Below are 250,073 nucleotides of genomic sequence, written 5' to 3'. Positions count from 1 at the left end.
ATGCGCTACCTAGCACCCTTTGAGGTAATGATTTATATTCACATCTGTGACCCCTTTCTTTTTCCTCCCTTTTTTTCTTTCCATCATGGGCAACACCCCCCTTTTTCCTCTTCCTCCCCCCCTTCCCCCCTCCCCCCCTCCCCCTTCCCATTCCCTACCTTCCCCTACCCGCCCTCCCCCCTCCCTTTTCCCTACCCCCCCTCCCTCCAGTTCACTTTTGGTTGATCCACATATATTAGCACCTATGGTTCCATTGTTTATCACACTCTCGCATTGCATGGTTTGTCTCACCACTCACCGCTTCACCACCTGTTCATTCTTTCACTCTTTCACTTTGTTATCACCAATATATTTATATAGAGCACCGACTGAGTGGTTACCAATACCCAATATATACTTATGTATATTTACTTGATACTTATACCTACGATACATATTGGAGACTCCCGTCCCCTAGTGGCCTTTTTTGTCCACATAACAAATGTAACAATGTTAATTAAATTTACTATGGACGCTTATCTGGTTCATTTTTCAATTCTCATCACAGGTGTGTTTTTGTTTTTCCTGGCCGGTCGTCTGGCCTGGCGGGCGGTGCCTAAGAGTGTGACCTCTCGTAAGTCACGTCGCTGTTCTCACTACCCTGGTCTGAGTCGCGTTGGCGATAGAGGTGCCTGGGATCCTCCCTTTGGGGAAGAGGGGAGGACAGTCTTTTTAGGGGATTTCCATGTGGGAGATCTTTCTCTTTTCCTGCTGGACATACATTATTGGGTAATTATACTGTACTTATGCACTACATGGTGAATGTAATTATTGTTATATCAATGGAATCCATATATGTATATCAACTCTATTCATGTATATTTTCCAGCAGACTGACCCTCTGAAGAAGACCCTGAGTATAGGGGTTGAAACGCATCAGGTTTAATATTCATGTTACCAAGCGTTGTTATGAATATGTGTCTGCCAATGTATGTTCAGCCTATCTAATTTTAATTTCAAGTACCCCCCACTGGAGCTCATAGGGGACTGAGAGAGCCAGGAGAGTTGACAGAACCCAGAGAACCAGAAGAGTTGGGTAAGCAGAGAAAGGAGCACAGGAACACAGAGGTACTATGTAAGATGGTCTGAGGGACCAGTCAAAAGCCAAAGGCCAAGTTCTGGGGCCTAAGCAGCAGTGTGGTAAAGTGAAGAAACCAACTGGCTTGGTATTTTTTGTAATTTCCTGTTTTTGATGTTGAAAACCCCTGCTTGGGCAATGCTTTGTGTGGAACTTTAATTTCATTTTATAAGAGTAAGCCAACAAGCCCTAAAAGCACAGTTCTGATTAGCTTGGACTCACTAAAAATTCTGTTACCACTGAGCTAACAATCCCCAAAAGATCACAAGATTATGAGTGTTTCACCGCTATTCAGTATTTGATTGCTTGGTGTGTTCAACATACAGTAGCTACATAGTAGGTGAGGTTGAAAAAAGACACAAGTCCATCAAGTCCAACCTATGTGTGTGATTATATGTCAGTATTACATTGTATATCCCTGCATGTTGTGGGCGTTCAGGTGCTTATCTAATAGTTTCTTGAACCTATCAATGCCCCCCGCTGAGACCACCGCCTGTGGAAGGGAATTCCACATCCTTGCCGCTCTTACAGTAAAGAACCTCTACATAGTTTAAGGTTATACCTCTTTTCTTCTAATTTTAATGATGGCCATGAGTCTTGTTAAATTCCCTTCTGCGAAAAAGTTTTATCCCTATTGTGGGGTCACCAGTACGGTATTTGTATATTGAAATCATATCCCCTCTCAAGCGTTTCTTCTCCAGAGAGAATAAGTTCAGTGCTCGCAACCTTTCCTCCTAACTAATATCCTCCGGACCCTTTATTAGTTTTGTTGCCCTTCTTTGTACTCGCTCCATTTCCAGTACATCCTTCCTGAGGACTGGTGCCCAGAACTGGACAGCATACTCTAGGTGCGGCCAGACCAGAGTCTTGTAGAGCGGGAGAATTATCGTTTTATCTCTGGAGTTGTTCCCCTTTTTAATGCATGCCAATATTCTGTTTGCTTTGTTAACAGCAGCTTGGAATTGCATGTCATTGCTGAGCCTATCATCTACTAGGACCAACAGGTCCTTTTCCATCCTAGATTCCCCCAGAGGTTCTCCCCCCAGTGTATAGATTGCAACAGGGGCGGACTGACCATTCGGTCACTCGGTCGCCGACCGAGGGCCCGACGTCAGGAGGGGCCCCATGAGCGGCTCAGTCAGCAGCGGAAAAAAGCCGCCCGCCGCACCGCACGAAAACCCGTCCTCCCGGATTATTTCAGCTCCCAGCACCGCGGCCAGCCCGCTGCCCGAGCAGACCTCGGCTTAGGCTCAGAGAGGCTCTGTCAGCAGGGAGGGGCGGGGCAGAGAGCTCCACTGACGCTCTGACCCTGCCCTGCCCCGCCCCTCCTTATGTAGTCTCAGTCTGTTCCTAATTAGAGCGTCTCTCCTTCACTTCTGAGAGCTCCGCTCTGGACGACAAAGATCACCGCCCCTACCGACGAAAGCCCCGCCCCCTACCGACGGAAGCCCGCCCCCTACCGACGGAAGCCCCGCCCCCTACCGGTGAAAGCCCCGCCCCCTACAGACGAAAACTCCGCCCCTGGACCTCTGAGAGCGGGAGGTGAGCCCGACTGGTCAGGTAGGTCCTTCTGCCTACATTATATACACGGCCTGTAGACCCCTTTTTTCCCTAAACCATCCCTGGAAATGTTGTTTACCCCCCCTGTATAGCTGTGCATTGCTGAAAGTTTAAATTTTAAAACTGGCTACCTGGTCATTTCCTGTAGTCGCATCCCCAGTCTCTGGTTATCTCCTGTAGTCGCATCCCCAGTCTCTGGTTATCTCCTGTAGTCGGATCCCCAGTCTCTGGTTATCTCCTGTAGTCGCATTCGCAGTCTGGTCATTTCCCGTAGTCGCATTCGCAGTCTCTGGTTATTTCCTGTAGTCGCATCCCCAGTCTGGTCATTTCCTGTAGTCGCATCCCCAGTCTCTGGTTATCTCCTGTAGTCGCATTCGCAGTCTGGTCATTTCCTGTAGTCGCATTCGCAGTCTGGTCATTTCCTGTAGTCGCATTCGCAGTCTGGTCATTTCCTGTAGTCACATTCGCAGTCTGGTCATTTCCTGTAGTCGCATTCGCAGTCTCTGGTTATCTCCTGTAGTCGCATCCCAAGTCTCTGGTTATTTCCTGTAGTCGCATTCGCAGTCTGGTTATTTCCTGTAGTCGCATTCGCAGTCTCTGGTTATTTCCTGTAGTCGCATGCCCAGTCTCTGGTTATCTCCTGTAGTCGCATTCGCAGTCTGGTCATTTCCTGTAGTCGCATTCGCAGTCTCTGGTTATTTCCTGTAGTCGCATCCCCAGTCTCTGGTTATTTCCTGTAGTCGCATTCGCAGTCTGGTTATTTCCTGTAGTCGCATTCGCAGTCTCTGGTTGTCTCCTGTAGTCGCATCCCCAGTCTCTGGTTATCTCCTGTAGTCGCATCCCCAGTCTCTGGTTATCTCCTGTAGTCGCATTCGCAGTCTGGTCATTTCCTGTAGTCGCATTCGCAGTCTCTGGTTATCTCCTGTAGTTGCATCCCCAGTCTGGTCATTTCCTGTAGTCGCATCCCCAGTCTCTGGTTATTTCCTGTAGTCGCATTCACAGTCTCTGGTTATCTCCTGTAGTCGCATTCGCAGTCTCTGGTCATCTCCTGTAGTCGCATTCGCAGTCTGGTTATTTCCTGTAGTCGCATTCGCAGTCTCTGGTTATCTCCTGTAGTCGCATCCCAAGTCTCTGGTTATTTCCTGTAGTCGCATTCGCAGTCTGGTTATTTCCTGTAGTCGCATTCGCAGTCTCTGGTTATTTCCTGTAGTCGCATGCCCAGTCTCTGGTTATCTCCTGTAGTCGCATTCGCAGTCTGGTCATTTCCTGTAGTCGCATTCGCAGTCTCTGGTTATTTCCTGTAGTCGCATCCCCAGTCTCTGGTTATTTCCTGTAGTCACATTCGCAGTCTGGTTATTTCCTGTAGTCGCATTCGCAGTCTCTGGTTGTCTCCTGTAGTCGCATCCCCAGTCTCTGGTTATCTCCTGTAGTCGCATCCCCAGTCTCTGGTTATCTCCTGTAGTCGCATCCCCAGTCTCTGGTTATCTCCTGTAGTCGCATTCGCAGTCTGGTCATTTCCCGTAGTCGCATTCGCAGTCTCTGGTTATTTCCTGTAGTCGCATCCCCAGTCTGGTCATTTCCTGTAGTCGCATCCCCAGTCTGGTCATTTCCTGTAGTCGCATTCGCAGTCTCTGGTTATCTCCTGTAGTCACATTCGCAGTCTGGTCATTTCCTGTAGCCGCATTCGCAGTCTGGTCATTTCCTGTAGTCGCATTCGCAGTCTCTGGTTATTTCCTGTAGTCGCATCCCCAGTCTCTGGTTATTTCCTGTAGTCGCATTCGCAGTCTGGTTATTTCCTGTAGTCGCATTCGCAGTCTCTGGTTGTCTCCTGTAGTCGCATCCCCAGTCTCTGGTTATTTCCTGTAGTCGCATTCGCAGTCTGGTTATTTCCTGCAGTCGCATTCGCAGTCTCTGGTTGTCTCCTGTAGTCGCATCCCCAGTCTCTGGTTATCTCCTGTAGTCGCATCCCCAGTCTCTGGTTATCTCCTGTAGTCGCATTCGCAGTCTGGTCATTTCCTGTAGTCGCATTCGCAGTCTCTGGTTATCTCCTGTAGTTGCATCCCCAGTCTGGTCATTTCCTGTAGTCGCATCCCCAGTCTCTGGTTATTTCCTGTAGTCGCATTCACAGTCTCTGGTTATCTCCTGTAGTCGCATTCGCAGTCTCTGGTCATCTCCTGTAGTCGCATTCGCAGTCTGGTTATTTCCCGTAGTCGCATTCGCAGTCTCTGGTTATCTCCTGTAGTCGCATCCCAAGTCTCTGGTTATTTCCTGTAGTCGCATTCGCAGTCTGGTTATTTCCTGTAGTCGCATTCGCAGTCTCTGGTTATTTCCTGTAGTCGCATGCCCAGTCTCTGGTTATCTCCTGTAGTCGCATTCGCAGTCTGGTCATTTCCTGTAGTCGCATTCGCAGTCTCTGGTTATTTCCTGTAGTCGCATCCCCAGTCTCTGGTTATTTCCTGTAGTCACATTCGCAGTCTGGTTATTTCCTGTAGTCGCATTCGCAGTCTCTGGTTGTCTCCTGTAGTCGCATCCCCAGTCTCTGGTTATCTCCTGTAGTCGCATCCCCAGTCTCTGGTTATCTCCTGTAGTCGCATCCCCAGTCTCTGGTTATCTCCTGTAGTCGCATCCCCAGTCTCTGGTTATCTCCTGTAGTCGCATTCGCAGTCTGGTCATTTCCCGTAGTCGCATTCGCAGTCTCTGGTTATTTCCTGTAGTCGCATCCCCAGTCTGGTCATTTCCTGTAGTCGCATCCCCAGTCTGGTCATTTCCTGTAGTCGCATTCGCAGTCTCTGGTTATCTCCTGTAGTCACATTCGCAGTCTGGTCATTTCCTGTAGCCGCATTCGCAGTCTGGTCATTTCCTGTAGTCGCATTCGCAGTCTCTGGTTATTTCCTGTAGTTGCATCCCCAGTCTCTGGTTATTTCCTGTAGTCGCATTCGCAGTCTGGTTATTTCCTGTAGTCGCATTCGCAGTCTCTGGTTGTCTCCTGTAGTCGCATCCCCAGTCTCTGGTTATCTCCTGTAGTCGCATCCCCAGTCTCTGGTTATCTCCTGTAGTCGCATTCGCAGTCTGGTCATTTCCTGTAGTCGCATTCGCAGTCTCTGGTTATCTCCTGTAGTTGCATCCCCAGTCTGGTCATTTCCTGTAGTCGCATCCCCAGTCTCTGGTTATTTCCTGTAGTCGCATTCACAGTCTCTGGTTATCTCCTGTAGTCGCATTCGCAGTCTCTGGTCATCTCCTGTAGTCGCATTCGCAGTGTGGTTATTTCCTGTAGTCGCATTCGCAGTCTCTGGTTATCTCCTGTAGTCGCATCCCAAGTCTCTGGTTATTTCCTGTAGTCGCATTCGCAGTCTGGTTATTTCCTGTAGTCGCATTCGCAGTCTCTGGTTATTTCCTGTAGTCGCATGCCCAGTCTCTGGTTATCTCCTGTAGTCGCATTCGCAGTCTGGTCATTTCCTGTAGTCGCATTCGCAGTCTCTGGTTATTTCCTGTAGTCGCATCCCCAGTCTCTGGTTATTTCCTGTAGTCACATTCGCAGTCTGGTTATTTCCTGTAGTCGCATTCGCAGTCTCTGGTTGTCTCCTGTAGTCGCATCCCCAGTCTCTGGTTATCTCCTGTAGTCGCATCCCCAGTCTCTGGTTATCTCCTGTAGTCGCATCCCCAGTCTCTGGTTATCTCCTGTAGTCGCATCCCCAGTCTCTGGTTATCTCCTGTAGTCGCATTCGCAGTCTGGTCATTTCCCGTAGTCGCATTCGCAGTCTCTGGTTATTTCCTGTAGTCGCATCCCCAGTCTGGTCATTTCCTGTAGTCGCATCCCCAGTCTGGTCATTTCCTGTAGTCGCATTCGCAGTCTCTGGTTATCTCCTGTAGTCACATTCGCAGTCTGGTCATTTCCTGTAGCCGCATTCGCAGTCTGGTCATTTCCTGTAGTCGCATTCGCAGTCTCTGGTTATTTCCTGTAGTCGCATCCCCAGTCTCTGGTTATTTCCTGTAGTCGCATTCGCAGTCTGGTTATTTCCTGTAGTCGCATTCGCAGTCTCTGGTTGTCTCCTGTAGTCGCATCCCCAGTCTCTGGTTATTTCCTGTAGTCGCATTCGCAGTCTTTGGTCATCTCCTGTAGTTGCATCCGTAGTCTCTTTTTATCTGTAGTAGTCATTTATGATATCTATGGCTATGCATATTTCTTGAATCCATATTGAGCACTATATTTGATTGGCTGTTTGCTTCTGCTTAGGCCTGGCAAACACGCACAATCGCACATGATGATGACTTCATCATCATGTGCGTGATTGTGATTGTGCGTGTGTGCCAAGCAGAAGCAGCCAATCAAATATAGTGCTCAATATGGATTAAATAAATAGTGGGAAGAATGCCCCTTACATTGGTGGTCAGTGGGAAGAATGTTCTTTACATTGGTGGTCAGTGGGAAGAATGTCCCTTACATTGGTGGTCAGTGAGAAGAATGTTCCTTACATTGGTGGTCAGTGAGAAGAATGTTCCTTACATTGGTGGTCAGTGGGAAGAATGTTCCTTACATTGGTGGTCAGTGGGAAGAATGTTCCTTACATTGGTGATCAGTGGGAAGAATGTTCCTTACATTGGTGGTCAGTGAGAAGAATGTTCCTTACATTGGTGATCAGTGAGAAGAATGTTCCTTACATTGGTGATCAGTGGGAAGAATGTTCCTTACATTGGTGGTCAGTGGGAAGAATGTTCCTTACATTGGTGATCAGTGGGAAGAATGTTCCTTACATTGGTGGTCAGTGAGAAGAATGTTCCTTACATTGGTGGTCAGTGAGAAGAATGTTCCTTACATTGGTGATCAGTGGGAAGAATGTTCCTTACATTGGTGGTCAGTGGGAAGAATGTTCCTTACATTGGTGATCAGTGGGAAGAATGTTCCTTACATTGGTGGTCAGTGAGAAGAATGTTCCTTACATTGGTGATCAGTGGGAAGAATGTTCCTTACATTGGTGGTCAGTGAGAAGAATGTTCCTTACATTGGTGATCAGTGAGAAGAATGTTCCTTACATTGGTGGTCAGTGGGAAGAATGTTCCTTACATTGGTGATCAGTGAGAAGAATGTTCCTTACATTGGTGGTCAGTGAGAAGAATGTTCCTTACATTGGTGATCAGTGGGAAGAATGTTCCTTACATTGGTGATCAGTGAGAAGAATGTTCCTTACATTGGTGATCAGTGGGAAGAATGTTCCTTACATTGGTGGTCAGTGAGAAGAATGTTCCTTACATTGGTGGTCAGTGTGAAGAATGTTCCTTACATTGGTGATCAGTGTGAAGAATGTTCCTTACATTGGTGGTCAGTGAGAAGAATGTTCCTTACATTGGTGGTCAGTGAGAAGAATGTTCCTTACATTGGTGATCAGTGGGAAGAATGTTCCTTACATTGGTGATCAGTGAGAAGAATGTTCCTTACATTGGTGATCAGTGGGAAGAATGCTCCTTACATTGGTGATCAGTGAAAATTATATAAAGTTAAGAAAAATAATTAAAAAAAAAATGTAAAGCACCCCCATGATCCCCGCACATGCTCTATATGAAAAGCTTTATGTAGGATGAGCACATGTATGTAAACATGTGTCTGTAGACGCAAATGCTGGACACAGGAGCCCACCTGCAAGGTAACCCCCCCCCGGGAGAGCGCTTCTCCTAGGGAGTTATCTGATGTGGGGAGGAGCCGCGAGAGCCACCCCCAGATGTCGAGGTTTGGGGCCAATCTGCGAAACGAGCTGCACAGTGAAGGTAAGTATGATATGTTTGTTATTTAAAAAAAAAAAAAAAAAAAACGAGCCTTTACAATCACTTTGATTTTGGAAAGGTACCGTTGTTGCACTTTCTTTAATGTAATTCTGTGACAAACGCATGTAGTGTGGGCAGTGCAAAATGTAGGTGGCGATTTGTGTGGGTGTGACTTGAGTGTGGGTGGGAACACATGAGCGGGGACAGGGGGCCCCAGGATCTCCTATTGCCCGGGGGCCCCATGAGTTGTCAGTCCGCCCCTGGATTGCAATCATATTTTTGCCACCCAAATTCATTATTTTACATTTCTCTACATTGAACCTCATTTGCCATGTAGTTGCCCACCCCATTAATTTGTTCAGATCTTTTTGGAAGGTTTCCATATCCTGTGGAGAAGTTATTGCCCTGCTTAGCTTAGTATTGTCTGCAAATACAGAGATTGAGTAAAACTTTGCCAACACCATTAAAGCACGGATCAGGGGTTCCAAGGATTGCTACACAGTGGCATATACTGTGACTGCGCAGTACCCCTGGGGGGTGAGGCCATTTGGTGAGTGCATTTATAATAGGAGCACGGATAAGAATCACCAACACCAGCTGTCACCCAAATAAGAAGCTCTTGAGAAATTATTTTTCAGCAAGCACTGGACACTTTTAATTTAATTTGTATTTTCATCACACTAATGGTATTTATGTTATTGAGTCAAATATAATCACCGCATCACAGACATTTAATCCCTCTGGGTTAAATACTTTTCTCAACCAGTTGCCAACATCAATTTTGTAAAAGCACCTGCCAGAGGGCATAACACATCAAATGACAATTATTTAATTTTATTGCACTAACACTTATTTAATCCATTTAAATCTCATATATTTTTATTTTTTATCTTTGAAAGTGCAATTCACTTACAGAGTTGGTTTGTCTGTAGCATTATTGAGATAATGTTTTATTCTCACAGTGTGCCCCAGATTGGCTGAGGGTACAACACCAACATCATTTGACATCAAGGTTTAGTTTATACCCCCCCCCCCCCCCTTTGGCATTTCACCAGCTAATCGCGGGGTTTTTAACATCAAAGGCACCGCATTTGTGCAGAGGTTGTACCACAGTAGCATATTTACACCATAGGTGCCACATCCTTTTATCTCTTGGTTCCCATCACCCTGACTTATTCTATTAAGTGATATGACATCTCAAAGGCTTTTGTCCTGATTTGGTGCATTCAGCAGAGGGTATAACACATTGAACATCAGTACACAAATCATATTGCACCCTGCAGCGGGTGTATTTACTGAACATCAGCACACCAAGCCAGTATATATTCATTTTTTATCATTCGTTTTCTATTCTTTTTTTTGTATTCTCTGAAGTCTTGTAGCATTGCACAGAAGTATTACTATATTAGGTTTAAACCATACATCTAAGTACTTTCTAAATAGACTTTCTAAGTACTTTCTAATTAGAACAGTGCCACACCTACACCCCTTCTTAATCAACAGAGATTGAACTGTTTACCCCATTATCCAGGTCATTTATGAACAAATTAAATAGGATTGGTCCCAGCACAGAACCCTGGGGGACCCCACTACCCACCCATGACCATTCCGAATACTCCCCATGTACTCACCCTATGGTCCAGGCCAGTGGACCTTATTTTGTACAGTAAATGTTTATGGGGAACTGTGTCAAATTCATTTGCAAAATCCAGATACACCACGTCTACGGGCCTTCCTTTATCTAGATGGCAACTCACCTCCTCATAGAAGGTTAATAGTTTGGTTTGGCAAGAACGATTCCTCATGAATCCATGCTGATTACGGCTAATGATACAGTTCTCATGACTAAGATCTTGTATATAGTCCCTTATTAGGGATGAACAGCGAACAATTTGGGGTGTTCGCGGCAAATTTGAAAGGAACACCCTTTAAAAGTCTATGGGAGAAATCAAAAGTGCTAATTTTAAAGGCTTATATGCATGGTAATGTCACAAAAAGTGTTTGGGGACCTGGGTCCTGCCCCAGGGGACATGGATCAATGCAAAAAAAAATTTTAAAAACGGACGTTTTTTCGGCAGCAGTGATTTGAATAATGCTTAAAGTGAAACAATAAAAGTGTAATATTCCTTTAAATTTCGTACCTGGGGGTTGTCTATAGTATGCCTGTAAAGGGGCACATGTTTCCCATGTTTAGAACAGCAAAATGACATTTCAAAGGAAAAAAGGTCATTTAAAACTACTCGCAGCTATTAATGAATTGCCGGTCCGACAATACACATAAAAGTTCATTGATAAAAACGGCATGGGAATTCCCCACAGGGGAACCCCGAACCAAAATGTAAAAAAAAAATGACGTGGGGGTCCCCCTAAATTCCATACCAGGCCCTTCAGGTCTGGTATGGATTTTAAGGGGAACCCCGCGCCAAAATTGAAAAGAAATGGCATGGGGTCCCCCAAAAATCCATACCAGACCCTTATCCGAGCACGCAACCTGGCAGGCCACAGGAAAAGAGGGGGGATGAGAGAGTGCCCCCCCCTCCTGAACCGTACCAGGCCACATGCCCTCAACATTGGGAGGGTGCTTTGGGGTAGCCCCCCCAAAACCCCTTGTCCCCATGTTGATGGGGACAAGGGCCTCATCCCCACAACCCTTGCCCGGTGGTTGTGGGGGTCTGCGGGCAGGGGGCTTATTGGAATCTGGAAGCCCCCTTTAACAAGCGAACCCCCAGATCCTGGCCCTCCCCCCTGTGTGAAATGATAAGGGGGTACAAAAGTACCCCTAAAATTTCACAAAAAAACTGTCAAAGATGTTAAAAATGACAAGAGACAGTTTTTGACAATTCCTTTATTTAAATGCTTCTTTAAAACAGATATTGGCCCCATAAACAATGAGGAAGGACATCTGGTTACAAAGGATGGGGAGATGGCGAAGGTATTGAATCTATTCTTCTCCTCAGTCTTCACAAGGGAATCGGGGGGCATCAGTAACTAAAACTGCAGTGTTTATCCTCATGACACATCACAATATCCCTTTTTTACTGTTTACATACTTAAAGATTTTTTTTGCTCTCTTCCGCTATGTGTCTTTCATGTTCTATCTTAGCCATCCTAATTGCACCCTTACATTTCTTGTTGCATTCTTTATAAAGTCTGAATGCTGATGATGATCCCTCAACCTTATATTTTTTGAAGGGCTTCTCCTTTGCTTTTATATGCATTTTTACATTGGAGTTAAGCCATCCAGGACTTTTGTTCGCTCTTTTAAATTTATTACCCAATGGGATGCATTGGCTGATGCCCTTATTTAATATGCTCTTAAAGGAAACCCATCTCTTCTCAAATTGGTAGGTGGAATCTAATAAGTGAAAGTGGGTATACTTCAATGACTGCCTCACTTAGAGAACCTGTGCTGGTTTATATGTGTGCTAAGCCACAGTATTAAATCCAATGTCTGTCCATACAGGAGGAGGAGAGTTACATCCACATTTGTGTTGATGAGCTAAAGAACAACTCTATCTTTCACCAATAGAAGGATATTCTGTGTATTGATTATTTCAACTGGGAGTGAGAGCTGACCAGCATATGTCTTATATCCGTATCAGTGATTTTTTTTTTTTTTTACTCCTTTTTCATATACATGTTTAAAGTAAATTTGGTCCTGCTGAGATCAGATTTTTTCTTCCTTGTTATATGATGACATCGTTTTCTATGTTTAAATTGTATAATGATATCGCAGGGTCCCAGATACGGCATGGTGGATTATGTTTTAGAGGGGTTGATTAGTACCTTGGTATGCTGATCTTTACTTGTGTATGTAATAAAGAGCTGTTTTGACTTAATGGCTGCGAATCAATTATATTTTGATTTGAAAAAATCTGGTGTTAATATTGGATCCCCCGTGGTAGTCCATTTAGAAGTGGTGGATGGATATTTTTTTGTTTTTGTTTTATATAGTTTTGAGTCACTGAGAACGCCGGAGTATTAAATAAACAGATGAAAAGGGGGTTGTAGACCCTTTCAGGTATATTTTATCATGTGTAGTTTTCCAAAATACTGCACATTTAGTTAAGCTCCTTTCCCTGCCACTAAGGTTATTACATTGCCAGCAGTGTTGACATGTAAACAAGCACCATGTAGACACACACCCCACTGCTATAGCTCCCAGCTGCCAGCTTTTTAGTAAGGCTGCATTCACACCTGAGCGTTTTCAGCTCGTAAAACGCTCATCTCAAAAGTTCCAAAACTCCCAACAAGCAAAATCCCATTCATTTAAATGGTTCCTGTTCACATCTGAGCGTTCTGTCGCCTGAAGCAAATCGCCTGAAGCTCAAAAAAGTACATGAGCTTCTTTTTGGGCAGATTACAGGCGTTTATCTGCTTTTTACATTGGTGACCTTTTGACCTGTACAAAAACACAGCAAAATCGCGGTAAAAAAAGCAGCAAAATCGTGGTAAAAACTTGTGACTTTCCGCCTAAAAATGATACGCTCAGGTGTAAATGCAGCCTAAGAGTGATTCAGGAGACTGTAAAGACACCCAGTTACTTCTACATGCTCAAAAAATGTTTCATTTGAGTGTATTTTTTTACTGAAAATATAGATTTGATAAACGGTAGCAAATTTATCTTGTGGGATTAACCACTTATGGACCGCCCGCCATCGTTATACGTCAGTACTTTGAAGAGGGGTATCGTTGTTATGGCAGCAGCTAGCTACCATGACCCCAGTATCCTCTTCTTCAGCGGGCGGTCTGCTTTCAGATAAAAGTGGTCTCTGCGGCGGATTCGCTGCAAGATCACTTTTATCGGTGGAGGGAGAGTGCCCTCCGCCATCGGAGGCTATCGTGTCCTTCTCCCTGTTAGGTATGGAGATGAGTGAGGGGTGTTAGAAAATGTTTTTAACTTGTAAACACCAAATCTCAAAACGAGGCTCGGGGCTGAAGTGGTTAATAAAACAACTGCCACCATTTTAAGGTCTCTGCTTTCAGAGAATTTATAATGTTTTGGGGGTTTTAAGTAATCTTTCAGCCTAAAATATGTAAAGATGTGAAGAATATGAAAAAAAAAATGCTCTGGCATCCAAAGAGGTTAAGGGGGATGTATAATCTTTTCAAAGATTTTTGCATGTACTCTACATGTAAAAGAAATTAACTTGATGTAAATATTCTTATCATTATTTGGTATTTTTTTAAAACAACAGTGTCTACAAAATATGATCCATTGCCGGTCCATATCCCAGGGAGTGCAGGGTGTTTTGGGCCTGCCCTCTAGGGGGCATCAGTAAGGTGCCCACCACTCAAAGAACTTTGATGTGGAGAACTGTGCTGAGGTCACTGATGTCAATGATACGTTCTGCATCAACAGACAGTAGACCATGTCTGAGAAAACACTGGACAGGTATGGTAGAAAATTAACTATTGACTTGTCTGTAATAATTATGAAATAAATGCAACAGAAATAATATGACACTTGGTATCATAAATTTTATTTTTGCAGGACACAACCTCAACATAATGTATACGGCATTACTTCAGGCTTGTCGCCTTCTGGAGCATTTCAGTTCAATTTGTTTTTCCTGCTTTATCTTACATTTCCTTTAGTATCTGGAAAGAAAAATAATGTAAGAGGGCAACACAGTTATGCCTTAAAACATTGCCAAACATGCACTTATTAATAGTTATTATAAGTCAGACATACACTATATGGTTATAACGCCTCAAAAAGGCCCTGTCCCCGGCCACATCACAGCATCACCAGCACATAGAGGCCAGAAAAGGAAACGGGGTGTCTACAACATTGTATATAATTGTGCCAAAAATCATGAAAACACAAATAAGTATTAATCAATCATAGTGTGTATTATGGACTGATTTTTTTTTTTTTTGTGCACAGTTGCTTGTGTCACATGCGCAGTGCAGTGTACAGTCTTGGGCCACTCCTACTATCTGTAAGATGGTGAGAATGGATCTGGGGGCTGGGATGAGGTAACACTAGTATGCTATGAAGGATGAAGTCATGAAGAGAAGCATGGACCTTGAATTGCTTGCGGCTAAACTATATGGCAATTCTGCCATAATGTGCAAGAATATTGTCCATCGGTTGCTTTTGTTCTGCTTTAATATGTGCACTTTTATGATTATACATTAACCACTTAAGGACCGGAAGGATTTGCCCCCTTAATGACCAGGCCATTTTTTTGCGATACGGCACTGTGTTGCTTTAACTGACAATTGCGCGGTCGTGCGACGTTGTATCCAAACAAGATTTATGTCTTTTTTTCCCCACAAATAGAGCTTTCTTTTTGTGTTATTTGATCACCTCTGCGATTTTTTTTTTTTTGCCTATAAACAAAAGATTTTGAAAAAAAAAAAAAATATTTTTTACTTTTTGCTATAATAAATATCCAAAAAAAAATTGTAAAAAAACTAATTTCTTCATCAGATTAGGCCGATATATGTATTCTACATATTTTTGATAAAAAAAAAAAATCGCAATAAGCGTATATTGATTGGTTGCGCAAAAATTAGAGCGTCTACAAAATAGGTGATAGATTTATGGCATTTTTATTATACAAATTTTTTATTTACTAGTAATAGCGGTGATCAACGGTTTTTAGCGGGACTGCAAAATTGCGGCGGACAGATCGGACACTTTTGACACTTTTTGGCACCATTGACAGCGATCAGAGCTATAAATAGCCAATTATTACTGTATAAATGTCACTGGCAGGGAAGGGGTTAACACTAGGGGGCGATCAAGGGGTTAAGTGTTCCCTAGGGAGGTGTTTCTAACTGTGGGGGCAGTGTAGTGACTGGAGGAGGAGAGAGATCGCCGCTCCTAATCGCTAGGAACAGATGATCTGTCTATCTTCCCCTTACAGAACAGGGATCTGTCTGTTTACATAGATAGATCCCCATTCTGTCTCTCTCAGGAGCGATTGCAGGTAGCCAGCAGGCATCGCGGCCGCTGGCCACACCCATCGCGTCCAGCGTCGAGCCACGGGTGTACACACGTGCACGCAAGCCTCCTTGTGGTCTTAAAGCGTTCGACATATTATGACAGCGATTCGCTCAGGAGAGCCAACCTGCCACAGTATAACTGCGGCGACTGGTCTTCAAGTGGTTAATGTCTCCTGACACAAGGAGGAGAAACAGTCAGCAGACATACTTGAGTTGTACAGATCAGTAGCTCCATAAGAATGATCAGTACCAAAGCCTCTATGTGGTGGCACAATACAGTGGGGGGTGGTGTTTTACGATTGGAGATAAAAAGTGTTGAAGGGGTTGGGTATGTACCACATTTTTGTTGCAGTAGTTGAAAACGAATTGGCAGTATGTCCCAGCAGTACGGGAGAAATTTCTATGGCTAGGCCAGTGGGGACTAATCTGAAATGCTTTAAAGGCATTGTACGCATTAAAACTTTTTTGTTGCTTTAACTAAGTATTAGTGTAGATATATCCCGTGTGTTGTTCACCTTGTAATGATGGGCTCACATATCGTGGTTGTAGTTTGTGGTGTCATGGCTGATCTGAGCCTTAACTGTTCGTCCTATCTATCTTCTTAAAGGGGACTTCCAGATTCTGATAAGCCCCTTGCCGCAGACCCCTCACAATCACCATCCAGGGTTGTGAGAAGGAGTCCCTTGTCCCCATCAATATGGGGACACAGTGCTTTGGGGTGGGGGCACAGAGCCTCACCCCCCAAAGCACCCCCCTACGTTGAGTGTGCGTGGCCTTGTATGGTCCAGAAGGGAGGGGCGCTCGCTTACCCCTCCACCCTTTCCTGACCTGCCGGGCTGCATACTTGGGTAAGGATCTGGTATGGATTTTGGGGGGGACTCCACGCCATTTTTTTCTCTTTTTTGGCATGGGGGTTCCCCTCAAAATTCATACCAGACCAAAATGTCTGGTATGGTCTTGGGGAGGGCAAGCCAAATTGTTTTTTTTCAATTTGGTATGAGGTTCCCTTTCAAGATCCATGCCAGACTCGAAGGGCCTGGAATGGATCTTGGGGGAACCATGCCTTTTTTTTTTTTCATTATGGCGCAGGGTTCCCCCTCAAGATCCTCAGAACACAAGTCGCCCCACAAGTCAGATCATCATTATCCGACTTGGATGTGACTTCTATTTAAATCATTGTGCTGAAAGTCGGACCAGTTAAGACGGCTTTCATAAGGAACCAATGATTTTGAATAGAGGCAGAGAAACGCTGCTAAAAGCTAAAGCGCCTTTTTCCTGGCGTTGGTAGTGGCCTTGCAGCTCATTTTTGCATGAGGCCTTACTCTGAATGTAAGCTGAATGGAAGCTGAATGACTGAGCTCTCTTCTGCAGTAATCCAAGTACATGAGGCTCTGTGCTGCAGGGCAGTTTTTTCCACTGGGCACGCTGGGCAGTTGCCCGGGGGCCCCACTTGCCTGGAGGGCCCCATCTAGGGCTGATCCTCAGCACTGCAATCTGCTGCTTAAGTTGACTAACTGCACTGGTTGCTCACTTGCTGGAATCTCCGTGCTGCCCGGTGTCTAGCTAGCAACCAGTGACGTCAGTCAGAGGAAGCGGCCTCCCCAGCATTCATAGCGTGCCGTGGCTGCCCCTAGCGGCTAGTGAACAAGCTCCGCCAACCTCTGCCATGTTTTTCAGACAGCGTGGAGAGGGAGCAGAGTGGAAAGATGGTCCTGATTGATAGCTGGCGCTGCCTTGCTGCTGTGAGTGACACACTGTACTGCACCAGGCCGGCGGCCTCAAGTAAGTCTAACACTGTCTACTTAAGTTAGTTCAAGCTGTGCATCAAACACAGCCACTGTCTGTGCCCCTCAAAAGCTGCCACTGTGCCCATCAAACACAGCCACTGTGCCCATCAAACACAGCCACTGTGCCCATCAAACAGCCACTGTGCCCATCAAACACAGCCACTGTGCCCATCAAACACAGCCACTGTGCCCATCAAAGCTGCCACTGTGCCCATCAAAGCTGCCACTGTGCCCATCAAATGCTGCCACTGTGCCCATCAAAAGCCGCCACTGTGCCCAAACGCTGCCAGTGTGCCCATCAAACGCTGCCAGTGCGCCCATCAAACGCTACCACTGTGCCCATCAAAAGTTATATTGTCCAAACGTTGTGTTAATGTTTAAACACTGATTTTGTTGGAAGTACCAATAAATATAGCCTTATTGATAATTTGCATTTATTTGCATTTATTATTCTTGTGTGTGATTGTGTAGACAGGGCCCCAGTGCACTGTATTGCCCGGGGCCTATAATGCTCTTAAGATGGCCCTGCTGTGCTGGTCGGAATATGAAAAACTGGAAACAGAATAAATGCACTTACCAGAGCTGCAGGGAGAGTTGTATTCTGCAAAGGCTTCATCAGCTAAAAAACAGCAACAGGTAGGACACTGTGAGTAAGTGTTTTCAATCAAATGTATAATAACTGAAATGGTAAATGTAGCAGCTGAGTGTTGTACTATGTAAGCCATGAAATGAAACAGATTGTTTGGTCTTTACGTCATGTCTTTTATTAGCTAATGTAAAGTTTATCTAAACTCCAATGCAGCGTACACACAGTCAGACTTTTCGACCAGACTTGTCCGATGGACGCCGACGGACCAAATCCGGCGAACAATCCGATCGTGTGTGGGCTTCACCGGACCTTCAGCGGACTTTTCCAGTCGCAAATCTGACGGACTCTAGATTTGGAACATGCTTCAAATCTTTATGTCATAACTTCGCCGGTCCCAGAAATCCACTCGTCTGTATGCTAGTCTGACGGACAAAAAACGAAGCTAGGGCAGCTATTGGCTACTGGCTATCAACTTCCTTATTTTAGTCCGGTGTACGTCATCACGTACGAATCCGTCAGACTTTGGTGTGATCGTGTGTAGGCAAGTCTGTTTGTTAAAAAGTCAGTCGGAAGTCCGCTAGAAAGTCTGTTGGACCAGTCCGGTCGAAAAGTCCAACCGTGTGTACGTGGCATAACAATGAACTTCTCTCAATTGTTTCCTCTTGGCTTGTGAAATATACCATTTAAAGCCTTTTTTATGTGTCGTTAACAACAAAAATACCAATTGATCCTGCCAGAAAACCAGCAAACTTCTAACTGCAGTGAGCTAACAATTCTACACTAAAATCTACAAAACACCTTCCCCTATTTTTCAAATATAGGCAGGAATGTTCTGTAATGCCATGTACACACAGGTGGACTTTTCGACCGGACTGGTCCGATGGAACAAATCCGTCAGACAATCCGACCGTGTGTGGGCTTCATCGGACCTTCAGCTGACTTTTTCGCTCGAAAATCAGATGGACTTTAGATTTAAAACATGATTCAAATCTTTCCAACGGATTCGAGTCCGGTCGAAAAATCCGTTCGTCTGTATGCTAGTCCGACGGACGAAAACCGACGCTAGGGCAGCTATAGGCAACTGGCTATGAACTTCCTTATTTTAGTCCGGTCGTACGTCATCACGTTCAAATCCGTCAGACTTTGGTGTGATCGTGTGTAGGCAAGTCCGTTCCTTAGAAAGTCAGTCGAAAGTCCATCGTAACGTACACGGCATAATCCTATCTCACTTCCTGTCTTAGGGCGACAACGTTGCTTCTCCATAGATATAGTACAATGAAGGCTGAAAAAATAAAACAAATGCAGCCACCTCATCCAAGGACTGGTAAACTGAAATATAGATAGATACTTTTATAATGCAAAGTTACATACAGTTACATTGTTAGTCAGGTTGAAAGAAAAGACATAAGTCCATCTAGTTCAACCTACAGAAAGAAAGAAACAAATAGCAAACCTCCATATACATAACGCTATACCCACAGTTGATCCAGAGGAAGACAAAAAAATTCCAATAAAGCCATGATCCAATTCGCTTCTGCAGGGTAAAAAAAATTACTTTCCGATTCCCAAGAAGGCAAACGGATATTCCCTGGATTAACCACCCCTGGTTTTATTATCTAAAAATGTTAGTATTCAGTTATATTTTGTGCATTTAGGAATGCATCCAACTCTATTTTTAAAACTATCTGCTGGTTTTTGAGGGAGCCTATTCCACATTTTCACAGCTCTTACTGTGAAAAATCCTTTCCACATGTAAAGACTAAATCTCTTTTTTCCTCTAGATGTAAAGAGTGCCCTCTTGTCCTATGTAATGACCTCAAAGTGAATAACTCAACATCAAGTTCACAATATGGACCACTTATGTATTTATACATGGTGAGTAGGGATGAGCTCGAACATCGGGTGTTCGCCCATTCGCCGAACAGCAAATATTATGGGTCAAATTTGAGCGTGTGCATTGATGTCTGATGATTGGCCAAAGCATGCACCTGACCTGCATGCTGTGGCCAATCATAGCGCGCTCTGCTGCGAGAGCCATAATTGGCCAAAGGCAGCCAGAGGCTGCTTACATAGCGGCCGTGTATAGTGTGTGACTGTGGACGGAGATAGATTGAGCTAGATTAGGCAGGCAGGTTAGTTAGTTAGTTAGTTAGTGGCAGTGTATTTTTTATATATAGTATATATACAGTTGTGCTCATAAGTTTATATACCCTGCCAGACTTTATGATTTCTTGGCCATTTTTCAGAGAATATGAATGATAACACAAAACTTTTCTTTCATTCATGGTTAGTGTTTGGCTGAAGTCAAAATATAAATGGCTTCAGCCAAACACTTATCATGCATGAAAGAAAAGTTTTTGTGTTATTCATATTCTCTGAAAAATGGCCAAGAAATCATAAATTCTGCTGGGTATGTAAACTTATGAGCACAACTGTGTGTGTGTGTGTGTGTGTGTGTGTGTGTGTGTGTGTGTGTGTGTGTGTGTGTGTATATATATATATATATGTATACTTTGCATTTAGTGTAGACTAGATATTCAGTGTAGACTCTGTATACAGTCAGTGCAGGCAGTTTAGTATATATAACACAGTTTATTGAAGTGGTTAAGGGGAACCTCACACCAAAATGTAAAAAAAAATATGGCGTGCCCCCCCCCCCCCAAATCCATACCAGGCCCTTCAGGTCTGGTATGGATTTTAAGTAAACCCCGCACCAACATTAAAAAAAAAATGACATGGGAGTCCCCCACCAAAATCCATACCAGACCCTTATCTGAGCAAGCAGGCATGGCAGGCCAGGAAAGGGGGGCAAACGAGCACCCCCCCCCTCCTGAACCATACCAGGCCGCTTGCCCTCAACATGGGGAAGGTGCTTTGATGTCCCCCCCAAAGCACCTTGTCCCCATGTTGATGGGGACAAGGGCCTCATGCCCGCAACCCTTGCCCTGTGGTTGTGGGGGTCTGCAGGCGGGGGGCTTATCATAATCTGGAAGCCCCCTATAGCCATGCTTTGCTAATATAAGGCAATACAGTTGGTATGGTTGCAAATGAGTTTGGCTCCCTCTAGTGTCCGTTTAGTGCTATTAAGACTTTGTGTAGTTTCTGTGAAGCAGCGCTACAAAGCATTGTGGGAGATGTAGTTTAATGAGGAAGTGACTCATGTGTTAACTTAGTTTGGGAACTACTAAACCCACAATGCCAAGTCACAGACCCACAAGGCTAAGTTATTGCGCTGCATGCTGGGAGCCGGAATAAAAAGGACAGCGTGGCCATCTTTCGGTCTCTTGGAATGTCATTCAATACCTGCTGGCAGTGAGGTCTGTGTGTGACCGGTAGACTGCGGCCTGTACGGCGTGGAGTGGAATTGATCGGCCTCTGAGGTGTTCCAGAGTACAGTCGGCTGACCTAGTGAGTGGATGGACCTGAGTAAACTGGGTCTTTGGAGGTTTCCTGCATTTCAGCCATCAGCAATCTGGAGGAGCGGTGCAGCATGACGGTGCTATCTTTGGATCAAACTGAGACATCAGGAACGGAGTTTGGACGGAGTCTTACAGTTCTGGGTCTAATGTGGTGAGAAGGGCACTTGCCCAGTTCAGAAAAGTGCATTGTTGCTAAGTGAGTTATTTACAGACTGCTGGTGAGAATTGTAGTTCCATAGAAGTGATTCTACTTATGCCCAGGCCACATACAGCGGAACTCTGGGGTTTATTGTGCCCTGCACTGTAGAGTCAGCACTGCATTGCACTCACAAACAAGAAGAAAGTGTTACAAAAGTTCTTTTTCTTCATTTAAAACAGTTATCAACGCACCAATTATTCTACAGCTTGTTTCCTCTGTTTCCCCTTGGATGACAAATACTGCAGTTTAAATAACAGGCTAGCTGAAGAATAATTGAAGACAAGAAACTTTTATCATCTTCTGCAAAGCATATATATATATATATATATATATATATATATATATATATATATATATATATATATATATATATATATATATATATATATATATACAGTCAGGTCCATAAATATTGGGACATTGACACAATTCTAATCTTCTTGACTCTATACTCCACCACAATGGATTTGAAATGAAACAAACAAGATGTGCTTTAACTGCAGACTTTCAGCTTTAATTTGAGGGTATTTACATCCAAATTAGGTGAATGGTGTAGGAATTACAACCGTTTGTATATGTGCCTCCCACTTTTTAAGGGACCAAAAGTAATGGGACAGATTAACAATCATCCATCAAACTTTCACTTTTTAATACTTGGTTGCAAATCCTTTGCAGTCAAATACAGCCTGAAGTCTGGAATGAATAGACATCACCAGACGCTGGGTTTCATCCCTCGTGATGCTCTGCAAGGCCTCTACTGCAACTGTCTTCAGTTCCTGGTTGTTGTTGGGGCATTTTCCCTTCAGTTTTGTCTTCAGCAAGTAAAATGCATGCTCAATCAGATTCAGGTCATGTGATTGACTTGGCCATTGCATAACATTCCACTTCTTTCCCTTAAAAAAACTCTTTGGTTGCTTTCGCAGTATGCTACGGGTCATTGTCCATCTGCACTGTGAAGTGCCGTCCAATGAGTTCTGAAGCATTTTGCTGAATATGAGCAGATAATATTGCCCAAAACACTTCAGAATTCATCCTGCTGCTTTTGTCAGCAGTCATATCATCAATAACTACAAGAGAACCAGTTCCATTGGCAGCCATACATGCCCACACCATGACACTACCACCACCATGCTTCACTGATGAAGTGGTATGCTTTGGATCAAGAGCAGTTCCTTTCCTTCTCCATACTCTTCTCTTCTCATCACTCTGGTACAAGTTGATCTTGGTCTCATCTGTCCATAGGATGTTGTTCCAGAACTGTGAAGGCTTTTTTGGATGATGTTTGGCAAACTCTAATCTGGCCTTCCTGTTTTTGAGGCTCACCAATGGTTTATATCTTGTGGTGAACCCTCTGTATTAACTCTGGTGAAGTCTTCTCTTGATTGTTGACTTTGATACACATACACCTACCTCCTGGAGAGTGTTCTTGTTCTGGCCAATTGTTGTGAAGGGTGTTTTCTTCACCAGGGAAAGAATTCTTTGGTCATCCACCACAGTTGTTTTCCATGGTCTTCTGGGTCTTTTGGTGTTGCTGAGCTCACCGGTACGTTCTTTCTTTTTAAGGATGTTCCAAACAGTTGATTTGGCCACACCTAATGTTTTGCTATCTCTCTGATGGGTTTGTTTTGTTTTTTCAGCCTAATGATGGCTTGCTTCACAGATAGTGACAGCTCTTTGGATCTCATATTGAGAGTTGACAGCAATGGATTCCAAATGCAAATAGCACACTTGAAATGAACTCTGGACCTTTTATCTGCTCCTTGTAAATGGGATAATGAGGGAATAACACACACTTGGCCATGGAACACCTGAGCAGCCAATTGTCCCATTACTTTTGGTCCCTTAAAAAGTGGGAGGCACATAACAAATTGTTGTAATTCCTACACCATTCACCTAATTTGGATGTAAATACCCTCAAATTAAAGCTGAAAGTCTGCAGTTAAAGCACATCTTGTTTGTTTCATTTAAAATCCATTGTGGTGGCGTATAGAGCCAAAATGATTAGAATTGTGTTGATGTCCCAATATTTATGGACCTGTATATGTATATATATATATATATATATATATATATATATATATATATATATATACATACACATTGTACATATATACATTGTATTATTGCTTGTGAGAAGTATCATAATGCGGTTTGGTGTGTGAATTGAGGTCTTAGTGAGAAGGTGTTTAATATAACTTTTGGAGAATATGGAACATTTGTCTCACTGTGTAGCTGTCTGCATATACCCCCCTTGCAGTAATTATTGAATCTGCTATTTACATAGTTACACTGATTGTTATCAACTGACACTTATTGTTTATGTTTAATTGCATTGTTCTTGGGTTTAATATTCACTCTAGTAAATTTTCTAAGTGGTTCAGTGATTTTGTGTGCAGTCTTTATTGATAACATTCTATTACAGCATGGAACCCGAGGTGTCAGAGGTAAGAGAGGATCTCCAGAGTCGGGGTAGCCAGTGGGGTATAGAGTCAATTAGCAGCCTCCATGGGGGTACCGCTACACCCCTTTAACAAGGCGGCCCCCAGATCCCGCCACCCCAACATGTGAATGGGTAGGGGTACAGTGTAGCATGACTGCGCAATTGTCATTCAAAGTGTGACAGCACTGAAAGCTGAAAATTGGTCTGGGCAGGAAGGAGGTTTAAGTGCCCAGTAAGCAAGAGGTTAAATATTGTGCCGGGGAGGGGGGTCCCCTTAGTCTGCCTGTAAAGTGGCTCATCTTTCCCCCAGATCCCGGCCCGCCCCCCTGTGTGAAATGGTAAGGGGGTACAAAAATACCCCTACCATTTCACAAAAAAACTGTCAAAAATGTTAAAAATGACAAGAGACAGTTTTTGACAATTCCTTTATTTAAATGTTTCTTCTTTCTTCTATCTTCTTTCTTCTATCTTCTATGTTCTATCTTCTATGTTCTATCTTCTATCTTTCTTCGGTTTCTTCCTCCATCTTCTTCTTCTTCTGGTTCTTCTGGTTCTTCCTCCAGTGTTCTCGTCCGGCATCTTCCTCCACGGCATCTCCTTCCCTTCTTCTCCTCGGGCCGCTCCGCATACATGATGGCATGATGGAAGGCTCCCGCTGTGTGATGCTTCTCCTCTTCTGACGGTTCTTAAATAACGGGGGGCGGGGCCTTCCCTGTGGCATTCCCCGTGACGTCAGAGGGGGGCAGGGTCACCCCGCCCCCTTCTGATGTCATGGGGAATGTCACAGGGAAGTCCCCGTCAAGTCCCGTGCGTCAGAGGGGGGCGGGGTCACCGGTGGCCCCACCCCATTATTTAAGAACCGCCAGAAGAGGAGAAGCGTCACACAGCGGGAGCCTCCCATCATGCCATCATGTATGCGGAGCGGCCCGAGGAGAAGGGAAAGAGGCGCCGCGGAGGAAGATGCCAGACGAGAACACCAGAGGAAGAACCAGAAGAACCATAAGAAGAAGAAGATGGAGGAAGAAACCGAAGTAAGATAGAAGATAGAAGATAGGAGAAAGAAGATAGAAGAAAGAAGAAGCATTTAAATAAAGGAATTGTCAAAAACTGTCTCTTATCATTTTTAACATTTTTGACAGTTTTTTTGTGAAATGGTAGGGGTGCCAGGTTGCGTGCTCGGATAAGGGTCTGGTATGGATTTTTGGGGGATCCCACGCCATTTTTTAAAAAAAATTTGGCCGGGGTTCCCCTTAATATCCATACCAAACCTGAAGGGCCTGGTATGGAATTTAGGGGGACCCCCACGTCTTTTTTTTTTTTTTTTATTTTGGTTCGGGGTTCCCCTGTGGGGAATTCCCATGCCGTTTTTATCAATGAACTTCTATGTGTATTGTCGGACCGGCAATTCATTAATAGCCGCGAGTAGTTTTAAATTTTCCTTTGAAATGTCATTTTGCTGTCAGACTGTTCTAAACACGGGAAACATGCGCCCCTTTACAAGCATACTATAGACACCCCCAGGTAAGAAATTTAAAGGAATATTACACTTTTTTTGTTTCACTTTAAGCATTATTAAAATCACTGCTCCTGAAAAAACGGCCGTTTTTAAAACTTTTTTTTGCATTGATCCATGTCCCCTGGGGCAGGACCCAAGTCCCCAAACACTTTTTATGACAATAACTTGCATATAAGCCTTTAAAATGAGCACTTTTGATTATTCATGTTCGTGTCCCATAGATTTTAACGGTGTCCGCGTGTTCGAACAAATTTTTTGCCTGTTCTGGTGCGAACCGAATAGGGGGGGTGTTTGGCTCATCCCTATTGGTGACTAAGCTTTGGTGTTTGATATTTATTAAAAATAAAAAATCTTGGTTTGTTTATGATTATAAAGTGATTGTAAAGTCTTGTTTTTTTTGTTTTTGTTTAAATAACAAACATGGTATACGTAACTCCTCTGTGCAGTTGGTTTTGCTCAGAGCAGCCCCGATCCTCCTCTTCTTGGGTCCCTGGCTGGAGCTCCTGGCCCCTCCCTCCTGTCGAGTGGCCCCTCAGCAAGCAGCTTGTTATAGGAGCACCCGAGCCGAGTCACAGCTCTATGTATCCATTAAAACATGGAGCCCCGCCCGGTCCCACCCACTCTCTCTTCTGATTGGCTAACTGACTTTGACTGACAGCCGCGGGAGTCGATTGCGCTGCTGCTGTGTCTCAGCCAATCAAAAGGAGAGTCCCGGATGGCAAAGACACTTGTGGACATCACTGGAAAGAGAAGGGGCTCAGGGAAATATTTAGGGGGGTGCTGGGGAGGTTGCTACACACAGAAGGTTTTTTATTGTAATGCATAGAATGCATTAAGATAAAAAAGCCTTCTGCCTTTAAACTCCTTAAAAGCATATTTTATGAATTTTACTTATATGCTTTTACTCCAATAAAGGGCCACAGCCTAATATTTTCCAAAGATGTCACATTTAATTAACCACTTGCCACCAGCCCACAGACCATTTACTGCAAGCCGGCGGCAGCTGCAGGCTGAGCGACATACTGGTACTTGGCTCCCTATATTAAATTAACCATTTAAATCACCCATTGGGGGCAATTTAATATAATTGAATATCATGACCATGATTCCTCCTGGACCCAAATGATTTTATATCCAACCAACTAATTTACATTATTTTATTTTATTTTACTACTACATTGGTAATATTTCCACTATATATATAGTTGCATTTCCTGTTGTAAGATTACTATTATTTTTTTACATACTTATTTATTGGATACATAATGTTAATGATTTACAGTATATAGTTTTATGTGTTATGATACAATCACATCTATTTATCGTATATGTATTGTTATATGATCATATCTACACATCTCTTGTTTCAAACGCTATTTTTAATCATCATTGGAGTGGTCTAACCTATACCTATCTGTAAACAGAAAAAATCCACTTTGACTAGTTTAACTATACAGTAAAACCTTGGTTTGAGAGTAACTTGGTTTGAGAGCGTTTGCAAGACAAGCAACATTTTTTGATAAATTTTGACTTGATATACAAGCGATGTCTTGATATACAAATAGCGTCATGTCACAACTGAGTATAAAAGAGACGAGAGGCGCCATAGCAATATGGTTACATTCAATGAAGGTACAACAATTAAAAACTTGCATGGTTGATGATTAAAACAGAAACATCTAATTATGCAGACATCCGGGGTAATGCTGTCCACATAGACCGTCCTCCATACCGTCATCGATGTCTTCCCTTCCACGCTGCACTCAAAGAGCGCTTCAAGCCTCGCTTTCAGATCACTCTATTGCAGGGTAGTCTTCCCGGTCACGATTGCAGAGTGACAGTGGTGAGAGCCGGTGGTGCGGTTACCTTAAATGTAACCATATTGCTACACCAGGAGGCGCCTCTCTTCTCTTTTATACTCTGTAGCTCCTTCTGAATTTTGCTTCTAATCCCCTATATGGAGGCTTCCATTTGTGAATGGACATTTTATGGTTACACAACCTATCACATTGCTATAATCTTTTTATATAGACTATAAACTGAAAGACCCAAGAATAAATGGTTGTGGAACGAATCATCTGAGTTTCCATTATTTCTTATGGGGAAATTTGCTTTGATATACAAGTGCTTTGAATTACAAGCATGTTTCCGGAACGAATTATGCTCGCAATCCAAGGTTTTACTGTATTCTTTTGTAAACTACTTATTTTAATTTATTCGATTGCGGAACTGAATTATATTATTTTATTCTACACTGTTTGCTTTACACCTTTTCCTGATGAAGTAAAGAGCCAAACAACACCTTGATGGTGCGTTTTACCTGTTTTGTGACCAATAAATACCTACCCGGTGTGAGGAACACACTTGGCAGTTTCTTTCTAAGCTATGGGCACCTCTGCTTTTTGAATTTTGGGGTCTCATCCCTATACTTTTACCTCACACTAACATCAAGCCATTTATTGTATTTTCAGTTTGAAGTGTCCAGATATATGACAGGCTTAAGCTGGTCCTACACTAGTGGCATTTCATTACAAAAGCTTTGTTTTTAGAATGTTGGTTCAGTTTTCTAATCATTAATGAGGTGAAAACAATGGGTTGTTTGGTCCTAGTGACAAGAAAAATTTGAAGTAGCAAGATGGGAATTTTGCCTTAAATGAACACATTTCTAACAATGTACAGTATGTGGTTTTTGAATGGGAAACGATGTTCATTCCAAAGCTGAATGTTAAAATCACATACAATTTTGAAGTCTTTGTAGGCATTATCGAGTGTGCTGACTAGACTTTTTTGTACAACTGTTTGTATGAAAATCTAAAACTGGAAATATTTCAGTTAATGACAGAGTCTAATGCTAATTTCACATCTCACCTGTCTCATAATAATCAAGCACTCTCACAGTAGCAGGCTTCAGGCCTGTAACCTCGATGTCCTGTTCTATCAGGATGTTGATATGTACAGGATCATGACTTATCTGAGGAGACAAAAAGACACAAATTAGGGCTGAATATATCCAAACAATAGATGACAAAATAACTTCTAATAACATTTGCTGAAAATTGAGTCACTGTTTCTGTCCCTTCCACAACAAATAGGAGTGTTGGAGGACTTCAAATAAACCAAAAATGTATTTCTGTGCTGGTCTGATAATAAATTGATGCAACCCAAATCCTCGACAGGAATATAAACACTAAACAAAAAACAAATGGTGCGCTGTTCCTTTAAAAAATCTCAGCATGTGTGACCATGTATTGAGAAAAATAAGTGATACAATCTAATTGACTGTGCTGTAAACTAAAAATCCACAAGAAAAAAAAAAAGTCCAAAAAGTTTTAAAATCATGAGGGTGTAACCCGGTGGCAACAAAAGTGAGTATACCCCTAAGTGAAAATGTCCAAATTGGGCCCAATTAGCCATTTTCCCTCCCCGGTGTCTTGTTACTCATTAATGTTACAAGGTCTCAGGAGTGAATGGGGAGCAGGTGTGTTAAATTTGGTATTATCGCTCTCACTCTCTCATACTGGTCACTGTAAGTTCATCATGGCATTGGCAAGAATTGTTGCTCTAAATAAAGATGGCCTAGGCTATAAGAAGATTGCCAAGACCCTGAAACTGAGCTGCAGCACAATGGCCAAGACCATACAGTGTTTTAACAGGGCAGGGTCAACTCAGAACAGGCCTTGCCATGGTCGATCAAAGAAGTTGAGTGCACATGCTCAGAGTCATATCCAGAGGTTGTCTTATATAGAGTCATATTTCCCAGAGGTTGAGAAATAGACGTATGAGTGCTGCCAGCATTGCTGCAGAGGTTGAAGGGGCGGGGGGTCAGCCTGTCAGTGCTCAGACCATACACCGCACACTGCATCAAATTGGTCTGCATGGCTGTCGTCCCAGAAGGAAACCTCTTCTAAAGATGAAAGCCTGCAAACAGTTTGCTGAAGACAAGCAGACTAAGGACATGGATTACTGGAACTATGTCCTGTGGTCTGATGAGACCAAGATAAACTTATTTGATTCAGATGGTATCAAGCATGTGTGGCAGCAACCAAGTGAGGAGTACAAAGACAAGTGTGTCTTGCCTACAGTCAAGAACAGTGGGAATGTCATGGTCTGGGTCTGCATAAGTGCTGCCGGCACTGGGGAGCTACATTTCATTGAGGGAACCATGAATGCCAACATGTACTGTGACATACTGAAGCCAAGTGTAATCCCCTCCCTTCAGAGACTGGGCTGCAGGGCAGTATTCCAACATGATAACAAAAACACACCTCGAAGACGACCACTTCCTTGCTAAAGAAGCTGAGGATAAAGGTGATGGACAGGCCAAGCATGTCTCCAGACCTAAACCCTATTGAGCATCTGTGGGGCATCCTCAAATTGAAGGTGGAGGAGCGCAAGGTCTCTAACATCCACCAGCTCCGTGATGTCGTCATGGAGGAGTGGAAGAGGACTCCAGTGGCAACCTGTGAAGCTCTGGTGAACTCCATGCCCAAGAAAATAATAAAAAATAATGGTGGCAACACAAAATATTGACACTTTGGGCCTAATTTGGACATTTTCACTTAGGGTTGTACTCACTTTTGTTGCCAGCGGTTTAGACATTAATGGCTGTGTGTTGAGTTATTTTGAGGGGACAGCAAATTTACACTTTTATACAAGCTGTACACTCACTACTTTACATTGTAGCAAAGTGTCATTTCTTCAGTGTTGTCACATGAAAAGATAGAATCAAATATTTACAAAAATGTGAGGGGTGTACTCACTAGATAGATAGATAGATAGATAGATAGATAGATAGATAGATAGATAGATAGATAGATAGATAGATAGATAGATAGATAGATAGAAGAGTTGGCCATCACAGAGGTGTTGGCATGCACATTTTTACATCTGTTTACATATTAAACTGTGTAGCATCCAATTTTATGGTATGTATGTTAATAGATTTTGTACATTACATTTGAAATATCGTTAGCATATTATTCAGTGCTGCTATTTGTGGGTGGTACCTCTGAACTACTTCTGTATCTTATAGTGTTTGTTTCTACACCTGTTTTGCCTTTAGTTATACTTTAACGTGTTAATGCATATAGACACAAAAAATCAAAATACAGTAAACCCAAACCTCATTCAGATAAAATGTCACCAAGTCATTGTTGACCTCACTTCTTTGGATCCCATGTTTTTTCTCCATCTGTGAAGAGAAAATACTGTATATATTAGAAGGTATTAGGACTCCACAGTACAATGTGTTTTTTTCCCTGCAAGGTAAAGTCATAATGTGCTAGTATGCATCGCATACTAGCACATTTATTTGAAACTTACCTTGAAGCGCTGCAGCCGCTTCCATCTTCACCCGTCTTGCTTCCGGGTTCGCGGCTCCGGCTCTATGACTGGCTGGAGCCGCGATGACGTCACCTATAGGTGACGGCTTACTTATAGGTAAAAGTCAGTAGAGGAAGTTTACGTTTTCTTTAAGGTACCCAAAGACACCGCATAATTATCAGCTGATCCTTCTAAAATCAGAAAAGTCTGATGATTATGAAATGTCTATGGTAACCATTGCCACTACTAGGCTGGGCCATTCTAAAATAAATTTATGAAACAAAGATCTGACTTTTAATTTCAAACTTCTAACTTTAAAACTGATAAATGTGACTTTTAGTGTCAGAATTCTGATGTTGAAACTCAGAATTTTAATATTAATTATTACATATATTATTATACATAATTTGTGACTTTTTGTGACTTCTCAAAATTCTGACTTTAAAAGCCAGAATTGTGTTTCCTAAATGTCTTTTAGGATGGCCCTAGGGTTATTTCGTATATTTCATTTTATATTGTGCATATTCAGTGTATTAAATTATTATATTACCCCACACACAGAAGAACCAGTCTGGGTAGAAGCCAGTTATAGAGATTCTGTCACCAGAACATTCATTTCACCAACAATCTTACAGTAAATTTTTATGGTCATTTCATGTTTTTTTATACATGTTTTTTACCTGAATATTCTCTTTTTTGTAGCCACCCAAAAGCCTTGGGCCTGCTTCTAGGGTACCATCATATTGAAAGTGATGTCAGCAGGCCCAGCAGACTCAGAACTGTCACTCAACTAAGGATCTATGGAACCCTATGGTTCCTCCAGAGGTTACTATGGGGGTCATAGTTAGTCTGGTTGAAAACAGACACAAGTCCATCTAGTTCAACCAATAATTCCTCAAGCTGTTACTGAGAGTAGTGTCAGATTTATAAGGGGGGGAAAGGGATCACTGCCCTGGCATCCACTGTCAGAAGAGGCCTCTCTTTATACAAAAATTATATAAAACAATATAAAAATTATATAAAATAATACAAAATAAATATTAATAAAATAATATAGCATGCAAATAAATTTGGCAGCTCAAGCGAACCACACATAGAGTGCTATGACTGCATGTGTTTTCACACAAGACCTCAGAATGACATTCGTGTTGTGCATTTTAAAAATGTGTGACTGTCATTGCAAATGTAAACCAACTCTATGTATAAGGGGCTCCCCAAACCTCAAGTGCCCTGCCCCCCCCAGATCTATATCTGGCCTAGCGGAGAAACCTTCCATTTAATAGTGCCTGCATAGATGTTGAGAAAGAAAATCACTTGGTAGAGCCAGCTGCATGGCCCCAATGATATTTTGGTTGCCTGTAAGTGTGGTATTCTGATTACCCCTGTAAGGGGGCATTCTTCCCATTGGCCAATGACTGTCAATTCATTGATTTTAGCAGGTTTTCCCCAAGACCTGAAAATAATTTCAAGAGTTCTTCTGAGAAAAAAAAGCTTAAGAAAGACTTCACTATAGGGTTCCTCTTTACTTCTTCCCCAGCAGACACATAAAAGGTCAATGCAAGGAGGTGAAAGGAGTAGTTAGAAGAGCATAGCAAATAATTATATACTTCTAGAAGAGGGAACTGACAGAGGAAGTAATATTTTCGCACAAGCTTAAAGGCATGTAGCAACGGAATAACAAAAAAATCACTCATGATAGGAAAATGCTGCAAAAAGCATTTCAAATACTTGAGTTCTCTGTGGTTTTGCTTATTTTTTTTAAGTTGGTGCCAAGGTCTCTTAGAACTTGGAATAGGCTGAATTATAGATAATTAGCAAAAGGATTTCAGAATACTGCAAGACCTCATTCAGCAAAGCTACAGTATCTGTTTTCACTGTCTATACCCTGTAAAACTATCAACACCCAGATGTTGAAATCAGACCGAAATTGCCTAATGGTATATGACAATCTTTTCAGTATTTATTGTATTGAATTTTCTTGCCCCTAAATATAATAAAACCCCATAAAATCCAAACACAAAGGGAAATGGCAATGACATACCTCTCTTAGTGAGCTCTTCACAGGAATATAGCCAGACAACATCTTCACCTCTATAATAGCCATGTTGGATGTCTTTCGAGCACCTGTGTATCTGCAAATATTTTTAAAAAGTTGTAGCATGATTTTATTGTTCAGTATGAGACCCCCCAAACATCCCAGAAATTAGTTATGAAGTCATCATCATTTCTATTTTTCTTTTGTTGATTATCCTGCAGAGCTTAAGGCCTCATGCACACGGACGTTTTTACAGCTGCTTTTTTGAGGTTTTTTTGCAGCTTAAAAAGGCCTGTCTATGTTAGTCTATGGCTCATGCCCACCTAGGCGTTTTTGAGCTGCAAATGGCATAGGCGTTTTTAAGCTGTAAAAAAAACCCAGGACCAGTGGGTTCTGAGAGACGTTTTTCAGCTGTAAAAACGCTCTAATGCTGATAAACGCTCAAAAACGCTCAAAAACATCATTCACCAACGTTTTTTAACGTTTTTGATCCATTGAAAAAAATAAAAAAATTTGGAAAAAAAAACCGCTAAAAAACGCTAAAGCGGAAAAACGCTTAAAAACGCTCAAAAACGCTAAAAAACGCTATTGCAAAAATGTTGAAAAAAGCTGAAAAAAGTTTAAAAAAATCACTGCAAAGATATTGGCGTTATTTTAACAGACACGGCCCCTGGTTTCACTACTCTTCCTGGCCTGTCTAACACTCTGCTGGCTTCCCCACACAGTCCACCATAAGGCTGCATCCTGCTGCTCGCTGCTGTTGTGCACACCTCTGTGACTTGTACTTGATCATTGTGTATGTGATTTGTTCCTATTGAGGCCATACCTCAATAGGAGCAAATCACATACAAAATACGCAGTAATGAAAGTGCATGCTGTTAAAACAAACAACAGAATCAAATAATTTTGAATGGCAAACTAGATGTAGTATTTGGGGTCCAGGTACTCTCTCCACTCCTCTGTACCGCAGACCTGCCTAACTACATAATAATGGATGTCCTCAGAATTGGGACTGGCCAACACCACCTTGTGCATGTAAATATAATGCCCATAGTTGCACTCCTGATATACTCTGTACAGGTGGCTGTCCCTTCCGCAAGCACCTGATGATGTTTAGGTACCTGTAAAATGCCACAGACAGCAGTCTTGTGCCACTGTGCCTCTAAGATATGAAACAAAGCTTATATGACATAGGGGAACTCAAGTCCATAAAGTCCCCTCACGTCCCTGATCATCCACCACTGGAGCCACAACAACTGCATGAGGTGGCATCCCTGTCCTGGGAGCAGGTAGGATGGTGGGCGTTGGGGGGGGTCTCTGTGGCACTGCTGGTCTTCCCCCTTCCTCCTCCATTGACTCGATGGTAAGGAGGGTGCTAGGTCTTCCATGGTATGGGGACATTGTGCTAGCGCTTCCTCTCAGGCAAAATAGCGGTGGGGACTGGTGAAGATGTTACAGGTGGAGCGAGCTGAGTCACAGATTCTTCCAACTCCGCCAACACTGCAGTACCTTTAGGGGTGTCCCACAAAGCCCCATGCCACTCGTAGAGCTCCTCAAATGGGCTGAATGCCCACACACCACCACCGACTGTATTGGTTCCTCGGCGGGTATACCACCGATGATCCTAGAGAACCAATTTCCCCTGCTGGGTGTGCTGCTGTAGGTGGTGGTGCCTCAATCGCCTCCATGGATGGTACCTCTGATGCAGCCTCTCGACAGAGCTTGACCCCGCTGGCACTGGGGAACAGCTCAACCCCATAGTCCAGGGGGAGCCCTGGTGAGTACTATCTTCCTCCTTCTCCACCAGGTCTGGAGAGACCTGGTGTTGCTCTGCAGATGACTTGGCCACAGTGGTGACCTTAGCAGCAATGGTCCATAGTGCATTGTGTCTTGGCAGGGTACCAGGTAGTTACACGGAGCCTCCCCAACTGGGAGCACCTCAAAGAGGAAGGCCCGGCACTCCCCACAACAGGCCTAGGATGTGAGAGCCAATGTGAGGGCTCCGCACTCAAAACATACAGAGACCAAGGTTTCTGTGATCCCAGTGCGGCACACTGCCAGACCCCAGCACACTGCCATGGGACAAAGTCCAGCGTCCAGAGAAACATTACAGAGAGCAGGTGATATAAAGCGGGACCATGTCGTGTCACCCAAGCTACAGGCTGTTTTAATATTTTCTACTATTTTTAAATAAAATTAAGTTTTATTTTTTTATTTTTTGTGGGGGGGGGTGCAGGTAGATGGTCTTGCCTTGGGTGAAAAATAGTCTAACACCAGCCCTGTTCCTATTACTAGGTTGGAAGTGAACATATCTGTGCATCTAGTTCTGAGACAAGTGTTTGATGAGCATGAAGCTAAAAAAAAAAACCAGTAAACATACAGTACATCCAAGTGTTACCAAACAACAGAAATGGCAATACTTTTATATATATATATATATATATATATATATATATATATATATATATATATATATATATATATATATATATATATATATATATATATAAATATATATATATATAATATTGTCTACATATTCAGCAGATTTTCACTAAATGTATTTATTTAAATTATTACTGTTGAGGTTACAGTAAAGCTGCCTGGGAACCTCACATGGTATTTGGGCATAGGGATGGGCGAACGGTTTGGCCCAAGCATGAGTTCTAGCCGAACATTTGCCTGTTCGGCCACTCGCCGAACACTCCAATTTGCAAGGTTTTTGCCTGGTGTTCACCCCAATGAACACCATGCAATGCACTGAGTGCTGCACAGTACATTATTTGCCCTGACTGGGCAAAGCTTTGCCCAATTAAGGCACAGTGTAAGCTGTTTTTTAAGGAACGGGGCTGGAAAGCCGGCCGCCGTGTCCTTAACAACCAATGAGTCATCATCTGTCAAGGTGTTTTCCCGCTGACAGGTGAATAAAATAAAGTGCTAGCAAAAACAATAAAGAAAAAAACAACATGCCACCCCACCCCTTCGGATCTGGTATGGATTTTAAGAGAAACCTCACATCAAAATTAAATAAAAAAACTGTGTGGGCCCCCCAAAATCAATACCAGACCCTTATCCGAGCATGCAGCCTGGCAGGTCAGGAAAAGGGGAGGGGACGAGCGAGTGCCCCCTCCTGAACCATAGCAGATCACATGCCCTCAACATAGGGATGTGGTGCTTTGGGGCAAGGGGGAACTCTGCCCCCCCACCTCAAAGCAACTTGTCCCCATGTTGATGGGGATAAGGGCTTCTTCCCGACAACCCTGGGCTGTGGGTGGGGGGCTTATCTGAATCTGGAAGCCCCCTTTAACAAGGGGGCCCCCAGATCCTGACCATCCCCCCCCCCCACCCATTCACCAAAAAAAATAAGAAACACAGGAAACAGTTTTTGACAAATCCTTTATTAAAAAAAAATAGTGTCCCTCGATGTAAATCCACCCTCAATCACGACTCCTGGCGAACCCAAAAAATAGAAAAAGTGGAAAACGCTTCCACCTCAATGGGAGGCTACCTGCCATATGCTCTCTCTGTACTTTGACAGCTCTTATATAGGCAAGTGGTGGGGCCATCGGGTGACGTAACCGGGTGGCCCCGCCCCTTCTGCAGTCATGTGAAGTAATTTTTTCTATTTTTCAGGTCCCATGGGCGTTGTGATTGACGGTGGATGTACATCGAGGGACACTTTAAAAAAAATAAAATAAAGGATTTGTAAAAACCTGTTTCCTGTTTTTCTTACTTTTTGGCACTTTTTCTGATGTACCATTCACATGGGGGGGGGGGGGTTTCTGGGGAAATTGTTACGACACAGGCACACTTAACAAAGACAACACAAGATCACAACAATAAACTGAACAAACTGAACAAGATGCAAAAACAAAACAAAATTACCAATTACCAATTACCATTACCAACAGCCATTAACGCCAAATAAAATGAACATAACAATGAACATAACAATAAAATGAACAAAATTAAAACTACACTACAAATAAAACATCCATACATTTAAAATACAACATATAATAAATAACACAGATTAAAATACCAGGCAAATACCAGGCAAACTACCAAATACAAATAATACACCACTTTCTCTAACACACCCCAAATAATAGCCAACACAATACCAACATACAATAAAACACAAAATCCTGATCATAAACCAGAATTAGATCTTCACCTCCAGCCCCACCAAAGAAGAATTATATATCTTGATCGCCACAGGCAAAAATTATTTCCTGTGTTGCTCTGTGGTTCATTGTGGGTGTAACAATTTGTCACTGATGGTACTCCGCAGACTGACCTGCGTATTGTGGAGTGGGTGGGAGGGGTTGTCCAACATTGAACATAACTTGAACAACATTCTCCTCTCCAACACTGTTGTAAAAGACTCCAATTCCAATCCTACAACATCACTGGCCTTGCGAATCAGTTTGTTGAGTCTGTTGATGTCGGATACCCTAAGCCTGCTTCCCCAGCATGCCACTGCATACAGGAGAGCGCTGGCCAGCACAGACTCATAAAACATCTTCAGCATCATCCGGCAGATGTTAACCACTTCAGCCCCGGAAGATTTTACCCCCTTCCTGACCAGAGCACTTTTTGCGAATCGGCACTACGTCTCAGTTAGACAATTGTGCGGTCGTGCGACATTGTACCCAAACAAAATTGACATCCTTTTTTTCACACAAAAAGAGATTTCTTTTGGTGGTATTTGATCACCTCTGTGTTTTTTATTTTTTGTGCTATAAACAAAAAAAGAGCGACAATTTTGAAAAAAAAGCATTATTTTTTAAGTTTTGCTATAATAAATATCCCCTAAAAATATATAAAAAAACTAATTTTTTCCTCAGTTTAGGCCGATATGTATTCTTCTACATATTTTTGGTAAAAAAAACCCCGCAATAAGCGTATATAGATTGGTTTGCACAAAAGTTATAGCGTCTACAAAATAGGGCATAGTTTTTTGGCATTTTTATTATTCATTTTTTTTTATTAGTAATAGCGGCAATTTGATTTTTATTGTGACTGCGACATTATGGCGGACACATCGGACACTTTTGACACTATATGCACTGATTACTGTGTAAATGACACTGGCAGGGAAGGGGTTAAACACTAGGGGTGATCAAGGGGTTAAATGTGTCCTAGGGAGTGATTCTAACTGTGTGGGGGGGCTAACTAGGACATGACAGTGATCATCTCTCCCGATGACAGGGAGCAGTAGATCTCTGTCATGTCACAAGGCAGCATGGGGAAATGCTTTGTTTACATAGGCATCTCCCTGTTCTACCTCTCCACACCTCAATCGCGGGCCACTAGCGAACATCGAGTACCCGGGACCCGCGGGCACGCTCCCGTGCCCAAAAGGCGGCAAATTTAAAGGGACGTACCTGTACGCCTATTGGCCTGTCTGTGCCATTCCGATGTATATGTGTGTGCGGCAGTCAGCAAGCGGTTAAAGGACCTCAGTCTCCTCAAAAAGTAGAGGCAGCTCTGGCCTTTCCTATAGAGCACCTCAGCGTTCTTGCTCCAGTCCAGCTTCTTATCTATGTGCACCCCCAGATACTTGTAGCTCTCTACTACCTCCACATCCATTCCTCGGATGGAAATCAGGGATACTGGTGGCTTCCTCTTTCTAAAATCCACAACCAGCTCCTTTGTCTTTAACCAAGAACACCAGTGAAGGCAAAAGTGAAAACTAGCATGTCACTCTGGAGACGGGGTCTCCAAACTTTGGCCCTCCAGTTGTTCTGGAGGATAGCACAAGCGGAAGTGTACTGTTACATGTTAACCACTTGCCGACCGCCTAACACAGATATACTGCGGCAGAATGGCACGGGCAGGCTAAATCACGTACCTGGTACGTGATTTGCTTCTCGCGGGCGGGGGGGGGGCGCATTGCGCCCCCCCATGCCCGGGGCGGTCGGCATTGTTAGGGGAGCGATCCATACTGAGGGGGAGACCACTCACTTGTGGCCACCCCCTCGCGATCGCTCCCAACGAATGAAAATCTTCCTCTGCTGCTGTAATGTAAACAGCGGCAGAGGAAGTGATGTCACCTCTCCTCGCATCGGTATTTTCCGTTCTGGCGCAGAGGAGAGAAGACATCTGAGTAAGTACACAACACTACACTAACAGTAAAACACACTAGGCACACATTTCACCCCCCCATCACCCTCCGATCACCCCCCTGCACACCCTGTCACAGTGACACCAATAGCAGTTTTTTTTTTTCTGATTACTGCATTGGTGTCAGTTTGTGACAGTTATAAGTGGTAGGGCAGTTATTGTTAGCCCCCTTTAGGTCTAGGATACCCCCCTAACCCCCCCTAATAAAGTTTTAACCTCTTGATCACCCCCCATCGCCAGTGTCACTAAGCAATCGTTTTTCTGATCTCTGTATTGTGTCACTGGTGACGCTAGTTAGGAAGATAAGTATTTAGGTTCGCCATCAGCGTTTTATAGCATCAGGGACCCCCATATACTACCTAGTAAAGGTTTTAACCCCTTGATTGACCCCTAGTTAACCCTTTCACCAGTGATCACTGTATAACTGTTACGGGTGACGATGGTTAGTTCGTTTTTTTTTTTTTTAGTGTCAGGGCACCCGCTGTTTATTAACTAATAAAGGTTTAACCCCCTGATCGCCCGGCAGTGATATAAGTTAAGTTTTAAGGTCAGATAGGGTCTGCATCGCCCTAGGCAGCGTCAGGTTAGTGCCAGTACCGCCTACACCCACACACGCACCATACACCTCTCTTAGTGGTATAGCATCTGAACGGATTAATATCTGATTTGATCAGATCTATACTAGCGTCCCCAGCAGTTTAGGGTTCCCAAAAACGCAGTGTTAGCGGGATCAGCCAAGATGCCTGCTAGCACCTGCATTTTGCTCCTCCGCCCGGCTCAGCCCAGCCCACCCAAGTGCAGTATCGATCGATCACTGTCACTTAAAAAAAACTCTAAACACATAACTGCAGCGTTCGCAGAGTCAGGCCTGATCCCTGCGATCGCTAATAGTTTTTTTGGTAGTGTTTTGGTGAACTGGCAAGCACCAGCAGCCTAGTACACCCCAGTCGTAGTCAAACCAGCACTGCAGTAACACTTGGTGACGTGGTGAGTCCCATAAGTGCAGTTCAAGCTGGTGAGGTGGCAAGCACAAGTAGTGTCCCACTGCCACCAAGAAGAATACAAACACAGGCCCATAATGCCCTTCCTGCTGCATTCGCCAATCCTAATTGGGAACCCACCACTTCTGCAGCACCCGTACTTCCCCCATTCACATCCCCAACCAAATGCAGTCGGCTGCATGAGAGGCATTTTCTTTATGTCCTCCTGAGTACCCCTACCCAACGAACCCCCCAAAAAAGATGTTGTGTCTGCAGCAAGCGCGGATATAGACATGACACCCGCTATTATTGTCCCTCCTGTCCTGACGATCCTGGTCTTTGCATTGGTGAATGTTTTGAACGCTACCATACACTAGTTGAGTATTAGCGTAGGGTACAGCATTGCACAGACTAGGCACACTTTCACAGGGTCTCCCAAGATGCCATCGCATTTTGAGAGACCCAAACCTGGAACTGGTTACAGTTATAAAAGTTACAGTTACAAAAAAAAGTGTAAAAAAGAAAGTAAAAAAACAAAAAAATATATAAAATAAAAAAAACAAAAATAGTTGTCGTTTTATTGTTCTCTCTCTCTCTATTCTCTCTCTATTGTTCTGCTCTTTTTTTTACTGTATTCTATTCTGCAATGTTTTATTGTTATTATGTTTTATCATGTTTGCTTTTCAGGTATGCAATTTTTTATACTTTACTGTTTACTGTGTTTTATTGTTAACCATTTTTTTGTTTTCAGGTACGCCATTCAGCTGCAGCGTGGATTTATTTATCTTGACAGCAACAGCGTTTGCTCCCACGATACATAAAGCTGTGACTCCAGTCGGAGGTGATATATGCTGAAGCATTGGGGCAGCAGGGGCGGAGGAGCGATTTGCTCCTAACTTTTGAGGCGGATGCCCCCATGCTTTGGCATATATAAATTGTGCATGTATGCCCATTAGGGCTGAGCTTCGTGTTCTAGTCGAACTCATGTTCGACTCGAACATCGGCTGTTCGCCAGTTCGCCGAACAGCAAACAATTAGGGGTGTTCGCCGCAAATTCGAATGCCGCGGAACACACCTTTAAAAGTCTATGGGAAAAATCAAAAGTGCTAATTTTAAAGGCTTATATTCGGGGGGCGTGGCCGGCTAGCGTGGGAGATGGCCGCTTGAAAACACTGCTCTGCATACAGCCAGCTCGCCGGAGCTTTTAAAGGTCATCCAGCGCCATAAAAAGAGGCATAAATTTCATCCAGCAGGTCGGGCATCCCTCCGCTACATGCCCCGTAAGCAGAAAGACCGGAATCCCTCTAGAAGAATGACGGACTTCTACTCACAGCCCCGTCGCTCCTCCAGCCAAGATGGCGCCGGCGGCTCCCAGCCGCACAAACGTGGCTTCACTAAAGACACAGAGCGACGTCTGCAGCACTTCTCCCCAGACTTCTCTAACCCAAACCAGGCACCGGGCAGAACCTCCCAATCCTCCTCCTGCTCTTCCAGCCCAGTGAAGGCGAAGCTTAAATACCAGGACACACCAATCTCAACACTGGAGGTGAGTGACATGACAAGCCCCCTAGACGACACCAGGGAACTGCAGGACTCCATTACTGAATTCCCCACAGTAAATCAACCTGTGATGGATACTACATTGAAAGATATGCTGGTTTCCTTACGTAGCACACTCCATGCAGACATCCTGTCACTTGCTCAGCAGTTTAAAGCAGAAGTCAGAGAAATTGGGGAAAGAGTCACACATGTGGAACATAAAATGGGAGACTTTGCCTCCACTTTTAATGAACTAATAGATGCCCACAATACCCATGATGATGAAATCACATGGATGAAATCCAAAATCGCAGATCTGGAGAATCGCTCCAGACGCAACAATATTAAAATTAGAGGAATCCCCGAAGACATCAAAAACACAGATTTAATGTCCTTCTTTACCGAGGTGATGAAGGACGCCCTACCAGACCTCCCGCTAGAAGATTTACTAATCGACCGCATTCATAGGTTACCAAAACCTAAGCATATCCCTGCACATCTACCCAGAGATACGATAGCTCGTATCCACTTCTTCACGACGAAGGAGAAATTAATGGCGACCTTCAGACATGCAGATCGACTCCCAGATCATTTGCAGACACTATCGCTGTTTACAGATCTATCTGCTCATACCACGCATCAAAGAAGACAACTTGCCACCATAACGAAGCCCTTGCGAAACCACCACATTTCTTACCAGTGGAGGTACCCGGCAAAACTTCTTGTCACAAAAGACGATCGTCTCTACACAATCAATTCCTTAAAAGAGGGCATACGCATTCTCCGTGATTGGCAAATCCTGGATCCAGACACTGAAAATACAGACAAGGCGATATCACCGCACGCCTCTCCTCATGACAAGTTCCCTTCCACTAATTCAGGGCCTGGATAAAAATCTTCACAATCAAGCTGATTTAGCTCCGGCGAGCTAGTACAATGCACAAGCTATCCAATTTTATTACAGTTGCAGTTGTTCCCCCGAAGGTTGCGGACAAAACCCGCTCAGGTTCTACGTAGAACCATACCTTTTTTTTCTTCCGTTCATTTTTGGATATCTGTTCCCATAAGAACAGTTGGTTCTTTTACCCTTTTCCTTACCTACCCTTCCTTCAATATCTGACTGTGATATACCCAATTGCCAACTCCCAACACTAGTTGCACCATATTGACTAATCTGGAATTACTCGCAATAAGGACCCCTGCAATACCCTTAAAATACAGATTACCAACTAAACATCCCACTTTCTTAATCCTTTGCCTGTTGTATTAACAAGTTAAAGATGGCATTTAAGATCTCCTCGCTGAATGTTAAAGGCCTGAACAGTCCATTTAAACGGCAAACGGCATGGAAAGAAGCAGCCCGACTCAACTGTGATATTTTTTGTTTGCAAGAAACGCACTTTGCCTCGAAAAACCCTCCGACATTCAACCATAAAAAATTTCCCCATATATTCCAAGCTAATGCTCCAACAAAAAAAAGAGGAGTCCTCATTGCGATAAAGGACTCAGTAGCATTCACTCTGACCTCCTTGACAGTGGATCCTCTAGGAAGATACCTGGTGCTAGTAGGACAGATTAACAATATTCTCTATACTATCATTAACGTGTACTTGCCCAATATCAGACCGATCTCAGCTTTGAACAAAATTTGGAAAAAGGTCCATCCTATTTGCCAGGGTCACATTGTTTTATGTGGAGACTTTAACGCCATAACAGACCGCAAAATGGACTTGTCCAACTCCTCACCAAGTCGCTCTCACAGAATAACCCTGGCAAACTTCCTGGACTCAGCTTCCCTATTTGATGTGTGGAGATGTCAACACGCCACGGAAAAAGATTTTACTTTTTTTTCTCATGCCCATAAATCCTACACCCGCATTGACTTTTTTTTTACAGATAAATTTCTTTTGCAGGAGATTCAACAATCAGAGATTGGAAATATTACGTGGTCAGACCACGCGCCTGTGTCCATTTCACTGGGGAGGGGGAAGCTAGGGACGAGAGCGAACAGATGGAGAAATGATGCCGTGCTCATGGCTAAGCCGGAGAACAAGCTACAAATACAAAAAGCACTACAGGAATTTTTTGACATAAACGCTCCGTCCACGGCAGACCCCTTCACATTGTGGAATTCGCATAAGGCATTTATTAGAGGTATATTAATAAAGCAGAGTGCCTCCGCTAGGAAGCTTAGGTCACAGCGGCTTAATACTATACTTGCATCTATAAAATTATTAGAACAAACCCATAAATTGCATCCTCTTCCACATACACTGACGAAACTTAATCAGGCGAGACATGATCTGAGAGAAATCCTAACAAACCAACACCTTAAGCAACTAAGAGCTTCAAAAGCAAACTTTTATCTCCATGGCAACAAAGCAAGTAAATTACTTGCAAGCCAACTTAAAGACAGAACAGCCAAACAAAAATTATCCCACATATTCCACCCCAAATCAGGACAGAAATTACTGAACCCTCAAGACATTGCAGAGGCCTTTAGGATATATTACAGTTCACTATATAATCTAAAACAACAGGAAAGCATCCCCCAACCCACACCAGACACCATAGACTAATTCTTGAACTCAATTAATTTGCCCCTCCTATCTCCAGAAGACAGACTAATCCTCAACCAACCCTTTACACAAGCAGAAATCCTTAAAATAATTCAATCACTCCCACATGATAAAGCACCCGGTCCTGATGGATTTTCCTCAGAATATTACCAATTCTTTCAAAATACCCTTTCCAAATATATGGAGGGAGTATACAATGCCGCTGTGACCAGAGCTTCCTTCCCGGAAGAAATGTTAATTGCAAACATTATTACCATACCGAAACCGGGAAAGGACTCCGCATATGTACAAAATTTTAGGCCTATTTCGCTTTTAAATGTGGACCTGAAGATATACGCGAAACTTATCTCCAATAGGCTACAACCCTTTCTACCTGATCTGGTGAAACCAGACCAAATGGGCTTTGTTCCGGGCCGCCAGGCCCCTGATGCCACCAGACGTGTCATAAATCTCATCCACCGGGCGGAGACCTCTCGAAGACCTTCTCTGCTGTTGACTTTAGACGCGGAGAAGGCCTTTGACAGGGTCCACTGGGGTTACCTGGCCAAAGTACTGGAAAAATTTGGTATAATAGGTGATATTTTCTCTGCCATCACGGCCTTATATACGGTCCCGTCTGCCTATGTTTTTTCAGATGGTCTATTCTCTAAAAACTTTATGATATCCAATGGTACAAGACAGGGGTGTCCCCTATCCCCGCTCATTTTTGCACTAGTAATGGAACCCCTAGCGGAGAAAATTAGGTCCCATAAACTCATTAAAGGGATAGAAGTGGGTGGAGATCATTACCCAATAACTCTCTTTGCAGATGACATTATTTTAACTCTGGAAGACCCAGCCAAATCCTTGCCAGAAATACATCAAATCTTAACCGAATTTAACCAAGTTTCCCTGTACAAAGTCAATGAAACCAAATCTAACATATTAGGCATTAACATTAGCAAATCTTTACAAACCTCCCTGCAATCCAAATTCACATACCCATGGTCTTCAGGTGCTCTATCCTATCTAGGTATTACATTAACATCACCCCTATCTAATCTTTATAAAGAGAACCTCGCACCACTTTTATTAACAATACAAAAAGACACGACCAAAATCAGTAAGTTTTTTCTATCCTGGGCAGGTAGACTGGCAGCTTTTAAAATGTCCGTCCTACCAAAAATCTTGTACTTTTTTAGAACACTGCCAATCCAGATCCCAGCAGCCTTCTTTAAAAACTCTCAGAAAATTCTATCTACATTCTTATGGAACAAAGGTAAATCTAGATGCAATCATCACATTCTTCGGAAACATAGGAAAGCAGGGGGCATGGGGGTACCTGACTTAAAAGACTATTACTCAGCCACACTACTAGACCAATTAAGGTTCTGGATTACACAACCTAATTGTAAATCATGGAGTAGTATAGAACAATCAGCAATCTCACCGAATACCCTGCACTCACTTTTATTAGCTAACGCTATTTCCCCCTCCTTAAATATAGGCTTAAACCATCCTACCATATCAGCTTCCATTCTAGCTTGGAAACAATTCCTACAACATGGCAATAATACAAACAAACAAATAGATATCCCACTCAACATAGGAGTACTTAGACTCATTAATCCAAATATAAAAACTCCCAAATGGGAATTAAAAGGAATCAAAGAAATTGCGTCCTTATTTAGAGATGGTAAAATCATCTCTTATGAGGAGTTAACATCTAAATACGAGTTGCCAAAGGGTGAGTTTCTCACATATGCGCAAATAAAATCCACGCTAACTCCCAATTTGGAGTTAAATGTAAAGATCTCACAAGATGCCTGGAACTTCTGGACATCTCCGATACCCAAAAAGAAAGGTATATCATACTTCTATAACTGTCTTCATGACAAGCTCACCTTTTGTGTAACCAAACCCCTGAACAAATGGGCCATAGAACTGAACGATGATATCTCAGCCCACCACTGGCAAAAAGCAATATCAAACAATGTGTCATTTTCTAGGTGTGCTACATACTGGGAAATGGCACAAAAACTCCATCTTAGGTGGTATTATACACCTTACACAATAGCTAAATTTACTCCTGAACACAATAATCAATGCTGGCGAGGCTGCGGCCTGATAGGAACTCTATCACACATGCTATGGTTTTGTCCCAACATACGTAGTTTCTGGAACTCAGTGTTCAAACTCATCACTAAGTTAACCGGGCTCATATCTAAACCTAACTTTAAATTAGCTATTTTGAGCATCGACATAGGAAACTTTCCGAAGAGTCTCAGACATGTGGCTTTACATACTCTGTTTGCAGCAAGACTGATTATCATGAGACATTGGAAGTCAACCAAGGCCCCGAATGTTAAAGAGGTGACGGGCCTACTGTCTGAGACGTACTCTTTGGAACAATTAATGGCATACAAATCAGGGGGATTAATCAAATTCTACGAAAAATGGGCCCCATGGAGAGAATTCCACAACCATACTTAGTCCAATCCCCGTAATACTAACAGGTAATATCACGACAGAACATTACACGCAATTGGGTATCCCTCCTACCATACCCTTATCTTCTCCCTCCCTCCCCTGTTCTTCCCAACCTTCCTTCCTCGTTACGGTTCACCCATATCTTCTTAGCTAAAAAGAGTTCAAAATAGAATGGCTATTCTTTGATGCGACCTCATCAGATTGTTAATACCTCTGACACACTATTTGTCTATACACAACAACTATGCTAGGAGTTATGGTTCGTATGTTTCATTTCATTTATGTACATGTATAACTTCTCGAGTTACCATTACTTTAACCCACTGTGTTGTAATCTCTTCTTAAACTTAATAAAAAATATTTGAAATAAAGGCTTATATTCATGGTATTGTCATAAAAGGTGTTTGGGGACCTGGGTCCTGTCCCAGGGGACATCGATCATCGCAAAAAAAAGTTTTAAAAATGGCCATTTTTTCGGGAGCAGTGATTTTAATAATGCTTAAAGTGAAACAATAAAAGTGTAATATCCCTTTAAATTTCATACCTGGGGGGTGTCTATAGTATGCCTGTAAAGGGGCGCATGTTTCCCATGTTTAGAACAGTCTGACAGCAAAATGACATTTCAAAGGAAAAAAGTCATTTAAACTACTCGCGGCTATTAATGAATTGACAATGCACATAAAAGTTCATTGATAAAAACGGCATGCGAATTCCCCGAACCAAAATTAAAACAAAAAAAAATGACGTGGGGGGTCCCCCTAAATTCCATACCAAGCCCTTCAGGTCTGGTATGGATATTAAGGGGAACCCCGGCCAAAAGCGTGGGGTCCCCTCAAAATCTATACCAGACCCTTCAGGTCTGGTATGGATTTTAAGGGGAACCCCGTGCCAAAAATCCATACCAGACCCTTATCCGAGCACGCAACCTGGCAGACCGCAGGAAAAGAGGGGGACAGAGAGAGCACCCCCCCCAACCGTACCAGGCCACATGCCCTCAACATTGGGAGGGTGCTTTGGGGTAGCTCCCCAAAACACCTTGTCCCCATGTTGATGGGGACAAGGGCCTCATCCCCAAAACATAACGGTTACATAACGGTAGACCCCGCCCCCCTCTGACATCACGGGGAATGCCACAGGGAAGTCCCGTCAAGTCCCCGTGCATCAGAGGGGGCAGGGTCACTGGGTAGCCCCGCCCCCCGTTATTTAAGAACCGTCAGATGAGGAGAAGCATCACACAGTGGGAGCCTCCCTCCATGCCATCATGGATGCAGAGCGGCCCGAAAAGAAGTTGAAGACAAGAAGATGAAGAGAAGAAGATGAAGAGACGAAGATGAAGAGAGAAGCGTCACACAGCGGGAGCCTCCCTCCATACCAGAGGAGCGGCCCGAGGAGAAGAAGGGAAGATGAGGCCGACGCCGTGGAGGAAGATGCCGGACGAGAACACCGGAGGAAGAACCAGATGAACCAGAAGAAGAAAAAGATGGAGGAAGAAACCGAAGGAAGATAGAAGAAAGAAGATAGAAGAAAGAAGAAGCATTTAAATAAAGGAACTGTCAAAAACTGTCTCTTGTCATTTTTAACATTTTTGACAGTTTTTTTGTGAAATGGTAGGGGTAATTTTGTACCCCCTTACCATTTCACACAGGGGGGAGGGCCGGGATCTGGGGGTCCCCTTGTTAAAGGGGGATTCCAGATTCCGATAAGCCCCCCACCCGCAGACCCCCACAACCACCGGCCATGGGTTGTGGGGATGAGGCCCTTGTCCTCATCAACATGGGGACAAGGTGTTTTGGGGGGCTACCCCAAAGCACCCTCCCAATGTTGAGGGCATGTGGCCTGGTACAGTTCAGGAGGGGGGGCGCTCTCTCGCCTCCCCTCTTTTCCTGCGGCCTGCCAGGTTGCGTGCTCGGATAAGGGCCTGGTATGGATTTTTAGGGGGACCTCACGCCATTTTTTTTATTTTGGCGAGGGGTTCCCCTTGAAATCCATACCAGACCTGAAGGGTCTGGTATAGATTTTGAGGGGGACCCCACACCATTTTTTTTTTTTTAATTTTGGCCGGGGTTCCCCTTAATATCCACACCAGACCTGAAGGGCCTGGTATGGAATTTAGGGGAACTTTTGGTTTGGGGGTTACCCTGTGGGGAATTCCCATGCCGTTTTTATCAATGAACTTTTATGTGTATTGTCGGACCGGCAATTCATTAATAGCCGCGAGTAGTTTTAAATGACTTTTTTCCCTTTGAAATGTCATTTTGCTGTCAGACTGTTCTAAAAATGGGAAACATGCGCCCCTTTACAGGCATACTATAGACACCCCCCAGGAATGAAATTTAAAGGGATATTACACTTTTATTGTTCCACTTTAAGCATTATTAAAATCACTGCTCCCAAAAAAACGGCCATTTTTAAAACTTTTTTTTGCATTGATCCATGTCCCCTGGGGCAGGACCCAGGTCCCCAAACACTTTTTATGACAATAACTTGCATATAAGCCTTTAAAATTAGCATTTTTGATTATTCATGTTCATGTCCAATAGACTTTAACGGTGTTCGCGTGTTCGAACAAATTTTTTGCCTGTTTGCAAGTTCTGGTGCGAACCGAACAGGGGGGTGTTCGGCTCATCCCTAATGCCCATCATTAGAAGTGGGTGGATGAAGGGAGGTATTCTAATGATGGGCACACCCACCAATCAATCTCTTTTTTTCGTTCAGCCCACAGGCTTCATTAAAAAAAAAAGATTACAATATATGCCCAACAAGGACCAGCAACGTACTGGTATGTTGCTGGACTTTGAGTGGTTATACCAGAATGATGCCTACAGGTTTAGGTATCATCTTGGTATCATTCTTTTCAGCCAGCGGTCGGCTTGCATGTAAAAGCAATCCTAGCATCTAATTAGCCTCTAGACTGCTTTTACAAGCAGTGGGAAGGAATGCCCCCCCCCCACCGTCTTCCATGTTTTTCTCTGGCTCTCCTGTCCCAACAGGGAACCTGAGAATGCAACCAGTGATTTGGCCAGCTGACCATAGAGCTGATCAGAGACCAGAATGGTTCCAATCATCTCTATGGCATAAGAAACCAGAAGCTACAAGCATTTCATGACTTAGATTTTGCCGGATGTAAACAGCGCCATTGGGAAATTGGGAAAGCATTTTACCACACTGATCTTGATGTGATCAGATGCTTTGAGGGCAGAGGAGAGATCTAGGGTCTAATAGACCCCATTTATTTTAAATAATGTACCTGTCACTACCTATTGCTATCATAAGGGATATTTACATTCCCTGACATAACAATAAAAATGATAAAAAAAAAATTAAAGGAATACTTTAGAAATAAGATAAAAAAGCAAAAAAGCAAAAAAAAAAAAAAAAAAAAAAAGCACCCCTGTCCCCCCTGCTCTCACGCAAAGGCGAACGCAGAACGCAAGCATTGGTCTGGCGTCAAATGTAAACAGCAATTGCACCATGCATGTGAGTTATCACCGCGAAGGTCAGATCGAGGGCAGTAATTTTAGCAGTAGACCTCCTCTGTAAATCTAAAGTGGTAACCTGTAAAAGGCTTTTAAAAATGTATGTAGTTTGTCGCCACTGCATGTTTGTGCGCAATTTTAAAGCATGTCATGTTTGGTATCCATGTACTCGGCCTAAGATCATCTTTTTTATCTCATCAAACATTTGGGCAATATAGTGTGTTTTAGTGCATTAAAATTTTAAAAAGTGTGTTTTTTCCCCAAACAATGCGTCATTTTAATCTGTAGGGCCTTTGCTTAAAAAAAATATATAATGTTTGGGGGTTCAAAGTAATTTTCTTGCAAAAAAAAATATTTTTTTCATATAAACAAATAGTGTCAGAAAGGGCTTTGTCTTCAAGTGGTTAGAAGAGAGGGTGATGTGTGACATAAGCTTCTAAATGTTGTGCATAAAATGCCAGGACAGTTCAAAACCCCCCAAATGACCCCATTTTGGAAAATAGACACCCCAAGCTATTTGCTGAGAGGCATGTCGAGTCCATGGAATATTTTATATTGTGACAAAATTGCGGGAAAAAGACAATTTTTTTTTTTTGCACAAAGTTGTCACTAAATGATATATTGCTCAAACATGCCATGGAAATATGTGAAATTACACCCCAAAATACATTCTGTTGCTTCTCCTGAGTACGGGGATACCACATGTGTGAGACTTTTTGGGAGCCTAGCTGCGTACGGGACCCCAAAAACCAAGCACCGCCTTCAGGGTTTCTAATGGGGCGTACACACGGTCGGACTTTTCAGCTACAAAAGTCCGACAGCCTGTCCGACAGACTTTCGACGGACTTTCGACGGACTTGCGGCGGACTTTCTAACGAACAGACTTGCCTACACACGATCACACAAAAGTCCGTCGAATTCTTACGTGATGACGTACACCGGACTAAAATAAGGAAGTTGATAGCCAGTAGCCAATAGCTGCCCTAGCGTGGGTTTTTGTCCGTCAGACTAGCATACAGACGAGCGGATTTTTTGACCGGACTCGAGTCCGTCGGAAAGATTTGAAGCATGTTTCAAATCTAAAGTCCGTCGGATTTGAGGCTGAAAAAGTCCGTTGAAAGTCAGGAGAAGCCCACACACGATCGGATTACCAGCCAGCTTTAGTCCGTCAGCGTCCGTTGGACTTTTGTAGACGAAAAGTCCGACCGTGTGTACGCGGCATAAGGGTGTAAATTTTTGATTTCACTCCTCACTGCCTATCACAGTTTTGGTGGCCATGGAATGCCCAGATGGCACAAACCCCCCCAAAATGACCCCATTTTGGAAAGTAGACACCCCAAGCTATTTTCTGAGAGGTATAGTGAGTATTTTGCAGACCTCACTTTTGGTCACAAAGTTTTGAAAATTGAAAAAAGAAAAAAAAATACATTTTTTTTCATTCTTCATTTTCAAAAACAAATGAGAGCTGCAAAATACTCACCATACCTCTCAGCAAATAGCTTGGGGTGTCTACTTTCCAAAATGGGGTAATTTGGGGGGGTTTTGTGCCATCTTGGCATTTTATGGCCTTCGAAACTGTGATAGGTAGTGAGGAGTGAAATCAAAAATTTACGCCCATAGAAATCCTGAAGGCGGTGCTTGGTTGCCCATGGCCTGTGTGAGCAATATATCATTTAGTGACAACTTTTTGTAAATTTTTTTTTTTTTTTTGTCATTCAATCACTTGGGACAAAAAAATTAATATTCAATGGGCTCAACATGCCTCTCAGCAATCTCCTTGGGGTGTCTACTTTCCAAAATGGGGTCATTTGGAGGGGTTTTGTACTGCCCTGCCATTTTAGCACCTCAAGAAATGAGATAGGCAGTCATAAACTAAAAGCTGTGTAAATTACAGAAAATGTACCGTAGTTTGTAGACACTATAACTTTTGCAAACCAATAAATATACGCTAATTTTTTTTTACCAAAGACATGTGGCTGAATACATTTTGGACTAAATGTATGACTAAAATTGAGTTTATTGGATTTTTTTTATAACAAAAAGTAGAAAATATTGTTTTTTTCAAAATTTTCGCAAAAAATAAAAAGTGCAGAGGTGATCAAATACCATCAAAAGAAAGCTCTATTTGTGGGAACAAAAGGACGCAAATTTCGTTGGGTACAGCATTGCATGATCACGCAATTAGCAGTTAAAGCGATGCAGTGCCAAATTGTAAAAAGTGCTCTGGTCAGGAAGGGGGTAAATCCTTCCGGGGCTGAAGTGGTTAAGAAACAAGAAAAAAAAAAACACACCAAAATGATAAGAATACAAAACTACAGTGTACTGTCTTTTTACATTTTTAAGGTGCTACTTTCAAACTTTTTTCTTGGCTGTTGCCTGATAAACCTCACTGAACAACAAACTACACACAAAACAAAAAGAACACTTTGTGTGTCTGTATGTGTGTGTGTGTGTGTGTGGGGGGGGGGGTCTCTGGGGGTTCCAATGCATTCTGGGGACAACAGCTTGTCTAGCAGTCATCTAAAGGTCCAAACATGTCAATTAGAAATACCTCCAAATTACTTCAGTGCAATTTAAAATTAAACATTTTAATTAAGCACAATCAGATTTGAACTTTGTTCAACCAGAATTCAAATCTCAACACTAATTATCAATGATATTAGTGGAGTGACAGTTCTCTCTCCCTTTTTTTTTTTACTGTCTACACCACTGATTTCAGCTACCAGACAGAGTCTTGCCATCTTCAGAAGTTTTCTGATGACTCTGCAGTAGGGATGAGCTTTGTGTTCGTGAACATTGTGTGTTCAGTCGTTCGCCGATTTACGAACGTTATGGGCCGTTCGCACCAAATTCGAGTGGCGCGTCACAGCCAATAATTCACTGCGGCATCACAGTGCATTGCTGGCGGATGATTGGCCAAGCATGCACTATGACCCGCATGCTTGGCCAATCACAGCCCCGTCTGCACAGAGAGCTGTAATTGGCCAAAGCCAGGGAGGCTGAGGGGGTTTAGTACACGCCCCAAACTATATAAGGCCGCCTGCATGGCGGCCTTGTGTAGTGTGTTGCGATGGAGATAGTTAGACAGAGAGACAGTGTCATTTGATTTAAGTTAGATAGAGTAGGCAGGTCGAGTCAGGTAGCTGCACTTATAGTGTATTGTGTATATATATATATATATATATATACATCCCAGGTATATATATATGTACACTGTATTCAGTTTAGCTAGATCCGTTCCTGTTATTTTCTTCCTAATATACTGACAGGCAGGCAGGTGTTTTTACAGTATTTCCAGTTAGTGTTGCACCTACAGTATAGCTACCTGAAGCCAGGTGCTTGTGTGCTTCTTCTGATCCTATTAATAGCACAGGCAGGCTCTTTAAGTATTTACAGTTAGTGTACTGTGTAACCCTGCACAGTTGCACCTACAGTATAGCTACCTGAAGCCAGGTGCTTGTGTGCTTCTTCTGATCCTTTTACTAGCACAGGCAGGCTCTTGAAGTATTTCCAGTTAGTGTACTGTGTACCCTGCACAGTTGCACCTACAGTATAGCTACCTGAAGCCAGGTGCTTGTGTGCTTCTTCTGATCCTATTAATAGCACACGCAGGCTCTTGAAGTATTTACATTTAGTGTACTGTGTAACCCTGCATAGTTGCACCTACAGTATAGCTACCTGAAGCCAGGTGCTTGTGTGCTTCTTCTGATCCTATTAATAGCACAGGCAGGCTCTTGAAGTATTTACAGTTAGTGTATTGTGTACCCTGCACAGTTGCACATACAGTATAGCTACCTGAAGCCAGGTACTTGTGTGCTTCTTCTGATCCTATTAATAGCACAGGCAGGCTCTTGAAGTATTTCCAGTTAGTGTATTGTGTAACCCTGCACAGTTGCACCTACAGTATAGCTACCTGAAGCCAGGTTCTTGTGTGCTTCTTCTGATCCTATTAATAGCACAGGCAGGCTCTTGAAGTATTTACATTTAGTGTACTGTGTAACCCTGCATAGTTGCACCTACAGTATAGCTACCTGAAGCCAGGTGCTTGTGTGCTTCTTCTGATCCTTTTAATAGCACAGGCAGGCTCTTGAGGTATTTCCAGTTAGTGTACTGTGTAACCCTGCACAGTTGCACCTACAGTATAGCTATCTGAAGCCAGGTGCTTGTGTGCTTCTTCTGATCCTATTAACAGCACAGGCAGGCTCTTGAAGTATTTATAGTTAGTGTACTGTGTAACCCTGCACAGTTGCACCTACAGTATAGCTACCTGAAGACAAGTGCAGGTGTTCTCATACTAATAATACTACAGGCAGGCAGTTCATTCTGCTAGCTGCAGTATAATCGGTATTTATATACATCCCAGTTTTGTGCAGCTACATCTCACTGCAAGCCATTAGTATATCTGGAAGGCCAACAAGGAGAGGCAGACAGTCAGAAGCCAATAAAAGAGGGCAAACAGGCTCTGTGTCTAGAGGCAACAGTACTGGTCGTGGACATGGTGCATCCTCATCAGGACATGGCTGTGGGATACGCTTGGCCTTTTTTTCGGCAGCTGGCCGTGTTGAGCCGCAACATGCGGAAGACTTGGTTGAGTGGATGACCAAGCTGTCCTCATCCTTCTCATCCTCTCTCACCCAGGCTCAGGGTACTTTGTCTGGCAAAGCAGCTGCCAACGCAGCCTCTTTCCTCGGCTCAATGGCATCAGTCACTCCTTCCCTAGCCTCGCTATGTCCTCCTGAAGAGTACCCCGAACTGTTTTACCACAGTGTTGGGTACATGCTCCAGGAGGATGCCCAGCGTTTTGAAGGCTCCGATGATGGTACTCAGCTAGAGGAAGGCAGTAACGTGAGCCCAGACAGAGGGGGTGCCCAAGAAGGACAGCAATCTGGCAGTCATGTTCCCCCTGCTGCGGCATACTGCCAGGTTTGCTCCAGTGATGAGGAGGGAGGGGATGATGAGGTCACTGACTCCACGTGGGTGCCTGATAGGAGAGAGGAGGAGGAGGAGGCACATCACCAACGAGGCAGGATGCCCTCCAGGGGCCAGCTTAAGGGCAGCACACTGACTGCATCAGACCGCAGAGCTCTGCATGTGCAGGGTGCTGCTGTCTCTGCGCATTATTCCAAAAGTTCTTTGGTGTGGGCCTTTTTTGAGACAAGTGCATCAGATCGCACCGCTGCTATTTGCAACATATGTCTCAAGCGTATTTCGCGTGGCCAAAACATCTCCCACTTGGGCAGCACATGCTTGACCAGACATATGTTGACCTGCCATGCGGTTCGTTGGCAAGTGTACCTAAAAGACCCACACCAAAGAACAAAGAGGACCTCTCCTTGCTCCTCATCAGCTGGGATCTCCAACCCCCTATACCTTCAGTCCTCTCTGAGACCTGCACTGAGAGGAATGAAGGTGTAGAATTAGGTGTGTCACAGCCAAGTACTTGTGGGCAATCTGCTATCGGTACAACGACGTCAGATTGTACCAGGCAAATTTCCCTGCCCCAGCTGCTGCACCGCAGAAAAAAGTTCACTCCCAGCCATCCACATGCTCAGCGGTTGAATGCTAGCTTGGCAAAATTGCTAGCACTTCAACTGCTACCTTTTTAGTTGGTAGACTCTGCCCCCTTGTGTGAGTTTGTGGAATGTGCGGTTCCTCAGTAGCAGGTTCCCAAATGCCACTTTTTCTCACGGAAGGCGATTCCGGCTCTCTATCGGCATGTGGAAGGCAATGTCTTGGCCTCGCTGGACAGGGCAGTCAGTGGTAAGGTGCATATTACCGCTGACTCATGGTCCAGCAGGCATGGACAGGAACGTTACCCAAGTTTCACGGCGCATTGGGTGACTCTGTTGGCAGCTGGGAAGGATGCAGGACAAGGTGCCACACCTCTCTCCTCCAGTCCATATCATGAATATATCATCAATATAGCAATAATATCTGATATTATCGCTATATTGATGATATATTCACATTGGACTGAAGGTGAAGAAAATCTAAACCAATTCTTCTCATTGATCAACACTTTTCACCCATCTATCAAACTAAAAATGGACTATTCGAACACATGTCAACTTCCTGGACACTACAGTATACATCAGGGATGACAAACTTCACACGTCGATATACAGAAAACCGGCTGACCGTTGCAGCTATCTTCATAGTTCCAGTTTTTACCCCCAACACACTAAACGGGCCATTATACACAGCCAGGCCATCAGATACCACCGAATTTGTTCAGACCCAGAAGACAGAGATAAACATCTCAGAACACTGGCAGACTCCTTCCATAAGAAAGGTTACAAAGACAAAACCATCAACAACAGCATAAACACAGCCTTGAAAACACTAAGAGAAAATCTCCTCCAATACACAGAGAAAAAAAACAAATAACCAAGTACCTCAAGTCACCACATACAACCCAGCACTTAAAGGGATCAAAAAGATAATCAAAGATTTACAACCCATTATAACAGAGGATGAAACTCTGAAAGAAATATTCCAACAACCCCCATTATTGGCTTTCAGACAACCACCCAACCTCAGACACAAACTAATCAGCAGGAAACTTCACTCTGATTATGAAGTCACAAATAATGGAAGCAAACCCTGCAATAAAAAACGCTGCAAACTATGCAACCAGATCAATCCATCCAAAAGTGTTACACACACAAATGGGACCTTCAATATCATGGGATCTTACAACTGTACCTCCAGTAATGTTGTGTACCTCATCCAATGCAAAAGGTGCAGCAAAGGATCTTATGGTGGTGAAACAGGACAGAAGTTGCAAGCGAGGATGAATTTGCACAGACATACCATCATAGAACATAAAGCAGACAGTTTATGCATACCTGTGGGACATCATTTCTCACAACCGGACCACACTATAGAAGACCTCAATGTTTTAGTTGTTAAAGGGAACTTCAGAACTATCTAGGAAAGGAAAACGTTTGAACTAAGAATGATACTTCTTTTTGACACGAAAAATAATGGCCTGAATTTAGATATTGGTTTCCTTACACATTATGCTAAAGTTTTACGACCCCCTCTGTGACTAGTATCCCCCCTGCATTCTACAGCTCTCCCTCTGTCTTATCTCACTAACTCTGCTGCTATCTTTGTTACCATTGATTTGTATGTGTTTGGTTTTCTCTTTTTTTTTTTTTTTTCTGCTTCTTTAACATTCTGCTTAAAAATTTGTAAATCAGTACTGCTTGGACCTTGAAAAAGGGGACATACCCCGAAAGCTTGTCCTGAAAAATTGTATGTTAGTGCCAATAAAAAAGTATCACGGACAGTACTCAATTTTCTGTATGTTTTCCAAAAGGCTTAAAATAGATTTTTTGGCTGGAGCTAAACACTTTAAAAATGTACCAGTTCAAAATTACAAACAGATTCTACTTAACGACAAACCTACAGTCCCTGTCTTGTTTGCACCGCCTGTATACTGCTGTTCAGAGAGCCTGGGGCCCCACGCCTTTCCTTTTTTTAATTTTGGTGCGGGGTTCCCCTTAATATCCATACAAGACCCAAAGGGCCTGGTAATGGACTGGGGGGTACCCATGCCATTTGTCTCACTGATTTTCATCCATATTAACGGGACCCGACATTACATTAAAGCTGTAAGCAGTTTTAAATGACTTTTATTCCTTTAAAAATGTAATTTTGTGCAGGTTCTGTTCTAAGCACGGGAAACATGCGCCACTTTACAGGCATACTATAGACACCCCCCCAGGTATGATATTTAAAGGAATATTTAACTTTTTTTTTCACTTTAAGCATCATTAAAATTACTGCTCCCGAAAAAACGTCAGTTTTTAAAACTTTCTTTTGCATTGATACATATCCCCTGAGGCAGGACCCGGGTCCCCAAACCCTTTTTAGGACAATACCATGCAAATTAGCCTTTAAAATTAGCACTTTTGATTTTGAACGTTCGAGTTCCATAGACTTCAATGGGGTTCTAACGTTCATGCGAAGTTTCAGTCCATTCGCAGGTTCTGGTGCGAACCGAACCGGGGGGGGGTGTTTGGCTCATCCCTACTCTGCAGTACTGGGATGTATCGGGAACGGGGGATAGACTGAGTATAGGACTGTGGTGGAGAACTTTGTCACATGGTCCGTATCTAAATGTGACAAAGACAAAGGAGCTGGTTGTGGATTTCACAAAGAGGAAGCCACCAGTGACCCCAATCTCTATCCGAGGAGTGGATGTGGAGGTAGTAGAGCGTTACAAGTATCTGGGGGTGCATATAGATAATAAGCTGGACTGGAGCAAGAACACTGAGGTGCTCTATAGGAAGGGCCAGGGCTGCCTCTACTTTTTGAGGAGACTGAGGTCCTTTAACATCTGCTGTATGCAGTGGCATGCTGGGGAAGGAGGCTTAGGGTGTACGACACCAACAGACTCAACAAACTGATTCACAAGGCCAGTGATGTTGTTGGATTGGAATTGGAGTCTTTTACAAAAGTGTTGGAGCGGAAAATGTTGTTCAAGTTACGTCCTATCTTGGACATCTCCTCCCACCCACTCCACAATACGCTGGTCAGTCTGCGGAGTCCCATCAGTGACAGATTTTTACATCCACAAGGCACCACAGGAAATCAATTTTGCCTGTGGCGATCAAGATATATAATTCTTTTCTGTGAGGGCTGGAGGTGAAGATTTAATTGTGGTGGTTTATTATCAGGATATTGTGTTGTTTTTATAGTATGTTGGTATTGTGTTGGTTATTATCTGGGGTGGTGTTAGAGAAAGTGGTGTCTTTTATTTGTAGTGTAGTTTTAATTTTGTTATTTGGTGTAAATGGCTGTTATTGGCCATTTTGTTGCATTTTTGCATCTTGTTCAGTCTATTGTTGTGATCTTGTGTTGTCTTTGTTAAGTGTGTCTGTGTCGTAACAATTTCCCTTTGGGATTAATAAAGTATTCTGTGTTCTGTATGTTGGATGATGATGATTATAGTTATAATCACCCATACAGGACTGTTGTAAGACTACTAAATTATTGGAAATAAATGATATGTAGCAAATACCTGAGACAGCTGTAAATAGAATTATTAATTTATAAAAAAAAAATAAAAAAATAAAAACTGTATCTGTATTTCAATATTGTTCATAAAACAATTTACTAAATTGTAAGAGACAACAAAATGTCTCTAGGTATTGCTTTTCAAAGTAATATACATTATATTGTATGCATTGTATACTCTTAGGCTGGGTTCACATATGTGCGAATTGGATGCAGATTTTCCGCATCCAATTCATATGACATGCAAGTGTGCTTGGCTCGCAATAAAGTCGGTTCACACAGGTCCGGGCCGGCCGCAGTCCTCATTCCTAAAGGGTCCTGTGCGTCTTTTGGTCTGGTTCAGGTGCGAATTCAGGCAAAAATTGGGACCTGATTCGCACCTGAAGCGGTGAACAGGGACGCACCAGACCCCATGCTGGGAACCGTAGCTGCATATATGTGAACTCGGCCCGAAAGAACCTTGTCATGGTTATGCAATAGAGTTTGTCTGTCAGCTTACCTATCATGACGTGTTCATCTCTAGAGACCAGCCAACTCTCACCTGACTGCTTTTATAATATCTCCTCTAGCATGGCTCCACCCCAGCTCCTATCAGAGAACTCTATATTAACCTGTGCACTGCAGGCCAGCCCTGCTGATCAACCATTATGTGTTTGGTTTCCTGCTTGCCGTGCGCTCTACGATTGTCTCTTTTACCGACCTTGGTGACCATTCCTGTTTGCTCATGACCCTGACCTTCTGGCGTGTTCCCGACTATCCCTGTTTGCCTGTGACCCTGAACCTTTGGCGTGTACTCTGTTGTCCTTGTCTGCTAATGGCCCTGACCTTGGCTTATTCCCTTACTATTCCTATCCTCCTGTTGCCTACTGTGGGTGTGAGCTGGGGGACCCTGGGGGGCACAACCTGGATCCAGTTGCAGCCCAGTCCATCCTCACCACTAGAGGCTCTGGTGAACACCTGCTGGCTCTTAGACTCTGCGCCCTAGGGAATCTTACGCTCTAACCACAGTGGGATCCATGTTGGTGTTCCAGCGGCCCTGCCTTCCTGACTCTTATCCGCAGCAGTCAGCCGTAGGGTCCACTACCTTGCAGTGCACTCCTGGTCCCAACAGTGTGCATCTGTCACCTGGCCTCAGGTGGCCTGACAAAACTGCACTCAGAGGATACTTTTTGTAAAAATGTAGTTAATTATGAAATCTTAAATGATGCTGAATATAAACACAGTTTGACTTACTGAGCAGTTATATGAAGTCCAAGGTTTTTCACTGGATCACGCACACATTTTTTTGGTGTTACCTCAACACTGACTGCAAAGGTGGCCTCATTTCTTATTACTGGGATGTTAAATCTAAGAACCGTCTACAAGGAAAGGATAGCAAAATTAGATGATTGCAGAATGGATGGCGCAGAAGAAATATATGGGATTTCCCACGTACCTGTACCAAGACACAACCACCTCCTGTAGCAGTCACTGTGTACTCTCCGGGGATGGTTGGTAGTGTCCTCTTCTGGAGGAGAAGTCGGTTATTGTTGTCTACATGGAACTTCTCCAGAAATCCTGTCTTGGAACTAACAGTCACTGTTATAGCTTCCTTGTCATTGTATGTAGCCTCTGCATACTTGGCCATAGCCTGGAGAGCCACGACTGTGTCCTATAAGAGAAAATGCCTAGATGTTATATACAAAGGATATTACAATAGAATTAGGAGACTGAACAGTTCACCAATATAACTTAAAGAGGTTGTAAACCGTCGCCGTTTTTCACCTTAATGCATTCTATGCATTAACCACTGGACGACCGCCTAACGCAGATATACTGCGGCAGAATGGCATGGACAGGCAAAATCACGTACCTGGTACGTGATCTGCCTTCCGCGGGGTGGGGGCGCATTGTGCCCCCACGGCGCCCGAGGCGGTCGGCTTCGTTGGGGAAGCGATACAGGCAGAGGGGGAGGCCACTCATTCGTGGCTCCCCCCTCGCGATCGCTCCCCACAAATGAAATTCTTCCTCTGGCGCTGTAATGTAAACAGCGGCAGAGGAAGTGATGTCACATCTCCTCGTGTCGGTCTTTTCGTACCGGCGCCGAGGAGAGAAGGCATCCAAGTAAGTGCACCAACACTACACTTACAGTAGAACACACTAGGCACACTTTTCACCCCCCATCACCCCCCGATCACCCCCCAATCACCCCCCCGTCACAGTGACACCAATAGCAGTTTTTTTTTTTGCATTGGTGTCAGTTTGTGACAGTTATAAGTGGTAGGGCAGTTAGTATTAGCCCCCTTTAGGTCTAGGGTACCCCCCTAACCTTCCCTAATAAAGTTTTAACCCCTTGATCACCCTCCGTCGCCAGTGTCACTAAGCGATCGTTTTTCTGATCGCTGTATTAGTGACACAGGTGACGCTAGTTAGGGAGATAAGTATATAGGTTCGCCGTCAGTGTTTTATAGCGACAGGGACCCCCATATACTACCTAATAAAGGTTTTAACCCCCTGATTGCCCCTTAGTTAACTCTTTCACCAGCGATCACCGTATAACTGTTACGGGTGACGCTGGTTAGTTACTTTGTTTTTTATAGTTTATTATAGTTTCAGGGCACCCGCCATTTTTTACCTTATAAAGGTTTAACCCCCTAATTGCCCGGCGGTGATATAAGTTACGTTTTTAGGGTCAGATAAGGTCTGCATCGCCCCAGGCAGCGTCAGGTTAGCGCCAGTACCGCTAACACCCATGCACACAGCATACACCTCCCTTAGTGCTATAGTATCTGAATGGATCAATATCTGATCCGATCAGATCTATACTAGCGTCCCCAGCAGTTTAGGGTTCCCAAAAACGCAGTGTTAGCGGGATCAGCCCAGATACCTGCTAGCACCTGCATTTTGCCCCTCGGCAATTGCACCATGCATGTGAGGTATCACCGCGAAGGTCAGATCGAGGGCAGTACTTTTAGCAGTAGACCTCCTCTGTAAATCTAAAGTGGTAACCTGTAAAGGCTTTTAAAGGCTTTTAAAAATGTATTTAGTTTGTCGCCACTGCACGTTTGTGCGCAATTTTAAAGCATGTCATGTTTGGTATCCATGTACTCGGCCTAAGATCCTCTTTTTTACTTCATCAAACATTTGGGCAATATAGTGTGTTTTAGTGCATTAAAATTTTAAAAAGTGTGTTTTTTCCCAAAAAAATGCGCTTGAAAAATCGCTGCGCAAATACTGTGTGAAAAAAAAAAAATGAAACACCCACCATTTTAATCTGTAGGGCATTTGCTTTAAAAAAATATATAATGTTTGGGGGTTCAAAGTAATTTTCTTGCAAAAAAAAATAATTTTTTCATGTAAACAAAAAGTGTCAGAAAGGGCTTTGTCTTCAAGTGGTTAGAAGAGTGGGTGATGTGTGACATAAGCTTCTAAATGTTGTGCATAAAATGCCAGGACAGTTCAAAACCCCCCCAAATGACCCCATTTTGGAAAGTAGACACCCCAAGCTATTTGCTGAGAGGCATGTCGAGTCCATGGAATATTTTATATTGTGACACATGTTGCGGGGAAAAGACAAATTTTTTTTTTTTTGCACAAAGTTGTCACTAAATGATATATTGCTCAAACATGCCATGGGCATATTTGAAATTACACCCCAAAATACATTCTGTTGCTTCTCCTGAGTAGGGGATACCACATGTGTGAGACTTTTTGGGAGCCTAGCCGCGTACGGGACACCGAAAACCAAGCACTGCCTTCAGGCTTTCTAAGGGCGTAAATTTTTGATTTCACTCTTCACTGCCTATCACAGTTTCGGAGGCCATGGAATGCCCAGATGGCACAACCCCCCCCCCCCCCCCAAATGACCCCATTTTGGAAAATAGACACCCCAAGCTATTTGTTGAGAGGTGAGTGAGTATTTTGCAGTCCTCACTTTTTGTCACGAACTTTTGAAAATTAAAAAAAGAATAAAAAAATACATTTTTCTTGTCTTTCTTCATTTTCAAAAACAAAATGAGAGCTGCAAAATACTCACCATGCCTCTCAGCAAATAGTTTGTGGTGTCTACTTTCCAAAATGGGGTCATTTTGGGGGGTTTTGTGCTATCTTGGCATTTTATGGCCTTCAAAACTGTGGTAGGTAGTGAGGAGTGAAATAAAAAATTTACGCCCTTAGAAATCCTGAAGGCGGTGATTGGATTTCGGGGCCCCGTATGAAGCTAGGCTCCCAAAAAGTCCCACACATGTGGTATCCCTGTACTCAGGAGAAGCAGCAGAATGTATTTTGGGGTGTAATTCCACATATGCCCATGGCATGTTTGAGCAATATATCATTTAGTGACAACTTTGTGCAAAAAAAAAAAATGGGTCACTTTCCTGCAACTTGTGTCAAAATATAAAATATTCCATGGACTCAACATGCCTCTCAGCAAATAGCTTGGGGTGTCTACTTTCCAAAATGGGGTCATTTGGGGGGGGGGGGGGTTGTGCCATCTGGGCATTTTATAGCCTTCCAAACTGTGATAGGTAGTGAGGAGTGAAATCAACAATTTACGCCCTCAGAAATCCTTAAGGCGGTGCTTGGTTTCGGGGCCCCGTACGCGGCTAGGCTCCCAAAAAGTCCCACACATGTGGTATCCCCATACTCAGGAGAAGCAGCAGAATGTATTTTGGGGTGTAATTCCACATATGCCCATGGCCTGTGTGAGCAATATATCATTTAGTGACAACTTTTTGTAATTTTTTTTTTTGTCATTATTCAATCACTTGGGACAAAAAAAATTAATATTCAATGGGCTCAACATTCCTCTCAGCAATTTCCTTGGGGTGTCTACTTTCCAAAATGGTGTCATTTGGGGGGGTTTTGTACTGCCCTGCCATTTTAGCACCTCAAGAAATGACATAGGCAGTCATAAACTAAAAGCTATGTAAATTCCAGAAAATGTACCCTAGTTTGTAGACGCTATAACTTTTGCGCAAACCAATAAATATACGCTTATTGACATTTTTTTTTTACCAAAGACATGTGGCTGAATACATTTTGGCCTAAACGTATGACTAAAATTGAGTTTATTGGATTTTTTTTATAACAAAAAGTAGAAAATATCATTTTTTTTCAAAACGTTCGGTCTTTTTCCATTTATAGCACAAAAAATAAAAACTGCAGAGACGATCAAATAGCATCAAAAGAAAGCTCTATTTGTGGGAAGAAAAGGACGCAAATTTCGTTTGGGTACCATATTGCATGATCGCGCAATTAGCAGTTAAATCGGCACCATGCCAAATTGTAAAAAGTGCTCTGGTCAGGAAGGGGGTAAATCCTTCCGGGGCTGAAGTGGTTAAGGTGAAAAACCCTCTTTACTGCAGCAGGGCCCCTGAGCCTCCCGTTATACTTACCTGAGCCCCGTAATTCCCACGATGGGAATGAGCGCACCAGCTCCGGCTGGTGTCTCGTGTCCTGATTTGATAGATTGATTGCAGTGCAGCCATTGGCTCTCGCTGCTGTCCATCAAATCCAATGATGCGGGCGCAGGGGGGGGTGGAGCCGAGTCCTACTGTTTGTGTCCACAGACGCAGCAGCAGGACACAGGAGCACACCCGCATGGGTGTCCCGTCGGAGCTTTGCTGAGGGACCTGAGAAGAGGAGGATCGAGGCCACTCTGTGCAAAACCAACTGCACAGCGGAGGTAAGTATGACATGTTTGTTTTTTGTTTGTTTTTTTTTAACTGAACCTTTACAATTACTTTAATGTACTGTATATTTCTGTTTTATAATCAATATCCTGTTGTCTTTATTAACTCTCTAGATTTTTTTTTGATAAAAAGCTAAATTCTGTTTGGCTCAGCTACAAAACAAGATTTCATTTTCAAGTATCAGTGTACGGCATATTAAAAACTGGATCTCATAATTGTTATGAAGTGGGAAAGGGCTTTTTCTTGCAGAAGAAGAATTACATTTTCCTTTAGCCACGAAAACACTTTAAACTAACAAATGTAACAACAAATGCAATATTAGTGATTCTAGAGGTTCATTTTTAAAATAAAGATGTTATACTTACCTGCTCTGTGCAATGGTTCTGCACAGAGCAGCCCCAAGCCGTCTCTTCTGAGGTCCCCTGCCGACGCTCTTGGGTCCTCCTCTCATTCTAGTGCCCCCATAGCAAGCTGCTTGCTATGGGGGGCACGCATGCAGGCTCTATCCTGAGCTGGGCTGTGTGTGTGTCTATATACACAGTACAAAACATATTACAGCGCACACATTCAAGAATGACATTTCCTGAAAGGCTAGTTAAAAACACCTGAACATATTCAAAAAAATGGGGCTTTGGTCACACTATATGGTCATATAGTGCTAAGCCCACTTACTGCGACCAAGTACCCCGAACTTAAAAAAAAACATGTTTTTGTATATTGTCTATAGACACACACAGAGCCCGGGTCATCTCCACACTCCTCTCCTTCCTCACTGGATTTGATTGACAGAAGCAGGAGCCAATGGCATCTCCGTGTCCTGTGAGGAGAGAGAGAAAGGAGAGCACCTCTGGATCGATATCAGGCTCAGGTAACACAATTGTCTATTTAGAAGATTCACCAGAATTATGGACACTCATGATAATTGTCACTAATTTATCACTTTGATGTGGACTTTTTGATGTACACACACTCATTTTGGATTTCAATTACTGTGTTTACTTTTTACCAATGATTTGGATTATTTCACCTCAATATTAATGTGTTAGAAGTCTGCGCAGATCACTTTTATTATTATTTACCCTTTTGTGTTTAAGTGTACACTTTAGATCTTACAGCGATTTCACTGACTTCACATTAGTTTATATTATATATTCACTTAATTAGTAGCGCGAAGGACCTCATTTTAAATTTTCTTCAGGTAAGTTTTTAGAGGGTCTGGAAGAGGCAGCTAACCATGGAAGGTTTTTTTACCTGATCACAGAGTGCATCAAGGTAAAAACCATTAGGCCTTTACAACCACTTTAACCACTTGCCAACCGCCTAACGCAGATATACTGCAGCAGAATGGCACGGGCAGGAAAAATCACGTACCTGGTACGTGATCTGCCTCACGCTAGCGGGGGGCGCATCGCCTCCCCCCCCCGGTGCCCGAGGCGGTCAGCATCCTTAGGGAAGCGATCAATGCTGAGGGGGAGTCCACTCATTCGTGGCCACCCCCTCGCGATCGCTCCCAACGAATGAAAATCTTCCTCTGCTGCTGTAATGTAAACAGCGGCAGAGGAAGTGATGTCATCTCTCCTCGGGAAGCCTTTTCGTTTCAACTTCCGAGGAGAGACGACATCCAAGTAAGTCTGCACAACACTACACTGACAGTAGAACATGCAGGCACACTTTTCACCCCCCGATCACCCCCGATCACCCCCCTGCAACCTCCGATCACCCCCCTGCACCCCCTGTCACAGTGACACCAATAGCAGTTTTTTTTTTTACTGATTACTGCATTGATGTCAGTTTGTGACAGTTATAAGTGGTAGGGCAGTTAGTGGTAGGCCCCTTTAGGTTTAGGGTACCCCCCTAACCCCCCCATATAAAGTTTTAACCCCTTGATCACCCCCCGTCGCCAGTGTCACTAAGCGATTGCTTTTCTAATTGCTGTATTAGTGTCACAGGTGACGCTAGTTAGGGAGGTAAGTATTTAGGTTCTTGGTCAGCGTTTTATAGTGACAGGGACCCCCATATACTACCTAATAAAAGGTTTTAACCCCCTGATTGCCCCCTAGTTAACCCTTTCACCAGTGATCTGCGTATAACTGTTACGGGTGACGCTGGTTAGTTCGTTTATTTTTTATAGTGTCAGGGCACCCGCCGTTTATTACCTAATAAAGGTTTAACCCCCTGATCGCCCGGCTGGTGATATCAGTTAGGTTTTAGGGTCAGATAAGGTCTGCGTCGCCCAAGGCAGCGTCAGGTTGGTGCCAGTACCGCTAACACCCACGCACGCAGCATAAACCTCCCTTGGTGGTATAGTATCTGAACAGATCAATATCTGATCTGATCAGATCTATACTAGCGTCCCCAGCAGTTTAGGGTTCCCAAAAATGCAGTGTTAGCGGGATCAGCCCAGATACCTGCTAGCACCTGCGTTTTGCCCCTCCGCCCGGCCCAGCCCACCCAAGTGCAGTATCGATCGATCACTGTCACTTACAAAACACTAAACACATAACTGCAGCATTCGCAGAGTCAGGCCTGATCCCTGCGATCGCTAACAGTTTTTTTGGTAGCGTTTGAATCAGTCGCTAACAGTCAGAAGTTTTTTTACCTGTGAGTCTCACTACTGTACCACTAAATTTAGAGCTCAAAATGGCAAATCAAAGGTACATTAGTGAAGAGGCCTACACGTTTCTGAGCATGACAGATTGTGAAGAGGAAGTCACTCATCTGTCAGATTCAGGCTCAGAATACGATCCTGTAGACGACAGCGGCTCCATGACAGATAGCTCTGACAATGGAGTTTTGGTCCCTGCCAAGGTCAGGTGTACCAGACCCCAATCTTCTTCTGCTGTTGTTGAGGTGCAGGAACCGCAGGTCCCTCGTATGGAGCAGAGCAGTACTAGTGAACTATTCCCTCTGGTGAAATGGCAAGCACCAGCGGCCTAGTACACCCCGGTCGTAGTCAAACCAGCACTGCAGTAACACTTGGTGACATGGCGAGTCCCATAAGTGCAGTTCAAGCTGGTGAGGTGGCAAGTACAAGTAGTGTCCCGCTGCCACCAAGAAGAAGACAAACACAGGCCCGTTGTGCCCATAGTGCCCTTCCTGCTGCATTCACCAATCCTAATTGGGAACCCACCACTTCTGCAGCACCCGTACTTCCCCCATTCACATCCCCAACCAAATGCAGTCGGCTGCACGAAAGGTATTTCTTTTATGTCCTCCCGAGTACCCCTACCCAACGAACCCCCCAAAAAAGATGTTGTGTCTGCAGCAAGCGCGGATATAGGCGTGACACCCGCTATTATTTTCCCTCCTGTCCTGACAATCCTGGTCTATGCATTAGTGAATGTTTTGAATGCTACCATTCACTAGTTGAGTATTAGCGTAGGGTACAGCATTGCACAGACTAGGCGCACTTTCACAGGGTCTCCCAAGATGCCATCACATTTTGAGAGATCCGAACCTGGAACCGGTTACAGTTATAAAAGTTACAGTTACAAAAAAAAGTGTAAAAAAAAAAGTAAAAAAACAAAAAAATATATAAAATAAAAAAAACAAAAATAGTTGTCATTTTATTGTTCTCTCTCTCTCTATTGTTCTGCTCTTTTTTACTGTATTCTATTCTGCAATGTTTTATTGTTATCATGTTTTATCCTGTTTGCTTTTCAGGTATGTAATTTTTTATACTTTACTGTTTACTGTGTTTTATTGTTAACCATTTTTTTGTTTTCAGGTACGCCATTCAGCTGCAGCGCGGATTTATTTATCTTGACAGCAACAGCATTTGCTCCCATGATACATAAAGCCGTGACTTCAGCGCTGTCAGAGATGATATATGCCGAAGCATGGGGGCAGCAGGGGCGGAGGAGCGATTTGCTCCTAACTTTTGGGGGGGATGCCCCCATGCTTCGACATATATAAATGGTGCATGTATGCCCATCATTAGAAGTGGGTGGATGAAGGGAGGTATTCTAATGGTGGGCATACCCACCGATCAATATTTTTTTTTCGTTCAGCCCACAGGCTACATACAAAAAAGATTACAATATATGCCCAACAAGGACCAGCAACGTACTGGTATGTTGCTGGACTTTGAGTGGTTATACCAGAATGATGCCTACAGGTTTAGGTATCATCTTGGTATCATTCTTTTCAGCCAGCTGTCAGCTTTCATGTAAAAGCAATCCTAGCAGCTAATTAGTCTCTAGACTGCTTTTATAAGCAGTGGGGGGGAATTTCCCCCCCCCCACCGTCTTCCATGTTTTTCTCTGGCTCCCCTGTCCCAACAGGGAACCTGATAATGCAGCCGGTGATTTGGCCAGCTGACCATAGAGCTGATCAGAGATCAGAATGGCTCCAATCATCTCTATGGCCTAAGAAACCAGAAGCTACAAGCATTTCATGACTTAGATTTCGCCGGATGTAAACAGCACCATTGGGAAATTGGGAAAGCATTTTATCCCACTGATCTTGGTGTGGTCAGATGCTTTGAGGGCAGAGGAGAGATCTAGGGTCTAATAGACCCCATTTTTTTCAAAAAAGAGTACCTGTCACTACCTATTGCTATCATAGGGGATATTTACATCATTCCCTGACATAACAATAAAAATGATAAAAACAAAAAAAAAAAAAAAAAATGAAAGGAAGAGTTTAAAAATAAAAAAGCAAAAAAAAAAAAAAAAAAAAAAAGCACCCCTGTCGCCCCCTGGCGAACGCAAGTGTTGGTCTTGCGTCAAATGTAAACAGCAATTGCACCATGCATGTGAGGTATCACCGTGAAGGTCAGATCGAGGGCAGTAATTTTAGCAATAGACCTCCTCTCTAAATCTAAAGTGGTAACCTGCTTTTAAAGGCTTTTAAAAATGTATGTAGTTTGTCGCCACTGCACGTTTGTGTGCAATTTTAAAGCATGTCGTGTTTGGTATCCATGTACTCGGCCTAAGATCATCGTTTTTATTTCATCAAACATTTGAGCAATATAGTGTGTTTTAGTGCATTAAAATTAAAAAAAGTGTGTTTTTTCCCCAAAAAATGAGTTTGAAAAATCAGTGCGCAAATACTGTGTGAAAAAAGAAAATAAAACACCCACCATTTTACTCTGTAGGGCCTTTGCTTTAAAAAATATATAATGTTTGGGGGTTCAAAGTAATTTTCTTTAAAAAAAAAAATATTTTTTTATGTAAACAAAAAGTGTCAGAAAGGGCTTTGTCTTCAAGTGGTTAGAAGAGTGGGTGATGTGTGACATAAGCTTCTAAATGTTGTGCATAAAATGCCAGGACAGTTCAAAACCCCCCAAATGACCCCATTTTGGAAAGTAGACACCCCAAACTATTTGCTGAGAGGCATGTCGAGTCCATGGAATGTTTTATATTGTGACACAAGTTGCGGGAAAAAGACAATTACTTCTTTTTTTTTTTTTGCACAAAGTTGTCACTAAATGATATATTGCTCAAACATGCCATGGGCATATTTGAAATTACACCCCAAAATACATTCTGTTGCTTCTCCTGAGTACGGGGATACCACATGTGTGAGACTTTTTGGGAGCCTAGCCGTGTACAGGACCCCGAAAACCAAGCACCGCCTTTAGGCTTTCTAAGGGTGTAAATTTTTGATTTCACTCCTCACTGCCTATCACAGTTTCGGTGGCCATGGAATGCCCAGATGGCACAAACCCCCCACAAATGACCCCATTTTGGAAAGTAGACACCCCAGGCTATACGCCCTTAGAAATCCTGAAGGCGGTGCTTGGTTTTCGGGGCCCCGTATGCAGCTAGGCTCCCAAACAGTCCCACACATGTGGTATCCCCGTACTCAGGAGAATCAGCAGAATGTATTTTGGGGTGCAATTCAACATATGCTTATGGCCTGTGTGAGCAATATGTCATTTAGTGACAACTTTTTGTATTTTTTTTTTTATTGTCATTATTCAATCACTTGGGACAAAAAGAAATAATATTCAATGGGCTCAACATGCCTCCCAGCAATTTCCTTGGAGTGTCTACTTTCCAAAATGGGGTCATTTGGGTGGGGGGGGGGGGTTGTACTGCCCTGCCATTTTAGCACCTCGAGAAATGAGATAGGCCGTCATAAACTAAAAGCTGTGTAAATTCCAGAAAATGTACCCTAGTTTGTCGATGCTATAACTTTTGCGCAAACCAATAAATATACGCTTAATGACATTTTTTTTACCAAAGACATGTGGCTGAATACATTTTGAACTAAATGTATGACTAAAATTGAATTTATTGGATTTTTTTTAATAACATAAATTAGAAAATATATTTTTTTTTCAAAATTTTCTGTCTTTTTCCAATTATAGCGCAAAAAATAAAAACCGCAGAGGTGATCAAATATCATCAAAAGAAAGCTCTATTTGTGGGAACAAAAGGACGCAAATTTTCTTGGGTACAGCATTGCATGACCGCGCAATTAGCAGTTAAAGCGACGTAGTGCCAAATTGTAAAAAGTGCTCTGGTCAGGAAGGGGGTAAATCCTTCCGGGGCTGAAGTGGTTAAGCAAGAATAGACATCATTTTCATGTTACAAAATGTTACATCCAACAAAAGTTGTTGTACATCACAACACTATTAAAGAAGGGTAAATGTGTGCTATGGCTTTCAATATATTTTATGTTTCCATCAGTTTTTATTTGTTAAAGGGGTATTCCCTTTTTCGTACAAACTAAATTGAGTCATTGAGCCTGTAAGCTGGATGAAAATAGCCAGTTTGGTGCTGTCCTAGACGGGAGGGTAGGAGTTAATGCTTTCCCAGTTCATTGATCTTTTTGGTGGGTATTTCTCTGGGTTCAACCCACTGATTTGTATTTTAAAATAGGGACAGAGGTCCAATGCAGAGAGGTGAAGGTCTAGGCTGAAGTCCAGGGAGCCTGGGACCAAGAGCCCCAGAGAAAGTTCCCCTTGCAGAAGAGAGAGATCTGGTGCCTGTAAAGAGTGAGACAGAGAACAACACCTGCGAGGAGCAAAAGGATGTTGCTTGTTACTACTTGGATGTAAAGTCATCAGAACTTGTGGTTGGCCCTGAAGACACCAGCTGCTGGAGAATCCCATTTTGGACTCTGTAATTACATGGACACTAATTTTGCAGGTATGCCAGGGCACTACACAAGTCTGAGTTTGGGTTTGGGATGTAGGAAAAAATTCTGTCTCTCAATGTTGGACTTTGTAATGCCTTTTGCACTTTTTCAAGTAACGTTTTGTAACCTTGTTCCCATCTGGTCAGAAGTTCCTAAAGGGGTGTGTTGTAAATAACTGGCACCATCCCATGGTTCAGGTCACTAAGGTACTTGGGATATGAAGACATCAGTATGGAAGTAATGTAGTGCGAAGACACCAGTGGGTACCTAGGATGACATATGTGTAACAAGCAGCCTGTTGGAAGCTTATGCCTGTTGCAAGTGAAATTGACTCTAGCAGTGAGGCAGATGTTTTTGGTAATCCAGCGATCTGTCTCTCATAGCAACAGGAGCAGAGGTGCACTGCGGGGCTCACTCTGCTACTAAGGAACTGTAGTGGAAATGCTGGACAGGTGAAAATGGACAAGGCTCAACGTGCCCCTCCTAAATGCAAGTTACCTGTCACAGGAACCCCAGATTTAACTGGAAAACAGATATGGTGCAAGTGTACATGGTGTACGTTCATCTATAAAAGTAGAGGCCCACCTTAAGGTCGAGCACCCCCCCCCCCCCCCATGGCAGCCTCAGCCTTGTCCCAGGGCATTGATGAAAATGTCACGAGAGCAAGGTACCTTATGTGTAGAGCAAAGTGAACCCATCCCAAGTGCCTATTGTTGCCCAGAAGAACCCATCTCGGGGTAGGCCTCTCATGTGACTCTTGCTTGGCGACCAATGAGGAGGGAAACATGGAGGATGTGACGATCACCCTACCCTAGCTACAAGCCAAAACAATTGTGTGTTTTAGGCAGGAGATTTTGGTTAGCCTGAGACTGTCTGGGGATTTTGGAGCCACTTTTCTCTTCTACATGAGGTAGCTCTACCCTCAGATGGCCATTGGTGTACCACATCGTGGACACACTTTGTATCTGTTACCTGTGTAGATGAGTAGCCTCCATAGGGGTTCTGTTGTTTGCTCAGCCAGTTGACAATCTCTGCACCTTTTCCCAGATCAGGTTTAGGTTCAGACAGCACAGCCTGTAAGACATAGGCGGTCATCTCCACCTCTGCAGTTGCAGCTCTGTGCCAGTATGGGGTATCAGAGGAAGGAGTAGACTCACGTTCCCAGTGTAGCTGTCCATCTATAAAAGAGTAAAAAAAAAAAAAAAAACGTAACACTAATTTAAATAAATAATAATAAATGCACATGAACAGTCTCCCAAATCAACTTGTATTTGGCTAAATTGGACAACCATATCATTTCTATGTAGCAGTCTTGGACTCTCTCCCACAACTGTTCTGGAGAGAGAAAGTGATCAGGTGACCAGAAGAACTGCTATTGTTTCCCTTTAAATAACTGTAAATGATGATGATACCCCAAAGAAGATTCACATCTAGACTTGTAATCCACATTTATATATAATTAGCACAAATTTCTTAGCAACAAAAAAAAACTTCATTAATGAAAATGTATGCTTTATTAATACCAAACACTTAAGCAAAACCCAATAAAATCAGCAAGACACCTGGCTTGCCTCGAAATTCAAGCTTTATAGCGCTACAGCACACCTGAATGGTTCTTAGTGCTGCCCTTCCCTCTCCTAGTGAAAGCTCTGCTGTACAGGGAATTATTGCAGGCTGATACTGAGTACTTAAAAAATGCATTTATTGACTAATGTAAACCTTCATTTATTGCTGTTTTTAATATGTTCCAGGAGTTCACATTTATCAATTACCGGTTACTATAAACATTCCTTTTCTTATGCGCTTCTCCAAATGTATTTATTTACATCAAATACAGGAGAAAGCAGCAGACGGAAGTCCCATGGTAGAAATACTCAATCAGTACTTACCTCCTTTCACAGCCTTTTCATCCAGTTTGTCGAATACTATTTTCCTGAACTCCATTTCTCTGCACAAAGTAAAGGTGTAGGCAAGAAGAGCCAGGGTGTATACACTGGTCACATTCACAACTTCCTTCTGCAGACAGGACACTGCGTCCCTGATCAGAGGGTCCTGGATCAGAATACAATTTTAATATGTTATTTTTTTATTTGAATAACCAGCTTGGTTTAGTTCATTTCCTGACATATATTTTTTAAGAATAATCTAATCATCCAAATGTATACCAAGCTATGAAGATGCTACATGGCTGTACAGATAGCTGATCCAAGCTAAACTCATGTGCGTGTGTACAAATATATTTGACATTTCTAGACTTAATCAAAAGTTAAACAACCATAACCATAGTCCTAAAAATTGAAGCCTAAAAAGTAGTTCAACCTCAAGTATTGTCAAGGACTATCATTTAGATTTATACCTGAAAACTGAGAAAATTATTAGATGTAATGGTTACTGTGATCAACCACTTGTAGCGAGGTCCCAGGCCTCCTTTAGTCTAATGAGAACCTCCAGTGCCAGGGACAGCTGACATCCTTCTATATAGAATGGGTTACTAGGCATGGTGGGTATAGTACAAGATAGATTCATGGGTGCCAGACACTTCTTGAATGCAAAGAGATTTATTTTCTCTTGAACAGAACTGTGGGAGAGAGGGTTAGGGCCAGGACACCCTTTAGTAGTTGCAATGTTAATTGGCAGACTCCGAGACTTCTACAGGTAGACAGCCATGCAGGGAAAGGCATCCAGCAAGACACCACATCTTCATGTGTAGGAGAGCTGTCTCCTATGGCAACAGTCTTATAACAGTTCCTAACACAAGTTGTACCGAACTCCTTTACTTCCTCTACAATCACTTCTTGTAGATTCTCAGCCCACTGAGTTCCCAGTCTCTATCACTAGACTTGCTGATTCACTGCCACTGAATCCCGTGAGATCTTCCAATCTTCTTACTCAGTACCTTCCTCAAGCGTCACCCCCGCTTCCCTGCTGGGTCCCTTGCTTGGCACTCCAGATACTCCTCAAGCGTCACCCCACTGGCTGGGTCCCTGGCTTGGCACCTGCTGAAGCTTCCCGAGTCCCCGATTGGTGAGAATACTACTCTGGTACTTGCTTCAGCTTCTCACTGTGGTCCCTGGTAATAGGGTGGATGGTCCCTTAGTGGCGTTAGCTTCCCCTCTACCTCCGACCACGACAGGTTCTCCGGCCGGAAGAACCGTTACTTATGGTTGGACTGCAAGCCGCAGTCCCAACCTTACGCTGCTCTCTTGCTTCTGGATAGGCCCTCAGGCAGCCTAGCAGCCAGATGTACCCAGGACAGACCCAAACTCCAGCCTAGCAGCCCGGGCAGCTCAACACATGTCCACCCAGACAGCCGTCCAGGTGACACAGAACCCCGATCACCTGACTCCACCCAAATATATAGGTCCTCCTAGCAGGCTAAGAGGTCCAAGAAAACCCCTGCCCATTGGCTGAGACACCCCATATACTCCTAATCTGTTTTTGCATTGTCCTTGTCTTATCTAATGTCACCAGGGACCCGGCCACCCGGCGACAGAAGAGAGAAGTGCAGCAATTCCAGACTTAGGATGAAATCAATTGATTCCTAACAATTGGCCAAGGCAACTATACCTGGCAGGTAAATTTAGGAGCAACCTTGCCAAAACATCAGGGTGCTACACACACTTTCCAGTTTTAATACATTACCAAGGCCCAGGCTTGTTCTGTTTATAATAGTTTAGGTATCAGTCAAATGTCCCCAAATCCTTCTCATTTATTTTTTAATATGAAAATCAAACTGAAAGTGCTACTGGACTGTGGCTGTGACTGTGGACTGTCATATCTGAACAGCTAACACTGGAAAAAAGGAGATGGTTCATGTTATGTAAGATACATTGTAGAGATGCACTGAGTAGAAAATTGCGTGCATTTTCGATGCCAATATTTGCACCTTTCTCTTTTTCGACAAAATGCCAAAAACATGTTTTGGCTGCTGAAATTTCGATGCAACTCTAATAAATGGTCATGTGAGTCTTGCATGTAAATATTGTTCGTTGGTAGTGTGTTCTCTTATTTTGCTTCCATAACTATAAGCGTACCTTCACACTGCCCCAATGTGGTTTGGCTGCAGCATGGGCGCAGTGCAGTGTAATCATGGTTTTCAAGCAGGTTACCTCCAGCTTCCCATAGACTTCTATTATGTCTTGCATTTTGGAGTATTTTCTCAAAGCGAACCAAAAGACCTGCATGCTGCATCTTTGGTATGCTTTCATAAAATGCACCAAAAAGGCAGGATGTGATAGAAGTCTATGGGAAAGCACGGGTACACTGCGCCAGACCTGCGCTGTAGCCAAACCGTAGTGGGGTAGTGTGGATCCACCTTAAGGCCTCAAGCATGTTATGGTAGATATGACTATAAGATGAGCCCAACCATAATATTCCCATAATATTCCCATGATGCAATCTCTTACCTCTACAGATACACCAGACTCTATCAATGCGATTGTTACATAGGCTGATAGAGAAATATCGTCTTCCAATCCTCCCTGGAACATAGAGATTACAACATTGATATTCACAATATAAACAAATCTGAAAATTCATTAAGGGCTCATGTACACTACAGCTTCTAAACTTAAGTTTAGGAGCTTATGGTGTTTTTTGTGCCAAAGCTCCTAAACTCAACTACATAAAAGCCTATGTATCCATGCACACATACTGTAGGCCTTTACAAGAGTTTAGAAGCTGCTGCGGTTAGCGGAGGTTTAACCTCCCTCTCCTGAACATGGAAGATTTGTGTTCATAATAGGAACGTTTTGACCACAAAACGCGTCAAAGTCGCGGTAAAATTGTGGCGCAATTTTCCTGGGTTTTGCATTTTCCCGCAGCTGGCGGTCAACCTAGTCTATGTATACATGAGCCCTAAGGAAAGCAGGCTGGAGATGTAAATCACTGGTCAGTGGAGTCATTGATCAGTAAGCTTTTAAACCCTCCAGCATTTTACAAAAATTTCATATTTCAGTTTTTGGTTCATGCTGGGAAGCTAAACCACATTACAGTTTCTTATATCTCTAGGGAAACTGGTTGATGTGAACGCAGGCTTTAGTTCCAATACCTGTACACCAGTTACGGCCTTTACAAGGGAGTCTAATACTCTTTGTTGTATTATTTTGAAGAAGGCTACAACAAGAATTGTGAGTGCACACTGGGGCATTTTTCAGGCGCTTTAGCTCTAGAAAAAGCCTCTGCAAAGCGCCTGAAAACTGCATCCCATTCATTCCAGTGTGTCCTTTCACACCGGGGCAGTGCGCTTGCGGGACTTTCCTAAAATGTCCTGCAAGCAGCATCTTTGGGGCGGGTTGGGAGTGCTGTATTTAGCGCTCCCAAAACGCCCTGCCAATTGGAATGACTGGGCAGCGCTTTCAAAGGTGGATGGGAGTTTTTAACCCTTTTTTGGGGTTAAAAGCACCCCGCTAGCAGCTGAAACAGTGCTAAAACAGCTCTAAAGCATTGCTAAAATGAGCATGTGAAACTTTCAGTTTGAAAGCAGCCAAAAGAAGCCCACCAGACTGCTTAAATAAGAAAAATATTCCTGATCCTAAAATAGACCCTTTAAATATACAGCACCCAACCAGAAATGAGAGCAAAACAAATCTGCCCTCAGCCTTTTCCAGGTAACTACAGCATCCCTAGCTGCAATGGAGGCTGGGGCTCAATATTTAGATGGCGGGAGATGGACGGGAATGCAGCGATCCCCTCCCCATTCGTGCGGGAGACAGACGGGAATGCGGTGGACCCCCTATGTGGGAGATGGATGGGAATGTGGGCCCCCTGCGTGGGAGATGGACAGGAATGTGGCAGCAATCAGAGGTCACCTTTCCTCAGGAAGGAGGCAGATCAGGCAGACATGGGTCTGGCCTGCAGCTCCTTGCTCAGGGGCCATTGCTATTCCTCCAGGCTGAACAGGAAGTGGGTCCTGACTCCTGACTGAGTCCTAAGACTCCCGGCCAATCGGGTCTCAGGAACTGCTTCCTTTTGCCGAGGAAGAACAACCGGGTGAGCCTCCAGCAGAAGAGTTGGTATCAGGGCCAAACTTCACTGAGCTCTGCCCAGCACCAACAGCAGCAGTTGGTGCTGCCAGTTTAACTTCGTATAGTTTTGCGTGCGTTACTGCCAGTTTAACACCATATAGTTATGTGTGCGTTACTGCCAGTTTAATGCCATTTACTTCTGTGTGCATTACTGCCAGTTTATTGCCATATAGTTTTTGGTGCGTTACTGCCAGTTTAACACCATATACTGTAGTTTTGTGTGCGTTACTGCCAGTTTATTTTCAATGTTTTTATTGAAATTTTATATGAACAGAAAAAGATGACGAATTGAATTTACAAGTAAACAGAACATGTCATACAATATGGCATATTTTCAGTACTCAGTGAATAATGGTGTTTGATTATCACCAAAATATCATAGAACCCAATAAGTAGTGTTACATCTGGGCTTAGTGTAAGGGATACTACTCCCTCCTCTGACACCCCATCTGGGAACAATCTGTGTCGAGAAGGGAGAAGACAAACCCCTCCCCCTTACATTTCCTGAATTTTAATCCCATAGAGTATATTGGGTTACCAAATATGCATGCACCTTTAGAGTTACCCTGTTACCTTTGTAACATGTTAAAAGGTTGCGGAAACTAACTTACGTCAACTGGACGTTTAATGCTTATAGGTGATTGAGTTGCTTATTATTCCATTCCAGCAGAAAGTGGAATAAGCAGCCCTGTGATCTGTGTAATATGATTTTGTATTTTGGACTAAAGGGCATTGATCCCTGGGCACGCCCACATTATATGATATAGTGTTCCTGTGCATCCGCAGTTTCTCCAACATAGTGGTGAAGCCTGAGGACTAAATTTGGAAATTCGATAGGGCGTCAGATACCAGTGTAACAATAGTTTGTGGTAAAGCTCCCACAAATTAGCACCCTAATGCCCTGTACACACGATCGAACTTTCTGACGGAAAATGTGCGATGTGTAGGCTCCATTGGACTTTTTCCATCGGAATTTCCGACACACAAAGTTTGAGAGCTGGATCTAAAATTTTCCGATCGTGTGTAGACAATTCCGACGCACAAAGTGCCACGCATGCTCAGAATCAAGCAGAAGAGCCGCACTGGCTATAGAACTTAATTTTTCTCGGCTCGTCGTACGTGTTGTACGTCATCGCGTTCTTGACGTTCGGAATTTCCAACCAACTTTGTGTGACCGTGTGTATGCAAGACAAGTTTGAGCCAACATCCGTAGCAAAAAATCCGATTGATTTTGAAGTCAGAATGTGCGATCATGTGTACAGGGCATTAGTTGCCGCATAGGTAATATGTAATGCTTTCTGCCATTGTTCTGTGGAATAAGACATACCCAGATCTTGTTCCCATGCTTTAATATTTGTATTCTTGACAAATTCATTTTTATCATGTAACACGGTATAGAATAATGAAATGCCTTTGATTTTGGTAGTAGGGCTGGTGAGGTATAGAACTATTCTCCAAGGCAGGTAAGTGGTGGAATGGGGATTAGTGTGGAGGAAATCGGTAATTTGTATGTATCTATAGTGATCACTCTCTTCTAACTCATATTCTACTTGTAGAGACGTAATTATTTTTATTGTGGGGCCCACCCTCAGATCCTCTGTTGTAGTTATTCCTTTAGCTTCCCATTGTGATATGTAAAGGTCTGGAATAAGCATGGCCAGACTTGCTCAAGTGAGTGGTATAGGTTTAGTTGCATTCTCCTTATAGTGCATGGACGTAAGTATCTTCCATGCCTGAAGTGTGGCTACTATAGTAGGGGATAGTTTAGTATCAGTAAGGAAATGGTATCTGCTAGCTAGTAGTAGATCATATAATTGGAGACCCTGAACTTGCGAGTTCTCCAGTTCCAACCATCTAGGTCCAGATGCCCTTAATTGGGGGAACCAGGCCCTCACCTGTGCCAGTATTGCTGCGATATGGTAGTCCTTTAGTAGTACATGTCCCACTCCCCCTGCTCTCCTATGTCCTACTAACTTCTTAAAGGCAAATCTTGCCCTTTTGCCCTGCCATAAGTATCTATTCAATAGGGATTGTGCTGTGGAGAAAAAAGAGTTTGGGACTGGTATGATTAATGTCCTAAACAGATAAAGTAACTGCGGCAAAATTACCATCTTGAAGGCTGCCAACCTTCCAGACCATGTTAATTCAACCTTAGCTATTTCCTGAAGCTTGTTGTTTAATACATTTAAAAAGGGAATATAGTTAGCATTAACTAGTTGATCTGTGGAAGCTGTCAACATGATACCTAGATATTTGATCCCCTCCTCACTCCAAGTGTATGGAAAACGTGTCTTGAGTTTCATTTGAAGGTGGGAATTAATGCCCAATCCCAATATATACGATTTGCTCTCATTTATCTTGTAATATGAAACTTGGTTAAATAACTCTAATGCAGGGAAGACTCCACATCTGTGAGTACCATAATGATGTCATCCGCAAAAAGACTAATAGTGCGAGTTGACTTGCGTAATGGGAATCCTTTAATATTAGGATGATTACGGATAAATGTGGCTAAGGGTTCCATTAGTAAGTTAAATATGAAAGGTGACAGGGGGCAGCCCTGATGGGTCCCATTGGTTATAGTAAATGGTTTTGATAGAACTCCGGAGGTGTATACCTGAGCCGAAGGTTTAGAATAGAGGGCCATAATTGCTGATAGGATGTTTCCTGAAAAAACAAATTTTGCTAGTATTTGGGCAAGGTATTTCCAATGGACCCTGTCAAAGGCCTTCTCTGTGTCCAAAGCTAGCAGCAGAGAAGGCCTTTTCTGGAGCTTAGCCAGGTGAATGACATTAATTGACCTGCGGGTGGCGTCAGCAATTTGCTTAACCTTAGTGAAACCCGTCTGGTCCGGATGAATGAGAAATGGAAGAATATCAATCAGGCGGGTAGCAATGAGTTTAGCGTATATCTTCACATCGAAATTGAGAAGGGAAATGGGTCTAAAATTTGGGGGTGAAGTTGGATCTTTCCCCGGCTTCAGCAGTGTAACAATAAGTGCTTTTAACATTTCAGGTGGTAGGAAGGAAGAGACAGCAGCAGCATTGAATAAATGTTCTACATGAGGCGAGAGAATTACTTTAAAAATTCAAAAATATTCCCCAGTGAATCCATCTGGGTCAGGAGATTTATTGGCTGGGAGGGATTCAATCACCTTGTATAGTTCAGAGATATTAAATGGTAAGTCAAGTGATTCTAGTTGATCTCGGGAGAGTTGTGGCAGCTTGATTTTGTGTAAAAATTGATTGATCAGATCAATGTTAGGTTGGTGGGTGCTAGCATCATCATTTAGGTTATATAAGGTGCTGTAATAGTGAGTGAATGTATCTGCAATATCCTGTGGATGATATAATTTTTCTTTAGATTGCGGGTGCAATAAGTACGGAATTTTGGTTTTGTATCTGTGCCCTCTCAACTTATGTGCTAATAATTTACCTGCTCTATTACCGGTGGCACCTAATACCGTGTACACACGATCGGAATGTCAGACAGAAAAAGTCCGACGGAAGCTTTTTATTGTATATTCCGATCGTGTCTATGCCTCATCTGACTTTTTTTTTAGAAAATTCTGACGGACCTAGAAATAGAACATGTTCTAAATATTTCCGACGGAACCAATTCCTATCGGGAAAACTGCTCGTCTGTATGCTGTTCCGACGGACCAAAAACGACGCATGCTCTGAAATCAAGTACGAGACGGAAGCTATTGGCTACTGGCTATGGAACTTCCTTTTTCTAGTCCGGTCGTACGTGTTGTACATCACCGCGTTCTTGACGGTCGGACTTTGGTCGGACTTTGGTCTGACTGTGTGTAGGCATGACCGCTTGAATGGAATTCCGTCGGAGTTCCGTCAGAGGAACCTTCGGAGTTTATTCCGACGGCAAAACCGGTCACGTGTACAGGGCATTAGCCTTTTAGATGTTTTCTCAAACTTCTCCAATAGGAGGTTTCTGAGGTCATGATGTAGTTGATTCAGTTTTTGGGAAGTTTGCAGTGAGGTGTTTTGTTTGTTACTGGTTTCTAGTTTAAAGATTAAAGAGTGCTGAGATCAGTAACTTGTTTTTGCTTCTGCCTCTTTGCCCTCGCCCCCATTTGAATAAGTATTCCCCAAATGTATGCTTTATGAGCATTCCACAAGACAGAGGGATACTGGACTAACAGTACATTAGTCGAAAAAACTCAGTTAAATGCTTTTCTATATGTAGTTTAAAAGTATCCTGTTGTAGTAGATATGAGTTGACCCTCCACATTGGAGTCGAGGTAGTAGTGGCAGAGTCTGCTATTGTTAAAGTAATGGAAGCGTGGTCCGACCAGGTTATAGTATTTATACGGGTTGAGGTTACTCTAGCCAGTGTTTGTTGATCAACTAAAAAAAGTTGATCCTAGAGTACGTTCTGTGGGGGGATAAAAAAAGGTAAAGTCCCTTTCTCCTGCGTGTAGACATCTCCAGGCATCAAATAGTTTCTGAGTGTGGATAGGGTGTAAAAGTGACTGTCCTCTCCTCTGCTCACCTGAAGAGGAATCCATGTAAGGATCTGGAGTGGTGTTGAAATCCCCACAGATTACTAGTAAACCTTTTTGATGGGAACATACTTTTTTCATTAGCTTATGGGAAAATCGCAGTTGGTGTCGGTTGGGAAAGTATACATTTACAATTGTATAAGTGGCCAGGTTCAGATCGCATACTAGAATTAGGTATCGGCCTTGCTCAACAATAGGTAGAAAATACCCGTGTGCAGCTCTGTGCTGCCCAATTAAAGTGGTGTGAGTTCAAGCCTAAAGGCTCCTCTGGAAGGCCTCCCAGGGATTCTAAGTAAGCAGTGTCTAGACTACCATCTGGACTTAGGTATGCGACTTAGCATTTTTGTTACTTTTTTCCAGTCAGGATTGACTTGCTTTACATGCCTTGCAGGAGAGTGATCATCCTCTTGTTCAGGGAGGATTTTCCAGTCCTCCAGCAGAGAAATTCCTTTCTCCACGGAATCAATAATGTATGTGTGGTCTTCCTTAACAATGGAAAGTTTAGTGGGGTAACCCCACTGTAAGCTATTTTGTGATTCCTGAGTGTTTTAGTAATAGTATTCAGGTTCTTTCTCTTTTGCAATGTGTACTTGGACAAATCCACATAAAATTGCAAATTCTGGTGTTGTGTGGGGATCTGGTCCCTTTTGTGCATCACCGTCATAAGTTGCTCCTTGATGTGGTAAAAATGGAGACGTAGAATCACATCTCTAGGCACTTGATCAGGTAAGTATGCAGGCTTGGGAAGACGGTGGATTCTATAAATCGTGACATCCATGATGGTGAGACTGGGGATGAGGGATTGGAATACGGATGAAGCATAGGAACGCAATTCTGATTGCTGGATTGATTCAGGGATCCACATTATTTTCAGATTATTCCTTCTGCTTCTATCTTCGATGTCTGCTAATTTGGCTTTTATCCATTCAGTGTCCCCCTCTTTCTCCTCAGTATAGTCCACTAGTTCATTTATAGTGGTTGCATACTCCCCCATTTTATGCTCTATATGATCCACTCTAGATTCAACTGCCTGTAAATTTGTGTTAAATCTGTTCATGCATTTCATCATATCTCCCTGCAGAGAACTTCTAAGGGAGAGGAGCATGTCTTTTAAGACTGTGTCCATTACAGGTTGATGTTTAGTGGGGAAAGATTTGATAGAATCTGGCAGAACCCTCGTGTCATCCTCAGAGTCAATGACAGGGCTGGGTGCTGGGCTGCATCCGTCATCACCCAGTCTAAATTTGGCTTTAGCTGGACTGGGGAGGCAGGGAAGGATTGGGAGATGTTAGGGGAGATGTTATTTTGTGTAGATGTCCCCTTTTTAGGCTTGTGCTGTGCCCTTGGTTCAGGCGTGTGTGCCGGCCCGCTGCCATCTTGCCTACCTCCTTGTTGTTTGTGAATGAGGAAGTCCGTGAGGCGATAGCAGGGATTCCTGGGAGCAATACCACCGTGGAATCGCGTGGATAGGGTGATCCGGTGGGTCGCTATGTGCCGCTGAATCCTCTGTTCGGCAGGAGCTCCTAGATCATGCAGCCGTTCAGCTCTGGTGCAGGCCACGCCCCGCGCTACTGCCAGTTTAATGCCATATAGTTCTGTGCGTCACTGTACGTTTGGCGCATTATATTGTAATATATTTTAGTGTATCCGTGGAGTGTCTCTGTGTAGTGTGTGTACTCAAATTATCTATGCACAGATTTCAACTTCTTCTTTACAATTGCTTATGAGCACCGCCCCCTCCCTCCCAATGTCTGCGAGGACAAGGAAAGGCAGACGTTCCCTTGGCACTGTAAGGGGGCCAGCAACAAATGTGTCCACAGGCAAAGGTGGACAAGGTGACCAGTCCTCAGGCAGGGCATCATTTCCTCTTTTTAGTGAGTTTGCCCATGCTATCCAGCAACAGCATTCAGAGAAGGTGGTGGATTGGCTTACTAAACCTTCCTCATCCTCCTCATCCTTTGTCACGCAAGCAGAGACAAGTGTGTAGTTCCCTGCAGTTGCCAGAGTGGATAAACCTGCCTCTTTGTTCACATCTATTCCCGCCATAGCCCCAACATCAGCCATTGAGAAGTCAGCTGAGTTATTTGACCACAGCATCAGGCACTAGCTCCTTGATGATGCCCAACCATTACTGGATTCAGATGTTGGTTCTGAGGTTGAGGATGACAGGAACATAAGCCTAGAGAGAGGGAGGAACACTGGTAGACAAATTGGCATTCATGTACCCCAAGCCGCAGCGTATTGCCAAGTTGTCTCCAGTGGTAATTATAAAGATGGAGGCGAGGGAGATGATGATGATGATGATGATGAGGTCAAACTGAAGGTGAGGCGGCACAACCCCAAGCAGGCCGACATCAAGAAAGAGCAGCCACCCTATTCCATCACATTCTGCAGCTGTTATCTTCCGGCCCACTCCCCAAAGCTCAGCTGTCTGGGCCTTTTTCAGCACATCTGCCATCTGCAGCAGATTGCACTGTTGCTATCTGCAAACTGTGTCTCAGGCACATCAAACGTGGCAAAAACACCAACCATTTGGGTACAACATGCCTAACAAGGCATTAAACGTCAAACCACTCAGCCCGTTGGCAAGAGCACCTAAAAGCCACACAAAAGGGGCACAAATCTGTCCCTCCTCCTCCTTACCCACTTCAGTCTGCCCCGCGATACCGAGTCATTACCTTTCAGCAGCCTCCACTGATAGGGATTATGGTATAGCACAGGATGTCCCAGGTCCTAGCAGTACACCACCAGCTGTAGACTGTAGCCAGCAAATTTATCTACCCCATCTGCTGCAGTGGATCTACTACTTCTCTACCCCCTCCTCCTCCTCCACCACATCCATGCCCTCCTCTGCAGAATTGTCCTATGAACATCAGGTACCCCCTAAGAATTCAAAGAGCTATTCCCAGAGTCAGGCTAAAAGGTTCCATGCACTGCTTCAGCTGGTGTGTTTAGGGGACAGGAACCACACCGGAGCAGAGATTCTTGCAGCTCTGAGGTGGTTCACACCACGCCAGTTGGAGCCAGGAATGGTGGTGTCCGATAATGGCTCAAACCTCCTGTCCTCCCTTAGACTGGGAAAGTTGACACACGTGCCATGCCTGGCACATGTCCTCAATTTGGTGGTGCAGAGTTTCCTAAGTACGTACCCAGAGTTGCAAGATGTACTAAAGCAGGCCAGAAGAGTCTGTAGCCATTTCAGTCGGTCATACACAGCCAGTGCTCAGTTGGCTGAAATTCAGCGAGAATTCCACCTGCCCGTAAACTGCCTGATTTGTTACATGCCCACCAGGTGGAACTCAACTTTGGGAATGCTGCAGCGGCTATACATGCAGCAGAGAGCCATCAATGAGTACCTGTGCCAGTACGGCACAACGACAGGCTCAGGCCGCCTCGCCTTTTTTCCCCACGCCAATGGCTGATCATTAAGGATGCATGCACTGTATTGTCACCATTTGAGGAGGCCACAAGGATGGTGAGCAGTGACAGTGCATGCATCAGTGACACAATCCCTGTTGTGTTCCTGCTGGAGCAGACTCTGCATGGCATTATGGACAGGGCACTGGAACTAGAGAAGCAGGAAGAAGAGGAGGGCTTCCTTTCCTCTCAAGGCCCACTTTATCCAGACACCATCATTCCTATGTCACAGAACACACAGGAGGAGAGAGGGGAGGAGGATGAGGAGGAGGATTCTGGCACTTTCATAGGCTTTGTAGAAGAGGAAGACATGCGTCAATCTGTAAGCCATGCCTTACCAACCCAAGGACCCTTGGGAGTAGTACGTGGCTGGGAGGAGGAAGTTCCAGATGCTGTCATCCTAAATGACCCTGAGGAGTCTGCTTCTCAAGCCTATGCAAATTTGAGGCGCATGGGCAACCTCATGCTTCAAAGCCTGCGAAAGGACCCAAGAATACGTGGCATAAAGGAGAAGGATGAAACCCTCCTTGACCACCGTTATAAGGGGAAGGGCTTAGAACTCATCTCGTCCCCACAGAGAGTGCAGAAGATAAAATCTCTTGAGGACACGTTAAAGAAGATTTTTTTTAACATTTTTCCTGACTCCAGTAGGTTACAGTGTTGTGATAAACGTTGTTTTGAATCTTCTGTTGGTCAAGACAGGAGCATTGGAGAAGGTGTCCGCCTAAGTGAGGCATTTCAGAATTTTTTTAATCCTCGCTGCCCAGGGCTGTCAGCTTCCACATCCCATCGGCAGCATCTGCATCACATGATGGACAATTACCTCGGGACCAAAACAGAGATGGAGAGCTTTCTAGCTGACGATCCACTGACTTACTGGGTCATGAGAATAGACCACTGGCCAGAACTTGCCCAGTATGCTATTGAGTTGTTGGGTTGCCCTGCATCCAGCGTGCTTTCAGAATGGGCATTCAGTGCTGCAGGAGATTTAGTTGCAGATCGTAGAACGCGTCTGTCCACAGACTCCGTGGACCATTTGACTTTTATAAAAATGAATCAGTCCTGGATTACCAGCTATGAAGCCCCTGATGCCGATGTCACTGATTAAGTCTTTTTGGGATGTGGAATCTCTGCAGGACTTCGAGGCTGCCTAGCTTTGAGGGTGTTCAATCATTTCATCTGGAAGAATGTTTTTGGTATAGGTTTCATGGGCACAATTAACACCCAAAGACCAATTTTTCAGCACCCATTTGACAGGTGCATATCATTGCAATTTTTTTTGCCTTCATCAAGAGCACCTCTGTAGGGTTACGGTGGGAAGGCACCCCCGACACCCAAAGAGTAGTTTTTCTGCACCTGTTTGACAGGTGCATATCATTGCTATTTTTTTTGCCTTCATCAAGAGCATCTCTATAGGTTTATGGTGGGAAGGCACCCCCGACACCCAAAGAGTAATTTTTCTGCACCTGTTTGACAGGTGCATATCATTGAAATTTTTTACAGCAAGGCCAATTCTTGCTTTCATCAAGAGTACCTCTATAGGGTTATGGTGGGAAGGCACCCCCGACACCCAAAGAATAATTTTTCTGCACCTGTTTGACAGGTGCATATCATTGAAATTTTTAACAGCAAGGCCAATTCTTGCTTTTATCATGAGTACCCAAAGACCAATTTTTACACACCTGTTACTTCTATCCAAAGTCAAAGTGACACCAGAATGTATCCAAAAAATCTCTAATCTTGTTCCCAGTGCACTACATTGTGGCCTCATCATACACACTGGCTCCCCAGCTGTTGCTGAGCAAAATAAAGGCAGCTTGCAGGGAAAATTTCATTTTTTTGGCTTTATAAATGCAATTATTGCTGCAGCAGATTCTAGATATGGTACAGATCTGCCACTTTACAGGTAGACTAAGGGGACCCCCCAGGCACTATATCGGAAGGAATTTTTAATTTTTATGCTTTAACTTTAAAAATCAAAAAATCACTGCTCATTTAAAAATGACATTTTTCAGAAACTTTTTTTTTTTTATTGATACATTTCCCCCAAGTCAGGGACCGGACCCCTATAACCATTGTATGCCCAGTTACTTGCATATAAGCCTTCAAAATGGGCACTTTGAATTTTTGATGTTCGGGTCCTATAGACTTTAATGGGGTTCGTTATTCGGGTCCGAACTTTCGCAGTGTTCGAACGTTCGGGTGTTCATCTACCAAAAGTGGATGGGACTTCAGTCTCCACTTGTGTACAAAAGGGATGCTGGGCAGTCGACCCAGATCCTCAACAGCATGACGGAGTGAGCCCAGTCACCCTCTCTTCTCTCCAGTGGCTGAAAGGACTCCAGGGAGAAGGGACAGTCTGCACTTCTCCCCAGCGGCGGGTATGTTCTCTGAGAGAGGCAGAGGTTGACTGGGTGAGTAATGCTCTGTTTGGGACAATTTATTTGGGGTACTGTGTGGATACCGGCATTGGGGGACTGGAACTACTGACTAACTTCGGAGTCAATCTGTCTGGGGTCACCTCCTCTGTTAGTCTCCTGCCGAAAGGGGAGATGTGTGACGGGAGGGCCCGTGGAAATCCAAAATTCCTTGGGGAGGTTGGGAAACCCTTGTTTCAGCTCCCCATGCACCTCCTATGTCTAAGTTACCCTGTGTCTCTAATAGGGTCCCCAGTCTAAACTGTACTAATTGGACTAACTGTACAACCACACTGGAATGTTATATTTATATAAATAAATAAATAAATATATATATATATATATATATATATATATATATTGTATATTGTATCATTTTGTTATGTACTCTTTGCTGGGTCGTTTGGGGTGTGGTTGTATTCGACTGTTCTATTATGCTTGTCTGCCTTGGATATTATGGGATGTGTAAGTATGTTTGCTGTGAGGAGGGAGGGAGGGGGATTCCTCCAACAGCTCTCCCTGCTGATTGGACAGTCTACCCTGCCTGGAATGCAAAGAGGAGGAGGATTGTCCAGAGTATTACCTGTGTATCTGTGTTTTCAATAAACAGTTCATGGTGAGCAACCAAACAAGTATTGTCTTGTTTGTGGTTGTCGGTAAGCACTCAAGCGGAGTGTGGGACATTTCCTTACAAAGACAATAGCGAATATTTGCTCTGCCCCCTGAGCCCACACTTTTTTTAAGCCAATTAGAGCCTCATGCTCTAATCATGTGCTTAAAAAAAACCCCCAAAAAATAACCCATTTTTGGGGGTTTTTTTTAAGCACATGATTAGAGCATGCGTCTGGCGTCCCACATGTAGATTAGGGAACCGGACACATGAATAGGGGGGAGAAGGATGGCGCCCATGCACCCCCTATGGATGGGCCACTACTGCCTAGCAGGCGGATCTGCTTTGACAGTCTGTAAAAATATCCTCTCAATATAGCCCATCAGGCCTGAGTGGGCAATCAGTGAGGAAAGTAAACAACGGATGGGATTCTATCACATATGACAAATAGTTATTTACTTCCATGTATTTCTAACAAACTTTACTGTACCTTCAATTCACTATGAAAGAGTTTTCCCACACTTCTGAAGCACCCACTTTCCTTACGATGCTCTCGTAGCCAGTTGAACGATTCATTCAAGTGTGTTTCATCTATGAAGATGTATGGGCGAGCATTGCTGAAAGATTTCACTACGAAAGCTGTCAGCCTGCAATAAAGTTGAATAATAAATATAGAAATAGAGATAATGTTCTGCATTTTGGCTGTTGTTATAAACTGTGGCTATATAGGGATTTGGGATAAAGCATGTCTTATGATACAATACAACTTTAATGCATACAGCATTTGGTAATCAGTTCTGCTGATAAAACAGATCAATAATTACAATCCAGCACAGCTTTACATTGGGGTTGATTTATTGAATTGGGAGAGTACAAATTCTAGTTCAGCTGTGCATGGTAGCCAATCAGCTTTTAACTTCAGCTTGTTCAATTAGGCTTTGACAAAAATAAACCTGGAAGCTGATTGGTTTCTATGCAGAGCTGCACCAGATTTTTCACCCTCCAATTTTAGTAAATCACACCCATTGCATCATTAGAGGATTGTTCAAGGTCTGAGGGCTTTTATACTTATTATATAATCTGTGCTGCTGATTTCCTGCAGCCCTTTAGCAGCCACTTCTTGTCTACATGCATGTACTCCAGCAAAGGTATTATTTTAATGAAAGCTACCAATTTAAAAAATATTGAAAATTACTTTTAAAATTACATTAACATGATAAATCATAAAGGATTTAATTGATTATGTGTACATCTAGCTCAATAACAAGCTTCACCTTCTCCTAAGTATCAAAGATTTAGAAATTTTAAATTGGAAACCTTTAGAATCCCCATTAGAGTTCCCTTCCAGATAAGACTTAAAGCGGACCTTCAGTCGGTTTTTCATCTTTCCATCTATTAAATCTTCTGCCCTTGTTGTTGTTTTAACTTTGGATAGTAAACCATTTTCTTTCTGCCAGTAAATACCTTATACAGCCCACTTCCTGTTTCTTGTCTGGTCATTAGCCTAGGCTTATGACATCATGCACAGCTCTCTCTCACTCTCGTGAGTGTTTGCCAGGAAAAGAGGGGGGATGAGTCATAAGAGGGCCAATTAGAGGTGCAGAGCTGGAGGTGTGCCTCTATGTAAATACAGGAAGTAAACAGACAGCAGCTTCAGCTGCCCACAGCCAGACTCAGTGGAGGGAGATTTCTGCAGCATATTTGGCAAGTACAGAATCACAGTATATATAAAATAATATGCAAAGTGGTTGGAGGGAAGCTTCAGAATGGCAAAGATGTTTTTATTACAAATTATGTGAGCAGATTGCAGTTCCTCTTTAAGTAGGGTATACATTTTCAGTTTTTCAACCGAAAAAAAAAATGTTCAGATCCCCACATCCACACAAACGATGTGTGATGTATGGATCTCCTTTGCTGCTCTGTTTGTATTCTGACAAGGGAGATCCTCCCACCTGAATACACAGATCATCGCTCGCAGCCATTGGCTGCAAGAGCTGATCGAATGTTGTTTTCCAGCATGACCATTTGACAGAAGCTGGTCGTTAGACTGACTTCTGTTGAACAGACAGCGTTACACAAGGACCAAAAGTCATTTTCAGTCCGTGTATACCCTGCTTTAATGCCCAAAAAAAAGGCCTTCATGGCTTTGAAGTTCATGTGCTTCCATACTTCTAGCTATTGCAAACAGTTTTCTTCCACCACTTACACTGCACATTTGTTTGAGTAAAGCTTTTTTCAACGTTGTCATATTTTTGACATTGCTTGTTTGGAGTTTGCATTCAGAAATCCTTCATTATTTGATCCATAATACCACATATTATAAATAATGCATAATAAAGATAATAACTCACCATGTGTTACCCTCTGGATCTCTCGATCCAAATGCACTATATGACCCGTCATTATGTTTGAATGTCAGCTCTCTCTGAAATCCTATATAAAATAAAGTAATTACATTCAGTACAGCTATTCACTATTTTAGTTTTCATTAGCTATTATGATAAAAGTAAAAAAAAAATCTAAGCAAACAACACACAAAATTAATCATTCTCTGCTATATTTTTTTATTGTTGCGAGCCTCAATAGTTCATTTTATAGCCAACTTACTTGTTGGCTAGCTTTAAAGAGTGCTGGGGACCTTAAGAACCAACTTTTATCAATACTCTGACACAAACAATGGTCCTCATTCCCCATTCATAAAGGGGGCTTGAATAAGAATGTCTGTAAAGCCCAAATCCATTGGTCAGGTTCTCCCTGCCGGTTGAAACAACTAATGTGTAGGTGGTGGCCTAGTATGAGTGAGGTATTGATATTCCTGGATCTGTCACAGAATTAAATCCTCCTTCTCTGGTGCCGATGTGAAGTGAATGTGCCGTACAGATAGACTTTGTTCTGGTCCTGGCTGCTACTTCTCTGATGGTTCCACACAGAACACTCAATGGGTGTCAAAACACTGGGGTGGGTATTGCGGAGCACCCAGTACAAACATTCATGAAACAAAAATGTCAAACCAAAGTGTTTATTAAACAATGGTATCAAATGAAGCCAATGTGTTTAGAGGGAAATGCCTCCCCCTTCCTCAGGGCTGAAACTGTAGGTAAGAATGGACTCGAGTTAAGAGGACTTATGCAAAAACTGATCCAAGAAGACACAAGTCCATCAAGTCCAACCTATGTATGTGATTATATGTCAGTATTACCTTGTATATCCCTGAATGTTGTGGTCGTTCAGGTGCTTATCTAATAGTTTCTTGAAACTATTGATGCTCCCCGCTGAGACCACCGCCTGTGAAAGAAAATTCCACTTCCTTGCCGCTCTTACAGTAAAGAACCCTCTACGTAGTTTAAGGTTAAACCTATTTTCTTCTCATTTTAATGGCGCGGCCGGAGTGGCCACGAGTCTTGTTAAACTCCCTTCCACGAAAAAGTTTTATCCCTTTTGTGGGGTCACCAGTACGGTATTTGTAAACTGAAATCATATCCCCTCTCAAGTGTCTCTTTTCCAGAGAGAATAAGTTCAGTGCTCGCAACCTTTCCTCATAACTAAGATCCTCTAGACCCTTTATTAGCTTTGTTGCCCTTCTTTGTACTCACTCCATTTCCGGTACATACTTCCTGAGGACTGGTGCCCAGAAATGGACAGTATACTCTAGGTGCGGCCAGACCAGAGTCTTGTAGAGCGGGAGAATTATCATTTTATCTCTGGAGTTTATCCCCTTTTTAATGCATGCCAATATTCTGTTTGCTTTATTAGCAGCAGCTTGGCATTGCATGCCATTGCTGAGCCTATCATCTACTAGGACCCCCAGGTCCTTTTCCATCCTAGATTCCCCCAGAGGTTCTCCCCTCAGTCTATAGATTGCACTCATATTTGTGCCACCCAAATGCATTATTTTACAATTTTCTACATTAAACCTCATTGGCCATGTAGTTGCCCACCCCATTAATTTGTTCAAATCTTTTTGGAAGGTTTCCACATCCTGCAGAGAAGTTATTGCCCTGATTAGCTTAGTATTGTCCACAAATACAAAGATTGTACTGTTTACCCCATCATCCATGTCGTTTATGAACAAATTAAATAGGATTGATCCCAGCACAGAACCTTGGGGACCCCACTACCCACCCGTGACCATTCCGAGTATTCCCCATTTATCACCACCCTCTGAACTCGCCCTTGTAGCCAGTTTTCAATCCATGTACTCACCCTATGGTCCATGCCAACAGACCTTACTTTGTACAGTAAACGCTTATGGGGAACTGTGTCAAACGCTTTTGCAAAATCCAGATAGACCACATATACGGGCCTTCCTTTATCTAGATGACAACTCACCTCCTCATAGAAGGGTAATAGATTGGTTTGGCAAGAACGATTCTTCATGAATCCATGCTGATTACTGCTAATGATACCGTTCTCATTACTAAAATCTTGTATATAGTCCCTTATCATCCCCTCCAAGAGCTTGCATACTATTGATGTTAGGCTAAGTGGTCTGTAATTCCCAGGGATGTATTTTGGGCCCTTTTCAACCACTTCAATACCAGGCACCTTTGCCCCTTCCTGCCCAGGACAATTTTGAGCTTTCAGTGCTGTCGCAATTTGAATGACATTTGCGTGGTCATACAACACTGTACCCAAACTAAATTTTTATCATTTTCTTCCCACAAATACAGTAGGTGACCGCGATATTGTGTCAATCTCGCCGCACTTCTCGGCGAGATTTGACACCTACGAGCCCCGTCGCAGGAGCCAGCGCCGAGATGGCTCACTCATCGGGAAAGGAAAACTTTGTTTTCCTTCCGCGATGAGTGACAGGCAGTGCTGACAGCTGTCTAGTATGAATCCAGAGGCGGGAACACGGCGCCAAATTTTAAATGAAAAAATCGGCGTGGGGGTCCCCCCCAAATCCATACCAGGCCCTTATCCGAGCACGCAGCCCGGCCGGCCAGGAAAGGGGGTGGGGATGAGCGAGCGCCCCCCCTCCTGAGCCGTACCAGGCCGCATGCCCTCAACATAGGGGGGGGTGGGTGCCTTGGGGGAGGGGGGATGCCCTGCGGCCCCCCACCCCAAAGCACCTTGTCCCCATGTTGATGAGGACAAGGGCCTCTTCCCGACAACCCTGGCCGTTGGTTGTCGGGGTCTGCGGGCGGGGGGCTTATTGGAATCCGGGAGCCCCCTTAATAAGGGGGCCCCCAGATCCCGGCCCCCCACCCTGTGTGAATGAGTTTGGGGTACATGGTACCCCTACCAATTCACCTAGGGAAAAGTGTCAATATAAAAAAAAACACAGTACACAGGTTTTAAGAGTAATTTATTAGTCAGCTCCGGGGTCTTCTTCCGACTTCGGGGATCTCCTTCCGACTTCTCCCGGTGTTCGGCCTCTTCTCCCAGGCCCCGCCGCTATCTTCTTCCAGCTCTATTGCCAGCGAGGGGCCCGGTCTGCTGCCGCTGTCTTGCCGCCGCTGTCTCGCCGCCGCTGTCTTGTCGCCGCTGTCTCGCCGCTTCTTCTCTTCTTTTCTTCTTCCCCGATGTTGACACGACGCTCTCTCCGGCTCGAATGCTGTGTGCGAGCTGCGGAGCCATTTATATAGGCGGTAACCCCGCCCCCTTACGACGTCATGGTCCCAGCATGCGCAGGGACTCTGGGGTCACGCCCCCTTATGACGCCAGAGTCCCTGCACATGCTGGGACCATGACGTCTTAAGGGGGCGGGGTTACCGCCTATATAAATGGCTCCGCAGCTCGCACACAGCATTCGAGCCGGAGAGAGCGTCGTGTCAACATCGGGGAAGAAGAAAAGAAGAGAAGAAGCGGCGAGACAGCGGCGACAAGACAGCGGCAGCAGACCAGGCCCCTCGCTGGCAATAGAGCTGGAAGAAGATAGCGGCGGGGCCCGGGAGAAGAGGCCGAACACCGGGAGAAGTCGGAAGGAGACCCCGGAGCTGACTAATAAATTACTCTTAAAACCTGTGTACTGTGTTTTTTTTATATTGACACTTTTCCCTAGGTGAATGGGTAGGGGTACCATGTACCCCAAACTCATTCACACAGGGTGGGGGGCCGGGATCTGGGGGCCCCCTTATTAAGGGGGGCTCCCGGATTCCGATAAGCCCCCCGCCCGCAGATCCCGACAACCAACGGCCAGGGTTGTCGGGAAGAGGCCCTTGTCCTCATCAACATGGGGACAAGGTGCTTTGGGGTGGGGGGCTGCAGGGCACCCCCCTCCCCCAAGGCACCCACCCCCCTATGTTGAGGGTTTGCGGCCTGGTACGGCTCAGGAGGGGGGGCGCTCGCTCATCCCCACCCCCTTTCCTCGCCGGCCGGGCTGCGTGCTCGGATAAGGGTCTGGTATGGATTTGGGGGGGACCCCCCACGCCGATTTTTCGGCATAGGGGGTTCCCCTTACAATCCATGCCAGACCCAAGGGCCTGGTATGCCCCCGAGGGGGGAACCCACGCCGTTTTTTTCATTTAAAATTTGGCGCGGTGTTCCCGCCTCAGGATTCATACTAGACAGCTGTCAGCACTGCCTGTCACTCATCGCGGAAGGAAAACAAAGTTTCCTTTTCCCGATGAGCGAGCCAGCGCGACATTCACAGTACCCTGTCGCCGAGAACCAGCGCGATGGTATCGCGCTGGAAACACAATCTCGCGGTCAGGTACTGTAGAGCTTTCTTTTGGTGGTATGTGATCACCTCTGTGGTTTTTATTTTTTGCTAAACAAACTAAAAAAGACCAAGATTTTTGTTGAAAAAAAAAGTTTTTCTTTGTTTCTGTTATAAAATTTGGTTTTCCCCTTCACTGATGGGCACTGATGAGCCGGCACCGTTGGGCACTGATGAGTTGCCACTGATAAGGTGGCAGTGATGTGCACTGATGAGGAGGCACTCATATGTAGAATTGATGGGCACTGATAGACAGCACTGAAATGCAGAACTGATGGGCACCGATAGGTGGCACTGATATGCAGCACTGATGGGCACTGACAGGCAGCACCGATGGGCATTGACAGGCGGCATTGATGGGCACTGACAGGCGGCACTGATCGGCACTGACAGGCAGCACTGGGCACTGCCAGGCGGCATTGATGGGCACTGATTGGCACTGACAGGTAGCATTGATGGACACTAATAGATGGCACTGATGGGCAGCACTGATTCGGCAGGTACTGACAGGTGTTAATGCTGGGCACTGATTGGCACTGTGATGGACACTGATTGGCACTATGGTGGGCACTGATTTGCACTGTGGTGGGCACTGATTGGCACTTTATTGGGCACTGGCAGGGGGTTATGATGGGCCACTGATTGGGCACCAATTGGCAGCTTATGGGTACATTTGATGGGGCCTGTGCTGAGAATCAGTGTGCTGATTCTCAGCACAGACCCCCTCTCTGACAGGGAGAGCTGCCGATTAGCTCTCCCTGTCAGCGTGAACCGAGGAATGCCGTTTACCGGCACTTCCTGGTTCTCTAGATGATCAGCTGTGATTGGTCACAGCTGATCATGTGGTAAGAAGCCTCTGTCAGAGGCTGCTGATCATGTGGTAAGAAGCCTCTGTCAGAGGCTTCTTATCATGATCGGAGATGCGGCATGTCAGACTGACACGCCACACTCGCGATCGCCGTGCTGCTCACCCCTGTGGGGTTGGGGTTCTATGTCAGTCGTTTAAGGTGTAAAAGAGGATACAGAAGGTGAAAGAGTTTATAATCTATAGTAGGGATGAGCTGAACACCCCCCCTCTTCGGTTCGCACCAGAACATGCGAACAGGAAAAAAGTTTGTTCGAACACGCGAACACTGTTAAAGTCTATGGGACACGAACATGAATAATCAAAAGTGCTAATTTTAAAGGCTTATATGCAAGTTATTGTCATAAAAAGTGTTTGGGGACCTGGGTCCTGCCCCAGGGGACAAAGATCAATGCAAAAAAAAGTTTTAAAAACGGCCGTTTTTTCAGGAGCAGTGATTTTAATAATGCTTAAAGTCAAATAATAAAAGTGTAATATCCCTTTAAATTTCGTAGCTGGGAGGTGTCTATAGTATACCTGTATGCGCATGTTTCCTGTGTTTAGAACAGTCTGACAGGAAAATGACATTTCGAAGGAAAAAAGCCATTTAAAACTACTCGCAGCTATTGCATTGCCGGTCCGACAATACACAGAAGTTCATTGATAAAAACAGCATGGGAATTCCCCACAGGGGAACCCCGAACCAAAATTTAAAAAACAAATGACGTGGGGGTCCCCCTAAATTCCATACCAAGCCCTTCAGGTCTGGTATGGATTTTAAGGGGAACCCCGCGCCAAAAAAAAAAACAAACGGCGTGGGGTCCCCCCAAAAATCCATACCAGACCCTTATCTGAGCACGCAACCTGGCAGGCCGCAGGAAAAGAGGGGGGACGAGAGAGCGGCCCCCCCTCCTGAACTGTACCAGGCCACATGCCCTCAACATTGGGAGGGTGCTTTGGGGTAGCCCCCCAAAACACCTTGTCCCCATGTTGATGAGGACAAGGGCCTTATCCCCACAACCCTGACCGGTGGTTGTGGGGGTCTGCGGGCGGGGGGCTTATTGGAATCTGGAAGCCCCCTTTAACAAGGGGACCCCCAGATCCCGGCACCCCCTGTGTGAAATGGTAAAGGGGTACAAAACCCCCTACCATTTCACTAAAAACTGTAAAAAATGTTAAAAATGACAAGAGACAGTTTTTGACAATTCCTTTATTTAAATGTTTCTTCTTTCTTCTATCTTCCTTCATCTTCTTCTTCTTCTTCTGGTTCTTCTGGCTCTTCTGGTTCTTCCTCTGGTGTTATCGTCCAGCATCTCCTCCGCGGCGTCTTTTATCTTCTTCTCCTCGGGCCGCTCCGCACCCATGGCATGGGGGGAGGCTCCCGCTCTTCTCTTCATCTTCTTCATCTTCTTCTTCATCTTCTTCTTTTCTTCTCTTCTTCTCTTCTTCATTTTCTTCTCCGGGCCGCTCCGCATCCATGCTGTCCCGTGCGTCAGAGGGGGCGGGGTCACAGGTGGCCCCGCCCCCAGTCATTTAAGAACCGTCAGACGAGGAGACGCGATCACACAGCGGGAGCCTCCCTCCATGCCAGCATGGATGCAGAGCGGCCCGGAGAAGAAGATGAAGAAGAGAAGAAGAGAAGAAAAGAAGAAGATGAAGAAGAAGACGAAGAAGAAAAGAAGATGAAGAAAAGAGCGGGAGCCTCCCCCCATGCCATGGGTGCGGAGCGGCCTGAGGAGAAGAAGATAGAAGACGCCGCGGAGGAGATGCTGGACAAGAATGCCGGAGGAAGAACCAGAGGAGCCAGAAGAACCAGAAGAAGAAGAAGATGAAGGAAGATAGAAGAAAGAAGAAGAAGAATTTAAATAAAGGAATTGTCAAAAACGGTCTCTTGTCATTTTTAACATTTTTGACAGTTTTTTAGTGAAATGGTAGGGGTACCTTACCATTTCACAAAGGGAGGGCGGGATCTGGGGGTCTCCTTGTTAAAGGGGGCTTCCAGATTCCGATAAGCCCCCCGCCCGCAGACCCCCACAACCACCGGCCAGGGTTGTGGGGATGAGGCCCTTGTCCTCATCAACATGGAGACAAGGTGTTTTGGGGGCTACCCCAAAGCACCCTGCCAATGTTGAGGGCATGTGGCCTGGTACGGTTCAGGAGGGGGGGGGGGCTCTCTCGTCCCCCCCTCTTTTCCTGCGGCCTGCCAGGTTGCGTGCTTGGATAAGGGTCTGGTATGGATTTTTGGGGGGACCCCACGCCGTTTGTTTTTGTTTGGCGCGGGGTTCCCCTTAAAATCCACACCAGACCTGAAGGGTCTGGTATGGAATTTAGTGGGACCCCCACGTCATTTTTTTTTTAAATTTTGTCCGGGGTTCCCCTTAATATCCATACCAGACCTGAAGGGCCTGGTATGGAATTTAGGGGGACCCCCACGTCATTTTTTTTTTTTCAATTTTGGTTTGGGGTTCCCCTGTGGGGAATTCCCATGCTGTTTTTATCAATGAACTTCGATGTGTATTGTTGGACCGGCAATGCAATAGCCGCGAGTAGTTTTAAATGGCTTTTTTCCTTCGAAATGTCATTTTGCTGTCAGACTGTTCTAAACACGGGAAACATGCGCCCCTTTACAGGCATACTATAGACACCCCCCAGCTACGAAATTTAAAGGGATATTACACTTTTATTGTTTGACTTTAAGCATTATTAAAATCACTGCTCCTGAAAAAAATGGCCGTTTTTAACACTTTTTTTTGCATTGATCCATGTCCCCTGGGGCAGGACCCAGGTCTCCAAACACTTTTTATAACAATAACTTGCATATAAGCCTTTAAAATTAGCACTTTTGATTTCTCCCATAGACTTTTAAAGGGTGTTCCGCGGCATTCGAATTTGCCGCGAACACCCCAAATTGTTCGCTGTTCGGCGAACTTGCGAACAGCCAATGTTTGAGTCGAACATGAGTTTGACTCGAACTCGAAGCTCATCCCTAATCTATAGTATCTATAGCAGATTATATAGAATAGTATCTATATAATCTATATGGTATCTATGGCAGGATACTGGAGGCATAACTTACAGGTCATCAGAGAATCAAGTAGTAATATTGAAGATGATCTGTGTATATGCCACCACTCCAAGACACCCCATCAAAAGCTTCTGAGGCATGTGTGCCCATTAAAAAGGCATATAAGCCTATGTAGAGATGTAAAGATCTAAAGACCACATCTTACTACTAATGAAGCATGTATTCCTCATTAAATGTGTTTATGGTTTTAAGGGTTAAAAAAAGATTATTTGATTTGGCCAGTCAGATGTAATAAACATATTTTAACAGCTCCCCCTCTGATTGCCTCAATTTCTATGATCAAGCACAGGTTCGAATGAAACACACTAGAGACGTGGTCTCAGGTGGGTGGTTTTGCAGCAAGCGTTGTATGTCCTTTCTGCATGCTCATTAAACCTACTGGACCTTTTAAATGTCATCATTTTGGGATCTCATTCTTTCAGTAATATTTGAAGTAGTTCTAAAGGCTCAACGTTTTTTACCTTCATGTCTATGCATGAAGGTAAAAAACCTTCTCTGTGCAGCAGCCCCCGTAATACTTACCTAAGCCCCATCGCAATGCAGGGATGTGCACGAGAGCCTTGACTCTCTAGGGACTATCCCACTCCATTGGTTGAGACAGCAGGGGGAGCCATTCCTATAAATCACAGCCAGTGAACCAATGAGGAGAGAGGGGGGATGGACATGCAGAGCAGCGGCTCGAGAGCGAGCCTGCTTGGGTGCCCCCTCAGCAAGCTGCTTGCTCTGGAGGCACTCGGTAGGAGGAAGGGGCCAGGAGCACCAGCAGGGGATCTGAGAAGAGGCAGATCAGGGCTGCTCTGTGCAAAACCACCGCACAGAGCAGATGAGTGTGACATGTTTGTTATTTTAAAAAAAATTGCCTTTAATATCACTTGAGGTGAAAAGATTATATATATTTTCCTTCTATTGTAATATGTGAACAAGGTAAATATATGGAGGGGCCTATTACTGGGACCCTGTTTGGTCTTAATCCAGTTCAGAGTTTATACATTAAAGGTATCAGCTTAGATTTTAATTCATGAGGATATAATTCTGGAAAAAAAGGCAGTCATCAGGACTAGCGGGCATCAGCAGATATTCTAAACATTATTGTTAATCTCAATGCAAAGGATAAAATAACAATTTTGGATAGATATTTTATCATTCGTAATGAGTAGCTCACCACTATTGAGAAATTTGATAGCTTTGCTCTTGATCTCATCTGTCAGCTGATGAGTCTTCTCCACATACTGCAGAATGAAGATGTTGGGGGCAAAGCGGACCATGTTCTGCTCTCCACACCCATTTGGCATTGCCAGGAGCCGGTCCAGGTTTTCCAGGGCCATGCCCATCAGATCTCCTATTAAAGAGAGAAATCATAGAAAAATAGAAAAGTGATGGCAGAAAAAGACAGAGTAGTCCATCAAGTCTGTCCATTATTTTTTGTTTTGTTTGTTTTATTTATTTATGTATTTATTTATTTTTGTTTGTTTTTTCGTTAACTTTTTTTTAAGCTTTTTTCAAGGATCAAACACCCTTTCACCATTTTTGTTACCCGTCTTTGGACTTGTTCTATTTTATCAATCAAGGAGGATCTTTCAAATATCAAGAAATGTCAGAGTCTTGTGTATTTAATGGTTTCCAGGAAGCATATTATTATTGTTTTACACATAGCAGGACCCAGAGAGGATGAGTTAAGCTGCTTAAGTTACCACCAAATAAATTTCATATTTTACTGTTCTAGGAGATTATGGAGATAATCCTCTTCCAAGACTCTTCTGGATGTGACTGCTTACTTTGTTGAAAAGCTGCACTACAACCTACTGAACTGTTTTATATGGGCTAATGATAGTAGGTAAAATGTTCTCTATGGAATACTACTATGCTAAGTACAAGTAGAACTGAAGGACAAATCTTATTTTCAACATTGTCTAAGTATAGGAAGACCTAAAAGCCTCACTACTGTTGACAACATCACTAGTTTACTATAAATATATAAAAAGATCTAAAGGCCATAACTTATTACTAGTGTACTCTCTATTATTGGGATGAACTAAAGGCAACATCTTAATGCTACTGTAGTATCTATGTATAGGAAGATCTGATGGCCACTTCCAATTACTAGTGTACTATCAATGAATAGAAAGATCTGAAGCCCACATCTTTTTACTTTGAAAAAAATGCCAAAGTCTTCTTTTCTATTTAATGGTGGAAGAACTATGTATCTATGAATAGGAAAAACTAAAGGCCACATCCTAATACTAGTGTATTAGTGTGCTAACATGTTAGCATTGAAATCACAAGAGAGGTTTAGGGTTTACATTTACAGTGATTATGTACAACTTACCCAGAACGGTTACATAAGCTCTTTCAGAATCTTTTAGAATATTCTCTGGAATTTGCAGAAAGACGTTCTCTGTCTTTGATTCTCCTGATGTAAACACACTGGTGTTAGATTCACATAAAGGCAAAACAAGCAAAATAGAACAATGATATAGATCAATGGTTCTCAACCTTATTGAGACCAGATCTCGGTAAATTCTTTTATAAACTTTCATGCTCCAACAGTAAAGAAAAAAAAAATGTATACTTACACAATAAAAGTATGGAAAAGCCAACTATTTATTAATATGCCAGGAGGCTCTGAATGGGGTTGGGTGTCAGTGTGGGAATGAGGGTTCTGGGGGGATTAAAGTACGCTGCATCAGACTTGATGGCCTTGTAGAGGATGAGGTTCTGGAGGGGGCTGGGGTCTCTCAGGGTCACTAGGGACTTTGCAGGATACTGTGGAAGGTTAGGAGGCCCTGTGAGATGCTAAGGGCTTTGTGAGGGCTGAGAGTTCTCAGGGGGCCAATGGCATTGTGGGGGAGGTTTAGGGGCACAACTGGCAAATATGAGAGTTTGGGAGCACTAATTATATGGGAATTACGAGGTATTGTGTAAGGGTTTGGCGATCTACAGATAGCTGAAAGTCCTGGAGGAGGGAGGCTGTGGCCTGGAAGCTGGCCATTATCTAGTGTTTGAGAACCACTGATATAGGCCATATATGTTATTCATGTTCTGACTAAAACTTAATTTGGGTGCTTGTGCATATGCGTATAGACCATAACACATGTAACATACATCAAAGTTTACAAATCCAGACTTTAATTAAATTAGATAGATCTCAACGTCACTTTAAGGGGAGTTTGCAGAAATAGGAGTTACCCTAGTGTATGATTAGATGTTAGACATGCACACAGCTTCATCAAGGCAAATTATATCTGTAGGCAAAACCTTTTTTTACTTTTGGGTAAAGGATAGGTTAGACAGGATTTTATTGCTGTCTGTGTCCCCACTGGGAAGATTCACACTCTCTATTTGTAGTGATGACCACTGTCATCTAGAAAGAAAGTGAGGGAAAATACAAACTGGTTGTCCCCAGAAATGAGGTAAGGGTAAATGGGGACACCTTTTCCAATTATTCAATTCTCCATGCACATGGCTGTACAGCATGCAGAGCCCGCATAATGACGTTCCTATTACCCTCGGCTGCCATTTATTTTTTTTTGGAGGGGGGTGTATTTCAGGTAGTTTTAGTTCATTTAATTCAGAATTCTGTATTTTTTAAATGTATTGTATTTGTGTGCTGTCACATTAACTTTTCCATTTTACTTCTTTCCATCAGTTTTTTTTTATCTGGTACTTTGAAATTATCAAGGCTTTGGAGGAGCCATTTCTGACACAAGAGCAAGTCTATGGTAAAAGAGTAAAAGAGCTTTTTTAACCTAAAGAGCCATTTAAAGCCTATTACACTGAAATAGCTACCGAAAGCCTTTGTCATTTCCTATTCTCTTATACACTTTGCCAAAATGGTGAGATTTTACTGAAACTTCACACTTTTTTTCAGGGAAATGAAAATGCACAATTTTCTGTATCCATTGAGAGGCCATGCCATGCAAGTTACAATGTTCCCTTCAATAGGTTTTAAGTTATGCATGTGTCTATCACCCTGCATTTTATGTCCCATTGCATGGTGTGGCTTATTGTGGCAACAGAGGTCTGTGTGATTGAAGGGTAGCCAGTTATATAACTTTGATGGGTCACATGACTGGGCTGTTCTTTTATTTTTTTTACTTACAGGATTATCACTTATTCTTATTGTGCTTCCTGAAGTTGACAAAGCACATTTGTAAAATGTATCACTGTATTTATATGAAGGAAAATCACAAATGTGATTTTGAGAAATATGTAATCAGAGATTACAACGTCAAGCAAAATATTGCAATTCCTATTTAGCTTTGAGTTTTGGATAGAGTGGAAATGGGTTAGACCAACTAAGAGTTTTTATGTCCTTTGTTTCCCAGTTCAAGAGGTTCACTCTTTTTTTTAGTCCTGTGACCATGATAACCAAAAGGGAAAGAAAAGCCCATTATATGAGCATTCCTCAGAATAGGAATAGAGGGGGTATCTTCTAGTAGATACACTAAGTTTGGTGACTACCAGGATTTCCCTCACTTTGTAGGGATTTCCTCTCACTTCCTGATGTGGATTTGTCACAGGGCTAAAGGGAAATATTCCCAATGGGAATGGGATGGCAAACAAAACAACCTTACAGGGGTTAAAACTCGCCATTACCTTATATAAAGGTCTATCTTTTTGAAAATACTGGCCTTTATTTAGCTTTCTAGATTTCGGTACGTGTTCTGCGCACTTGTAGGAAGGTGTATTTTGTCCTCCCTGCATAGGCGGTGCTGCTCTGAAGTCACCATGCATAGAGAGTAGAGGGTAGAATGAACCTATGAGGCCTCCATAGGTGTCATCAGGAGAACAGCTGTCCAATTGGATACTGCTACCCCAGGTGACCTCTGCAGTCACCTTTGATGTGGCAATGCTTATAAAAAGTACTGACTCACTGCAGTTGGCACGCATTTTGCATGTGGTTATGTTAGGGACAGTAACCCACTGGCTAAGGAGAGTGTACATAGCATAGGGAGAGGTTCCAGTGGAGGAGGGACAGAGTAGGGACTGTCCGCCTATTCTACAGATAGGATCCTTCCCTCTTCAGTTGCACACCCGCCTTCCAGCTGCCCCCTCTGCCAGGTGCTTTCAGGATTAGTGTAACACTCCAGGCTACTGTTACACAGTTCTCTGTAGATGTTGCTGACCAGCCTGCCATCATATAGGCTTTGTTACTGTTTTGTTGTGACTTCCACCTTAATACACTTACTTAAAAATTCGGGTCTCTATGTGTGTCTTTCCTCCCCTCTGGGTATCCAGCGCTTGGGCCCTGCTTACACACTCGTAGTCAGTTTACCTAAATGTGCACTGCAAAGGCACTTACATGGGAAATTTTCTATGGTGGGCTATGGTTATTGGGTCCAGAAACAGACAAACTCATTACATATTTGTTTTTCTATATGCCCCAGTTATAGAATTCACAGTAACTCCTTACCATCTTGGTTACAAAGCAGTGAACTGTAAGACTTGTCTTGTAGGACTCCTCCAGGCTGCAAGTACAAATAAACAAAGTTTAGCTAAAAGAACAAAGGGGACCAAGAGCAAAGATGAGATTGGTGATTGGGGTTGATTTACTAAAGGCAAATAGGCTGAAGGGGCGTGGCCGAGTCATGGAACGGAGCAGACGTGTGTGAGCTGAGCTCCGTCTGACCCGCTCCACACAGCGCTAAATGCAGCAGCATCCAACCTCCAGACACCAGCCCAACGAGATGCCAGCGTGGAGGAAGCAATCCCTGCAACCTCGGAGGACTCCCCGACTCTGATCCAGTTCCCTGGAGGCATATTTTACCGGTTGAGGCCGGCGGCAAGGAGCAGAATCCAAGATGGTGCCGGGTGAGTCTTCCAAGGCTGCACACGCGGCATCCCCGATCCCATCACCGCGCCATCCACCTGCATCTCCTCCTCTCCCCTCCTTACCAGATTCCCAGGGAAGCCCCTTCAGCAGCCCGAGCTGACAGGATGCCGGAAGGTACCACAGCAATACCCCACACAGATTACCTCATGGCTATCAGGTGAACCCTGTTGCTTCTCCCTCCTCTAGCCCCCAGATCCCCCCCGCACGGTTCCTGGGCACAGGGGCCCGCAGATGGCCCTGGAAGATGGAGACCTGAGGTCACATATCTTAGCCCTCCCCCTGATCTGGAGGGCTTCATGGCCTGGATGGAGAAAACCTTCAGGAAGGACATTGAGGATTTGCAGGCAGACACAGCTCATATTGGGGGCAGAGTAGAGGCCTTAGAGGCAACAGTGGAGGACATTACCCCTATCCTGCAGGCCCTACAGACACGCTGCAGGATGCAAGATCATCGTATTGATTCTTTGCTTGACCAACTTGATGATGCGGAGAACAGGAGCCGAAGGGTTAATATTCGCATACGCGGTTTACCAGAAGCCACGGGACCCTCCAGGGGTTATTCACACAGATTCTGGGTAGAGAGGCTCCTGATCACATAGAGATCGATCGCGCTCATCGGGCCCTCAGACCCCCCTCTGATGATCCTGACAAACCCCGGGACATTATCTGCAAATTGCTCAAATATACCGTGAAAGAACGTATCATGTACCATGTCAGGGGGACCCGCCACATGGACTTTGATGGAGCCAAGCTATCCTTATTCCCGGACTTATCAAGATGCAGGTTCATGCAAAAAAAAAAAAAAAGCTTTTGACAGGGTGAACTGGGCCTACCTTCAGGCGGTGTTATCCAGATTGGGCCTAGGCAATAATATGCTCAGGTGGATAGGGTCCTTATATAGCTCCCCAGAACCACTGGTTAAAGTAAACGGGACGCTTTCTAACCCTTTCCCTATATGGAACGGGACAAGGCAGGGGTGCCCCCTGTCCCCCCTGATACGGTCTAACCCTAACATCAAGGGGCTCACGGTAGGGATGACAGAACACAAACTATCGGCGTATGCTGATGATGTTCTATTTTATGTCACAGACCCACTGATTTCCCTCCCTAACATTATGGCGGAGCTACGGAGATTCCATTCTCTCTCCAACTTTAAAATTAACTATAGTAAATCGGAGATTCTCCCTCTTACTATCCCTCCTGCGATGCGCTCACAATTACAAACCTCCTGTTCCTTTACATGATGCTGCTCCTCCTTAAAATATTTAGGCATTCACCTTCCAGCTACAATTGCACAATTATACACGTGTAACTTTGCCCCCTTACTCACCATGATTAAAGCTGATCTTTTGCAATGGGACTGTACCACCTTCTCATGGATGGAACGAGTCAGTATCCTGAAAATGAATATACTGCCAAGAATTCTTTTCTACCTCCAAATGGCACTTATAGCACTACTCAGATCTCTCTTCTCGGCCTTCATAAAATTTATATGACAGGGTCGTGTACCCCGCTTGGCCCTCCATACACTGCAGCGTCCTAAGAGACTTGGGGGGTTGGGGGTCCCCTTAATATGCAGGTACTATGAGGCGGTTGCCTTGCAAAGGATTCTCGATTGGCAGCACCATACCGCCACCAAATCTTGGGTTCCCCTTGAGAAATTCCTGGCCGGGCGTAACTTGTCTCACGCTCCATGGCTCCCCTGGGAATGTCGAGGCCTTTTGGGTTTCGTGTTGCCGGTCTCTGTCCACGTGCTGAAGTTATGGGATGCACTAAATGTGCGGGAGCTGCTATCACAGCCAGTGTTCCCGCTTGCACCTCTTGGAGGCTTCCCCTGGTTCACCCCAGGGGAACACCTCTCCTATTTCCGCGTGTGGACAGGGGATGGGGAGGTGCGATGTGGAAGGTTTGTACACAAACAAGGACTAGTTTCCTTAGATTGCTACGCTGCCAGTTCGGCAGCTTCCCGATGGATGAATGGCACTATAGACAATTACAACACTTTATCTGTAGTTTTCCTCATCCGGTCCGACCTCCCTCCTCCCTCAACCCGTTTGAAAAGCTATGCAAGTCTGCAGGCCCCATCCCTCACTCTATTTCTGTGCTTTACGAGATGTTGCAGTCTGCGGAGTCCCAGGGAAAACCAATATACATACGAGAGTGGGAGAGAGACCTGCAGCATACATTCGCGGAGGCTCAATTGAGTCATTTATACCAGCTTACCCACAAGAGCTCAGTGGACACTAAAATGCAAGAGAATAGCTTCAAGCTATTGACTCGATGGTATAGAGTCCCAGCGACTTTGGCCAGGATATATCCAACAGCTTCTGCTGCATGCTGGAGGGGCTGTGGGCTTTGAGGCACCTTCTTACATATTTGGTGGGAGTGCCCGAGGCTTCGGCCCTTCTGGCAGGATATTAGGGCCCAGATAAAAATTATCTTGGATATAGATCTGCAGGATTCCCCATTGGAGTTTTTATTGCACGTTCCATCCACCCCTCTAAGCCTTTACCGTAAATCAATTCTCCCACACCTCTTAAATGCCGCCCGGCGTCTGATTCCTATACATTAGAAGTCGGCCCACGTTCCAGGGTGACACGATTGGGTGCAATTGCTAAATTCTATTATGGCAACGGAGGAATGGATTGCGAAGTGCAGGGACAGGTATGATAAATTCTACACTATATGGGCCACTTGGATACATTATACGACTAATATGTCACCACCTTCTGCCACCCCCGGGCAGGCAGTTTGAAGACTGATGGCACACAATTAATTTCTTGAAGGATGAGACCCACGCACTTTACAACCCTAGGTTTTCTATAACAGTTAATCATTTACACTTAATGCTGTTGTACTGTTTATCTTGCTCTTGGTTCTTGGGTATGCCCATTCCCCTTCTCCCCTTCCCCCACCTTCTCATTATGGGTTATATCGGGTGTAGTAAGCGCAATGTTACACCCTAGACATAAGTATGCAATCCTGTTTTGATGTAATGGTTAAAAAACTCACAAGCCCCCCCGATGGTGTGGGATATAAGTTGATTAAGTCATTTGAGGTCTGCTACCTGAATGTATCAGAGGTTTCTATATACGTACAACCCAATCCCCTTCCTGGTCCCCATATGTGCCCCTTAAGCACTTATTGTCTTGTCTCCCTCTTGTTTTGTTGCAGTCTGTTTTTTTTCTTTTTTCTTTTTCAATGTATGTGCAAGCAAAAAATGCTGTCCACCTCAATTTTTTTTCTTTTCTTTTCTTTTTCCTGCTTTGTTATATATATATATATTTTTTTTTTTGTATACATTTTTTTGTATATACATACATTTTTTTTCATAAATGTTTTCTTTATATTTTTTTCTTATATATTTGTGTACATATATTTATTTATATTCTTTTTTTTCATTATATATATAGATGCATAATTTATTTTTTATTTTTCCATTCTGTTCTTGTTCTTGTATAATGGATCTATGCATTTATTTTATGTCCATTTCATTGTTAGTTTATCCCAGCCATGCATTGGATTATAATTCTGATTGCAGCAGGGCTGGGACACAGAAATGGTTCCACGGACCTCACTCACACCTGTGTTTCACACAGTGAGAGGTCCTATTTAACCACTTCAGCCCGGACCATTTGGCTGCTCAAAGACCGGAGCACTTTTTGCAATTCAGAACTGCACCGCTTTAACTGACAATTGTGCGGTCGTGCAACGTTGCACCCGAACAAAATTGACGTCCTTTTTTCCCTACAAATAGATGAACAAAATGAACAAAAAAATAGCGACAATTTTGAAAAAAAACACATTATTTTTTTACTTTTTGCTATAATAAATATCCCCCAAAAATATGTAAAAAAACATTTTTTTCCCTCAGTTTAGGCTGATACATATTCTTCTACATATTTTTTAGTAAAAAAAAAAACGCAATAAGCATTTATTGATTGGTTTGCGCAAAAGTTATAGTGTCTACAAAATAGGGGATAGTTTTATGGCATTTTTATTAATATTTTTTTTTACTAGTAATGGCGGCGATCAGCAATTTTTATCATGACTGCAACATTATGGCGGACAGATCGGACACTTTTGGTGCTATTTTGGGACCATTCACGTTTATACAGCGATCAATGCGATTAAAAATGCATTGATTACTGTGTAAATGTGACTGGCAGTGAAGGGGTTAACCAGGAGGGGGCACTGCAGGGGTTAAGTGTGTCCTAGGGAGTGATTCTAACTGTAGGGGGGGTGGGCTATGTGTGACACGACAACAGTTACAGGGAGCAGAACAGGGAAATGCTTTTTTACATTAGCATTTCCCCATTCTTCCTCTCCGTGAGACGATCGCGGGTATCCCCGCGGACATTGTGGGACCCGCGTTCACACTCACCGAGCTTGCAGCGGGTGCACATGTGCGCCCGCAAGCCGCTTCCTAAAGGGCAACGTACAGGTACGTTAGTATGCCTGTATGTGCCCTTCTGCCGCAGTATATCTGCGAGAATCAGTCGGCAAGCGGTTAAGGAAGGTCAGCGCTGCATTTTAGAGAAATGATTAATCACATGATTCTGGTGTGAAACGCATCTCCGTTGTTGCTGTCTCCCTTGGTGTGTCACTTTGTTTTATGGATAAAGTATCAAGAATAAAGGACTCATATTCGTATATTGGTGTGCAGCCATTCCTTCTGCCTTTCAAATCTACAGCGACTGCAATTCCAAGTGCACTTGCCTTTAGTAAATAAACCCCAGAGTTCATTTTTCTTAGACAAATCTTTGAAATGTTAAATCAAATTGGTTACTTTGGTCTACAGCAGTGGTCGCCAACCTTTTCGGACCTCCCGGACCACTAAACTCACAATTTTAAATCCCATGGACCACTAAGATGAATTTTGCATACCTTATACACACAATGCTCCGGCTCTCTGCCCCCTCCCCTGGATCACACCGCTTCCTGATACACACAATGCCCCCCTCCGCCCCCCCTCCGGACTTTGCATCACACTGCTACCTTACACAGACTCATCATTGGATCTCACCTCTTTATCCAGCCATGTGCCTGAGCTCGGTGCTCCCTCCCAGTCTGTGATCAGTGCTGCCATTGGAAGTCGCCTCCTTCTTCACCTCCTGCTCTCTGCACTACTCTTGGCGCCTCCCTCCAAGTTCACAGGAGCCGGAACTAGACATGTGCATTGCCGAAAAATGTGTTCGTTTTCGTTTCATTCGTTTTTTGTTTTTTTTTTTGTTTTTCGGGTCATTTGTTATGATTGCAATTTGTAAATTCGTAGATTCGAAAATTCGTAAATTTCAAAAAATTCACAAATTTGGAAATTTGGAAATTCGGAAATAAGAAAGAAAATCCGAAAATTCTAAAGAACAAAAATCCAAAAATTTGAAATATTAACTAACTAATGATAACTAACTATTAAATTATAGGTATTGGAATTTCCTTTCAAATTTGGCTGTTAAACGAATACAAATTTACCCAACGTTACGAAATATCCAAAACAATGAATGCCGCATCTAAACAAATGGAACAGATCAAATTAATAATAAATAATAATAATAAAATGTTTTATTATTGTTATTGTTATTTAGTATTATTAATTTGTTACATTCCATTCGTTTAGATATGGGATTCATTATTTCGGATAATTTGTAACTTCGGATAAATTCGTATTCATTACATTCACCAACAGCCAAATTTGAAAGGAAATTCAAATACTTATAGCTTTAGAGTTAGTTATTATTTCAGATTTTGGGTTTTTGGATTCTCTCATTTCAGAATTTACGACTTTCCAAATTTTTCGAATGTTTTCATTTCCGAATTTCAGAATTTACAAATTTTTTAATTTACGAATTTCAGTATTTTCAGTTTTCCAAATTTTCGCATTTTCGAAAAAATTTGGTAAACGAGTTTTTGTTAATTTGGATGTTTCCAGATGAACACATTTTTCTAAATTGGTTAACCACTTCAGCCCCAGAGGATTTTACCCCCTTCCTGACCAGAGCACTTTTTGCGATTCAGCACTGCGTCGCTTTAACTGACAATTGCACAGTCGTGCGACGTTGTATCCAAACACAATTGACGTTCTTTTTTTCCCACAAATAGAGCTTTCTTTTGGTGATATTTGATCGCCTCTGCAGTTTTTATTTTTTTTGCGCTATAAACAAAAAAAGAGCGACAATTTTGAAAAAAAACGCAATATTTTTTACTTTTTGCTCTAATAAATATCCCCCAAAATATATAAAAATACATTTTTTTCCTCAGTTTAGGCCGATATGTATTCTTCTATATAAAAAAACAAAGAAGGAGAACAAAAGCGGGACTTTGCGTGAGACATGTCAGCACATAAATAACAATTAAATTGGTCAGGCTCAAATAGGTTTGGCCTGTATCCAATGCAAGTATATAATCCAGGAGTCAATGATAGTAAATAACAATGGGCGTAATCACAAAGGATTTACATCTGGTATTTATGAAAAATATCATTTTAATTCATCATCAATTGTTATTTACTATCATTGACTCCTGGATTATATACGTGCATTGGATACAGGCCAACCCTATTTGAGCCTGACCAATTTAATTGTTATTTATGTGCTGACATGTCTCACGCAAAGTCCCGCTTTTGTTCTCCTTCTTGTTTTTTTATATTCATTGGGATGGAGACATGTCAGCGTTCTAAATAATGGTATGGACAGGTCACAACCCCTTCTCTTTGTATTCTTCTATATATTTTTGGTAAAAAATAATCGTATATTGATTGGTTTGTGCAAAATTTATAGCGTCTACAAAATATGGGATAGTTTTATGGCATTTTTATTTTTATTTTTTTTTTCTAGTATTGGCGGTGATCTGCAATTTCTATAGGGACTGTGACATTATGGCAGACACATCAGACATTTTTGACACTATTTTGGGACCATTGTCATTTATACAGCATCAGAGCTATAAAAATGCATTGATTACTGTGTAAATGACACTGGCAGTGAAGGGGTTAACCACTGGGGGGGGGGGGGGTGAAGGGGTTAAGTGTGTCCTAGGGAGTGATTCTAACTGTGGGGTGGGCTTTAACACAGGACAGTGATCACTGTTCTCGATGACAGAGAGCTGTGATCACTGTCCTGTCACTAGGCAGAACGGGGAAATGCTTAGTTTACAAAAGCATCTCCCCGATCTTCCTTTCCGTGACATGATCGCGGGCACCCGGTGGGCATCGCGTCCGCGGGAGACGCGGTCATGGCGACACCACTTCTTAAAGGGGACGTACCTGTACGCCCTTTTGCCCACCAGCGCCATTCTGCCGAAGTAAATCTGCGTGCGGTTAAAAAACGAATTCGGAACTAAACTAATTGCACATGTCTAGCCAGAACTACAGAGGCGGCACCGGGTATCAATGCGCGCTAACAGTATTGAGAACAACAAAGGAAACAACATTGGGTGGTATACATCCAGCACAATGTTGATTTGCGTCAGAACCCCTGGAGACCACCAAAATGTTCTGATGGACCATCAGTGGTCCATGGACCACTAGTTGGCGACCGCTGCTCTACAGCATTTTGCACAACTGCATCTTACTATAGGACTGCTAGAGTGACTTCCTAATCTTGTATAAGCAAATAATTTGGAATCAAGGGTCTTGTTCTCAGTCAGTTTCTTGAAGTGAGATAAAGCTCTCCAGATTTTACTGCAACCAATAATGTGTGTACATAGCATAAGGTAACAACTGTAAGACCAGAATTACAAATGTATTCTACCCTTTAAATCACCTGAATAAAACGAAAAGAACTAAGAGAATGAATTATCATGATACTAACCTGTACAAGAAGAGGCTTAATAATTGTATCAGAGCTGCCTTGTGTGGGGACAATAGGTATTTCATTCTGACACAATTCCAATGAGTTAACAGCTTTTGTCATCACTGCGATATTTACTTCTCCTGGAAAAAAAGAAACATGCTAAAGTGATGGAATGGTAACCATTAAGATCGCCTAGCTAGGTGCACCTAAATCCTAAGTTTAGTTCAAATAATTAAAAACAAAGATTAGCACAAGGAATGGTAATTATGTTTTTCTTGTGCTGGTGCCAGCTATCATAGTAGAAATCCAAAGTCCTATGCAACCCCCCCCCCCCCCCCCATACCTCACAGCCATAACATTCCAGTGTCGCAGGGGATAATACAAGCTTGGGGGGACCTGTCATAGGTGCTCGCCTATAGTCCTTACTATGTCTGTCCTTTCTGCCCCCCTTCCTCCATTTATAAAAGCTGTACTGAAGCTTCTATAAAGGAAAAGCAATCTATAAAAAGAGAATAGGCAGATGAACAATTCATAGTTTTTTATTCATGGAAGAAAGAAAAAGTACAGCTTCTATGAATGGAAGAGGGGGGCAGAGAGATTATGCATAGTCAGCATTCTTGATGAGTTCCTGTGACAGGTCCAGCCCTCATTTTAACTCCACGCAGCGCCAGAAGAGTACAGCTGCAGGGTATGGTGGGAGCAGAGGACTTCAGATTTCAACTATCACAGCCAGAACCAGTACAAGCGACATTTTGCAATAAATGTAAGCATGGTCCCTTGTGCTGATTTAAAGAAAAATGACCCAAACTTAGACTTTAACTGGGGCCTCAAGCAACATAACCTGCAGAGTTCAGACCACTCTAGCCAAAAGACAGGGCTATAGCCAAATAAAGAGAATAAAGAGTAGTTGAAGTTTAACATTTGGAAGATGCCATTGCTGACTTGTTTAATTACAGGCTCCCAGGTTGTTTATTTATTATGTACTAGGTCCTCAGGAAGGATGTACTGGAAATGGAGCGAGTACAAAGAAGGGCAACAAAGCTAATAAAGGGTCTGGAGGATATTAGTTACGAGGAAAGGTTGCGAGCATTGAACTTCTTCTCTCTGGAGAAGAGACGCTTAAGAGGGGATGTGATTTCAATTTGTAAATACCGTACTGGTGACCTCACAATAGGGACAAAACTTTTTCGCGGAAGGGAGTTTAACAAGACACGTGGCCACTCATTAAAATTAGAAGAAAAGAGGTTTAACCTTAACCACTTCCCGCCCAGCCTATAGCAGATTGACGGCCCGGAAGTGGTTCTGTTATCCTGACTGGGCGTCATATGATGTCCAGCAGGATAACATGCCGGCACATGCCCGCGGGGGGCGCGTATCGTGGCGATCACGAGTGCGGCGTGTCAGTCTGACACCCCGCATCTCCGATCATGATAAGAAGCCTCTGTCAGAGGCTTCTTACCACATGATCAGCTGTGACCAATCACAGCTGATCACAGCGTGAACCAGGAAGTGCCGGTAAACAGCATTCCTCGGTTCGCGCTGACAGGGAGAGCCGATCTGCGGCACTCCCTGTAAGAGGGGGGGTCTGTATTGATAATCAGCACATTGATTATCAGCACAGCCCCCTCAAATGTACAAAAAACACTACTAATCAGTGCCTAGCATTCCCCCAATAAAAAAACCATTCAAGTGCCCACCACAGTGCCAATCAGTGCTACCAAAGTGCCAATCAGTGCCCACCACAGTGCCAAGCAGTGCCCAGCAGTAACACCTGTCAGTAACACATCAGTACCTGCCCATCAGTGCCACCTGTCAGTGCCACCTGTCAGTGCCAATCAGTACCACCTATCAGTGTTAATCAGTGCCGTCTGTCAGTGCCCATTACACCTGCCTGTCAGTGCCCATCACAGCCTCCTGTCAGTGCCCATCAGTAGGGATTAGCTTTGCGTTTGAGTCGAACCCATGTTCGACTCGAACATCATCTGTTCGATCATTCGCCAAATTACGAACGATACAGGCCGTTGGCTCCAAATTCGTGTGGCGCGTCACGGCCCATAATTCACTGTGGCATTGCAGTGCATTGCTGGCTGATGATTGGCCAAGCATGCACTATGACCCGCATGCTTGGCCAATCACAGCGCCGTCAGTAGAGAGAGCTGTAATTGGCCAAAGCCAGGGTGGCTTTGGCCAATTATGGCTCAGGGGGTTAAAAACACGCCCCACACTATATAAGGCCGCCTGCACGGCGGCCCTGTGTAGTGTGTTTCCGGCGTGCTTATTGTGCGTATTGTGTATATATATGCATGCCAGGTGTTGTGTATATATATATATATATATATATATATATATATATATATATATATATATATATATATATATATATACACTGTATTCAGTTTAGCTAGATCCGTTCCTGTCCTGTTATCTTCCTACTGACAGGCAGGCTTGTCTTGTTACAGTATTTACAGCTACCCGAAGAAAATTGCTGGTGTTCTTTTGATCCTATTAGTACCACAGTCAGGCAGCTAGACTATTTAGAGTTAGTGTAGTACATCCTCCTCACAGTGTTCAGTTAAAGCTACAAGTTAGTTTAGTGTGACCTCTACACTGTGTTCAGCTAAAACTACAAGTTAGAGTAGTGCGTCCTCCTCACAATGTTCAGCTAAAGCTACAAGTTAGTTTAGTGTGACCTCTGCACAGTGTTCAGCTAAAGCTACAAGTTAGGGTAGTGCGTCCTCCTCACAGTGTTCAGCTAAAACTACAAGTTAGTGTAGTGCGACCTCTGCGCAGTGTTCAGCTAAAGCTACAAGTTAGTGTAGTGCGTCCTCCTCAGTGTTCAGCTAAAACTACAAGTTAGTGTAGTGCGACCTCTGCACAGTGTTCAGCTAAAGCTACAAGTTAGTTTAGTGCGTCCTCCTCACAGTGTTCAGCTAAAGCTACAAGTTAGTTTAGTGTGACCTCTGCACGATGTTCAGCTAAAGCTACAAGTTAGTGTAGTGCGTCCTCCTCACAGTGTTCAGCTAAAACTACAAGATAGTTTTTTGTGAGCTCTGCACAGTGTTCAGCTAAAGCTACCTGTAGAAGGTTGGTGGTGTTTTCCTGATCCTATCACTACCGCAGGCAGCTAAATAAGCTACAAGTAATTTTTTTGCGAGCTCTGCACAGTGTTCAGCTAAAGCTACAAGTTAGTGTAGTGTGACCTCTGCACAGTGTTCAGCTAAAGCTACAAGTTAGTGTAGTGCGTCCTCCTCACAGTGTTCAGCTAAAACTACAAGTTAGTGTAGTGCGACCTCTGCACAGTGTTCAGCTAAAGCTACAAGTTAGTGTAGTGCATCCTCTGAACAGTGTTCAGCTAAAGCTACAAATTAGTGTAGTGCGTCCTCCTCACAGTGTTCAGCTAAAACTACAAGTTAGTTTTTTGTGAGCTCTGCACAGTGTTCAGCTAAAGCTACCTGTAGAAGGTTGGTGGGGTTTTCCTGATCCTATCACTACCGCAGGCTGCTAAATAAGCTACAAGTTATTTTTTTGCGAGCTCTGCACAGTGTTCACCTAAAGCTTCCTGTAGAAGGTTGGTGGTGTTTTCCTGATCCTATCACTACCGCAGGCAGCTAAATAAGCTACAAGTTATTTTTTTGCGAGCTCTGCACAGTGTTCACCTAAAGCTTCCTATAGAAGGTTGGTGGTCTTTTCCTGATTCTATCACTACCGCAGGCAGCTAAATAAGCTACAAGTTAGTTTTTTGCGAGCTCTGCACAGTGTTCACCTAAAACTACAAGTTAGTGTAGTGCGAGCTCTGCACAGTGTTCAGCTAAAGCTACCTGTAGAAGGTTGGTGGTGTTCTCATACTACAGGCAGGTAGTTGATTTTGCTAGCTGCAGTATCAGTATATATATATATATATATATATATATATATATATATATATATATGTTGGGTACATGCTCCAGGAGGATGCCCAGTGTTTAGAAGGCTCTGATGATGATACTGAGCTAGATGAAGGCAGTAACGTGAGCATGGACAGAGGGGTGCCCAAGAAGGACAGCAATCTGGCAGTCATGCTCCCCCTGCTGCAGCATACTGCCAGGTTTGCTCCAGTGATGAGGAGGGAGGGGATGATGAGGTCACTGACTCAACGTGGGTGCCTGATAGGAGAGAGGAGGAGGAGGCACATCACCAATGAGGCAGGATGCCCTCCAGGGGCCAGCTTAAGGGCAGCACACTTACTGCATCACACCCCAAAGCTCCGAATGTGCAGGGCACTGCTGTCTCTGCGCGTTATTCCAAAAGTCCTTTGGTGTGGGTCTTTTTTGAGACGAGTGCATCAGATCGCACCACTGCTATTTGCAACATATGTCTCAAGCGTATCTCGCGTGGCCAAAACATCTGCCGCTTGGGCACCACATGCGTGACCAGACATATGTTGACCTGCCATGCAGTTCGTTGGCAAGCGTATCTAAAAGACCCACACCAAAGAACAAAGAGAACCTCTCCTTGCTCCTCATCAGCTGATATCTCCAACCCCACTATACCTTCAGTCCTCTCTGAGACCTGCACTGAGAGGAATGAAGGTGTAGAATTAGGTGTGTCACATCCAAGTGCTTGTGGGCAATCTGCTTTCGGTACACCGACGTCAGATTGTACCAGGCAAATTTCCCTGCCCCAGCTGCTGCACCGCCAAAAGAAGTTCACTCCCAGCCATCCACATGCCCAGCAGTTGAATGCTAGCTTGGCAAAATTGCTAGCACTTCAACTGCTGCCTTTTCAGTTGGTAGACTCTGCCCCCTTCCGTGAGTTTGTGGAATGTGCGGTTCCTCGGTGGCAGGTACCCAAACGCCACTTTTTCTCACGGAAGGCGATTCCGGCTCTCTACCGGCATGTGGAAGGCAATGTCCATGCCTCGCTGGACAGGGCGGTCAGCGGTAAGGTGCATATTACCGCTGACTCATGGTCCAGCAGGCATGGACAGGGATGTTACCTAAGTTTCACCGCGTATTGCGTGACTCTGCTGGCAGCTGGGAAGGATGCAGGACAAGGTGCAGTAGTGTTGGAGGTTGTTCCACCACCACGCCTCCAAAATGCCACTACTAATCATTGTGACACACCTCCACCCCCTCCTCTTCTTCTTCCTCCATGGCCTCTTCCTGTGCTTTGTCCTCGGAACCAGCGGTGCTCCGTAGCCGTTCAAGGGGCTACGCAAGTATGCAGGCCAAAAGATGCCATGCGGTGCTTGAGCTGGTGTGCTTGGGGGACAGGAGCCACACTGGGGCAGAGGTTCTGTCAGCTCTGCAGGGGCAGGTTCAGAGGTGGTTGATGCCACGCCAACTTAAGGCAGAAATGGTGGTTTGCGACAATGGCACCAACCTCCTCTCTGCCCTTCCGACAGGGACAATTGACCCATGTGCCCTGTTTGGCTCACGTCCTTAACTTGGTGGTGCAACGGTTCTTGGGCAGGTACCCGGGCTTACAGGATGTCCTGAGGCAGGCCAGGAAAGTCTGTGTGCATTTTAGCCGGTCATATAATGCCAGTGCTCGGCTGGCAGACCTCCAAAAGGAGTTTATCCTGCCCAAGAACAGCCTAATCTGTGACATGCCCACCAGGTGGAACTCAACGTTGGCCATGCTGCAGTGATGATGAGTACCTGTGCATCTATGGCACCAGGACAGGGTCAGGGGAGCTTGTTTTTTTTTTCCCCACGCCAGTGGGCCATGATCAGGGATGCATGCACTGTCCTGTCACCATTTGAGGAGGCCACGAGGATGGTGAGCAGTGACAGGGCATGCATCAGTGACACTGTCCCGCTTGTCCACCTGTTGGAGCACACTCTGCGTGGAATAATGGACAGGGCACTTGAGGCAGAACAGAGGCAGGAAGAGGAGGACTTCCTTAGCTCTCAAGGCCCCCTTTATCCAGACAGTGTTCCTGCATGCCCGCCGATCACACAGGAAGGGGACAAGGAGGAGGAGGAGGATTGTGTCAGTATGGAGGTGGAGCCTGGCACTCAGCATCAGCAGCAGTCTTTAAGGGATCAGTCCCAAGAAACACATGTACTTGTACGTGGCTGGGAGGAGGTGGCTGCGGACCATGTCGTCCTTAGTGACCCAGAGGACTCTGGACCGAATGCCTCAGCAAACCTACGCTGCATGGCCTCCCTGATCCTGCAAAGCCTGCGTAAGGATCCTTGTATTCGTGGTATCAAGGAGAAGGACCAATACTGGCTGGCAATCCTCCTTGATCCACATTACAAGGGTAAGGTTGCAGACCTTATCTTGCCATCGCAGAGGGAGCAGAGGATGAAACATCTTCGGGAGGCCTTGCAGAAAGGTCTGTGCAATGCATTGCCAGAGACTGGGAGGTTATAAACTCCTTTTTCTGGACAACATGTTGCTGAGGCTTCGGTCAATCAAAAAAGGAGCGGTGGAGAAGGTGGCCGTCTGACCAATGCATTCAGACAATTTTTTAGTCTGCAGCCCCAAGGTATGATCGGTTCCAGCAACCATCGCCAGCGTCTGTTTTACATGGTGCAGGAATACCTAGGGGCAAGATCTGACTTGGATACCTTTCCCACCAAAAATCCTCTGGGTTACTGGGTCTTGAGGATGGATCACTGGCCAGAGCTTGCACAGTATGTAATTGAGCTACTGGCCTGTCCTGCATCCAGCGTTCTTTCGGAACGCACATTCAGTGCTGCTGGAGGCTTTGTAACCGATCACAGGGTGCGTCTGTCCACCGACTCGGTCGATCGACTGACCTTCATAAAAATGAATCAGTCTTGTATCACCACCAGCTACCAAGTACCTGATGCTGATGTAACCGAATATTTTTTTTTTTAAATCTCAGAACCCTTCAAAGACTGCCTATGCTGATGCTGAGTGACTATCTTGAGTAATTATCCTCTTCCTCCTCAATGATCACGCTGATAGCTTGTAAGAACATTTTTGGTTCTGGGCACCGCCACCAGTGCCTAAGGCCCAATTTTTCAGCTCCTGTTTAACAGGGGCGTGTAATTGCAATTTTTTATGCAATACTTTGCAGCAAGGCTCGTTCCTGCGTTCCAACTAGAGTATCTGTGAGGGGTTGCAGTGTTGTGGCACCAGCACCAGTGCCTAAGGCCTAATTTTTCAGCCCCTGTTTAACAGGGGCATGTAATTACAATTTTTTATGCAATGCTTTGCAGCAGGGCTCGTTCCTGCGTTCCAACTAGACTATCTGTGAGGGGTTGCAGTGTTGTGGCACCACCACCACCACCAAAGGCCCAATTTTTCTGCCCCTGTTCAATAGGGGCATGTAATTACAATTCTTGATCTAATATTTCACAGCAGGGCTCATCCCTACCCATCAGTGCCGCCTGTCAGTGCCCATCAGTGCCACCTGTCAGTGCCCATCAGTGCCGCCTATCAGTGCCCATCAGTGCTGCATATCAGTGCTGCCTATCAGTGCCCATCAATTCTTCATATCAGTGTCTCCTCATCAGTGCCACCTTATCAGTGCCATCTCATCAGTGCCCATCTCATCAGTGCCCATCAGTGCCGCCTCATCAGTGCCCATCAGCACTGCCTTAATTAGCGCCCATTAGTGAAGGGGAAAACAAAATTTTATGACAAAAACTAAGAAAAACTTTTTTTTTTTTAAATGTTGGTCTTTTTTAGTTTGTTTATCAAAAAATAAATACCCCAGAGGCAGTCAAATACCACCAAAAGAAAGCTCTATATGTGGGAAGAAAATGATAAAAATTTTGTTTGAGTACAGTGTTACATGACCACACAATTGTCATTCAAAATGTGACAGCGCTGAAAGCTGAAAATTGTCCTGGGCAGGAAGGGGCATGGTGCCCGGTGCCCGGTATTGAAGTGGTTAAACTACATAGAAGGTTCTTTACTGTAAGAGTGGCAAGGATGTGGAATTCCCTTCCACTGGCGGTGGTCTCAGCGAGGAACATCGATAGTTTCAAGAAACTATTAGATAAGCGCCTGAACGACCGCAACATACAGGGTTATACAATGTAATACTGACACATAATCACACACATAGTTTGGACTTGATGTACTTGTGTCTTTTTTTGACCTCACCTACTATGTAACTTTGTAGGTCACTGACCTGGAACAAGCTTGTGGAATGAGGAGTTAAGACTATTGAGACTTCATTCCATACTTGTTTCAGGTCAGTAACTCACCAGGAAGTGAAACCAAGGTCAGCATGACAACCCTGGAATCTGCTCCTGTAGTTACATAGTTACATAGTAGGTGAGGTCGAAAAAAGACACCAAAGTCCATCAAGTCTAACCTATGTGTGTGATTATATGTCAGTATTACCTTGTATATCCCTGTATGTTGTGGTCGTTCAGGTGCTTATCTAATAGTTTCTTGAAACTATTGATGCTCCCCACTGAGACCACCGCCTGTGGAAGGAAATTCCACATCCTTGTCGCTATAACAGTAAAGAACCCTCTACGTAGTTTAAGGTTAAACATCTTTTCTTCTAATTTTAATGAGTGGCCACGTGTCTTGTTAAACTCCCTTCCGCAAAAAAGTTTTATTCCTATTGTGGGGTCACCAGTACGGTATTTGTAAATTGAAATCATATCCCCTCTCAAGGGTTTCTTCTCCAGAGAGAATAAGTTCAGTGCTCGCAACCTTTCCTCATAACTAATATCCTCCAGACCCTTTATTAGCTTTGTTGCCCTTCTTTGTACTTGCTCCATTTCCAGTACATCCTTCCTGAGGACTGGTGCCCAGAACTGGACAGCATCCTCCAGGTGCAGCCGGACCAGAGTCTTGTAGAGCCGGAGAATTATTGTTTTATCTCTGGAGTTAATCCCCTTTTTAATGCCAATATTCTGCTTGCTTTGTTAGCAGCAGCTTGGCATTGTATGCCATTGCTGAGCCTATGATCTACTAGGACCCCCCGGTCCTTTTTCCATCCTAGATCCCCCCAGAGGTTCTCGCCCCAGTGTATAGATTGCATTCATATTTGTGCCACCCAAATGCATTATTTTACATTTTTCTACATTAAACCTCATTTGCCATGTAGATGCCCACCCCTTTAATTTGTTCAGATCTTTTTGCAAGGTTTCCACATCCTGCAGAGAAGTTATTGCCCTGCTTAGCTTAGTATCGTCTACAAAAAAAAAAAATTCTTCTTTCTCATCTCTTGATATTGTTTAAATGGAAAATGGTATAGGCAATTCCAGGACCTACTGCAAGGGGTTTGCCCATTGGATGGTACACTACCTGATCTTCAAACTAATCTGAGATTGATACCCTAAATTGATAGACCCTGTGCACCCTGAATTGACCTTCTGGTTTGTTTTGTTCCATGCAAATGTATTGGATATGTTATTGGTTATTGTTGTTTAATAACCTGGACATGCCTTTTGTGGTTTAAATAAAATAATAAAAAGAAAAAAACAAAAAACAAAAAAAAAAAGTCAGCAGTGGCAGCTCCGCTCATAGGTAAAGGAGTATCATTAATTTTAAATCCTTTTCAAAGCATTTGGGTAATACATTGAGTATTTCTCACTGGACAAACCACTCACCCAGCTCATATGCTTTCAGGTTCCAGGAGAACGTTTTGCTTTCATCAGCACTTAGACAGCTGCTGTACTGAGAGTCAGCACGTGGTTCCTCATTCAATTCTAAGGAAGGTAACAGGGTGGTTTCTACCTGTCAACAGGGAAAGAAATCTTTATACTTAGTTGTGAAGGAGAGCGTTAAAACTGCACTATACAAATACAGAGCATATAACAAAACAGCAATTGGGTTTTGTGGTGCAGTAATTGTGATTTATAAATACATTTAAACAATTTAGTTCAGTGATTAATTGTAATTGGTTTAAATTATATATTATATTTTATTCATTGCCCCCTTTCTTACTGAATAATCTCACCAATACAAACAAAGGGTTAATAGCCCCAAAAGTGCTCTGGACAGGACCTAAAACTGGCAAATCACTGAAACTGGAGTCATTGGCATTATCATTGGCATTACATTCTCGGACCAAACACCATTACTGACCATCAATGTGTCCAGAAGAAAATGTTATAAATGTTCTTACCTTTATACTTTGCTTCAGGTAGTTAAACACAGTGGCTTTGAGAGTGAATTCTTCTCCTCTCACTACAGAGTATGGGAGGGTGAGATCCACAAAGAACGGCTGGAAGACCCGAAGAGAGACAGGAGGAGACAGGCCAAATCCACTCTGACCCAAACATACGGCCCCGGCATTCCAGTCTGTGATGGTGTCTGGAGCCTTGTGGTGGAATTCAGCTCTGCCAGAATCCCTGAATAGAAAAATTAATTAAAAAAATGAAATGATGCTGTTTATATTGAAGAGTCAGCGCTAAAACCTATTTTTAAATGCTGGTGGCCATCCTTCTGTGTCCTACATTATTGCAGACATCAGTGGTAACTTTCCTTCCTATTCTACCAAACATTCTGGGTTATATACTAAAACTGAACAGTGCAAAATCTGCTGCAGCTCTGCATAGAAACCAATCAGCTTCCAGGTTTTAAAAAGCAAAGGGGTTTTGGGACTTTAAATGAGGTGCATGATAACATGCGCCTCCATCCCTAAATCGGAAATACGAAAGGGGTTTTTGGGACTTTGAGTGAGGCACAAGACACGTAGTAGGAGAAATTGTAAAATTGTTCATTTGGCATATAAAGAAAGCAAACCTCATAAACATATGATACATGGTTAAACAAGAGTATTTGTGTCTATATACAAGGCGATGGCATACAAAAAAGAACAATTCTTATATATACATGCACACATCTGAAATCGCATAGTATCCTATGTAAGTAACTAGTATAAAAAGCCAAATGCTTATTGAGTAATGGATACAAATGGGTTATAGGATACAAATGAACCACAGTTGAGGTAAAGCTATGTGTTGTGTACATAATGACATTGATAGGTTTGACGCGTTTCGTGGCCAGTTGGCACTCATCAGGAGAAAACGCATAGCAAATGTATAGATTGTTCTAAATTAGCAGTGTTGCAAGTCAGGATCTGCGAGACAAGTCTATCCCGGGAGCTGAGGGAATGAACCCAAGGAAGAAGCGAGTGCACTGACACACCCCAGGAGCACCCTCCAAAACATAATAGGCAAGGGTGAAAAAATGTAAATATGTCTGTTGATATTGCACAGAGCCATGCTCTGAGACATGATGTGCATGTGTGAGGAGAAAAGTCTGATTGTGATTCATTTGTACCCTATAACCCATTTGTATCCATTACTCAATAAGCATTTGGCTTTTTATGCTAGTTACTTTCATCGGATACTATGAAATTTCAGATGTGTGCATGTATATATATATGATCTCCTCTTTTTTGTATGCCATCGCCTTGCATATAGACAAAAATATTCATGTATATGTATCACATGTTTATAAGGTATGCTTTGTTTATATGCCAATTAAAATATTTTACAATTTCTCCTACCACGTGTCTTGTACCTCACGCAAAGTCCCAAAAACCCCTTTCTTATTTTAGCTTCCAGGTTTTATTGTCAAAACTTAATTGAACAAGCTGAAGTTAGAAGCTGATTGGCTACCATGTACAGCTGCACCAGATTCAGTGTGCACCAATTTTAGTAAACCTCCTCCATTATTCCTCTTATTCTATTGAACATCCCACTAACATGCAATCCCTGAAACACGCTATGTCATTGGTGCTCAACCTGTGGCCCTCTTAGCTGTTGCGGAACTACACGTCCCATGAGGCACTGCAAGCCATTGACAATTACAAGCATGACTCCCAAAGGCAGAGTCATGATGGGACTTGTAGTTCCATAAAAGCTGGAAGGCCACAGGTTGAGCACCCATGCTCTATGTAATATTAAGAAGAATTATATCTGATTGTGAGAGAAGGGCTTCATAATGACCATAGAAACTAAAATTTTGAGCTATAAGACAAATAGGCTGCTGTTGTACCTGCAGCTTTCCTGCGGGTTTGCTGAACTTAGCCATAGACTTTTATTTTATCCTGCTGTTTTACCATCCCCCAACTTTACGTGTGAACGAGCCCTAAGGTGCCACTGCTGAATGCAACTAAGGGCTCATTCAAGTGCTGCTCCCCTGAAAAATGATCCGAGTGTGTGTTGATAGGTAGTGAGGAGGCAATATGTTGCCTTTTCATCACCTGATTTAAACCCATGATTGGCATGCAATGCACACATTTGAGACACGGTAGTACGGCAATTAGAGGTTTGAATCAGGTGTGAGGAGGCGACACTGTGCCCAGTAATCTTTGATTTCTCCCGTGTTGTTCAGGTAGATCTCCACCACTTTAAGGTTGCCTACCCCTGCTCTATAATATCTAAAAAAATTTTCAAATGAAATGGATCAATCTTCTTTTTGCAGAAATCATGTACAACCTCTTTTTCATTTTCTCTCTAGTAAGGTGAAAAATATTTGATAGCAATGGCAAACAATATCCGAGGCATTTTTATAGAGAGGTGTGTAGAGTGTATCTTACCAATTTCTTGGCCCTTTTATTAGGCCTGTCACTAACAAATTGTGCCTATAAAGAATGTCGTCATTGCCATGAAATTACTTGCCATGGTACATAAAATATGGGATATTTTAGCATTTAGTACATACTAACTTAGGTGGTAGTTAACACATATTTCATGCCAGGAAGGCCAAAATGAGGAGGGCCAAAATGGAGGAGAGCCAACTCTTGTAACTTCTGTTGGTACACCACCTCCAATACATACAGTACCATAAATGGTCCAGGTACAAAAGTAGCTTTTCTTGCAGCAAATTGGACATAGTCATCTCTAGCATAAGAAAAGTAAATACGAAAGTGAATAGGGCCTCAACCATCCACCAGTCCACTCAAGTCCATTCAGGTGGAATAATCCCTTAAATATGTAATAGACTCAGCAACATATTTATATTCTGAATTAACACTCTGTATAACATAATATTTGCAGAGGTTGACTCACCCAGCAGTTACCAACTGCCATATCCATGTCTCTGGAAAGTAGATCCGTGGCTTCTCCTTTTCTACTGGGATACTGGGATGCTCATTTTCTTTTAAAACCCCCCCTCTTAATACTGGTTCAATATCTAAAAGTTAAAACATACGGTAAGGATATAAGATTAGTAACATGTGAATCTATCACAATTTGATCCACTGTTGAATTTGCACAAACTGCATTGAAGTCTATGAGGAATTGAGAGGGAGGGGTGCTGGGGGGCAAATCTGTCCTAATTGTAAGGTTAATAGGTAAGCTATTGTCAATAAAAAGATGTGGGAAGCCAGGCACTACCATGGTTGCTAAGGCTAAACATTTTACACTATGAGGCTTCTCCCTTTTTATATATAATCTTTGAACACATTAAGCTCATCCCTGCAAGTGTATCAAGACACGCTGTTTGAAATCTCCACACCTATGATCATCCCGGCGTAAGCTTCCTTGATCTCTGTAATAGGGATCCATCAGATCTGGTAAGAGACCACTCTGTTTTCTTGCGGATAGAACACTTTTCCGTTTTTCTTGAACACTGGTAGCCACGGAGCTGAATACCATTTTCACTTGTCACACCCTGTATAAAGTGTATGGGTTTTCTTATGGACTTGAACTTTTTTAATTTAACCCAATTTTTTTACACACTGGAATTTCTTGCAATTTTTTGCACATTGAAATTTTGAATAAAGCATTTGTTATGACATCTGTTATTTGCATCATTACGTTGTTATCATTTTGTTCACACACACATACCATTCCAACTTTACAAAGAATGCAACAAGAAATGTAAAGGTGCAATCAGGGCGGCTAAGATAGAACACGAAAGGCACATAGCGGAGGAGAGTAAAACAAGTTCCAAGAAATTCTTTAGTTACATAAATAATTAGAAAGGGAGGTCAGATCATATTGGTCCCATAAAGAATGATGAAGGGAATCTGGTTACTAAGGATGGAGAAATGGCAAAGCTATTGAATTTATTCTTCTCCTCAGTCTTCACAAGGGAATCGGGGGGGCTTCAGTAACCAAAACTTAGACCAAAACTTTAACTAAAAGCTTTATGGAATGCCAAGTCAGCCAATACAGTGTAAACGTAAGTGTAAAAGACATGAAAAGTACATTATGAAATGTTTCACATATATTTGTACTCATATGCTTACTGTTACCTTTTCAATATATTTCCTGTAATATAGAACTGTCTCTAATTTACACCCACCCTTGAGGAAGGAGGCTAATTTACTCCGAAACGCGTTGGGTGCAAAAGTACTGTCTCAAACACTGTACACACACCAGTGTAAAACTGTCTGATTCACATTCCAAACAATAGATGCTACATTATTGTTATATTTTTACTGTTTCTACTCAATAAATTATATTTGTACTACATATACTTTTCTACGCTTTTTTATATGTGCCTAAAAAGTCCACCAATTGGGGATCCTTTTTGTTGTTTAGTTTAAATTTTGGATGTGGCACAATTATACAGTCGGCTGCCGATCTACACTATTTCTCATAGAATTCCTATGTTAGGGGCATACATTCCTGAACACCTAGGGCATTAAATGTGAGCAACACTCAGAACAGCGTACAGCCTAAGGACTAAGGTTTAGTAGAAAAACATCTTCCTACCTCTTGCCACATTGAAGTACATAATCTCCGGAATACACTTCTCAGGCTTCTTAATTTCTGCGCTTGTAAATATTTTTAACTTCATTTGCTGAAAGAAAAGAGGAAATATTTTTTTTAATGTATAAAAACTGCACTAAAGGGAAAATTTCTTGTTGCCTGTAGCAACCAGTAACCAGTGTGAATCAGAATGAAACTTTGGACACTTTTCATAATTAAGCCCAAACACTTTTTATTGTTATATTAAAAGGCAGGATGACTCATTATTGGTGATGATTGTGAATTGAATGGCACACCTCCTGCCCTGTATGATGGCATAAGGGCCTGTTGATTGGCCGCTTGGGCACCATAAAATGTACCGTGGAGAGGCAGGTGACATGCCATGTGTTATTTCATGCCTGGGGGGTGGGAGCCTCGGACAAAGCTGGTGGTTGGAATTTTTTTTTGTGAGAAGTTTGTTTTAAAGCGGAGTTCCACTCAAAAATGGAACTTCTGCTTTAAGTGAAGGTGACCCCCTGACATGCTACATTTGGCATGTCATTTTTTTGGTAGGGGAGCAGATACCCTATTTTTAGAGGGATCCATCTCCCACTTCTACCCAGTGCACCGCAGGGCCGGTAGCATGTTCACCTCTCCCCCCTCCCTCTGTGCAATCATCTGGGACACATCACAGGTCCCAGATGATTGCCCGGCCAGTCACAGTGCACAACGCGGCTCGCACTTGCGCAGTGCGTACACGGCTGTGAAGCTACAGCCGGGTGCCCACAGTGACAATTCCGGCGCCACAGAGAGAAGGGAGAGAGGAGCGGGGCTTCATACGCCCGCATCGCTGGATTGTGGAACAGGTGAATGTCCGATTAATAAAAGTCAGCAGCTACACTTTTTGTACTTTTTTATATGGGTGGAACTCCGCTTTAAGTACAGTAGTTATTATGATGTACTGCGAGGATAAGATTAGACAAGAGCTTTAAGTGGACCATCTGATTATTGTGAAAAAAATTATTGAGAAGTTCATATCTCAGCTGGCAGAAATTAGACATGTGTAGTGTCTTAGTTTTTTGGGTCATTCCTTATAATCAAAATTAGTTATTTCGAATAAATTTGTTCCATTTGCTTAGATGCGTTATTCAAATGTGCAGAGCCGAAAATTTGAAAAAAAGAATGAAAATTGGAAAATTCAAAAGAATGAAAATTAGAAAGTAAGAATGAAAATTAGAAAATTTGAAATTATAACTAACTAACTTATAATAACTAACTATTAAATTATAGGTATTGGAATTACCTTTCAAATTTATCTGTTAGTGAACGTAATAAATACGAATTTATCCGGAGTTACAAATTATCCAAAATAACGAATGCCGCATCTAAACGAATGGAAGATAACAAATTAATAACAATAAATAATAATAATAAGTTTTTATTATTATTGTTATTTATCATTATTAATTCATTATGTTCCATTCGTTTAGATACGGCATTAGTTATTTTAGATAATTCGTAGCTTTGGGTAAATTCGTATTCTTTACGTTCACTAACAGCCAAATTTAAAAGGAAATTCCAATACCTATAATTTAATAGTTAGTAATAGTTAAGTTATTATTAGTTAGTTATTATTTCAGATTTTCAAATTTTCAGGTTTTTGGGTTTCTGCATTTACAAATTTTCGAATATTCAAATTTACGGATATTTAGAAAAATTCATTAAACAGGTTTTCCTTCATTCGAATAATTCCGAAATAACGAATTTGTCGAAATTTGTTAAAAAAATTTGGAGCTAAACAAATTGCACATGTCTACTTCTGTATGTGACTTTAAAAAGATTTTAAATCCCCCTTTGTAAGTTGTGCCTATAGGTAAGCCTAGAATAAGGCTCACCTATAGGAACTATAAATATCTTCTAAATGTGCGCCATTTAGGAGATATATACTGTTTACTGCACTGATGATGTCATCAGTGCATGCGCTCTGAAGGAATGGCCGCCCGTGCCGTTTCTTCAGGAGCGTGTGCCGTGACCGGCGGCTCTTGTGCGCATGGACGGGAGTGACGTCACACGGGGCCGGCCAGTCACAGAGCCGGAGTCCACGGCTCTGTGACGGCTCTGTATGCGATGCATACTAGCACAATATGCCTTTACTTTGCAGGGAAGAAGAAAGGAAGAAAAACCCACTAGGGTTTACTTCCTCTTTAACAATTTACTAATCAAACAAGAGCAAACATTGGACTATATGTAAGGCCAGATTTCGAGAGGCTTATCCCCTTTCTAGCACAATTGACAGGTTTGCTTTATTGTCACGCTAACAAGATCAGTCTTCATAGCCAGACAAGACACACAGAGGCCAGGGGACAATGAGACAAAAGATCAAATATTTATATATTTTTATATTTGTTCCACTTATGTAGTTATTTGTCAGCCTGGAGTACAGCATTATTAATAGAGTAGTAGTATTATTTTAAATTGTATACTTATGACAACATTAACCCCTCTAGTTAGTTTCCCCATTTATAGGTCTGTGAATAAGGCCGGGTTCACACATGTCCTGCTGCGGTTTGGTTTTGTTTACCGGGTCAGGTACGATTCAGATTCAGACCGCGGCTGCCTCGGACCCCTGTGATCCCTGTCATGTTCCAGTAAGCCCACCCCCCTACAGCTAGAACACACCCAGGGAACACATTTAACCCGTTGAACGCACCCTAGTGTTAAGCCCTTCCCTGTCAGTGCCATTTTTACATTGATCAGTGCATTTTTTTTAGCACTGATCAATCCCCAGTCAGATTTGTCCGCTGCAATATCGCAGTCCCGCTAAAAATCACAGATCGCCACCATCACCAGTAAAAACAATAAAAAATAAATAAAAGTCCCTAAATCTATCCCCTATTTTTTAGACACTATAACTTTTGTGCAAACCAATCAATATAAGCCTATTGTGATTTTTTTTACAAAAAATATATAGAAGAATATACAGTGGGGACCGAAAGTATTCAGACCCCCTTAAATTTTTCACTCTTTGTTATATTGCAGCCATTTGCTAAAATCGTTTAAGTTCATTTTTTTCATCATTAATGTACACACAGCACCCCATATTGACAGAAAAACACAGAATTGTTGACATTTTTGCAGATTTATTAAAAAAGAAAAACTGAAATATCACATGGTCCTAAGTATTCAGACCCCTTGCTGTGACACTCATTTATTTAACTCAGGTGCTATCCATTTCTTCTGATCATCCTTGAGATGGTGCTACACCTTCATTTGAGTCCAGCTGTGTTTGATTATATTGATTGGACTTGATTAGGAAAGCAACACACCTGTCTATAGAAGACCTTACAGCTCACGGTGCATGTCAGAGCAAATGAGAATCATGAAGTCAAAGGAACTGCTTGAAGAGCTCAGAGACAGAATTGTGGCAAGGCACAGATCTGGCCAAGGTTACAAAAACATTTCTGCTGCACTTAAGGTTCCTAAGAGCACAGTGGCCTCCATAATCTTTAAATGGAAGACGTTTGGGAAGACAAGAACCCTTCCTAGAGCTGGCCGTCTGGCCAAACTGAGCTATCGGGAGAGAAGAGCCTTGGTGAGAGAGGTAAAGAAGAACCCAAAGATCACCGTGGCTGAGCTTCAGAGATGCAGTCGGGAGATGGGAGAAAGTTGTATAAAGTCAACCATCACTGCAGCCCTCCACCAGTCGGGGCTTTATGACAGAGTGGCCCGACGGAAGCCTCTCCTCAGTGCATGACACATGAAAGCCCACATGGAGTTTGCTAAAAAACACCTGAAGGACTCCAGGATGGTGAGAAATAAGATTCTCTGGTCTGATGAGACCAAGATAGAACTTTTTTGCCTTAATTCTAAGCGGTATGTGTGGGGAAAACCGGGCACTGCTCATCACCTGTCCAATACAGTCCCAACAGTGAAGCATGGTGGTGGCAGCAGGGGGTGTTTTTCAGCTGCAGGGACAGGACAACTGGTTGCAATCAAGGGAAAGATGAATGCGGCCAAGTACAGGGATATCCTGGATGAAAACCTTCTCCAGAGTGCTCAGGACCTCAGACTGGGCCGAAGGTTTACCTTCCAATAAGACAATGATCCTAAGCACACAGCTAAAATAATGAAGGAGTGGCTTCACAACAACTCCGTGACTGTTCTTGAATGGCCCAGCCAAAGTCCTGACTTAAACCCAATGGAGCATCTCTGGGGAAACCTAAAAATGGGTGTCCACCAACATTTACCATCCAACCTGACAGAATTGGAGAGCATCTGCAAGGAGGAATGGCAGAGGATCCCCAAATCCAGATGTGGAAAACTTGTTGCATCGTTCCCAAAAAGACTCATGGCTGTATTAGATCAAAAGGGTGCTTCTACTAAATACTGAGCAAAGGGTCTGAATACTTAGGACCGTGTGATATTTCAGTTTTTCTTTTTTAATAAATCTGCAAAAATATCAACAATTCTGTGTTTTTCTGTCAATTAGGGGTGCTGTGTGTAATGCGAAAAAAAATGAACTTAAATGATTTTAGCAAATGGCTGCAATATAACAAAGAGTGAAAAATGTAAGGGGGTCTGAATACTTTCCGTCCCCACTGTATATTGGCCTAAACTTATGAATACTTTTTTTATATATATATTTTTTTTGGATATGTATTATAGCAAAAAAGTTTTTTTTTTTTTTTAAATTGTTGGTCTTTTTTTGTTTATAGTGCTAAAAATAAAAACCACAGAGGTGATAAAATACCACCAAAAGAAAGCTCTATTTGTGGGTAAAAAAGGACGTCAATTTTGTTTGGTTACAGCGTCACACGACCGCGCAATTGTCAGTTAAAGGGATGCAGAGCTGTATCCCAAAAAATTCTGGGGTTGAATTGGTTAAAGTGATTGTAAAGTCTCCTTTTTTCTATAAAAATAACAAACAGGTTATACTTATGTGCTCTGTGTACTGGATTTGCACAAAGCAGCCCGAATCCTTCTCTTCTCAGGTGACTCTTCTGTGCTTCTGGCCCCTCCCTCTCGTTGAGTGCCCCCACAGCAAGCAGCCTGGTATGGGGGCACCCAAGCCGAGCTGCAGCTCTGTGTGTCCATTCAGACACGGAGCTGTGGTTTGGCCCCGCCCCCCTCTCTCCTGACTGGCTAACTGATTTTGATTGACAGCAGCAGGAGCCAATGGTGCCGCTGCTGTGTCTCAACCAATCAGGAGGGAGAGTCTTGGATGGCGGAGACACTCATTGACATCGCTGGACAGAGAAGGGGCTCAGGTAAGCATTAGGAGGGCTGAGGGGGGCTGCTGCATACAATGCATTCTATACATTAAGATAAAAAAACCTTCTGACTTTAAAACTCATTTAACTGAACAAGCTGAGGTTAGAAAGGGATTAATATGCACAGCTGCATCAGATTCTGTGAGCACCAGTTTTATTAAATCTCTCGCTATGTTGGTAGGTCATATTGCAGTTCATGGTAACAAGAAAATGTTCTATAGTTCCTTTTACACACAGTCAAAATTTATTTAAAATATAAGCACAAGGCTGAATCTCCATGAAAGTAAAAAGGGGCACTTGGCATCTATTTCTGACTCAAGCCTGACCCCCCAAACTACTAAATTCGACAGACAAATCCTTCTGGGTTCTCAAAGCTTCATGCTGCTGTGATAGATATGGGGTAGGATAACAATATTTTAGAGAAGATTGACACATGGCAGTATTCCCTTTTTTTAAAACATATGTAGAAAGAATTTTAATTTTGTCATCAGTTGGGGCTCTTTCACACCTGTGGACTCCGCCAGCGGAGAGTTGCCTCGCTGAACAGGCAGATGACCATGTCCGCTCCGCTGATGTTTGGATCTCTTTTACTTTCTGTCCCAAGAACAACTGTCCATGGTGTGTTTTTCCTTACTTTCTGTCTCAGTGACAACTGACTATGATGGGATGTCCCCAGGGCTGGTGCAAGGATTTTTGACACCCTAGGCAAAACCTAATTTTGCAGCTCCCTTGGCTCCACCCCTGACTCCACCCCCTTTGCCCTGCCCATATGAAGAGAGGACTCATTGGAAAAGACCCTGATGCTGGGAAACATGGAAGAAAAAAGGAGACAAGGATGACAGAAAACAAGATGGATAGATAGCATAATCGAAACAAGGGACATGAAGTTAAGCAAGCTCCGGGAGATAGTGGAGGAGAGAAAAGCCTGGCGCGCTATGGTCCATGAGGTCAGGAAGAGTCGGACATGACTAAACAAGTGAACAACAAATACTATGATATCATACCTTTGATAGGCGGTATACATCAAGAAAACCTTTGGGCCTTGTAGTAGAATGCTCTGAATAATAACAGCTTTCCTTCTCCTGGATTCGATAGTCATAGTCACCAGAATCCGAATAAGGAAACAGATTGTAAATCTGGAAAAAATAGGAATTAGCAGAGGTTATGAGAAATAAATACTGTACACACAAGACTGTGGCATATGTGAGCAGTGTATACAATGAATCATCCTCCTTTAAGGCACTCCCACTGTTATGCCCTGTACACAGGATCGGACATTCCAACAATAAAATCCATGTCTTTTTTCCAACGGATGTTGGCTCAAACTTGTCTTGCATACACACCGAACGTCAAGAACACGGTGATGTAGAACAAGTACGACGGCACTAGAAAAGGGAAGTTCAATACTAAGTGCGCCACCTTTTGGCTCCTTCTGCTAATCTCGTGTTAGTAGAAGTTTTGTGAGAGACAATTCACGCTTTTCAGCCTCGTGCTTTTCCGATCGTTACTGCTCTTCAGTTTGTGCTTGTGGATTCTTATCTGTTTGTCAGTGCTTGCCCCCAATGCTTACACGAGGTCTGTATAAAATTTATGGAGTACTTTTCGGGTAGGGGGGGCCATTGATATGCCAGAAAATGTTTAATAAACATTTTAAAACAATTTTTTGTATTTAAACTGAAATAATATTTCCTTTGATTTACTGCTTGTGTTGCTTTTAGCTGTCTCCTAGGTTCTCTAATGGGCTTTTTTTTTGGACATTTTCTTCACTAGTGCAAACGTAATTTATTTGATACATGAGGTGACAATCTCTTCTTCAGCGAACTATTATTATGTTTTGGGTCTGCTACACACATACCTTGTTTTTGTTGTTAATGTATGTAATGCATTACTGTTAAAAAAAACATTATTTTCAGAACCATGAATGAATTTTGCAGAGTCACGAAAATGGCATGATTGTGGCAAATTATAAAGCACTGTGGGAGTTATTTACTAAAGGAAAATCCACTTTGCACTCTTGAAACTGCACTTGAAACTGCACTGAAAGTGCACTTGTAGTGCAAAGTGGATTTGCCTTTACTAAATAACCCCCATTTCAGTGTAAACACCAACTTACCGGTAGTCCAAAAAATGATATTGAGCATTGAAAGAAGAAGCCACACATTTTTGAGTAGAAAACGTTTTACTCTGTGCACATTCACATGTGCGTTCGAAAAGGGTTTTTGAACAAATCAACATATTTTAGTAATAACATTTTTGTTTTTGACAGTACAAATAGCCTTTTTTGTGTTAAAACAGGCATGGTTAAAACCATAAAACAATACACAACTCAGGAACTTACAAAGTTCAACTTTGACAAAGTGAAGGCAATATCAGACATGAGTATGTCCAACCTTTGTTCATATTGCCTTCATCAGATGGGGTGATGTCACCCCTGTGAAAGCCAAGTTTTGAAGATGCACACAAATACTTGCCTATGTGTTTTAATTCAAAAAGGACAGTTTGTTTATGAGTAGGCAGGTACATTTCCAAAATACAATGTCAAATTAACAAGGGACACCAACACAAACCCACCTCCTAGAGGTTAAAAAATACAAGATAATAATGGTGTTGTGGTAACTTGACACAAAGCGAAAGAAAAAATTATGGAGATTACTATAAAAAAATAAATAAACACTATAACCAAAAATTCTAAACATTATTATGGAGATCTGATGAAAAAATAAATAAAAACAATTATTCATGAGATCACAAGAAATAATAAAGAAATCAAGTTGTCAGAACGCTGTGTGAATATGAGCAGCAAAACAACTTCATTATTCTAGCATTCTAAAGAAGAAGAGAATGCTCTGCATTAAAAGATTTAAAAAATTCCAGCGTGACGAATGTGCTATCTCCATTTTTACTAGACCGAGCGCTTCCGTCTCGTACTTGATTCTGAGCATGCGTGGAACTTTGTGCATCGGAATTGTGTGCCCACAATCGGAATTCACAAGAACGGATTTTGTTTCCGGAAAATTTGAGATCCAGATCTCAAATTTTGTGTGTCGGAAATTCCGATGGAAAATGTCCGATGGAGCCTACACGCGGTCAGAATTTCAGACAAAAAGCTCCCATCGAACATTTTCCATTGGAAAATCCAACCGTGTGTACAGGGCATTAGGCGCAATATGGCCATGCTCATGACACATGCATTGCAAGGCACCTTTCCTCATTCTGCCCCAAGTCCTTCACAACTCTAGCCACACCACTGGTATTTCCAATCCCACCATCTGCTACATAAATAATAATTCTGTGAGATGCAAGACAACAGGTAAGGGGTTCTTAATGCCTCTTTACCCTTGCTCCAAGGTAGTGGGCTCCTTTACTTTGTACCTTGCACATTAACCCCTCCCCACATTATGGCATTTACTCCAGTACATTTGGAATTGATTCCACATTTTGAGGAACTCTTAAAGACCCCTCTCAAATGCTGAAAGTCAAGCAGAAATGAGTATGGCAGCATGCTGCTCTTTGCAATGGAGATACCAGCCTAAACGTCTGATGTGCAGGGTTAAAAAAAAATTCTAGCTGTGCTGCTGTACATGGCAGAAATAGTGCAATACCAATGTTTCTATTTGCTTGTTCAAGTGAATAGCTAATGTTAAAGTGCATGTACAGCCAAAACATTACTTTTAGTTTTAGGTTGTATGAGAAGGGTTAGAACCCATGTCCCATTTTCATTGCTGTCCATGTCCCCACTGGGAAGATTCAACCATTTAATTTGTCCTGTTGTAAAACATTTTACAGGTATTACCAAAACAGGAATAGAGGGGAAGCCTTCCAATAGGGACACTTGTTTCGGGACAACTGTCTAATGCCCTGTACACACGGTCGGATTTGGGCTCCATCGCACATTTCCATCGGATTTTCCGACACACGAAGTTTGAGAGCAGGCTATAAAATTTTCCGACAACAAAATCCGTTGTCGGAAATTCCGATCTTGTGTACACAAATCTGACGCACAAAGTGCCACACATGCTCATAATAAATAAAGAGATGAAAGCTATTGGCTACTGCCCCGTTTATAGTCCCGACGTACGTGTTGTACGTCACCGTGTTCAGAATGATTGGATTTTCTGACAACTTTGTGTGACCGTTGTATGCAAGACAAGTTTGAGCCAACATCCGTCTGAAAAAATCCTAGGATTTTGTTGTCGGAATGTCCGATCAATGTCCGACTGTGTGTACGGGGCATAAGAAGGAAATTCCATTAAATTTGTAGACATTTACTCTCACTTCCTGTTCTGTCTCTCTGAGAGGAAGTGAAGAAAAATCTCCACAACAGATAACACCCAACATGAGTCCACTTCTCTTCTTGTCAATCCTTGTAGGACAACAAAGACTAATGGTGAGGACACCTGGTCAGGACCTCAACTGTCTGTGTACAAGGAGGTTATTCAGAGGAACACTTTCCTCTCTTCAGCTGAATATATAACCTGCGTATACTGGATTTCAGAACTGCATGTGCAGAACTACAGCCCTATTTCACTATGGAGCATGCTTCTCATGGAGTTCCTTAGACCTGCTATAACACCAGTGGCAACAGTCAACAGCAGGTAGGAATGCTGCTAGAGCGGTGTAAGGCTGGCCTTACACTTAGCAAATTATGGTCGATGATCAGATTAGGCACAGACAAATAGATCTTAACCCTCTTTCTATCAGGGTACACCTTTAAAATGAGAATCAGTGGTCCTATATATACCTGGTGCGTTTATAAATGGCATTGGATAAATTGTCTTTGGGCAACTATCTGCCCGGTAATCCTTGCGTACTGACGGGTTGCCACCTCATTCCTTTAATCCAGGACACATATGAATTACACAGGTTCTGAGGCTAATATAATGCAGGTAAGGCACCAAGTGAGTTTGATTACCACCTTAATCAGCCACAGAACCTGTGTAATTAATATGTGTCCTGGCTCCCCCAGTACCGAGCCATAATTAGACTAATGCCCCGTACACATGTTCCAATTATCGGATGACAAAAGTCGCTTTCGGACAGATCGTTTGATAATCTGATCGTTAGTACGCAGCTTTCGACAGCCGATCAGGACAGTCCGTCCAACCAAATCCGAAGGGACAAACAGGAAAACTTTGGTCGGACGACAGCCAATCGTAGGACAATCGTGTAATCAGTACAATATGCGTCCACTAAAAGTCGATCGACAAACATCACCATGCTTGGAAACATGAAAATAAACCAGAAGGACACAGGGGTCACACGTATTGGACATCATTTAAAATATGTAGCTATGCACAGTGGAAGAACCGTACAACAAAAATCTTACACACATTTTGCACTGTTGTATTCGATCTTAGTTTTATGCAACAAAATGCGAATGATCTGTCGTACGATAATCGGAATGTGTGTACAGGGCATAAGTGGCTTGGTATCATGTGGTGGCTGTGACTGGTCACCACAGTGATCACATGTTATTGTTTACTGTGTTGATCCCTCCTCTTCCCATTAAAAAAGGGGAAGGAGAGACATTGAGTGAATAGGGAAGGAATTAATGGATCAACAGCTGCAGTTTCTTTTCTTCTGTTTTAGTGACACATGGATGGTTTTGAAGGTTTTTTTAGTTGTTTCTGACTCTAGTCTTCTGTATATTAACCCTTTCACATACTGTATCCTGCACATCTGAACATTAAAGTGGTTGTAAACCTCAGACATGAAATATGACCAAATCATATCCCTCTAAAGTGTGTACTTGTCTCAATTAGGAGCACAATGTTGTTCCTCTGCTATCAGCATGAATCACTTATGATAAGTTTCAGGTGGAGAGGAGGTGCAGGTGGGGTGGGGTCGGCTGCCTCTCCCCAGTATAGGCTGCCATGCGGCCTCAGATGCCTGACCGGAGGACCTAAAGTCTAAAAGCTTCAACCCAGGGTTCCCGTGCAAGCTGACCGAGGGAGGAAGTCTATGGATCTGGTCTGGTATAGAGTGTCGCTTGGAAGTTGGAAGGAGGCTACCAGCTGTTCATGGACATTTTGTGAGTACATAAAACTGAAGGGTTCCCGGAGACTGCGTGGGGTTGATTTACTAAAGACAAATCAACTGTGCACTTTGCAAAGTGCAGTTGCACTCTGCAAGAGCAGTTGCTCCAGAGCTTAGTAAATGAGATAAACCTTCACTTTGCAAAGAATACCCAATCACATGCAAGGAAAATAAAAAAAACAGCATTTTTGCTTGCACATGATTGGATGATGGAACTCAGCAGAGCTTCTGCTCATTTACTAAGCTCTGGAGCAACTGCTCTTGCAGAGTGCAACTTCACTTTGCAAAGTGCACAATGGATTTTTCTTTAGTAAATCAACCCCATGTGTGTGTTGCTGAAATCCCCTTCTGGTCCTAGAAGCCTGCATATTGGGTGGGTGAGCTAAAGGGGACACTGGCTACAAGAGTCTTGGAGACTTAAGTCCACTAACAAAGTCCACTGAGTCGCTTCTGTTACAGAGAGACTTTTCTTTCATACAGACGCTGTATGGTTCAGCAGATAATCTGCTCCACAGTTCTACAGAAAGAGAGTTGTCCTCACTTGTGCATAGTTAATTTGGAGTATCACACTATGGGGTTGATTTACTAAAGAAAAATCAACTGTGCGCTTTGCAAAGTGCAGTTGCACTCTGCAAGAGAAGTTGCTCCAGAGCTTAGCAAATGAGCAGAAGTTCTGCTGACTTCCATCATCCAATCATGTGCAAGCAAAAATGCTGTTTTTTTAATCTTCCTTGAATGTGATTGGGTATTCTTTGCAAAGTGAAGGTTTATCTCATTTACTAAGCTCTGGAGCAACTGCTCTTGCAGAGTGCAAATGCACTTTGCAAAGTGCACAGTTGACTTGTCTTTAGTAAATCAACTCCTAATTCCCTTCTCCTATCCAAGTTCTCCAAATAAAACATAAAAACAAATCCCCCTACACTGGTCATTGGACACAGTGAGTGGAAGAGTGAGTGCACCTGGCTGTGTGAAAATACCATGTAACTGGTTGCAGGATAATCAGTGGGAGGCCCAGGGGAGTCTAAATTCAGCAACCCCCATGGGGGCAGTGCTACAAATGTGTTTGGGTAAAGTACTGCATGAGTAACTGTCAGTCAAATTATCAGAGCACTAAAAACGATCTGGAAATGACAGGTTATTTTAGACTGGTACTCAAGTAGTAAAACAGAGTCCAGGTTCTAGTCTGGTAAATGGAGCAATGATCGTTACAGTGGTCACTTCACCTCAGATCTGCAGTCACACACCATGCACTATGAAGCTGCTCTTCTGCTCTGTCACTCATTTCCAGGTTTCCCTAATGACTTGTACACACGGTCAGACTTTCTGGCAGAAAAAGTCCGATGGGAGCTTTTCATCGGACATTCCGACCAACTATTTCTGTTGGCATTTCCGACGGACTTAGATATAGAACATGTTCTAAATCTTTCCGTCGGAAATGTCGACAGAGCTTAGTCCGTCGGAAAGTCCGACCGTGTGTACGGGGCATTACACAGCAGTATACCTGTGCCTATCCACATTGATGAAACAATGTCAAATTAGCATCAAATTAAGCCTTTCATGCTGTTGCCCTGCTGACATGCTTCCTTTGCTGCTTCCTTTGCTGCTCACGTAGAGTCTGGTAACTCTTCCAGCACTGTCGATTGGTGCTAAATATTTTGGAGGAGGGACGGCAAACTAACGTCACCCCCCGGGGGGAGAGGAAACGGTAAGCGGTGACCACCGCAAGCACCTCAACCCCTACATGGGAGACGGACGGCGGGCTGACCACCGCAAGCGCCGGCGTTGGATGTACGAGAACGTGGCGGCAATCCACCACCACCCCCTGTGGGAGACTGACCTTAACTTAGGACGCAGGGGGAAGCTAGAGCCGGCCCATTTCCTCTCCTCCCAGCTTAACAGGAAGTGTGTCCTGAGACACGATTGGGTCTCAGGACCCACTTCCTTATTGGCTGGGAGGAGAATTAGGAAGACAACGTTAATTTGCTATTGTCACACAAATGGGTGGGCTTAGGGCGCAGTACTCCTCACCCCAAGTCCACCCTTTTTTGAAGCCAATTGGAGCTTCAGATTTTAATCATGTGCTTAAAAAAAATAAAAAAAACACTATTGGAATCCAAGCGTCTGGCGCCCTGCATGTAAATTAGGGGCAGGGAAAATGGATCGGGGGGCGGCCACTGTCTTACAGTATGACCAGACATAACTGGAGGACATGTTGAATCCATTGCTATAGCTCCTCTATTTTTTTTTGTAATACGCAAAGAACGCACTGGCGACCAACTGGCTTACTTTTTCATTAGTCAGCTCAGCTTCGGGTTTCATTAGCACCACACTCTTGTCCACCACCCTAAGACCACAGAGAGACCCCGGGGCAGCCTGAACCTGAAGAGACACATCTGATCCTGGGAGGACCTCATCAGGAGAGAACCCAACAGATACCTGGGGATTAAAAAAGTAGGACAAAGATAAAGATATAAATATCAAAGCTGGAGACAATAATAAAAAGAACACGACATACATTGACCTTCATAGAGGAATTTTGAAAAGTATGAGCAGCTCTTATATTAGTTCTTAAATCAATAAAAGTGGTATCACTCTAAATGCAGCACTGCAGTAATAAATCATACAATAAATAAAAAAAATCTCTTACAATAAAATTATAAGGCAGAAAATACTGCACTTACACAATAGTGTTAAATTGAAGCAATAATAATGATAAAAAAGAAAACATTATAAGGGAGATCAACTGGATTGAACAATCCCCCCTGCCAAAGGCTAGATTATGTAGGATAGGGGATGGGGGGATGGAAAGAGATGGGGTTAGGGCACCCTTATCCTATTATGGTTCCACCTAACTCCCAGAGGGAGAGGAGAAAAATAGAGTGGGAGTGGGGAGGGGAAGTGGAAGAAAATTAGAAGTTCAAAAGAATTTGCCCATTACAGTGTTCATCTTTAGCATTTTCCCACTTGCCTTGTCACAATGATATTTCAAGCGCTTGTGAAGTCACTAATCACAAATCCTGAAATCCCCTGTGTTACAGCAAGCTATACTCTGAAGTGTATGTGTTTTTTAAAAAATAATGCAGCAAAATACCCTAATTTACAGCACCGCTGTGCGGTCACGTGACCTCCCAGTTCTCTTGCTCTGAAATAGGGTATTTTGGTGCATAATTTAAAAAAAAAAAAACAGACATTGCACAGTTTATCTTGCTGTAACAGAAGGGGACTCCAGGATTTGTAATTTTATTTTTACAGCCACAGCGGATTGGCGGTGGGAGAAGAGAGGAGGGGAGGGGTGGAGAGGAGATGGCTCACACACAGACTCCCGAGCTGACAGGCAATGAGGGAGGGGGAGAGGGAGAAACTGCAGGATGATGGGGGCACATTAACTGACCACAGTATCATGGATCAGCAGCCATGATAACCGTGGTCAGCACACTAAGGGGAACAGACAGGATCAACTAGTTATTTTACAGCATAAAGGGGGACAAATGACACTGCACAAGCACTATGCCTTAAATCTTGCTTTAAAGGAACAGGATCATTTTTTTTTTCTTTAGGATTACAACCACTTTCATAGGAGCAGAGAGTCAGGGATAAAGATGGGTGGCATCTTTAAAGGGGATAGTTTGGGTTCCCCATGCTCTTGCTATAACCCTCTTTGCTGCCGTAAGAATATGCATGACTAGTTTAAAATGAGCGTTGATGCAACCTTTAGGTTATCTAGTCGAGAGCTTCGCATCGGGTTTTATATAAAGGAAATACCCTTAACCGTATAGAGCATTTGATAGACCATAATCCAAAATCATTTCACATTTGCGCAGTCCCACCAAATATGACCTTAAATAACCATCTGTTTGACATCCTCAGAAGCATTGGGTTGAGATTGCACAGGAAATTCTCAGGGGGACAAGGTACTATCAAAGAGGTTCCTTATAGTTCCTTAAGCTTAAGCCAGACTTATCAGGTAATGGTAAATCAAATCTCAAGCCCACTTTATCATGGTCAGACTATGGGATAGGGATGATAGATGTACTGTCTGTGGGGGAGTGAAAAATATGATGAATCAATTTGTGAGCGAATGAGTTGTGGGGATTAGAGTGAAATTTATAAGATACAGTAGAAGGATGCTTTTCCCTCCAAACATCTACATCACCAACATCAACTGTACTAAGGCAAAAGAGAACAAAACTTCCTGGCCATGGAAATATCCACTTTGGATACAGTATGGTTACTGGGATCATGATGATCCTTATGAAGATACATGACTGAGTTTGAGTTCCCACAAAACACTAACATAACGTGAGTAAGAGAGTCAATTACTGTGAGAAAATGTGTAAAGTATTCGGTTTGACCCAAATTAGGAGCACAGTAGGTGGCAAACATTATAGAAGAATCATAGATTGAACCCACCAGAACCAGATACCTGCCATCAGAGTCAGCAATTAGTGGTATCAAAAAAAAGGGGAGTGGGAGGGGAGGGGATAGAAGGGGGAAAAAAACAAAGAAGGGAAGATGGGAAAGAGAAAAAAAATAGTCTTTGTTGACTCACCTGGTGGATTGGAGGGCTCAGAAAGAGAGGGTATGTAGTGAAAAGCTTTTTAATAGGTCACCAATTAGTTACCCCAGCTATTGAATGTGGGGATACATGCTAAACCAGACCATGTTAGGGACACACACATACCATTTACATAATGCATTAGATACAGAGTTGCAAACATATAGAAGCACTTAAGTGGACCATTTTGAGCTGTATTTGCCTTGGTTGGCCATAAAGTCCACTTATAACAATTTTTCTTATAAGAATTTTAACTGGGCCTAGCATTATTTAGGAGTGACACACAGAGTAGCACACCAGATATTACTAACACAAGGCATTGGCTCTTGTTCCATGGGAGAACTCCCCTCTCTGTATCCTCTGATCCATTTAAACCATGATCAGGAGCAAGGCTCCCATAGATATAGTAACAGAGCTAAGTGCAGTCAGGAATGTTGTAGGGAGCAGTAGGCCCAAAAACAAAACAGATGCCCTGTTTGTGAGAATGGAGGTGTCACCAGCGAGGGTTCCAAGTAGGGTCACTACAATTTTTTTAAATTCCTGTAACATGTAGACAGTGGACAGCATGTTCTGCTAAGGGAAATGCAATGTAAGCTTGGCAGTGGTTCCATAAGATCCTAATGTAAGAGCAACTACATATTCAGCTGTAAGAGTATCAGTATTGTCACTTTGCAAAAGTAATGTCACATTAACCCTTACCAGGTCACAGATGTAAACATAACATCAAATAGTGAGCAAGCTCTGCCCTACCAGGTAAAGAATCCAGGATATAATGTCCATGTTTGTGCAAGAACGCATCCCCTCATTGTCCATAGAAAACTGTTTAACATCATAGCAAGGGACCTCTACCCACTCTCTTCTGAGGTCAGGGTAGACATGCAATTTGTTTATTTCCAAATTAGTTTTGTAATGGATTTTGACAAATTTGTTAATTTGGAAATATTCGAATTAACAAAAACCTGTTCAACAAATTTTTCTGAATATTCGTAAATCCAAATATTTGAAAATTGGTAAATGCGTAAATTCAAAAATCTGAAAACTTGTAAATTTGAATATTTGAAAATTCATAAATTTGTAAGTTTCAATATTCGTAAATTCGAAAATTCGTAAATTAGAAATGAGAGAATCTGAAAATTAGAAAATCCAAAAATTAGAAAATCCAAAAATAAGAATGAATATTCAAAAGAACGAAAATCCAAAAATAAGAACGAAAATCCCAAAATCCCAAAACCCGAAAACTGGAAAATCTGAAATAATAACTAACTAATAATAACTTAACTATTTCTATTAAATTATAGGTATTGGAATCTCCCTTCAAATTTGGCTGCCAATGAACGTAACGAATACGAATTTATTCAAAGTTACAAATTATCCGAAATAACGAATGTCGCATCTAAATGGATGGAACATACTGAATTAATAATAATAAATAACAATAATAATGATAAAAACTTTCTAATATTCTTCTTATTTATTATTAATTCATTCCGTTCCATTTGTTTTGATGTGGCATTCGTTATTTTTCGGATAATTTGTAACTTCGGATACATTCGTATTCGTCAAGGCCACTAAGGCCAAATTTGAAAGGAAATTCCAATACCTATAATTTCATAGTTAGTTATTATTAGTAATTATTATTTTGAATTTTTGTTCTTTGGAATTTCCAGATTTTCTTTCTTATTTTCGGATTTTTGAATTTCCGAATTTCTGAATTTACAGGTAAGTAAGACCAAAAAAGTGATCCTTTATTATCACTTTAACTGAGAGAGAGAGAGAAAGACCCGTTGACTCACTTTATTTTTGAAACACCTCTGTTTTTTGAATACTGTTGAATCCCAAACAAGTTCTCCATTTGGTAGTAAGATGTAAACAAATACACGTAGTGATGATGATGTTCCGGGTGTAAGAGAAAGCTTGACAGCAGTTTCACCTTGTAAGTCTATGACAGAAATAGTTATAAAGTTAATGTTTGGTAAAAAACTGTGGGCTCCATTCACAAAGTGGTGTCTTACAGCATCCGAGTATGTGGTAAGATGCCACACAGAGTTTTTCAAAAAGTGTTTTGGCATTCACTAAAAAAAAAGCTACTAAAATACGTTATTTTATGATGTCATGTGGTATTTTAGTAGTGAAAGTCTGTGGTAATTTACCACTGACAGTAGCCAGCGTCCTTAACACAGGCTGTAAATAGCTGGTTGTTAAGATGCGGGCAGCTTAACAACCAGTAATTATCATGGTTGTTAAGGAGCAGGTGGCCATCGCATCCTTAACAACCAATGAGTCATTAGCTGACAGCTGAATGTAAAAAAAAATGCCGGCAATGTAAAATTAAGAAAGAAAAATGGTGTGGGGTCTCCCCCAATGGTATGGATTTTAAGGGGTATCCCCACACCAAAATTTAAAAAAAAATGGCATGGGGTCCCCCCCAAAAATCCATACCAGACCCGTATCCGAGCATGTAGCCCAGCAGGTCAGGAAAGAGGGGGAAGAGCGAGCCCCCCCCCCCCGAACCATACCAGGCCACATAACCTCAACATTGGGGGGGGTGCTTTGGGACAAGGCCCCCTTTCCCACAACCCTGGCCAGTGGTCAGCACGGAATCTGGAAGCCCCCAGATCCTGGCTCCCCGCCTATGTGAATGAGTATGGGGTACATTGTACCCCTACTCATAGTACCCTACTCATTCACCACCAAAAAAATAAGTGTAGTGTGAAAATAGACAGTAGACAGTTTTGACAAGTCCTTTATTTAAAAAACAGAAATGAAAAAAAAAGTCCCCTGGTGTAGATCCATCATCAATCACAGTGTCCACCGCCTTGTGACCTCACCGACCGAGGGCATGCTGGGTCTTTGACTGTGATAGCCTCACCCAGGACAGAAGCTCTTGGAGGGGACTGAATGCTAGCCTCTCGCCTACCGACTATGGGCCCTGGTATTTGAGGGAGCTACAAGCATTTAGGAAGATGTTCTGTTATGTAATGCAAAAGGACATTATTAAGGGGGCCATGATGGTCTCTGCCAGCTTGGGACTCAGTAGACAGACGTATGTGAAAGGAACGCTGGTTAATGAGATCTGGAAAGCTCTGGATCTCCTGTTGTCTACTAGTCTGGAGGGTCTTTCACCCATTGTTAATTGTGCTAATTAACAGACCTATTGTCAGCTAGCAAACTGTCGGTTTGTGCTGAAGATGCCCCCAGAGCCCCCTTTTTCTTACCTGAATCCGATCGTTCCATTGACGAGCACAGGCCCAGCAGCTCCAGCCGCTGTCTCGGGTCCTCTTTGGATAGATTTATAGCAGCTGGAGCCATGGCTTCCGCTGCTGTCAATCAAATCCAGTGACATGGGAGCCGGGGGGATTGTGCTGAGTCCCGCTGTCTGTGTGTCTCCGTGGGGGCACCCGATGAAGAGGAGGAGCCAGGAGTGCCGACGGGGCACCCCAGAAAATGAGGATTGGGGCCACTCTGTGCACAACCCTTGCATAGAGCAGGTAAGTATAACATGTTTGTTATTTAAAAAAAACAAATTTTTTTATTTCAGAAATGTGTTGGGGGCACTCTACTACAGGAAGTGTGTTACTGAACTGATCACCAGAGGAAAACAGCCTAAAAAAAGATCACTAATGCATATAAAGAAAACAAATGCATAACTAATACAGCTAATAATTGGTAAGCTGAAATCATATTTGTTTGCCGTGGGTTTAATGCTGCTTTACGATTTGGGAGGAGTCACCCCTGGGTGGTTTTGAGGGTGTCGGCAGTTAAATGTTTTTCCTCACTGCAGGATTGTACCGTGGGGAAAGCCATGTGGGATCAGTGGAGTAGCACCACAGCACACCACTTGTGAAACATGCCAAGTGTGAATCGATCACTCAGTGTTCCAAGACATGGAAGAGATATCTTTGTCTTTCTAATACCAAATGTTTTGGACTGTTACATGTGATATTGCACTGATATTGCACTGATGCCCCGGGTACATGGGAAACCCCACCCCCCCTTCTCCCCCTGCATGTGGACAGGAGGTGGTGATCATTGGCGGGTTGTGAGATTTCAGGCTGCTGTGGGGATCTTCGGGATTCTCAGAGGCCAGTAAATATGGAATTTTCTGGCACCTTCCTTTTCTAATTGATTACAATCAGTGATCGGTACCACTCACTAACTGCGTTCAATTATAACTGAGGCATAGCAAACTGTGTTTACTAAGCTTCAATGTAGGAATGAACAGGAGCATCTATCTCCCATTCATTCGTTTTCAGTGCAGCTGAGGCTGCAGAGAAAGGGACTGGGGACTGTGTTTCCTCAGCCCTTTTTTTCTGTTTCAAAAAGGAGACTTTAGTGGTCTGTTTAGACCCCTGATATCTCACCAAAGATCCCCCTCCCCCATCAGCATTGTACCACACCCAATATGTAGCATAATTTATCAAGGCTCTCTGAGGGAATGGGGAACCTATGGACTTGCTGGACTTTTGGATACCTATGATGGACTAATCGCTTTTTATGGATTATTGCCAACTATGGACCCCTTGGACTCTTTGCCCCCTCCTGTGGGTTATATGTCATTATGGACGCTGCCTTTAACGGACTGCTTTAAGGACTCCGAGATCCTCCCAACAACACTGTGCCACGCCCAATATGTAGCATCATTTGGATCCCCCAACAGCACTGTGCCATGCTCAATATGTAGCATAATTTAGATCCTCCAACAGCACTGTGCCACTCCCAATATGTAGCATCATTTAGATCCCCCAACAGCACTGTGCCACCCCCAATATGTAGCATAATTTAGATCCCCCAAGAGCACTGTGTCACGCCCAATATATATCATAATTTAGATCCCCCAACAGCATTGTGCCACGCCCAATATGTGGCATATTTTTGCCTCCTCCTCTGTGCCGTGGCGTGCTGTATACACTGCAGGTCACAACCTCCCTTGTAGGGGCCCCAGTGCATTACTTTGTCCAGGGGCCCATTATGCTATGAAAATGGCACTGGTTGTAACTTGTTTATTACTGAACAAGTTAAAGAAAGTTTAAGCAAAGAAATTCCTGGCCTCATTACAGTGACGAAAGAGACTGCATTACAGAAAGTGGACATTTGAATTCAATTAAGAGTGGAGGAGAGTTAAACTCTGAAGTTTCTGTGTAAACCTGGTTGTCTCAGGGGCTGGTAGTGATTAAGGGACCGGAATCACCCTCCTGGCAGTGGTAGATACCTCAGGTATCATGGACCTCATGTGTTCGGTTGGATTCTCAGAGTCTGAAACATGAAAGACATAGGTCTATGTGAGAAGGTGGGCATTAGGGTATAAGTGGGTGCTTCCAAAGTGTTAAAGTTTTTTACAATGCAGACTTAAGTTTCTTTGGGTTAAGTGTGCTTTCTTTCTGTTACAACTGTTACAATGTTGTTGTGTACACTCTGGGTTGCACACAACAACAATAGCAGTGGTGGCCCGTTCATAAGCGGTGCAGGAGCACCACCCCCCTAATCCTTGTGCCCGGCCCCTAATCTACATGCAGGGTGCCGGACGCATGGCTTCCAAGGGTTTTTTTTATTTTGGAAGCACATGATTAGAGGCTGAGGCTCTAATTGGCTTAAAAAAAGGGTGCCCACCCAGTTCTGTGACAATAGAGAATTAATATTCGCTATTCTCTTCCTGATTCTCCTCCCAGCCAATCAGGAAGCAGGTCTTAAGACCCGATTGCTTGAGGGGAGAAGCGACCATATTGGCCGCCAAGAAGAAAGCCGCAGAGGAGGAGGAGACGCAGGGTAAGCCGTCATGAAGCCGCCGAGGAGGAGGAGACGCAGGAAGGAACCAAAGCTGCCTGTGACCTTGATGGGGTAAGTGCAGGGCTGGTGGGCGGACTAGTGAACGAAGGGGGTGGGGGGATTGACCAACCGACCGGTTGGGGGGTGGTGGGTGATTTGTTTGCCGCCCCCCCAAAAAAAATGGAGCACCAGCCGCCACTGTCCAAAACAAAGGTATTAACCTTGTTGACCAAGTTTTCCCAGCAAAACCCTGGGACCCAACGCCCCCTACAGGTCATCCCATATACATAGGGGCTCCTTTGCTGGAACACTGCAAAAATGTAGGCTGCTGGACTGAGTCCAGCCAGGACTGCTTTAAGGACTTTGCTACTACTCAGATATAATTACCCAATGGGCACTAGAGCACCTTTGTACAGGATTATGTGAGAAGTTGCTTTACAAGAACTGTTCCTGTATGTTTGCATCTCTTTAGTTAAAACTGTTCGTATTCCTCTAAATGCCTGGTCTAAAATTTCAATCAAAGTGGTGAATTGCATGCCGTATCCAAAGAACAAGGCTTACATCAGAAGACTTTTAGTGAAAAGAGATACAGTAGATTTATGCCCCGTACACACGGTCGGACTTTGTTCGGACATTCCGAGAACAAAATCCATGGATTTTTTCCAACGGATGTTGGCTCAAACTGGTCTTGCATACACACGGTCACACAAAGTTGTCGGAAAATCCGATCGTTCTGAACGCGGTGACGTAAAACACGTACGTCGGGACTATAAACGGGGCAGTGGCCAATAGCTTTCATCTCTTTATTTATTCTGAGCATGCGTGGCACTTTGTCCATCGGATTTGTGTACACACGATCGGAATTTCCGACAACGGATTTTGTTGTCGGAAAACATTTTTTATCCTGCTCTCAAACTTTGTGTGTCGGAAAATCCGATGGAAAATGTGTGATGGAGCCTACACACGGTCGGAATTTCCGACAACAAGGTCCTATCACACATTTTCCGTCGGAAAATCCGACCGTGTGTACGAGGCATTAGAGGAAAGAGATGCTGTAATAAACGGGTTATATGGCGGTTCCTAGGGACAACCATACTTGTATCATTGCTTAAAACAGCCAACCAGCCAGGAAATGGGTGATGTAGCATATGGTGATGGTTACTCTGGTAGTGAAGGGGTGTTGTGCTTATCCCCTTTACTAGTAGCTGGTTCCCCACATACTGGGACCAGACCCATGGCACAGCATACTTAGGGACCTAGCCTGTATGGCCCCTGAGAGAGAGAGAAAGCAAGCACAAATTTACAGAATGAAGTTAATTTCCTGTCTCCATTGATATCTGGACATGTCACTGCTAATTTTGCATGACCACAGGAACCTAGGCAATTAGCAAGTGAAGCTCTTAGTGTCTCCCACTAGGGTGTCTAAGCCCTGCCCACAAAGGGGTTAAAGGACTGTTGGCTACTAAGATGAGAGAGAGTGTAAGAGCTTGCATCTGTACACATGGGAAAGATACAGGCCATGGCCAATCAGTTGCCTGAAGTTCTGTTTGTTAGGAAAGCTGCTAAGCTGCATATGCTGGTCACATGTATAGTATTGAGTAACCTTCTTGCATACTTCGGTGCTCCAACACACCAGGTACAGGTCTCTTAAACAGCAGTCATAGTGTTGTTTGTGTAGCACCCTCCTAGGTAGGTGCTTAGAAGAGAGTGTGGGTTTTGGTCTTTCTGCTTACCAGGAAGATTGTCATGTAAACATAGAGTGCTCTCTGTCTACCAGGAAGCAAGATCTATTGGTTAGGTCTGCTCATTGTGCTCCAGTGCAGCTCAGCTTGTCTCAATGTCCCACACTGGTCCAATAAGGAGGCATATTGGACAGTGGGAGGGGACCTGACAAGTGAGGGCCCAGGCATTGTTACAGCCCTGGCTATTGGCAGAGGAGAGTGCTGCATTGCATGTTGGGATACTGTATAAATGTCAAGGGCACATGTGCTTGGGGTCTTTCGGCTAGAGAGCGGGGTCTCGGAGGGAGGGGACGGCTGACCCTTCTCTGTAGAGGTTGCCATGCAGCCTTGGGTAGTCGACCTAAGGGCCTGAAGTCAGAGAGAAGCTGAATCCAGAGGTCCTGCAGAGCTGACTGGAAGGGGGACATCAGAAAGGATCTGATTTTGCTGACTGTGAGTACAGATCTGTGTCTTTGGGCCTATCCTGTGAGGGCCACCCCTTCAGCTAGAAGAGTCAGTGGATGAGTGTCAGTCAAAGGGATGCTAGAGAGTGTCCTGAAGATAAAGTAGTTGCATCAAGTCTGCTGCTAGTGAGAGCAAGATGAGTTAACCCTTCTATACATGTGGCTGTATCGTAAAAGCAGTGTGTCTACTCTTCCACAAGTAATCCGGTGAGGCCAAATGAGAGTTGTCCTTATCTGAGTAGTTCAAGTTGGAGTATCCCACTAATCCCTTCTCCCACCCAAGTTCTACAATAAATATCAAAACCACAAATACCCTGGACTGTTTATTGAGTAACGAGCAAACCGGAGTAAGGGGGCAATAAGTGAAAAACCTCTAGCAACTGGCTGCAGGTAATCAGAGGGAGGCCTAAGAAGTCAACACACAGCAAGACCTATGGGGACAGTGCTACATTTGCAACAGCACTGTCTGTCCCTCATCTTTCCTTGACCAATCACAGAGTGCTTAGAATTCTGTGAACTCACCCATTCAATAAATGCAAAGCTTTCAGTAAATAGGCAGGGAAGAGAAGAGCAGGCAAAGTGGCTGCTGTGCAAAAGAACTGTATCTCTCTTCTTGGATTGCTGAAGTATATAGCGAGAGCACTATCTGTGCTTAGTAAACCAGTAAATTGTAAACAAAAGAGAGAGAGATCCAGAAGTTGGCATACACCACCTTGCACACAACTACCCACAGATTTTAAATGTGTCTTATTTTCTGGAGTTCTTCTAACAAAATGCTTTACCTTCATTTTCCTTGGAAATTGGTATTGACAATAATCCAGACTGCTCAATTGATCCTTCAGAAGTAACCTGAAAATAAATGAAAGGAGCTGAAGTTAAATTCTGCAGAAATCAGTGAGAATTGAGGCTCTAATTGACTTAAAAAAAAAGGGTGGGCTGGGGGCGCAGAGCACTGCGCCCTGAGCCCACCCAGTTGTGTGACAATAGCGAAATTAATATTCACTATTGTTTTCCTGATTCTCCTCCTGGCCAATCAGGAAACACAATTGGCTGAGCAGAGAAGCGATCCTATTGGCCACAGAGGAGGAGGAGACGACGGGTGAAGCCGCCACCCGCTGCCCGGAGGAAGAGCTGCCTGCAACCTAGATGGGGGTAAGTGGGGGGCTGGTGACCGACCGATCTGACCGACCCCCCCCCCCCCAAAGAAAATATAGCACCAGTCACCACTGAGTGAAAAGAGCTGATTGGAAGGAAGGAAAACACCCCCTTTAACACAGCACACAGGAACAGAACAGAACTGAGGCTGTAAATCACTGGAGCTCCCTCCCTCATGTCACCTCTTTTCTCTAAAGGCCCATATACACGGTCAGAAAATTTGAAGATAAATTTCGTCCGATGAACGATCTGTCGATTTTCTGATTTATAGTATGCTGCTTTTGACAGCCGATTACGAATTGGTAGACAAAAACTGGATTTGCAGGCTTCAAAATTTTTGTCTGATGTGACCACAACGTCCAATTTTCTTTTCATTAGTACAATTTTCTGTCAAAAAAAATCTGAAGAGCAAGACTAGGCATGCTCAGAAAAAAAAGAACATATACAAAACAATTCAACACATTACGTCACTTCTGACTTTGAATTCTGTCGTCAGAATATTTTCGGATGGTGAGTACCCTCTTCACTTTCGATTTAAGATGAGCATCAAACAAAAAACTGACGAAAATTCGCCCAATAATCTGACCGTGTGTACGAGGCTTTAGTGTCAGGAAAACTTGTCAGAAGTGACTTTTACAAATAGCAGAGGAACGAGGCAGCGGGGGGAAATAACACTTGGTGCTCTGGAGTGGACTGAGACAAGTACACACTATAGAGGGGTGTGCTTTGTTCATATTTCATGTCTGAGATTTACAACCACTTTAATGGTATTTGTTCAAGTTTATGAAGTACAAAAAAAATCATACTTGACAATAAGCAATTTGGATGGGAAAAATCAAGGCTTACCAGATACTGCAAATCCAAGTGCTCGGCTTTATGCTCCAGCTCTGTGCGCTTAATGATATAGTCCACCTTGGCCTCATGCTGCCCCTCACATGGAAGAACCACATGAAAGGAGTGGATTTTCAGCAAACTCTTGCTACGAGAGTAGATGGAATTAAGGTTGAGTTCAGCATAACCATAATCTGGTGTAATAAAATTGGGCACATGTTTTCGCTCTGATAGGTTTGTTCTAGCCTATAAAAGAAACAACAGTAAAAACTTATAGATAAAATATTATAACACCAACACCTACTACCTTACAATGGAATACCCACTAAGTGCAGTACAGCACCTCACATGCTTGTCATAGATCAAGCAGAGGAGAGCTTTGTGGTAGACTCGTCTACCAGCCTTCCCCAGAACCTGTTCACATGTACCTGAAAAGGGCAAAATTATTTTCCAAACCCAGAAGTACTTATTCAAATAGTTACCACCAATTTTACTTGTCCTGTCCAGCTGCTCGTGTTCTCGAATGTGAAGGACACTTGCCCCTTCTCATTGGTCACAAGAGTTTGCATGTTTTGGCTTGGAAAACTGAGGTGCACTCTATGGCCAGCAAGAGGATCACCAAAGGAATCTGTTAAAGCAAGCTATAGAGGGACATAAATATAGTAAGAATAATACCATTTTTTAATATTACAGGTATTTATATAGCGCCAACAATTTTACGCAACGCTTTAGATTATATTGTACATTCAATATCTGCTGATCCCCACTGAACAGGTGTATGAAAGGTCTGTCTCTGCTCACTGTGTAGAGACGGACCTGTCAGAGCCCCCTTGGGGTTGGGCCCTGTGCTCCTTGTGGGGGGCTTGAGTTGGGCCCACTGCTCCCCATCCTCTTGGACTTCTGGTGTCTCATGGCGGCAATGTTGAATGTTTAAATGTTGCGGCTATTTAAGATATGAATATACAGTATATACATATGGTTAGTAACTACATAATGAAATTATGTTATATCAAACAGGTTTGTGAAGCTTCTAATTGTATTTCCATTCCCCCTAATTTTTCCACTGTAGATACTATTGTGTAATTATAACCACCTACCCTTGAAGAAGAGGAACTACGTAATCTCTCGAAACGCGTTGGGAATTACTCTGATCTTGGTTGTACCATTGACAGAGAATTGTGGTTATTCATTTTGTATTGATTATGTTTTTACTGTAACCTCATCAATTGTATTGGTTTAATTCTGCAATTTACAATTCTACAATTCTACAATTTTTTGGCTTTTAACATTTACAAATAAAACATTTTTAGACCTTTTTAATTATACATCCTACTTCTTTGGAGTTTATGCCCTTAAAAGTCCCACTAGAGGGTTTTTCTCTAGATTAGTTAAGTGGGGATGTGGGCATCCTCTACTAGTCCCTCTCACAGCAATTAGCACATCAAATTCTTGCTCTCCTCTATGGGGAGATCGGATGGGGAGATCGTTTTCATTCGATCCCATCCGATCAAATCCTCCAGAAGGATGGAAAATAGGGTCACCATCCATCTGGATTTCACGGATGGGGTGAATTGAGGGTCCGATCGGGTCCACCTGAAAAACTGACAGGTGGATAAGAAAGCCTGTGTGAAAGGGGCCTTACTGAACTAGCTGAAGCCATATTGATTGCCTTGCCTTGCACAGATGCTCCAGATTATGTCTGTTCTAGTCTTAGTAAATTGCCCCAGCATTCATAAAGTTATGAGGAGGTTGGATTGGTGAAAGTAGTCCTGACTTGCCTATCTCCATTACATGGATGGCTAGGTTGGGGGGTGGTAGAAACTGGTAGCCGAGACACGGTTTTATTGCCCCAACCATTTAACTACTTGCCGACCGCCCGACACAATTAGACTGCGGCAAGGTGGCACGGCTACGTGAATCGACATAACTGTACGTCGTTTCGTACTCTAGCCCCTGTGGGCGCACGCCACTGGAGGTCAGAGGGGAAGCCAATCAGCGGGTCATTCCCCACAGAGGCAAAACAGGGATATGCCTATGTAAACAAGACAGATTGCTGTTCTGACAGAGGACAACACTGAGATCTTGTCTTCCTGCTAAGCAGGAACACGGATCTCTGTGTTGTCCCAGTCAGTCCATCTCCCACACAGTTAGAAAACACTTCCAGGGAATACACTTAACTCCTTGATCGCACCTGGTGTTAACTCCTTCCCTGCCAGTGTCATTAGTACAGTAACTTATTGGGATTTTTTTTTACCATAAATATAGTATCTCACAAAAGTGAGTACACCCCTCACATTTTTGTAAATATTTTATTATATCTTTTCATGTGACAACACTGAAGAAATTACACTTTGCTGCAATGTAAAGTAGTGAGTGTACAGCTTGTATAGCAGTGTAAATTTTATGTCCCCTCAAAATAACTCAACACACAGCCATTAATGTCTAAACTGCTGGCAACAAAAGTGAGTACACTCTAAGTGAAAGTGTCCAAATTGGGCTCAAAGTGTCAATATTTTGTGTGGCCACCATTATTTCCCAGCACTTCCTTAACCCTCTTGGGCATGGAGTTCACCAGAGCTTCACAGGTTGCCACTGGAGTCCTCTTCCACTCCTCCATGACAACATCACAGAGCTGGTGGATGTTAGAGACCTTGTGCTCCTCCACCTTCCGTTTGAGCATGCCCCACAGATGCTCAATAGAGTTTAGGTCTGGAGACATGCTTGGTCAGTCCATCACCTTTACCCTCAGCTTCTTTAGCAAGGCATTGGACGTCGTGGAGGTGTGTTTGGGGTTGTTATCATGTTAAAATACTGCCCTGCGGCCCAGCAGTCCAAGGGAGGGGATCATGCTCTGCTTCAGTATGTCACAGTACATGTTGGCATTCATGGTTCCCTCAATGACCTGTAGCTCCCCATTGCCGGCAGCACTTGTGCAGCCCCAGACCATAACACTCCCACCACCATGCTTGACTGTAGGCAAGACTCACTTGTCTTTAGACTCCTCACCTGGTTGCCGCCACACACACTTGAAACCATCTGAACCAAATAAGTTTATCTTGGTCTCATCAGACCACAGGACATGGTTCCAGTAATCCATGTCCTTAGTCTGCTTGTCTGAAGGCAAACTGTTTGCGGGCTTTTTTGTGCATCATCTTTAGAAGAGGATTCCTTTTGGGAGACCAATTTGATGCAGAACTTAGGACTTTAAGCACCCAGGATATGGGGTCTCCTAGAGTGCCCTGCACTGGGCGGTGCCTAATATTGGCTGACATAGTGAGCTTGAGGCTCGGTTTACATTGGTGCGATGCGGGAAGCCCTGCAAATCCACTACGGGTTCCAGCATTGCACCCGACTCGCAGGCGGCTCACACTGCCATATGCGAACCGCTGGGAGTGTCAATACAAAGTTAATGACACCCCCAGATCAATTTGCATATTGCAGTGCGAACTGTTAATTCACACATGAATCGGATTGCTTGGGGGGTGAACACCCATGCAATCCAATTCTGGTGTGGACCAAAAAAAAAAAAGGGTCCTGCACGATTTTGGTCCGAATACGATGCAAATTCAACCATACAATCTGAATTTGCATCGTACAGACATCGCATGTGATTTGTTCAGCAGTGCGGTGCGACTTACATGCGATGTCGCTTAGCGCACCAATGTGAACCCAGCCTTGTTTGTCAGTGCTAGCAAATGTTTTGGTCTAATGTCTAACTCCAGCCAAAATATTTTTTAAACTTTTCATTCTCTTTTTTGTTTTTTGTTTTGGATAGTGTGGAGAAAGGTTAGAATTTCTGTCAAGTTTTAAGTGCCGTCTGTGTCATATTAAGGTGTTTTAACTTATTCCCACTCTAGAAAAACAGTTTCAGATGTAGCTGGCCTTAAAGTGATAATCTCAATTAACCACTTCAGCCCCAGAAGGTTTCACCCCCTCAATGACCAGGCCATTCTTTGTGATACAGAGCTGTGTTAGTTTAACTGACAATTGTGTGTCCTTGCGACGTTGTACTCAAATAAAATTGATGTCCTTTTTTTCCTACAAATAGAGCTTTCTTTTGGTGGTATTTAATCACTTCTGCAATTTTAATTTTTCACGCTATAGACAAAAAAAAAGACCAACAATTTAAAAAAAAAATAATAATATTTTTTTACTTTCTGCTATAATACATATCCAATAAAAAAATGTAAAAAATCGAATTTCTTAATTAATTTAGGCCAATATGTATTCTGCTACATATTTTTGGTAAAACAAATCTCAATAAATCCCAATATTGATTGGTTTGCTCAAAAGTTATCGTGTCTATAAACTAGGGGATATTTTTATTGCATTTTTATTAATTGTTTTACTAGTAATGGCGGCGATCAGCGATTTTTAGCCAGACTGTGACATTGCGGTGGACAAGTTGGACACTAAGTGAGACTTTTTGGTGACCAGTGACAGTAATATAGTGATCAATGCTAAAAAAAATGGCAAGGAAGGGGTTAACATCAGGGGCGATTAAAGGTTTAAGTGTGCTCCTAGGGAGTGATTTCTAACTGTGCGGGGGATGGTTTAACTGGAGGAAGAGAGGGATCTGTGTTCCTGATTAGCAGGAACACAAGATTTCTCTCTTCCCCTCTGAGAGACCGCCGTTCTGCCTCTCCAGTGAATGATCGACAGGACCCGGTGGCCAACACGGCTGCTGGACACGCTGATTGGCTCCCGCTTTGTCCAATTACAGTGGAAGCGGGTTGCCGGTACCCAGAACAGGAAACAACGTACAGGTATATTGGTTCCCGCACTTTTGCCGCCCTGCTGCAGTAAATGTGCTGTGGGCGGTCCAGAAGCGGTTAAAGGAAATGGAGGCTGTCATTGCTGACCACTACTACTAAAAATTATAGTTGTCTATCATGGGTCACTGATCCAAACCAAGAATGCAGATCTGGAGTTCTGACCCAAGTCTGATTTACTAATCTATATTCTTGTTTTGGGTTATTGATCTAGAACAGGGATCTCCAAACGTTTCTAATTGTATTTCCCTTCCCCCTAATTTTTCCACTGTAGATACTATTGTGTAATAATAACCAACCACCTTCTTAAGAAGAGGAACTACGTAATCTCTCAAAACACATTGGGAATTACTCTGATCTTGGTTGTACCATTGACAGAGAATTGAGGTTATTCATTTTGTCTTGATTCTGTTTTTACTGTAACCTGATTGTTTCAAACATATTGTCCTTCAGGCATTAGGAGGGCCAGAGTGTGGCCATCAGGGGCAGAAATGTCACGGGCCTGGCATCAGTGACAATAAATATGGCCTCAGGGTTGGTGGTCGAAGAGGAGGAGTTTTGCCCCTATTAGGAAGAGGAATAGTATCCCGTCATTGGTATCAGTGGAAGAAATAGTGCTCCATTGTTAGTGTCAGCGGGAGTACTGCCCCGTACACACGGTCGGATTTTCCGATGGAAAATGTCCGATCGGAGCGTGTTGTCGGAAATTCCGACCGTGTGTGGGCTCCATCGGACATTTTCCATCGGATTTTCCGACACACAAAGTTGGAGAGCAGGAGATAAAATTTTCCGACAACAAAATCCGATCGCGTCAATTCCGACCGTGTGTGGCCTGTTCCGACGCACAAAGTGCCACGCATGCTCAGAAGAAATTCCAAGACGGAACAGCTCGGTCTGGTAAACTTAGCATTCGCAATGGATACAGCACTTTTGTCACGCTGCAATGTTAAAAATGGTTTAATACAGCGCACTCTCTTCTTCTTTATAATGTGACAAGAATTAAGTAGTTTTGCTGCTCATATTCACACACACTTCTCACAAAGTTTTATTTTTGTTTTTTTATTGGGATTCCCCGAATATATTGTTATTAGTTGTCACATCTGACAGTATTTTTTTTTTTATTTAATTTTTTGGGGGATTTTAAGCCTTTTTTGGATTTAATGTTTGTATTTTTTCAAAGGCTGATCTTTGTTCAATGTTATTTTTATTTTTACTCCAGAATATTTTTGTGTGTGTTTTGAGTGTCAAGTTACCCCAACACCATTGATATCTTTTATTATTTAATCTCAAGGAGATTGTTTGGTGTTGGTGTCCCTTGTTCATTTCACATTGTATATTTGAAATGTACCTGAATCCTCACAAAAAAACTGTCCTTTTTGAAGTAGAACACATAGGAGAGTATAATTCAAAACAAAAATCCTTTATTAAGGGCTCAGAACCAAACAAAGAGGGAGGCAACACTGGATCAACAGGAGAAATTAGCGAAGCCTGTGACCCCCAGGGCAGACATCAATTCTTGAACATCAAAATTGGTGGCCTGAGGAGTCCATATGTAAGGGAGGGCAGTCTGTTCCAGAAGTTCCAGAGATCCGGATAGCAGCAGATGACATCTGTGTCCCTAGGCTGTGGTACCACAAGAGGCTGCATTTTTTGGCCGACCAGACTGGATCCAGGGTCCTCACTTTCTGGTCTTCCTTTCACGCTTCATTCTCGGCTGTGGCTGTGCAGTTGGAGATGTGGCAGGAGGAGGAGTAGGACCTGGAGGAGGACTGGGAGGACCTGGAAGAGAAGGAGGACGAGGAGGAGGACCTGCAGGAGGAGGAGGAGGACCATCGCAAAGGTGTGTCTGAGCTGTCATTTGGCCCCTCATACCTTTGTTAAGAGCCTCCAATATGAGCGCCTTACACAAGACTTGTTGGCCCTCCTCCATCCTCTGCATTTTATATGCAATGACGGCAGCAATGTCCTCCTCCACGGTCTGTCGTGCTCCCAGGACCTCTGTAGCCCTCCAAAATAGTCCTCCGGTAGCCTCCTCTAGGGCACTCCTCCTACTGCCACTTTCTATTTTCAGGGGGGGTGGAGGGACCTGCAGATCAGCCAGCCGGCTCGGCCCGGCCACCTCCTGGCTGAGACTTCCCTGTGTATGAAAAAGGGACATGGTTGTAATGTTTTGCTTCATCAATCACAATCATAAATTAGTACTCCCAACTAACATCTAGTTAACATCATTGATTGGACAAGCAGAAATATTTAGAGGAATGCTATACCTGGCTCAATCTGGGCTCCTCCACATGTTGCCTGGAAGGCCCAGGTTGGGCGTCAGAAGCCTCAGCCGGGGGGGAAGGAAGCGTGGAAGGAAGACTGGAGAGGGATGACCTGGGTTCAGTCTGGCCTGCCAGAAAATGCAGCCTGTCGTAGTACAACATCTTGGGGACATAGATGTCATCAGCAGCTCCTGATCTCTGTGAATCCAGGACTTTCTTGCGCTCCCTTAGATATGTGCTCCTCAGGCCACCAATTAAGATCTTTAAATAGGTGATGTCTGCCGTGGGGATCACCTGCTTCACAATTTCACACAATTGCACCAGTGCTGCCTTCCTGTTTGTTTGGTTCTTGAAATGGGGGTGGTTAATCTCCCACAGACAGGGCAGCTCCTTTAAGATATCTATGAATACTGACATGAAGTCATTATCTTTCAGTAAGATATCCATGTTCACTGCAAGACACAACACAAGACAAAGCCTAATGTCAGACAAAACTCTCCTAATCTTGTTACAATATAGGCTTGATTGTAGAAGCAGTATAGGCACAAGTTTGTCTCGTACCTTTGTTCTTACGATCGGCGGGTCCAATGCTCCTTCCTCCGCTCACAGATCGTACGTAATACGCACGCGTGTTACGCTTTATACACACTGCGCATGCGTGTAACTCCGCCCACCCCTGACGTTCTTTCTAGTCTATTCACCGCCCCTTTTCATTTGGCGCAGTGGGTGAAGAGCACATGGTGGAGTTAGAGCAGGTGTGTGCTAATTATAGCAACGAGGAGGAGGAGGAGGAAAGGCCGGATCCAGAAGGAGACGTTTTAAGGCCACAAATATGTCCTTTGGGGAGATGTTGGAGATGGTCGACATCATGAAGAAGTCCGACTATGACGGAAAGTATGGGCCTTACCCCAACCCCAACATCAGAAAGGCAAAGATCATGGCGAAAGTGGTCAAAAGCCTTCACAAGAATTTTGGGGTACGAAGATCGAAAGATCAGCTCAGGAAGCGGTGGTCGGACCTGAAGTTAAGAGAGCCAGAGCAGTACCGAAAGATCCGGAGAGTGCTGCAAAAAAGTAAGTAGTTGTGCTGTGTTCCTATTCTTTCTGTCTTTATTCCGTTCGTGCTGCTCCATATGCTTTTCTTAATTGTAACGTTTAAAAGGGCAACTTTAATGTTCATGGGCCCATTATTCGTTCGTTTCAAATATTTTTCTTTCGGCCTCTAAAACACCATTGTTTAGGCCATATGCATTTTCCCACTTTTTTTTGGGCCTACTTGGATGCCAAATATTTGTTTGTGTAGATGGGTTTGTTACTAGAATGAAATGCCAACTAGATTCTGTGTAAGGAGAGGACACTGAGCAGCTGTTTTCACATCTGGACACTGGAGCACTAGTGTGGGACACCAGAACACCATTTTTATTAGGGGGCCACACAGGTGCTCCAGTGTATACTATAGGGGGGGCTACATCTGTGAAGCTTGTACTAAACAGGTAAAGTATTGCAGCTTGACAAAGGCCAATAAAAAAAATACATCTTGGAACTCGGCTAAAATAGACAATTGTACCCCACTTCCAAGCAATGTTTCCTATTTCTAGTTCTGCCATCAAATATCTGTGTGCTAATTATACCATTTTTGTTTTACATAGGGGAGAAAAGACTCGGAGGACACCCCTCATCCGAGGAGATCAGAGACCCCCCACCTCTGGAAGAAGGTGAAATACCAACAACCCAAGCTGAGCAGGAGGAAGAAGAAGATGTGGTGGAGATTGGCACCACAACAGGTGAGTGTCTGCGACCACAGACTCAGATAAAAGAGATGGATGCTGGCAGATTTTTGAGACCTGTTTTTGTTTTGTTTCTCTCTTTTTAGGTGATCGTGATGTTGTGGATCCAGAACGTTTCACATCAGAAAGTGCCCAGATCCTGATCGGGGAGATCATGGGGTGTAATGTCGAGCTGCAAAACATACAGCAAAAAATCAATGATGTTATTAAAAAAAATAATAACATCATTGATGTTTTGGGGCGAATTTAAAACCCCACAAAATCACCTTTTTGTATTGTGGTCCAATCTTTTAACTTTTTTTGCAATGTTTTGAAAAGCCAAATTTGGAGGATGCACACAGTGTGCCAACATGTGCTATCTGCCATCACGGGAGATCAATGGACGCGTTTTGGGGGTGCAACCCCTTCCTCAATTATAAAGTAGCGTTGAGGAAGGGCTTGCTCCCCCAAAACACGTCCCTTGATCCCCCTGATGGCAGCTAGCACATGTTGACATTCGTAAATTGGTGTGCATCTTCCAAATTTGGCTTTTCCAGGGGTTATTTCCCCCCATCTGAACGCTATATCAAACCCAGTTCCTAAATACTGATGTCTGATATAGCCTTCAGGTTTTACCTAATGTGAACTTTGTAAGTTCAAGTTTTTTGGCTTTCTTGTTGGTTTTACACAGGCCTGTTTTATCTGAAATGGACATTTCGATTTTTGATAATGCTACTGCAAAAATTGTTATACAACAAACATGTTGGTTTGTTTTAAAAACCTTTGGTAAATGCACATGTGATTGTGCAGGTATAAAAAAGTTGCTTACTCAAGAATGTGTGGATTATTGTCTCAACACTACAATACAACACTTTTGGGGTGATGTAATTGCTGTTTTCTGCAAAAATGGGTGTTATTTCCTAAGGGCAAATCCTCTTGGCACTACAAGTGCAGTTTCAGTGCAGTTGCAAGTGCACTTGTAGTGAAATGTGTTTTTGCATTTAGGAAATAACAGACAACAGTGCTTTGTATAAGGTTACACAATCACGACATTTTCTGGACTCAACACATTTCTGTCAGGGTCAGCTAAAACAAACACAAGCAGTAAATGTCCACCAAGAATTTCTTTTTTTTTTATTATAAAAAGGCTTCACAGATTTGCTGGCATATTGATAGCCCCCCTACCCGCAAAGAACTCCAGGTAGCGTAACCGGACATCACGGGCACTCAGAGAGGGCAAGGCAGGATGGCCACTTTTAAGCGCCGTCAGTGTGGTTTGATGTAGGATTCCGGCCTCAGGCCCAACTGAGTCAGCATAGTTGGCCGAATGTTTCCTTAAAAAGTTATGGAGAACACAGCACGCCAGTATAATATGGTTCAGTTTATACTCCGCCATTTGGATGGGTGTCAGAAATAGTCAGAACCGGCTGGCCAGGATTCCAAATGTGTTCTCCACCACTCTTCGGGCTCTGGCCAGCCGGTAATTAAAAACCCTCTGTTCCGGGGTGAGGGTCCTCATTGGGAATGGCCGCATCAGGTGGTCCCCCAGCGCAAACGCTTCATCAGCAACGAACACAAATGGGAGTCCTTCCACATTGTCCTCTGGAGCTGGCAAGTCCAAGCTGCCATTCTGGAGATGCCTGTAGAACTCTGTCTGGGCGATGACTCCACCATCGGACATCCGGCCATTCTTCCCCACATCCACATACAAGAAGTCGTAATTAGCCGACACCACCGCCAACATCACTATACTATTAAACCCCTTGTAATTATAATAGTACGACCATGAGTTGGGTGGTGGGACGATGTGGACGTGTTTCCCATCAATTGCCCCTCCGCAGTTAGGAAAGTCCCACTGCTCAGCAAAGTGGGAGGCCACAGTCTGCCATTCCTGTGGCATGGAAGGAGACTGTTGATGAAAAAACAATAAACATTACTATTTTTACTCTGAAACATGGCAAGCAGATTATACACATACATTATGGGGCAACCTTCAGATAGCATTTATTAAGGGGAATTTAACAACGCCAAAGTATAAGGTACACCTATCATATTCCCCCTCCCCCCCTCTCATGGGCCATTTCTAACATTATAGGGGGTGTGTGTAAATCTTGGACAGGTAACCCTCTTCACTTCATTGAGAGCTGAATGCCTAAATAATGGGTATTACTTTGAGCAGCCCCTCCTTAGTTAAACTATTGGCAGACCACTGGACAGATAAGAAGTGTCTGAATACAAAGATATAAATACACACTGTACACATTTGAGGACATTTGGACATTCTGCTATTACCTATCAAGATAATAATAGGATACAAAAACTTTAAACAGTACCATTGGAAAGTATACAGGCAGGCCCTTGCACTACATGCTTTGGGGAATTCATCCATAAATCTGACCACAAAAGAGATGGGTATAGTGTGTATGGGTTTGGCAAAGTCAGCAGATAGATGATTGAGGATACATAGAGAATTGGGATCAGCTGACTTAGCAGTTAGGGGAGGGAGGGTTACTAAAAATTATTTGGGGACACCACAAAAAAAAGCCTCTGCCACTCTGCCTGAATTTAAATCAAAAATAACATTTCCAAACATTTTAGGGGGTGTTTGGGGTAAAGCACTACTATAGAGCTGATAAAATACATTGTTAAGTGACTACATGAGGTGAATATAGGGCAGGAGACACCATGCTGGGGAGGTTAGTGAAGGGCAAATATGTATGAAGGACCTAAAATAATAATTACATAAAAATCCAGCATGCATGAGGACAAAGGGGACATTCACAGCATATTACAATCTTGGTAATTAGGGAATGAGGAAAGAAATACAAGATATTAGCAAACATTCAATACAATAAAATGTGATATAAAAGGATAAAAATCTTACCTTCATATAGTCCTTCTGCAGGACCTGGATGATGGCAGAACAGGTCTCTGGGATGATGATACCCAGAGCCTGGGGGGAGATGCCTGTCGAGAACTTCAAGTCCTGCAGACTTCTCCTTGTCGCCAAATACCGCAGGGTAGCGACCAACCTCTGCTCCGGAGTGATGGCTTGCCTCATGCAGGTATCCTGCCCTAATATAGGGGGTCAGCGAAGCCAACAAACGGTGAAACACGGGGTCCGTCATCCTGAGAAAGTTCCTGAAATCATCAGGATTATTCTCACGGATCTCACGGAGCAAAGGCATATGAGAGAACTGGTCACGCTGAAGCAACCAATTCTTGGTCCATGAACTCCTCCCCACCCTGTTCATGGACTGGACTTGTGTCAAGGTCAGGACCCCAACACCAAGCCCCCGCACAGCACGAACTCTACGAGGAGTACGCATACGAAACATGGCTAGAAAACGGTCGGCTGCTCAGAACGAAGTAACAGAACGCACTGAAGAACAGCAAGGCCTGTGAAGAGCGACCTGAAAAACAGTAACGAACGAACAAGAATACAATGACTACCTAAAGTCACGCGGAACTTGCTGCACGCACTGAAGAGCAGATACAAACCCACAAGCACAAACTGAACGGCAGAAAACGATCTATAAGCCACGAGTCTGAAAAAGAGCGAATCGTCTCTCACCAAACTTTTACTAACACAAGATTAGCAAAAGGAGCCCAAAGGGTGCCGCGCTTGGTTCTGAACTGGCCTTTTCTAGTCTCATCGTACGTGGTGTACGTGACCGCGTGGTTGGCGATTGGAAATTCCGACAACTTTGTGCGACCGCGTGTAGACAAAAAAAGTTTGAGCCAACATCCGTCAGAAAAAATCCTAGGATTTTGTTGTCGGAATGTCTGAACAAAGTCCGACCGTGTGTACGCCCTATAAGAGTGCCTCATATCAGAGGGAGAAATAGTGCCCCAAGGGCCAGATAAAGGCTAGCAAAGGGCCGCATCTGGCCTTTGGGCCACAGTTTGGAGACCCCTGATCTAGAAGATGCTGAAACAACAAGAATTAATGGAGGTAGGTCAGCAATTACAGCTTTTCAGTACAGGTTTGCTTTAAACAGTAATACTGTAACAATTCAAGGTAGCAGATGGAGAACAAAGTAGTATAACTCACCAATCCACTGTATGGCATTCCAGGGTTGTAGGTGCTTTCATAGTCAACAAAATGCACTTTGTTTATGATATTTGAGATTGGTGTCACACTGCTGGCTGATAACTCAATTTCTGCACAAAGTTAGAAAAAGGAACAAATTTATAGAGTTAGGAGTGCAGTACACTGGGGTGCCATGACGTGGCCTCTACAGCTTATGAATATATTTGCAAATGTGTGCAAACGAAACCCCTTATTTTAACGTGAACTGTAAGAAAGGGTAACTCAGTATGTTGCAGGCTGGCTGGTAAGTGAGCTGGCAATTTTTGTTTGTTGATATTTTGACTCGAGTCGCCTTTCCAAAAGGAACACAAAGTCCAACTTATTACAAGTACTAATAATACAGCAAGTAATTGGTGAACACAAGTGTAGTAAACCACAGTATTCAATCAGCAGCTGGTTGTAAAATGTTATAAGCTTCTCCTTCCAGTTTTATTAACCACTTCAGCCTGGGAAGGATTTACCCCCTTAATGACCAGGCCATATTTTTGTGGTCGTGCGACGCTGTCTCCAAACAAATGTATGTCCTTCTTTCCCACAAATAGAGCTTTCTATTGGTGGTATTTGATCACCTCTGCGACTTTTATTTTTTGCGCTATAAACAAAAAAAGAGTGACTGTTTTGAAAAAAAAAAAACAATATTTTTTACTTTTTTGCTATAATAAATATCAAACAAATAAATAAAAAAAAAATTCTTCATCAGTTCAGGCCAATATGTATTCTTCTACATATTTTTGGTAAAAAAAAAATCACAATAGGCGTATATTGATTGGTTTGCGCAAAAGTTATAGTGTCTAAAAAATAGGGGATATATTTATGGCATAAGTTTTTTTTTACTAGTAATGGCGGTGATCAGCGATTTTTAGCCGGACTGCGACATTGCGGCAGACAGATCGGACACTTTTGACACTTTTTTTGGACCATTGGCATTTATACTTGTGTTTTTTTTCAACCTCACCTACTATGTAACTAAACAGCGATCAGAGCTAAAAATAGCCACTGATTACCGAATAAATGACACTGGCAGGAAAGGGGTTAACACTAGGGAAGATCAAGGGGTTAATTGTGTCCTAGGGAGGTGTTTCTAACTGTGGGGGGAGGGGACTGACTGGGAGTACAGAGAGGTCGCTGTTCCTGATCACTAGGAACAGCAGATCTCTCTTTATTTCCCTGACAGAACGGGGATCTTCTTGTTTACATTGACAGATCCCCATTCTGGCTCTCTGAGGAGCGATTGCAGTTCGCTGGCGGATATCGGAACCTCCAGCCATACGCATTTGCTCCGGTGGCATGCGCGTGCCCCCATAGCCCTTAAAGTGGCTGTTGTACAGTTACGGCAATTCGTTTAGGGGAGTCAACCTGCTGCCGTATAACGACAGCGGCTGGTCAGCAAGCAGTTAAGGGAGTGGAGTATGCTCACTCTGCAAACTCTATTTTCATGTATCTGAATATAGTGAATGAGGTGAAATAAACTGAAAATCCACTTTGCAAAGAATACTCAGTAATAGGGATGAGCCAGATGTTCGACTCGAACATTGGGTGTTCACCTCTTCGCCAAACAGCAAACATTAGGCGGTGTTCGCGGGAAATTTGAAAAGCTGCAGAACACCATTAAAGTCTATGGGACACTAATATGAAAAAATAAAAGTGCTCATTTTAAAGTTAATGCCATAAAAAGTTTTTTAGGGGCCCGGGTCCTGCCCCAGGGGACATGTATCAATGCAAAAAAAGTTTTAAAAACTGACGTTTTTTCAGGAGCAGTGATTTTAATAATGCTTAAAGTGAAACAATAAAAATGAAATATTCCTTTAAATATCGTGCTTGGGGGTGTCTATAGTAGGCCTGTAAAGTGGCGCAGTTTTCCAGTGTTTAGAATAATACCACAGCAAAATTACATTTCTAAAGAAAAAAAAGTCATTTAAAACTGATCGCGGCTGTAATGAATTGTCGGGTCTCGGCAATATAGATAAAACTCATTGAAAAAAATGGCATGGGTTCCCCCCAGTCCATTACCAGGCCCTTCGGGTCTGGTATGAATATTAAGGGGAACCCCGAACCAATTTTTTGTTAAAAAATTGCGTGGGGGTCCCCCCAAAATCCATACCAGGCCCTTCAGGTCTGACACTACGTGACATGAGAGGAAGGCGGGGTCGCCCATTTACTTCACTGATTGGCCCCGCCCTCAGCTATATAACAGCTGTCATCGAGAAGAAGCGTCACTCGGTGGGAGCCTTCCATGGGGGCGGAGCTGTTTGTTTTTTTCTTTTTTCATTTTTCTTGTTTTCTTTTTTAACAAAGGACTTGTCCCAAAGCGTCTTCTGTCTTTTTTACTATTTTTGACATTTTGTTTTGGTGAATGGTTAGGGGTACAATGTATCCGTTACCAGTTCACATAGGGGGGCCGGATCTGGGGGACCCCTTGTTTAAGGGAGCTTCCAGATTCCGATAAGCCCCCCCGCCCGCAGACCCCCATAACCACTGGGCAAGGGTTGTGAGGATGAGGCCCTTGTCCCCATCAACACAGAGACAAGATGCCATGTTGAGGGCATGTGGCCTGATATGGTTCAGGGGGGTCACTCTCTCGCCCCCCCTCTTTACATGCAGCCTGCCAGGTTGTGTGTGCAGTGCAATTTAACTGCACTTGCGTTGTTCTAAACGTGGAAAAACTGTGCCACTTTACAGGCATACTATAGACACCCCCCAGGCACAATATTTAAAGGAATATTTCATTTTTATTGTTTCACTTTAAGCATTATTAAAATCACTACTCCCGAAAAAACAGTATTTTTTTAAACTTTTTTTTGCATTGATACATGTCCCCTGGGGCAGGACCCGGGTCCCCATACACTTTTTTTGGCAAAAACATGCATATAACCCTTTAATATGAGCACTTTTAATTTTTCATGTCCGTGTCCCTCAAGCAGAGGTGGCTCTCTAATTAGGCGAAATAGGCGGTGGCCTCAGGCCTCGCAGTCATAGGGGCCTCGCACAGCTGGCTAGTTTACCTAATTAGAGAGCCGCCCCTTCCAGCAGCAGAGATCTCCGCCATCACACAGTCCCGAGTCCCCTCGCTCTGCTATAGGGAGAGATAACAGGCTGCGAGTGAGACGTGTGATCGGAGCTCCGGATCACAGACAGGGAGGGAGAGCCGCTCAGTAGAGCTCTGACAGATCTCCCCCCTCCCCCTGCTGCCCGCAGAGCCAGACAGAAGAGGAGAGAGAGCTTCTGCTCCCGCCCTCTCCTCCTGTGTCTGCCCCGCCCACTCTCCTCGGCGGTGTTCTCTGTTCTGCCTCAGAGAAGGGGATGTGTGGGCGGGAAGATTCAAGCTGAACCCAGCAAAGAGAAAAGGACAAGGGGAGTCTGATCCATCCATCCAGTCCCTCCTGCCTCCCAGTGAGTACACTGATGTAGGCTTTTCCTTTTCCTTTTCTTTTTCTCCACCCATTCCCCTTTATTTCTCTTTTTGTGACAGCCTACCAGAATAGGTAGGATCTGTGAGAGCAGCTTCCCTGTGCAGCTCTGCTTGAGGAAAATATATCTTTATTATGCCCACTTACCTACCCCCTGTACTGTCCACTCCCCTATACTGTACACTCCTAATACAGTTCATTTTCATCCCTTGAATTTTTTTTTCCCATTATGGGAGTGAGTGGGGCCTCATGTCTAAGTTTTGCCTAAGGCCTCACAAAGTCTAGAGCTGCCTCTGCCCTCAAGCCTGGGCACATCATCTGGAACAACAGGCCGAATCTCTAACAAACCACCTTCCACCTTCTTTGACGCTATGGCACAACTGTATGAGGACCCTCAGTAAACCACCACCACTGAAACAGCACTACATTCTCTCTAGCAAGGCCACCGAGCGGCTGAAAACTATGTAGCCAAATTCGGGCATTGGAGTTCCGACACAAATTGGAATGATGCTGCCCTCCGTTACCAATTCCGTATGGGCCTGTTAGATTCCCTAAAGTATGAGTTAACACGGGTAGGAGTACCTCAAACTCTGGATGCTCTTATCAATCTCTCAATCCAGATCGATCGACGTCTGAGAGTGTCAATCCAAGAGATCTTTGGGACAATATTGTCCAACCTGGATGTTACACAAGGTTCCCAGTTTCCCCAGTCAGGCTCCTCCAACTACGGCAGTTTCTGTTCCTGATACTGAGCCTATACAGCTGGGCTTCCTTCGTCCATCTCTCACTACCGAAGAGCGCCAATGCCGTCAACAGCACCATCTGTGCATGTATTGTGGAGAACTGGTGCATTACGTGAGATCCTGTCCTGCAAAATTACATAAGTGCCTATCAATATCATCTTCTCATACATCTGCCTTGTCCAACCAGTCCTATCATCTCAAAATTCCTATCCTGTTACAGCTTTCAGGAATGAACATCCAGGTGTCCGCCATTATTGATTCTGGAGCCTGCAGCTGCTTTGTGGACCTGTCCTTTGCAGCTAAACACCTGATTCCGCTCCAGACAAAGACCCAAGGACTATCTGTACACCTGACCGATGGGACTATGATTAAGTCTGGTCCAGTCACCCAGGAAACTGTCCCTCTGCCGGCCATCATCTCCAACCACCATCAAGAGTTACTTCGCCTGGATGCCATCTCATCGCCTCTCTTTTCTATCATCTTAGGCATGCCTTGGCTACAGGCTCACAATCCTCACATCAACTGGGCCACTGGGGAAATCACATTCCCTTCTACCTACTGTCAGCAACATTATCTACAAGAGGTTACAGGCGACTCTTCACCCTTGCTCTGTCTGGACTCTTATACTGAAATGCGCCAAGTAGTTCCAGTGGCTTATCATGATTTCTTGGATGTGTTCAGTAAGAAAGGGGCAGAGACCCTTCCTCCCCACAGGTCCTATGACTGTCTGATTGAGCTCTTGACAGGGGCCGAAGTTCCGTTCGGGAGGATCTTGCCCTTAACTGAGCTAGAACTGGGCACACTGAGAGAATACATTGACGATAATTTGAAGAAGGGATTTATTCATCCATTCACCTCTCCTGACTGATCCTCATCCCTGTGGCATCAGGAATTCCAGAGCAGCTCCTCTGACAACCAACTCATACCACTCATACCATTCTGCACTCTCATGTCCCCTGTCTGCTCTATCAGGGGCCGTGAGTCAGATACGTAAGGAAAGCCTTCTTCTGCATTACTGGGCTCATCCACAAGGTACGTGAGAATGTGACAGTAATGCAAAGGGGTACAGAGGTATGGGGGCTGGGAAATGTAAAGGGTTCCAGAAGTACGGAGGTTGTGTTATGTAAAGGGGTCCAGAAGTGCGGAGGCTGTGTAATGTAAAGGGGTCCAGAGGTACGGGGGGATGTGTAATGTAAAGGGGTCCAGAGGTACGGGGGGATGTGTAATGTAAAGGGGTCCAGATTATTATCTTCATTTATTAGCAGGTGAATGTGGCCCTCCATGCATTCAAATCCAGCCCTTAAGTTGAAAAAGGTTGCAGACCTCTGCTTTACTCCTTTACTAAATCAAATTTTGGGTTGAAGGTTTTGGCCTCAGCAAATTTGCTTAAAAAAAATGTAAATTAAAGCAGAGTTCCACCCAAAAATAGAACTTACGCTTTAAGTGAAGGTGACTCCTTGACATGCCACATTTGGCATGTAATTTTTTTTGGGGGGAGGGGCGGATACCCTCTTTTTAGAGGCACCCAGCTCCCACTTCTTCCCGGCGCTCCACGGGGCCGGAAAGGAAGTTCACCTCTCCCCCTTCCCTCCATGCAATCTTCTGGGACATGCGCTGTGAGTGTCCGGATGTGAAGCCACAGCCGGGCGCCCACAGTCAGAATGCCGGCACCGCGGAGAGGAGGGGGAGAAGAGCGGGGCTTCATTCGTCTGCATCGTTGGACCGTGGGACAGGTGAGTGTCCGATTTATTAAAAGTCAGCAGCTCCAATTTTTGTAGCTGCTGATTTTTATATGGGTGGAACTCCCCTTTAACTTCTCTCTTTATAACACACAATTGGAATTTCACAATCCCTGAAACCTTTTAACTTCCACTAAAAGCATCGTTAACAAATGTTAATGTTAAAAAATTTGCTTATCTATAACAGGAGTGCCCAACCTGTGGTCCATGGGGCGAGACAGCTACGAATGCAGCCCAACATAAAATTGTAAACTTACCTAAAAATGTTGATTTTTAATTTTTTTTTTTTTGTAAAAATGTATTTACACTTAGCAAAAACAGTAAAGAAAAATTGGACAGTGTCTCTTTACTGGACTTTTTATAGTTTTATCTTTCCAAAGAAAAATATCTCACTCTTCACAATCACGCCTTATTCATGTCATCAATTTTCGGCAGCACCTATATTTGTGAGCAACTATTTTCAAGAACGAAGCACAAATTATGAATGAGGCAAAATTATAACCAAAATATCCAATGAGCACCTTGAGAATTCAATGAGAATTGATACTCCATCCATCCAACCAGATATTGATGCGTTAGTTTATCAAAAACAGTTGCACTTGTTTTATGTTGCCTTCTTTTACTTTTATCATAAAAAATATTTCAAAAAATTTAGGTTTATTACTCAGATTGGTAAATTATTTATATCAGTGATCGTTAACTTGTGACCTGCCTGACTTTTTCTGCTCATCAGCTATCCTTATTGTAATGCCGTGTATACACGATCGCACATTCCGACAACAAAATCCAGGTTTTTTTTCTGACGGATGTTGGCTCAAACTTGTCTTGCATACACATAGTTACATAGTTACATAGTAGGTGAGGTTGAAAAAAGACACAAGTCCATCAAGTCCAACCTATGTGTGTGATTATGTGTCAGTATTGCATTGTATATCCCTGTATGTTGTGGTCATTCAGGTGCTCATCTAATAGTTTCTTGAAGCTATCAATGCTCCCCGCTGAGACCACCGCCTGTGGAAGGGAATTCCACATCCTTGCCGCTCTTACAGTAAAGAACCCTCTACGTAGTTTAAGATTAAACCTCTTTTCTTCTAATTTTAATGAGTGGCCACGAGTCTTGGTAAACTCTCTTCTGCGAAAAAGTTTTATCCCTATTGAGGGGTCACCAGTCCGGTATTTGTAAATTGAAATCATATCCCCTCTCAAGCGTCTCTTCTCCAGAGAGAATAAGTTCAGTGCTCGCAACCTTTCCTCATAACTAAGATCCTCCAGACCCTTTATTAGCTTTGTTGCCCTTCTTTGTACTCGCTCCATTTCCAGTACATCCTTTCTGAGGACTGGTGCCCAGAACTGGACCGCATACTCTAGGTGCGGCCGGACCAGAGTCTTGTAGAGCGGGAGAATTATCGTTTTATCTCTGGAGTTGATCCCCCTTTTAATGCATGCCAATATTCTGTTTGCTTTGTTAGCAGCAGCTTGGCATTGCCTGCCATTGCTGAGCCTATCATCCACTAGGACCCCCAGGTCCTTTTCCATCCTAGATTCCCCCAGAGGTTCTCCCCCCAGTGTATAGATTGCATTCATATTTTTGCCACCCAAATGCATTATTTTACATTTTTCTACATTGAACCTCATTTGCCATGTAGTCGCCCACCCCATTAATTTGTTCAGGTCTTTTTGCAAGGTTTCCACGTCCTGCGGAGAAGTTATTGCCCTGCTTAGCTTAGTATCGTCTGCAAATACAGAGATTGAACTGTTTATCCCATCCTCCAGATCGTTTATGAACAAATTAAATAGGATTGGTCCCAGCACAGAACCCTGGGGCACCCCACTACCCACCCCTGACCATTCTGAGTACTCCCCATTTATCACCACCCTCTGAACTCGCCCTTGTAGCCAGTTTTCAATCCATGTACTCACCCTATGGTCCATGCCAACAGACCTTATTTTGTACAGTAAACGTTTATGGGGAACTGTGTCAAATGCTTTTGCAAAATCCAGATACACCACGTCTACAGGCCTTCCTTTATCTAGATGGCAACTCACCTCCTCATAGAAGGTTAATAGATTGGTTTGGCAAGAACGATTCTTCATGAATCCATGCTGATTACTGCTAATGATATTGTTCGTATTACTAAAATCCTGTATATAGTCCCTTATCATCCCCTCCAAGAGTTTACATACTATCGATGTTAGGCTAACTGGTCTGTAATTCCCAGGGATGTATTTTGGGCCCTTTTTAAATATAGGTGCTACATTGGCTTTTCTCCAATCAGCTGGTACCATTCCAGTCAGTAGACTATCTGTAAAAATTAGGAACAACGGTCTGGCAATCACTTGACTGAGTTCCCTAAGTACCCTCGGATGCAAGCCATCTGGTCCCGGTGATTTATTAATGTTAAGTTTCTCAAGTCTAATTTTAATTCCGTCCTCTGTTAACCATGGAGGTGCTTCCTGTGTTGTGTCATGAGGATAAACACTGCAGTTTTGGTTACTGAAGCCCCCCGATTCACTCGTGAAGACTGAGGAGAAGAATAAATTCAATACCTTCGCCATCTCCCCATCCTTTGTAACCAGATGTCCTTCCTCATTCTTTATGGGGCCAATATGGTCTGTCCTCCCTTTTTTACTGTTTACATACTTAAAGAATTTCTTGGGATTTTTTTTGCTCTCCTCCGCTATGTGTCTTTCATGTTCTATCTTAGCTGTCCTAATTGCACCTTTACATATCCTGTTGCATTCTTTATAAAGTCTGAATGCTGAGGATGATCCCTCAACCTTGTATTTTTTGAAGGCCTTCTCCTTTGCTTTTATATGCATTTTTACATTGGAGTTAAGCCATCCAGGACTTTTGTTCGCTCTTTTAAATTTATTACCCAATGGGATACATTGGCTATGCCCTTATTTAATATGCTCTTAAAGCAAACCCATCTCTCCTCCGTATTCTTTGTTTCTAATATTTTATCCCAGTTTATGCCTTTTAGCAAGGTTTGTAGTTTAGGGAAGTTGGCTCTTTTGAAATTCAGTGTCTTTGTATTCCCTTTATGTTTCCTATTTGTGTGATTTATACTGAAACTAATTGACCTGTGATCACTGTTACCTAAATTGCCCCGCATTTCCACATCCGTGATCAGGTCTGTATTGTTGGTAATCAGTAGATCCAGTAATGTTTTATTTCTAGTTGGTGCGTCTACCATCTGACCCATAAAATTGTCCTGCAAGACATTAAGGAACTGGCGAGCCTTAAATGAATGTGCGGTTCCCTCCGCCCAGTCTATGTCTGGATAATTAAAATCCCCCATTATGATAACACTTCCCATTCTTGCTGCTAATCCAATTTGTGATAGGAGATCCGTCTCCACTTCCTCCCTCAGGTTTGGGGGCCTATAGCATACTCCCAGTATTATTTTCCCCTTAGCTTTATCCCTTTGGAGCTCTACCCATAAGGATTCCACCTCCTCTCTAGCTCCCTCAGTGATGTCATCTCTCACATTCACTTGTACATTATTCTTGATATATAGGCATACCCCTCCCCCTTTTTTACCCTCTCTATCCTTGCGGTATAGGGTATACCCTTGAATGTTTGCCAGCCAATCATGAGAGCTGTTGAACCAGGTCTCTGAAATTCCCACAAAATCCAAATCCTCCTCGTACAACAGTATCTCTAGTTCACCCATTTTGTCCGCCATGCTCCTGGCATTGGTGAACATGCCACATAGTTTAGACCGGTCGCATATTGTCCTCGTATTGGGTGTTTCGATATTGCAACTAGGACTTGCTACTATACTCACCTTGTGTTTTTGTGCTTTGGTTAACCTACCACTAATGCCCCCAATACTACCCTCTGGAATATCTTCCGCGCTGGCTATCTCTGCCTCTGGACCCTCCCCCCCATCGCCTAGTTTAAAAACCCCTCTAACTTTTTGGCCATCTTCCTTCCCAGCAGATCTGCACCCTCCTCATTTAGGTGCAGTCCGTCCCTTCTATAGTACCGGTTACCAACTGAGAAGTCGGCCCAGTCCTCCAGGAACCCAAACCCCTCCTTACTACACCAGCTCTTCAGCCACTTGTTTACTTCCCTAATCTCCCTCTTCCTTTCTGGTGTGGCTCGATGTACCGGTAGTATTCCTGAGAATACTACCTTGGAGGTCCTTTTCCTCAATTTAGCTCCTAAGTCCCTAAAATCGTTCTTTAGGACACTCCATCTGCCTCTGACTTTGTCATTGGTGCCAACGTGCACCATGACAGCCGGGTCTTCCCCAGCCCCTCCCAGTAATCTGTCCACAAGATCCGTGATGTGCCGGTGGACAACATACTGTTCGGCGCTTCAGGTCTTGGTTACAGATTGCCCTTTCTGTCCTTCTAAGAATTGAGTCCCCTACCACCAGAATCTGTCTTTCCTTTCCCTTTGCTGCCCCCCCACTCTCACTGGAGGAGTTCTTCCCCCGGCAGCTAGGAGAGTCCCTCATCTCCAGCAGTGCTGGTCCCTGACTGGTTTCACCAATGTCACTCAAAGTAGCGTACTTATTGGGATGCTCCAGTCCTGGATCGGCCTCCCTGGCATTTCCCCCTCTACCCCTCCTGACTGTCACCCATCTACTCTTTGCTAGTGCCAGCACCTCTTTGTCTCCACCCGCCTCTGTGCTGGCCCCTGCCGGCACCTGCCGTGTACGTTCCTGGCTCTCCTTTAGTATGGAGGGACTTCTCAGTGCTGACAGTTGCTTCCCCAGATTCAGAACCTGGGCTTCCAGGGAAACAATGTGCTTACATTTTGCACAGCAGTATTCGCCCTCGATCTGATGATCAAGGGACGCATACATGCGGCAAGATGTACAAAGAGTCGCCTCTCCACACCCGCCGGGCATCGTACCTATTAAATTTAGTGAGGATTTGGGGATTTTACCCTGTCCAAATTACCTAACAGCTAGCTTCCTGGCACTAATACTCAAGAGAATACACAGGTACACAACAAGACAATACACAGGTACACAGGTACACAAGACAATACACAGGTACTCACAGACCTACGTGCAATCGCAGAACAGTCGCAGACCTATGTACACTCGCAATACTCAAGTATACAATACACAATACACAAGTACTAACGATCCACACACACACTACTCAGACAACACTCATGTACTCACACTACACAGGTACTATGACCCCTGTTATAATCTCCTGTTTTAAACTCTGGTTTTAACTCACCACTTAGAAAAGTTCCACTTGGTATAAGTTCCAGCAATCTCCCAATGAGCAGGCTCAGGATGAGTCCTACACACAGTTATATAGACTGCAGGCACCTGTGAGCAATCACCCCTCCCCCTACCTAATAGCCTGAAGGAACCAAAGAAGAAAAAAAAAAAAAAAAAAAAAAAAAAAAGCTATTTAAAAAGTGACAGAAAAGGCTAATTGAAAAGCTAAAAGGAAAAGCCCCCAAAATGCTACCCAGCAAACAAAAAGTAAAACTTGTTCACTCTCCCTCTGGTTTTAACTCACCACTTAGAAAAGTTCCACTTGGTATAAGTTCCAGCAATCTCCCAATGAGCAGGCTCAGGATGAGTCCTACACACAGTTATATAGACTGCAGGCAGCTGTGAGCAATCACCCTCCCCCTACTTAATAGCCTGAAGGAACCAAAGAAGAAAAAAAAAAAAAAAGCTATTTAAAAAGTGACAGAAAAGGCTAATTGAAAAGCTAAAAGGAAAAGCCCCAAAAATGCTACCCAGCAAACAAAAAGTAAAACTTGTTCACTCTCCCTCTGGTTTTAACTCACCACTTAGAAAAGTTCCACTTGGTATAAGTTCCAGCAATCTCCCAATGAGCAGGCTCAGGATGAGTCCTACACACAGTTATATAGACTGCAGGCACCTGTGAGCAATCACCCTCCCCCTACTTAATAGCCTGAAGGAACCAAAGAAGAAAAAAAAAAAAAAAAGCTATTTAAAAAGTGACAGAAAAGGCTAATTGAAAAGCTAAAAGGAAAAGCCCCAAAAATGCTACCCAGCAAACAAAAAGTAAAACTTGTTCACTCTCCCTCTGGTTTTAACTCACCACTTAGAAAAGTTCCACTTGGTATAAGTTCCAGCAATCTCCCAATGAGCAGGCTCAGGATGAGTCCTACACACAGTTATATAGACTGCAGGCACCTGTGAGCAATCACCCCTCCCCCTACTTAATAGCCCGAAGGAACCAAAGAAGAAAAAAAAAAAAAAAGCTATTTAAAAAGTGACAGAAAAGACTAATTGAAAAGCTAAAAGGAAAAGCCCCAAAAATGCTACCCAGCAAACAAAAAGTAAAACTTGTTCACTCTCCCTCTGGTTTTAACTCACCACTTAGAAAAGTTCCACTTGGTATAAGTTCCAGCAATCTCCCAATGAGCAGGCTCAGGATGAGTCCTACACACAGTTATATAGACTGCAGGCACCTGTGAGCAATCACCCCTCCCCCTACTTAATAGCCTGAAGGAACCAAAGAAGAAAAAAAAAAAAAAAAAGCTATTTAAAAAGTGACAGAAAAGGCTAATTGAAAAGCTAAAAGGAAAAGCCCCAAAAATGCTACCCAGCAAACAAAAAGTAAAACTTGTTCACTCTCCCTCTGGTTTTAACTCACCACTTAGAAAAGTTCCACTTGGTATAAGTTCCAGCAATCTCCCAATGAGCAGGCTCAGGATGAGTCCTACACACAGTTATATAGACTGCAGGCACCTGTGAGCAATCACCCCTCCCCCTACTTAATAGCCTGAAGGAACCAAAGAAGAAAAAAAAAAAAAAAAAAAAGCTATTTAAAAAGTGACAGAAAAGGCTAATTGAAAAGCTAAAAGGAAAAGCCCCAAAAATGCTACCCAGCAAACAAAAAGTAAAACTTGTTCACTCTCCCTCTGGTTTTAACTCACCACTTAGAAAAGTTCCACTTGGTATAAGTTCCAGCAATCTCCCAATGAGCAGGCTCAGGATGAGTCCTACACACAGTTATATAGACTGCAGGCACCTGTGAGCAATCACCCCTCCCCCTACTTAATAGCCTGAAGGAACCAAAGAAGAAAAAAAAAAAAAAAAAGCTATTTAAAAAGTGACAGAAAAGGCTAATTGAAAAGCTAAAAGGAAAAGCCCCAAAAATGCTACCCAGCAAACAAAAAGTAAAACTTGTTCACTCTCCCTCTGGTTTTAACTCACCACTTAGAAAAGTTCCACTTGGTATAAGTTCCAGCAATCTCCCAATGAGCAGGCTCAGGATGAGTCCTACACCACAGTTATATAGACTGCAGGCACCTGTGAGCAATCACCCCTCCCCCTACTTAATAGCCTGAAGGAACCAAAGAAGAAAAAAAAAAAAAAAAAAAAAAGCTATTTAAAAAGTGACAGAAAAGGCTAATTGAAAAGCTAAAAGGAAAAGCCCCAAAAATGCTACCCAGCAAACAAAAAGTAAAACTTGTTCACTCTCCCTCTGGTTTTAACTCACCACTTAGAAAAGTTCCACTTGGTATAAGTTCCAGCAATCTCCCAATGAGCAGGCTCAGGATGAGTCCTACACACAGTTATATAGACTGCAGGCACCTGTGAGCAATCACCCCTCCCCCTACTTAATAGCCTGAAGGAACCAAAGAAGAAAAAAAAAAAAAAAAAAAAAAAAGCTATTTAAAAAGTGACAGAAAAGGCTAATTGAAAAGCTAAAAGGAAAAGCCCCAAAAATGCTACCCAGCAAACAAAAAGTAAAACTTGTTCACTCTCCCTCTGGTTTTAACTCACCACTTAGAAAAGTTCCACTTGGTATAAGTTCCAGCAATCTCCCAATGAGCAGGCTCAGGATGAGTCCTACACACAGTTATATAGACTGCAGGCACCTGTGAGCAATCACCCCTCCCCCTACTTAATAGCCTGAAGGAACCAAAGAAGAAAAAAAAAAAAAAAAAAAAAAGCTATTTAAAAAGTGACAGAAAAGGCTAATTGAAAAGCTAAAAGGAAAAGCCCCAAAAATGCTACCCAGCAAACAAAAAGTAAAACTTGTTCACTCTCCCTCTGGTTTTAACTCACCACTTAGAAAAGTTCCACTTGGTATAAGTTCCAGCAATCTCCCAATGAGCAGGCTCAGGATGAGTCCTACACACAGTTATATAGACTGCAGGCACCTGTGAGCAATCACCCCTCCCCCTACTTAATAGCCTGAAGGAACCAAAGAAGAAAAAAAAAAAAAAAAAAAAAAGCTATTTAAAAAGTGACAGAAAAGGCTAATTGAAAAGCTAAAAGGAAAAGCCCCAAAAATGCTACCCAGCAAACAAAAAGTAAAACTTGTTCACTCTCCCTCTGGTTTTAACTCACCACTTAGAAAAGTTCCACTTGGTATAAGTTCCAGCAATCTCCCAATGAGCAGGCTCAGGATGAGTCCTACACACAGTTATATAGACTGCAGGCACCTGTGAGCAATCACCCCTCCCCCTACTTAATAGCCTAAAGGAACCAAAGAAGAAAAAAAAAAAAAAAAAAAAAAAAAAAGCTATTTAAAAAGTGACAGAAAAGGCTAATTGAAAAGCTAAAAGGAAAAGCCCCAAAAATGCTACCCAGCAAACAAAAAGTAAAACTTGTTCACTCTCCCTCTGGTTTTAACTCACCACTTAGAAAAGTTCCACTTGGTATAAGTTCCAGCAATCTCCCAATGAGCAGGCTCAGGATGAGTCCTACACACAGTTATATAGACTGCAGGCACCTGTGAGCAATCACCCCTCCCCCTACTTAATAGCCTGAAGGAACCAAAGAAGAAAAAAAAAAAAAAAAAAAAAAAAAAAAGCTATTTAAAAAGTGACAGAAAAGGCTAATTGAAAAGCTAAAAGAAAAAGGCCCAAAAATGCTACCCAGCAAACAAAAAGTAAAACTTGTTCACTCTCCCTCTGGTTTTAACTCACCACTTAGAAAAGTTCCACTTGGTATAAGTTCCAGCAATCTCCAATGAGCAGGTCACACGGTCACACAAAGTTGGTCGGAAATTCAGAACATCAAGAACGCGGTGACATACAACACGTACAACGGGACTATAAAAGGGAAGTTCAATGCCAAGTGAGACACCCTTTGGGCTCCTTCTGCTAATCTCGTGTTTATCTCGTGTTAGTAGAAGTTTGGTGAGAGACGATTCACGCTTTTCAGCTTCATGCTGCAGATCGTTACTGCTTTTCAGTTTGTGCTTGTGGTTTCGTATCTGGTTTTCAGTGTGCATAGTCAGTTCGCATTTGTTTGTCAGTGCGTATTATTATTATAGTACATATTTGATTAACAGTGCGTTTTTGTCTGCTCGTTTCTGATTTTCAGCTCGCTCTTCTCAGGCCTTTCTGTTTCTCAGTGCTTTCTGTTAGTTCGTTCTGACCAGCCGACCGTTTTGAAGCCATGTTGCGGGTATGTACTCGTCGTAGAGTTCATGCTGTACAGGGGCTTGGTGTTGGGGTTCTTACTTTGACCCAAGCCCAGTCCATGAACAGGGCGGGGAGGAGTTCATGGACGAAGAATTGGTTGCTTCAGCGTGACCAATTCTCTTACATGCCTTTGCTGCGGGAGATCCATGAGAATAACCCTGATGATTTCAGGAATTATCTCCGGATGATGGACCCCGTTTTTCACCATTTGCTGGTTTTGCTGTCCCCTTATATTAGCAGGCAGGACACCTGCATGCGGCAAGCCATCACTCCTGAGCAGAGGCTAGTCACCACTTTGCGGTACATGGTGATGGGGAGAAGTCTGCAGGACATCAAGTTCTCGACAGGCATCTCCCCCCATTGTCTGGGGATCATTATTCCAGAGACCTGTTCTGCCATTATACAGGTCCTGCAGAAGGACTATATTAAGGTAAGATGTCTCCTTTAATATCACATTCTATGTATTTAATGTTTGCTAATGTATTCTATTTCTTTCATCATTCCCTAATTGCCATGAATGTAATATGCTGTGAATGTCCTCTTTATCCTCATGCATGCTGGAATATTTTAAAGTTCCTTTTTTGTCCTTCATGCATATTTGCCTTCACTAACCTCCCCAGCATGCTATCCTGGGCCCATACACACCTAACCTAGTCACTTAATGTATTTTGGCAGCTCCATAGTACTGCTTTACCCTAAACACCCCCTAAAATGTGTACAAATGTTATTTGTGTCCTTAAATTCAGGCAGAGTGCCAGAGGCTTTTTTTGGGGGTCCCAAAATCATTTGGAACCCTCCCTCCCCCAACCGCTAAGAATGTGTATATCTAATCTGCTTGCAATGCTATGTGCAAAATTACTAATTTGTTTTTACTTGTTTGACTCCATAGTTTCCTTCGACGCCACAGGAATGGCAGACTGTGGCATCCCACTTTGCCGATCGTTTGGACTTTCCCAACTGTGGAGGGGCAATTGATTGGAAACACGTCCACATAGTCCCACCCCCAACTCGGGGTCATACTATTATAACTATAAGGGGTTTAATAGTATTGTGATGTTGGCGGTGGTGTTGGCAACATATGAGTTCCTCTATGTGGATGTGGAGAAGAATGGCCAGATGTCGGATGGTGGTGTCATCGCCCATACGGAGTTCTACAAGTGTCTCCAGAGTGGTGGCTTGGGATTGCCACCTCCGGAAGAGAGCGTGGAAGGACTCCCATTTGTCTTTGGTGCTGATGAAGCATTTGGGCTGGGTGAACATCTGATGAGGCCATTTCCCATGAGGACCCTCATTTACCGGCTGGCCAGAGCCAGAAGAGTGGTGTAGAACGCTTTAGGATAATGGCCAGCCTATTCCTCACTGCAATAAATGTGGCAGAATATAAACTCAATCACATCGTTCTTGCATGCTGCATATTGCATAACTTTTTAAGAAAAAATGCATCCAACTATGTGGCCTCAGTTGGGACTGAGGCCGGCTTATTACCAGATCCAATCAATCTGAGGGCTCTTGAAGTTGGCCGTCCTGGCTCCCCCCCCCAAAGCGCCCGCGAAGCCCATCAAAAATATCTGGAATACTTTGGTACCATTGATATGCCAGCAAACGTCTGAGACATTTTTGAATAAAGATTTTTTGGAATCTGAACTAATATTTCATTTGATTTACTGCTTGTGTTTCTTTTAGCTGTCTCCTAGGTTCTCCAATGGGCTTTTGTTTCTGGCCATTTTCTTCAATAGTGCAAACGTAATTTCTTTGATACATGAGGTGAAAATCACTTCTTCAGCTAACTATTATGTTGTGGGTCTGCTACACACACCTTGTTTTTGTTGTTAATGCATGTAATGCATTAATGATAAAAATATTCATAATTGTAAGCACCATGAGGTAATTTTTGGGAGTCACGAAAATGGCGTGATTGTTGCAAATTATAAAGCACTTTGGATGTAATTTATTAAAGGAAAATCCACTTTGCACTACAAGTGCACTTGAAACTGCACTGAAAGTGCATTTGCCTTTAGTAAATAAAAAAAGAAGAATAAAAAGTCCTAGAATCCACACTCAGCAAAAATACTATCAATAGATAGCGTACCGGCCGGTTCGTCAGTATAAGACGGGATACCTGCCCAATAAGCAATAGCACTATATGAAAAAACAAGGGGAAGGGACAAGAGAGTCCCCAGAAAGCAAAAAGGGAATTATGGTACAAAAATACAAAAAAGACTTTATTGGGGGGGGGGGGGGTTAAAAACAAAATTCAATTATATGTAACATAAACAGTGCATCTAAATAACACAATCCGTCTCACTAAACTAAACCGAAGTCTAAAAACCATGCTGCAACCATGATGAATAAAACTGCAGAGCGTGCCTGCGGGCCAAAAAAGCATGCAGTCTCTATGTACTCCAGAGAAAAATAGCACTATATATTACCTAGGGTATGCCAATAATTAGATCTAGAGTCTCATGTAATCATGTATTTACTGAACATTAGATTGGCAAATACTATAGGAAGACTACATATATCCACATAGGCAATAGTTCTCACGTAGTAGCTTGATCAGGTAGTGTTTTTTTACCCTCTGCTTGAAAAGTCCTCAGCAAGCAGCTACCAGCCTCAGTGCACTAGATATATATATTCACTAGTTGTTTTAAAATGGAAGAGACAGCGTTCCTATTACTGAGTATATCCAGTGCATAGACACTCATCCCTCAATGCAGCATCTATAGAGTATAGAATAAACAGCTCCAGAGAGTAGACTTAGTCTATTTTCAGATCTAGACCAGTGTGAGAGTTTCACAGTTCACCAGTTTCTCATGTGTCAACCATGCCTCCATGCGGGAGGGCAAACGGCAAGCAGATACAGAGACTAGTAGTATACGGATGGGAAGAGAAAGAGACTGTCCAGCCGGGCTCTCACCACTCCGGTCGCTAGAGATTTTCTCATGGTCTGCTGTCTCACTGCTTGGCATGGAGCGGCTCTCAGTCAACATGGAGCAACGCTCGGTATGAAGTCACAGCGTGCCGCTCTCCTCAATGGTAGACACTCCGAGGTGTGTGATCACATGACCGCTCAGATGATTCAGAAGAACCAGGGACCAGGAATGTTGTATTCAATTGCCAATGCAATTTGAAACTGCACTGAAAGTGCAACTGTAGTGCAAAGTGGATTTGCCTTTAGTAAATAACCCCCATTGTCACTGTAAACACCAACTTACTCCAAAAACTGCTGTTGTGCATTGAAAGAAGAAGCCACACATTGTTGAGTAGAAAACATTTTACTCTGTGCACATTCACATGTGCGTTATAAAAGGGTTCTTGAACAAACCAACATCTTTGTTGTATAACTTTTTTTGTCACATTAGAAATAGCCTATTTTTGGTTAAACAGGCATGTTTCAAAACATAGCATACACAACTCAGGAACTTTGATAAAGTGAAGGCAATATTAGACATTAGTATGTCCAAACTGTGTTGATCTTGCCTTCATCAGATGGGGTGATCTCACCCCTGTAAAAGCCAAATTTTGAAGATCCACACAAATTGGGATTCAAAATGAGGATTTCCCTCCTGATCCCATGCCTAAGGTCAACATGTGCTAGCTCCCATCATGGGGGATCAATGGACGTGTTTCAGGGATGCAACCCCTTCCTCTCAGCTACTTGAATTGCGAGGAAGGGGTTGCATCCCCAAAACGCATACATTGATTTCCCGTGATGGCAGATAGCACATGTTGAGTCACTTTGTGCATCTTCAAAATGTGGCTTTTAAAATACTTTCAAACTTTTTTTTAAAAAGCAAAAATACATGATAAAACTGTAAAATTATTGTGTGTTTTAGATTCTCCCTAAAACATCAATGATGTTCTTCATTTTTTGTTGAACATCATTGATGTTTTCCTTTATATTTTCCAAATCACGATTGCACCCCATTATCTCCCCGATGAGGATCTGGGCACTTTCACTTGTGAAATGAGATTCTTCTTCCACAACATCCACATCAGCTAAAAATAAAAAAACATAACATGTATTATAAATATGCAGGCATCCATCTATTACCTGAAGCTGTGGTCTCAGACACTCACCTGTTGTGGTGAGTTTTTCGCCCATTTCATAAATGTCTCCCTCCTTATCCTTAGGTTGTGTTTTGGTGACTTCCCCTTCATTAGGAGGTGGGGGGTCCCTTGTGTCTTCATATGTCCTGAGTCTTTTCTCCCCTATGTGAATAAAAAAAAGGTATACTTAGAACATTGATATTTGAGGGCAGAAATAGGAATATGAAACATTGCTTGGAAGTCTCCAATTGTCTGCTTGGCAGAGTTCCATGCTGAAGAAATTTTTAGTTCCTTTCTAAAGCTGGAATACTTACTTTTTTGTACAATTTTCACACTTGGAGACACCCCTAGTATCCACTGGAGCACCTGTGTGGGACCCCCTAAAAAGTTGCTCTGGTGTCCCACACACACAGATGTGTAAACAGCTGCTGACTGCCCTCTCCTTACACTGAATCAATTTTCCATTTCATGCTAGTTACAAACCCATCTAGACAACAAACTTCTTTTAATACAAATAGGCCTGAACAAATGAAGTTAACCTGCATCTGCCCAAAACATCTTATAAGTGGGTGAACGAATGATGTTTGCTACAACCGATTACTGTGCCCATGAACATGAAAGTTGCCATTTTAAACTGTAGAACAGTAAAGAAAAGCACATGGAGCAGCATGCAAGTAATAATAATAATAATAATAATAATAATAATAATAGGAACACACGACAACTACTTACTTTTTACTTTCCTGATCTTTCTGTACTGATCATGCTCTCTCAATTTCAGGTCTGACCAGCATTTCCTCAGTTGATCCTTGGATCGCCTTACCCCAAAATTCCTGTGCAGACTCTTCACAACTTTAGTCATGATCTTGGCCTTTCTCACATTTGGGTTTAGGTAAGGTCCATACTTGCCATCATAGTCGTCTCTCTTCAAGATGTCCACCATCTCTACAAAGGACATAAATCTCCTCCGGGATCAGGACGTTTGTGGCTCCGGGCTTTTGTCGTTGCTACTCTCCTCTGCATACACCTGCTGTGTCTCCGCCATGTTCTCTACCCACTGCACCGAAAGAGAAGGGGCAGGGAATACACTAGAACAAACATCAGGGGCGGGCGGAGTTTCATGCATGCGCAGTGTATATAAAGCGTAACACACGTGCATTGTATGTATGAGGCAGGTAGCGCTGGAGAAACTGCTGAAGTTGGTGAAGCCGCAGGTCCCCACAGCAGACATCAACTATTTAAAAAAAAAATTATTGGCCTGAGGAGTACATATAATCGTGAGCGTACTAAGGTCCAGAAATCCATGAGATCAGGAGCAGCAGCAGATGACATTTATGTACCCAGGCTGTGGTACTATGAGAGACTTCATTTTCTGGCAGACCAGACTGAAGTCAGAGAATCCCTCTCAACCCTACCTTCCACGCTTCCTTCCACCCCAACTGAGGCTTCCGACATCCAACCTGGGCCTTCCAGCCAGGAAGAAGTGGAGGAGCCCAGCTTGAGCCAGGTATAGCATTGTTCTACATATTTCTTGTCGTAAAATAAATGATGTGAAATAGAGGTTATTATTGATCACTAATTGTTGATTTAATAAAGTGTTTTATATATCAATAGACAATAGTGGCCAAAAAGGTTTGGGACAAGAATGAAAAATGCTGGTGTCAAAATTATAGTCTTTTCTATTTGTTAACATTCAATTTGCAACAGTCATGAGCTGAAAACTGTGTGTGACTGATGACCAAAAAAATAAAACTATGTCCCTTTTTCATACACAGGAAAGCCTCAGCCAGGAGGAAGCTGTGGAATGTGGCAGCCAGGAGGAGGTGGGCGTAAGTGTCAACCAGGAGCTGGCGGGGTAAGTGTCAGCCAGGAGGTGGCGGGGCCCAGTAGCCTGACACAATCTCAGGTTCCTCCCCTCCACCTTCCACAAAAAAGGGCCAGGAAGGGGAGTAATGTGGAGGAGGCAGTGCTCAGGCTGATTAGGGAGGCTAATGCTGCCCTCAGAACCCCCCTCAATCCTCAAGAGGCCTTTGCCTCCATGGCAGCCTGCAAAATTCAGGACATGGAGGAGGGCCAACGCCTCTTGTGTGAGAAAACCATTTATCTCACATTAAATAAGGGGTTGAGGGGACAACTCACAACCAAAACCCACCTGTGTGAGTTCGACCATCATCTTCCACCTCCTCCTCCACCTCCAACACCACAGCCACAACCTGGAAGCAAGCATGGAAGCAAGCGTGGAAGGAAGACAAGAGAGTGATGGCCTGGGTTTTGTCTGGTATGACAAAAGATGCAGGCTGTTGTATGACCACAGCCTGGGGACATATATGTCATTTGCTGCTGTTCCTGATCTCTTGGACTCCTCGACCTGATAGGGCTCACTATTATATGGACTGCTCAGGCCACCAATTTTTTTTTTTTTTTTTCAAAAAGATTTTATTTAGATTTAGAAAGCGTAAAACATAGTACACAACCTTTTGTAAGACATTTTACAGAGAAAAAAAAATAGGTACATACATATGTTTATCTAGGGGATATACACATACATACCAGGATGAGAGGGCTAAATAACATAAAATAAACAGATCATAGCAATCCAATAGCCAATAGGATAACAAAAAAAGAAGGGGGGGTAATAGAGTAGGGCATCGTGGGGGGGGGGCTGCATGGCTGAGGCATAGACAATTGTGGAGGTAAGCTTTACAATATCTATAGAATAGCTAGTGATGAATGAATGAGGGCAAAGCTGATGGTCTGAGCTGAAGTCCATGGATTGGAGGGGAAGTATCGTAGTATGAGAACGAGAATTGGCTGAAATTGGCTAGTTCCTCCTGAGAGAGAGTTGAGAGCATGAATAGATGCCATTTGGAGTAAAAGCGGGCTTTAGATTTTTCCTGTTTGAAATCCGTGTTTAGACCGTCCTTGATTAGGAGATGTAGGAGCTCTCGTTTGATTTGGGTGATATTGGGGCTGTGAGGGGAAGTCCAATTTTTCTAAATGGTTCCTCTTGCAATTAAAAGACAAATCAAAGACCAGTCTTTGTGGGATGGGTTATCTTTTGAGATTCCCGCGAGTCCTGTATTAGTAGTTTGGGACCAAGGCAGCAATTTGGGGTCCCAGTGACCAAAGATGAGTAGTAGCTGGTCTTTTGGTAGTTTTAATAAGCTTACTTCAAAGATGTAGGATAATATCTGGTCCCAGAAGGTAGAGATATAGGAGCAGTTTCTGAAGCGATGGGTCAGAGATGGCTTTGGTAGGTTGCAGAGGGGGCAAAAGGCTTTGCTCTGATCTGTTTTTGAGGACAAGAAAGGTATGTATGCACGGTGGACTATTTTCAATTGCGTTTCTCTCCAAATTTCGTTGGGTGTTAATTTTTGTACTGTGTTAAGGCCTGTGTTTTTTTCTACTAGGTTTGGGACACGGAAGTCTTTCCGCCAGTTGTCGACAGAGGAGGATGTGAGAGGAAGAGAGGTCTTATGGAGAAAAGATTTGTAGATGTCCAAGATTTTGTAGGAGCCATCCAGGATCATTTGGTCTGTGATGTTCAGCTGAAACCTCTTGCTATCTCCTTTACATGCGTCCTTTATAAAGCTGATGCATTGGCCATAGGGGAAGGCATGCGTTATGGGTAGTGAGAAGGTTTCCGCTATGTTGGCAAAGGGTAATGGCCGCATCGTCGCTGTATTGCATAAGGAGGAGAATTTTGTCAGGCCCTTTTGTTCCCAGATGGTGAAGGGTTTATGTTCCAAACCCGGGGGGAAGACAGGGTTTCCCTGAATTGGAAGGTGGCTTGACATGAAAGGAGATAACTTAAGTTGTTTCCTGGCTTCTCTCCATGCTATTGCTGTATCTCTTAGCAGGAGGTTGTGTTGGTAAAGAGGGGGGACTGACTTCCATTTGCAGTGGAGAAGGGCAACTAATGAATATGGATGGGTTATGTCAGATTCCAAAGAATAGTTAGAGTAGCGGGAGGATTGTGTTATCCAGTCCAGACTAGTTCTGAGTAAACATGCTAAATTATAGATTCTAATATGGGGGAGACTGATGCCCCCTTCGTGTCTGGGAAGATATCGTTTTTTGAAGGTTATACGTGGTCTTTTGTTTTGCCATCGAAATTTTGATATGGCTGAATTGAGAAATTTCACATCCTTGTGATGAAGAAGTAGCAAAATAGTTTGCAATGGGTATAATAATCTAGCAAAACTGACCATTTTTATCAGGTGGCATCTTCCCAGGAGTGAGAGGGGCAGATCCATCCAGATAGGTAATTCTTGAGTTATTTTTTAAATCAAAGGAGGGTAATTGAGGTGGTATAAGGAGGAGGGAAGTTTCCCTATTTTGATTCCCAAGTAGGTAATATGTGAATTGGCGACTGGAAAGATGGAGTGTTGGGCCCAAGGTGGTTTACAGAGAGTGCCTATGGGGAGGATTTCGCTTTTGCCATAGATAATGCGGAGGCCTGAGCAGGAACGAAATTTGTCAAATACCTTTTTTATGGTGGACATATCTGATGGGGGGTTGGCTGAGAATATAAGAACGTCATCAGCAAAGAGGGAGCAACTTTAATGCCATACAAGGGAGCTGTTAAGGTTAGATACCTGGATAGGGGCTCTAGGGCGATGTTAAAGAGGAGCTGGGGCAGGGGGCATCCTTGGCATGTACCCTTATGGAGGCGGAATTCATCTGAGAGAAGGCCTGCTGCCACCAGTCTAGCTGCCAGAGCCTTGTACATGGTATTAATAAGATGGTGGACATGGTCATGGAGAGCCATTCAAAACTAACATTATCAAAGCCTTTGTCCGCATCTAACATGATAATGGCATGGTCCATGCCTGGGTTCTGTTTAGCATGCTCTAAGGCCAGCATGACCTTGCGTATGTTAAAGGTGGCGGTTCTGCCTTTCACAAAGCCAGATTGGGCGGGGTGGATCAGTGAGGGGATGATGTCTGCTAACCTAGTAGCTACGATCTTGGATAGAATTTTAACATCTAGATTAAGAAGTGAGATGGGTCTATATGAGCCCGGGTCCTAGGGGTCTTTGCCCTTCTTGGATAGTAATTTTATAATGCCCTGGTTCCCCGACTGTAAGTATGTACCACCAGACCAAATACCATTGTATACTTGGTGGAGAGTGGGTTCTAAGATAATTTGTAGGGTTTTGTAAAATTCACTAGTAAATCCGTCGGGACCCGGGGCCTTGAAGAGGGTTAAGTTACGGATGGCGGTCGATATTTCGGAGAGGGAAATGGGAGCATTAAGGGCCTCTAGTTGTGATGGAGAAATTTTGGGCATGTTTATTTTTTCGATGAAAGAGCGTGCTTTTTGTTTATCTATGGGGTCTGGGGCGTAAAGTGTTGAGTAAAATTTAAGCATGACCTTGTTGATTTGCTGTGGTGTGGAGTGGACGTTTCCCTTGTTATCTTGAAGATATGTGATATGGGTCAGGCGGAATGGACCTTTGCAGAGCCTGGCTAAGAGTTTGCCTGCTTTATTTCCGAACTTGTGGAGGGTGGCGTCTAAGTGGACCTTTTTGGTTAGTTCAAGGGTGTTTGCCCAGGTATCGAAATCTCTTTTCGCTGCCTGCTATTCATTTCTGGCGTCTGGGGAGTCTTTGGTGTATATGGAGTGTTGTGCCTGGTGTAAGCGTGCACTGGCTGCTTTGTATTTTGTTAACGTGTTTCTTTTAAAGGAGGTGGCATAGAAAATGATTCGACCCTGGAGGTATGCTTTGCTGGCATCCCAGAAGAGGTTCGGATCATCTATGTGGGGGGCGTTGGTCAAAGAGTATTCAGACCATGATTTGGACATGAACTGCTGGAAGTCAGTGTTATTATGTAAGTAGCAAGGAAATGGCCAAATTTTTGGGTGTGGAGGTAAGTCAAGATTATCGAGTGTCACCTCTATGGGGGCATGGTTGGATATGGTTATGTCGTGAATGTCAGCACTGTGGAGCATGGGGAGCAGGTTGTCTGAGCCAAAGAAATAGTCTATCCTTGTGTTAGGTTTAGGGCGCTTGGGGGATGATCTGTAATCCGTCTGATGGATGATATCGTTAAAATCTCCTCCAACCAAATGGGGGAGGTGTGAGTTGCTAAGACAGTATTCAGTGTAGAGCTGTCTGCCTGGGCTATTGGAAGCGTAGACATTTGATATCACTAGCTCCTTGGAGCCTATTTGGATATGTGCTGTGATAAAACTTGCCTGGTTGTCTGATTACACAGACAAGACTGTGCAGGAGAGGTTTTTGTGTATCAGCAGGAGAACATCCGTTTTGTGTCCAACCGCATACGAGCCACAGACAGTGCCTACCCAAAGTTTCTTCGTGCAATGAAAGTTTGGGGTTAGTAAGTGAGATTCCTGAAGTAAGGCTATGTCAGTTTTGATTCGTTTGAGATGTCGGAGACCTTTTACATTCCAGGAGACTATTTTCATATTGGGGGGGTCATGAGAGAGATATGGGCCGATATACTAGATTTGTCACTGTGTAAGTGGTGTGATAAAGTCACAGCTATATCAGGAAGTAGGATATTGTTGTCATGATGGGAATGTGGAGGAGAGAGGTATGGAGGTTTGCATGAGCCCCAGAGGAAAGGGAGAGGAGAGGGGAGGATATGTCAGGGGGGAAACCTGATAAGAAACATAAAACATTTTGCGTTGTGAGCAAAATTCAGATAGAGCAGGTGCTTGTAGGGATTCAGGTATACCCATGAATCACAGGTTGCTCCTTCTGGATCTGTTTTCCAAATCGTCGAGTTTTTGGATAATATACTGATTTGTCATGTCCTGTGCTTGTTCTGTGGCCTGGGCCTGGTACATCTCCTCTTCCATGCTGGATAGGCGGTGTTCCAGCTCGTTCAGCCTAGTGGTGTGTTCTCCTAGCTGGGCCTTTATTTGCTTCATCCCCCCGTTTACTGCCTTTTCCACTGAGGCAGAGATCATAGGGGACAGGAGGGCTGCCACAGCCTGCGCTATGCACTCTGTGCTGTGATCCCCATTATGCTGTGGAGCGGAGGATTGTGGGGAGAAGGCCTGTGTGAGGGAGGCTTGTGGAGAGGAGACATGGGAAGGTTATGGCTGAGCCGAGGAGGCATGTAGGGAGGTATGAGTGGCAGTGCAGCCGCTTACCTCCATCTCCGCTATCTGTGAGCCTGTGTATGGCTCCATGTAGGCCGAGACCGGGGCCTCAATTTGCGGCTGGGTCGGCGAGGTCATCTGGGCCATTTGCGTGTGGGAGCTGGTTTTCTCCACAAACCAGTCCATAGGTTGTCGGATGTCACCCGGAGGTAGCTGAGGGTGGATGAGGAGGCTCTAGGTAGATTTTATAGGCAGATTTGGTCCGTAATGCGGGAGTTGCAGAGAGGAGCAGCTACTCCATGCGGCGCCAGAACTGGAAGTAGGCCACCAATTTTGGCTGGCAAATAGTTGATGTGTGCCCTGGGGTCCAAAGGCTTCGCCAATTTCAGCAGTTTCCCCAGCATTGCCTTCCTCTTTATTTTGTTATGACCCAGAATAAATGGCTATTTGATTTTCAGAAATACTTGCCTATGTGTTTTACTTCAAAAAGGGCAGCTTGTTTGTGAGTAGGCAGGTACATTTCCAAAATACAATGTCAAATTAACAAGGGACACCAACACAAACCAACCTCCTTGAGGTTAAAAAATACAGGATAATAATGGTGTTGTGGTAACTTGACACACAAAACCAAAAAAAGATTAGTGAGATCACTAAAAAAAATAAATTAAAAAAACAGGAGATATTGATAAAAAAAAAAACACCAATAAAAAAAAAATCACTATAAAAACTAAAACAAAAAAATTATTCTGGAGATCTGACAAAAAAAAATAAAAAAACTAATTCAGGAGATCACGAAAAATAATAAAGAAATCAGTTTGTCAGAACTCTGTGTGAACATCAGCAGCAAAACAACTTCATTCTTCAAGCATTATAAAGAAGAAGAGAATGCGCTGCATTAAAGGATTTAAAAATTTGCACCGTGACAAATGTGCTATCTCCATTACAAACGCTAGTTTTACCAGAACGAGCGCCTCCGTCTCGTACTTGATTCAGAGCATGGGAAGGTAGGGAAAGGAGGCAGGGGACCACCTTACGCTCCATGCAAAAGTGATACAGTGGCTAAATAGCCGCTAGGATCACTTTTAACCACTTGCCACAAAATCACGTACCTGTACATTATTTTGCTTCAAGTGGTTGTACCAGAATCATGTCTGCAGCTGTACCATTTTTTAAAACCAACGATTGGCTTTCTTGTAATAACAACTGCCGGCTGGTTTTACAAGCATTGTGAGGGGATATCCCTCCCCCTCCCGCTGCCTTCCACCACACCGCCGGGCTCTCCTGTCCCACCAGAAGACCTGAGCGACCCAAACAAACCCGGCTTTGATGGGCCTCGGATGTAGTAACCCCGAATCGGTGTCACAACGTCACTTCCGGTTTACTGGAGTCTTAAAGACACCAGTTTTAAAAATGTGAAAGTATTCAAAAACTCCGATCTTGGTGTTTTGAATGTTTTCAAGTGTAGAGGAGAGGTTTATAGACTTTAGAGGTTTATAATCTTATAGACCCCAGATCCCTCCATAAAGAGTACCTGTCGGTTCCTTTTACTGTCACAAGGGATGTTTACATTCTTTGTGACAGCAATAAAAGTGGTCAAAAAAAAAAAAAAAATGAAAAGGACAGTGTAAAAATAAAAAATAAAAAGTAAAATAAATAAGAAAAAAAGAAGTGAACACATACGTAAGTCATAACCGCAAATATAAACAGTGTTCAAACCACACTTGTGAGGTATTGCCATGATTGTTATGCGCCATACACACGGTCGGACTTTGTTCGGACATTCCGACAACAAAATCCTAAGATTTTTTCCGACGGATGTTGGCTCAAACTTGTCTTGTATACACACGGTCACAGAAAGTTGTCTGAAAATCCAATCGTTCTAAACGCGGTGACGTAAAACACGTACGTCGGGACTATAAACGGGGCAGTGGCCAATAGCTTTCATCTCTTTATTTATTCTGAGCATGCGTGGCACTTTGTCCGTCGGATTTGTGTATACACGATCGGAATTTCCGACAACGGATTTTGTTGTCGGAAAATTTTATAGCCTGCTCTCAAACTTTGTGTGTCGGAAAATCCGATGGAAAATGTGTGATGGAGTCTACACACGGTCGGAATTTCCGACAACAAGGTCCTATCACACATTTTACGTCAGAAAATCCGACCGTGTGTATGGGGCATTAGAGTGAGAGCAATATAGATCTCCTCTGTAACTCTAAACTGGTAACCTGTTAAAAAATTGTAAAGCGACGCCTATGGAGATTTTTAAGTACTGTGGATTGTCATCATTCCACGAGCATGCGCAATCTTAAAGCGTGACATGTTAGGTATCTATTTGCTCGGCATAACATCATCTTTCACATTATACAAAAAAAAATTGATCTAACTTTACTGTATTGTTTTTTTGTTTTTTTATTAAAGTGTTTGTAAACTCTCCACTTTCACTTCAGCTCATTATAATCTGCATAGAACAGGCAGCTGATCGCTGCCTGTGACATTTCACTTACTCTAGCAGTTTCCTCAAAATCCGTCCTGCAATCTGTGACGATGTCACCGGCACATGCCCAGTCCATAGCTTCTTTAATCGCACGCCATGTGTGTTGTTTCACTATCCACAGCGTGTCAGCTTATTTCCTTTCACTGAGAACGACGAAGAACGAAGAAGCCTCGCGATACTGTGCACTCCTCCTCACCTTCCTGGATAGAGGCTTGGTTTACACGCGATCGCACATGTGCAAGATTTACACAGGGGAGGAAAGGAAGGGCGGAAATGATGTCCACACAAGAGCCAGCAATCAATAGTAAAGATGGCACGGCCGATTCCCAGAAGAAGAGAAAATTTATAAGAGCAAAAAAAGGTATTTACTAACCTCGTTTTAGTAATCTTTTTATATGCAAGACTTCTAAATACATTGCTGGATGATAATATTTAAAAAGAAAAAGTAAAGGGTTTACTTCCTCTTTAATTAAAGTGTATTTTTTCTTTAAAAACTGCTTTTGCAAGACCACTGGGCAAATACAGTGTAATATAAAATAATGCAAAAAAAAAAAAGTTTGGTGGTTCTAAGTAATTTTCTAACAACAAAAATACTGATTTTAACTTGCAAGCAACAAATGTCAGAAAAAGGCCTGGTCTTCAAGGGGTTAAATTATTCAGCCAACTGACCAGATTGATACTGGGGGTCGTGACTGCTATGAAAATTCTCACTCTCAGTACATTTGAATGTCATTCAAAAATAGTTCAAGGTCTTGTTTGCTTTTAACGTTCAATTTTGGAATGAATGGACTTTACTGAACAAAGCCCACATACACTGTTAGAAATTTGTAAAAAAATAAATTTCACCCTGCTCATTTGAAATTTCTTGTCACTGTGGCTGAAAACAAACCTCAATTTGGTCCCACTAGTGATTAGAAAAACAAATTAACTTTCTTACAACATAAAATGTCAGATTAAATTCTACTAGTGTATACCAGGCCCATACCTCCCAACTTTTTGAGATGGGAATGAGGGAAAAGCATGTAGGCATAAGACACGCCCCCCGCCACGCCCTCTTAAAGGAGAATTAACTTAAAAAAAAGATTAGTTAAACCCACAAGGGCTTTTTTTTTATCACTACTATTCCTTTATATTGCCTTTTGAAATTTACACATGCAGCAATTTAGATTTTGGATGGAAGGTTTAGCACTGGGAAACACTCTTTGAAAGATAAAAAGTGCATTTTATATAGAACTATATAGATCAGACAAAAATGAGGGACAAATGAGGAGGAAAGAGGGACAGAGGGACTTTGTTCGAAATCGGGGACAGTCCCTCGAAATCAGGGACAGTTGGGAGCTATGCAGGCCTACCTTACCCAGACTTACCTGTACCCTGTTCTGTGATGTAGGCGGATCCCTCCAAGCTCAGGCTCAAGTCACTTCTTGTTAAACTGAAAACTTCAGACTTTATCTGGTGTGTGGTACATCCCGAATGATCCAGCTGAAAAGAAGATGCAGTGAGTCATGTAGACTGCTAATGATACAGTTTTAATAGTAATTAATGGCAGCTGGTGCCCACATTTTTTTTTTGGGGAGGGCAGCAAAAAAACCTGCCCCCCCACTCACACTACCCCTTCCCCCCCTCCGACACTCAATCGATCAGGAAGGCGGTGATCCATGGCCTTAAACTTATGCAGAGAGGCATGGGGAGGAGGTTACGGAGGGAAGAGCAAAGCCAGGGCCATTGCTTCTCTTCCCGGCCGAACGGGAAGTGGGTCCTGAGACCTGGGTCCTGAGACCTGATTGGCTGGGAGTCCTAAGACTCCTGGGCAATCGGTTCTCAGGACCCACTTCCTGATTGGCCGGGAGGAGAAGCAGGAAGGCATTAGCTAATATTAATTTGCTAATGTCACACAAGTGGCTGGGCTCTGCGCACCGAGCCCACCCTTTTTGAAGCCAATTGAAGCCAATCACGTGCTTCTAAAAACAAAAACAAAACAAAAAAATCCATTGAAATCCATGTGTCCGACACCCTGCATGGAGATTAGAGGCTGGGGGCATGGATTACGGGGGCGGCGCCCCTAATGAGCAGGTCGTCACTTATAGTATGCAACCATATTCAGCATTGCTAAGATATTAGTTTCATGTAAGAAGCCAACAAAATCAAGGAATTATGAGTACTCCTTTTGCATCCAAAGGGATTTAAATGCAAAAAAAAGAAAAAGTAGAAAGTATATAAATTGATAAGCTCATTATTGTCTCTTCTAATAATTTACCTTTCCAGTGTAGTTTACACAGATATTAAGGGGCTCAGTGAATTGAATGACGCGCAACACGAGCGGATGATATCTGATTCTTCTTCTACGGCATATCTCAATCCTATAATCTCCCAATACTGGCTTTCCATAGGTGTACCTGAGGAAACATTCCATAGACTTTAAGTATCTGTTGTTTACCATTAGTCAAGGACAGGTAAAATAGTATATTGTATTCATTTAAAAAGGGGAGAGTAAAGCCTGGTACATACAGACAGTTTTTTTTTCTGTCATCCCAGTGGGCTGAAAGAAAAAAGGAGGTTTCTGTACTAACTATGCAATGTTAGTACAGCAATATCCCCGCTGTGCTATTGTGTTCTGACAGTGGGAGTGCCCCCCCACGCCAGAACAGACACCGGTCGGCAATCACAGCCAGTGATCAGATGCTGAACATCTGCTGGTTTTCCAGGATGCTCGCTCGTCAGAAGCCGGTCGTTGGAATGAGCCAGGCTAAAAGTCAGCCGGTAACTTCTGAACCAACTGTTTTCGGATGATTTTCAGCCCATGTGTAAGCTCTCACGAGTATGGCCTTGGTAACGTTCTTGTTTTTTTTACTGTATTGTAACTGTAATATCTCCCTTTACAATTTAAAGTGCTGCACAAACTGTTGGAGCTAATTAAATCCTGTATAATAATAATAATAATAATAATAGGTAGACATGTGCACTGCCGAAAAATGTGTTCGTTTTCATTTTTGTTTCATTCGTGGTTTTTTTTGTTTTGTTTTTTCAGGTTTTTTTGGGTCATTCGTTATGATTGCAATTCGTAAATTTGAAAACTCGTAAATTCAAAAAAATTGTAAATTTGTAAATTTGGAAATTAGAAAATTAGAAAATTTGAAAATTAGAAAATCCGAAAATAAGAAAGAAAATCCAAAAATTTGAAAGAATAACTAACTAACTAATAATAGTTAGCTATTAAATTATAGGTATTGGAATTTCCTTTCAAATTTGTCTGTTAGTGAACGTAACAAATACAAATTTATCTGAAGTTACGAATTATCCGAAATAACGGATGCCGCATCTAAACAAATGGAACGGAACCAATTCATAATAAATAATAATGGTATTATTATAAAGTTTTTATTATTATTGTTGTTATTTATTATTATTAATTCATTACGTTCAATTCGTTTAGATACGGCATTTTTTATTTCGGATAATTCATAACTTTGGATACATTTGTATTTGTTACGTTCACTAACAGCCAAATTTGAAATGAAATTCCAATACCTATAATTTAACAGTTAGTTATTATTTCAGATTTTCGAATTTTTGAGTTTACGGATTTTCGTTCTTTTGAATTTTCATCCTTATTTTTGTATATATGAATTTCCGAATTTTGTAATTTTCCGAATTACTAAAAGGTCGAATTTCCGAATTTTCGAATTTGCAAAAGTTAGAAAATTTCCGAAGTCTGGAAATTTGAAAATTCTGATATTTCCAAATGTACAAATTTGTCAAACTAAACAAATTGCGCATGTCTATTTCATACAAATAGCACTCCTCATTCCATGTGTGTTGGGCAAGTTTCATTGCACAAAATTTTAATTTCACTAAGCTTAAGATCAGTTTACAGTAAAATAATATGAATCATGCCATAATCCAGCTAACATTTTGTATGCTTCACCTGCCACATAGTTTAACTGGTACAGTTTCACTGTTGAAGGGAACAACCTTGGGAAACTGGAGCGTTACTTCATATTTTGGGAGGACTGTGGTGACAAAAAAACAAATAATTTCAGTACAGACCTAGGAATACATATAGAAATATACAGTAAACAAAGGGGTTTATTTTAAAATTTGATAGAGCAATATCTGGTGCAGTTGTGCATGATAGACAATCAGTTTCTTACCTTTTGCTTGTTCAATTAATGTATAACTAAAGGCAAAACTTTTTTTTTTTTTTAGTTTTGGATAGAGTGGAGAGGGATTAGAATGCTTGCCAGTTTTTATTGCTGTCTGTGCCTGTGTCAGTTTGTCCTGTTTACCATTTATAATTAAATGCGAAAGGAAAAAAAAATTTTGGGTTGTCCCTAGAAAAGTAATAGAGGGGAAATCTTCCAATAGGGACACTAGTCCTGATGACCTGGGGGTCCCCAAGTATTTACCTTAATTTGGAGGGATTTCCTCTCACTTCCTGTTTGGTTATGGGACAGGAAGTGAAGGGAAATCTCTGCAATGGGACATAGATGGCGAAGAAAAATCTGACAGGGTTATAATCCTCCCTTGCTCTATCCCAAATAAAAAAATAAGTTTTGATTTTAGTTCTACTTTAAGCTATGACAAAAAAAAAACAAAACTGAAAGCTGATTGGTTTCTATGCAGAGCTGCACCAGAGTTTGTATTCTATATTTTAGTAAATCAACCCCAAAGAGTAGTTCTTCACCATATTCTTCCACATTAAAGTGATGGACTGTGTCCTTCACCCGGATGGTGTATTCCCCCAGCAGAGGCTCAGAGGAAAGTGGAAGGGAAAGCTCAGCCAATCCCTGATTGACTGTCACATTTAACCACTGGCCAATCCGATTCTTTCCTGGATCCTGAAAGCAAAATGATAGAATACTGTTATTAACACAACTGCATGTATCAAATTATTCTAAATAAGAGCTATAGTATCTCAAAAGACCATCTTTAGATAGCTCGACAACTCAGAAATTTACCTACTACCTATCTCATTTAGTTAAAAAAAAACCTGTAGAACAATTTACCGTATTTATCGGCATATAACACGCACTTTTTTCCCCTTAAAATCAGGAGAAAATCGCGGGTGCGTGTTATGCGCCGATCCCCCCCCGCTGTTTGTGAGCGGAGAGGGACGGCCGCCGATATACATACATAGCTGAGTGTACTCGGTTAGGCTCGGCTAGCTCCGCTCACAGTCACGCCCAGTCCCGCCCTATGATGGACATAACACAGGGACTAGGTGTGACTGTGAGTGGAGCTAGCCGAACCTAGCCGAGTACACTCGGCTATGTATGTATATGGGCGGCGCTTGGCTCCGCTCACAGTCACGCCCAGTCTGGGCGGGACTACAAGAGGAGCCGAGAAGAGCCGGGAAGAGCCGGCTCTGTGTATCTCAGTGCCGGCGGCGCCATTTTCAAACTGCAGTGACACTGCAGTTTAGCTGCAGCCTGGGCAAGGCTACAGATGGACACTGACAAGGCTGCAAGGCTGCAGGTGGACACTGATAAGGCTACAAATGTCACTGACAAGGCTGCAAATGACACTGTCAAGGCTGCAAATGACACTGGCAAGGCTGCAAATGACACTGGACAAGCATGCAGATGGACACTGATAAGGCTGCATTGATGGGCATTGTTTTTCCTTAAAAGTTTTGTTCCTTAAAATTCCCTCCTAAACTTGGGGTGCGTGTTATATGCCGGCATGTGTTATACGCCGATAAATACGGTATTTAAACACATACTCTAAATATGCACATCAAAATATGTAATCAGTATTACCTGTAATTGTACAGATTGAATCTGAAAAACAAAAAGCAATAAATAGTAAGGAAACACAGTTACTAAAGACATGCCTGGCAACATTTCTTGTTTAGATTAATACCAAACTGACTTTTTGTTAATATGCTCAAAATCCACCCAAAATCTTTTACTGTAATTCCATCTACTAATATCCACCACCATACTCAAAATTATTTTTATCTCCTTAAATGTAAATGCACTGTATCGTTGACATCAGTTTTTAGCCTGACACGTGGGCTTTGTGGCAAATGGTAATATACATAATTCAAAGGTAGACTAATATTAAGGAAACTGTAACCTGTTCTTTACCTTCAAAAAGATGGTTTTGAAAAAAACATACTAGTATGACTGTAACATTAAACTGTCTACTTAGCCAAAAAACAGTTGTGAGAGGGGGCACATGCGCGGCTCTTCAAGATGGTGGACGTGTGATCCGTGAGCTCCGGACCTGCTCTGCTCTCTGTGACCCCTGCACAGCTCCATAGGCATACATTCACCACGGGGGCAAGACATTCAGACCCCCAGAGCCTCCTAGTATCCCATGGTAAAGATCGGGGACCAACAACCTTACTAACGGACCATGCAAGCACCGTGGCCTGTAATCACAATGGACTGCTACTTCACTAGGCCTCATTTCCCAGTCTCGATTACACAAGGAGACCCGGAGGAGTACGTTAGCACCCTGATGGCGGACGATAACTCCCAGCAAGCCGGACGATAACTCCCCACATCTCCCTTCACCCTCTCAGTCCGTTTTAACCCCTGAACTGCTCGATGTCAAACTACAGGCTCTAGCACAGCAGCTCACAAGGGAAATAGCCCAAGGGGTGGGGAAGATTTCCAGGGAACTCAGAGGAGAGATTGACCAGCTTGGTGAGCACACAGCAACTTTGGAAACCAAGTTTGATGAGACATTACAGTATGTTCAGGCCCTGAAAGAGGAAAATGCCTCTCTTAAAAACTCTGTGTCCCTGCTACAACTTCAGCAAGAAGACCTGGAAAACAGAGAAAGGCGCCAAAACCTCAGGATTTGCGGGGTCTCAGAAAATGTGGATGATACAACCGTACTTATTAGGCCTGTTTAACCACCTTGCTCCTGACATAGTGGACATAGACTGGCGCCTTGATCGGGCCCACGGGTCTCTGACATAATGGTATGGTTCCACTATTATGAGAGAAAAGAGGCGCTGACCCTGGCTACCTGCAACCGATCCTATATTGATTATAAAGGGGACGTAATTTAAATGATTACCTCTCTCCAATCAACCTGGCTAAAAGGCGCTCACTTCGTCCCATCACCTCTCACCTTCAACTACACAAGATTCCTTACTTCTGGGGCTTTCTGTTCCGCCTTAGTGCAACAAAAGATGGCACCCAACATACCCTCCGGGATCTGCAAGAAAGAGATTCTTTCCTCAAAAACCTGGGCCTACCACCATTACCGGTGGATGAAGGGCAACCAATGCCTACTACACCCCGACTTCCTACAGCCCCATCACCGATCTGGGCCCCAGTGCGAGGAAAAGATCGAAGGCTTACTTCACACCTCAACAGCCTAGGCATCCTACCTGAATCCCCCTTGAGTCGTCATTCAGGAGGTTTTTCTTTCCTTGGGATCACAGACCCCCGCAACCCCTTCTCACAATATGATTTGTTCTGATTCACCTTGTTGCCAACGATGAAAGATTAACTGCTCTGTTTATTTTTTTTTGCCCTCTTCTGCCATCGGGTTGTTTTGCATTGTTGTTTTCTATCTCCTTCTGTAAGAATATCTGATTCTCTATATAAGGCTCTCTATGGAGTCTTTTGCCTGTTAACACCACTAATGGAGCAGCACGGTTCTCACAATTGGAGTCTGCCTTGCTCCCCCATTTGTCCTCTGGCTGTGGCCGAGGACTCCTAAGTAGGGATGGGCCGAACAACCCCCCGTTCTGTTCGCACCAGAACATGCTAACAGGCAAAAAATTTGTTCGAACACATGAACACCATTAAAGTCTATGGGACATGAAAAAGTGCTAATTTTAAAGTCTTATATGCATGGTATTGTCTTAAAAAGTGTTTGGGGACCTGGGTCCTACCGCAGGGGACATGGATCAATGCTAAATATTTTTTTTAAAACGGCCGTTTTTTCAGGAGCAGTGATTTTAATAATGCAACAATAAAAGTGTAATATTCCTTTAAATTTCGTACCTGGGGGGTGTCTATAGTATGCCTGTAAAGGGGCGCATGTTTCCCGTGTTTAGAACAGTCTGACAGCGAAATTACATTTCTAAAGGAAAAAAATCATTTAAAACTACTCTCGGCTATAATGAATTGTCGGTCCGGCAATACACATAAAAGTTAATTGATAAAAATGGCATGGGATTCCCCCACAGGGGAACCCCAAACCAAATATAACCAAAATAAAAAAAAATGCCTGGGGGTCCCCCAAATTCCATACCAGGCCCTTCAGGTCTGGTATGGATATTAAGGGGAACCCTGTGCCAAAATTTTTTAAAAAAATGACGTGGGGGTCCCCCTCAAAATCCATACCAGGCCCTTCATGTCTGGTATGGATTTTAAGGAGAACCTCGCACCAATTTTTTTTTTTTAAATGGCGTGGGGTCCCCCCAAAAATCCATACCAGACCCTTATCCTAGCATGCAACCTGGCAGGCCGCAGGAAAAGAGGGGGGATGAGAGAGCGCCCCCCCTCCTGAACCGTACCAGGCCACATGCTCTTAACATTGGGAGGGGGCTTTGGAGTAGCCCCCCAAAGCACCTTGTCCCTGTGTTGATCGGGAGAAAGGCCTCATCCCCACAACCCTTGCCTGGTGGTTGTGGGGGTCTGAGGGCGGGGGGCTTATCGGAATCTGGAAGCACCCTTTAACAAGGGGATCCCCAGACCCCAGATCCCAGGCCCCCCTGTTTGAAATGGCAACGGGTACATTGTACCAGTACCAATTCACAAAAAAAGGGTAAAAATGGTAAAAAAACAACACACACCGTGGGAGAAGTCCTTTATTAAAAAAAAAAAAAACTGTCCCACGTAGTCCATTCACGCCACATGACGCATCCTCGCAGGTGACAGCTCTTTTAAAACTGTGGGCAGGGCCACACGGTGTCATCACCAGGTGACCCCACCCCCTCTGACACACAGGGACAATCCTATGGCTTCCCCGTAGTGTCAGAGGGGGCGGGACCACCAGGTTCGCCCCCCTCTGACGCACGGGGACATCCCTATGGCTTCCCCTGTAGCAACAGAGGGGGCAGGGCCACCCGGCGATGATACCGTGTGGTCCCGCCCACAGTTTTAAAAGAGCTGTCACCTGCAAGGACACGTCATATGGTGTGTGCCTCTCATGGAGGCAGATCTTCTTTATTTTTTTTTGATCCGTCGGTGGAGGTGAATGGACTACGTGGGGCAGTTTTATTTTTTATTTTTTAATAAAGGACTTCTCCCATGGTGTGTGTTTTTTTTTTTTACCATTTTCACACTTTTTTTGTGAAATGGTATGGGTACAATGTACCCGTTACTATTTCAAACAGGGGGAGCAGGATCTTCGGGTTCCCTTGTTAAAGCCCCTCACTGCAGACCCCCAAAACCACTGGGCAAGGGTTGTGGAGATGAGGCCCTTCTCTCCATCAACATCGGGACAAGGTGCTTTGGGGGGCTACCCCAAAGCACCCTCCCAATGTTGAGGGCATGTGGCCTGGTACGGTTTAGGAGGGGGGGCACTCTCTCGTTCCCTCCCTCTTTTCCTGTGGCCTGACAGGTTGCATGCTCGCATAAGGGTCTGATATGGATTTTTTGGGGGATCCCACGCCATTGTTTTTAAATTTTGGCACGGGGTTCCCCTTAAAATCCATACCAGACCTTGAGGGTCTGGTATGGATTTTGAGGAGGACCCCCACGCCATTTTTTTCTTTTAATTTTGGCGTGGGGTTCCCCTTAATATCCATACCAGACCTAAAGGGCCTGGTATGGAATTTGAGGGGAACCCCACGCATTTTTTTAAAAAATTTTGGTTCGATGTTCCCCTGTGGGGGAATCCCATGCCGTTTTTATCAATGAACTTTTATGTGTATTGCCAGACCGACAATTCAATATAGCCGCGAGTAGTTTTAAATTACTTTTTTTTCCTTTAGAAATGTCATTTTGCTTTCAGACTGTTCTAAACACGGGATACATGTGCCACTTTACAGGCATACTATAGACACCCCTTAGGTACAAAATTTAAAGGAATATTACACTTTTATTGTTTCACTTTAAGCATTATTGCAATCACTGCTCCCAAAAAAGACGTCCGTTTTTAAAACTTTTTTTGCATTGATACATGTCCCCTGGGGCAGGACCCAGGTCCCCAAACACTTTTTATGACAATAACTTGCATATTTACCTTTAAAATGATCACTTTTGATTTCTCCCATATCATTTTAAAGGGTGTTCCGCGGCTTTTAAATTTGCCGCAAACACCTCAAATTGTTCGCTATTCGGCGAACGGGCAAACAGCCAATGTTCGAGTCGACCCGAACATAAACCCCATCCCTACTCCTAAGTCACTGTCTTATTCAGACCTACACACGTTATTAGGTCAACTTTTTTTAGGCCAACCCAGCCTTGTTATTTTGCAGCTACACATCCTCAGGACTTTTTTTTTAACTTTTTTTTTCTGTTTTTATGTTCACTTTTTTCTTTCTTTTTTTTACCTTTGCCATTTTTCTAATGTTTTCCACAGTACAGTAGGTATGTTCATTAATATAAGGCTATTAACCTATAATCCCACTGTTGGGAAGCTACCTGTTCCACTATATCTACACTGGCTAAATTCTACTACCTTGGTATGGCTCTGAAGCTGTTGTCATACAATGTGAAAGGCCTGAACTCCATCAAAAAATGATGGCTGGCTTTGAAGGAGTGGTGCGGATGTGATCCTGATTCAGGAAACCCACTTCCGCACTGGAGGTTCCTTTAAATTTGCATCCAAATATTTTCCGATCTCTCACATGGCGTCTGACTCATCTGGTAAGGCTGGCGTTGCAGTACTGATTAGATGCTCTTGCCCTTTCCAGATCAAGTCCATGCATCTAGACCCACACGGTCGCTACATAATAATGCATTGTGTTTATATGTCTTGTCACATTACATTTATAAATGTGTATGCACCTAACTCAGGTCAGATCAAATTCTTAACCGAGGCATTTGAACAGCTCCAATGCGTCTCAGGGCCCTTTACGGTGATCGGTGGAGACTTCAATGCCATTCTCTCCCCTACATGAGATAGGAGATCCCTATTCCACACTAAACTACCCCTCCCAGCACAATCTTTATCCTCACCCTTTCGCAAATTGACACATGCCCACCACCTGTTTGACACCTGGTGGATTAAATACCCAACTAGCAAACAATTTTCATTCTCCTCCTCACAATGTTCTCTAGACTTGACTACTTTTTCGTGATGGCCCCCCCTCCTACCCAACACAGAGTCAGCTGATTTAGGCCCCATCACCTGGTCGGACCTGACCCTAGACCTTTCCCTCGCCACTGTGTACCCTAAGAAATATCACCGGAGGCTTAATGAATCACTGCTAAATGGTCCTAAAACTAAAGATGTACTTTCCCTCGCTCTGACACAATACTTCCAGCTCAATGTAGGCACTGTCTCTAGTCCATCCACTCTATGGGAAGCTCACAAGGCGTATTTCAGTGGGCAATGATTTTTAGTAAGCTCCCGTAGAAAGAAGGATGGCGCCCTCCTGAAATCGTCCTTACTGGCCGAACTGCAAACAGCTGAGCGCTCCCTAGTTCACTCTCCCACAGTGGCTTGACTACGGACAGTAACTTCGCTACAAAACAGGCTAAAGTGCCTGGAGATGTCAGCTATAGACAAATCCCTCCTATTGGCTAAGCAAAAGTTCTACGAGTTCTCCAACAAACCACATAGAATGTTAGTCTCCAGGCTCAACCCTAGGCAACTCCATTCCTTTCCGGATCACCTTAAACAATCCGATGGGACCCCCACCCACTGCCCACAAACCATGACTCTTTGGTTATGCTAAACTTTACAATTGCTTAACCCCAGAACTTCGTCCCCCATTTGATCAGGAGACTTTTGAGAATTTTCTGTCAGGCTTAAAACTACCAAAACTGACCAAACCGGACTTACATATCTTAAATGCCCCCATTACTGGAGAAGAATTAGCTAATACTATTAATCACCTACCTCTACACAAATTGCCAGGCCCAGACGGTCTCCCCTATTTCTACTACAGGACATTTTCACCGATCTTGTCACCCCAACTATTATCTTTATAAAACTCCCTTCTACAGGGCTTTGGACTACAAACTCTTCACTAAAATTCTGGCCAATTGCTTATCTCAATTCCTAACCAAATTGATTGATAGAGACCAAGTAGGCTTTGTCCCCACTAGAGACGCTGGGGACAACACTAGGTGCACCATCGATATCATCGATATGCTGAACAGAGTACGCAGGCCAGAATTGACCCTCAGCCTAGATGCCCAAAATGTGTTTCATAGATTAAGCTGGCCCTACATGTTTGCTACCCTTTCCAAATTTGTGTTTCACGGTCCATTTATATCTGCTTTATCCGCCCTCTATTCCAACCTCTCATCTCAGGTCAAAATGGCCTCATTTACCTCCCGGACCTTCCCTATGTCAAACGGTACCAGACAGGGCTGCCCTCTATCCCCGCTCCTATTCATTCTATGTATGGAACCCTTGGCGGAAACTATATGGTCCTATCCTGATACCTGAGGGGTTCAAATGCGCCATAGAGAATATAAATTATCCCTATTCATGGATGATATTCTGCTGACCCTCACCCACCCTCACATTTCCCTTCCATCCCTACACGCTTTCCTTTCCCAGATTAGCTCCCTATCTGTTTACAAAATCACCACCTCTAAAACAGAAGCCTTGCCTCTACATATCCCCCTGGAAGATCTAACATCCCCAAAAAAGCTCATACCCATGCCACTGGTGTACTTCATCTCTCAAATATCTAGGCATACAAATTACCCCTTCCTACTCCTCCCTGTACTCGACCAACTACACACCACTGTTTAAGGACATCAATGCCATGTTAACTCGCTGGAATTTACTTTTAATATCGTGTTCCAATAATCAATGTGTTGAAAATGTCGGTCATGCCTAAACTACTATACTTTTTCGAGACCCTGCCAGTCCCCATACCATTGTCTCAACTTAAACTGATCAAACAGTGGTTCCTTAGATTCATTTGGGGAAATAAGGCACACAGAGTAGCGAGCTCAGTGATCTTATCTCCCAGAAACCAAGGGGGTCTGGGGGCCCCACACATTCACAAATACTACCTGGTCTCACATCTTCGTGCAGTGGTATCCTGGTCTAGCCTCTCGCCACCAAATAGGTGGTCAGTGATTGAGATGGGTTCTCTGTTCCCTACTCATCCCTGTTCCCTAGTCTGGTCGCCCCCACTGCACCAAGATTCCAAACGTCAAAGTTTATGCCTGGGTCCTATGCTGTTCTCATTAAAGATATGGCGTACATGTGCTACAAGGTTCTCTTTCTCTTCGCCATGCCCCCCCACTCTCCAATGTACTTTACAACCCTTTAATCCCAGATAGCCTATCCCACACTCAAATGCTTCCCTGGGCACAGGCAGGTCTGTTTCAGCTCCGCCAATTTGCTTATTCAATTATCCGAAAGCTCCGGACCTTTGCGGACCTCCAGTCTAAGCACCAGATACCCAACAATTTGTTCTACTTATATCTCCAAGTGGGTCATTATCTATCAATCAATATAAAATATGTTGGTGCGCTTATCAAACTATCCCCATCTGTTGGAGTGGTGCTTATATATAAAATCCTAAACAATAAAAATACCCTGATATCATAATCAGTAAAGTGAATAAGTGCAAATAAATAATCAATCAATAAAGTGAATGAATGCAAAAAAATGCATCAAATAACATATACCCTGATATCACAATCAGGGAGAAGGAGTCAGTGACGTCTTCGCATAGTGTTCGGCAAACACAGCGATAGCTGTATGAGCGGTGAAGCTGTCTGACCATTATAACAAAAGCGATTCAGCTACTGCAAATGTGTGAGTGGATTACAGTGTTTGCCCAGTCTTGTAGCATTTAAAAACATGGCGCAATAATGGTTTTTCTTTTATCTATATGTGGATCATCACCTTGCAAATGTAATTCATCATGCAACTGTGATCTGTGAGAAATGAAATACAAGCAAGTTCATCAAAGGCAATTGATTGGACGACATTTAGACCTCTGCTGGATTAACACAAACAGACAATATTTATTGCTTTTTTTTTCATCTACATATATCTAGGGATATGTGTTCCCCTATATGTTTTTTGATGCATCTATTTGCATTTATTCACTTTATTGATTGATATATTTCTTTGCACCTATTCACTTTACTGATTGTGATATCAGGCTATATGTTTTTTTATGCTTTTTTTTGCATTTATTCACTTTATTGATTGATTATTTATTTGCACGTATTCACTTTACTGATTATGATATCAGGGTATTTTTATGGTTTAGGATTTTATATAAGCACCACTCCAACAGATGGGGATAGTTTGATAAGCGCACCAACATATTTTATATTGATTTATAGCAACAGGTATCACAGCACTAATTGGTTGGTTGCAGCTTACACATTTCTTTTTAGTGTTTTGTTATTTTATAGAGAATCCACATCAACGCTTTAGTTTTCTTTTTTCACATTTTTTCATCATCTATCAACTCTCTCTCTGCCCTATACTCTACCTAAACCAATGGCCTTTGAACTCCTTTGTTCCCAAGGCCCCCATCAAATGCGGCTAATATCTACCATGTATCAATTACTGCAGGAGTCCCCTCCACTCTCTGAAGAATTACACACTTACATGCGCAAATGGGCCATATCACTCAAAAACCAATCTCCCTCCCTCAATGGAATAAGACCTGGACCTCAACGTCCAAAGTATCCAGGTGCGTGACGCAAACAGAGACAGCACTTAAAATACTACTCTTCTGGTACAGGACTCAAGAAATACTGCATCATAATGACCCCTCCCTCTCTCCTCTTTGTTGGAGATGTGGTAAATCTAGAGGCACCCACTACCACTTCTTCTGGCAATGTGAACTACTTGTGCCCTTTTAGTCCATGGTGATGTCTCTGCTTCAGCGTATATTTGAGCATTCCATTCTCTTCCACTGGATCCGTTACATCTCCTTCTGGGTCTCCCCTTCTCTGGCCTGATGAAAGCTTCAAACAAATTAGCCTCCTATATCTTGCTAGCCGCCAAGTGAGTTATCCCTATCTGTTGGTTGTCCCCCACCACCCCCCATCTCAGGATCAATTTTTACAGGCTATTGCTGAAATTCGTAGAATGGAACACATGACAGCCCAGGTAGATGATGCAGTGGACAGATTTGATAGAGTTTGGGATTTGTGGGACAAATCTGAGTACGGCATCACACCCCTAAATACCACCTAATACCCACATATCAACCCAACATCTCAGTCCCTTATCTTCAGTTTCCAACTACCGTACTTCCCGGTTATAGCCCTCTGATTATACCTCTTTGTATACACTTTTATTTTATTATACATTTTGTACAGATCCGTTTGATGTTACTTGATCTACAATTGATTCTTTTAAATTTCAATGTACCAAATGTGTTTTTCTTTGCATTTTTTTAAGTTTCTGTACTCTATCACGTTCTATATTCAATAAAAGCACAATTTATAAACAAAAAAAAAAAAAACTTTTGTCAATTATTTTGGTAGCAAGAAGTATGCTATGCCACCACAATGATTTCAAATTTGGCACTCTTGAATTTTAAACTTATTTTACAGTACATAAAAATCAGCTAAGGGATCATAACAACTTCCTTCATCGTTTTAATGGCCATAGTACAGAAACCTTGCAGAGCTCTCCTTACATTAATATGCTGAAATGCAAAACTCAACCCGATATCCACCCTCAAATACAGAGTACTCTATGATACTCTAATGTCGTGTACCCATTGGACTGAACTCCGAAGGACTTTTCAATGGAGTTCTGACGGAGTTCCGATGAAACAGACTTGCCTACACACGATCACACCAAAGTCCGATCGTTTCAAACATGATGACGTATGACCGGACTAGACAAGGAAGTTCAATAGCCAATAACCAATAGCTGCCCTTGTGTCCTTTTTGGTCCGTCGGACTAGCATACAGACGACGGTTTGTTTGATAGGAATTGAGTCCATCGGAAAGATCTGAAACATGTTCTATTTCTAGGTCCGTCGGAATTTTCGTCAGAAAAGGTCTGATGAAGGTCTGATGAAGCCCACACACGATTGGAATGTCTGACGGAATCGTTCCATCGGACCTTTTCTGCCAGAAAGTCCGCTCGTGTGTACACGGCATTAGTATACAGTGCATCCGGAAAGTATTCATAGCGCTTCACTTTTTCCACATTTTTTCATGTTGCAGCCTTATTCCAAAATAGATTAAAGTCATCATTTTCTTCAAAATGCTACAAACAATACCCTATAATGACAATGTGAAAGAAGTTTGTTTGAAATCTTTGCAAATATATTAAAAATAAAAAAGGGAAAAAAGTCACATGTACATAAGTACTGACGGCCTTTGCTCAATACTTTGTTGAAGCTCCTTTGGCACCAATTACAGCCTCAAGTTTTTTGAGAATGATGCTACAAGCTTGGCACACCTATTTTTGGGCAGTTACTCCGAATCTACTTTAAGGGGTCTCTCAAGCTCCATCAGGTTGGATCTCTCCAGAGATGTTCAGTCGGGTTCAAATCTGAGCTCTGGCTGGGCCACTCAAGGACATTCACAGAGTTTTGCTGTAGCCACTCCATTGTTATCTTGGCTGTGTGCTTAGCCACTTCAGCTCCAGAAGGTTTTACCCCCTTCCTGACAAGGCCATTTTTTGTGATACCACACTGCACTGCTTTAACTGACAATTGCGTCGTCGTGCAACACTCTAATCAAATAAAATTGATGTCCGTTTTTTCCCACAAATAGAGTTTTCTTTTGGTGGTATTTGATCACCTGCGGTTTTTTGAAAAAAAATATATATATTTTTACTTTCTGCTATAAAACACCCAATACTTTTTTAAAAAAAAAATCTAATTTCGTCATCAATTTAGACCAGTTTGTATTCTGCTACATATGTTTGGTAAAAAAAAAATCCCAATAAGCGTATATTGATTGGATTGCGCAAAAGTTAAAGGGACTACAAGCTATGGGATAGTTTTATGGACTTTTTAACATTTTTAATTGTTTTTACTGCTAATGGTGGCGATCAGCGATTTTTAGTGGGACTGCGACATTGCGACAGACAAATCTAACACTAAGTGACACTTTTTGGGGACCAGTGACACCAGTATAGTGATCAGTGCTAAAAAAAATGCAGTGATCAGTGCTAAAAATAAATGACACTGGAAGGGAAGGGGTTAACGCCAGGGGCGATCAAAGGGTTAAGCGTGCTCCTAGGGAATGCTTTCTAACTGTGGGGGGATTGGATGCACTGGACGAAAAGAGAGATCCATGTTTCTGCTTAGTAGAAACACAAGATCTCTCTTTTCTTCCCTGACAGAACAGCGGCCTGCTTTGTTTACATAGGCAGACCACTGTTCCGCCTTTCCTCTAGATGATCGGCAGGTCCCGGGACCAACGCGGCCACCATACTCACTGATTGACTCCTGCTGTGTCCAATCACAGTGGAAGTGGCACTTTAGCTCGCGTGCACAATATCACATACAGGTACGCGATTTTGCACAGTCGGGCTGCCCTGCCACAGTATATAAATGCAGTGGGTGATCTGGAAGTTGTTAGAGTCATTGTCCTGTTGGAAGAAGAACCTTTTCCCCAGTCTCAGGTCCAGAGTGCTCTGGAGCAGGTTTTCATCAAGGATGTTTCTGTACATTGCTGCATTCATCTTTCCCTCAAACCTGACCAGTATCCCAGTTCCTGCCACCAAAAAACATCCCTACAGCATGATGCTGCCACCACCATGCTTCACTGTAGTGATGGTATTGGCCAGGTGATGAGCGGTGCCTGGTTTCCTCCAGACAGGACACTAACCATTAAGTCCAAAGAGTTCAATCTTTGTTTCATCAGACCAGAGAATTTTGTTTCTCATGGTCTGAGAGTCCTTCAGGTGCCTTTTGGCAAACTCCAGGTGGGCTGTCATGTGTCTTTTACGGAGGAGTGGCTTCCGTCTGGCCACTCTACCATACAGGCCTGATTGGTGGAGTGCTGGAATCTGTGCAACCAGAAATGTGTGGATTGCGATTGAGAAAACCAAATGCATGTAAAGTAATAATATGCTTTATTAAAATGTAAACACACCTCTAATATAACAAACAATAAAATAAACCAGCAACCAACCACAGTGACACACCTCAAATAACTACCCAAACCAAACGTATATACAGGTGTAAGATACAATCACAATCATAAAAAAGCCAGGGTCATATACAGGTGATCAAGCAAATGGGGCTGGGAGCAAGACAGGACAGGGAGAGGGTAACAGGAGACAGGGATAGAAGGCAGAAGGGATCAGGCTGCAGGGCAGGAGTCCAGGAACGGATACAGGGTTCAGGATCACAGGAAACAGGATTCAGGATACAAGGTAGCAAACACAGGTCAGGGCACAAGGAAACAATACTAAGGCGATGAGTGCAATCATCTGCCGGGTATATATACACACCTCCTGCAATCAGTCTCAGGTCATGCCTGATTGCAGGAGATGATGTCAGCTCAAAACTGCCGGGAGAAAATCGGAAGGACACCGGAACTGCAGCCCATAGATCTGGGAGAGACTGTGCCACCAGCAGGTGAAACTTTTTCTGAGAAGCAGAGATGGTTGTTCTTCTGGAAGGTTCTCCTTTCTCCACTGAGAAATGCTGGAGCTTTGTCAGAGTGATTATTGGGTTCTTGGTCTCCTCCCTGACCAAATCTGTGCCTCTATATAATCCTATCTGGGAGGTCTACAGACAATTCCTTGGACTTCATAGCTTGGTTTGTGCTAAAACATGCACTGTTAACTGTAGGACAGTGGTCTCAAACTGGCAGCCCTCCAGCTGTTGCATCATCATGCCTCTTCCTATGGCAGTCATGCTTGTAACTGTCATCCTCGCAATGCCTCATGGGACTTGTATTTTCGCAACAGCTGGAGGGCCACCAGTTTGAAACCCCTGCTGTAGGACCTTCTATAAAAAGGTGTGTGCCTTTCCAAATCATATACAATCAACTAAATTTACTACAGGTGGACTCCAATCAAGTTGTAGAAACATCTCAAGGATGATCAGTGGAAAACGAGAGGCACCTGAGCTCAATTTTGACTGTCATGGCAAAGGCTGTGAATACTTATGTACATGTGATTTATTTTTTGTTTTTGTTTTTTTAATACATTTGCAAAGATTTCAGACAAACTTCTTTCACGTTGTCATTATGGGGTATTGTTTGTAGAATTTTGAGGAAAATAATGAATTTAATCCATTTTGGAATAAGGCTGTAACATAACAAAATGTAAAAAAAGTGAAGCGCTGTGATTACTTTCCGGATGAACTGTAGCTACTGTTGTTGAAAATTCTCATGTTTTAAATAATTTGCAGGGATCTGTCATGGCAAGAAGGAATAGTTAGACACTCTGCTAGTGTCACCAAAATACAAAGGATTCTGGGTGATTCAACCCCTTCATAGCCACCATTTTAGTTTTACATGGACTTAACTTTCTAGAGATTTAAAAAATTCTTCTGGAAATTTTTCGAACACCAACTGGAACTCATATTGTACAGATGAATGACAGTGTGAGTCAATATAAAAGTATAAACATCTGGTAGTATTTATATATTAAGCTAATTGATTATGTGAAACAACGGTTAATGGGTTGTGTCACATGTGTGACTGTTCTTTTATATTACCGCATTTTGTACAGGTTGAAGGTCTTCGTTAAGTGAAAGAATTCGGAACTTCACTGTTGGTACAAAAAATAAAATCATTTTTGAAACTTTGAGTTAGCATAGCACAATAATGCATCAGATATCTTCCTAACTAAACATGAAAATAAAACTATGGACATCTTTACCTATAGCTAAGTTTGACACCCTCCTATGACAACCACCTTGGTTGATTCTGTCCACATTATCATTACAATAAGAAGGGGAGCGCTTGTCACTGTAGAGAACCAGACTGATACATAACATACAAAATAGTAGAAAAAAACAAAAATCTAAAAAAATTGTTCAGGAAAAAGAGCGTGATTTCACTCTCTCTATTTGTCACCGAATGGTGAAATTGAAGTAAGAATGAGAAAATAAATTTAGCCTTTTTGCCAATTTTGCCAATGTTGGAGTTGTTCACCATAGCATGTACGACATTCAGAACACTATGCACATTCCAGATTTTTATGGTTACAGCATATGAATTTTATCTCTTTCTCTAACTTTTTGTCATTAACATTGGCTGAATGACTGGAACTGCTACATAAACTCTCGTCAATAATGTCCCCCTGCCACTGATTAGAAAACTCTATGAGAGCTGGACCATTTGCACTAAGAATGTAGTTTTGAAGTTTGCAGTAAATAAAATTGAATTCATTTTCTCTAGTGTGGTCCTCTGCTAACTTTGACATATGGTATTAGAAACACTACATTGTGTCAGATTTGAGGAGCAGTAACTTCAGTTTCAGGCCAGGTGAAATTCTTAAAGAAACATTGTGTTAACTTTGTCCAATTGTTTTCATAGGTGTCTTGGATCTTGTAAACTTGATGAATGCTTTCACTCAAAATTCATCCACCTTGTATATAACGGTGCTGGATGGAACAGCAGTCCCCGTGATTTTGTCCCGGGACCCTCCCCGATTCTTCTCCAGATGGTATAGACACATACCCAACTTCTGGGAGATATCTCGCCATCTTGTGTCTCTCATTCTGGCCTGAGGCCCATCTCCCCATATATTCCTACCCTGAGGCCTTTTACCAGGAATATAGATTGCCCAGTCCAAGTGCTTTTTAATGCTTTACTGCATCAACTCAGCAATACATCCTCCTAATGGTACACAGTTTCAACATAGAGCACTCTGTATCAATATATAGTACCATTGCAACCACTCCATCTTTCCGGTTGTTTCAATCTGTCCCCCAAAGGTGGTTCCACACATAGGGTGTCCCTCAGTCCTAGGCCCTGAGGCCACTTTGAACCAAACCACAGACCTGTTAAATGAAGGTCAGGGGTAGCTAAGTTTTTCCACCTTCTCCCTTATGTTTCCAAACCTAGTCCTTCTGTCAGTTTAGCCCTGCAAAGGGTTCTCTCTCACTCATGCACAGACCAGAGACCAAGGTGGATAAAAATCAATGATTTAAAAAAAAAAAAAATGTTTTTCTATTTAAATCAATTTTTTTTTATTTTTTATCAAATTTATTTTAATAACATGCTTTTGGAGTAAAAATCTAAATATAGTTTTCTATTTAGGATACATTAATAATTTAGTTTATTCAGCATGAAATGGAGCTTAGTTATGTAGCATGAGGCTGTATATTCTGCAATATTTAAATTTTTGATAAACTCATTCAATGAATCCAAGCTCTGCAAGCTGAGATAACATGCACTGCATTGATGCATTCACACAATTTTACAGTAACCATGTGATAAAAAAAAGTTCAGGAATATTCGCCGTGAGATCACTGTTAAGGGGCCCACCCGTTCTGCTGCGATCAGCCAATACCAACTGCTCTGGTAAATGGTGGAGATAGTCGGGTCCTTTCCTCTAACTGCCTGGATGCCGAGTGAGGGAAAGATGGCCCCCGCTCGGCTCCATAGCACTGGAGGTGACGTTTAACGTCGCTTTCTCCCAATGCTCTTAAAGGGGAAAAATAATTTGTAAAAAAAAAATAACATTTTTTTTTTAATTGTATTTTAGTGTAAATATGAGATCTGAGGTCTTTTTTGACCCCAGATCTCACATTTAAGAAGTTCTGTCATATTTTTTTCTATTACAAGGATGTTTACATTCCTTGTAATAGGAATAAAGGTGACCCAAACATTTTTTTAAAAAAGGACAGTGTAAAAATAAAAAATAAAAAGTTAATTAAATAAGAAAAAAAATTAAAAATTTAAAGTGCCCCGTCCCATCGAGTTCGAGTGCAGAAGCGAACGCATACATTAGTCGCGCCCGCATATGAAAACGGTGTTCAAACCACACATGTGAGGTTTTGCCGCGATCGTTAGAGCAAGAACAATAATTCTAGCCCTAGACCTCCTCTGTAACTCTAAACATGTAACCTGTAGAAATTTTTAAACGTCGCCTACGGAGATTTTTAAGAGTAAAAGTTTGTCGCCATTCCATGAGCGGGTGCAATTTTGAAGCGTAACATGGGTATCAATTTACTTGGCGTAACATAATCTTTCACAATATTAAAATAAAATTGGGCTAACTATACTGTTGTCTTATTTTTTAAGTAAAAAAAGTATATTTTTTCCAAGAAAATTGTGCTTGTATGACCGCTGCGCAAATATGGTGTGACATAAAGTATTGCAACGAGCGCAATTTTATTCTATAGGTTGTTAGAAAAAAAAAAAAAAGTTTTGGGGTTATAAGTAATTTTCTAGCAAAAAAAAGATGATTTTAACTTGTAAACACCGAGTCTGAAAAATAGGCCAGGTCCTCCAGAGGTTAAAAATGATGATTCCAATTGAGTTGATTTAAATCAAGCCAGGCTCCACCCACAGTGGTATTAAGAGGTCAGAGTCTCCACTCACTACAGCACCAGTGAAGGGGAAACAAATAAAGGACACTACACCACCCAACATCGTACCTCCCAACTTTTCAAGATGGGACCGAGGGACACCTACTAGCAAATGTATGTATAGGATATACCCCCTGCCACGCCCATTTAAAGGAGAACTATAAAAAAAAAAAGATTAAAGGTTAAACCCACGTGTGCTTTTTTTTTTTACCAACACTATTCCTTTATTTTGGCTTTTGAAGGCTTTTGAAGTTTACAATTGTAACATTTTAGAAATTGTAGAAAAGGTTTAGTGCTGGAAAACACTTTTTGAAAGATAAATAGTGCATTTTATATACAACTACATAGATCAGACCAAAATGAGGGACAAATGAGGAAGAATGAGGGACAGTTGGGAGGTACGCCCAACATGTAGTTCATACACCTTCTGGCCAATTAAATATTGGATAAAGGACAGATTACCTCAGGGACGTCCTGATATCTCTGCTGCTCATACTGGAGCACACAATATTAACAACTGTATATTTAAAAGGCCCAAAGCAGGGATGGGCAATTATTGTTCCCATGGGGGCACATGAAAAACTGGCACTTTTGTGAAGGGCTGAACTTAATTCTGATCAATATTAATTTTTGGACCTGGGAAGGTCCCTAAATATGTAAACAGATAGAAAACAAAAGGACGATACAGCTTGTCAAACTTGCCCATTGAGTTCAGTGGGGCTCCCCACTGCATTACACGTGATTACGGTGCGGTAGTGCGGCATTATAGGGTTTAATCAGGTGGTGAGAAGGCAATATAACACCTCCTTACTGCCTGTGAAATGCTCTCTGAAAAGCACTGCGACTGGAAAAAGAGAGCCTGAGATGGGTAGAGTGGGGATTCGGTACATTCGGAGATCGATACAGCGGAGAAGTTTATTGTTATGGGTAACATACATTTAAACCTTGTATATGGACAAGAGCCATTACCTGTCTGTCCTGGCTTGTATATAGCCTTGTCTGTTTGAATGAGGGTTTTATATCTCTCCTTTTTCACAATAACTTTAGTACTGTTTCTTACTACCAGGTTTAATACTGGTAGTTTTGAAGAGGACTTCATATCAATAAAGATGAAAACTTCTAGTTCAGCAATCTCTTTGTTCCCATGAGAGGGATTCGGAATCTACAGTTTGGAAGAAAAACTGGTAATTATTGAGAATATTCAGTACAGTTCACCCTAGAGAGTCACTAAAATCTACTACAATAAGCCCCCCCCCCTCCCCCACACACATTACATCCAAGATGGCAGTGCTCAGTAGCATTCTCAGGTCTTTTGGATGTCAAAGGAGGCTTTTACAAGTAAATAACTTTTGTACATTAAATGCACATACTGGATAATCTTATGGGAAGTGGTCTGGTAACAGGGTCACTTTAACTACTTCCCGCCGGCTGGGTGTACATGGTGTCCTCCGGTTTCAGTGGTTATAACGGGATGATGCCTGCATCAAAAGACAGTCTGCTGGTTCCAGGAAGCAGCAGGTTCTCTCACAACCTTATCTGCATTCCAACATAGGACGTGATGTCACTGCGGTGCCGTAGTCTGCCCCTGATGCATTTCGCCCCTCCCACAGGGCTTTATCAAAGACTTTGATGCCAGACTAAGGCAGGCCATACACGAGTCGAATTTCGAAAGATTTTACTTTCGAAAATCTTATCTAAGAATTTTCGCTCGTATTTTGCACCATTAGTGGGTTGCAGCCACAGCCGATCTTCGTGCGGCAATCAAATTTGAGTAATCGGACATGTTGGAATTTTTTTTAAAAACAAACGATTTTCTAATCAATGTTGGGAGAATCGTGCGAGAAATGTAATCGAAAAAGAAATGCGCGTGTGCAAGAAAAGAAAATTCCCGGAAAGAAAAGAAAATTCCCAGGCACGAAAATTCTTTTTTGTAGCAACAAGAGGTGAAATCGAAGGCTTGACTGGCCGAATTTCGAAATCTAAGGTGGCACCATTGGGTCACAAAATGCACAAATTTTCTGATTTTCAAAAGAAAATGCTTTCGATATTCGACCGTGTATGGCCAGCCTAAGCCTGTTTGACCCACAACGCAGTATTGCTTGAGGGGTCCATTGGATCTGGTGAGTCTAACCAGATTTTTTGCACATTTATTTGAACTTTTACTGGCTGCATGGTGGTTTATGAATTTTCACTTGTTTTTTTTACACATTTAGTTTGAGCACAACACTTGCAAAATAAATTTATGGAGATGTATATATGCATTTTTGCACATTTCGAATTTTCACTGGCTAAATGCTTGTTTATGAAATTTCACAAATTTATTGTGTTTTTTGCACATTTAGTCTATATTAGCACTTTACTATTATCCGATCAGGCCAATCTGTGTCTTATCAGCTACATGGGAGACCAGAGGAGAGATCCTCTAATAGACCCCAAATCTCTCCATAAAGAGGACCTGTCACGGCCCATGCTATCACAAAGGATGTTGTTCATCCCTTGTGATAGCAATAAAATTAGTACAAAGAAAAAAAAATGTCAAAAATAATATTTTTGTATAAAATAAATAAATAAATATATATAAAAAAAAATTTGAGGCCTCCCAGTCCCACTGTGCTTATGTGCGCATACATTACTCCCGCACGCATATGTAAACGGCAATCGAACCACACATGTGAGGTATTGTCATGAACTTCAGAGCGAGAGCAATAATTCTATCACCAGACCTCCCGTGAAATTCTAAACTGGTAACGTGTAAAGGCGTTTAAAGTGTCGCCTATGGAGAATTTTAAGCATCATCATTTGCTGCCATTCAACGGGCACACGCAAGTTTAAAATGTGACATATTAGGTATCTCTTTACTCAGCATAACATCATCTTTCGCATTATATAAAAAAATTGGGCTACCTTTACTGTTTTTTTTTTTTTTTAAATCGTGAAAGGGTCTTTTCTCCCCAAAAAACTGCGTTTGAAAAAACGATGCGCAAATACCATGTGACATAAAAAATTGCAACACTCACCATTTTATTCTACAGGGTCTCTGCTAAAAAAAAAAAAAAAAAAATATATATATATATATATATATATATATATATATATATATATATATATATATATATATATATATATATAATGTTTGGGGGTTCTAAGTAATTTTCTACCAAAAAAAAAGGATATTTTTACATGTAGGAACGAAGTGTCAGAAATGACTCGGGTGCAAAGTGGTTAATCCTCTGCAAAGATCTTTCACTAATAAGCCATGCCACTAATAGTCCCATGTTTCACTGCTATACTATTTAATCCTTTAATAGTGTTCTTTTCAACTATTTCCCACACTTCACTTCAGCAAGCTATGCTTGGATCCTATAGGTATACTGTACCAGAGCAGGAATACAGGTGGATGTGTCTTGCTGGAACCTCTTGTCTATGAGGGTGGTGGACTTTTCTTCTTGCCTTAGAGAAATCTGTACATTGCCCGCTCCCTGAGCACCCATCAGGTATATACAGAAACTTTCATAGTGCTGAGAGCGCAGCTCTGAGGGAAAGATGACGACATGGTGCCTGAAGAAATAAAAAGGAACATAAAAAGTGTTTGCATTTCACTGATCACCAGCAGAATTGTGCACATTCACCGAGCAATGGTAATATAGTGGAGACAGAATACATGTCAGTGGATCATGCTGGGTGTTGTAATTGTACATGGATTGTAGAGATTCAGAGGGATGCTATGAATAATCATTCCTTTGGATGGGGTGGGCAGTGTGGAGTAAGAAGTTCAAGCAAGGCCCGGAGTAAGGAAAAGAAACCTAGACAGAGGGCCGACACCCCCTACAGGTTAAAAGGGGGTTTGGTAGGAGTTTTAGGTAGGTTAAAAGTAAATAGAAAGGGGAGGCTTGGTGGAGTGTAAGGAATGAGTGTAAGGAATGGGTGAGACTTCGGGGGTCAACCAGTAGGAGGATCCTGGTGAGGTCTTCACTCAGAATAGAGACTACATCTTAAAAACTTCCCACCCTCCCTCCCCTTTTTTGTGGTTAAGTTCTTGGGGATTTTGTGTTTTTTGGGCCACTTGGTGGCCTGTCATGGCAGCTGACGGTGTACAAGGTCCTTGTATGTCCTTTATTTGATAAATGTACAAGGGACTTGTTTTGGGTATGGCTCCCTGTAGTTTGTTTGGGTTGTATCTGGTAGTAGTGGTGTTGTCTCTGAGTCTGTGTTTTGATTGATTAAGCAGGTACTTGAAGTAGTGGTGCCCAGTGGTGGCCCATCCATGAGGGCACACGGACGCCTCTCTCCACGCCACCCCCTATATGTATAATGGACAGATTCCTTTTAGGACGCTGGATGCCTGAATTACAGCTTCGGGGGTGTATTTTTTAAGTACCTGATTAGAGCCATAGGCTCTAATAGGCTTCAAAATAGGGTGGACTTTTGGCGCAGAGCATTACGCTACGAGCCCACCCAGGTGTGGTAGAAAAGCAAATAAATATTCGCTTTTCTAACACTGAACCGCCTCTCCACCAATCAGGAAGCTCAGGTCTAATACCTGTCACCTGACTGGCTGAAAGGACAGTCTCTCCTGTAGGATGCCTAGCAGGAAGAAAGAAGAGGCGCATGGAGGATACAGCTCGGCACTGCCTGACCTGCTGCCCATCCCACACCTCACTGCAGTCACCCGCTGCCTGACCCATCACCAAGATGGGGTAAGTGCCAGTCAGACAGTGAGCAGGCGGGCAGGAGGTCACAGTGGCCGCATTTGATGGGCACAGTGGCTGCATTTGATGGCACAGTGGCTGCAATTGTTGTTTATATTTCAGAATGTTTCAGTTTGTTTGTGCCCCCCCCCAAAAAAAAAAAAATCTTTGAGCACCAGCCACCACTGGTGATGCCTACAAGGACCTTGGGGTTCCAAAGTTTCAGACTGTACTGACTGTTATGTGTATGTTTTTGTATATGTTATTTGTAAAATTTGGTTTAATAAAAGGTGGCTTTGGCCATTAAACTCCAGTTTTTGGTGTCTTGTGTGTTACTTGGGTAAGGCAAAAGGGGGTGTTTTGGTCTAACATTCAGAGGGACAAAATCATCTTTTATACCCTAGTCATGTTTATTTATGTGGGTTGGAAATAACAGTAACAGATGCAGCAATAGCAGAAATCACAACTGTTAGCAATTCTGAACCTGAAGAATGTGGAGATGTTCCTCAAGCAGATTGAAGGCCTGGCCTGAGCAGTAATACTGTATAGGAAATTTGTCTAAGATTGTAGGTGATCCATTTGCTCTGTGGCTGGAGGTGAGCAAGATTGTCAGAAATGTCAACCCAGGTAGATGTTTAGCAGGGTGAATGGCATGCTGCAGCAGAAAATGGATAATACGTCCTTGGGTTGAAGTGATTAAACCTGCAGCTGGTAGGCATCATCCAGGTATCAACATTTTCAGTCAGTCATTCCCTTCAGTGTGGAAGTGATTAGAGCGGCTTTAGAGCCACTCAATCACTTCTACAGGCAACAAAAGGGAGCCCCCCCGCTGCAGCTTTTCCTTGGCTCTCCTGTCCCTGGATGCAGGAGATGAGAGCAGCAGTCGGAGCTGATGCAGCCATCTTCCAGCGTGGCGAGCTCGGTGAAAGCTGCTCCAGTGTCCTCTCCTGGAGGAGCTTTCAGGTGCTTCTCCTCTCTGCTCCTCCCAGGGCTAGGCATCCAATAGGACACATAAATAGGGGGTGGCCACGACAGCCATTGATAGATTCATGCCTTGCATGAATCGATACACTGCATATAGGGGGTGGCGAGAATAGAGGGGGCCGTGCCTGGGCACCCCTAATGGATGGGCCATCAACATAATCTGTAGTGTTTTCTTATCTCTCTCCAAAGCACTAAGTCCCGTGTGTTTCTTCTGTTCCATAGCTCTGTTATAAGCCTGATAACTTCTGACAAGTTCTCAGAGATGGGAGATAAAATCAGCCTGAAGTTTGTGTCATGGGAGGTTGCTATAAATAGATTATCAGTGAGCTTGCCTTCTCACAGCAGAGCTCTGCACATTCCTTCTTTCCTTTGCCAATGTGGAATGGGGGTGTGTGCCTTTCCTCCAATCAGCTGTCTTGGCTGTATGCCAAGAATCCACTCCCAGTGTAGTGGATTCCGCATATGGCACCGGGGACCATTGGGGGGTGGGGATGGGAGGAGGGGAGGACGACACCTGCCACGCTCTAATCAATATTGATTGGAGGGTATTTAAAGCCATTTCCCTCCAGTGGATCTTAAGGTGATCCCTGGAGGATTAGTAACGCTCACACTGGGAGATGAAAGCAGAACAGTAAGTGTTGTTGTGGACACATTGGCTGGATGGATACCCCACTAACTATCATTTATACTTTTGCATTAATTTTATTTCATACAGATTGGCTTTTCACTATTTAACCTTGAACACTGTCTATGAGCATATACACCTTTGTCAATTCAGGAATCTTGCATCACATCTCTAATATTTAAGGTAAAAAAATATATATTTTAACAATTATGTTTATTCATTGCAGTACTAATATTGGCACTTCCTTGTTTTTAAGCACTAGCATAAATTCACTGTATTCCACTTAGTGCCGATCCACACAGGGGCAACACGACTTCAGCGCGACTTTGCAAGGCGACTTCAACGTGACTTCAGCATGACTTTAAGTCGCCTCCAGGACAGGCGACTTTGACTCTGGCCAATCACAGAATAATCAGCTCTCTGGGAGGGAGGGGTTTGCCTGGGTAAACTAATTTCTTTTCCTGTAAAGTCGCTTCAATATAGATGGAGATATGACTTGGAGGTGACTTCCATTGAATTCTATGGGTACAGGTCGCCTAGAAGTCAGATTGAAGTAGTACAGGAACCTTTTTTGAAGTCGGAGTGACTTCAGTAGTGTACATAAGACGCTCTCATTGACTATAATGCATTTCCCAAAGTCAAGCGACTTGGGGCAACTTGAGGGCTGACAAGTCGGATCCCAAGTCGTTGTAGTGTGAACTGACCCTTACACTATATTCAATATTGATTTTTTTTTTAATTCACTCACTTTACACAAAAATGGTGTTATTTCTGATAATATTCATATGGTCACTCTTATTTAGTTATGACCTTGGCCTTACGCACAGTCACTTAAATCATGATAGCACAATAGATTACCTGATTCCATGGGCTTATTATTCAACCCATGGTTAAATTAAAAAGTGTCCACTTAAGAAACATGTAATAAGTATCCAATAAAACATTAATGAAATAGATAGCCATAGTAATCAACTGGTTTATCATACTGAGTGGGATCCTTAGCCAACTAGAAGTCCTTTTGGCAGTACAGAGTACCCTTACAAAAATGGTTTCTGTTTATTATTCTGACTTCCTAATTACAAATTTCAGGTGCTCCTTTTTCCCTCCCTCCCTCTCTGGGATCTAAGTGCGTGGCTCCTTGTAAGCCCCATGGATTGGGGGCTCCCCTGGGGGGACACAGAGGAGGCACACGAAAGTCGGGGAACATCTGAATGCAACTGCTTTTAAATCTCTGGTTATGTGAGGTCCATAAATTGAAATGTAGCACCCTCTACCATTAGGTAGGTGCTAGTAAGTGTTATTTTACTAGGGTTTGTCAGCACAGGCAAATTTAGGCAGGCCTATGCTGCAAGCTAGGCCTGTCTGTTTTGATCTGGGGGCTGGGAGTGGTCAGAGTAGCAGTGGGTGTGACCACCTGCACTTCAGTTCTGAGGCGCCTCCCCTGCTTCTAGAGAGAATGTTCTAGAAGAGGGGCTGGGCCTGGAACTGGAGTGGCAGGCAGCTCATGTGGGAGCCCTGCCCAATCCCCAATTGATATTGGCAGGGGGCGGGCCTCCTATATAACCTGAGGTGATATGCCACTGGTGGAGGGGAAGTCGGCTAAGTGAAGTGAGGAATGGAATGCTGGGCAGCAGCGGGAGGGCACCCCCATTTGGGGGGGTGTACCGATTGCCGGAGGAGGCCCAGGGAGAGCTGTGAAGGAACTTTGCCTCTACACAGTCATTGGCAATGTCTTTACCACCACATGGTCGGTGGTAAGGAACTCCTGGAGCAGAGGGGCAGGTGAATCTGTCGGAACGCATGGTCCGGTCAAGTTCCTTATCAAGGACTCAGGGCAGTGGAAGGTCGGTGAGTGTACCACAGTGGAGGGCTGGATGTGCCAGGAAGTCTGTGAGGGAACTTTGCTTCTACATGGTCATTAGCAGAGTCTTCGTCATGCACATGGTGAATGATGGGGAGTCCTGGATCAGAGAAGAGATTGTGGGGATCTGTGTCAAATCGATGTGGCCTGAGGGCGCATGGTTTGTAAGCCGGGCTTACTGGGAACAGTAGTCCACCATCCATAGAACTGCTTTAAACTGCTAGGCCTCCGGGGAGAGGTACTGTAGGCCTCAGGCCTAGTAGCAGCGAGCAAACATGCTGGGAGACTTATTCAGAGTGGGTCTACCTTTCTTAATAGGAGAAGATGTGACATTACCCCAATTTAGAAATAAGTTTGTGCAGGAGAGAAGAACTTCTGAGAACATTATACTTTACACAGTAAAGAGTAATGTCTTCATTTATTTACACGGTAATGAATGGGGAACTCTTGGAAGCAGTGCTCTGCAGAAGTTGAGCAGAGGAGGAGCAACGGTCTGCAAGGTAGTGCAGGAGGAAGAATCATAGCAGTTACATATGCACATCATATCTTCTGGCTCTAACAATGTGCCTATTTTTGATGATCCTATAAAATATGATGGCAATCGAATTGTACCATGGGCATCCCATATACTATTATTATTATTTATTATTATTATTATTAAGGATTTATATAGCGCCAACAGTTTACGCAGCGCTTTACAATATAAAAGGGAGACAATACAGTTATAATACAATACAATAGGATTAAGAGGGCCCTGCTCAGAAGAGCTTACAATCTAATAAGGTGGGGCAGGTGGTACAAAAGGTTGTAACTGTGGGGAATGAGCTGTTGGAAGTGGTAGGAGATTAGTTGGAGACGTGATAGGCTTTCCTGAAGAGATGAGTTTTCAGGGATTGCCTGAAGGTAGCAAGAGTAGGGGATAGCCGGATAGATGGAGGTAGCGAGTTCCAGAGGATGGGAGAGGCTCTGGAGAAATCCTAGAGACGAGCATGGGAGGAGGAGATGAGAGAGCTTGAAAGCAGGAGGTCTTGAGAAGAGCGGAGAGGTCGATTTGGGTGATATTTGGAGACAAGATATACCCTTTCCCATCCAAGTTGTACCCCCCCAATAAAACAACAAAAAAACAAAACTAGCAAAAGACTGTTCATTGTCTCTGGAAGTGATGGCAGTGGGGTGAATTGGTGGATTGTTTGATACTAGCGGCAACTACATTGCTACAGAAGGGTAAATATACCATTACAGATAGAATGTATGTATGGTCAATACAAGATTGTATATATGAAGTAGCATTCTACCTAGAATTTTTGATGTATTTTCTAGAATATAACCCCCCCCCTGAAGAAGACCATGAATGTAGGGGTCTTCTTATGGTGTAATGTAATTTGTAAACATTGTTCCTACTGTGTATAATGTTATCATCAATTATAGCTACACTGTTGTTATGTCTCCAGCTAGAGCTCATATTTTAACCGCTTGCTGACCGTCCGTCGCAGTTATACTGCGACAGAATGGCACAGGCAGGCGAATCGCCATCAAGGTACGTAGGTACCATAGACGGTCACTAGGGGGCGCACGCCCCCTGCTCGCCCACGGAGCCGATGCGAGTGCCCGGCGGTCTCGATCACCGCCGGGCTCCCGCGATCGCTCGGGGCACACAGAGAACAGGGAGCTGTGTGTGTTAACACACAGTTTCCGGTTCTCTGAGGGGAGAACAGTCCCCCTCCCCCTTCAGTTAGAACACTTCCTAGGACACACATTAACCCCTTCACTGCCCCCTAGTGTTAACCCTTTCACTGCCAGTGACATTTTTACAGTAATCAATGCATTTTTAATCACACTGATCGCTGTATTAATGCCAATGGTCCCAAAAATGTGTTAAAATTGTCCGACACGTCCCCCATAATGTCGCAGTCATGATAAAAATCGCTGATCGCTGCCATTACTAGTAAAAAAAAAAAAAATAATAATAAAAATGCCATACAGGGTCCATACCAACGGCGACTGATATCCGACATATATAGACTTCTGCAAGAGAACCTTCCACTCTCCGTGGAACCCCACATATATATGAGTAAATGGTCACTTTTGACACAACAACAAATCTCCTCATCCCAATGGGCTTAAATTTGGATCTCAACATCCAAAATATCCTGTTGTCTAGCGCAAAGAGAAACAGCTTATAAAGTGCTCCTTTTTTGGTATAGGGCCCCTGAGGTTATTCACCGTTACGATGCATCCCTCTCTCCTTTATGCTGGAGATGCGGAAGGATCAGAGGTTCCCATTATCACATTTTCTGGCAGTGCGATTTGATAGCTTCCTTTTGGTCCATGGTTGTGTCCGTGCTCCAGCGGATTCTTGATTTCCGGGTTCCGTTGGATCCGGTTCATCTCCTTCTAGGCCTGCCAATCCCCGGTTTGGGAAAACCCTTGAACAAATTGGCATCGTATGTATTATTGGCCGCCAAAAGAGCTATCCCTGCATGTTGGCTATACATGCTGTTACTGATATTCGTAGAATGGAGCATATGACAGCGATGGTGGAAGATGCTTTGGAGAGATTTGATAGGATTTGGGCTCCTTGGGATCGTTATATACAGGGCCCTTCATAAGGTTTTGGCTCTTGTTTTTTCTATTACTGTCCCTTGTATGTTAATTGAAATATATAATATAGTTCACAGCAAGATGATCAACCTTTACTGATTTCATTTGGCTCTTTTTTGTTGTTTATATTATTATAATTTCTAATTACAGTTTGTACTGAATCACTGTAATTGTAATCTTACATCTGCTTATTTTCTCTCCTTGATTGATACATCTACAGTATGTATACTATGTTTTCTTTATTGAAAAAATTTCTTAATAAAAATACAATTTAAAAAAATCAATAAAAATGCCATAAAACTATCTCCTATTTTGTAGACGCTATAACTTTTGCGCAAACAAATCAATATACGCTTATTGCAATTTTTTAGCAAAAATATGTATCAGCCTAAACTGAGGAAAAAACATTTTTTTATATATTTTTGGGGGGATATTTATTATAGCAAAAAGTAAAAAATAATGTGTTTTTTTCAAAATTGTCGCTCTTTGTTTGTTTATAGCGCAAAAAATAAAAACCGCAGAGGTGATAAAATACCACCAAAAGAAAGCTCTATTTGTGGGGAAAAAAGGACACCAATTTTGTTTGGGTGCAACATCGCACAACTGTGGAATTGTCAGTTAAAGCGACGCAGTGCGAATGGCAAAAGGTGCTCTGGTCTTTGTCTCTGGTCCGGGGCTGAAGCGGATAAACTCTTTGTATATTTGAATCTGTTCTCAATCATTACATAAAACAATACATTTTTTTCTTACAACTTCATATCATGTTTATTTCGCTGCTAAAAAAACCCCGTAGGAAATTGTTCCATGTTTTCAGTTTTTTTGGCGTGTGCAGCCCTGCTGACTCTCGTATAAGTGTTTTTCTATGATAGGAAGGAGGTAAATTCTTCTGGGGCTGAAGTGGTTAAAGGAGTTGTAAACCCTCATGTTTTTTCAACTTAGTGCATTAAAGTGACACTAATGCCGCGTACACACGAGCGGACTATAGGGCAGACTTTGTACGGCGGACTTTTCAACGGACTTTCCGAATGAACAGAGTTGCCTACACACCAAAGTCTGATGGATTTGTACGTGATGACGTACGACTGGACTAAAATAAGGAAGTTCATAGCCAGTAGCCAATAGCTGCCCTAGCGTCGGTTTTTGTCCGTCGGACTAGCATACAGACGAGTGGACTTTTCGACCGGACTCAAGTCTGTCGGAAAGATTTGAAACATGTTTCATTTCTAGGTCCGTCCAACTTTTGGGGGGAAAAAGTCCACTGGAGCCCACACAGGATCGAATTGTCCGCCGGACCAAGTATGCCGTGGGGTCCAGTCGTGTGTACGCGGCATTAAGGTTTTTTTTTTTTTTTTTAAATAACGAACATATCATACTTACCTCCACTGTGCAGCTAGTTTTGCACAGAGTGGCCCTGAACCTGCTCTTCTGGGGTCCCTCGGCGGCTCTCGCGACTCCTCCCCCGCATCAGATAACCCCCTAGGAGATGCGCTCTCCAGGGGGGTTACCTTGTGGGCGCACTCCCGAGTCCAGCATTCGGCGCCAAAAGAGGCGTCATCAGAGCCAATGGCTGTGCTGCTATCAATCTATCCAATCAAGAGCCAAGAACCCCCTAGAGAGAGAGCGCGTCCCCATGGGTCAAGTTCGAGGGTTCAGGTAAGTAAAACGGGGGGGTGGGGGGCCGGTCACTGACAGGTGTTTTTTTCACCTTAATGTATAGGATGCATTAAGGTGAAAAAACACGAAGGTTTACAACCCCTTTAAGGTGAAAAACTTTCTGTGCTGCAGCTTCCCCCCAGAGCCCCCCTTTTTCTTACCTGAACCCAATTGTTCCAGCGACGAGCACCAGCCCAGCTGCTCCAGCCGCTGTCTCGGGTCCTCATTGGATAGATTGAGCTCCCGCTGCTGTCAATCAAAGCCAGTGACATGGGAGCAGGGGGGCGGGGCCGAGTCCTGCTGTCTGTGTCAATGGACACAGGAGCAGGACTCTGGAGCGCGCCCACACGAGTCCCCCCGATGGAAAGCATCTCTCCGTTGGGGGCACCCGATGAAGAGAAGGGGCCAGGAGCGCTGCCAGGGGACCCCAGAAAAGGAGGATAACTCTTGCACAGAGCAGGTAAGTATAACATGTTTGTTATTTAACTGCTTGCCGACCGCCTCACGCAGATATACTGTGGCAGAATGGCATGTACAGGCATACTAACGTACCTGTACGTTGCCCTTTAAGAAGCGGCTTGCTGACGCACGCGCGCCGCGAGCTCGGTGAGTGTGGTCGCGGGTCCCACAGACTCAATGTCCACGGGGATACCCGCGATCATCTCACGGAGAGGAAGGACAGGGAAATGCTGATGTAAACAAGCATTTCCCCGTTCTGCCTAATGACACTGATCACAGCTCCCTGTAATCGGGAGCAGTGATCATGTCACAGGTATCTCCCCCCCCCACAATTAGAATCACTCCCTAGGACACACTTAACCCCTGCAGCGCCCCCTCCTGGTTAACCCCTTCTCTGCCAGTCACATTTACACAGTAATCAATGCATTTGAAATCTCACTGATCGCTGTATAAATGTGAATGGTCCCAAAATAGCGCCAAAAGTTTCCGATCTGTCTGCCATAATGTCGCAGTCACAATAAAAATTGCTGATCGCCAGCATTACTAGTAAAAAAAAAATTATTAATAAAAATGCCATAAAACTATCCCCTATTTTGTAGACGCTATAACTTTTGCACAAAACAATCAATACATGCTTATTGCGATTTTTTTACCAAAAATATGTAGAAGAATATGTATTGGCCTAAACTGAGGAAAAATAATTTTTTTTATACATTTTTTGGGGATATTTATTATAGCAAAAAGTAAAAAATATAGCTCTTTTTCAAAATTGTTGCTCTTTTTTTGTTTATAGCGCAAAAAATAAAAACCGCAGAGGTGATCAAATACCACCAAAAGAAAGCTCTATTTGTGGGAAAAAAAGGACATCAATATTGTTTGGGTACAACGTCGCACAACCGCGCAATTGTCAGTTAAAGCGATGCAGTGCCGAATTGCAAAAAGTGCTCTGGACTTTGGCCAGCCAAATGGTCCGGGGCTTAAGTGGTTAAAAAAAAAATGAACCATTACAATCACTTTGATGTTCTACAGAAAAAATAATAGCAAAAAAGTGTAACTTCCACTTTAACTGGTTCTTGACCGGCTCACGCAGATATACTGCGGCAGAATGGCTCTCCTGAGCGAAATCCTGTACATATACGGCTTTGCCCAGGAGAGCCACCAGAGGGCGCACGCACCCGCTGCACAGCAGGGGACCCAATGCGTGTGGCCGGCGGGCGTGATGCACGTGTGGCAGCACGGGGGTTTGTGTGTGTAAACACACAAATCCCTGTGCTGTCGGAGAGAAGACAGATTGTGTGTTTCTACAAAGTAGAAACAGCGATCTGTCATCTCTCCTAGTTAGTCCCATCCCCCACAGTTAGAACACACACATAGGGAACACATTTAACCCCTTGATCGCCCCCTAGTGTTAACCCCTTCCATGCCAGTGACATTTACATAGTAATCAGAGCATTTTTATAGCACTGATCGTTCTGTAAATGTCAATGGTCCCAAAAATGTGTCAAAAGTGTCCGACCTGTCCGCCGCAATGTCACAATAGTGCTAAAAATCACAGATCACCACCATTACTAGTAAAAAAATAAATAAATAATAAAAACTCCCTTTAAATGCCATAAATCTTTCCCATAGTTTGTAGACGCTATAACTTTTGCGCAAACCAATCAATACACGCTTATTGAGATTTTTTTTTACCAAAAATATGTAGAAGAAGAATACATATCGGCCTGAACTGAGGAAATCATTTTTTTTTTAAATTGGGATGTTTACTATAACAAAAAGTAAAAGATATTGGGGGCTATTTACGAAAGGCAACTCCACTTTGCACTGCAAGTGCACTTGGAAGTGCAGTCACTCTAAATCTAAAGGGTAGATCGGAAAGGAGTGGAAACTCTGCTGATTTTATCATCCAAGCTAAAATTATGTTTTATTTCCCTTGCATGTCCCCCTCGGATCTACAGCGACTTTACTTCCAAGTGCACTTTCAGTGCAAAGTGGATTTTCCTTTAGTAAATAACCCCCATTGTGTTTTTTTCAAAATTGTCGCTCTTCTTTTGTTCATAGCGCAAAAAATAAAAACTGATCAAATACCACCAAAAGAAAGCTCTATTTGTGGGAAAAAAAAGATGTCAATTTTGTTTGGGTACAATGTCGCACGACCGCGCAATTGTCAGTTAAAGAGACGCAATACCGAATCGCAAAAAATGGTCCGGTCATTGAGCAGCCAAATCTTTTGGGGCTGTTGTGCTTAAGGCCTCCTCCCGGCTCCTGTGTGTGAAACAGAGCTTTTGAGGAGGAGGGGGTGGTGGGGAGCAGGTACCCAAATTTGACAGGTACCCGCTTCCCACTTCCGTTCCGGTCATCTAGGCGACTGCAAACAGCAGCTCTCCTTCCCGAAGCCTTCTGGGACACAACAGGTCCTAGAACACTTCGGGGCCAGTCACAGACCGCAGCGCTACTCGCGCAGTGGGCACTCGGCTGTGTAGAGATGGCGGCGCCGCCGAGGGAGGACACGGGGAGAACACGGCTGCGGTGAGTACTCCGCTGGACTGTGGGACAGGTGGGTGGCTGTTTAGTAAAAGTCAGCAGCTACACTTTTTGTAGCTGCTGACTTTTAATAAACAAACAAATGACTGTAACTCCGCTTTAACCACTTAAGGACTGGAAGATTTTCCCCCCATATGGCACTGCGTCACTTTAACTGACAATTGCGCGGACATGCGATGATGTACCCAAACAAAATTGACGTCCTTTGTTTCCCATAAATAGAGCTTTCTTTTGGTGGTATTTGATCACCTCTGCAGGTTTTATTTTTTAAACAAAAATATAAACAAAAAAGAATGACAATTTTGAAAAAAACAAACACTTTTTTTCATCTGAGTACCCGACTACCTGAGCACCTCTCACAGCCCATCTGAGTACCTGAGCACCTCTCACAGCCCATCTGAGTACCTAAGTACTAGGGATGAGCCGAACACCCCCCCACCCCCCGGTTCGCACCAGAACCTGCGAACGGACCGAAAGTTCGCTGCGAACTTTAGAACCCCATTGAAGTCTATGGGACTCGAACGTTCGAAATCAAAAGTGCTAATTTTAAAGGCTAATATGCATGGTATTGTTCTAAAAAGGATTTGGGGACCCGGGTCCTGCCCCAGGGGACATGTATCAATGCAAAAAAAGTTTAAAAACGTCCATTTTTTCGGGAGCAGTGATTTTAATGATGCTTAAAGTGAAAAAAAAAAAGTGAAATATTCCTTTAAATATCGTACCTGGGGGGTGTCTATAGTATGCCTGTAAAGTGACACGTGTTTCCCGTGCTTAGAACAGTCCCTGCACAAAATGACATTTTTAAAGGAATAAAAGTCATTTAAAACTGCTTGCGGCTTTAATGTAATGTCGGGTCCCGGCAATATGTGTGAAAATCAGTGAGACTAACGGCATGGGTACCCCCCCCAGTCCATTACCAGGCCCTTTGGGTCTTGTATGGATATTAAGGGGAATCCCGCATCCAAACTAAAAAAAGGAAAGGTGTGGGGCCCCAAGGCCCTATATATTCTGAACAGCAGTATACAGGCGGTGCAAACAAGACAGGGACTGTAGGTTTGTTGTTAATTAGAATCTGTTTGTAATTTTGAACTGGTACTTTTTTAAAGTGTAGCTCCAGCCAAAAAATCTATTTTTAAGCTTTTTGGAAAACATAGGGAAGGGTTATCACCCCTGTAACATTTGTTTTGCTGTCTGTGCACCTCTTCAGAAGATTTCACCTCACTTTCTGTCCCAATGACAAATGTTATTTGAAAATTTGGGGTTTTTAGTGAAACAAGGATTGGCGATAAAGCATTAATGGAGGGGAGACACTTTTTTCCCATATTAACTCTTACAGGAGAGAATTTCCCTTCCTAGGGGTAGATTTCATCTCACTTCCTCTTGTCTGCTTCCGTTTGCAAGTAAGAGTCGTTTGTAAGTTGGATGTTTGAAAGTAGGAGCCTGCCCTAAATACGCTGAAGAAATTGGGGCCTTTGGTGGTGGTGGTGGTGTTGGTGTTGCCACAACACTGTAAGCCCTCACAGTTACTCTTGGTGGGTGCAGGAACGGGCCCTGCTGTGAAATATTAGATCAAGAATTGTAATTACATGCCATTGTTGAACAGGGGCAGGAAAATTGGGCCTTTGGTGGTGGTGGTGTTGCCACAACACTGTAAGCCCTCACAGTTACTCTTGGTGGGCGCAGAAATGGGCCCTGCTGTGAAATATTAGATCAAGAATTGTAATTTCATGCACCTGTTGAACAGAGGCAGAAAAATTGGGCCTTTGGTGGTGGTGGTGGTGGTGTAGCCACAACACTGTAAGCCCTCACAGTTACTCTTGGTGGGCGCAGAAATGGGCCCTGCTGTGAAATATTAGATCAAGAATTGTAATTTCATGCACCTGTTGAACAGGGGCAGAAAAATTGGGCCTTTGGTGGTGGTGGTGGTGGTGGTGTTGCCACAACACTGTAAGCCCTCACAGTTACTCTTGGTGGGCGCAGAAATGGGCCTTGTTGTGAAATATTAGATCAAGAATTGTAATTGTATGTCCCTGCTGAACAGGGGCAGAAAAATTGGGCCTTTGGCACTGGTGCCACAACACTGCAACCCCTCACAGATGCTATAGTTGGAGTGCAGGAATGAGCCCTGCTGCAAAGTATTGCATCAAAAATTGTAATTACACGCCCCTGTTAAACAGGAGCTGAAAAATTGGGCCTTGGGCACTGGTGCTGGTGCCACAACACTGCAACCCCTCACAGATACTCTAGTTGGAGCTCAGGAACGAGCCCTGCTGCAAAGTATTGCATCAAAAATTGTAATTACATGCCCCTGTTAAACAGGGGCTGAAAAATTGGGCCTTAGCCACTGGTGGTGGCGCCTAGAACCAAAAATGTTCTTACAAGCTACCAGCATGATCATTGAGGAGGAAGAGGATAATCACTCAGCATAACAGGATAGTCAGTCAGCATTAGCATAGGCAGTCTTGAAGGGATCTGACATTTCAAAAAAAAATATTAGGTTACATCAGCATCAGGTGCTTGGTAGCTGGTGGTGATCCAAGACTGATTCATTTTTATGAAGGTCAGTCGATCGACCGAGTCGGTGGACAGGCGCACCCTGTGATCGGTTACAAAGCCTCCAGTAGCACTGAATGTGTGTTCCGAAAGAACACTGGATGCAGGACAGGCCAGTAGCTCAATTGCATACTGTGCAAGCTCTGGCCAGTGATCCATCCTCAAGACTCAGTAACCCAGAGGATTTTCGATGGGAAAGGTGTCCAAGTCAGATCTTGCACCTAAGTATTCCTGCACCATGTAAAACAGATGCTGGCGATGGTTGCTGGAACCGATCATACCTTGGGGCTGCGGACTATAAAATTGCCTGAATGCATCGATCAGACGGCCACCTTTTACACCGCTCCTTCTTTGACTGACCGAAGCCTCAGCAACACATGTCCAGGAACAGGAGTTTGTAACCTCCCAGTCTCTGAGAATGCGTTGCACCGACCTTTCTGCAAGGCCTCCAGAAAATGTTTCATCCTCTGCTCCCTCTGCAATGGCAAGATAAGGTCCGCAACCTTACCCTTGTAATGTGGATCAAGGAGGGTTGCCAGCCAGTATTGATCCCTCTTCTTGATACCACGAATACAAGGATCCTTCAGCAGGCTTTGCAGGATCAGGGAGGCCATGCAGCGTAGGTTTGCTGAGGCATTCGGTCCGGAGTCCTCTGGGTCACTAAGGACAACATGATCTGCAACCACCTCCTCCCAGCCACGTACAAGTCCATGGGTTTCTTAGGACTGCAAATGATCCCTTGAAGACTGCTGAGTGCAGGCTCCACCTCCATGCTGACACAATCCTCCTCCTCCTCTTCCTGTGTGATCGGCGGGCATGCAGGAACACTGTCTGGATAAAAAGAACCTTGAGAGCTAAGGAAGTCCTCCTCTTCCTGCCTCTGTTCTGCCTCAAGTGCCTTTTCCATTATTCCATGCAGCATGTGCTCCAACAGGTGGAGAAGAGGGACAGTGTCATTGATGCATGCGCTGTCACTACTCACCATCCTCGTGGCCTCCTCAAATGGTGACAGGACATTGCACGCATCCTTGATCATGGCCCACTGGCATGGGGAAAGAAAAACAAGCTCCCCTGACCCTGTCCTGGTGCCATAGTCACACAGGTACTCATTGATGGCCCTCTGCTGCGTGTGCAGCTGCTGCAGCATGGCCAACGTTGAGTTCCACCTGGTGGGCATGTCACAGGTTAGGCGGTTCTTGGGCAGGTTAAATTGCTTTTGGAGGTCAGCCAGCCGAGCACTGGCATTATATGACCAGCGAAAATGTACACAGACTTTCCTGGCCTGCCTCAGGACATCCTGTAAGCCCGGGTACCTGCCCAAGAACCGCTGCACCACCAAGTTAAGGACGTGAGCCAAACAGGGCACATGGGTCAGTTGTCCCTGTCAGAGGGTGGAGAGGAGGTTGGTGCCATTGTCGCAACCCACCATTCCTGCCTTAAGCTGACATGGCGTCAACCACCTCTGAGCCTGCCCCTGCAGAGGTGACAGAATCTCTGCCCCAGTGTGGCTCCTGTCCCCCAAGCACACCAGATCAAGCACCGCATGGCATCTTTTGGCCTGCGTACTTGTGTAGCCCCTTGAACGCCTACGTAGCACCGCTGGTTCCGAGGACAAATCACAGGAAGAGGCCATGGAGGAAAAAGAAGAGGAGGGGGTGGAGGAGAGAGGTGTGTCAGAATCACCAGTAGTAGCATTTTGGAGGCGTGGTGGCGGAACAACCTCCAACACTACTGCACCTTGTCCTGTATCCTTCCCAGCTGCCAGCAGAGTCACCCAATGCGCCGTGAAAGATAGGTAACGTCCCTGTCCATGCCTGCTGGACCATAAGTCAGTGGTAATATGCACCTTACCGCTGACCGCCCTGTCCAGCGAGGCCAAGACATTGCCTTCCACATGCCGGTAGAGAGCCGGAATCGCCTTCTGTGAGAAAAAGTGGCGTTTGGGAACCTGCCACTGAGGAACCACACATTCCACAAACTCACAGAAGGGGGCAGAGTCTACCAACTGAAAAGGCAGCAGTTGAAGTGCTAGCAATTTAGCCAAGCTAGCATTCAACTGCTGGGCATGTGGATGGTTGGGAGCGAACTTCTTTCGGTGGTGCAGCAGCTGGGGCAGGGAAATTTGCCTGGTACAATCTGACATCGGTGTACCGATAGCAGATTGCCCACAAGTACTTGGCTGTGACACATCTAATTCTACACCTTCATTCCTCTCAGTGCAGGTCTCAGAGAGGACTGAAGGTATAGTGGGGTTGGAGATCCCAGCTGATGAGGAGCAAGGAGAGGTCCTCTTTGTTCTTTGGTGTGGGTCTTTTAGGTACGCTTGCCAACGAACTGCATGGCAGGTCGACATATGTCTGGTCAAGCATGTGGTGCCCAAGCAGGTGATGTTTTGGCCACGCGAGATACGCTTGAGACATATGTTGCAAATAGCAGCGGTGCGATCTGATGCACTCGTCTCAAAAAAGGCCCACACCAAAGAACTTTTGGAATAACACGCAGAGACAGCAGCGCCCTGCACATGCGGAGCTCTGCGGTGTGATGCAGTCAGTGTGCTGCCCTTAAGCTGGCCCCTGGAGGGCATCCTGCCTCGTTGGTGATGTGCCTCCTCCTCCTCTCTCCTATCAGGCACCCACGTGGAGTCAGTGACCTCATCATCCCCTCCCTCCTCATCACTTGAGCAAACCCCCTCTCTCTCTGGGCTCACGTTACTGCCTTCCTCTAGCTGGGTACCATCATCGGAGCCTTCAAAACACTGGACATCCTCCTGGAGCATGTACCCAACAGTTCGGAGGACGCTTCAGGAGGACATGGTGGGGCTAGGGAAGGAGTGACTGATTCCATTGAGCCAAGGGAAGAGGCCGCATTGGCAGCTGCTTTGCCAAAGTACTCTGAGCCTGGGTGAGAGAGGATGAGGAGGATGAGGATGGCTTGGACATCAACTCTACCAAGTCTTCCGCATGTTGCGGCTCAACACGGCCAGCTGCCGAAAAAAAAGGACAAGTGTGTCCCACGGCCACGTGCTGATGAAGATGCACCGTCTCCACGACCAGCACTGTTGTCTTTAGACACAGAGCCTGCTTGCCCCCTTTTATTGGCTTGTGACTGTCTGCCTCTCCTTGTTGGCCTTCCAGACATACTAATGGCCTGCAGTGAGATGTAGCTGCACAAAGCTGGGATGTATATATATACTGATACTGCAGCTAGCAGAATCAACTGCCTTCCTGTAGTATTAATAGGATCAGAACAATAGCAATTGTCTTCAGGTAGCTTTAGGTGCACACTGTGCAGAGGACGCAGTACATTAACTGTAAACACTGTAGCTGCCTACCTGTGGTACTAATAGAATCAGAAGAACACTCACAATTTTCTTCAGGTAGCTTTAGGTGCACACTGTGCAGAGGACACAGTATACTAATTGTAAATACTGCAGCTGCCTGCCTGTGGTACTAATAGGATCAGAAGAACACCACCAATTTTTTTCAGGTAGCTTTAGGTGCACACTGTGCATAGGACACAGTACACTATCTGTAAATACTGTAGCTGCCTGCCTGTGGTATTAATAGGATCAGAACAACAGCAATTGTCTTTAGGTAGCTTTAGGTGCACACTGTGCAGAGGATGCAGTACACTAACTGTAAATACTGCAGCTGCCTGCCTGTGGTACTACTAGGATCAGAAGAACACCACCAATTTTCTTCAGGTAGCCTTAGGTGCACACTGTGCAGAGGACACAGCACACTAACTGTAAATACTGCAGCTGCCTGCCTGTGGTATTAATAGGACCAGAACAACAGCAATTGTCTTCAGGTAGCTTTAGGTGCACACTGGGCAGAGGACGCAGTACACTATCTGTAAATACTGCAGCTGCCCGCCTGTGGTACTAATAGGTTTAGAACAACAGCAATTGTCTTCAGGTAGCTGAAGGTGCACACTGTGCAGAGGATGCACTACACAACTGTAAATACTGCAGCTGCCTGCGGTACTAATAGGATCAGAAGAACACCACCAATTTTCTTCATGTAGCTTTAGGTGCACACTGTGCAGAGGACGCACTACATTAACTGTAAATACTGCAGCTGCCTGCGGTACTAATAGGATCAGAAGAACACCACCAATTTTCTTCAGGTAGCATTAGTTGCACACTGTGCAGAGGATGCACTGCACTAACTGTAAATACTGTAGCTGCCTGCCTGCTGTGGTACTAATAGGATCAGAAGAACACCAGCAATTTTCTTCAGGTAGCTGTAAATACTGTAAAAACACCTGCCTGCCTGTCAGTAGGAAGAGCATAACAGGAACGGATCTAGCTAAACTGAATACAGTATATATATATATATATATATATATATACACACACACACACACACAACACCTAGGATGCATATATATACACACAATACACTGTAAGTGCAGCTAACTGACTCGCCTGCCTACTCAACCTTATCTAATCTAACTTTAATTTCATCTGTCTAACTTAAATCAAATGACACTGTCTCTCTGTCTATCTCTTTCCACCGCCGCAACACATTACACAAGGCCACCATGTAGGCGGCCTTATATAGTGTGGGGCATGCACTAAACCCCCTGAGCCATAATTGGCCAAAGCCCCCCTGGCTTTGGCCAATTACGGCTCTCTGGCTCTCTGTACAGACGGCGCTGTGATTGGCCAAGCATGTGGGTCATAGTGCATACTTGGCCAATCATCAGCCAGCAATGCACTGCGATGCCACAGTGAATTATGGGCCGTGACGCGCCACTCGAATTTGGCATGAACGGTTCATATCGTTGCCATTCGATGAACAATCAAACATGCGAAGTTCAAGTCGAACATGGGTTCGAGTCGAACTCGAAGCTCATCCCTACTGAGTTCCTGTCACAGCCCATCTGAGTACCTGCACCGCCCATCTGAGCACCTGTCATCACCCATTAGAGTACCCGAGTAACAGTCACCAGCCCATCAGAGTACCCGAGTACCTGTCACCAGGCCATCAGAGTACCCGAATACCTGTCACCAGCCCATCAGAGTACCCGAGTACCTGTCACCAGCCCATCAGAGTAACCGAGTACCTGTCACCAGCCAATCAGAGTAACCAAGTACCTGTCTCCAGCCCATCAGAGTACACGAGTACCTATCTGCAGCCCATCAGAGTACCTGAGTACCTATCTGCAGCCCATGCCTCATAGAATATACGTTGGGGTGTTTGCTTTCCAAAATGGGGTCAATTCCACTGTCCTGGTGCTCAAGGACCTTCAAAAGTGTGGTAGGTAGGAATGAAATGAGATGTGTAATTTATGCTCCTAGGACGCCTGAAGGTGCTACTTCAATGTTGGGCCTTAGGTGTTATGGCCATACTCAGGAGGAGTAGCAGAATGTGTTTTTGGGTGTAATTTTTGCTATATACATGCTATGTGTTAGAAATATCTTGTAAATTGACAACCTGTGTAAAAAAAAAAAGATTTTCATTTTCTTTACACGTTTTCTGAAGACTTGTGTAAAAAAATGAACCGTTCAAAAGACTCATAGTGCTTCATAGAATATATGTTGGGGTGTTTGTTTTCCAAAATGGGGTCATTTTGTGGGTAATTCCATTGTCCTGGTCTTCCAGGGCCTTCAAAAGTGTAATAGGTCGGAAATTAGAGGTGTAATTTATGCTCCTAGAAAGCCGGTGCTCCCTGCATGTTGGGCCTCTGTATGTGGCCAGGCTGTGTAAAAGTCACACACATGTGGTATTGCCATACTCAGGAGGAGTAGCAGAATGTATTTTGGGGTGTCATTTTTGCTACACATGCTTTGAGTTAGAAATATCTTATAAACTGACCACTTTGTGTAAAAAAAAAAAAATGTTTTAATTTTCTTTCAACGTTTTCTGAAGACTTGTGGAAAAAAATGAACCGTTCAAAAGACTCATTATGCCTCATAGAATAGACGTTGGGATGTTTGCTTTCCAAAATGGGGTCATTTTGTGGGTAATTCCACTGTCCTGGTGCTCCAGGGCCTTCACCTCTAGGAAATTAGATGTGTAATTTATGCTCCTAGAAACTCTGATGGTGCTCCCTGCATGTTGGACCTCTCTGTGTGGCCAGGCTGTGTAAAAGTCCCACACATGTGGTATCGCCATACTCGGGAGGAGTAGCAGAATGTATTTTGGGGTGTAATTGGAAGTATGCAGTATGCTGGGGTGAGAAATAACTTGTTATTATGACAATTTTGTGAAAATAATAAATAAAAAATTCTTCATTTTCCTAAGAATTGCGGGAAAAAATTACAACTTCAAAAAACTCACCATGCCTCTTACTAAATACCTTTGACTATCTACTTTTCAAAAAGGGGTCATTTGGGGGGTATTTGTATTTTCCTGACATTTCAGTGCATCAGGTGTGATCAATTTTCAATGATTTGCACCATAGATGGTAGACTCTATAACTTTCACAGAGACTAAATAATATCCACTAATTTGGGTTATTTTTACCAAAGAGATGTAGCAGTACAAATTTTGGCCCAAATTTATGAACAAAAATTACTTATTTGCAAAATTTTATTATAGAAACTAAAAAAAAGTGTTCTTTTTCAAAATTTTCGCTCTTTTTTCACTTATGTCGCAAAAAATAAAAAAAACAGTGGTGATTAAATACCACCAAAAAAAAGCTCTATTTATATGAAAAAAAAATGTTAAAAATTTTGTTTAGGTACAGTGTTGCATGACTGAGTAATTGGCTTTCAAAGCGTGAGAGCGCTGAAAGCTAAAAATTGGTCTGGGCAGGAAGGGTGTATAAATGCCCTGTATTGAAGTGGTTAACGTGAAAAACCTCGAGGGTTTACAACCCCTTTAAACACTAGATTAAACACTGCTAAACACCAGCAAAAACATTAAAACATTAGCTTTTTTTGTCCAGTGTTTCTAAAGCAGTTTTTAGCTTTCTAGTGTGCATGAAGCCTTATAAACAAAATTCCACATAAAACTTTAAAATACATGGAATTCCCAGAAAGTCCATGATACTAAACCTTTAGTTAAAAATAAACAAAAACATAAAGAAATAAAAGTGATCGATAGATTAGCAAATAATGCTCAGGAATGAAAATGTCATTTGATCAAAAGGCTTTCTGAGAATAAACACTGAAATCTGCTAGTCTAATATTATCTGCTGTGCCAATTTAACAGCTAAGGGTTGGTGGTCACAGAAAGTGTATCAGTTATATCCTTCTTGACTGACAAACAATATACATAAGAAATACTCACAGCTCTGCTTGCACCGAGTAGATTTGCAAAAGGATCAGCCCAAGACATAAAGTCCAGAGAGACATTATGTGACACAGGCCAGACAATACTTGTGTGCTAGGAATTGCTATTTGGCTGGTCTTATATTGCTCATATGATGGCATGGTTGCAAGGCTGGGCATTGACCACAACACATCAAATATTTGTTTGGGAGGTGACATCCAGGCCTGTGTTTGTGTTGAGGGGGGATTGGCAAGATATGAAGGTCATTTGATACGAGTTAGAACAGTGGTCATCAACCCTGTCCTCAGGGCCCAATAACAGGCCAGGTTTTATGTATTACCTTGGGGAGATGCAGACTAGAATACTGCAATCACTGAGCAGCAAATTATATCACCTGTGATGTATTTCAGTTATCTTGCAAACCTGGCCTCTTAGTGGGCCCTGAGGACAGGGTTGATGACCACTGAGTTAGAATAAAAACATAGATGGAATTAAATTAAAGAGGAATTCAAATTTATATGTAGAGCCCACCACCTTTAGGTGGGTGCTAGTTTGTTAGTTAGGATAAGTGATAGGTAAATTGCCAGTACCTTACCCTGTTTGGTTAGGCTTGTTGGTTAATTTGGTTGGGAGATTTGATAGAATGGATGAGGGTATGGCCACCAACACTCTGCCCTGCAAGATTTCCATTACTTTCCCTGAAATGTTCTGGAAGGTAGGCGGACTGGGGGAGCAGAGTGGCAGGTAGTTTTTGGAGACCGTTCTTAGCCAATCATTGTTTTGTTTGGGCAGAGGCGGGACTGTTATAAAAACTAAGGTCACATGCTTCCTGGGGTGGTTGGAGATGGGAATTGAATCCAGAAAGGCTGCAAAGATGTAATCAGCAAGGAGCAGGATTGAAGGCCTGGGGGAGTAATGCTCTTAGTGCTGGATAGCAAAAGAACTGGACCTGAAGGCCTGAGGGTTCAGAGACCTCAGTACTGGATGGTTCAGCAACATCAGTCAGCAACAGAAGGAGATTCTGGGAGAAGTGTACCAGACATCAGATGGTTCTGGACATGCGGAGTAGCTGCTAAAAGGCTGGAGTAGACTGGGATCGGCTTTCTGTGTTAACCATGGACTGTCGGTGGGAGAGAGCAAGGGAGCAGTGGTGGCCCATCCATAGGGGGCGCCTGGGCGCCACCCCCCCCTCCAGGCAGTCTAAAAAAAAACAAATGTCAAAAAAAAACAAAAAAAAAATTTAAAGCTGGCCCTTTAAAAAAAAAAAAAATACACAAAAAGGTCCTTTAGTGCACTGTGTTCGGACGCCGGATACAGTGTGACGCCGGACACAGTGCACTTATGGGAAGCACCATGTCTATGCAATCACGAGATTGCATAAGTGGCGCTTCATTTGCAGTCGTTTAGCCCGCCTTGCGGCGCTTTCTGAAGCGCCAAGTAGTTTCTTCCCAGCCCTAGTATCTATTACTAGGGTCGGGCGGTTTGATTGACATCTTAGTATGATGTCACTTCCTGTTTCTCTCCAATTGCGCCCAGGAGAGAGTAATTTGGTGACATATGCTGTTATTTGGTGACACATGCTGCAATTTGGTGACACACGCTGTAATTTGGTGACACACACTGCTGTAATTTGGTGACACACGCTGCTGCAATTTGGTGACACACGCTGCTGCAATTTAGTGACACATGCTGCAATTTGGTGACACATGCTGCTGCAATTTGGTGACACATGTTGCTGCAATTTGGTGACACATGCTGCTGCAATTTGGTGGTGACACATGCTGCAACAATTTGGTGACACATTCTGCTGCAATTTGGTGGTGACACACGCTGCAGTTTGGTGACACATGCTGCAATTTGGTGACACACGCTGCAATTTGGTGACACACGCTGTAATTTGGTGACACACGCTGCTGCAATTTGGTGACACACGCTGAAATTTGGTGACACACGCTGCTGCAATTTGGTGACACATGCTGCTGCAATTTGGTGACACATGCTGCTGCAATTTGGTGGTGACATATGCTGCAATTTGGTGACACATGCTGCTGCAATTTGGTGGTGACATATGCTGCAATTTGGTGACACATGCTGCTGCAATTTGGTGACACATTCTGCTGCAATTTGGTGGTGACACACGCTGCAATTTGGTGACACATGCTGCTGCAATTTGGTGACACATGCTGCTGCAATTTGGTGGTGACACATGCTGCTGTAATTTGGTGGTGACACATGCTGCTGCAATTTGGTGGGACACAGACTGCATTTTATGTGACACAGGCTGCATGTAAGGAGGGACTCCGCTGGGGACACCTGATGGCATCTGGTGGCAGGTGAGGTGGCTAGTGACATGCTCAGGGCTCCCACTGAATCTGCATTATGGTGAGTTGAATGATTTCATTTTATATTACAATGTAATAATAGAAATAATGCGCTTCAATCATCCTGACACCATAACAACCATGGTGCCGGGATGATTGAAGCGCTAACACCAGGTGTTTGGAGTATCTTTATCTACTGATTGTTAAACTTTCTAGAATACACATATTTCTATTGTTGTGTGGGATCTGGGGCTGCTGTCCCTCCATCCCTCTCTCCCTCCATCCCTCGTTCATCTCAGACACTAACCACACCACCTTAGAGCCACGCCCACTATTTTGCTGAAACCACGCCCATTTCCTCCAAGTGGGGGGGTCAAAAAGGAAGGGCGGGGCCTGGCGCCCCCCCATCCTAAAACTTCACCAGCTGCCACTGCAAGGGAGTGCAAACCAGCAGTACTCATTCATCCAGGACTTTCCTGAACTGACGCGGGAGGATTGCAGGAGTCAATATAGGCAGGTGAAGCCTGAGGCTTCCAGCATCCATATACCACTATGTCTTTCAGAGGGGCATTGGTCAGTTTGTTATGGGAAAGGACAGTGAATACATATGGAACCAGTAACTAAGAGGCAGCTCATATTTCCTTAAGAAATATTGTAACACAGAGCAATGAAGAGAAATAAAGCTCCGTTTAAAGTTATTGGACTGTCTGCTGATGTTATTTGTGCAGGGGAGAAAATCGGAAATCATTAACAGAAAGGTATGAACTAACAGCAGCTCCCAAGGGAGTAGTGTGCTACATATACAATGTCATTTTCATACAAATCACAAGTGCTGGACCCTCCATCTTTCAATAAACATTTTGTAAGCATATAAGCCTGCAAGATATCTGATTCTTCACTCTCTACTTTGTTTATCAGCAGCCTTAAAGCCCAGTCTATTATGCCTCACTCAACCTCCTCAGCCATAACAGGATTACACATTCAAAAGGCTTTGGTAACTTGTTACCTGGCCGGTATCTAGAAGTATCCGAGGTTAACTTGGTTATGACATGGCTTCCTTAGAAAACAAAGAGTTAAGTTCATTGTTAGGGTTAAAGCCCAATTCCAGCTTTTAGTATAAAAACATTCTCAAGCCTTTTTCAAATAACTGGCTGCATAACCTTTTTTTTATCCATTATTTATTTAAAGATTATACATTTTTACATTGTAGAGAATACATACAAAAATACTGTGTCCAATAAAAAAAAGTCAGAAACAAAGTAAAAAGTCACATAGGTGATTACAATAGACTTTTTCCCTTATTTATAAAAGTAACATGAAAATAAATCTTAGTATGGACAATGAAATAACATGGGGGTTGAAAGGAAGTGGAAAAAAAAAACTATCCAAATGGGAATACATCCAGATCTACAGTGTATATATATAGCAATAACTCTCGGTGGAGCTGCTGGTTTAAGCGGGCTTGTTACTTTCACTCTCCTTCCCCCTGTTTCACCGGCACCGGGTCTAGGGTTCCATTGAGTTTACCTCTGGACGACACACGCACCAACACTTGAGTACGTTTTCAATGCTTTATTAAACCATCAACGAAGGAAGTACCAGGAAAGAGGCAGAAGGAGAACCGCAGAGGAAAACTCAAATACCTTTTTAGTAAGATTCTTGACAAATGTCCTTGGGGTTGAATATTTCAAAAGAATGCTCTCCCTTGGTGGAACATACTCCTTGCACGCCTGGATAGGCCTCTCTCACTAGCCTAGCAGTCAGTATGTAGCACGAACAAAAGTCTCTGCCACAGACTTATTTGGGATAAACCCGTATAATCCTCTGCCACAGGATGTATTGGTTTTCTTGGGCTGAATGTCAGTCACAGTGCTAAACCTTTAAGCCAACCCGGCAACACTATGCTGTATAATCACTTTAGGATACGTCCTCCAACCGAGTCACCAGGCCCCTCTCCAGACCAGCACGTTGCATGATCCTTCCATGACGGGTCCTCCCCTGGGATCTTCTTGGTTGTCCAGCTTCTTCCCTTTGGATAGACAGCTCAGGACCATTCCTCGGCCGCTGTGGTAGGCACCAGACAAGCTTCTGGGCCCACCCCTGCGCCGCAGCAACATGAGCCTCCGGAACGGAGGACCACGAGATAGCTCTCTAACGCATACCTGTCGGCCAGGAGGGCCAGCAGGTGGCTGTAAAACGAACCCCAAAATATGGCATCTGTCCCATAAATACCCTCGCCCAGAATGCAACTCAGAGGACCACCTCCACCGAGTTGTCTCCGGGACAGAAGAGCATCCATACGTATAGACACGTTGCCTTTCCAACACTAGCCAGCGGTAACAGCGACACCCACGGCTCACTATGGAAACACACGCAACATCAGCCAAGCTGAAACAGAGGCAAATCTAACCTTCCTAACGAACAAGTTACTAAATTTACCTAACAGATGGTAGATTGCAAATCTACCAGCCCTACATATATATATATATATACTGTATGTGGTGGTGTTGATTTGATTTTCTCCGCTAGAAGGATCATAACTCCCTTTCAGTGCAAGAACTGAATGATGGAGTGTTAAGCCCCATACACATGATAGGACTTTGTACAAACTTTCCTGTGGATTATTGTACAAAGGGCGTTGGCCATAAGTTTGTATTGCATACAGACGGCAGGACTTTTCCAGCCAACTTTCACCAAATCACATGGTTTTTCAGCTCTTTACCACCACCCTTTGGCCAACTTCTGTATTGTTAAAAAACAAGTAAAAATTCGTGCTGAACTGTAAAAAGCAAGCGGCCAGCAAAGTTCGTAGATAACAAACAAAAAGTCACATGCATAAAAATTATTGCGGCGCTAAAAAGTTCAAAATGAAATTGAATTGTGGGAGGAATCCAATCACCAAATATATTGTGCAGATGTATAAAGAGTCACTCGTCACCATGTGGTAATGCAGTCTGCTTACCAGAAGGTGTTAAGGATTAGGCATAGATGATAAATTCTCAATAGCATCCAGCAAATCCAGCCCACTGGAACGCCTCATCAGACCACAACATCTGTGGGATTTCCTTCACATATAAACATCTCCCAATGGTCACTTCAGAATTAGGCATTCAGGCATGTAGTCATCATATATCCGAGAAAAGAAAATGAAGGACCCATAGTGAAGCCCGTAATGATAGATTAAAAAACTTTTATTATAGTAACTTACAGTTGAAGCTTAAAACAGCATGCATCAATGATAGGAACAAACGGCTGCAGCAATCAGCGTACGGATGTCAGCCTGCCTGACATGTTTCATCGTAACAGATGTCCTCAGAGGCATGGCTACAGCTACAACCGCATGCTATATATATGGTATGGTTAGTGGATAGATCAGAGGGGATATAATCAAACTCATCACTAACAGCTGGGTAAGATGTGTGTCTTGTGCAGCGCGCCCTGGTGCTGACAGGATAAACCTGGTTAGCAACTATTGACGTGACAGCGCACGGCCAATCAGAAAAAATAGAGGATAGGAACAAAAAGAGGGTGGCAACAGATGACTCAGTGCCACCTCATTGGTTAACCTATCTCTCAGTGAACAGAAAAATTAAAAAATGCCAGATAAGCATGAACAGGCGACGAGGAAGAACGCCGGCTGTTCGGTCCGGCTCAGGGACATGAAAAAGGCTAAAAATGTATTTTTAATTGATCAGACAAAAATCTGATATCATATAACTCAATATACAAAATAAAAAAATGGAAAAGAATTAACACCCGCACAGATAAGCTATGAAATTAGCGCCTGTGATGCAGTATAGATCAAAGGCATAGAAAAAAACGCTAGACTTTGTATAACAAATCAGTGCCTGCATGGGAAAAAACACTAACCTATGTATAACAAACCAGCGCCTCACATGCAACTAAGAAATAGACATTGTGAATGTGATTAATCGCACACAATTCAATAAAAATACATGCATGCAATATACATCAATACATGTGTTAAAATCAGTACAGATGATTGTAAACATCATTTAAAAAATATTGTTTTTAAAAAAACTGACCTAGACCCAAGATTTGCAAATAAATAAAGGAGAAAAAACAAAAAATAAATAAAACGAATAAAGGAGTGTATCGATGCTAACTGTTATTAACCACTTAAGGACCGCCTAACGCCGATTTACGTCGGCAAAGCGGCACGGGCAGGCAAAATCACGTACATGTACGTGATTTGCCTTCCGCGGGTGGGGGGTCCGATCGGACCCCCCCCCGCCGCCCGAGGCGGTCCCGTTCTGTTCCCCGGCGATCCGAGATGAGGGGGAGGCCATCCGTTCGTGGCCCCCCCCTCGCGATCGCCGCCGGCCAATGGGAACACTCCTTTGCTGCTGTATGCTAAACAGCAGCAAAGGAAATGATGTCATCTCCCCTCAGCTCGGTATTCCGTTCCAGCGCCGAGGGGAGAAGACATCAATGTAAGTGCACAACACACTACACACACAGTAGAACATGCCAGGCATACAAAACACCCCGATCCCCCCCCCGATCGCCCCCCGATCCCCCCCAATCACCCCCCCCCCCGTCACAAACTGACACCAGCAGGTTTTTTTTTTTTTTTTTTTTTTTTTTTCTGATTACTGCATAGTGTCAGTTTGTGACAGTTACAGTGTTGGGACAGTTAGTATTACCCCCCTTTAGGTCTAGGATACCCCCCTAACCCCCCCTAATAAAGTTTTAACCCCTTGATCACCCCCTGTCACCAGTGTTGCTAAGCGATCATTTTTCTGATCGCTGTATTAGTGTCGCTGGTGACGCTAGTTAGGGACGTAAATATTTAGGTTCGCCGTCAGCGTTTTATAGTGTCAGGGACCCCCATATACTATCTAATAAATGTTTTAACCCCTTGATTGCCCCCTAGTTAACCCTTTCACCACTGATCACCGTATAAACGTTACGGTTGACGCTGGTTAGTTTGTTTATTTTTTATAGTGTCAGGGCACC

At 43.3% G+C, this 250,073-nt stretch overlaps 2 protein-coding genes and 1 non-coding gene across 3 annotated transcripts; 1 reads left to right on the top strand and 2 right to left on the bottom strand.

The window, feature by feature from the left end:
• Positions 1–13,890: 13,890 nt before the first annotated feature.
• LOC141105652 (alpha-2-macroglobulin-like protein 1) lies at positions 13,891–242,948 on the bottom strand. The gene is made up of 36 exons (XM_073595628.1): positions 242,791–242,948; positions 220,959–221,139; positions 218,551–218,743; positions 214,759–214,811; positions 200,798–200,818; positions 199,723–199,876; positions 198,964–199,048; positions 197,296–197,434; positions 196,406–196,520; positions 166,090–166,199; positions 153,717–153,875; positions 153,250–153,480; positions 152,031–152,097; positions 145,094–145,239; positions 141,032–141,181; positions 133,714–133,845; positions 127,464–127,551; positions 125,811–125,934; positions 122,915–123,140; positions 122,397–122,523; positions 112,882–113,003; positions 104,654–104,708; positions 101,567–101,650; positions 100,403–100,579; positions 91,002–91,083; positions 89,141–89,297; positions 76,065–76,139; positions 73,548–73,710; positions 72,631–72,836; positions 60,333–60,548; positions 60,131–60,255; positions 32,705–32,795; positions 30,464–30,532; positions 28,210–28,312; positions 17,756–17,797; positions 13,891–14,035 (listed from the first exon to the last, which is right to left on the bottom strand). Exons 1-36 carry the CDS (start codon positions 242,931–242,933, stop codon positions 14,013–14,015), a joined length of 4,434 nt encoding a protein of 1,477 aa, XP_073451729.1. The 5' UTR covers positions 242,934–242,948; the 3' UTR covers positions 13,891–14,012.
• On the bottom strand, positions 158,437–160,771 carry LOC141105654 (uncharacterized). The gene is made up of 2 exons (XM_073595631.1): positions 160,274–160,771; positions 158,437–160,143 (listed from the first exon to the last, which is right to left on the bottom strand). The coding sequence occupies exons 1-2, from the start codon at positions 160,715–160,717 to the stop codon at positions 159,685–159,687; spliced, it is 903 nt and encodes a 300-aa protein (XP_073451732.1). The 5' UTR covers positions 160,718–160,771; the 3' UTR covers positions 158,437–159,684.
• Positions 231,679–231,782, top strand: LOC141107001 (small nucleolar RNA SNORA17). Its single transcript, XR_012235768.1, has one exon. It is a non-coding gene; the product is annotated as a small nucleolar RNA SNORA17 (small nucleolar RNA).
• Positions 242,949–250,073: the final 7,125 nt, after the last annotated feature.

This window comes from Aquarana catesbeiana, linkage group LG08 (assembly GCF_042186555.1).
Source record: "Aquarana catesbeiana isolate 2022-GZ linkage group LG08, ASM4218655v1, whole genome shotgun sequence".
NCBI classification, from domain to species: Eukaryota; Metazoa; Chordata; class Amphibia; order Anura; family Ranidae; genus Aquarana; species Aquarana catesbeiana.
Note: the sequence above shows the minus strand (reverse complement) of the source record. Positions and strands in the feature narration are given on the sequence as shown.

Excerpts from the sequence above, each read along its gene's own strand:
- LOC141105654 (XM_073595631.1), bottom strand. The coding sequence starts at position 160,717 with ATGGATATCTTACTGAAAGATAATGACTTCATGTCAGTATTCATAGAT. Across the intron at positions 160,144-160,273 it reads AGGAGCCCAGATTGAGCCAG|GGAAGTCTCAGCCAGGAGGT; the intron begins GTATAGCATTCC and ends TTTCATACACAG.
- LOC141105652 (XM_073595628.1), bottom strand. The coding sequence starts at position 242,933 with ATGCCATCATATGAGCAATATAAGACCAGCCAAATAGCAATTCCTAGC. Across the intron at positions 76,140-89,140 it reads TCTTTCATAGTGAATTGAAG|GGAGGATTGGAAGACGATAT; the intron begins GTACAGTAAAGT and ends TCTATGTTCCAG. Across the intron at positions 60,549-72,630 it reads GAGGCTACTCATCTACACAG|GACACAGTCGTGGCTCTCCA; the intron begins GTAACAGATACA and ends TTTCTCTTATAG.